Source organism: Cetorhinus maximus, chromosome 2, assembly GCF_964194155.1.
Source record: "Cetorhinus maximus chromosome 2, sCetMax3.hap1.1, whole genome shotgun sequence".
Classification (NCBI taxonomy): Eukaryota; Metazoa; Chordata; class Chondrichthyes; order Lamniformes; family Cetorhinidae; genus Cetorhinus; species Cetorhinus maximus.
The window spans coordinates 35791889-36080246 of record NC_135880.1 but is presented as its reverse complement, the minus strand read 5'-3'; the positions used below and the strand labels follow the sequence as shown (position 1 = coordinate 36080246).

General features: G+C 43.8%; 2 protein-coding genes across 4 annotated transcripts; both read left to right on the top strand.

The window, feature by feature from the left end:
- The first annotated feature begins 58869 nt into the window (after nucleotides 1-58869).
- Nucleotides 58870-162205, top strand: tent2 (terminal nucleotidyltransferase 2). 3 transcript variants are annotated; one of them, XR_013579515.1, is made up of 16 exons: nucleotides 58870-58968; nucleotides 68582-68716; nucleotides 71366-71479; nucleotides 73131-73323; nucleotides 77305-77419; nucleotides 84904-84995; nucleotides 85092-85155; nucleotides 92621-92687; nucleotides 95100-95176; nucleotides 101449-101577; nucleotides 116966-117009; nucleotides 118834-118970; nucleotides 133211-133302; nucleotides 144402-144481; nucleotides 160017-160422; nucleotides 161644-162205. XR_013579515.1 is itself a non-coding variant. In XM_078563139.1 (15 exons), exons 2-15 carry the CDS (start codon nucleotides 68619-68621, stop codon nucleotides 160095-160097), a joined length of 1383 nt encoding a protein of 460 aa, XP_078419265.1. In that variant the 5' UTR covers nucleotides 58870-58968; nucleotides 68582-68618; the 3' UTR covers nucleotides 160098-161118. The 3 variants fall into 3 exon arrangements, 2 of the variants coding, with proteins under 2 accessions (XP_078419265.1, XP_078419277.1); XM_078563139.1 differs by lacking the exon at nucleotides 161644-162205 and having other exon boundaries at nucleotides 160017-161118; XM_078563151.1 differs by lacking the exons at nucleotides 144402-144481; nucleotides 161644-162205 and having other exon boundaries at nucleotides 160017-161118.
- Nucleotides 162206-173495: 11290 nt separating this feature from the next.
- On the top strand, nucleotides 173496-262381 carry LOC144689979 (cardiomyopathy-associated protein 5-like). Its single transcript, XM_078557519.1, has 13 exons — nucleotides 173496-173854; nucleotides 196745-201167; nucleotides 204930-205025; nucleotides 208694-208924; nucleotides 220202-220224; nucleotides 222893-223014; nucleotides 226048-226197; nucleotides 230164-230313; nucleotides 232349-232496; nucleotides 244223-244356; nucleotides 248565-248679; nucleotides 259167-259340; nucleotides 260121-262381. The coding sequence occupies exons 1-13, from the start codon at nucleotides 173727-173729 to the stop codon at nucleotides 260371-260373; spliced, it is 6147 nt and encodes a 2048-aa protein (XP_078413645.1). The 5' UTR covers nucleotides 173496-173726; the 3' UTR covers nucleotides 260374-262381.
- The last annotated feature ends 25977 nt before the right edge of the window (nucleotides 262382-288358 follow it).

The window sequence follows — 288358 nt, the reverse complement described above, 5'->3', positions numbered from 1 at the left end:
CTGTGACCCCTGGTTCTGGACTCCCCCACCATCGGGAACATCCTTCCTGCATCTACCCTGCCTAGTCCTGTTAGAATTTTATAGGTTTCTATGAGATCCCCCCTCATTCTTCTGCACTCCAGCGAATATAATCCTAATCGACTCAATCTCTCCTCATATGTCAGTCCCACCATCCCAGGGATCAGTCTGGTAAACCTTTGCTGCACTCCCTCTATAGCAAGAACATCCTTCCTCAGATAAGGAGACCAAAACTGTACACAGTATTCCAAGTGTGGTCTCACCAAGGCCCTGTATAGTTGAAGCAAGACATCCCTGCTCCTGTACTCGAATCCTCTCGCTATGAAGGCCAATGAACCATTTGCCTTCTTTACCGCTTGCTGCACCTGCATGCTTACCTTCAGCGATTGGTGTACAAGGACACCCAGGTCTCTTTGCACATTCCCCTCTCTCAATTTATAGCCATTCAGATAATAATCTGCCTTCCTGTTTTTGCTACCAAAGTGGATAACCTCACATTAATCCACATTATACTGCTGTCTGGAGCATGTTGCATATGTCCTGCAGCCATGCCCCCGCTAATAGTTTGATCCTTCTTACCTTTCCATATTCCTCAATGATGGACAAATAGTTAATCAAACCAAATCAAATGTTACCCCAAGCCTTAATGGATTCTCTCAAGAATGTGCACCATGAGTTAAGGTCTCCAAATCCTTCAATTGGCATTTTGATCTCCATGCCCTTCAGCCAGTAATTATTAGGGCGTTCCTTAAAACAGTCCAAAATTGCAGTAGTCGACTCCTCCCATACGTCCTCAAACCCTCATGGCATTGGGCTGTCGAGATGGTGCTGCTCCATTTCTACTTTGAGACCAGATTCCAGCCTCCTCCTGTTACTGTCCAAATCCCTCCTTTCCTCCTTGTCCTCACCAGGTCCAAGTTTCTATTCCTCTGATCACTCTCTTGCCTCCTCCTTTAACCCTGGAGCTCATCGTCATTGTTGTTGATATTCCTGTACTCCCTCCAAACCATTTTCTGTTGATGTCCCGGCGCCCCATGTCAACCTCACCCCTCCCCATCTTGAGGCACTATGCACAGTGACCTACGGGGAACACCGCCCCTCCCACCTCCCCCCACCCATGAGACCATTGAGTACCCCTCTCTTACTTACCAGTTCTCCATTTACAGGTTGCAGATGCCTTCCCTAACCATGACAGAGCCCAGTACCAAGCCACCAACCCCCAAACCCCAAATGTGCGAAGGACTGACCATGCCCTGAACAGCATGCTGTGCATGACCGATACTGCACACTTGCCCTTCCTTGGACTGGGACCAAGCCATGCATGCCAAGCATAGCCCTGTAGCATGGTCTGCACAGCCCCAGGACTGACTCACACTTCTTCTCCCTCTTCCCTTAAACTCATTGCTCTCCCCACCCATCTGCCTTCCACCCCTTCCCTTCCTGTTGATCTTGCCTGATGGTGAGCAGCCTTGGCACAGAATCCAAGCAGCCATGAGACATGTCAGAAGCGCAGTTAAAGGTAGCATGTACAAACCTCGAAGTCACGAGTGAAGTGAAGGTTGCCAGGTGCATACACGGTCATGAATCAGACCGGTCTAATAATCCGCTGGCCTGGCAATTAGATCTGGAAGGAGAACCTGATTCCGGCGAGCTGCGTTTTTAATGGGTATTCATGATATGGAAATGTATGCAAATATAGTTCCTGACATGGATCAGCGGGATAGTCAACCACCATGGAAAGTCAGGGAGATGGGGGGAGAGGAGGCATGGGGTGGAAGTACCAACTTATTCTCCCGGCGGCAAAAAACTGACTTGCCATCACGCCAAATTTTGTGCCCCCACCTGCCACAATCTCCGCTGTTGGCAGGAGCAGAAAATTCAAAAAAATTCAAACCTCTTTCGTAGACTATGGTAACCAGTAAAACCACCTGTTTTTCTGTGATGATTTCAATCTGTTCAACTCATCTCCACGAAAAGGAATTCTTTGGTTCTTTTTGTTGATACTCCTTGAGTGGTTGCCAAAGCTTATTAGGAATTCATAATTACCAATTTCATTCAAAAAAGCAACAGAATGTCATCCCACACCAATTGCAAAGTCTGCTATCTGTGTCAGACTTCCTCTCAAGCTGGTTACTACGGAGACAATAATGACGAACTTCTCAACAGAGGTAATAATATAGATTGAGGTAGTGCATGGGTCTTTTTAAACTCTTATATATAGTGCCTGGTTTACAGAGATAGCTACAGATTAAGCCAAGGCAAAACAGATTCATATCTATCACATCTAACATTTACACAAACTTCTGTTGATGGTCACCAGTCCTGACTGTGTTAAACCTATCCTGATGAAATTATGACATGCGTGCCATCCTGCAAAACTAACACCGCTCCCAAAAAAAATGCAACTGAGAAACATTCCTGAATAAAGGTCTACGATCAAATAAGTTAATTTCATTTATATTACATTGGATTTCAGGACTTTTGCAATAATTTGGGATCACATTCCACAATTAAGTTTGTTTTCATGAATACATGAACCAAGTAATTATTACAATTAGAGGGAAGTGAGACATAAAATAGATAAGACTTAAGCTATAATCAGTATTCTACCAGTTGTGTTATAGGAAAAGGTAACTTAAAATACACAAAAGTGTGACTTTTGCAGTATCGGTTTTCCAGATTTTTGAAGCGGAAAATTAGCTCAGATTGTCCAAAATTTTGATTTTTTTAACACTTTTTGTTGCATTTCCCACTCCATTGATGAATCTTTTGATATGTATCTATATGTCCTTATTTTCATCTCAATGACCCCTCCTTCACATTTCTCCCTGCAGGATATATCTTTGATCATCTAATGCAAATTACAGATTCTCCAAGAAAACGTGTAACTTAAAAGATGAGGGAAAGGGCCCTACTAAAGGGCACAAGCCCACACATTCCGCATTTAGCCTCCAGATCGAGATTTATTTATTTTTGTGCACGTATTTTTGTTTCATTTTGTTACTTTCGCCTGTCCATTTGTTTAAAAATGTCAGCAATTTGGAACTTCATCAGATGCTGTAGTCCTTCTTCCTGTTTCTGCCTTCATGAATGTTTCATTTTCTTGCCTTGATTTATCTTACAGTCTTCCAAAGGTTGTGATCTTAGCTTCTCTTGATCCACATTATTTCTCTTCAGGTACAGCTCTTTGTAATAGCATGAACACAATGCCAGGCCACTCAGCTCCATACCTCATTACAGCCCTGGTTCAAACATAAACAAAACAGCTGCATTTCAGAGGTGAGTCGAGAGTGACTGCTCTTGACATTAAGGCAATATTTGACCATGTGTGGCACCATGGAACCCTAACAAAATTGAAGTCAGTGGGAATCAGAAGGAAAACTCTGCACTGGTTGGAGTCAGACCTAGCACAAGGAAGGTCATTGTGTTTGTCAGAGGCCAATCATCTTACTCCCAGGATTTTGTTGTAGAGTTCCTCAAGGTAGCATCCTAGGTCCAACCATCTTCAGGTGCTTCATCAGTGACCTTCCCTGCCAACATTAGGTCAGAAGTGGGTTTGTTCATTGATGATTGCACAATGCTCAGCTCCATTTCAACTCACTAGATACTGAAGCAGTCTGTACCTACATGCAGCAAGATCTGGACACTATTCAGACTTGGGTTGATAAGTGGCAAGTAATATTCATACCATGCAAGTGTCAGGCAATGAGCATCTCCAACAAGAGAGAATCTAACTATCTCCCCTTCATACTCAATGGCATTACTGTCACTGAATCCCCCACCATCAGCACGCTGGGGTTACCATTGACCAGAAACTTAACTGGACTAGCCATATAAATACTGTGGCTACAAGAGACTTGTAGGAATTCTATGGCAAATAACTCACCTCCTGACTCCCCAAAGCCTGTCTGCAATCTACAAGGCACAGGTCAGGAGTGTGATGGAATACTCTCCACTTGCCTGGATAAGTGCAATTCCAACACTACACAAGGATCTCACCACCATCCAGGACAAAGTAGCCCATTTGATTGGCACTCCATCCACTACCTTAAACATTCACTCCCTGCATCACTGACACACACTGGCAGCAGTGTGTACTAACTACAAGTTTCACTGCAGCAACTTGCCAAGGGTCCTTCAACAGTACCTTCCAAACCCGCAAACTCTGCCACCTAGAAGGACAAAGGCAGCAGACATTTGGGACACTATTACCTGCACGTTCCCCTCCAAGTCACACACCATCCTGACTTGGAACTATACTGCTGTTCCTTCACTGTCGCTAGGTCAAAATCCTGAAACCCCCTCCCTAACAGCACTGTTGGTATACCTACACTACATGGGCCACAGCAGTTCAAGAAAGCAGCTCACCACCACCTCTCGAAGGCAGTTAGGGATGAGCAATAAATTCTGGCCTTGCCAACGATGTTCAGTTTCCAAGACAAATAAAATGATATCTGCAGTCACTCTAGTGATGATTCAGTGTAAGGTCAATCAACCAATCATGATGGTGACATGCTGCTGCCACCCATGGACAATATAGGCTGCTTTTAAGCTGCAGTTGGCACTATTTCAGAATTAAAATGGCTCAGAAACATGATGACTGTTACAGAGCACTCCATACATGGAGCAATTTGGTATAATGGGAGTTGATGTGATGCAGTTCAAAATGATCAATGTAACCATCAATCACTATTAGTCCATTCCTGATTTAGCATAATGTGATCTAGGGGTGCACAGACAAAATTGCACTTAGAATCATGGGGTGGAATCGTCCCAGATTTTCACTAAGTGCAGTGAAAGGCAGGTAAAACGTTTTACCCACTGGCCGTAATGGCAGCTTTTCACGCTGTATTGTCCTAAATCAGCTGCATTAGTTATGCATTCCTGGCAAACATGCCATTTCCCTGGTGGGCGGGCTCTCATTCGCCCACAGCATGCCAGGTGCCATATTTAAAAATCAGCCACGTGTACACCTCTCAGTGTTTCCAGCCCACAACTGCTGCAAAGAAAAAATGGCCCTGAAAGTTAAAAAGACTGCAGCCCTCAGGTTCAATGACATGTCCCTGGAGTGCCTTTCGGATGCAGTGGAGGCTCATCATGATGTCCTCTACCCCCACTCTGGCCGCAGGATGGGTAGCAACCTCACTAATCCGGCTTAGGAGGTGGCAGCAGAGGTGGTCAGTGCCAATGCCCTTCAAAAGAGGACAGCCACCCAGTGCCGCAAGAGGATGAATGACGTCCGCTGTTCTGCCAGGGTAAGTCATTCTTCTGATCACTCACAAACCCATCACACATCCACAGAACTCTCCTTCACTGCTGTTTCATGGGACATCACCATTCACTCTTTCACACACACCTTCATTGTCCTTATCCCGTCCATGGGATCACTCACCACCCACACATGCCAGGTATACTTATCATTGGCCTGGCAGCTATGCTGCTTACACTCACTCTATTCATGCAGGACAAGTTGGCACACAACAAGAGGGAGCACTCGCAGACCGGTGGAGGAATGCCTGAAATCAAGGTCCTCACGGAGCCATCCAGCTGGCCGGCAACAATCTGGACCATTCCTGTGCTGATGGTGAGGTCGGCGCTGCTCTATGAAGTGAGGATCCAGCAGTACAACAACCATCAGACAACTGTGCCATGAGTGATGTGTCCTCTTTCACAGGCCACTGCCATGCACTAATTATCTCCTCTTGCTTCCGCAGGCACATCTGCCAAACAGCCGACAGAGTCCATGACCCAGGGTCTCCAATCAAGCCCCAAAGAAACCTCTGAACAGGAATCTGGAGGCACCCTCCTTGAAGTCCCGTCACAGTGCTCACCAACACCCTTCACCAGCGCAGAGACACACACCGCAGTAGGACCTAACTTTACAGTAGCCATGGGATCACAATCTAGTGAGCACATCGCACTGTCTGATCCGCAGCAGGTGGCGGCAGGGACATCCCAGGCATCTGGCACTCAGAGGACTGCTGGAGGCCAGAAATTTGCTGAGTCTGAGTCAGATGACAAGCCTCTGGACTCGATCATTTCACAGTTACTGGAGCTGCAAAGGCAAGCTCAGGAACATCAGGAAGGGATGTCCGCTGCACTCCTGAGATTGCAAGGCATGATGGAGGAGTCCGTCCTCCTTCAGGCTGAGGTGATAGCACCGGCATGCCAATGCACCGAGGTCAAAACTGGTAGGATGACGACCGCCACGGAGACGTTGGTTCAGGACATCGCTCCTGCACTGCTGCATGGGCTCAACTCCATCGCTGACACCATAGTTGGTCTCCAACAATGTGTACACGAGAGGGGTGCGAAGCATCTCGATCTCACTCCATCTACCCCTTCTCAAGGAGTCAGCCAGGGGCCCTTGGGCACCCATAGAGAGGAGGATCTGCAGGTGCACAGCCCGGGGCCATTCACCCAGGTGACTCTGGGAGTGTACAGCCCATCCAAACCCCCTCTTCCTGTGACCTCAGCAGCTCCACAGGCCCAGTAGGGTGCCACTGCCACACAGCAGGACCCCGAAAGCAGGCTGGGCCTTCCAGGTCTTGGCCCTCCAGAGGATGCCCACCAAGTTCATCACAGACTGCCTCCACCTCCGCTGTGGATCTCTGGAAAGCACCAAGACGTAGCGGCAGGGTTAGGAAAGTTAAGAAGATGTAGTTGCTCAGCTTGGGCATGGGTATTAAACACTTGTACACAGTGTTCACTATTGTTCATAAACTTCCAACAATGTCTCCCTGCCTATGGCTCCTTGTTCTGATGAGCAGTGTTTGTGTCACTCAGATGTGAAACCTTTCTGCGCAAGATAAAGGCAGGTGTGTCAGTCCAAGGCCTCTTCCTTTTGCATGGTGCAGCCTTCAGACTGAAGTTGATGGTCCGCCCTCACACTCCCCGGACACATTACTGATGCCTGCATCTTGACGGTGCTCATCATTGCTGCCAGAATGTTGTGGGCAGGTGTCACAGAGTACTGACATTCTCTCTGTGTGTTCTCAACACCTTTGAGGTGGGGCTGGCCCCCATCTCTTAAGAATGTGTGATCAGTGACACTGTGCTCCTGAAGGGAGCTGAAGGCGGACAAAAGATCAGATGCTTTTAAAGTTTCATGGCTGCATCTCTATGATATGACCCTGATCACAGAGCACAAGCGAGCTGCCCTCGGCCAGACACGAGTCAGACATTCTCAGAGGCTATGTGAGGATCTATGGAGTGTCCTCACTGCATGTCGTCATCATCCTCCTCCAGAAATCCAGCAGCTATGAGGGCCTCCCGAGTGCGCCTGCCTCATCTAGCTAGTGCGAGGGCCTCATCCCTATCAGTATCCTTCTCATTAGTGGAGACCTCCAGCTCCTCCATTTCCTCCTCAGCCAGCTCCTCTCTCCGTTGCAGTGCCACGTTGTAAAGGGTGCAGCAGACAATGACAAATGCATGACACCCTCTGTGGACTACATTGCAGGGCTGCACCAGACCCCTCAAGGCACCGGAACGTTATCTTCAGCATCCCAATGGTTTGCCCCACCAAGCTGTGAGTTGCAGCATGAGCCTCGTTATACCTTCACTCTGCTGCAGTCTGAGGCTGTCACACGGGTGTCATCAGCCACATCCTCTGCGGGAAGTCCTTGTACCCGAGGAGCCGACCCAGCAGCTTCTGTGGACCCTGGAAGACATCAGAGATCTGTGACCAACTGAGAATGCAGGAGTTATGGACATTCACTGGAAAGTGCGCGCAGACCTGCAGGATGCATTTGTGGTGGTCGCACACCAGCTGCAAATTCAGCGAATGGAATCCCTTGCAGTTGACATCGTGGACTGTGTGTTGTGATGGAGATCTGAGCACCACATGAGCGCAGTCTATCATACCCTGCACCTGTGGGAAACCTGAGATCTGGGCAAATCCAGTCGCTCTTGCATCCTGGCTGTCCTGGTCCCAGGCGAAATGCACAAAGTTGTGTGCCCTTGCGAAAATGGTATCCATGACCTTATGGATGCATTTGTGGATGGAGGCTTGTGATATTCCACAGAGGTCACCTGTGGATCCCTGAAAGGAGCCACTGGCATAGAAATTGAGTGCTGCAGTCACTTTCATGACCACTGCCAGTGGATGCCTTCCATGACCCTGTGGCGCCAAATCCTGCAGCAGCTGGCAGATGTGACTGACCAGTTACCTGGACACGCACAGTCTTCAGCGACATTGGTTCTCGGTCATCTGCTGGAATGAAAGGCGGCGTCTAAAGACCCTGGGTGTCGCTAGGTGCCGACCAGCGATGGCTCGCTGTGGCTCTTCAGCGACGTGTGCGGGAGCCCCAGCCGCCCCTTCTTCCAGAGGGTTTTGCTCTTCCCTCTGCACAGCCGAGGCACCTCAGTTGCTCTCTTCTCCGTCGTCTTCGCTTTCTGTACACTACGAGGCATACGGGTAGTTCACCAGGCTCCATGATCCTGATGTTGTACTCCTGCAGGATGCAAGAGAGAGACGCGTGAGTTTGCATGGGTGTACTAAGAACCTGTTTTGGTTAAGTCTGAAGGCCTCTTAATTCATCCCGGAGAGTGCTGGCCATCACTTCGATGGCCAGAGATTAGTGTGATGCATGACTGCCTGAAACCCCATGCATCTCCGTCCACTCCACCCGACCGATTGGCGGCAGCTTTGTGTGCTGTTCTCTCAGCTCAGGCGCAGGCATTCTTCTAACCCACGCTGCAAGGCCGCACTGTTAACATGAGCCATGGGGGAGACTGGTCCAAACCGGGATGATGACACTGCAAGGGGCTGTGAGTGCCTCCGTCAGTGACTGCTCCATGGCCAGCTTTAGCAAGGAGATTGTAAAACGTGCCCAGTCATCCAACTGTTCTGCAGTCCTATAAAATGCTCATTACTCTGCAGTCTGTGCCTGAGGGGTGAAAAGCTCTGGAGCACTCAGTGGCACTTTGATGCCTCTGTATTGCTTGAGGGGCAGAGAAGTTAGAAGCCCAACTCCAATCATATCAATGTGGCTGCTCCTGAACTGTCTCAGCTGCAGAGGAATGGTCACTTTATACAAGGTTTTCTAATGCGTGGCTGCTTCCCTTGCCCACCCAGCACGTACTTGTGCGCTACCTTCAACCTCAGGGCAGCCCTTGCCATCCCCAACACGCCTCAAATGTAGGGCAGCCCTTGCTCCCCCCATCCCCATGCCTCAAACATAGGGAAGCCCTTGCCCCCCCCCCCCCCCCCCCCCCCCCCCCCACCCCACCCCGCCCCACCACCAATGCTCCTCACCGCAGGGCAGCCCTTGCAGCACCCCCCGCCAAAGTGCCTCAACCTTGAAGTCCAATAGACAACCCGGGCAAGCACTCCGCAACGTTACTATGTGCTCACCTCAGAGTTTCCCTCAAAGTGCAGCCCGCCAAGTGCACACCCTTTATATGCTGCTGTAATACACATTGACATATGATCCGGGGGTGGGGTGGGGTAACGATTCCAGCGGGCTGGACTTATAATGATATGCAGATGTATTACCATGAGGTTGCCGATGTCCAATGGCAGGAAACGCGGCCCGCCATGGCGGGCAGAGTGGACGATCATAAACTGGTTTCACGACGTGTGAAACTGACTTTTGACCTTCTCACCATATTGTCCACTCACGCCACCGAACATGCCTGACGTCAAGCGGGCACAGATGATTCCACCCATGGTGTTATTATTGGAACTCAGGTCTTACCAATATCATCCAGCTGAAAATAAGTCCCGAAATGTTTCGAATAAAAACAACTTGCCTGTAACTTGGCAGTAAAAGTGACATCTTTCCTCAGCAAAAGCAGATGACCAACACTTGATTTCTGCATAAAATGCTGATGGTTAGCACGAATAGGTTTAACTTTACAAACTTGAAAGGATGTAACCTTAAATATTTATTATTTTCATAGAGTCCAAATTCCATCCCAAGTACAAGAGCAGCCTAACTTTTCAAATCAGTAAAGTTGTTTAAAAAACATTTTGGAAAAGGTAGGGAAAAACAAGGACAGTTACAGGTGAACCATTAGATTACTCTGTGATTAGAAGAAATCAAAAAGTAATCATGAACAGATAATTTATTTTAAAATGGAGAATGAGACACAGAACTGAAGGCTGCATCATGCCATCAAATGGAAGATTACCTTTGGGCTATTAACAGTACAATGATGTGAAGTCTTGAAGCACTGATGCAACAGACAGACAAACTGGAAAAGGCAGAAGAGAAGCTTGAAAATCAAATGCCTGTGGACAAATCTATAAGTAAGGGGAATTCTTCCAAATACATATAAAATTAATAATAGAAAGCAAAAACTGCAAATCTGAAATAAAAATAGTGAAGGATGGAATTACACAGCAGATCAGTCAGCATCTAGAAAGGGAAAAGGCAAGTTTCTAAAGATGTTGACTGATCAGCTGTGTGTTTTCAGTTTCTTCTATTTTTATATACAATGAGGATAATGACTCCCTGGAGCTAGAAGCATTGATCACCTTTGAAGACCTCTGAGGTCACGACAGTAACAGGTTTTAAGCACATCAGGCAGGTACAAAAAGCAACTGCGCACTGCAGCTCTTCTCTTTCTTTAGAAAGCAGCAGAGTGTGCTCCCCACTAATCATTTAACAACAGGTTATACACTATCAGTAGGAAGTTAGTGTGCACCAAGAACGTTTTCCCTTAATGCTGTATTTGCACTCTTTTTAAAAATACACTACGGGGGCTAAATTCAATAGCCCCCAAAAAGATGTGCAGCGATCGCAATATAGGGTTAAGCCTCACCCTGTGCTTCTAACGGAGGCAGCACCTCAACTTTGTGCTGCATGCTAATTTACATTGGCCCATATCTTCCAGTTAGGGTCTGAATCCCTGTTTCTGACCCTGATCAGACAAAAAAACTATCCACTTACCTTCCTCCGATTTTTCTGGCCAATCTTCCAATGGAGGATTCTGCAAAACTCATTCAATGCAGGAAACCTCAGCGACATCAGCGGAGGAAATCTGTGCAGAAGCCACGGCCCCATTTTATGGCACTAGCTATTGTGTTCTGGTAAGTAAGAGCTTAAGGCCTGATTTTTCATCCTCGAGGCGGGTGGCAGGAGTCAGGAAAACTCCTGGCTCAGCCCGTCTACCTCGGGAGAAAGTGCCAGCAGAGATGGGATTTTCATTGATGGGCTTGGGAGGGCCGGATGCGGGCTGGAGTCAGGTCAGCTGACCTGGAAAAGAGTTTGGAGGCAGCCAAAGGGCTGCCAGGTCCCAGTTAAGATAAAAATACAAAGCCCTCTAGCCCTCACCCATCACACCCCTTCACTCCCCACACACTCCCCATGCCCCATCCATGCCATCTCATGCTCCCCACCCATCCAATGACCCTTCATACCCCCCCATGCCAACTTATGGCATTTCCATGCCCATTGACCCATTACACACTTTATAGAATCAATGAATCCTATAGTCACTAGTATATATATAAAAAATCTTTTTTAAAAAGTAATTCAGTCGTAACTTTATGTTATATTAAAATAAGTCATTTCACTATGAGGCAAGAGTCAATCATCCAAATCCTTTAAAGAGTCAATAACAAAAAACACAAGCCCTTGAAACCACTTAACCTTGTGTAAATAAATATTGTGAAATTGCTGACAGAGATCAGAGAGCCTGAGCTGTCAGTCAAGCAATGTTTTCTCTGGGTTACAGCTGTTTCGACAAGAGTAATGGTTGTCTGGAAAACATTTGTGCCCCAGGAAAACATTGCTTGATTGACAGCTCTGGCTCTTTAATCTCTGTGGTCAGGGTTGGGAGTAGAATCGGGGGTCTAGTCTGGTGGTCAGAGGGGGTCAGAGCGGTAGTCGGTGCTGAGGCTAGTCAGGTCGAGTCGGGGGGCTCAGGGGTAGTCGGTGGTAGGGCTGGTCAGGTCGGGTCAGGGGGAGTGGGTGGGAGTGCCACCACCTTCCCACTGCTGCACTGGTGGTTGAGGGAGTTAATATTTAAGAGGGTCAACAGGTAGCCAGTCAAGCAGGGCTGCTTCTTAATGGACGGTGTCAAGCTTCTTGGGTGTTGCTAGAACTGCACTCATCCAGGCAAGTGGAGAGTATTCCATCATGCTCCTGACTAGTGCCTTGTAGATGGACAGGCCTAGAGGAGGCAGGAGGTGTGTTACTTGTTGCAGAATTCCCAGCCTCTGACCCGCTGTTGTCACCATAATATTTATATGGTTTGTCCAGTTAAGTTTCTGGTCAATAGAAACCCCCAGGTGGTGATTATAATGCTATTGAATGTCAAGGAGAAGCTGTTCAATTTTTCCTGTTGGAGATGGTCATTGCCTGGCACTTGTGTGGCATGAATGTCACTTGTCACTTATTTCTGGCGGACACTCACTGCATATGCACTAACACTGTCACGAATATGGGGTTTGGCAAAACTTGGGCTGTGCACTTGTACTGTGGGACCATTTTGGACATTACGGCCACTTATAGTGCCCAAAAAATGGACATGACCCATCTGTGAACAACTTTGCATTGCAAAACAGACTCTCCTGGGAAAGGTTTCATTAGATTGGAAGATAGCAAATGTAACTCCATTATTCAAAAATGGAGGGAGACAGAAAGCAGGAGACTACAGGTCATTTAGCTTAAACCTGTCATAGGGAAAATGTTAGAAGCTATTATTAAAGAAGCTATAGCAGGGCGCTTGGATAATCAGGTAGATAATCAAGGTAATCAGGCAGAGTCAACATGGTTTTGTGAAAGGGAAATCATGTCTAACCAACTTCTTTGAGGAAGTAACGTTCTGTGGATAAAGGGGAACCAGTGGATGTACTGTACTTAGATTTCCAGAAGGCATTTGATAAAGTGCCACATCAAAAGTTATTGTGGAAAGTAAAATCTCATGGTATAGGGGGTAACATATTGGCATGGATAGAAGATTGGCTGGCTAACAGGAAGCAGAGTGTAGGCATAAATGGGTCTTTTTCAGGTTCACAAGATGTAACGAGTAGTGTGCCACAGGAATCTGTGCTGGGACCTCAACTGTTTACAATTTATATAAATGACTTGGATGAAGGGATGGTTGGGATAGTTGCTAAGTTTGCTGATGACACAAAGATGGGTAGGAAAGTAAATTGTGAAGAGGACATAAGGAGGCTACAAAAAGATATAGATAGATTAAGTGAGTGGGCAAAGATCTGGCAAATGGAGTATAATGTGGGAAAATGTGAAATTGTCCATTTTGGCAGGAAGAATAAAAGAGAGGCATATTATCTAAATGGTGAGAGATTGCAGAGCTCTGAGATGCAGAGGGATCTGGGTGTCTTAGTGCATGAATCACAAAAGGCTAGTATGCAGGTACAGCAAGTAATTAGGAAAGCTAATAAAATGTTATTTATTGTGAGGGGAATTGAATACAAAAGTAGGGAGGTTATGCTTCAGTTATACAGAGCACTATTGAGACCATATCTGGAGTACTGTGTACAGTATTGGTCACCTTATTTAAGGAAGGATATAAATGCGTTGGAAGCAGTCCAGACTAATACCTGGAATGGGCGGATTGTCTTATGAGGAAAGGTCGGACAGGCTAGACTTGTATCCGCTGGAGCTTAGAAGAGTAAGAGGCGACTTGATTGAAACATATAAGATCCTGAGAGGGCTTGACAGGGTGGAAGTGGAAAGGATGTTTTCTCTTTTGGGAGAATTTAAAACTAGGGATCACTTTTTAAAAATAAGGGCTCAAATCACAAATGAACATCCCCACTTCGGACCTTATGATGGAAGGAAGATCACTGATAAAGCAGCTGAAGATGCTTGAGCCTAGGACACTGCCCTGAGGAACTCTGCAGAGACATCCTTGTGCTGAAATGATTGGTCTCTTACAACCAAACTATCTTCCTTTGTGTTGGGTATGGCTCCTAGCTGTGGAGAGTTCCACCTATGGTTCCACCCCCCACCCCCACCCAGATCTCCATGGTTCCACCCCCCACCCCCACCCAGATCCCCATTGACTTTAGTTTTGCCAGGACTCCTTGATACCACACTCGGTCACATGCTGCCTTGATTTCAAGGGCAATCACTCTCATGTCACCTCTGAAATTTTGTTCTTTTGTCCATGGTTGAACCAAGGCTGTAATGAGGCTGAGAGCCATGGTGAAACCCAAACTTAACATCAGTGAGTAGGTTATTGCTGAGTAAATGCCACTTGATAGTACTTCCATCACTTTGCTGCTGATTGAATATTGACTAAAGAGACAGTAATTGGCCAGATTGGATTTATTTGGCTTTTTGTGGACAGTTCATACCTGAACAGTTTTCCACTTTGTCTGTATATGCCAGTGTTGTAGCTATACTGGAACAGCTTGACAAAGAGTGCCAAGTCCTGGAGCACAAGCCTACACCACAACTGGAATGTTGGTGGATTTCTTAACCTTTGTTGTATCCACTGCACCCAGCCATTTCTTGATACATGTGGAGTGAATTGAATTTGCTGAAGATTGGCTTTTGAGATAGTGGGGATCTCATGGAGAAGCTGAGATGGATCATCCACTGGCCAAGTCAGGCTGAAGATAGATACAAACACCTTCAGCCTTGTCTGTTGCACTCACATCCTTGATCCCACCATTGTTGAGAAGTAGCTATGGAGCCTCCTTCTGCTGTTGGTTGTTTGATTGTCCATTTTATTTATACCCAAATGAAGCCCCATGAGGAATTATTTTAAGTTGGATCTATGTTAATGCAAGTTGTTTGTAATATGTATCTATTTGATATACTGTAGTAAAACATAAGACCATTTTTAACTTCAAAAATTGTCCAAGTAAGTTACTTATGGGTTCATATAACTCTGTAATGGCAGAGTATCAAAAATGTATAGCTTCTGTATCTTATATAATAGTGCATGAGAAATACCAGTAGGAATAGGCCATATAGCCCTTCAAGCCTGTTCTACTGAACAATAAAATCATGGCTGATCTTCTACACCTACACCTACATCAACTCCATAGAACTTTCCCGTTCTATTCCCAAATCCCTTGATTTCCTTAGTACCCAAAATGTATCAACCTCCGCCTTGAATGTTTTTTTCAATCTTTCATGATATACTAATTTCTGTACATGCACACACATGCACATGCATGCACACACAGACACAAGTGCACAAACATGTGATGATGTCCACTAATAGGAATGGCTGGGAAACCGAACAAAGAAAAGTGTGGTAAAACTTAAGAGAAAATTGTAACACTTTTGTTCAAGAAGCTTTTGATAAAATTCTACAGGAGATACTTCAGATAAAACTTCAAAAACCACAAGAAAACAAGGTGGAACATAAAACTGGATAAATAACTGTTTAAGATATATCATAAGGATAATTTTGTGCTTCCAAAAGGGTGTGGCACTCACAAAAAACGTCATGTGAAGTCATCACTACACAGCCGATGATTTTATATGGATTAACAATGGCAAAATAATTGGAAAATCTGTAAAGTCAGAGTGCTGCAAATAACTTGCAAGTAAATTTAATTTGGTTTGACAGTTCAGCAGGCACATGAAAGATGAAATTGAACAGATTATTAAACAGAATGAAACAATTTGGAATATAAATATATAATGAATGGAAAACTTAGCATACAGGAACTTGTGGCGGAGAAAAACTAGAAATATTAGCGAACAGACAACTTTCAATGCCAGGATATGAAGCCAGAATATTCAAATGTGTATCCACTAAAGTAATGCTAAAGCTTCACAATAAGGTGCGATCAGACCACGCTGATTGTTTTTGGCTACCTTACCGCCAGTAAAAACTTCCGTTGGAAAGGGCATGTAAGAGAGCAACAAGATTGGCCCCAAGTAAAAAAGGTATGAACTTTTGAGGAGAAATTAGAGAAACCTTGGCTTTGCAGTATGGAAAGAAGGATAAGAGGGAATTAAATGGTATACACCGTGTAAACTGTGATTATTACCTCAAAGTGGCTGAGTGATAAATGTGTGAACTAATCTACCAACCTGGTTGATAGAGGCAAAAACCTTGCGGTTATTCAAAGTATAATTGGATACCATAAAGGAAAATTTAATGTACATTCCATGCATTTCAGTGGGACAAATGAGATTTTTTCAGCCTAACTTCTTATGTTCTTAGAAAGGATATCATAATTCCCATTTATTGAAACAGCAACATTTGCATATGATGTTATAGAATTGATCTTTTGAGGAATTAAATATGTTTTCAGTCAAATCTGTAACCATTCTGACAATATCTTATAGATTTAAGTGGTTAAGGGATACATGAGTTCTTATTTGACTTCAAGGAGATTTTTGAAATGAACAATACAAAGTTGCAATTTTAAGAATCGTTCAACTAGTTGTATTTAGTTTTAATTTTTTTTTCGGAAATGAAACATTTATTTGGGAGAGTTTCAAAGCATTTTCTAGTGCTGCACTGTTGGTACCTTAGATCAAACATATTCAATTATTCTCTCTGATGTCATCTAAATTAAGTAAATTGTTTGCAAAGCACATAAAAACAGTTCAGTGCCAGTATAAAGTTTATCCCAGAAATTAGAATCTACTTGTGGAATGCAGAAAATAGCCTAAAGGCAAGGTTAACTAGCAGTCTAAGAAAACAAACCAGCAACCAATCTGTAGAAACGGGAAGAGCCCTTACAATAGTGCTCCTGCAGGGTTTTTGCTGACTGTTAACACCATGGTCAAAATTTTATACCTCGTGGGCGGGTGTGTGCCTGACCCGAACGGACATGAAATTGCGAGAGATGACCTTGGGCGAGCGTCCCGATGTCATCACGCACACGAGCAATCTTCAGGTCGGTGGGCGCATGTGCATGTTGGCGCTGTGCCTGCCAACAATTAAGGGGCCACTTAAGGCCGTTAAAAATGCAGTTGATCCCGATTTTACGTTGCCCGTGCAATTTCGCGCTCATTGCATGGGCAGGCAGGCAGCCCACTTTTAACGAAACCTCATCCAAGGCGGGATAAAAAGCATTGCCATTTTGGATAGTGAGGAGTTTAGGAGATAGTTTGCTGTTGGTTGCTTATTTGAACTTGACAGCTTCACCTCTGTTCTGAGCCTCATTCTAAGCATTTCCAGGCTGCATTTCAGAACTCATTGGTGTCGCCAAGGTCCCCAGAGGATTTTGACTGTGTGGACCCTTCCAGGCACCAGACAGCCTTTTGTTACCCTGGTAATGGGGATTGCGCTCTCCGCTAGTGGCACCTCCTTTGAGGAGTAAGAGAGGGGCAGAAGGGAGAGGGGGCCAGGTGTCCCTATGTAGCTTCCAGGGGAGCGACCTGTGGAAGGAGAGGCACAGGCACAAAGGGCGCAGGGCCAGCAGGTAGTCCAAGGCAGAACAGGCTGCAGAAGACGCCACTATCCTGCTGCCAGGGTTTACAGGCAGCGATGCAGCTACCTCAACATGTCTGAGGTGCAATGCCGAAGGAGGCTCTACCTCTCCAGGGAGACCATGACCTCCATTTGTCAGATGATTGGGGCTGAGATCACCTCCAACTGTGTGGGTGGACACCCCATGCCTGTGGCAGTGAAGGTCACAGTGGCCTTCAACTTCTATGCCTCCAGCTCTTTCCTGAGGTCAGTGGGGGAATCTTTGTGGAGGGTCCCAATTAGCTGTCCACATTTGCGTCTGATGCAAGTGACTGATGCTCTGTTCAGGCGGGTAATGACATTTATTCATTTCCGTACGGACAAGGCCAGCCAGGCTGAGCGAGCCAGAGGGTTTGCAGTGATTGCTGGTTCCCCCACATCCAGAGTGCTATCGACTGCACTCATGTGGCCATCAAGGCACCAGCAGGTCAGCCGGGTGCCTTCGTCAACGGGAAGAGCTTCCATTCAATGAACATCCAGATAGTGTGTGACCACAAGACACAGATTCTGCAAGTCTGTGCAAGGTACCCTGGCAGCTCCCATGACGCTTACTCAGACACTCACAGGTGCCAAGGCTGTTCAGTGCTCCAGCTCGACTGAATGGATGACTGCAGGGTGACAAGGGCTATCCATTGAAAAGGTGGCTTATGATGCCTCTCTGCCACCCAAGAACAGAGGCAGAGCAGTATTATAATAGGAGTCATTCCTCCACAAGGGCGGTGATAGAGAGGATCATAGGTCTTCTGAAGATGCACTTCCAATGCCTGGACCATTTGGGGGAGCCCTACAATACCTTCCAGAGCGGGCGTCACTGATAGTGGTTGCATACTGCGCTCTCCATAATCTAGCTCTGGCAAGGGGGGACCCACTGGAGGAAGAGGATCTTAAGGCAGTTCCACAGGCCGCAGAGGATGAGTCCAGTGGTGAGTCAGAAGAGGAGCCCGGTAAGGAAAACGCTGAGGACATGGAGGCAGACCTCTGGATCCCTCAGGGAGGCAGGCACACCAGGGATGCCTTAATCCAACGTTCCTTCAACTAGGCTGCCAAAGATCTGCTTCCACCTCATGCCAATGGTGCCACCTCCATCAAGATGTTTGAAATGACCCTTTCCTTTGAACCCAAAGTCCACTCAGTGCCTGTGTAATAAAGTTTAGAGCCACTCACATCCAGCATCAGATATTGGCGTGCCCTACACCTACAAAACAAGTGAAGCAAAAGCAAAATTTATATCATGTTGGCACTCACATTCAATGAACATAACAATATATCATGTTAATGTGCACACCAGTAAATATATTAAAACTTGGCAGGACAGAAGATCAACTGTGAACAGTCCCTCTTGTGCTCATGGTGCCTTAAACTTATGTTTGTGAGTACTGCATCTTGTTGCCCCCCCCCTCCCCAACCTTGCTGGCAGCGGCATTGGAGGCAGCCTGCTGACTGTGCTGTCCTGTTGGCCTTGATGACCTTGGTGGTCGTCCTCTGGACGTGGAGCCTGTGCTGGCCCTGCCTGGGAGGGAGCATCCAGTGCCACGGTTGGCCTCTCCCCAGTCATCGCAACCTTCTCAGATGCCATGGTCACTGGCAGAATGGCAGAGGAGCTGCAGCCATCATCCAGAGCACCCTGAGAGGAGTCCACCCAGACGACAAGCAGTTCGTGCACCAACGTGAGGTCACTCTGGACCTCCCTGCTTGCCACTGATGGACGGGCACCTAGCTGGGATACTGGATGCCTCATCCATCTCCCACACTGGCACTAACCTCCTGAGGCCATTGCCTGTGTGAGGGCTTGCAGGTCCGAGCGCAACCCCAGGAACCCCTGATTCTGTCCCTGGAGCTGCGTCTCCATGACATTCGCCACTCTCTCAATGGAGGAGGCAGTATGCTCGATGATGAGGGTCAACGCAGTGTTCATGCTCCGCATGGACTCCTCCTCAACAGAGACCATGGCACATAGATCAGGGATTTCCACCAGATCCTCCCGCTGGACATCCAGCATTTGCAGCCTAATGAACGATTCCAGAGGCTCATCGTCTGCCTTCAATTCTGCATCATCTTGGTCTCCAGCAGTCCTCTGATTGCCAGCGCCCTGGGCTCTCTCTGCCTTCACCTGCTCCTCAAACAAGTGCGAAGTGCCGTCACCGCTGTGCATCGACATTCTAGCTGATGATCTAATGCCCACCAAAGTACTGGCATCTGCGCTGGTGCCTGGTTCAGAGGTGGGGTGTGACACAGGTGCATCTAAAACCCAGTGGTCTTCTGGCATCAAGGGGGCTTTTCAGGGTCCAGCGGTCAAGGGTGAGCTAGTGATTCTAGGGGAGAACAACGACATGTCGTTAACTAAAGTCATCACACTGTCACTGCGCATGCCAGTTGCCCTGGTGAGACAATGGAGATCTGCATCATGGTGCCATGGTTTTTCAATGATCAACTGGACTCCAGGTTTGAGGATCCCATTAATGATGAGACTACACAAGAATGTTTGCACAATCCGACACTCTCACCTCTGTGTATTGCACTCTTACCTTCGTCAGAGACCCCTGTCTCTCCACAACCAGCTGACCGTGGTGGGTGGCAGCACTCCAGCTCCTAGTAACTCATCAGAATGAGAAGGTTTGGGGGGCCTCCGCCTGTCTTAGTTCTTTGATTGGTGTTATGGCTTCCCTTCTCCTGAAATGACAGAGGAGCATGGAGCTTTGCTGACTTGTGACTTGCTTCCAGAAATCAGAGAGAAAGCTTTTTTTACCTGGAAGTGCAGGGATGCCCAGTTGGTGTTGTGACCTTCACAGCACACAAACACCAGAACAGAACACTGGACTAGCACACAGAACTAGGGTTGCAGTTGGTTTTTTTTAAAACCCCTTTCCTTGTGTATTCCTGGAAGAGAAAAACAAACATGTCTTTCGCCCAGATCTGTTTTCTTTTCAAACTCAGTTCATGCTCACAGTCTGGATATAACTCAACAGGAGGTGGTTTCGGCTGAGATGGTAACCATTTTCCATTATCTCCGCAACTACAGGAAATTTAGTTTTGCATTGTATCTTTCCTTTGAAGTGCCTCTGTCTGAAGTAGGCCGTGTCACACCTTTCAGGTGTGACATTCTGTTCTCCCTGAACCAGTTGGTCAAATGATCCACATAGGAATTTTCCAGTATGCGGTTACCTCACAGTTTCAACCAGCTTTTGCTTTTATGTCATTTTAAAAAAAATACATGTCTTACTTAAAAGTTCAATATGGTCATCAGTAATTCAGGGATAGGATCCGTGGTCATGAAACTTCCCCACACGATGAATGAAATAAGATTCATCTTCATTTCATTACAAAAGGAGGAAAAAAAATTAAATATGAAACAACAAACACACACACATTCATTCTTTTAGCCTTGGTCAATATTATCTTTTCAGTCCTAACCCGGTCTCTTTAATTTCTGGGCATGGTGTCTGCAATCACATTTGATTTCCCAGAAATGTGGGTGATTTTTAGATGGTACAGTTGGAGAACAAACTCCAACGGAATAACCTGGCATTCTGTGTATCAGATTTTTTCACAAATGTTAGCTTCATTTATCGATTAGCTTGGTGTCAAGGTTTCAAAGTTGCTTTATCTTTTAGTCACATCTGGTCAATAACCCTGTGTCTGTCCCTTCCTGTGTTGCTGGGTTAAGTATCATCAATGGGGTTTGGGTGTTTTACCTGACAGTTAGCTCCCAAATTGCTAACATCAGCCAAGTTGCTCGTACTGTGCTTTTCCCTGGCCCCAGGCCATCTTCTACACAGGCTGCTGTGCTAAGCTGTTCTTATCAGGTTTAACTCTTTGTCTACTTCTGTAACCCATGAATTTACTGGCTCAAACCCAGGCACTTTTACAGGTCTAATTGTCAGGGGGTTAGTGGGCTGTGCTGTGACTTCTATCTCCTGTAGGAATTCTGGTTTAGGTACTTCACTTTTAGTGAGTTTTTCATCAACACCATTCTGGTTGAGGTCTAAAGCTTGTTTGGTTTTTTCTGGTTTATCAGGGCTAACCCCTGCATGGGTTTCCCTATTCTCCTTGTGATCTTCACAAGTTTTGCTTACTTTAGAGTAGACTCTCCTCTCTTCCCTTTTTGCTTTAGGAGGGGGGTCTTCCACTAACATGTCTCATGCACTCAGGGACACTATTGCCCTCAGGTGGAGTTTCAGCTCTTGTTGTACTGCCCTGCAGCTTATCAACTAGGTGAGGTATCCCCCTCACCATCTGTATGTCTGCTTGGGACCCTCCCTATTCTCCCTCTAAAGTTGGAAAAATGGTGTGGGCTCACTAGACCTCCTGCTCATCCTGCAAGGGTACAGACGTCTTTCTCTGTAAAACACTCTGCCTGCTTTGAGACCTTTTTGCATCCCTGTTGTGTCCTATATCTTTGGGGATATCTTCGTTCACAGGGGTTGGGCTAGCTTCGGCTGCTGTGCCCTGCGGCTCTTCAGCTAAGTGGGGCATCACTCTCACTCTCCCCTGGCCTATTTGGGAATTTCCTTGTTCCCTATTTAAATTTTCCACAATGTTATCAATCAAGCAGAACACTGGTTCAATAGCACCCTCTGTTATTTTGGAAATCTGTGTTCCCCTAACCTGTTCCACATCTCCTGGAACATTACCTCCTCCAAGTGGATGTTTGATTCCTGCTGTACTCCCTTGTTCGTGATGTAGTGTTCCATCCACCCACTGTAATATTACACATCTCATTGTATTCGAAGGAATCTCTAGTCCTAAGTGCCTAGATAGCTCTTTTAACTCTTCGAGAGTTGAACTTTTAAATCTCCTAAAGTAACTGCCCCTTCTCCTAGAAAAGCACTGGCATCAAATGTGGACATTTTTACTCTTTAATAGTTCAGACTCAAGAAAGCCTTTTTGCAGTTTTTAAAATTGGTTTCATAAGAACAATTTACTTGCCCCACTCGAGTTCATTTGTTTTGTCAGTGGGAACAATTCCGGCACTGAGTCCCTAATTTGTTAGGACCGGTCCCGGGCGAGGTTCCCCTAATTTATTATGATCTTGGACGAGGTACCCCAAATTGTTATACTCCCAGGTGAGGAAGGATGGACTGACTACCTTTCTTCATTCAACCCCCTCGGTTGGTTGCAATGAGATTAATTTAAAAAGGATCCCTTCTCAGTCCAAATGTATTTATGTTTTAAAAGGAGCCAATTTAACCAAGCTGTCTTGAGTCAAAGAAAGAGTGGGTTATTAGTTAGCAAACGCGGGAAAAATAAAAATGCAACACACAGATTAGAAATGAGAAATTGAGTCCAAAAATAAAAGTTAAAATATACATATATCTTTCAGATGTGACATTCCGTTCTCTCTGAACCAGTTGGTCAAGTAATCCACAGAGGAATTTTCCAGCAAGTCTCAGCCAGCTATTGCTTGTATGTCCTTTTTTAAAAAGCACATCTCTTACTTTAAAGTTCAATATGTCCATAAGTAATTCAAGGATAGGATCTGTGGTCATGACAACTGATAACATTATCCTGAGGCAAGGCCAGATAGAACTACTAAGAAATGTAGAAACACAGAAAAATTTACAGCACAATCCCACCTTCCAGTGCTTGGTCCATAGCCTTGTAGGACTTGGCACTTCAAATGGATATCCACGTATTTTTAACAAATATTGAGGGTGTCTGCTTCTATTATCCTTTCAGACAGTGCGTTCCAAACCCACATTACCCTCTGGGTGAATAAATTCCTCCTCAACTCCCCTCTGATCCTTCTACCAATTACTTTAAATCTATGCTGCCTTATTATCAACCTCCTTGCTAACAGAAATGGGTCCTTACAATCTACTCCATCTAGGACCCTGATAATTTTTTTTGTTCATTCTTGGGGTGTGGGCTTCGCTGGCTGGGCCAGCATTTATTACTCATCCCTAATTGCCCTTGAGAAGGTGGAGGTGAGCTGCCTTCTTGAACCGCTGCAGTGCATCTGGTGTAAGTACACCCACAGTGCTGTTAGGAAGGGAGTTCCAGGATTTTGACCCAGCGACTGTGAAGGAATGGCAATATATTTCCAAGTCAGGATAGTGAGTGACTTGGAGGGGAACTTCCAGGTGGTGGTGTTCCCATCAATCTGCTGCCCTTGTCCTTCTAGATGGTAGTGGTCATGGGTTTGGAAGCTGTTGTCTAAGGAGCCATGGTGAATTCCTGCAGTGCATCTTGCAGATGGTACACACTGCTGCTGCTGCGTCGGTGGTGGAGGGAGTGAATGTTGTGGGTGTGGTGCCAATCAAGTGGGTGGCTTTGTCCTGGACAGTGTCAAGCTTCTTGAGTGTTGTGGGAGCTGCACTCATCCAGGCAAGTGGAAAGTATTCTATCACACTCCTGACTTGTGCCTTGTAGATGGTGGACAGGCTTTGGGGAGTCAGGAAGTGAATTACTCATCACACGATTCCTAGCCTCTGACCTGCCCTTGTAGTCACAGTATTTATATGGCTAGTCCAGTTCAGTTTCTGGTCAATGGTAACCCCCAGGATGTTGATAGTACGGGATTCAGTGATAGTAATGCAATTGAATTTCAAGGGGCGATGATTAGATTCTCTTTTGTTGGAGATGGTCATTGCCTGGCACTTGTGTGGCACGAATGTTACTTTCCACTTGTCAGCCCAAGCTTGGGTGTTGTCTGGGTCTTGCTGCATTTGGACATGGACTGCTTCAGTATCTGAAGAGGCGCGACTGGTGCTGAACATTGTGCAATCATCAGCGATTATCCCTTCTTCTGACATTATGATGGAAGGAAGGTCATTGGTGAAGCAGCTGAAGATGGTTGGGCCTAGGACACTACCCTGAGGAACTCCTGCAGTGATGTCCTGGAGCTGAAATGACTGACCTCCAGCAACCACAACCATCTTCCTTTGTACTAGGTATGACTCCAACCAGTGGAGAGTTTTCCCCCTGATTCCCATTGACTCATTTTGCTAGGGCTCCTTGATGCCACACTTGGTCAAATGCTGCCTTGATGTCAAGGGCAGCCATTCTCACCTCACCTTGGGAATTCAGCTCTTTTGCCCATGTTTGAACCAAGGCTGTAATGAGGTCAGGAACTGAATGGCCCTGGCGGAACTCAAACTGACCGTCAGTGAGGCAGGTTATTGCTAAGCAAATGCCACTTGATAGCACTGTTGATGACCCTTTGCATTTCTTTACTGATGATTGAGAGTAGACTGATAGGACAGTAATTGGCTGGGTTAGATTTGTCCTGCTTTTTGTGTACAGGACATAGCTGGGCAATTTTCCACATAGCCGGGTACATGCTAGTGATGTAGTTGTACTGGAACAGCTTGGCTAGGGGCGGGGAAAGTTCTGGGGCACAAGTCTTCAGTACTATTGCTGGAATATTGTCAAGGCACATTGCCTTTGCAGTATCCAGTGCCTTCAGCCATTTCTTGATATCACGTGGAGTGAATTGAATTAGCTGAAGACTGGCATCTGTGATGCTGGGGATCTCTGCGTGGATCATCCACTTGGCACGTCTGGCTGAAGATTGTAGCAAATGCTTCAGCCTTATCTTTTGCACGGATGAGCTGAGCTCCTCCAACATTGAGGATGGGGATATTTATGGAGCTTCCTCCTCCAGTGAGTTGTTTAATTGTCCACCACCATTCATGACTGGATGTGGCAAGACTGCAGAGCCTAAAGATCTAAATCTGATCCTTTCTGCGGGATCGCTTAGCTCTGTCTATCATATGCTGCTTATGCTGCTTGGCATGCACGTTGCCCAGTGTTATAGCTTCATTAGGTTGATACCTCATTTTTTTAAGTTATGCTTGGTTTTGCTCCTGGCATGCCCTCCTGCACTCTTCCTTGAACCAGGGTTGTTCCCCTGGTTTGATGGTAATGGTAGAGTGGGGATATGCCGGGCCATAAGGTTACAGATTGTGTTCGAGTACAGTTCTGCTGCTGCTGATGACCCACAGCGCCTCATAGATGCCCAATCTTGAGTTGCTAGATCTGTTTGAAATCTATCCCATTTAGCCACAGTGGTAGTGCCACCAACATGATGGAGGGTGTCCTCCTTGTGAAGGCAGGACTTTGTCTCCTCAATGACTATACGGTGGTCACTACCACTACTGTCATGGACAGATGCATATGCGGCAGGCAGGTTGGTGAGGATGAGGTCAAGTATGTTTTTCCCACTTGTTGGTTCCCTCACCACCTGCCACAGACCCAATCTAGCAGCTATGTCCTTTAGGACTCAGCCAGCAGTGGTGCTACTGAGCCACTCTTGGTGATGGACATTGAAGTCACCCAGAGTACGTTCTGGGCACTTGCCCCCTTCAGTGCTACATGAGCAATGATTCATCAGTTGAGGGAGGGGGATACGTAGTAAGCAGTAGGAGGCTTTCTTGCCCATGTCTGACCTAATGAAGTCTCATGAGGTCCAGAGTCGATGTTGAGGACTCCCAGGGTAACTCCCTCCCGACTGCATACCACTGTACCGATGGTGATGGTGGTGTCTGAAACATGATCTGTAAGATGACTATGTGAGGCTGTTGCTCTCCCAATTTTGGCACTAGCCCCCACATGTTAGTAAGGAGGACTTTGCAGGATCAACAGGGCTAAGCTTGCTGTTGTCATTTCCAGTCCCTAGGTTAATGCCGGATGGTCTGTCCAGTTTCATTCTTTTTTGAGACTTTGCAGTGGTTTGATACAACTGAGTGGTTTGCATTTAAAGGAGTCAAGCACATTGCTGTGAATCTAGAGTCACATGTAGGTAGACCAGGTAAGGATGGCAGATTTCCTTCACCTAAAGGGAACCAGATGGGTTTTTACAGCAATTGTGGTCATCATCAGACTTTTAATTCTAGATTTTTATTGAATTCAAATTTCACCATCTGCCGTGGTGGAATTCAAACCCTGGTCCCCAGAGTGTTACCCGGGTCTCTGGATTACCAGTTCAGTGACAATACCACTACGCCATCGCCTCCCACCTGAAATGAATCTCCCCTCTGTTCCTAAGAAAAACCCAGCCTATCCAATCTTCCCTCATAGCTAAAATTCTCCATTCCTGCCAATATCCTTATAAATACCCTCAGTGCCATCCGTACAGGGATCACATCTTTCCTGTAAAGCAGTGACCAGTAGTACTCTAGCTGAGGTCTAACTAGCATTACTTCCCTGCTCTTATACTCCATACCTTGGCCAACAAAAGAACGCATCTCAAATGCCTTCTTAACCATATTATTTACCTGTTCATCTCCCTTCAGTGATCTGTGGAGATGCATTCAGGGTCCTGTTTCTCCACATATCTCAGTACTATATTTTACAGCCAACAAATGAATGTATTGATAAGTTATTATCAAACACTCACTGACTTCACTTAACTTCAAAATGCTTGCAAAAAGTTAAAAAAGACACAAGGCAGAATCGTCCACCCCCATTGATGTTGGGCGTCATGGCGGGCGGGGTGGGGTAACAATATGGTGGGAAGGCCAAAAATCAGTTACATGTTGTGAAACCAGTTAGCCATTGTCCACTCCACCCATCAATGGCGGGCTGCCTTTCCCGCTGTGCAATGTCGGGAACATTATTTCACTGCATTTCCATCTAATCATCTTACCTGCCCACTGGAATCAACCCCCAACATCGAATTTATCTCCCACATAGGTGTGACTTCAGAACGACGTGATTCACAACGGCATTTAAAAGGCGTGCACCTGGCGAGCTGAACTTCGAGGGGAACTCGGAGGTGAGTGCACACGAACATTGCGCAGCGCTAGCGAGGGTCACCCGTTCAACTTCAGGGGAGAGGCGCTGTGCATTGAGGCGAGGGCACAGGCAAGTCACTTTTTCCTGACTGGCTGACAGTGCGGTGCCGGGGCAAGGGCTGCACTGCGGTTGGGGTGAGGGTGGGGGAGCAACACGATCTGATGATAGCGCACAAGCACATGCCGTGGTTTGTCGGGGTGGGTGGGCGAGGGAAGCAGCCACACATTAGGGAAACCTTGTATAAAGTGAGCATTCCTCTGCAGCTGAGACAGTTCAGGTGCAGCTACATTGACATGCTTGGAGTTGGGCCTCTAGCTTATCTGCCCACTCAAGCAATGCAGAAGAATGAAAGTGCCACCAAGTGCTCCTGAACTTTTCACCCCTCGGGCGCAGACTGCAAATTAATGAGTGTTTTAGGGGGCTGAAGAACAATTGGTTGACTGAGCAAGTTGTGCAATCTCCTTGCGGAAGCTGGCCATGAAGCAGTCACTGGTGGAGGCACTCACAGCCTCTTGCAATGTCTTCATACAGGTTTGGACCAGTCTCCCCCATGGTTCAAGCTAACAGTGCAGCCTTGTAGTGCAGGTTAGGGGAATGCCTGTGCCTGAGCTGAGAACACAGCATGCAGTCCAGTGGGTGAAGCTGCTGCCAATCGGTCAGGTGGAGTGGGGCAGAGATGGGTGGAATTTCGGGCAGCCATGCAGTGCAGTAAACTCTGGCCATTTAAGTGATGGCCAGCACTCTTTGTCATATGTTAAGGAGCCTTGGGACGGAGCCAGAGGCACACACTTAACCATGAGAAGTCCCTAGGAGACCACTGCTAACCCGTACATCTCTCTCTTGCATTCTGCAGGAAGAAATCATCAGAAGCATGGAGCCTGGTGACCTAGCTGTACATCTCATGGCTTACAGGGAGCAGAGACAAAGGGGAAGATTGTGACCAAGGCACCTGGCTGGGCAGAGGAAGGAGCAGCACCCTCAAGAAGAAGGGGCGGCTAGGGCTCCTGTGCACGCTGCTGAAGAGCCACAGCGAGCCATCTCAGGTCGGTGCCTTGCTAGACCTAGGGTCTACAGACGGAGCTTGTTATTCCTGCAGATGACCAAGAACCAGGGAACTGGTTAGTCACATATACCACCTGCTGCAGGATTTAGCGCCACGGGGACTTGGAGGGCATCCGCTACCAGTGGCTGTGAAAATGACTGTGGTGCTCAGTTTTTAATGTCAGTGGCTCTTTCCAGGGCTCCACAGGTGACCTCTGCGGGATCTTGCATGCTTCCACATACAAGTGAATCCAGGAGGTCATGGGCACCATATTCGCGAAGGCATACAACATTGTGCATTTCGACCAGGGTCAGGCAAGCCAGAAAGCAAGAGTGCTGGTAATTGTGCAGATCTCTGGTTTTCCACAGGTGCATTGTGGCATCGACTGCACTCATGTGGTGCTTAGGTCTCTGTGGCAACAAGCAATGTGCTGTGTAGACCGCAAGAGCTTCCGCTCACTGAATGTTCAGTTGGTCAGTGACCACAGCAAACGCATCTGCGCGTGATTCCCAAGGAATGTGCACAACTCCTACATTCTCAGTAGGCCTCAGACCCCTGACATCTTCCAGGATCCACAGAGACGGCAGGGTTGGATCCTCAGAGAGAAGGACTACCCTCAGATGAATGCGGCAACTTCAGAGTGTAGCAAAGAGAAGGTACAATAAGGTGTGTGTTGCTGTGATGGTGGAGGGTGTAGGTGAGCGCTGTGACAGGTCATCAAGAGTGTGGTCCTCAGGGTCCTCATCCGAGATGCTGTCGGTGCTGGAGTTAGGGCCAAGGTTGCCTGAGGGCGATGTGGCAGATATGCTAATGAGAGGAAGTGGAGATTGTTAGTGCATGGTCACCGTGGTAACAAAACAGTGGACTCACAGGGATGATCTGGTGCATGATCCTCACTTGGATGCTTGGCACCAACCTCGCTGTCGCTGCAGGAATGGTCCATGTCCTCTCCAGCCGCCTCTAACGCGTGTCTTCAAAGGGAGTGAGGACCTTGATGTCTGGTACTCCACCCCCTGTCTGGGACCTCTCCCTTTTATTCTGTGTGATTTTGTCCTGCATAAAGACAGATGGAGAGAGTGTGAGCAAGGCACATGCCCGGCCAAATGAGAAGGATGCCAGGTGCGCGTGTGTGTGTGTGCTGAGTGGAGCCGTGAATGGGATGAGGAAGCTATCTGCAGGGGAGATGAGGCCAAATGCAGATGTGAGAATGTGTGTGAGAGAGTGAGTGGTGATGTCCCTTGAGCTGGCTGTGAGTGAGTGAGTTTAGAGTGATGAGATGGTTGACTTACCCTCGTGGCGTGGATGAGATCGTTCATCCTCTTTTTACACTGGAATACCAATCTCTTGTGGGTAGCATTGGCACTGACCACTGCTGCCACCGCCTCCCAAGCACGATTGGTGATGTTGTTGCCCCTCCTGCAGCCAGAGTGGAGGTAGAGGACATCACAGTGAACCTCCACCTTGTCCAAAAGGCATTCCAGGGGCGCATCACTGAATCGGGGGGCTGCAGTCTTCTTGCCTTTCGGAGCTATGTCTTCTGTGCAGCAGTCCCAGGCTGGAAGCACTATGAGGTGTGCGCGCAGCTGCACTTTAAATATGGTGCGCAGCGTGAGGAAGCAGTGAGATGACGGCGTGGTGGGCAAATTGGAGGCCGCCTGCCAGCAAAACGGCGTGCTCCCCGTGAGTGAATAATTAATGAGGCGGGAAGGGGACGATACGGAGCAAAAACCCGCCATTGCAGCGGGCGGATAAATCTACTTTTTTCCTGCCCAGTACTGCACATTGTGCAAATCTGGAATGATTCCGCCCGCTGTTTTTTTGGGCGGAAATTTAAAAACACTTGCTTTTGGGCCATCAAGCAAGGCTTACATGGTCAACACTAATTCTACAATAAATTGCTTACACCTTTCTTGCCTTTCAGTCGACGACATCAACTGATTTTGAACATAACATTTTCTCTTTTTTCTCACTTCTGACCACAGGACTTGTAAGGGGAGTTATGGGGGAGAGGGAGAAAGTTTGTCCTTCCACTATCCCATTCTGTAGTTCAATAGTAAGCATTGCACATAACCTCTGGCTACCCGCCCTCCAGAGGTGAAATTGATCTTTAGTGTTAGCACATAATGGACAACAGTGAATTGGCAGCATGTTATACATCCCATCCTATTTTATTTTCCATTGAAGTAATCGGAAAACAAAATTAATGAGGTGTAAAATGGGTGGCCGACTCATTATTGCTTGTTTTGTACTACTAACTAAATTCATAATTTATAAACTCCTTGTTGCCACAACAATAACAGAATGTGGTTCAAAAGGAAATTTTAAACTTGTGAGAACCAATATTATTTAAAACATACCATCCATATGTAACTCAGTTCAAAAATATTTCTGTGGACAAAGCCTGTGTAAGCCTTGGTCTCTGCAAAATGGTCAAAAAAATTCCTAACCTTCTGTAGTCAGCCTCAGTTGTCGGCACTCTTGCCTCTAAACCACAAGGTTCTGGGTTCAAGTCCAAGTACCACTCCAGAGTGTGAGCACAAAAATCCAGGCTGACACTCCAGTACAGTGCTGAGGAAACACTGCACTGCCAGAGGTGCTGTCTTTCAGATGAAACATGAAACTGAGGCCCCATCTACTTGGGGTGGATGCAAAAGATCCCATGACACCATTTTGAAGAAGAGCAGGGAGGTTATCGAAAGTGTCCTAGCCAATATTTATCCCTCATTCAACAACACGCAAAGAGATTATTTTGTCATTATCACATTGCTGTTTGTGGGAGTTTGCTGTGCAGATATTGGCTGCCACATTTCCTACATTACAACATTGACTACATTTCAAAAAGTACTTAATTTGCTGTAAAGCACTTTGAGATGTCCAGTGGTTGTAAGAAGCACCATATAAATGCAAGTCTTCTCCTTTTCGTTCTTAACAAAGAGAAAGAATCTGTGTTGAGGAGCTAGGTGGAAACTAAACCCAGCACCACTTCCAACCCCTGTTTGTGCAAGAGCCTTGTGGACCAACTCACTCACAATGCATTACATATAATCACCCCCACGCATGTGTTGAAACATCACCTGTGTACCATAGAGAAAATGTAAAATGTATTGTGGGACAATTTGGTATCTGCAGCCCAGCTCAAGCAGCATGAATTGAGACAGAAACACTAACCATCTGCACAAAATGTAGGCAATTGGCAACTATGTTTAATACCTTGGTGATAGGTTAATTGTTTCTAGCACTTGGGTAATTACCATCTGCCTAAACAATCAAAAACATTGGCTTGACTGTCTTCGTCTGAATATATTTCATGCAGAGTTAGAAGAATATAAGCCAATTTCCCAGCATGCAGTTAAGAAGGAACCAATTTGAGGGCGGCATCTCTAACCTGTTTTTAAGCTAAGTAACTTGGATCAAAATCATGCAGGCTTTACAAAGCAGATAATCCACTAAGCCAGGTGACTGCTCAGGTGACAAAGCTAGCCCCCTATCTTTGTCATTCTTTCAAGAGAGATTATCTTTCTTGTCCTATTTACTGTTTCTACTACTATTTCATAGTACATGACTTCCTGAAGAAAACAAGGGCAAAACAGTTTTTGTTTAGTTAGATTAACGTGAGAGTTTACTAATGTGATTCTTGAAGAAATTTCTTGAAACTCATGTGTGATGAATTTGTGAATACTGTCAGGAGGCTAAGGTCTCACTCTTTTTAATTTTTATAAAATATGTATGAACATACGAATTAGGAGTAGGAGTAGGCCACTTGGTCCCTTGAGCCTGCTCTGCCATTCAATAACATCATGACTGATCTAATTGTAACCTCAACCCCACGTTCCTGCCTACCCCTGATAACCTTTCAAACCCTTTTTAATCAAGAATCTATCTAGCTCTGCCTTAAAAATATTCAAAGACTGCTTCCACCATCTGTTGAGGAAGAAAGTTCCAAAGACACTCAAACCTTAGAGAAAAAATTCCTCCTCATCTCTGTCTTAAATGAGCGACCCCTCATTTTTAAACAGTGACCCCTAGTTCTAGATTCTCCCACAGGAGGAAACTCACGCTGTCAAGGGTTTCAATCAAGTCACCTCTTACTCTTCTGAATTCCGGTGGATACAAGCCTGATCTTTCCAACCCTTCCTCATTAGACAACCCACCCATTCCTGGTATTAGTCTAATAAACCTTCTCTGAATTGCTTCTAACGCATTTACATCTTTCCATAAATAAGGAAACCAGTACTGTACACAATACTCCAGATGTGGTCCCAGCAGTGCTCTGTACAACTGAAGCATAACCTCCTTACTTTTGTAATCAATTTCCCTTGCAAAAACTGCTAACATTCTATTTGCTTTCCTAATTACCTGCTGTACCTGCATATTAGCCTTTAGTGATTCGTCAGACCCCTCTGAAACGAGATCCGCAATCTCTCACAATTTAGATAATAAGCTTCTTTTGTATTCTTCCTTCCAAAATGAACAATTTCAATTTGCTCACATTATACTCCATTTGCCAGATCTTTGCCCACTCACTTAGCCTATGTCACTTTGTAGCCTCCTTATGTCCTCTTCACAGTTTACTTTCCTTTCTTTGTGTCATCTGCAAATTTAGCAACCATTCCTTCGCTCCCTTCATCCATGTCATTTATATAAATTGTAAAAAGTTGAGGTCCCAGCACTGATCCCTGTGGCACACTGCTCGTTACATCCTGCCAACCTGAAAAAGACCCATTTATGCCTTCTCTGTTTCTTATTAGCTAGCCAATCTTCTATCCATAAGAACATAAGAAATTGGAGCAGGAGTAGGCCATTCAGCCCCTCAAGCCTGCCCCGCCATTAAATAAGATCATGGCTGATCTGGCCCAGACCTCAACTCCTCTTTTGTGCCAGCTCCTCATAGCCCTCAACTCCCCATATTTTAAAAATCTATCTACCTCCTCTTTAAATACTTTCAGTGATCTAGCCTCCACAACTCTGAGGTAGAGAATTCCAGACATTCACTACCCTCTGAGAGAAGAAATTCCTTTGCATCTCAGTTTTAAATGAGTGTCCCATTATTCTGTAACTATGTCCCCTAGTTTGAGATTCCCCCACTAGTGGAAACATCTTCCCAACATCTACCCTGTCAAGCCCCCTCAGAATCTTGTACATTTCAATAAGAGCATCCCTCATTATTCTAAACTCAGATGAATAAAGGCCTAACCTGTTTAGCCGTTTTTGATAAGTCAACCCATTCATCCCAGGAATCAGCCTAGTGAATCTCTTTTGAATGGCCTCCAATGCCAGTATATCTTGTCTTAAATACGGGGACCAAAACTGTACACAGTACTCCAGGTGCAGCCTCACCAACACCCTGTACAGTTATAACAAAACTTCCCTATTTTTAAACTCCAATGCCCAAGCAATACAGGCCAAAATTCCATTTGCTCTTAATTACTAGCTGCACCTGCATGCTAACCTTTTGTGTTTCATGCACAAGAACACCCAGATCCCTCTGTGTTGCACTTTTTTGGAGTCTCTCTCTATTTAAATAATAGTCTGCCTTTTGATATTTCCTACCAAAGTGCATGACCTCACACTTGCCTACATTAAACTCCATCTGCCAAGTTTTTGCCCACTCACTCAACCTATATATCCCTTTGCAGGTTCTTATGTCCTCATCACAACATGCCCTCCCACCTATTTTTGTATCATCAGCAAATTTGGATACATTACACTCTTCCCCCTCCTCCAAGTCATTAATATAGATAGTAAGTAATTGAGGCCCTAGGACTGATCCTTGTACCACTCCACTAGTTACGTCTTTCCAACCTGAAAAAGACCCATTAATCCCGACTCTGTGTGTTAATTAATCCTCAATCCATGCTAATACATTACCTCCATTACTGTGAGCTTTTATCTTGCAATAACCTTTTATGTGGCACCTTATCAAATGTCTTTTGGAAATCCAAATACATTACTTCTACTGGTTTCCCTTTATCAACTCTGCTTGTTATATCCTCAAAGAACTCTAGCAAATTTGACAAACATGATTTCCCTTTCACAAAACCATGTTGACTCTGTTTGATTGCGTTAAGCTTTTCTAAATATCCTGCTATTTCATCCTTAATAATGGACTCTAGCAGTTTGCCAATGACAGATGTTAGGCTGACTAGCCTATAGTTTCCTGATTTTTGTCTCTCTCCCTTCTTGAACAGGGATGTCACATTACTGGTTTTCCAATCCGCTGGGACCCTCCCAGAATCCAGTGAGTTCTGGATTATTTTGCCCAATGCCTCCACCATATCTGCAGCCACTTCCTTTAAAACCCTTGGATGCAGGCCATCAGGTCATTGTGACTTGTTTGCCTTTAGTCATATTAGTTTCTCAAATACTTTGTCCCCCGTGATAGAGACTGTTACAAGATCTTTCCTCCCATTGGTTCCATGCTTATCTTTGGAATGTTTATAGTGTCCTCCACCGTGAAGACCGATGCAAAATATTGGTTTAAATTATCTGACATTTCCCTGTTCCCAGTTATCAATTCTCCAGTCTCATCCTCCAAGTGTCTCATGCTCACTTTAGCTACTCTCTTTCTTTTTATATACCCGTAGAAGCTCTTGCTGTTTGTTTTTATATTTCTTGCCAATTTGCTCTTCAGTGAGCAGCTGAAGACCAATTTCCAAGGGAATTATACAACGGCCATTTACATTTCTTAAGCCAGGCCTGACCAATGGAGGCTACCAGTCTGATAGGACAAAGGACCCTGAAACCTCTTTTGAAATTCTTCATGGTTGAAACATTAACAATCGCAACAATCCAGACTAAGGCATATATATCCTTTGTCAAAGCTAAAGTGGAGAGGTAGGAGTCACATGACCCCCCACCCCCAACCCCACCACCAATCTGGTTGAACCCGTAATATTGCCTTGTGGAGCTGCAAAGCTGAGTCTGCCATTTTCTATCAAACAAACAGCAGCTCACAAAAAGCGCTCTGTCCAGGTGAATGCCTGGCCCCATCTATGCTGTTTCTACTGAAACTTCTGAACTTCTGTACCATCGCCTCCAAGACTAATTCACCTCTCACAGCTCGGGGCTAAATTAAAAAGCAGAACCACAAAGGTAATAAGCTCCGGATTACTACCTGAGCCACGTGCCCATCATCATGGAAATCCTAAAGTGGATTATCCAGCACCAGTTTCAGCCTGCTGACCTCTGTGAAGGAATACACCATTGGACTTTCTAAATACTTCTTAAATATTGTGAGGGTTCCTGCCTTTGCCACCCTTTCAGGCAGTGAGTTCCAGATACGCCCCACCCTCTGGATGAAAATTTTTTTTCTCAAATCCCCTCAAAACCTCCTGCCCCTTACCTTAAATCTATGCCCCCTGGTTATTGACCCCTCCACTAAGGGGAAAAGTTTCTTTCTATCTACCCTATCTATGCCCCTCATAATTTTGTACACCTCAATCAGGTCCCCCCTCAGCCTTCTCTGCTCTAAGGAAAACAACCCCAGCCTATCTAGTCTCTCATCATAGCTGAAACGCTCCAGCCCAGGCAACATCTTGGTGAATCTCCTCTGCACCCTCTCTAGTGCAGTCACATCCTTCCTGTAGTGTGGTGACCAGAACTGCATGCAGAACTCCAGATATGAACCAACTAACGTTTTATACAGCTCCATCATAACCTCCCTGCTCTTGTATTCAATACCTCGACTAACAAAGGCAAATATCCCATATGCCTTCTTAACCATCTTATCTATCTGTCTTGCTGCCTTCAAGGATCTATGGCCATGCACACCAAGGTCCCTCTGATCCTCTGTACTTTTTACGGTCCTACCATTCATCGTGTACTCCCTTGCCTTGTTAGTCCTCCCAAAATGCATCACCTCACACATTTCAGGATTAAATTCCATTTGCCACTGTTCTGCCCATTTGACCAGCCCATCTATATCGTCCTGTAGTCCTAAGGCTTTCCACCTCATTATTTACCACACCACCAATTTTCGTGTCATCTACGAACCTATTGATCCTATCTCCTACATTCATATCTAAATCATAAATGTACACCACAAGCAGAAAGGGACCCAGCGCCAAACCCTGTGGTTTACCACTGGACACAGGCTTCCAGTCCCAAAAACAACCTTGGATCATCACCTTCTGCCTCCTGCCACTAAGCCAATTTTGGATCCAATTTGCCAAATTGCCCTCGATCCCATGGGCTCTTACCTTCTTGACCAATCTTCCATGCGAGACCTTGTCAAAAGCCTTACTGAAGTCCATGTAGACTACATCAACTACACTACCCTCATCTACATTCCTAGTCACCTCTTCAATCAAATCAAAAAAATGCAATCAAATTTGTTAGACATGATCTTCCCCTGACAAAACCATGCTGACTATCCTTGATTAATCCTTGCCTCTCCAAGTAGAGATTAACTCTGTCCCTCAGAATTTTTTCCAAAAGTTTCCCTACCACTGATGTTAGGCTCACTGGCCTATAGTTCCCTGGTTTATCCCTACTACCCTTCTTGAATAGTGGTACCACATTAACTGTCCTCCAGTCCTCTGGCACCTCTCCTGTGGCCAGAGAGGATTTGAAAATTAATGTCAGGGGGCTCCTGCAATCTCCTTCCTTGCCTCCCACAGCAGCCTGGGATACATCTCTTCTGGGCCTGGGGATTTACCTACTTTTAAGGCCACTAAAACCACTAATACCTCCTCCCTCTCAATCCTAATTTGTTCGAGTATATCATAGCCCCCCTCCATGACTTCTATACCTATATCGTCCTTTTCTATAGTGAATACAGATGCAAAGTACTCATCTAAAACCTCACCTATGTCTTCCAGCTCCTCACTCAAATTGCCACTTTGGTCCCTAATGGGTCTTCCTCTTTTCCTGGTTATCTTCTTGCCCCTAATATACTTATAAAACACCTTTGGATTTTCCTTTATTTTACCCGCCAGTGTTATTTCATACCCCCTCTTCGCTCTCCTAATTTCTTTTTTAAGTAACCCCCTGCACTTTCTATACTCCTCTAGGGCTTCCACTGTTTTGAGCCCTCGGTATCTACCATAAGCTTCCTTTTTTTTCCTTATCCAATCCTGTACATTCCTCGACATCCAGGGTTCTCTGGACTTGTTGGTCCCATCCTTCAACTTTACGGAACATTTTGGCCCTGCGCTCTCACTATTTTGTTTTTGAATGACTCCCACTGTTCTGATGTAGATTTTCCTACAAGTAGCTTCTCCCAGTCCACTTTGGCCAGATGCTGTCTATTCATATTAAAATCGGCCTTCCCCCAATTCAGAACCTTTATTTCCGGTCCATTTTTGTCCTTTTCCATAACCGCCTTAAATCTTATTGAATTATGGTCACTATCACCGAAGTTCTCCCCCACTGACACTTCTACCACTTGCCCGGCTTTGTTCCCTAAAATTAGGTCCAGCACCGCCCCCTCTCTTGTAGGACTTTCTACGTGCTGGCTTAAAAAGCTTTCCTGGGTACATTTTAAGAATTCCGCCCCCTCTAAGCCTTTCACACTTTGTCTATCCCAGTTAATATTGGGGAAGTTGAAATTCTCTACTATTATTACTCTATTATTTTTACACTTCTCTGAGATTTGCCTAAATATCTGCCCTTCTATCTCTCCCTGACTGTTTGGGGATCTGTAGTACACTCCCAGAAATGTGATTGCCCCCTTTTTGTTTTTAAGTTCTACCCATACGGCCTCATTTGAGGAACCTTCTAAGATATCGTCCCTCCTTATTGCAGTTATTGACTCCTTGATCAACTGTGCAACCCCACTTCCTCTTTTACACCTGTCTCGCCTGAAGATTCTATCCCCCGGAATATTGAGCTGCCGGTCCTGCTCCTCCCTCAACCATGTCCCCGTGATAGCAATGATATCATATCCCCATGTATTAATCAACACCCTCAGCTCATCTGCTTTACTCACAAGACACCTTGCATTAAAATAAATGCTATCCAGCCTTGCCATGCTTCCTTGTGCCTTAACTTGACTATATACACTCTGCCTTCCAGACTGACTTGGCTTTTCTTCTATACTTGTCTGTGCATCATCCCCTACTATACCTTCACTTCACAGCCCATCCACATGCCAAATTAGTTTAAACCCCCACCAACAGCACTAGCAAATCACCCCCCCCAGCAAGGATGTTGGTCCCGTTCCGGTTCAGGTGCAATCTGTGGGACTTGTATAGGTCCCACCTTCCCCAGAAACAGACCCAGTGATCCAGGAATCTGAAGCCCTCCCTCCTGCACCAACTCTTCAGCCATACACTCATCTGCTCTATCCGCCTATTCCTATCCTCACTAGCACGAGGCACTGGGAGTAATCCAGAGATTACAACTTTTGAGGTCCTGCTTTTCAATTTGCTACCTAGCTCCCTAAGTTCTTGTTGCAGGACCTTATCCCTCTTTCTGCCTATCCCGTTGGTACCAATGTGAACCATGATCTCTGACTGTTCACCCTCCCCCTTCAGAATGCCCTGCAGTTGTTCAGTCACATCCTTGACCCTGGCCCCAGGGAGGCAACACACCATTCTGGAGTCATGTCTGTGGCCGCAGAAATGCCTATCTGTACCCCTCACTAATGAGTCTCCTACCACTATTGCTGTTCCTCTCTTTCTCCTCTCCTCTTGTGCAGCTGGGCTCTGGCTGCACTCCCCAAAGGAACGTCACTCTCACCATTTTCCAACACAGAAAAGCTGTTCTTGAGTGAGATTCACTCTGGGGCTTTTCTGACTACCTGCCTGCCTCCCTCCTTCTGACTGGTAGTCACCCATTCCTTCTCTGACTGCACTTCCTTAAGCTGCAGGGTGACCACGTCAAAAAACATGCTATCCACGTAACTCTCAGCTTCACGGATGCACTGCTGTGCCTCCAGCTGATACTCAAGCTCTGAAATCTGGTGCTCAAGCTGGTCAAACCAGTGGCACTTCCTGCAGATGTGGTCATCCAGACTGCCAGGAGCGTCTATGGCTTCCCACATACTGCAGGCTGTGCAACATATGGGACTGAGCTCCCCTGCCGTTCCTTTAGTTAAAATTGAAGCCAAGTAGAAAATTATTTTAAGTTATTTCTTTTTTTAAAAAAAAAGCTAGAACTCTCACCTTTTCTTAATGTGGCTTTAAAGTGGAGAAAAACAACTTACCCACTACTTACCAATCAGCTCTCTGCTTTGCGCATACGTCACTTCCGTCAGCCCTTTCGAATTCTGGCGGGGTTCCTGTTGGGGTTAGCTGCTGCTTCAACTGGCTTGATCTGGGCCTCGACCCACAAGCTTTTATTGAGAAGCTCTGCTGATGCCATTCACCCCCAGGTTCGCTCCGCTCCTGCTGCTGCTCTGACTGGCTCGATCTGGGCCTCGACCCTCAGGCTTTTATTGAGAAGTTTCGCTGGCGCCATTCACCCCCAGGTTCGCTCTGCTCCTGTTGCTGCTCCGACTGGGGTTCAATGTATTTTAGGTAATGATATAGCTGGGTCACAGATGTTGGTGATGCCTACCATAGTCGAGCAGCCTGTGGATGTACATTCAATAGAGGTGTTGTAGGAAGAACATCCTTGACTGTTTCCAGATTGTGTCGTAATGAGATCACAAACTCACAGGTTGAAACAGGAAGAGGAGGAGTTTAAAAGGCAGGGAAAAGATGCTGATATTTAATTAACTGGATCTGTTTTTGAAAGATTGAACAGAGCATGGGTGTTAACTAAAGAACATTTAAAGATATCACAGCAGGTGGTAATGGTCAAGGCAGATAAGTGTTAGTTTTATTACCAGTGTTAAGTGAACCATTAAAGGCGAGGTTTAGAGGGCCTTACAGGATTGAGAAGAAACTGAGTGAAATAAATTATTTAATAAATACTCCAGAGAGAAGAAAGAAGCAAAGGGTGTGTCATGTAAATATGCTTAAAAGGTTCTTTGACGAGGAAGATAACCAAAAGTAGATATTAGTGGTGGTAGATAGGGAGAAAGAGGTAGAAATGAAAGATTCAAAATTAATTTTCCTTTAAACAAATTGAACAATGAGGGGGTACTTAAGAATTTAAATGTAACATTGAGTTACCTTCCAGACAAGTGTCAAAGTGATTTGGAGCAACTATTGCAGTCACAGAAACCTATATGTGGAATAACCTGGGGAGGACAAACTTAGCTACACATGATGTAGATGTGGGTGATTCAGTTTCAATAAGGCGATATCCTTATAGATTAAATCCAGTAAAATTATCGCAAGTACAAAAATAAATCAAAGTCATGCTTCAGAATGACATCATTGAGTCTAGTTGCAGTACTTGGAGCTCGCCTATTGTGATGGTACCGAAATCAGATGGAATACAAAGACTGCATGGATTATCAAAAGGTAAATGCAGTGACAAAAGTGGATTTGTATCCAATTCCACAGTTGGAAGATTGCATTGAGAAAATGGGGCAGTCAAAGTTTATCACAAAGATTGACTTTCTGTGAGGATATTGGCAAGTACCGTTATCGGAGAGAGTAAAAGAAATATCGGCTTTTTTGATGCCAGGTAGACTATATCAGTGTAAAGTTATGCCATTTGGTATGAAGAATGCACCAACGATATTTCAAAGACTGACAAACAAATTAATTGCAGGATTGAGCAATTGTGCTGTTTATATTGTTGACTTGATAGTTTTCAGTCAAACGTGGGGGGAACATTTACAGCATCTGAAAGAATTGTTTGATCGACTGCAAGAACCTTATTTTGTGGTGAACTTGGCTAAGAATGAATTTGTAAAAGCACAAGTTACCATACTCTTGGACATGATAAGGTAGCTCCCAGAGATATGAAAGTAAAAGCCATCATACATTTCCCGTGCCTTCAACAAAATGAGAAGTTCTGAGATTTCTGGGCATGAATGGATTTTACCAGAAGTTTGTACCAAATTTTAGTGGTTTGGTTGCTCTATTGACTGAACTACTAAAGAAGTGCAAGAAGTTTAAATAAACACAGGAGTGTCAGAATGCATTTGACAGACTAATACATCAGTTTTCACAGTACCTAATTATGCCAAGCAATTTAAGTTGATGATTGATGCAAGTGATGTAGTTATTGGTGCTGTATTGTTACAGGAAGATGAAACTGGAATTTAGAAGCTGATAGGATATTTTTTACGAAAGCTGAATGTGCATCAGAGAAGATACTCAACCATCGAAAAGGAGACTCTAGGTCTGTGTTAGCATTTCAGCATTGGAGATCGGATTGAAATGACCTCTGTTGATACAAAGGATTTGGATTGTCATTGTCATGTTAATGCATGCACCTGGTAATGTAGTAGTTTGCATATATAGATAAGTATAGTAAGTAATGTAGGATGGGCTGAGAGAATGAAGCCATCTTTTAAAATTATGATGGCTCATTTTTCCTTAAGAATGGAAGTGTTAAGAAACTATCATGTTTTTCATAATATTATTGTAGGCTTATGAGTGTGAGTGTGGATGGTTCTGTCTGTGTGACTGATTTAATTAGACTAGAGATGCTTAGACCACAAGATTGGAATTATAAGAAGAGTTAGGTGTAAAACAGACTTTTGAAATGGAGATGGATAAGCTAGGATGAAGGTTCCATAGATAGGGTATGAAGGAAATTTGCATTTTTAGATAAGTGAAAGGGTTGTTTGATTTTCAAAGGCTTGGTGTAATGTTTACAACTAACAAGGTAAGTGAGCTAAAGCATAATGTTTATTTTTCCCAGAAGTGCTGACCATAATGATGACATGAAAGATTTGCAAAGACATGTAGCGCAATGGGATTTTACACATTAAAGAGAGAGAGAAACATATATAAAAGATGGAAGGCTATGTGAGGTGGCCATGTAAGATCTGAAAAGACACAGCATGAAACAGACTTGGGGGGAAAGCTTCTAGCCACTCTGAAGCAGAAGTGCTGCTCCAGTAACTAAAGTTGTGTTAAAAAGCCTTTGGAATTCCACTGTCTAGTGTGGGTGCTGTGGTAACTTTGCTGGATTGCCTATTTAAATTTAAAATCTATTTAGGACTGTTGCCTAAAAGGGGTGTGTGTAGTTGGGAGTCAGGTTAATTAGGGGTTTTGGAATTTGTTATATCAAGTAACTATAATCTTATGTGTGTATTTGATTTTTTCTTTTGTTAATTTTTAAAAAAATTTAATTTTAAAATCTCTTAAGGTGTTATAGACTCATGGATGTCAACAGCACAGAAGGGGGCCATTCAGCCCATCATGTCCATGCCGCCGGTCAACAAAGATCTGACTATGTGTTAGTGGACTTGTTACTTCTGAATTCAGTGCAAAACTCTTCTTCTAATAAAAGCAAATTGCAAAACCATTGTGATAAGTTTCCCTTGTGGATTTGGTCCGCCTGGCACATGCCACCTGCCACATCATAACAAAGGATATACGTGTCATAGAGGGAGTGCAGTGAAGGTTCACCAGGCTGATTTCTGAGATGGCAGGATTGTCATATGAGGAGAGATTGGGTATTCACTGGAGTTTGGAAGAATGAAAGGGGATCTCATTGGAACTTATAAAATTTTGACAGGGCTGGACAGACTGGATGCAGGGCCCTTGTTTCCCCTGGCTGGGAGGTCTAGAACAAGGGGTCACAGCCTAAGGATACAGGGTAGACCATTCAGGACTGAGATGAGGAGAAATTTCTTCACTTCGAGAGTGGTGAACCTGTGGAATTCTCTACCACAGAAGGCTGTGGAGGCCAAGTCACTGAACATATTTAAGAAGTAAATAGATTTCTAGACACTAAAGGCATTAAAGGGTATGGGGAGAGAGCAGGAGCATAGCATTGAGATAGAGGATCTTATCAATATGAAGAGCAGAACCAGCTCAAAGGGCTGAATGACCTTTTTCTACATTTCATAGTTACCTATTACCAAGCCTAGATTTTTAATTCTAGATTTATTAACTGAATTTAAATTCCACCAGCTGCTGTGGTGGGATTCAAACCTGTGTCCCCAGAGCATTAGCCTGGGCCTCTAGATTACTAGTCCGGTGACATTACTAGTACGCTACCACCTCCCCCTAGCTTGAACCAGTTGTGCCTATACCCAATGAAGTTTAGGAGAATGAGGGTTGTTCTTAATGAAACATATTAGATCTTGAGAAGACTTGATAGGGTACATACCAAGAGGATGTTTCCACTTGTGGGAGAGACTAGAACTAGGGGACACAGTTTAGGAATGACGTCTACCGTTTAAGACTGAGACGAGGAGAAATTTATTCTTTCAGAGGATTGATAGTATATGGAACTCTCTTCCTCACAAAGCAATGGAGGTTGTGTCATTGAATTTATTCAAGACAAAGTTAGACAGATTTTTGATGGACAAGAGAGTCCAGGGTAATGGGGGACAGACGGCAAAATGGAGTTGAGACCGCAACCAGATTAGCCATGATCATAATGAATGGAGGAGCAGGCTCAAAGGGCTGAATGGCCCACTCCTGCTCCTAAGTGTTGTGTTCCTATGTTCCATCTGTCCTGAAAATTATCTCCATATCGTGGGTAGTTTGCTAGAGGTGAAGTGCAATATTGCATCAAGGAAAATGGAGGAGAGGGTTGGTGCGATGGCACAGCCTTGATTGAGCCCAATCTTTACTGAGATAGGGTCTGTAGTGGTACCGTTGGTGAGAAGCATGGCTTGCACGTCATCATGGAGTAGAAGAAGGATGGTGGCAAATTTCTGAGCGCAGCCAAATTTGAGGAGGATACTACATGAACATTTGCATGCAGTTGACAGAGTCAAAGGCTTTTGTGGGGTTGAAAAAGATCATGTACAGCTGTTGATCCTGTTCCTTGCATTTTTCTTGGATTTGCCACACAGTAAGGATCATGTCTGTGGTGCCTCTCAAATGGTGAAAACCGCACTGCAACTCTGGAAGAAGCTCTTCAGCCACTGGGAGGAGGCAAGCGAGAAGGATTGTGCAACATATGTGCTTATTGACTGCTATGTTTGCTTACAAAATAACAATAACAGCATTTGAAAAGTAAACAGTTCAGCAAGAAATACTGTAGGATGTGAGAAGTGTTAAACAAATACCAATTTATTATTTGCCTTTGAAGTTCACATCACAAAAATACTTCTCAGCAATAGCAATCAGGACAGAATTTTGTTGATACATCACCTTGTTGAGTCTCACCTGCTGGCTGGAGAGCTGCGCTGCCTCATCAGGAAGGCTCACTGAACCACAAGCCAATCAGACAGTGGCGAGGCCATCCCCTGGAATGAAGACCCCTGGAGCAGGAGCTCACTTATTGAGAGCTGCCGGCCAATCAGAGGATGGCAGCTCGTGCTCACGTAGTGGTATTGTTGCTGGATTAGTAATACAAGGACCCAGGGTAATGCCCCAGGGACCCGGGTTTGAATTCAGATGGTGGAATTTGAATTCAATGTTTTAAAATCTGGAATTAAAAGTCCAATGACGACCATGAAACAATTGTTGATTGTTGTAAAAATCCATCTGGTTCACTAATCTGTCGTCCTTACCTGGTCTGGCCTACATGTGACTCCAGACCCACAGCAATGTGGTTGACTCTTAAAATGCCCTCTGAAATGGCCTAACAAGTTGTAACAAACTGCTACAAAGCCACAAAAAAGGAATTAAACTGGACGGATCACCTGGAATCGACCTAGGCACCAGACATGACAATGGCAATCGCAGCCCTGTCACCCCTGCAAAGTCCTCCTTACTAACATCTGGGGGCTAGTGCTAAAATTGGGAGAGCTGTCTTACAGACTAGTCAAGGAATGGCCTGACATAGTCATCCTCATGGAATCATACCTTGCAGATGATGTCCCAGACACCAGCATCACCATCCCTGGGTATGTCCTGTCCCACCATAAGACCATAAGACCATAAGACATAGGAGCAGAAATTAGGCCATTCGGCCCATCGAGTCTTCTCTGCCATTCAATCATGGCTGATAAGTTTCTCATCCCCATTCTCCCGCCTTCTCCCCGTAACCTTTGATCCCCTTACCAATCAAGAATCTATCTATCTCGGTCTTAAATACACTCAATAACCTGGCCTCCACAGCCTTCTGTGGCAATGAATTCCATAGATTCACCACTCTCTGGCTAAAGAAGTTTCTCCTCATCTCTGTTCTAAAAGGTCTTCCCTTTACTCTGAGGCTGTGCTCTTGGGTCCTAGTCTCTCCTACTAATGGAAACATCTTCTCCACGTCCACTCTATCCAGGCCTTTCAGTATTCTGTAAGTTTCAATCAGATCCCCCCTCATCCTTCTAAACTCCATCGAGTATAGACCCAGAGTCCTCAAACGTTCCTCATATGTTAAGCTGACATATGTTAAGCTGGGACAGACCCAGCAGAGGTGGCACAGTGGTATACTGTCAAGAGGGAGTTGCCCTGGGAGTCCTCAACATCAACTCTGGACCCCATTAAGTGTCATGGCATCAGGTCAAACATGGGCAAGGAAACCTCCTGCTGATTATCACGTACTTCCCTCCCTCAGCTGATGAATCATTGCTCCTCCATGTTGAACGCCACTTAGAGGAAGCACTGAAGATGGCAAGGGTGCAGAATGTACTCTGAGTGGGGGACTTCAATGTCCATCACCAAGAGTGGCTTGGTAGCACCGCTACTGAGCGAGCTGACTGAGTCCTAAATGACATAGCTACTAGACTGGGTCTGCGGCAGGTGGTGAGGGAACCAACAAGAGGGAAAAACATACTTGACTTCATCCTCACCAACCTGTCTGCCGCAGACACATCTGTCCATGACAGTATCGGTAGGAGTGACCACCGCACAGTCGTTGTGAAGACAAAATCCTGTCTTCACATTGAGGATACCCTCCATCATGTTGTGTGGCGCTACCACCGAGCTAAATGGAATGGATTTCAAATAGATCTAGCAACTCAAGACTGGGCATCCACGAGACGCTGTGAGCCATCAGCATCAGCAGAATTGTACTCAAACACAATCTGTAACCTCTTGGCCCGGCATATCCCCCACTCTACCATTACCATTAAGCCAGGCGATCAACCCTGGTTCAATGAAGAGTGCAGCAGGGCATGCCAGAAGCAGAACCTAAAAATGAGGTGTGAACCTGGTGAAGCTATAACACAGGACTACTTTCATGTCAAACGGCATAAGCAGCAAGTGATAGACAGAGCTAAGCAATCCCACAACCAATGGATCGGATCTAAATCCCGCAGTCCTGCCACATCCATTTGTGAAAGGTGGTGGACAACTAAACGACCCACTGGAGGATGAGGCTCCACAAATCTGCCCATCCCCAATGATGGAGGAGCCCAGCACATCAGTGCAAAAGATAAGGCTGAAGTATTTGCTACAATCTTCAACCAGGAGTGCCAATTGGATGATCCATCTTGGCCTCCTCCGGAGGTCTCCAGCATCACAGATGCAGTCTTCAGCCAATTCGATTCGCTCCATATGATATCAAGAAATGGCTGAAGGTACTGGATACTGCAAAGGCAATGGCCCTGACAATATTTCAGCAAGAGTACTGAAGACTTGTGCTCCAGAACTTGCTGCGCCCCGGGCCAAGCTGTTCCAGTACAGCTACAACACTGGCATCTACCCGGCAATGTGGAAAAATGCCCAGGTATGTCCTGTACACAAAAAGCAGGACAAATCCAACCCAGCTATTTATCGTTCCATCAGTCTATTCTCCATCAGTAAAGTAATGGAAGGAGTCATCAACAGTACTATCAAGTGTCACTTGCTTAGCAATAACCTGCTCACTGACACCCAGTTTGGGTTCCGCCAGGGCCACTCAGCTCCTGACCTCATTACAGCCTTGGTTCAAACATGCACAAAAGAGCTGAACTCCCGACACGAGGGGAGAGTGACTGCCCTTGACGCCAAGGCAGCATTTGGCAGAGTACGGCATCAAGGAGCCCTAGCAAAACTGGAGTCAATGAGAATCAGGGGGAAAACTCTCTGGTGGTTGGAGTCATATCTAGCACAAAGGAAGATGGTTGTGGTTGTTGGAGATCAGTCATCTTAGCTTCAGGAGATCACTGCAGGAGTTCCCAAGGGTAGTGTCCTTGGCCCAACTTTCTTCAGCTGCTTCATCAATTACTTTCTTTCTAACTTAAGGTCAGAAGTCTGGATGTTCGCTGATGATTGCACAATGTTCAGCACCATTCGCGACTCCTCAGATACTGAAGCAGTCCATGTCCAAATGCATCAAGACCTGGACAATATCCAGGCTTGGTCTGACAAGTGGCAAGTACATTCGCGCCACATAAGTGTCAGGCAATGACCATCTCCAACAAGAGAGAATCCAACCATCACCCCTTGATGTTCAATGGCATTACCATCACTGAATCTCCCACTATCAACATCCTGTGGGTTACCATTGACCAGAAACTGAACTGGACTAGCCATATAAATACTATGGCTTGTAGAGCAGGTCAGAGGCTAGGAATTGTGTGACGAGTAACTCACCTCCTGACTCCCCAAAGCCTGTCCACCATCTGCAAGGCACAGGTCAGAAGTGTGATGGAAAACTCTCCACTTGCCTGGATGAGTGCAGCTCCCACAACACTCAAGAAGCTTGACACTGTCCAGGACAAAGCTGCCCGCTTGATTGGCACCACATCCACAAACTTTCACTCCCTCCACCATTAACGCACAGTAGCAGCAGTGTGTACCATCTACAGGATGCACTGCAGGAATTCACCAACGGTCCTTCAACAGCACCTTCCAAACCCACGACCACTACCATCTAGAAGGACAAGGGCGGCAGATAGATGGGAACACCACCATCTGGAAGTTCCCATCCAAGTCACTCACCATCCTGACTTGGAAATATATCATCATCCCTTCATTGTCTCTGGGTCAAAATCCTGGAACTCCCTTCCTAACAGCACTGTGGGTCTACCTACACCACATGGACTGCAGTGCTTCAAGAAGGCAGCTCACCACCACCTTCTCAAGAGCAACCAGGGATGATCAATAAATGCAGGCCCAGCAAGCAAAGCCCACATCCCGTGAATGAATTTTTAAAAAAGGAACAGAGAGCGACCCAGGCCACAGGTAAGTAATGTGTGGGTGGGGTTTTGTAGGTTTGGGGTTGAGGTGAGAGGGGTCATCAGCAAGGGCAGGGCTGTGGCTTTCAGTGGGCTTACTGATATCTAGTCCCTCGATCAAGCACTGAGTACCTTTGATCGAGGGATACCACCCTCCCCCTAAAGCAGGTGACAAACTGGTCGGATGGTTTTAGCTGTTGTGCATGTCGCTTGGTGACAAGTCTGCCTCCAACTGGGTTATTGCCAGCAGAGGCGGGATGAGGCCCTGAAGTGGTCATTAATTGGCCACTTAAGATCCTTAATTGGTGGCAGGGTAGGAAGGTTGACCATGGGCCTCCTTGTCCCAAACTTAATTCTGGCAGAGATGGGAAGGCAGCGGAGTTCAGGGTCACCACCATCCTGCCTAATTAAATGTCCTTCCTGTCTCCAAGCTCACTACCAGGGAGAGCAGAAGAATTCTACCCAGGAACAAGAATCTGGTTGTTTTTTTTCTTACCTTGCTGAGGCCAATTGTAGCACTCGTGCTACCACCAACTGATATACATGAAAGAACTTTAAAATTATAACATTGGTTAAAAAAGTCAAGTCCTGATGATAAAACTTGTGTGTCGATATCAAAAGAAAAAAGAAAAGAATTTTCATTTATGAAAATAGATATCTCTGGAATAGTGAGTATGCAATACTCGTGTTCATTTAATGAAGGAGGCCAAGAGCTAATTGTTTTCCCTGGACATTCCTCCAGTAACCCCACCTAGTGCAGCTTATACGTATATGAGAAAGAGTTATTTACGATCTTATTCATTTCTGCCTTTGTCTATTACCAAATGCAATTTCTGATAGAAAGGCCAGTTAAAATACTCCTGCCTAGGAATTATTAGGAACTGTCCGTAGGTTAACTTGAGCTGTGAAATTTCTTAAGAGTTCTAGTGGCAGAGGGAGAGCACTCTGTGGAAAGTTATGGCTATATTTTGATTCCTCTTTGTATTCTTGACAGAAGGTCCCCCAGTCTAAGCTCAGCTAACTGAAAAATCACAATATGAGGAGACAATTCTGCAAATCAGAATCTTCCAAGTAACAATTTAAAAACCTATCTGTATTATCAGACGCTTTGAGCTGGATTTTGCTGCAAGGTTCGGGACCCCGATTTTGGGATCAAATGGGGTCCCAAACCCACACCTCCTGGGAGGAAGACCTATTAAGGATGGCCGGCGTGCTGTTGATGCTGCTGGCTCAATCTGAGTGCCAGCAACTCTGAAGCCTCGGTAGTGCCACCGGGAGAGGTGGGTGCTGCTGAGGAAGGTGAGGGACCTTAAGACTACCTCAGTATGAATGGTAGATTCATCAGCATGGTGGAGAAATTCCTCTGCTGGTTTTGGATCAATGGGGCTCCAATGACTCTCAGCCTGCTGCAAGGAGGCCACCCTCCATTGAGCTGGCGGGCTCTGCAAGTAGCAGGGTGGCCCATTTCATAGGCAGTGAAATGCTGGCGAGGCCACAGAATCACTGCTAACTGGGGCCTTAGCTAAAACTCCTCATTCTGTCAAAGCCCCACATAATTCTAAAACCTTTGTAAAATCTTTCCTTATCCTTCCTTGCTCCTGTGGAAATTGTCGTACTATCTTAAGTCTGACCTTATAACTACAGTTTCCCATCTCTGTCATCATCCTATCAAATTTATGCTGTACACTGTCTATGAAAGGTTGTGGGGATTAGTGTCGGACAGAAGGTTGGGAAAGTTTTTGAAATCTGCAAAGGATGACTAAAAGAAAAGAGGGAGAAATTGGAGTATGAGAGAAAAGTAGCAAGAAATATAAAAGCAGACAGCAAAAGCTTCTACAAGGATATAAAAAGGAAAAGAGTAGCTAGAGTAAGCATTGGTCCCTTAGAGGATGAGACTGAGAAATTAATAATGGGAAACAATGGACAAATGTCAGAAACACCAAAAGCTTAACCTCCATTGGGATTTTGTTTTCATTGAAGAAGCACGGGAAAGACCATTGTCTTCTTTGTCCTATTCGGTCTATGGGGCCTAAAGCTGGTACCCAACAGGATATCCATGAATCAAAAATCAGAAATTATTTATTTTGCATCTTCTCATCACTATTTCAATATAATAATTGCCACAATAGCCATGGTGGTTAATTCACTAACAACCCAATATCATTTGGAAAAATTATTTCAGAAGTTAGATTCCATCTAACTAACTATTGGAGAATATGTTCAAAAAGATTTTGAATAATGCTGTGACAACAGGGAAATATTGTCATCTATCATCCAGTGCAAGAATATAATGTTGTAATTATAATTCTGTAATTTGTAATGGAATCTGTGGCCTCAAAGCTAGTATTTTTTGAGACAGGGGATTAGTGTCGGACAGAAGATTGGGAAAGTTTTAGAAATCTGCAAAGGATGACTAAAAGAAAAGAGGGAGAAATTGGAGTATGAGAGAAAAGTAGCAAGAAATATAAAAGCAGACAGCAAAAGCTTCTACAAGTGTATAAAAAGGAAAAGATTAGCTAAAGTGAGCATTGGTTCCTTAGAAGGTGAGACTGAGGAATTAATAATGGGAAACAAGGAAATGGCAGAGGCTTTGACCAAGTATTTTATATCTGTATTCACAATTGAAAACACAAAAAGCATTGCAAGAATAGTTGAAAATCAAGAAGCAAAAGAGAGGGAGGAACTTAGAACAATTAATATCATCAGAGAAAAAGAAATGGGAATACTAATGGGACTTAAGACTAACAAGTACCCTGGACCTGATGGCCTGCATCTTAGAGTCTTAAAAGAAGTGTTTGCAGAGATAGTGGATGCATTGGTTGTAATCTTCCAAATGTCCCTAGATTCTGGAAAGGTCCCAACGGATTGGAAAACCGCAAATGTAATACCTCTGTTCAAGAAAGAAGGGAGACAGAAAGCAGGAAACTCTTGGCCAATTAACCTGACATCTGACATGGGAAAATGCTAGAAGCCACTATTAAAGAGGTAGTAGCAGGGCATTTAGAAAATCATAATACTATCAGGCAGAGTCAACATGGTTTTGTAAAAGCAAAATTGTATTTGAAAAATTTATGAGTTCTTTGAGGATGTAACAAATAGTCTGGATAAAGGGGAACCAGTAAATGTAATGTATTTGGATTTTCAAAAGGCATTCGATAAGGTGTTATGTAAAAAGTTACTACACAAGATAAGAACATATAGGGTTGGGATGATATATTAGCATGGATTTGGACTGGCTAATTAACAGGAAACAGAGTCGGAATAAATGGGTAATTTTCAGGTTGGCAAACTGTAACTAGTGGAGTGCAGCAGTGATAAGTGCTGGGCCACTTATGATTTATTTATGATCTATATTAGTGGCTTGGATGAAGGGACCAACTGACAGTACAAAGATAGGTAGGAAAGCAAGTTGTGAGGAGGATACAAAGAGGGTCAAGTGAGTAGGCAAAAAAGTTGGCAGATAGGGTATAATCTGGGAAAATGTGAGGTTGTATGCTTTAGCAGGAAGAATAGAATAGAAAATCAGAGTATTATTTAAATGGAGAGAGACTTCAGAGTGCTGCGGTACAGAGGGACCTGGGTGTCCTTGACATGAATCACAAAATGTCATCATGGAATTACAGCGAATAATTAAGAAGGCAAACAGAATGTTGACCTTTATTGCAAGGGGGATGGAGTATAAAAGTATGAAATTCTTGCTAGAAACTGTACAGGGCACTGGTGATACCTAGAGTACTGTGTGCAGTTTAGGTTACCTTATTAAGGAGTGACATACTTGCATTGGAACCAGTTCAGAGAAGATTCACCAGGCTGTTCCTGGGAGGAAGGGATTGTCTTATGAGAAAAGTTTGAGTAGGTTGGGCCTATACTCATTGGAGTTTAGGAAAATGAGAGTGATCTTATTGAAACATTTAAGATTCTGTCAGGGCTTGACAAGGTAGATGCTGAGAGGATGTTCCCCCTCGTCAGGGAATGTTGAACTAGTGGGCACAGTTTCAAAATAAGGGTCTCCCATTTAAGATAGAGATGAGGAGGAATTTCTTCTCTCAGAGGGTCATTAGTGTTTGGCATTCTGTCCCCCAGCAAGCGGTGGAGGTTAGGTCATTGGATATATTTAAAGCAGAGTTAGACATATTTTTGATTGACAAGGGAGTCAAGGGTTATGGGGACAAATAGGAAATTGCAGTATAAGGCTGTATCATGTCACTTTTATCCTACTCGGTGGCAGAGCAGTTTTGAGAGACCGAATTGCCTACTCCTTCTCCTATTTGTTATGTTAAGTGTTTTTCAGCATCAAATTGGGATGGTGTGAAATTACACAGTTCTCTCTGATTCACCCTGTCATTGTGTTTCTGATCTCAGCCACCATGATGTAAAAAACCTTCCAACCTAGGAATATTTTATATGCTTGAAAACTCAACCTGGTGCTGAGGATTTGCAACATTTTCAGAAGAATTGGCATTAAAATTTCTGTTAAAATTAAAATTTAGTGTATATTCTGGCAGTTTAAAATTAACAGGGTTTGAACAAAATCAGTTCACTCAAAAGTGATGTAAATATGTTTTATACTTACATGGATTTCTCAATTTTCCTTTTCATAATTAATATTCACATTGCACACTTACATTAATGCAATGCATTAATGCGATGAGTGGTTTTCATTTATATATATATAGTTGGTATCTTGGAGATAAAAGTGATTTCTACAGAACTTCTGTTAATGTTGAATCTTTCATTGTATTGAATAATGAACTGCTTCACTGTTGTCATAAATCTTAAAACCTCCATTGCTTATCATGATCACTCAGGATTGCTTTGAAACTCATTATATAGTTGGGAACACTTTATTGAAGCAACACTTAATCAAATTGTTTGGTTAACAACCAGCTGAAATTTCTACTATGCTTTATAATTCCCTCACCAAAACCAGCCCTCAAAATATACATGGTTGTAATAGCCTAAGTCATTTTCTGAATTATTTTCTTTCTCGTAAAAGTTATCCCTTTCATTTCCTTTCATGTGAAGCATTTTTCTTGATAGATTCTCCATTTTTTTGATGTATTCAAGCTATCCATCACTTTCAGCTCCCACGATTACTCACCTCCACCCCAACTCAGCACTTCACCTGTTGAAACCATTGTACGTCAGCTGTCACTTCCAGACTCAATCCAATGCCTTCCTTGCTGACCTTCCATCATCATCCTTCATAAGCTCCAAATTGTCCAAAACATTTCCACTTCTCCTAAACTAAGTCACACTTATCCTTAACCGCTTTCCACGTTGACCTCCATTCACTCATTTTCCCTTAGCATATTAAATTTAAAATGATCTCCCCCTATTGTCTCATAGAAAAGGCTACATAATGCCAGAGGGCCAAGATCGGAAGTGGTCAAACCAACTTGGCAATTTTCACCTCTCTAGAGGAAGAAGTCCTGGAGCTGGCAGTGAACCAGTAGAGTCACACCATTGGGTGAGGCGAGGCAGGGTCTTGAGATTCCAAGGGCACATAGCTCTGTCCTGCAAAGATAGTGCTGAAAGGAGTGCGGAAGGTGGCAGAGAGGTAGCATTGATGGTTTGGACTTTGGAAGCTTGCAGAATTTGGGAGGGAATGCATGTCTCAACATTGAAGAAGCTGAGGTTTAAACTCTGTCTACCATCTCCGTGTGCCATTGTGTGTCTTTAGGAAGCACCTCTCTGTGAAGTCATCTCAAATTATGATGGTGCTTTTCATACTCCATGTTTGTTTCCTTCATAGGTGAAACATTGGCAGCTGCACCCACCATCCCCAATGAGCAGGAGGGAGACTCAGAGGGTTCAGTGTCATAGCCTGGTTCACATGCCATGAAAGAATATGAAAAAAAATGTGCGCAGGGTTGTGCAAACAGTAATTCCAATGTGATTGGGAGGTTTTTTAAAAATTTATTCATTCACAGGATACTAATGTTGCTGGCGAGGCCAGTATATATTGCCCATCCCTAACTGACCTTGAGAAGGTAGTGGTGAGCCACCTTCTTGAACTGCTGCAGTCTGTGTAGTGTAGGAACACCCACAGTGCCGTTAGAATGGGAGTTCCAGGATTTTAACCCAACGACAGAAAAGTGTGGCAATATAATTCCAAGTCAGGATGGTGTGTGACTTGGAGTGGAACTTGCAGGTGGTGGTATTCTCATGCATCTGCTGTCATTGTCCTTCTATGTGGTAGAAGTTGCGGGTTTGGAAGGTACTGCCGAAGGTGCCTTGGTGAGTTACTGCAGTGCATCTTTTAGATGGTACACACTGCTGCCACTGTGCATCGTTAGAGGAGGGATACCAATCAAGCGTCTGCTTGGTCATGCATGGTGTTGAGCTTCTTGAGTGTTGTTGGAGCTCCACTCATCCAGGCAATTGGAGTGTATTCCACCACACTCCTGACTTGTGCCTTTTAGGCGGCGGACATGGTATGGGAAGTTAGGAAGCAGAATTCCCTGCTCTTGTATCTACAGTATTTATATGGCTCAGCCAGTTTAATTTCTGGTCAATGACAACCCCCAGGATGCTGATCGTGTGGAATTCAGTGATGGTAATGCCATGGAATGTCAAGGAGAGATGGTTAGATTCTCTCTTGTTGGAGATAGTCATTACCATGGCAGGTCATTATTCTTTTCCTGCACAAAAATTGAGTCAGGTCCTACTCTGCCACATCTCTATTCCTGACCAATTTGCCTGCACACCTGTTATCTATTGGTGGTGGGGACAGAGGGAAGACACATTTGATTCCATCATTGCTTCATAGAACCTTGTCAAACTCCTCAGATAATGAAACAGTTGTGTCTGCATGCAGAAAGACCTAGACAACATTCAGTCTTGGACTGATAAATGGCAAATAACACTCATGCCACACAAGTGCCAGGCAATAACCATCATGACAAGTTGCATGTTGATCAAAGCTGTCTTGCGCGCATTATTGACCAGCTGCAGGCCACCTGTCAATCCTATGCATATGGTTCTGACATTCCAGCTTGCCAATCAAAGCGTTAGTATCTTCTCTCTTTTCACTTTTTTTGTTTGTTTGCTTGGTGCAATGGATTTGATCCACTTGTTGAGCTCTAAGCTCCAAGCACCCATTGAAACAGATGGAGCGTGGTGGGTCAGCACCTTACTAGTTGGGGGCTGCCAGACTTGAGGTGTGCTGGTGGCTGACCAGTGAGACACAGTGGTCCCTCCCACAGTTGGAGACAGCTCATAGCACCTGTTCTCTACACCCATCAAATTGAGCTTATCACTAATAATTGCTGTCTCCCACATTGTGTTAACGCTCTGCAGCGAAATTGGAATGTCTAGGGTGCAAGCCTGGGCAAAATCTTTGGAGACTCTGGGCTGCCCAAATATCAAGGGATACAAAGCACTACATTTGGCACCAGCTTGGTTGCAGGAATTGCCAGAAAGATGACATTTTTAGACATCAGTCCACCTTTGGGCTCAGCTGCAGATTATTTTGTCAGGGTTTACTCCTTTAGCCTTCAACTCTCCTGAGGTATCCACAAGGCAGTGGAGCAATTCGCCCATAGCTGGGATTTTGTTTCATGAGTGCCAGGATCTGTCCACATGCCAATGGGCCTGCACACTGAATACCTGGGAGCCAAACCTCCTCTGAACTCCTCTGAAGTTACAGCCTGGGGCCATAAGGTACCCAGTTTCCGTGTGCTGCCATGAGGAGGCACAGCAAAGGACTTACTGATCGAGAAGCTGTGTATGGACAGAGAGAGACTTACACATTTAGCTCTCCTTTTTGCTTTGCTTTCAGTGTAGGCTGAAAATGAGAAGCCTTTTTTCCAAAAATATACTTTTATAAATTTTAAGAATAAAGTATATTAAATGACCAAAATCGCATTACATAAAGTGCAAAATAAATCAGTTTCTTTCAATATTGTATTTTAATTATAACATTTACAATTAGTTAGTATTTACACTCTTCATTACATGTCAGACATACAGCTCCTTGTTCTACAATGGTGGGAGGGTCTTAGATAGTACCCTTTCCCCATTGTGCCTTACTGGCAGCTGCCCCAAGCTTTAATGCATCTCTCAGCACTCGGTTCTGGACCTTGGAATGCGCCAGTCTGCAAAATTCGGTTATCGACAGCTCTTTGCACTGGAAGACCAACAAGTTTTGGGCAGATCAAAGAGTGTGTTTCACTGAGTTAATGGCCCTCCAGCTACAGTTGTTGTTTACCTCAGTATGCATATCTGGGAACAGCCCATAGAGCACAGTCCAGTGTTACGTTGCTGCTCAGGATGAATAGATTGAAAGTTCAGAATTTGAATATTGCTAAAAAGAGAGACATGTTGCTGAAGCTTTTTGCCTTGCACTTATCAGAACAAATGCAAGAATGTCAAATTTCAAATGATCACAACAGTTTGTGCTTCAGGAGATAAAGGTGCTGATTGTTGGCAAGTTGACTCTGATTGGCGTTGCCGTGGAGAAAGCAGCAGGAAACTATAGACTCTCCAAGCTCCCGGGTAATTCAAAAAAGGCTCAACGCTTGAACATATTTATTTTGTTTGCAGAGAACGTGTCCCTGCATATGAATGTATGTTGCTTCTAGTAAGTGTAAATGAGCTTGACTATCTTAAATTAGTTGTTAATGTAGTTATTAGTGCACTCAGGATTGTTCAGAAAGTGCTGACCAACTGTTGACTCACATCTAACAACAGATATTTTATTTTGGGTTTTGCAGGTGTGGGGGCTGGTTGGGCCAAATGCCTGGTCTACCCCAAACTACCCTGGAAAGGCAAAATATCTAAAAAATTTGAACATCAGCAAGCCATTTCACACTGGTACAATGCAGTGGCAACATGAGTGGCATTTTCCACTAACAGGCTGCTGTAATCAGTAATCAACCACACAATTGGGTAACTTCATGCAATCTCAGTACGTAGGCCATATGTCCCAGTGATTGGCTGATCAAACAGCTCATTTCTTTGGTTGTTCATAATATGTAGAGTACAAACCATACTCAACCAGCTCGCACTTGAAAAACCCATCTTTCGCAACACTGGGAACAGTGGAACATCATCACATAGTGACAGCTGCTGTTAGTGTACCCAGGGTCTACGCACAGCTTGATGCAATTGCACACAAAGGTAGCCATCAGGATGAGGACAAGGTTGGGTACATTTTCCCCCCTTTATCCAGAGGTTTATACATCATGTCCCTCCAGACATGGTCCATTTTCGATCTTCAGATAAGCAGAGATAGCTCAGGTGACTGCCACAGCACAGGAGTGGGATATGGGCCAGACCTGCGCTATGTAGAGCAACACCAAGGACATCTCACACTGATGACCAGGTTCCTTCCTGCAATGGAGAGGGAACTTAAGTCCCACCTTTAGTTTTATCATGACTAAACGCTTCTTCCGGTTTTTAGTACACATCCCGGCTCCTCCGAACCATATCCCCAACACCAGGTGGTCTGATTTGATGGTTAAGGAGAATTAGTACACAAAAAAAAGTGGGAAGCACGCTAACTCTCTTCACCCACACGCTAGACATATTACATAAACCTGTTGAACACACAGTATTATTACATTGACAACTTGTAATTTAATTCAAATTAGTGTCAGAAAACTTTATGAAAAAAGTGCATACTTAATGTTTTTATTCTAACTACTTACATGTAGGACATGGGCCATGAGTAGCTGTGACTGGCTTCAAAGGCAACACCATCCTTCTTAAAGACAATGCATACACAAACCCGAAAACAACACAGGAGAACTGAACAGCAGTGATCTCTGGTCTCCTACAGGCTTAGGAGACTTGGACAACCTTACAGCATACGCCTCAAAGCAGTGGAAAAATACCACCAATGGTGCCTTCTCGAGATCCTCCAAGTCCAGCAGCAAGAAAAGCAATCCAACAACAATGCCCTCTCCCGAGCTAACATCAAGGTGCTAGTCACTCAAAAGCAGCTATGCTGGGTGGGACACATTGCTCATATGCCTGACTCCAAAACAAATTCTAAACACAAACAGATCTTATTGAATGGCAGAGGAGGCTCGAGGGGCCAAATGGCCTACTTCTGCTCCTAGTTTGTATGTAAGTTTAACTGCTCTCCTCGTAACTTGATCACAGTAGGGGTCTTCTGGGAGGACAACGGAAACGCTTTCGGCCCCAAAACATCTCTGAGGAGGTCAAACATCACTGTCGACTAATACAAGTCCCTTGCTCGTGACTGACCAAAATGGGGGTTTATTTGGGAAGGCACCAAGCATATTGAGACGTTTTGGGAACAAGCAGAAGTGAAGTTTAAGTGTCGGAGGGACCGCACAAACCCCCAAACAAGTTCTCTGGCCAGCCCGTCAAGCACCATCTGCCTTGCATGTGGCAGAGGTTGCAGCTGGTGCATTGGACTTATCAGTCAACTCAGAACCCATGGAACCAGGGGTGGAAATCAGTCGACCTTGATCTCGAGCGATTCCCTGAGAAGACAACCTGGTTATCACCAGAAAAACGTATAAAATAGAAGTGCTTTATAAAATATTTTATTCCAGATATTTAATCGGGAAATAGTCAAGAAATATATACCAGGTAGTTATCAAGATGCAACTCAACCCTTCACAATGGGACTGATGAGGTAACATGAAAAACAGAAAAGTTATTTGAAGTCCTCGCAAAGTTCACGTCCCCGCCCATTCCAGGCTGACCCGGAAACAAGGCCGTTTAACCTGTGACTCGGAAGTTGTAGGTGATAGACTTGAGACAGACCTTCCGTAAAAAAAATGAAAACGTTGGGAGTAACGAGGAGGATAGAAACTCGGTGAGTGCTTCATAAAAACTAGGGAAGAAGAAGGAGGAGGAGGAGGGCCGGTCAAAGGAGAAAGGGAAGGGAAAGTGGGCGGTCGGAAGGTGGAGAGTGCGCGGGCCCTGGTCTGACCCACTGGTCGCGCTACCGGTCTCCCCGCGCGCGCAGACAACCTGTTTATTTTATTATGCAATGCGAAGCTAATTTAAAATGTTCTAATCACCATAAGAAGGCGAAGTGTGAGTCAAACAGTCTTGTACAACCAGTGTCGTTCTGTGTGGTAGTTTAAACTCGCCGGAGGTAGAGACAGAGAGGTTCCGATTCCCGGCCCCCATTCAACCGTTAACGGCTGTTCGAGTTCCACTGCGCGCGGCCGAAACCGCCCCCCCCCCTCCGCCCACCAGCCTCACCCCCGCACCCCCCCCCCCCCAAAGCCTCACCCCCGCACCCCCCCCCCCAAAGCCTCACCCCACACCCCCCCCCCCCCAGCCTCACCCCACCCCCCCTAGCCTCACCCCCCCACCACCAGCTTCACCCCCCCACCACCAGCCTCACCCCCCCACCACCAGCCTCACCCCCCCCACCACCAGCCTCACCCCCCCACCACCAGCCTCACCCCCCCACCACCAGCCTCACCCCCCCACCACCAGCCTCACCCCCCCACCACCAGCCTCACCCCCCCACCACCAGCCTCACCCCCCCCACCACCAGCCTCACCCCCCCACCACCAGCCTCACCCCCCCACCACCAGCCTCACCCCCCCACCACCAGCCTCACCCCCCCACCACCAGCCTCACCCCCCCACCACCAGCCTCACCCCCCCCACCACCAGCTTCACCCACCACCAGCCTCACCCACCACCAGCCTCACCCCCCCCACCACCAGCCTCACCCCCCCCACCACCAGCCTCACCCCCCCCACCACCAGCCTCACCCCCCCCACCACCAGCCTCACCCCCCCCACCACCAGCCTCACCCCCCCCACCACCAGCCTCACCCCCCCCACCACCAGCCTCACCCCCCCCACCACCAGCCTCACCCCCCCCACCACCAGCCTCACCCCCCCACCACCAGCCTCACCCCCCCCACCACCAGCCTCACCCCCCCCACCACCAGCCTCACCCCCCCCACCACCAGCCTCACTCCCCCCACCACCAGCCTCACTCCCCCCACCACCAGCCTCACCCCCCCACCACCAGCCTCACCCCCCCACCACCAGCCTCACCCCCCCACCACCAGCCTCACCCCCCCACCACCAGCCTCACCCCCCCACCACCAGCCTCACCCCCCCCACCACCAGCCTCACCCCCCCCACCACCAGCCTCACCCCCCCCACCACCAGCCTCACCCCCCCACCACCAGCCTCACCCCCCCACCACCAGCCTCACCCCCCCACCACCAGCCTCATCCCCCCCACCACCAGCCTCACCCCCCCACCACCAGCCTCACCCCCCCCACCACCAGCCTCACCCCCCCCACCACCAGCCTCACCTCCCCCACCACCAGCCTCACTCCCCCCACCACCAGCCTCACTCCCCCCACCACCAGCCTCACTCCCCCCACCACCAGCCTCACTCCCCCCACCACCAGCCTCACCCCCCCCACCACCAGCCTCACCCCCCCACCACCAGCCTCACCCCCCCCACCACCAGCCTCACCCCCCCCACCACCAGCCTCACCCCCCCCACCCACCAGCCTCACCCCCCCCACCCACCAGCCTCACCCCCCCCATCCACCAGCCTCACCCCCCCCATCCACCAGCCTCACCCCCCCCCCCCACCCACCAGCCTCACCCCCCCCACCAGCCTCACCTCACACCCCCCCCCCCCAAACCAGCCTCTCACCCCCCCCCCCCCCCCCCCCCCCCCGCCTCTTCTCTCCCTTCCCCAAACCAGCCTCCCCACCACCACCACCAGCCTCTTCTCTCTCTCTCTCTCTCCCCCACCACCACCACCGGCCTCTTCTCTCTCCCCACCCTGGCCTCTTCTCTCCACCCCAACCCTCCCCCCACTCCTTCCTCCTTCCCCCCCCATCTTCTGCCGCATCAGCTCAGCCCCAACCCCCCCCCTCAGCATCCCAACCACCCCCATCACAGGGGGACAGGAAGCCTGCCAGAGTGACCACAGCGCAGGGTGCATTATAAATCCTCTTGCAGTTTTAGGTTTGGTGGGGCCTGTGATTCCTGCGATAGAATGAGTTATGTCCTGATTGGGCTGCAGCAGAGAGATCAGAAAGGGTAACATTTTCATTGTCTAAAATGTTATGAATCCTGATTTTTATCTTCAGGATGGTCACAGCCTGGTTATAAAATCATTTTTGAGAATACTTTTCGATTATTGCTTTGTAAATTGCTAGGCAAAGTGAGGATATAGTTTCTGAAATAATTTTTAATTTTATCTCATTACATATATGAGTTCTTTGCTTTGTATCATTAAATATAACTATAACCTAATGCCACTAAAAGGGGCTTATTGGCCTACCAGTATCCTGTCCATGAGTAGCTTTCAAAATGAAATGAAACTTTAGTCATAAATCTGAAATTAAGGACTTTTTTTAAGTAGAATTGATTTGAAGTGTTTTTTTGAGCGTGCATGGTAATATGAAACTTTTTCTTTAATGTCTCTTTTTCTTCTGGGAGTCTGGATAAAAGATGAATTTGTTGTTTACAGCTGTCATTATTATTGAGGATTTGGTAACAATTAGCATTTCTCTGTTGTCCCCTGGTACAGGCCAGGTGCAATGTTTCAAAAACATTTGCTGTTGCTCTCAAGTGAAGCACCTATCCATTTACTATGCCACAATACAGTTAATAGAAGCTTTTCGCTGGCTTTCAGGTGCAGCACAGATTTATTTTTAATGAACTATGTTCTGATAGCATTTTTTGTTTCACTTCCGTTGGCACTACATATTGTATCATGTCAAGAAAGTGGATCAGAGGTTTCTGGGTTTGATCCTAGAACATGGCCATGTAATCTAGAGTTGCTTCTGGGAAATCAGCATCTCTGAGCACTGTTACATCTGCCTCCTGTTTCTAAGTGCTAAATTTGTGGAGCTTTATTTATGATTTGCTGCCAGCTAACAGCTGGTTTTACTAGCCTAAAGATTGGAAACCAGTTCCCATGTTGATCTCTGGAATCTGAATGAAAAGAAAGGCAATATAGAAGATGATAAAGTAGTTTCCCAAGGGACTGTTAGATGTGCATCCTTTCTATGAGATCCTAAACTGAAGGTGCCTCTGTCTGTTCAGGTGCTGGTAAAGATCCTCATGTAGTAATCAAAGAGGAGTAGGGAGCTCCTTCGGCGGGTGGTGGGGTGGGGTAATGCTCTGGGGACCCGGGTTCAAAACCCACCATGGCAAATGGTGAAATTTGAATTTAATAAATGGAACCATTGTAAACACCCATCTGGTTCACTGATGTTCTTTAGGGAAGGAAATCTGCCGCCCTTACTTGATCTGACCTTCCCAGACCCACAGCATTGTGATTGGCTCTTAATTGCCCTTGGCCATTTGGCTCTTAATTGCCCTTGGCCATGGGCAATAAATGCTGGCCTAGCCAGCGACACCCACATCCCAATGAATGAAAAAAAAGTGCCTGGCCAATTTTAAGCAGTACCAGAATGAGTACAAGCAGCCATTTGGTACTGTGTATAGTTCCCTCACCTCCAAGCTGGAAGAGCATGGGTTCAAGCCCAGAAATAAAAAAAAACTCCACGGAGAGAAAAGAGAAGTTAATATTTTCTAAAGAGAAGCCTCTTCTGAAATTTAGCTTGTTTGTTCCCTGCAGATACTACCTGAATTGCTAAATGTTTCCAGCATTTTACTATTTTTGATTCAGGTTTGATTCAGGCTCATTGCTGATTGTCAAATGTTGCTGGTACTCTATGGCTACCAGCTCTTCAAGAGCTTTTTTAATGTGTGTGGGAATGTGGTGGTTGTGCACTGAGATCCTCTATCAGTTCTCTTTATCCAGTCTGATCTATGCATGAGTCTGGTCCCACTCCAACATGATTCACTCTTAACCGCCCTTTGAAGTAGCACAGCGAGCCACTGAGTTGTATCAAAGTGCTACCAACGGATCAAGAAGGCCCCATCACTGCTGCCACCAGCTCAGTGCCAGTTGTTGATCATTAAGTGCCATTTAACTCTATGCACACTGCCATTAAGTCTTTGCTGCAGCCTGCATCTACTAGACATCTGTAATAATAACATCTATTGGTTTTCAATGATCAGGATCCGTGCTGGGAATAATGTCAAATTATAAATTTAGCGCTGAGTGAGTTAATTGAGCAGTTGGGGAATATTTATTCTGTATTAGTCCCCAAATTATGACATGTTTGTGATTGGTGCTATTTTTAGGATCAGCAACTCACATGGGACATTGTCACTTCAGAGAGAGCTATTTTTTAATAATGTTTCTTCTTATTCATTCACTGGATATGGGAACCACTAGCAAGGCCAGTGCTTAGAGTCAAGGTCATTACAGCACAGAAAGGAAGCCAATCGACCCATCAAGCCACTTCTTTTCAGAGCAATCCTGTCAGTCCCATTCCCCTATTCTGTAGCCCTGAAAGTCTATTTCCCTCATGCCTATTCAATTTATTTTTGAAATCTTTGTCTACACTTCCACCACTCTTGTCAGTGAGTTCCACTTGCTACATGAAAGAAGGTTTTCCTCACATTCACCCTATGTTTCTTGTCAGAATCTTAAACCTGTGTCCACTACTCCTAGTACCAACGGTTGATGGGAACAGCTTTTCTTTGTCTACCTTATCTAAATCTGTCATAATCTTGTACACCTCTATAAAATCTCCTCATAATTTCCTTTGTTCCAAAGTAAACAACGCAGCTTCTCCAACCTAACCTTGTGGCTAAAATCCCTCATCCCAGGAACCATTTTGATAAATTTCCTCTACATCTTCTCAAGAATCTTCACATCCTTCCTAAAGTGTGGTGACCAGAACTGTGGCCTACCCAGAGTTTTAAAAGTTGGCATAATTTTTGTTTTTGTTTCTACCTCTATTTATGAAGCCCAAGATCCCACAAGCTCTATCAATATGTTTTGCCACCTTGAAAGAGGGTAAAACCTGAGTTCCCTCTGTCCATGCACACTCATCAGGTTGGAAGTTGGCTGGCAAATGTAACATCGCTTTTCAAGAAAGGAGAGAAAGAAAACAAGGAACTACGGACCAGTTAGCCTGACATCAATCATTGGGAAAATGCTGGAACCTATTATGAAGGAAGTCTTAACAATGCACTTAAAAAAGCAAAGTGTGATTAGAACAAGATGAAATGGCTTCACTAATGGGAAATCTTGTTTGACACATTTATTGCTCTTTTGAGGATGCAACTAGTTGGGTAGATAAAGAAGAACCAGAAGATGTAGTATATCCAAAAGGCATTCGATAAGGTGCTGCATGAAAGGTGTTAATAGGCAAGATAAGAGCTCATGGATTTGAGGGATGGAGGGTTGATTAACGGACAGGAAACAAGAATGGGCATAAATGGGGCATATTCAAGTTGGTGGACTCTGACTAGTGGAGTGTCACAAGGTTCAGGGCTGGGGCTTCAGCTATTTGCGATCTATATTAATGACTTAGATGAAGAGACAAAGAGTAATGTATCTAAGTTTGCTGATGATGCAAAGCTAGATGGAAAGGTAAGCTGTGGGGAAGTCGCAGGCTGCAGAGATATAGACAGGTTAAGTGAGTAGGCAACAAGGTGGCAGATGGAGAATGATGTGGGGAAGAGTGAAGTTAATCACTTTAGTTGTAAGAATGGATAAGCAGAATATTTTTTGTTAAAGGCGTGAAACTTTTAAATGTTGATGTTCAGAGAGACTTGGGTGTGCTCGTAGAAGAATGCAGAAAGTCAGCATGCAGATACAGTCAGTAATTAAGGCAAATGGCACATTGGCCTTTACTATAAGGGGGAGATTAGAGTACAAGAATAAAGAAGTCTTGTTGCAGTTGTACAGGGTTTTGGTGAGCCTGCATCTGGAGTACTGTGTGCGGTTTTGGTCTTCACATTTAAGAAAGGATTTCCTGCATTGGAGGGAGCACAATGAAGGTTCAATAAATTGGTCCATGGAATGAAGGGATTGTCCTATGATAGGCTGAGTAAATAGAGCTTATATTTTTGATTTTAGAAGAATGAGAGGTGATTTCATTGAAATCTACAAAATCCTGAAGGGGCTTGATAGAGTGGATGCTGAGAGTTTGTTTCTGTTGTTTGGGGAATCTAAAACACGGGTACAGTCTCAGGATAAAGGGCCGATCATTTAGAAGTGAGTTGAGGAGAAATTACTTCACTCAAAGGGTTGTAAATCTTTGGAATGCTCTATCCCAGAGGGTTGTGGATCCTCCATCATTGAGTATATTTAAGGCTGGAATGGACGGGTTTTGGAGCCTCAGAATCAAGGGGTATGGGTTGTGGGTGGGAAAGTAAAGTTGTAGCTCAAGATCAGCCATAATCATGGTGAATGACAGAACAGGCTTCATGAACATTATGATGATCTTCTGCACTTAGTTCCTGTGTTCTTGTGTTCTATCCCTTCTAACAAAATATATCATGTCACATTCCCCTGTATTAAATTCCATCTGCCACTTGCCCAATATGCTAGCTTTTATATGTCTTGTTGCAGTTTATTGGTATCATCCTCACTGTTTGCCACTGTCCAACCCTCTGGCACCTCCCCATTGTTAGGGGAAGACTAGAAGATTATTGCAAGCCTTCTATCTCCATCCCCACTTCCCATAGCGACTTGGCATGAAAGCCATCCTGACCAGATGATTTATCCACTCTAAGCTTTCCAGTACATCCTGCCTATCAATTTTCACATCATCCATTACCTCTGCCATCGCCACTTCTACCAATATTTTGTCAGCATCCTCTTCCTTAGTAAACACTCATACAAAGTATTCTTTAAGTATTCTACCCTTGCTCTGCACCTCTAAGCATATGTCACCTCTGTTCCTAATAGGCCCACCCTGTCCCTTACTACCCACGTACTATTTACATGCCGATGGAACCTTTTTTTTGTTCCCTTTTATGTTAACCGCCATTCTATCCTCTTTTTCTCTCTTTGCCAGTCTTATTTTCGCCTTCACTTTCCCCCTCTCAACTTGTTATATTTGGCTTGGTTCTCACTTAAACAATTGACCTAACATGCATCATACACCTTCTGTTTCATCATATTTTCTATCTCCCATGCCATCCAAGGAGGGTTTGATTCCCCTGCCTTTCCCTCTGTTGGAACGTATCTAGCTTGTACCTGAAACATTATTTCCTTAAAGATCACCCATTGTTCTATTATAGTTTCTCATGTCAAACTTTGGTTCAGTTTTACCCTGGCTAGATCCCCCATCATCCCATGGAAACTACTCCTCTTCCAATTTTGGAGTTCTACTTTAAATTGTTCTATGTTCTTCTCCATTGCCACTCTAACCTTAAGATACAATGATCACGCTTACCCAAGTGTTCCCCACTGACACTTGGTCCAGTTGTCCCACCTCTTGCCCCAGCACCAGACCCAGGAATGACTCCCTCCTATATAGTTCTTGCACATCTGTGAGTTCCTGCAGATTTGCTCCTCCCAGTCACCCACTCACATTCACTATTTGGAAGCCTGTAGAAAACCCCCTGTAGCATGACCATTCCCCTTTTGCTTCTCAACTCTAACCAAATGGATTCTGTCCTTGCCCCCTCAAGAGCATCCTCTCTTACCGACACTACATTGCCGCCTTTAATAAAAACTGCCACCCCCACACACCTTTTTCCTTCCCTATCTATCTGAACACTTGTAACCATGAATATTAAGAACCCATCCTTGCCATTTTAAGCACGTTTGCTTTTCTTGCCTCTACCTCATATTCCCACATTGCTATTTGTGCTTGTAGCTCGCCAGTCTTGTTCACCACACTGTGTTTATTTGCATGCATATATTTACCGCTCTTGAGACAGTGGTGGTGAGCCACCTTCATGAACACAGCTGTGTAGCTTTTTGGGTGGCAATTAAGAGTTAACCATGCTGCTGTGGGTCTGGAGTTAGATATAGGACAGATGGAGTAAAGGCAGCAGATTTTCTTCCATGAAGGATAGTCGTGAACCAGTTAGGTCTTTAGAACAATCACTGATGTTAGGTTTTTATTCAGGTTTATTTAATTAACTTAAGTTCCCCACTGCCATGGTAGAAATGAGCTCGTGTCTTTGATTTTTAAAAAAATTCTTTTTTGGGATGTGGGCATCGCTGGCAAGGTCAACATTTGTTGCTCATCCCTAATTGTTCTTGAACTGAGTAGCTAACTAGGCCTTGTCATAGGGCAGTTAAGAATTAACCCCATTGTTGTGGGTCTGGAGTTAAATGCAGGCCAGGCCAGGTAAAGATGGCAGTTTTCCTTCCCTAAAGGACATCGGTGAACCAGATGGGTTTTTCATGACAATCAATTATAATTTCATGGCTCCAATACTGAGACTAGCTTTCAATTCTGGATTTATTAATTGAATTTAAATTCCACTAGCTGCCATGGTGGGGTTTAAACCAATGTCCCCAGGGCATTAGCCTGGGCCTCTGGATTACTAGTCCAGTGGCATTATCACTACGCCATCAACTCCCACTAAATCATTAGTCTAGACCTCTGGATAACTATCCTAGTAGCATAATATAACTGTGCTCCTGTACCTATTACTGTTTTTGACTGTTGCAATTTATTATTCCTCTTCAGCCTCTCTGCTTCCGTTGATAATGTTGACCACTCCATTCTCCACAGCCTGTCTTCTATGATATTGCTTTTCCTTCTGTTTCTTGTCCTTGAGCCGTTACTGACATCAAACTCTGGATGAGTCAAATTCCCATAGCAGCGTTGCAAACTGAAGTCATCTTGTTTGTCTCTTGTCAGCACTGATGTGCTTTTGGCTGCAACTTCAAGCTCAGGCTGGAAATGTTGTAACCATTATATTTGACGCCAAGTTAAGCTTTGTTACATACCTTGTCTGTCACTTAGATCATTGCTGCTTCGCACCTACAGAAAATTGCCACCTCCCCCCACACTCCTATACTCCCTATTTTTCCTCACTGCTGAAGCCTTTTACCAGCTTGAGGATTCATTTCTCAAATGCCCGTGACCAACCCCCCTGCCACCTGCCACTGACGAGCCGCATCTCATCCACACTACTGAGGTCTAAATTTTCTCTCTGATTAAGTTCCACCTATTACCAGCATCCTCACAAAAGTCCAATCTTTCCGTGTCCCAACAAATCAATTTAAATTTCAGAATTTGTCTCCAAGTTTTAGCCCCATTACACTTTTTGGCTTGTATTTTAATTAATTGAGCTATAGATTACTACTAGCTTCGTGCTCATTATGCTCAGCTTTTAGTGGTGAATCTTTTATACCTGCTCTGTATAATTTTATCTCAACGACTCTGCCTTGCAATTGCTCTCTCCTGTTTCAAAAACCTTTTAAAACCTTTCTCTCTTTTGTGGTGTTTTTGTTTTTCTGTCTTTCTCCCCTGCTCTCACAATCTCTCTTATTTGATTGGTATTTTAGTTGTTTCAACAAACTGTTCTGGGGCATAATATTTTAGTAAATGCAGCTTGTACAAATGATTTTCATTTTGTATATCCTTTTTAGGTGAAGGATTAAATGTTCACGTCAAGTGAAGGAGAGCATGTACCCTAACTCTCCTAATGTGGGTCGTCCACCCTTCTCTCCTGCTGTTCTTTCACAACAACAGCTCATCAATGCTCTCAACTTCAGGAATGCAACGTGAGTGCTGCAGGATTCCACCGATGGACCTCCTCATGTTTTAATACCCGATGCACACATTTTAATTCTTTTGTTGGATTTATATTTTGCAATTACAAAATATTTAGATAAACTTGAGAAATCTCTCAAATTACTTAGTACAGTGACAACTGATTATTTTGGATTTCAAAAATCTTGCTGGTAACCAACATAATCAAAAAATGGAATGATGCGTTACATTGTACAATTGTACAAATACTTTGATTGCTTCACTACGTGTTCAGCCTCTTGAATAATAACTCATTTTCTGATAGAATTGTGACTCATTCAGGTTACATTTTTTGAGTGTACATCCCTCAGCTGTACAATTTAGAAACTAATCTTCATTTTGTTTGTTTATTGCAGGTACTGTGCAGAGTAGAATCTCACTAAATATACAGTATTATCTAGTGGCACATAACTACTTGATTGAAATGATAACACATTGAATAGTCCTCTTTTACCCTGAACTACTGATCTCCCCGTCACGTGTACAAATTAGAAATATACTAATTTATGAGAGGATGAAGTTAATTTTGTGTGATGCACTAACAGAGTGAAAGTAATTCAGGTTAAAACAGTTAGGTTTAGTGCTCCCATTGTACTTCATTTTGGTAAAAACTTCCGTTCATAGTTGAGTCTTTAGAGGTTTCTATTTTCTAGTAATTTAAAAGATTACATAGTGAGTGCTCATGTTTCAATATGAAGGACATTGTGGCATAAATGCTAGAACATATTAAGAAAATAACACCAGTTGTAGTCATGCATGTTAAGTTTAGAAACTATCAGTTGGAAACCGTTTGTACCAAATATATATTTTTAAAAATAGACTTTTGGTATTAGATGTATGTATCAGTCTTATTTAAAATGTTGGAATTGTGTATTGTGTTCATATTAACTATTAAGAATTTTATTCATATGGTCTGAAATCAATTTTATGCAAATATTTAAAAATAAAAATTGGGAAAGCATTAGTAAAAATTGGAGACTGTTAGAATCGGATATTTTACTTAGAACTGCAACATCCTAATTTTATTTTCTGCATCTATTTTTTAAAAATTTGTTACAAAAGTATAATTTTCATACTTTTCTGGTTTATTGTGAAGTAGGTTTATGGGGTAAGTATAGGTGGTTTTGTCTGTGTGATTTAATTACATTTGGAGTTAAGTAGACTGCGAGTTTGGAATTATCAAAAGAAGCTAGGTGTAGAAATGTGCTTGAAATGCTAATGAGTAAACATGGATGTTGGCTTAGCATGTGAGATGTGAAGGGAATTCACTTTTTTAGATAAATGAAGGGATTGTTTGGAGTTCAAAGGAATATTAGTCTATTTATAACTAGCCAGATAAGCAAGGCTAAGGAGTGTGTTTATTTTTCTCAAATGTTACTGACAATATTGGCAACATGAAAGTTTTTATATTATGAGGGAAGATACAGTTTCAAAGACATAAGGAACAATAGAATTTACATATTAAAGAGAGAGAAACATATATAAAGGAGAATGAAAGGCTATGTGGGAGAAGGCCATGTAAAATCTAACAGGAGTGTGTGAAATAGCTTTTAAGAAGCCTCCAGCCATTTGTAAATAAGCCTGCAATGTAAAGTAACTGAAGTTGGGGAAGCCATTTTGGAATTTCACTGACATTGTGAGTACTGTGAACTTGCTGGCTTTGTTTTAAATCTAAAATCTATTTTGGACTGTTGCCTTAAAGCTGGTGTGTAACTGGGAGCCAGGTTAATTAGGAATTTTAGGAGGAGTTACAGTAGTAAGTAATTGTAGTCTTATTTATGTGCTTGAAATCTTCTATTTTGTTAATAAATATTTTAATTTAATTTTTAAAAAATCTCTAAAGGTCATGGTGGGCTCATTACCTCTGAATTCAGTGCACACATCTCGTAATAAATACAAATTGCAAAACTGCTGTGTGCGTGCGACCAAGTTTCCCTTGTGGATTTGGTTCGTCTGGCTCACATCATCTGTCACGTCATAACAAATTTAACTTTCCCTCCAAGTCCCTTCCCAGACCAGGCGTGCAACCTTTCTGGTGTTCTTTTTGGCTTTAATTCAGCTCAAAGAAGATACACAGTAAGATATTCCCTCTGATTTTGTTCCGTTTTGTGGCAGTATAAATCTGTTTACTTTCCAGTCAATTTGTTAATATCGGTAAATGGAGGATGGCTTGTTCCCCACCCTCCAGCATTGCTGCTGTAAGCTGGCATTTGGGAGGTGCACAACTGAGAAACGTGGAGAGTACTTTTCCTACAGAACAACTTGGTTAGCATGAGGAAATGGAGAGTTGAATCTTTGCTTTGCGATAGTCTTGTAATATTCTGTACCATACTCTCAGTTTATTACTTATCAAAAGTCGAATTCTGCCCCCACCCCGGCCCAACCCCTCTAAACATGAGGACAAATTTAGAATATTTTATTTGTTTCACTTCAGAGTATTGCTGATGGGATTAACATTTCTTCTGGCAAGGAATTTGGAATGTAGATGCTACATTTTATCACTGGTAGAGCACAGGTGATCAGTGTCCCTTTGCTATCTCTCGAATTTCAAGGAATTTTAGAATATGTAAATCATGTGAATAATTTTGATCTAATGAATTTTGTTTTATGCTTCTCAACAGCCTTTCTGGTACCATCTTGACAGGAGTAGTTACCCCGCGACCATCAACTGTGTGGCCCTTTGGTAGTGCCTGCCCTACATATTCACCGGGTCTGCCCAACAGCCTCGGAAGGAAGTAAGCCCTACTTAACCTGTTTCTTCTGAATTTAAAAAGAAAAGTAACGCTTAATGAGAAATACAACCCTTCCCAATGGCCTAATGACCTGCATTTCAGTTTGTAAACTTTAAAAATGAAAATTACAAGTTATATTTTCTATGCCAAATATTAGTTGTTGACTGAGTGTGGATAAAGAAAAGAAAGAAGAAAAACTTTAATTTATATCGCGCTTTTCACAACCGCTGCATGGATCATAGCACTTTACAGCTAATTAAGTTGTTTTGTAATGTAGGAAATGCAGCAGCCAATTTGCGCACGGCAAGCTCCCCTAACAGCCAAATGTTATTGACGAGATCTATTTTTTTGATGTTAATTGAGAGATAAACATTGGCCAAGACATGAGGGATAATGCCCCTGCTGTACTTCAAAATACAGGTACAGTGTCTCAAATATGGCTGTCCAAAAGCCGGGTATTAGAGTGTGCCAATTTTAATTGAGTAAAATTTTAAAAAAAGCTTACTTGAACAATTTGGCTAGGTGCAGCATTAGAGCAGTGTAGCGCCAGACTAGTTATCTGCTTTGCCACTTGCACGCAGTTCTAGTCCTGTATTCCAAGCCACCTTTGACCCCACCCAACCCAGCTTTGCCGGAACCACCCAACCCAAAAATCTGGCAAGATCCGAAATTCGACAAGGCCTCGGTCCCAAGGTTGCCGGTTTTGAGACACTGCACCTGTAAGTGCCTTGGGATCTTTTATGCCCATCCGAAAGGGCAGACAGAGCCTCAATTTAATATCCTATCTGAAAGATGGCACCTTCAACATTGCACCACTTCCTCAATATTGCACTGGAGTGTCAGCCTTGATTTTTGCGCTCAAGTCCTGGCATGAAGCTTGAACCCACAATCTTCTGACTAAAACGAGAGAGTGACCAACTGAGCTATGTTGGCATAAAATGGTTGGACGAAGAGCAAGTTGTTTCTCAATATTTTGTCCTAACTTGGTACTCAGATGACATGTTAGCACCTTGAAAATTAATACTAATTGGAAAAAGGTGTTCTACCCCAAGAAGTCAGGTGGTGAAGGATAGGATAAGAGCCAATCTTTACATGTTTTTGAGCATTTATTTACAGAGGTGCAAATTAAAAACATGTACTTCCACATTCAATAGCCACAGTTTGCCTTTTTGTACTAAAGCCCCAGCAAACCCCCAATTGATGCCCACCACCTTCCTACAATTGATGTGCAATTAACAAAAGGGAGTGATTGAGAGATTTTGGCATGTCTTCTAATGATTATTCTGAGCACAATAACTTGGATGATGTGGATTTAATGATGGTAACCATTGTGAGCGCACACTGTGTAATGTTAACTCCATTTTCAGTGGCAGAAGAGGAAAATGATCTAGGAATGTCTTCTATACATTTTTGAAATGTTTTTTTAAATTTGAATGTTCAATTTGAATTATCCTATTAGTACTAGCTGGCTATAAATGTGGTGGAACATCAACATTAAACATTGGTTTTAAATTTAATTTTATTACATCTAAATATTTATACTTTCTGGCATTTGTATCAATGCAAGTTGAGTTTTGGATTTAGTGATACCTGGGTTTAATTTTAAATGTTAGTTTTAACAATCTGATGCACAGAAATTTTATCTGTTTTACAGACGAAGAAGTGATGAGCGAAGTAGTCCTTACGAAGTCAAGCGCCAGCGGTTTCAGTCACCACCACCTCAACCATCTGGCAGTTCAGTGCCTTTTGTAGTTGATCGCAGGTATTCAGTCCCTTCACCTGGAATTTCATCTCTGCTTCCACTCTCGGATAACCCACAAAACACACTCCAAGTGGCCAGGGATAAGGTATTGATTCACTATTAAATATTTTAGTATTGTGTTACTGAATACGGAGCAACAGTGCTGAAGAACTGCTTTTAAAAAACCTGACTAGGAAATAAAGAAGCGTTTTGGGTAATTGGGAGGCTGAATAGAGGAGAGTGCATTCTGCAGTTTAATGTATATGAAATATTTGCACAGGAAATTAACTTTGTTTTGCAGGTTAAAGGATGCTGCACTCTGTTAAATGAGTAGGGGATTATGTTTAGAATCAGATTTATGCGTTCAGCTTACTCAATTCAAAGCTACAATTTCTATTCAATTAAAAGTTAGCTATGTTTATTATTGGACTGAACATTTCAAATAAACAGAAGTATTTAAATTTGATATAGCCTATTCCATCTTTGGGAGATTTTGCAGTTATTTGGAACAAGTCAGTTATATTTCTGCAGTCGTTGTTGTAGACAAGATTAGCAAGGTCTCACAGGCAGCAAGTGAATGAATGCAAAAGGCACTATACGTAAGTGTAAGGTCTCCTTTTCTTTGGTCTTTGTTTACTTGCACACAGGTTGATTTTGTTTATGGTATGGAATAAGGTTGCATCAGGTGATGGACTCGCCACGATCAGTTTGCTTTCCCTAAACATACAGCAGATTTCTGCCATCGTATCATCGTCCATAGGGTATGTCCTGTCCCAATGGCACAGTGGTAAAAGTCAGGAGACAGTGGCCCTGGGGTCCTCAGCATTGACCCTCAACACCATGAAGTCTCATGGCATTGGGTCAAACATGGCAATAAACCTGCTCATTGCCTATCATCCTTCCTCAGCTGATGAAGAATCAGTGCTTCACCATGTTGAACACCATTTGGAAGAAGCAATGAGGGTAGCATAAGCACAGAATGTACTCCTGGGTGGGGGGGGGTCTTCAATGTCCACCACCATGAATGGCTGGGTAGCATCACTCCTGATTGAGCTAGCTGAGTCCTGAAGGACATAGCTGATAGACTGGGTCTGCGGCAGGTGGTGAAACAATCAACAGGAGGAAAAAACCAACTTGAAGTAGCCCTCAGCAATCTACCTGTCACAGATGCATCTGTCCATGACAGTGTAGGTAGGAGTGACCACCACACAATTGCAGTGGATGCGAAGTCCTAGCTTCATGTTTGTGACATTATCACAGTGAGAAATGGGAGAGATTCAGAACAGAACTAGCAACTCAAAATTGGGCAGCGCGAGATGCTGGGCAGCAAAGTTGTATTCAACCACAATCTGTGACCTCAGCCCAATATACCCCTCACTCAACCAAGTCAGAGCACCAATCCTTAAATGAGTTCAGGAGAGTATGCCAGGAGCAACACCAAGTATACCTAAAAATGAGGTACCAACCTGACTGAGCTATAACACAGGATGACAAACATGCAAAATAGTGGAAACAGCATGTGATAGAGAGCAAAATGATCCCACAACCAACTGATCAGATCAATGCTGTGCTCCCCTGCCTCATCTAGGGACAAAAACAGGGATTTATACATGGAGGCGGGGGCATGGCTGAGGTGTTAAATGAATACTTTGCATCTCTCTTTACAGATGCTACCAAGGTCATGGTGACAGAGGAGGAAACTCTGTCACTAGAAGGGTTCAAAATTGATAAGGAAGTAGTGTTAAATAAACTGTCGGTGCTTAAAGTTGACAAGGCACCCAGGCCGATGAGATGCACCCAAGGATTTTGAAGGAAGTAAGAGTGGAAATTGCAAGGGCACTGGCCATAATCTTTCAGTCTTCCCTAGACTCTGGTGGTGCCAGAGGAGCGGAGAATTGCAAATATTACGTCTTTGTTCAAAAAAGGTTGCAAGGATAAGCCAAGCAATTACAGACAAGCCAGTTTAACTTCAGTGGTGAGGAAGCTTCTAGAGACAATTATTCAGGATAGAATCAGTCACATGGAAAAATGTGGGTTGATTAGAAAGAGCCAGCATGGATTTCTAAAGGGGAAATCATGTCTGACTAACTTGCTGGAGTTTTTTGAAGAGGTAACAGAGGGTAGATGAGGGTAATGCTGTTGATGTGATGTACATGGACTTTCAAAAAGGCATTCGATATAGTGCCACACAACAGACTTGTGAGTAAAGGTAATGGAGTAAAAGGGACAGTAGACACATGGATACAAAATTGGCTGAGTAATAGGAAACCGAAGGTAATGGTCAGTGGATATTTTTCGGACTGGAGGAAGGTTTGTAGTGGAGTTCCCCAGCAGCTGGTATTGTGACCCTTGCTTTTCCTGATATATATCTTAATGATCTAGATCTTGGTGTGTAGGGGACAATTTTGAAGTTTGCGGATCATATGAAACTTGGAAGCATTGTAAACTGTGAGGAGGACAGTATAGGACTTCAAAAGGACATAGACAAGTTGGTGGAGTGGGCAGATAGGTGGCAGATGGAGTTCAATGCAGAGAAGTATGAAGTGATGCATTTTGGTAGGAAGAACATGGAGAGACAATATAAAATAAGGGGTACAATTCTTAAGGGCATGCAGAAGCAGAAAGACTTGGGTGTATATGTGCATAAATCATTGAAGGTGGCAGGACAGGTGGAGAGAGCAGTTAATAAAGCATACAGTATCCTGGGCTTTAGTAGAGGCATAGAGTACAGGAACAGGGAGGTTATGATGAGCTTATATAAGATGCTAGTTGGACCTCAGCTGGAGTATTGTGTACAGTCTGGGTGCCACACTGTGGAAAGGAAATGAACGCATTGGAGAGAGTGCGGAAGAGGTTTACAAGAATGGTTCCAGGGTTGAGAAACTTCAGTCACGAAGATGGATTGAAAAGGTTGGGACTGTTCTCCTTTGAGAGGAGAAGGCTAAGAGGAGATTTAATAGAGGTGTTCAAAATCATGAGGGGGCTAGTTAGAGTAAATAGGGAGAAAATGTTCCCACTCGAAAAGGATTGAGAACGAGAAGGCACAGATTTAAAGTGATTTGCAAAAGAAGCAAATGTGCTCTGAGAAAAAGCTTTTTCATGCACCGAGTGGTTCGGGTCTGGAATACACCTCCTGAAGTGTGGAGGAGGCAGGTTCAATCAAGCCATTCAAGAGGGCATTAGATGATTATTTAAATTGACATAATGTGCAGGGTTATGGGAAAAAGGAAGGAAAATGGCACTAAGTCATCACAGATCACAGAATTGTTATGGTGTAGAAGGAGGTCATTCGGCCCATTGTGTCTGCACTGGCTGTCTGACCATTTTAACTTAGGAATGGGCAACAAAAGCTGGCCTTGCCAGCAGCATTCACAACACATGAACAAAAAGAAAGTCAAGGGAGCCACTCTCCCACAAGTCAGATTGAGCAATTGACCAGCTGCTGTTGACCTTAAATGCAGGTACCTATTTGTCCTGATCACAATGGGACGGTCTTGTACTGTTAGTGAACATTAAATCCAAGTTACCACTTTTAAATGCAACTTCCATGGCCTGCTTATTGATAGTGGTGGTCTTTTGAGAGCTGTGGAAATCTGCTTGGAGAAATTCAAACAGGAGGTTGTCAGAGACAAAGGCACGGACTTTGGAAGCATCAGTATTTAGCTGGATTTTGGATCAGTTTCTGTAAAGAGATAAGAATCAATGGATAGTGTTAATACCCTTTTTATGTACAGATTGAATTAAATTCAAAGAATAAATCATGACTGTACTTTACCCTTATCCTAGCTGCTCACAAAAATCATAATTTTAAAATGAAAATAAAATCTAAAATTTCTCCCTTTATTCTGCACTACTTAATTGGTTTTAAAAGTTACTATTATGACGGTAAAGCTGTGTATTTGAAAGACTCCAGGCATTGTTCTTAAGGCGGACAATGTTAGAAAGTTATTCCTGCTCTCCTCCAATTGTAATTTGCCCAAATATACAAGAACATGGACAGTTTAAACATATGTTCTAAATTTTTCGCTTACATTATATGTCCTTAAAAGTGAAATTACTGAATGTTATATGACTCTCTCATTTTCAGTTGAGTCAACAAATTTTGGACCTCTTCTGTAACTGCCAACAACAGTCGATTGATCTAGAAAAAAAGGATCTATGCCGCACACAGATTCAGAGGGAAATTCAGCGAATATTCCCACGTAAGTTATGTTGTTGGTTCCCAGTTCATTGACCTGCATTTCAACTCAGAGTTGGGGATGGAGTGGTTGTGGGGAGGAGAGAAGTAGACGGCTGAAAATAAGGGTTTCAAACACTGCAGAATGTCCTCTTTTTGTTTTTCTCTGGAGGTTTCCTGCCCATAACCATCTTTAACAGTCTAGAGGCCTGTTGGACAGGAAATCCTGCAGCCCAAGGCTGCAGCTGAACTGGCTTGAGAGCAGATGGGTCTAGTGGGTGGGAAAAGATTGCAATGGGGTTTGGTGGGTTCTGATGGTAATTGGGGTGGAGGTTGGTGGGGCGTGAGCTGCTGGTTTGGGGAAGTGGCGGTGGTTTACTGGTGAACTTATTGGGCCAGGAGGAAACTGTTCCTGTTAGTTCGCAAACAGTGCTATAAAGGCATTTGCCTTGTGGATTTAGCCCTTCTCGCTCCCTTTCAGCTGCCGCGTTTCCAGAAGCCTGGAAAATAGTCGATGGGAGTTTAAAAATAAAATGACTGTTAAAAAGCAGGTATATGTGAATGGCCAGTGGCTTCTTACAAGAGGGTTGGCCCCCTTCCATTTGTCCTGTTTCCTTTAAAATCAGAACTGGTTGGTTTTCTGACAGGTTGAATTCCTATCTTTTTTAAAAAATTTAACCTCTGACCTGACTTTGATCCACCTGTATATGGCAGTTAATATTCAGCCCATTGACTGTTAAGTGTCACAGCAGACAATGCAATATTAACAAAATTTCTACTCGTAGTTTCTCTTAAACCTCTCACTATGGTGATTTTTTTTCTGTTATTTTAAAAAGGAGGAAATCTGAAGATCAAATTACCCCAATAAATTTGAAGACAAGTATTTGATTATGTGGCTATCATTATTCCCTGAACAGTATCTCTTAATATTAAACCATGACCAGTTAATTTCTGGTTTCTTTTGCGAAATTTACTTGGAGCCTGACACTGAAGAAACTACATTATGTTGGTTGAGATATAACTGGCAATCCAGATTACTTTAGTAGTCTTGTTACTTTGTTATAATTCTGCTTCCTTACTCATTGCAGTTTTGATATGGAGTCCAGTCATTCTTAGAACTTGCTAGGTAAAGAGTTTTGTTGTTTAAAAATACAATGTGACTCCTTTCCCAAAATAAAGCTAATTTAAAATACTATTGATTCTAGATTTAGCTTGAGGAAATGAAGCTGGGCAATTGGATGCATTAGCAATGGGGGACAATTTTGGAGATAGTGACACCATACTGCAGATAGCTTTAGCATCATTTTGGAAAAGGACAAAGATAGAATAGGAGTAAAAGCTCTAAATTTGGGGAAGACAAATTTTACAAAGCTGCGAAGTGAACTGGCAAAAATGGATACAGCTACTAGAAGGGAACATAACTAAGAAATAGGAACAGGAGCAGACCATTCGGCCCCTCAAACCCGCTTCGCCATTCAATAAGATCATGGCTGATCATCTTGTGTTTCGATTTCCACATTCCCATCTAACCGTGATAATCTTTGGTTCCCTTGCCTAACAAGAATCTATCTACCTCTGCCTTAAAAATAATCAATGACGCACCCTCCCCCCCCCCCCCCCCCCTTCACCACATTCTGAGGTAGAGAATTCCAAAGTTGCACAACCATCTAAGAAAAATTTCTCCTCATCTCTGTCCTAAAAAGGCGACTCCTAATTTTAAAACAATGCCCTCTAGTTCTGGACCCACCCAGAAGAGGAAACATCCTTTCGAAATCCACCTTGTTAAGGCCGTTCAGGATCTTGTATACTTCAATCAAATCACCCCTCACTCTTCTAAACTCCAGTGGAAACAAGCCCAGTCTGTCCACCCTTTCCTCATAAGGCAGCCCACTCATTCCAGTTATCAATCTAGTAAACCTCCTTTGAACTGCTTCCAATGCATTTACATCCTTCCTTAAATAAGGAGACCAAAACTACACACTCTATTCGAGGTGTGGTCTCACCAATGCCCTGTATAACTGAAGCATAACATCCTTACTTTTATGTTCAATGTTCAAAATGGTGTCAAAGCAGTGGGGGACATTCAAAAGCAAGATTCTATGGGCACAGTGTAGCCATGTCCCCACAAAGAAAAGGGTGGTTCTGCCAAATCTAGAGCCCCCCTGGTTAACTGGAAGTATACAGGGTAAGATAAAGCAGAAAAAGAAAGCTTATGACAGTCAGGACAAGCTTAACACTGTAGAAAGCCTGGGGTGGTATAGAGAGTACCAGTACATTAAGAGCAAGAGAATAACTAAGGATAGGGTAAGGCCTGTCAAAGATGTACATGGTAACTCTTGTGTTGATTCTGAAGATGTGGCAGATGTATGTTCTCAATGAGTATTTTGTCTCTGCCTTCACTAAGGAGAGGGAAGATGCAGATCTTCTAGTTGAAGAGGAGTGTGAAATATTAGATACAGTAAGCATAATGAAAGAGGAAATACTAGAGGGACTGACACCCTGGAAGATGGTTAAATCACCAGAGCCAGATGGATTGTATCCCAGTTGTTAAAGGAAGCATGGGAGGAAATAGTGGATGATCTGAGGATCATTTTCCAGTCCTCATTAGATACAGGCAAGGTACCGGAGGATTTGAGGTCTGCGAACATTGTACCAATATTTAACAAGGGTGTGAAGGATGGGACAGAAAATTATAGGCCAGTTGGCCTGACTTTGGTGGGCAAATTTATTAGAATCAAAAACGTGGGATAGGATAAACTGTCACTTAGGAAAGCATGGATTGATCAGGGATATTTAGCATGGTTTTGTTAGGGGAAGATCGTGTCTGACTGACTTAATAGAAGTTTTTGAGGGAGTAACAAAGAGGATTGAGGAGGCTAGTGCAGAGGATCTTGTCTAAATGGATTTTAGTAAATCGTTTGAGAAGGGCCCACATGGCAGACTGGTCAGAAAAGTGAGATGTTATGGGATATAGGGGAAGGTGGCAAGTTGAATCCAAAATTGGCTCAGCGACAGGAAACAAAGGGTATTGGTTGATGGATGTTTTTGCGAATGGAAAGCGGCTTCCAGTGGCATTCTACAGGGCTCAATGTTGGGGCCCTTGCTGTTTGTTGTATATAGTAATGATTTAAATGTGGGAGGCATGATTGGAAAATTTGCAGATGACACAAAAATTGGCCATGTAGCTGATAATGAAGAGGAAGGCTGTTGTCTCCAGAATGATATCAATGGTTTGGTTGAGTGAGCGGAGAAGTGACAAATGGAATTCAATCTAGAAAAGTGTGAGGTAATGCATTTGGAGAGGGCAAACAAAGCAAGGGAATACTCAGTCCATGGGTTAATATTGAGAGGGGATGAGGAAGTGAGAGACCTTGAAGTGCATGTCCACAGGTCCCTGAAGGTGGCAAGACAGGTGGATAAGGTGGTAAAGAAAGTGTATGGAATTCTTTCCTTTATTGGGTGAGGTATTGAATACAAAAGCAGGGATGTAATGATGGAACTGTATAAAATGCTGGTTAGACCACAGCTGGAATTTTGTATACAGTTCTGGTCACCATGTTGTAAGAAAGACACAACTGCTTTGGCGAAAGTATGAGAGGAGATTTACAAAAATGTTGCCAGGGCTTGAAAATTGCAGCTGTGAGGAAAGATTGGATAGATTAGGGTTGTTTTCCTTAGAACGGAGATGGCTGAGGGGTGACCTGATTGAGGTGTACAAAATTCTGAGGGGCCTAGATAGGTTAGAAAGGAAAGAACTGTTTTCCCTAGCTGAGGGGTCAATTGCCAGGGGGCATAGATACAAGGCGATCGGTAGAAGGATTAGCGGGGACATAAGGAAAAACCTTTTCACCCAGACGGTGGTGGGCATCTGGAATTCACTGTCTAAATCGGTGGTTGAGGCTGAAACGCTCTACTCCTTTATAAGGTACCTGGATCTGCACCTGAAGTGCTGTAACCTGCAAGAATACGGGCCAGGTGCTGGAAAGTGGAATTAAAAATGAGCGGCTAGTTTTTTTTTGGCTGACGCAGACACAAGGGGCTAAATGGCCTCTTACTGCGCCATAACTTTTCTATGGTTCTATTTAGCCTCTTTGAAAGGCTACATTTACATGACTGACAAGGGAGTTGGCAGTTTCGGGAAGTGGGTAGGAAAGTGGAGTTAAGGCCACAATCAGATTTGCCATAAATAGCGGAGTAGGCTCAAAGGGCTAAATGGCTTACTCCTCCTATTTCTTATGTTCTTATGAAACACGCCTTAAAGAATCATAAAAACAAACTCTTGCTGATATTGGAAATCTGAAATAAATCAGAATGCTAGAAATGCTCAGGTGGTCAGGCAGCATCTATGGAGAGAAAAAAACAGTTGATGGTTTAGGTTAATGTTGCTTCATCATTCATGAGTCCTGATGCAACTAAAGAGAAATGCATGGTATGCTCTGGCTTTTTTCCCAACAAATCATGTCTTCTGTTCAAGGGAAAAAGTGTTTCTATTAAGCAGACAGAGTTTCTTATCCAAAATCTGTACCCTTGTATATGCTGTGTATATGAAGGTGTCCAGAATAAACAGTTATTTTTAATTGCAGTGTTCAGACGCAAAAAACCATGTGGGATAGCCATAATGCTTTGCTATAATTTCTTTCCCCAAAATGTGGAAGGTACCACACTTGTAAATTTATATGGGGTAAAACTCTTTGGTCAGATTTATTTACAATTTATGGAATTGTAGAATATTACAGCATGAAATGAGGCCATTCAATTCATCGGGTCTGCTTCAGCTCTTTAGAGGAGCAGTCCAGTTAGTCCCCTATCTCCACTCCTTCCTCATATTCCTGCAGTTCTTCCCCCTTCAAGTATTTAACTAACTCCTTTTTGAAGGCTACTATTGAATCATTATCCACCATCCTACCAGGTAGTGTACTCCTCTAGTGGAATCCTCACTGCCCATTTTGTAAGAACATTTTTCCTTATGTTACCTCTGGTTATTTTATAACACCATAAGAAATAGAAGCAAGAATAGGTCATTCGATCCATCAAGGCTGCTCTTCCATTCAAATAGATAATGGCTGATCTGCTTCTGGCTTTAACTCCACTTTCCTCCCTGCCCCCCATAATCTTGACCCCCTTGTCAATCAAAAATCTGTCTAACTCAACCTTGAAGATATTCAATGAGCTCTCTGGGGTACAGAATTTGAAAGATTAACAACCCTTTGAGAGAAGAAATTCCTCCTCACCTTCATTGTTAATGGGAGACCTCTTTACTTTAAATTGTGCCCCCCTTCTAAATTCCCCAACTAGAGGAAGCATCTACCCTGTCTCACCCCCTCAATATCCTGTGTGTCAGTAAGATCATCTCTCAACTCCAATGAGTATAGACCCCACCTGCTCAACCTTTCCTCGTAAGACAACCCCTTCATCCCAGGAATCAGCTTAGTGAACCTTCTCTGAACCTCCTCCAGGGCAAATATATCCCTCAAGGATACCAAACTGTACACAATACTCCAGGCGCAGTCTCACCAATGTCCTGTATAGATGCAGCAAGACTTTCCAACTTTTATACTCCGCACCCCCCTTCCATTTGCCTTCCTAATTGTTTACTGTACCTGCATGTTAAGTTTTGTGATTCATGCACAGTAATTTTCCCACTCACTTAACCTATCTATATCTCTTTGCAGACTCTGTATCCTCCTCACAACTTGCTTTTCTATCTATCATCTGCAGATTTGGCTACAAAGCAGTTGGCCCCTTCATCCAAGTCATTAATGTAAATCATAAGCAGTTGAGGCCCAGCACTGATCCCGGTGGCACCTCATTAGTTACAGTTTGTGAATCTGAAAGTGACCCATTTATCCCAACTCTTTGCTTCCTGTTACTTAACCAATTCTCTATCCATGCTAATGTATCACCCCCAACAGCATGCACTCTGATCTTGTGCAGTAACCTTTAATGTGGCACCTTATCGAATAACTTATGGAAATCCAAATACACTAGATCTACCGGTTCCTTTTTTGCCACCTTAAATCTGTGCACCCTGATTATTGACTCTTTAGGTATTGGAAGCAGTTTCTCCTTTATTTACTCCAAACCTTCAATGTTAAATACTTGTTGCTTCTGTATATACATAAGGTATTCAACCTGGAGAATGCTTGCATTCCTCCAATGCCTGTCTCGTTGCTTGTGTTTATACAAAGTAGAATGTTTTTCCGTTTAGTTGTACTAACTGGCTAGGTGGGGTTACACCTCTGGAGCAAGCAAAAATAGTGACTATTAACACTACAACTTTACTCATTGATTTTAATGGACTGGGGAGTTTTGCAGCATTACTACATTAACTCCTGTAGTTTTCCTTGTTTTTAATCAGAGAAAATAAGATAGAACTTCTTTTGGAACTTTTTATCGGGACATTATACCTAAAATTGTGCCCAAGTTGTGCCCAAGTTTTCTGTCAAGGTTATTAACAGATGCCAGATTGCAAAATTTGTTAAACAAGTGGAAATCAAAGTGGGAAATCACACCATATTTAAGCATGAAACCTTGAAGTGTGAAAATTAAGTTTAAAGCCATGTAACCAGCCTTCCTGTACATTAGGCATAACATGTTTAAGAACATGCATTGTGGAAGCTTTTAAATTTTTAATATGACTGTTACTGTCACCCTGAAAATGCATTTGAAACACCCTTGCATTCAAGTTTCAGCGATCACTTATGCCAGGTAGTCCCATTAAGACCAATTAGTCTTCTAATGCAAATATACTGGAGCATTAAAATTACAATGCTCAAGAGATCCAAATTAGATGAGCCAGAGATCTCAGAGAGCTGTGGAGTTGGAAATAGGGAGGGGTGTGGCTATGGAGGGATTTGAAAACAAAGTTGAAAATTTTAAAAACAAGGAGCCAATGTTGGCCACTGAACCTAAGGTGATGGGTAAACGGACAGTTGGCAGAGGTTTGGATAGCCTCTAGTTTATAGAGTGTAGAATGTGGGAGGCTAGCAACGTGCGCATTTGACTATTCGAGTCCAGTGTATAAGAGGCATGGTTGAGTGTTTCATCAGCAGATGATCAGAGGCATGGGCGATGTTACGAAGGTGGAAATAAATAAGAATAACAGTTCTTATGGTAATGTTTTTCGAAGGAACAAAGACTAGCAAGTATTGCCACTACATTGCAATCCAATGATTTCAGTAGACTCAGGAAAAACGTTGCCGATTAAGGGCCACTATAGCATATTTTATGTTCCACTTTTGATTTTTGGATGCTTTTTTAATGGCAGTAGAAACTATTGGTGTTTCATACCTTAAATACATAAGATTTCACACTAAGTTATGTAATCACTTCATTTTTTTTTAATTGTAAATAAGTGTTACTGTTTAACGTTTACCCTGAGTCAATGGAAATGACTGCAAAACTGAAAGGAAAGGAAAACTGCAATAAGTCAAACCAACGTAAGGTGTTTGGCAGGTGCTTGTAGAATCAGAAACATTCTCATACGTTTCTACTTTTTTCTTACCCCAGAGACAAGGCTGTACTTGGTTGGTTCTTCACTGAATGGCTTTGGCACTCGTTACAGTGATGCAGACCTGTGTCTGGTGTTGAAAGAGGAGCCGGTATGTTTATTTTTCATGTTAAGTTCAGGTTTTTTGCCAATTACTACATCTAGCAAATTGTTATATTGAAAGGCAATTTTTTTTATATTCTTGTAGATCAATCAAAGGAGTGAAGCATGTCACATACTCAGTTTAGTTCAACAACTTTTCTACAGACTATGTAAGTCACTCTTTGAAGTTATTATGTTGTTAGTGCTATAGTGTGTAGGACTTTTTTTAAAATTCATTCACGGGATGTGGGCTTCGCTGGCTGGGCCAGCATTTAGTGTCCATCCCTAGTTGCCCTTGAGAATGTGGTGGTGAGCTACCTTCTTGAACCGCTACAGTCCATGTGGTGTAGGTACATCCACAGTGCTGTTAGGGAGGGAGTTCCAGGATTTTAACCTAGTGACAGTGAAGGAATGGCAATATATTTCCATGTCAGGATAGTGAGTGACTTGGAGGGTAACTTCCAGATGGTGGTATTCCCATCTATCTGCTGCCCTTGACCTCCTAGATGGTAGTGATCATGGATTTGGAAGATGCTGCCTAAGCAGTCTTGGTGAATCCCTGCAGTGCATCCTGTAGATGGTGTACACTCTATGTCGGTGGTGGAAGGAGTGAATGTTTGTGGATGTGGTGCCAATCAAGCAGACTGCTTTGTCCTGGATAGTTTCAAGCTTCTTTTGTGTTGTGGGAGTTGCACTCATTCAGGCAAGTGGGGAGTATTCCATCACACTCCTGACTTGTGCCTTGTAGGTGGTGGACAGGCTTTGGGGAATCAGGAGGTGAGTACTCATTGCAGGATTCCTAGCCTCTGACCTGTTCTTGTAGCCACAGTATTTATATGACTAGTCTAGTTCAGTTTCTGGTCAATGGTAACCCCCAGGATGTTGATAGTGGGGGATTCACTGATGGTAATGCCTTTGAATGTCAAGGGGCGATGGTTAAACTCACTCTTGTTGGAGATGGTCATTGCCTGGCACTTTTGTGGTGCAAATGTTAATTGCCATTTGTCAGCCCAAGCCTGGATGTTGTCCAGGCCTTGTTGCATTTGGACATGGACTGCTTCAATATCTGAGTCACTGGAAATGGTGCTGAACATTGTGCAATCATCAGCGAACATCTCCACTTCATCCTTATGATGGAAGTAAGGTCATTGATGAAGCAGCTGAAGATGGTTGGGCCCAGGACGTCACCCTGAGTGATGTCCTGGAACTGAGATGATTGACCTCCAACAATCACAACCATCTTCCTTTGTGCTAGGTGTGACTCTAACCAGTGGAAAGTTTTTCCCCTGACTCCCATTGACTCCAGTTTTGCTAGGGCTCCTTGATGCTACACTCGGTCAAATGCTGCCTTGGTGTTAAGGGCAGTCACTTTCCCCTCACCTTGGGAGTTCAGCTCTTTTGTTCAGGTTTGAACAAAGGCTGTAATGAGGTCAGGAGCTGAGTGGCCCTGGCGGAACCCAAACTGGGCGTCAGTGAACAGGTTATTGCTAAGCAAGTGCCTCTTCATAGCACTGTTGGTGACTCCTTCCATTACTTTACTGATGATCGAGAGTAGACTACTGGGGCAGCAGTTGGCCGAGTTGGATTTGTACTTTGTGTGCAAGACATACCTGGGCAATTTTCCACATAACCAGGCAGATGCCAGTATTGTGGCTGTACTGGAACAGCTTGGCTAGGGACGCAGCAAGTTCTGGAGCACAAGCCTTCAGTACTACTGCCGGAATATCGTCAGGGCCCATAGCCTTTGCAGTATCCAGTGCCTTCAGCCGTCTCTTGATATTACGTGGAGTGAATCGAATTGGCTGAAGACTGGCATCTGTGATACTGGGGACCTCCGGAGGAGGCCGAGATGGATCATCCACTCTGCACTTCTGGCTAAAGATGGTAGCAAATTCTTCAGCCTTCTCTTTTGCACTGATGTGCTGGGCTCCCCCATCATTAAGAATGGGGTATTTGTGGAGCCGCCTCCTCCAGTGAGTTGTTGAATTGTAAATTGCCAGTAAAGATAATGTGATTGCGGATGCATTGTCCCGGGTATAAATTACTGCAATCAGTAATACTTAAGATGGTATAAGGCGGAAGGATGGCTGAACGAGTGTAAGTCTCATGTTTGTTGTCTATGTATCTTATACCCTGTGATGAAGCACATTTTTTAAATGGCGTTTCATCTTTTTAAGGGTGGAGGCATTACATATAAATTCCTTTACATGCTTCTGTTTTCATTTTGGGTAATGACCCTACACAAACTACTAATACCTGACTAAATGGTTCTTCAAAAACCGGTAAAAGTATTAAAGGTGCTGGTTTGATTATGTTTTGAGGTTTACCTGCTATCTGATATATATGACACGTTCTACAAAATTGCGCCACTACTTTTATGAAGCCTTGGCCAGGTAAAAGGCCTATTATTCCATGCTTGGATTTTTCGTATTCCTACATGTCCTGCCATGGGAATCTCGTGTGCTACTCGCAATATCTCCTTACTATATTTGGGCGTTACCACTATCTGATGAGCAACCGTCCATTCCAGATCCACAGGTCTGTGAGGGTGTCTCCACTTCCTCACCAGAACTCTGTTTTTAAGGTAATAGCACTCTGGAACTCCTTCAGTCTCACCTTCAGTGTGAGCTGACTGTGCTAACTTGTTTTAACTCTGGATCTGCTTTCTGAGCCTCAATTAAGGAAGACATATCAAACATTTCTTTTGAATTATCCTCATCCTCAAATAAAGTTTCAGCTACTCTAACATCATCTTATGGTATTACGTTGACCTCTGGTGATGGACTTTGTTTAACCATTGCTCTGGTCACCACATACGATGGAAAAATGCCAGGAACCTGTTCTTCTAACTGCTCTGTCTCTTCAGCCTCTTTCAGACTTTGTGATCCTCGCGAAGCTTTACTTTCATTCCTGCCAAATCATTCCCCAGGGGTAGATCCACTCCATCCACGGATAATTTCTTAACCACTCCTGTAACCACTGATCCAGACAACAAATCGCATTCCAATTGCGCTTTGTACAATGGAACCGGGATATACTCTTCACTTATCCCGTTTACCAATACTGTAGCTTCCATTGAACTCTGGAGGGAAAACTAGGTCCTTCTCCAGCAAAAGGGTTTGAGTAGCTCCTGTGTCCCTTAATATAGTTGTGTTTAGCTGCATCATTTGATGAAAAAGTGGTTATCTTTCCTTTAGACAAAGCCCTTTATATCTCTCACCTACCTTATTCACTTCACCTGCATTCACAGCAGTGTTTGCCTCCAGACCCTTATTTGTAGTTAATGCTGCACTTTGGCCTGTGGCATTTTCTTTTGGCGTTCCCTTTCGGAGTTCCCTTTTCGGACTCTCTCTTACAAACTCCAATAAGCCCCATTGGCTCCCCTCGCAATTTCCAACGTTCTGAATGAATGTGCCCCACTACTACAGTGGTAACACTTTGGCCTTCGAGTTTCACCTCCGCCCTCAGTACCTTCCTTGCTGATCTGGGGAGGAGATCTCAAAGTATTCCCAACTATCCATTCTTTACCCTGGCTACTTGCCTTCCTTTCACTCTCCCACTTTCTATCCTTATCAAATTTTGGAGGATGATGGAGAAAAGGTTTGGTTTTATGGATCAGCTCATAATTGTCAGCCATTACCGCTGCCTGTCTGGCAGTTACAACCCTTTGGTCTTCCAAATGGGTTCTTGTTACGGAAGGAAAGGAGTTTTTAAACTTCCAAGAAAATAATCCCTCAGAACTTCATAGGTAGTATCCACCTGTCAAAACTACTCCAAGTCTTTCAAGTTCAGTGTAAGTTGTCCAGGCTGTTTCCTTAAATTTCAAAACTTTTGTCTGTATGCTTCAGGGACCAACTCGTATGCACTCAAAATGGCCTTTTTCACCACATCATAATCCCTAGAAACCACCTCTGACAATGAGGCATAAATTTCCTGTACTCCACCTGTCAATTTGCTTTGTATGGGCAATGTCGCGTTTTCCTTTGGCCAATTCATCTGTTTAGCTATCTTCTCAAATGAAATAGAGAATGGTTCAACATCTCTTTCTTCAAATTTTGGAAGAGCTTGTACAAATTTAAACATCTCCCCACTGGATTCTGATCTAGACTTAAGTCCTGCCTCACCTCCTGGTGTCTCTTTTTTAACTGTCAGCATTCTAAGTTGGAGTTCTCTGTGTCTCTCTCTTCTGTTTCCTCCTTTTATAGAGTTATACTGCACAGAAACAAGCCCTTTGGCCCATGTCTGTGCTGGCCATCAAGCACCTAACTATTCAAATCCCATTTTCCAGCACTTGGCCCATAGCCCTGTATGCTATGGTGTTTCAAGTGCTCACCTAAACACTTCTTAAATGTTGTGAGGGTTCCTGTCTCTACCACCCCCTCAGGCAGTGTCTTCCAGCTTTCAACCACCCTCTGGGTGAAAATATTTTCAAATCCCCTCTAAACCTCCTGCTCCTTACCTTAAATCTATGCTCCCTAGTTATTGACACCTCCGCTAAGGGGAAAAGTTTCTTCCTTTCAACCCTATCTATGCCCCTCATAATTTTGTATACCTTTATCAGGCCTCCCCTCAGCCTTCTCTGCACTGAGGAAAACAACACAGCCTATCCGGTCTCTCTTTATAGCTGAAATGCTCCAGCTCAGGCAACATCCTGGTGAATCTCCTCTGTACTGTCTCTAGTGCAATCACACCCTTCTTATAGTGTCATCTGCGAACTTACTGATCATACCTCCTATATTCACATCAAAATCATTAATGCACACTACAAACAGCAAGGGTCCCAGCACCGATCTCTGCGCCATACCACTCGCCACAGGCTTCTAATCGCAAAAACAATCTTCGACCATCACCCTCTGCCCCCTGACACTTAAGCCAATTTTGGATCCAGTTTGCCAAATTGCCCAGGATCCCATGGGCTCTAACTATCTTGACCATTCTCCCATGCGGGACCTTGTCAAAAGCCTTACTGAAGTCCATGTAGACTACATCAACTGCACCACCCTCATCTACCTTGAAAAATTCAATCAAATTTGTTAGACGTGATCCCCACACCCCCAACCACCGACAAAGCCATTCTGACTATCCCTGATTAATCCCTGCCTCTCCAAGTGGAGAGTAATCCTATCCCTCAGAATTTTTTCCAGTAGTTTCCCTACCACTGATGTTAGACTCACTGACCTGTAATTACCTAGTTTATCCCTACTACCCTTCTTGAATAATGATACTATATTTGTTGCCCTCCAGTTCTCTGGCACCTCGCCTGTGGCCAGAGAGGATTTGAGAATTAGTGTCAGAGCCCCTGCAATCTCCTCCCTTGCCTCACATAACAGCCTGGGATATGTTTCACCTGCGCCTGGGGATTTATCCACTTTTAAGCCTGCTAAAACAGCTAATTCCTCCTCCCTTTCAATGCTAATTTGTTCAAGTATATCTCAGTTCCCCACCCTGATTTCTGCACCTACATCGTCCTTCTCCACAATGAACACACATGAAAAGTAATCATTCAAAACGTCACCTACACCCTCCGGCTCCATGCACAGATTGCCACTTTTGCCCCTAATGGGCCCTATTCTTTCCCTGGTTATCCTCTTGCCCTTAATATATTTATAAAATGCCTTGGGATTTTCCTTTATCTTGCCTGCCAGTGTTTTTTCATGCCCCCTCTTTGCTCTCCTAATTACTTTTTTAAGTACCCCCTACAGTTTCTATACTCCTCTAAGGCTTCCGCTGTTTTCAGCCCTCTGTATCTGCCATAAGCCTCCTTTTTTTTTCCTTGTCCAATCCTCTATATCCCTTGACACCCAGGGTTGCCTGGACTTGTTGGTCCTACCCTTCACCTTTTTGGGAACATGTTGGCCCTAAACCCTCACTATTTTTCTAATCTTGCCATTTCTAATTCCCTCTGGAGATCACGTTTTCGCATTTCCATTTCTTGTTTTCTTTCTCTCTCCTGCCTGTTCCCTTTGGAATGCCCTTTCTCTTTCCTTTTCTGCTGCCTCTAGTTCCAATTTTTTAATTTGCAACTGAATTTGAGCCCATTCCAATGAACCGCCCCTTGGAGAACTCAAGTCTGTCAGGTATTCTTTCCAGTTTTAAATGCTGTGCTATCTCTTCAATTATCTCTGCCTTCCTGGCTTTGGCAGGCATTCCTACTCTTAGTTTACTTGCCAATTCGATTAACCTAGCTTTTGGGGTCCCTTGTAAAATTGTCAGGGACATCTCTTCCGCTTGCAGGAAGGTTTTAGAAATTTCCAGTGCCATCTTATTTTCATAGTACAAATCTGGTGTTTCTTTTTAGGCTTTATTACTTATTAAATCTACTCCCAAATTGTCGTTGTCTTTTGTTCCAAAATGTTCCAGACGAATTGAATTGTCCACCACCATTCACGACTGGATGTGGCAGGACTGCAGAGCTTAGATCTGATCCATTAGTTGTGGGATCGCTTAGCTCTGTCTATCACTTGCTTCTTATGCTGTTTGGCACGCAGGTAGTCCTGTGTTATAGCTTCATCAGGTTGACGCCTCATTTTTAGGTATGCCTGGTGCTGCTCCTGGCATGCCCTTCTGCACTCTTAATTGAACCAGGGTTGACTCCCTGGCTTGGTGGTGATAGTAGAGTGGAGGATATGCCAGGCCATGAGGTTACAGATTGTGGTTGACTACCGTAAGTAAGAGTAAGCCACTCTTTGAAGTTAATATGCTGTTAGTGTTATAGTGTGTTGAACATGTCAATATTTAACAATGTTCGTTAGGTGGTATGTAAGAAAAGAGGATAAAGGGACACTGGAAATGTGTAGGTACTTTTGATTCTGGCAAATGTTTATGTGGATGATAAACACCAAAATGGACTGCTTGGACTGAACTTCCTGTTTCCATGTTGTAATTTTGTGGGTTTTTTTTAGATAAAGGCAGCAATATTTTGTATCCACACCAGAATATGCAGTATGAATTTTGACCAATAGTTTCCTTGCATAATATTTATCCTCTTTGATTAATCAGTTGGGGTGGGCAAGATTTAAAGTAGATGTCAGGTGCAAAAAAGGAAAATTAACAAAACACCCTTGCTGACTTCTTAACCACTGATTATTATATGGCTGGATCTGGCTGAAAAGCTTCTCCATGCTTTTTAAAAAAAATTATTCTTTCATGGGATATGGGCATCGCTGGCAAGGTCAGCATTTGTTCCCTACCCCTAACTGTCCTTGAACTGAATGGCTTGCTAGGCCATTTCGGAGATCAGTTGAGAGTCAACCACGTTACTATCGGTCTGGAGTCACGTAGGACAGACCAGGTAAAGATGGCAGATCTCCTTCCCTAAAGGAAAGATGGGTTTTTACAACAAAAGATGATAGCTTCATAGTTACCTTTACTGAGACTAGCTTTCAGCTGCTGTGGTGGGATTTGAGCCCGTATCCTCAGAGCATTAACATAGGCCTCTTGGGTTATTAGTCCAGTGACGTTACCACTGCGCCACAGTCTCCCCTTCTGCTTCCACGTTTCCCACCAGAGAATTTGTGGATTATGTACAGGATCCCAAAAAAGCACCAACTCTGGATGTTTCTGGATAAAGCGCAGTTAGACAGTAGTTAAAAGTATTTTTTGAAGGTAGATTCAGTTTTTTAACTTTATTTGCAGCTTACATTGACAGACCTCAACTGATCCGAGCAAAAGTGCCAATAGTAAAATTCAGGGATAAAGTCAGGTAGGTGATTGAGTTATTTCTGCTGACAATCATTCCATTGTAATTAGTAGTGGTGCTGATTTTTACCTTCTAAATTTGCACTAACGTGATATATTATGTTATTTACCTTTGGAACTAATTCATTGCTGCCATTTTTTAAACTGTATTTGTAATTGTTTGCAGAGTTTGTTAAATTTGCTTGAAAAAGACTTTTTTTAAAATAAAATTATTTATGTTTTTTTAAGATTTTGAGCATATATTTGAAATTGCTTGTTTTTTGAAATACTGCCTTCATTCTGTTGATTGTTTTGTACTCCTGGATGAGATACTTTACTAGTTGATCACTGATTTGGATAACAGAAATCTGGGCGTAGACTCAATTCTGCAGAACAGAAAAAAGACTGAATATATTGGGCTAAAGCTGTCTCTAGACTCAAATGTATTTATAAAATTAACGTGTTGATTTAAGGTAAAAGTCTTCATAACCATGGCCTTCAAAAGCAAGATTGAACCGTGGTGACTAATCAATTGCATTGGAATGCATTTCAGCACTCCTTGGTTCATAGGGCAAAATTTTCCCCCTGTTGGGGAGGAAGGGCGGGCGGCCGTCCAATCGGCGCTGCCATTTGTGGTGGGTGGGCCAATTAAGGCCCGCCCAGCGTGACACCCACAGGGATGCCCTATGCGCTTCCTGTGGGGGGTGGTGAATTCCTATTGCTCCGATCTCCCAGAGACTAAGTGCTGCCTCAGGGAGAATGGTTCCCAAAGTAAAAAAGTTACTGCAGTGAAAATTTCATTCACCAACCATGTCTCCTCATGTAACAATGTCACATGAGTTGGGACATGGACATAACGTTTATTAAAAGTGTCTCTTAATTTTTTGATTCAGCAATGAAACCTCATCATGCCCCCATCTAGAACAGTATTTGTTTTTTTTTAAAATGGATCCATTACAGCATTGCTGATAAATTCTTCCTCCTCCTTTCGACCTCTACCTGAAATAAGCACTTCTAACATCCATGGGAAAAGCACCCAAGAGCATTTCCCTCAGGAGCTTTGCTGGGTTTTTTTCCTCATATCCACACTATAAGCCTTTTTTTTTTCTACTGTTGCTATTAATTGTAACAGAGAAATTCTGCATAAGTGATTGGAATAGAAATTCAAGTGTGCCCATCTTTAATAGAGAGGATACACTTACATTCACATAACTGAGTTCCAGCTTGAAAAATTACTTTCTAGTGACTGTTTTAGTTTTCTGGTCCTCTTTCATAGCATAACAGGTGGCCACCTGACACACTTTTGTGATTACTCTTTGCTGAAGGAATGAAAAACTAATCTTACTGCTCTGCTTTGTACTAATATTCGTAAGTTTTTCTCTGCTGCAAATGCTTATTCTCTTGTCCTTTAGAAAAATAAAATTATCTCAATCTTAGCCATTTCCTCTGGCAAAACTTTTTGTTCTCTAACAGCTCCCCAAAACATGACTCCTTTACCTTAACAAAAATAAAAATACCCGGAAAAACTCAGCAGGTCTGACAGCGTCTGTGGAGAGGAACACAGTTAACGTTTCGAGTCCGTATGACTCTTCAACAGAACTAAGGAAAAATAGATAAGAGGTGAAATATAAGCTGGTTTAAGGGGGGTGGGTGGGACAGGTAGAGCTGGTTAGAGGGCCAGTGATAGGTGGAGATGGCCAAAAGATGTCATAGACAAAAGGACAAAGAGATGTTGAAGGTGGTGATATTAACTAAGGAATGTGCTAATAGGTGACATTAAGGGTAGAAAGCAGGAGGAGCAAGGTACAGATAGCCCTAGTGGGGGTGGGGTGGGGGGAAGGGATCAAAATAGGCTAAAAGGTAGAGATAAAACAATGGATGGAAATACATTTAAAAATAATGGAAATAGGTGGGAAAAGAAAAATCTATATAAATTATTGGAAAAAAGGGGGATTGGAAAGGGGGTGGGGATGGAGGAGAGAGTTCATGATCTAAAATTGTTGAACTCAATATTCAGTGCGGAAGGCTGTAAAGTGCCTATTCAGAAGATGAGGTGCTGTTCCTCCAGTTGGCGTTGAGCTTCACTGGAACAATGCAGCACCCCTTTACCTTATCCTTATTAAAGCTTTCTGAAATTCTGTGTATACCTTTTGTATTTAAAACTTAACCAGCAGAATGTTTTAAATGTGACTTTTTTTCCCCTGTATTACCTTAAGTTATGCTTTTCCAAATATTTACTAGTAGATGTCCTAAAGTAACTATAGATTTCCTGCAAAACTGATAATCATAACTATTGAGTAATTTGATGTTTCCTGAGCCTTTTAAAAGTACAGTTATGGAGTTGCTTAAACCATATTTCACTCCTCGGGAATCTCTTGAACCTAGTGAATTTCAAAAATAAATGTATGAGTTTAATTGTTTTTTTTTGCATTTTCAGCGGTGTGGAATTTGACTTGAATGTAAACAATGTTGTGGGAATAAGAAATACATTCCTGCTGAGAAGCTATGCATATAGTAAGTACTCTACATATACACACACACGTGTGCGCGCGCACACAACAGTTTTATGTAGGTTTGTCTAAGGCCAGCTTAAACATGTGAATGTTGGGACCTGATGCCTATAGGCATCTTGTGGGTGTGGTATATTGTAATATCGATTTCTCCTCCTCTCACTCAAACTATGGGTGCAGCAGTCCCACAGCAGAAAAAGAGATTTGTATCTATATAGTGCCTTTTTTGACTGCAGAATATCCCACAAACAGCAAGTTAATAATGACCAGATAATCTAGTTTTGTAATGTTGATTGAATTATAAATATTGGCCAGGATGCAGGACGCATGGGAAAAAATTCCCCTGCTCTTCTTTGAAATGGTGCCATTGGATTTTATGCCCACCTGAGAGGGCAGATAGGGTCTCAGTTTAATGTCTCATCTGAAAGACAGGTCCTCCAATGCCACAGCACTCCTTCACCATTGCACTGGAACGTCCGCCTTGATTTTTGTGCGCAAGCCCTGGAGTGGGACTTGAATCCACAACTTTCAAACTGAGAGATGTGAATATTACAAACTGTACCTACAGCTGGTCTCTTCTTTAGAAGACAGCAAAGATGCAGTAGTTATCACTGTCTTAGAACCAGGATCAGAGACTCAGAAGCATACATCCCAACTGATAATTGAATGTGTCACCTTGTATTTCATTATTAATGTCAGCCTATTTTATCACATTTGGAGTTGGTCAGTTTTTAAAATTCATTTAAGGGATGTGGGTTTCACTAACTCGGCCAACATTTATTGCCCATCCCTAATTGCCCTTGAGAAGATGGTGGTGAGCTGCCTTCTTGAACCACTGCAGTCCATACGATATAGGTACGCCCACAGTGCTGTTAGGGAGAGAGTTCCAGGATTTTGACCCAGTGACAGTGAAGGAATGACGATATATTTCCAAGTCAGGATGGTGAGTGGCTTGGAGGGGAGCTTCCAGGTAGTGGTGTTCTCATGTATTTGCTGCCCTAGTCCTTCTAGATGGTAGTGGTCGTGGGTTTGGAAGGTGCTGTCTAAGGAGTTTTGGTGAGTTTCTGCAGTGCATGTTGTTGGTACATACTGCCACCACCACCGACGCACAGTAGCAGCAGTGAATGTTTGTGGATGGGGTGCCAGTCAAATGGGCTGCTTTGTTCTGGATGGTATCAAGCTGCTTGATGTGTTGTTGGAGCTGCACTTATCCAGGCAAGTGGAGAGTATTCCATCACACTCCTGAATTGTGCCTTGTAGATTGTGGACAGGCTTGGGGAAGTCAGGAGGTGAGTTACTCACTGCAGGATTTCTAGCCTCCGACCTACTCTTGTAGCCACAGTATTTATATGGCTATTCCAGTTCAGTTTCTGGTTAATGGTAACCAATCGGACGATGGTGAATCCATTTTTAGCTGTGCAAAGTCTTAAAATGAATTCTTTTTTAATATGAGAATGATTTCTTGGAGACCCTGTTGTTGGAATGTGGTTGTTTGGAAAAAGGTATTTGACACGGCAAACTAATAGTTGAATGCTAAGCTGTGACCATTCAAGGAAGATCCTGAGTATGTTTGGAAAGTGTTGAATGGGTAGAATGGGGGTGGTGGAAGTACTAAGTGGAATGTGCTCAGGTTTAGTATTTGGACCACTACAATTGTTCATTTATGTAAATGACCTGTAATTTAAGACTTTCTTGATCAAAATTGAATCTGAAGGAGACTGGAATTTAAGGAAGCAGTTCAAAATTTACAGAATAAGTTGGACAAATAAGCCAAAAGACAGATGAAGTTTAAAGTGAGAAATTTTATAACTTGGAAAGGAAGGGAAAATAGATGGCACACATTTCAACACCATGAATGGAGTACATGAAGATGAAACTTTAAAAAAAAATACAACATCTAGGTGTTTTAGTGGACTAGAAACTAAACATGTTTATCTATCCAATGTAGGTAAACAGTCATCAAAGCCAGTAGGGTGTTGAACAACATAACCAAAACAAGTTAAGTGTATGGAATCTCATTTTAAATGAATTTGCAAGAGTCGGACAAGGGGATGGATTCAGCCTAGTAAAAAAATCAAATTTAGAATTGATAGCTTTTTATAAAAGACACCAAACTACAATGCGATGTGTTTGATTGGCCTTTTTGGGAGTGAGTGCTGTAGTCGGATATTTTCTACAATTTTGGAAATTGTATTCCTTAACCAGGAAGTGGGCCCCAACTATCAGTAGTAGTTGTCAGTTATAAAAAATGAGTAACAATAATAGATTATAATATTATGGATTGCATATCCCAGAATGGAAGCACAGTCATGTTCACTCAAGCAGTGGGGAGAACATGGCGAGGGTGCAAAGAAATATAGATAAAGTGAGTGGGCAACAAGATGGCAGATGGAGCATAATGTAGGGAAGTGTGAAGTTATTCACTTTGGTCATAAGAATAGAAAAGCAGAATTTTTTTTTTAAATTGTGAAACTTGTGATTGTTGATGTTCAGAGAGACTTGGGTGAGTTCGTACAAGTAACGCAGAAAGTTAGCATGCAGGTACAGCAAGCGATTAGGAAGGCAAATGGCATGTTGGCCTTTATTACAAGGGGATTGGAGTACAGGAATAAACAAGTCTTGCTGCAATACAGGGTTTTGGTGAGACCACATTTGGAATAGTGTGTGCAGTTTCTGTCTTCACATTTAATAAAGGATATACTTGCATTGGAGGTGGTACAGTGAAGGTTCACTAAATTGGTCCCTGGGAAGAGGGGGTTGTCCTATGTTGAGAGACTGAGTAAATTCACTTTATAATCCCTGGAGTTTAGAAGAATGAGAGGCGATTTCATTGAAACCTACAAAATTTTGAAGGGGCTTGATAGGGTGATTGCTGAGAGATTGTTACCGCTGGTTGGGGAATCTAAAACATGGGGCACAGTCCCAGGATGAAGGGCCGATCATTTAAGATTGAGATGCGGAGTAATTACTTCACTCAAAGTGGGTTGTGGATGCTCCATTGGTGAATACATATAAAGCTGGGATAGACAGATTTTCGGCCTCTGAGTCAAGGGATATGGGGAGAAGGCTGGAAGTAGCAGTTGAAACACAAGATCAGCCATAATTGTATTAATGGTGGAGCAGGCTCAATGGGCCGGATGGTCTATTCCTACTCCTATTTCTTGTGTTCTTGTGAATGATGGTGGACAATTAAACAACTAACTGGAGGAGGAGGCTCCACAATTATTCCCACCCTCAATAATGGGGGAAGCCCAGCACATCAGTGCAAAAGACTAGGCCGAAGCATTTGCAACCATCTTCAGCCATAAGTGCAGAGTGGATGATCCATCTCAGCCTCCTCCTAAGATCCCTAGCATCACAGATGCCAGTTTTCAGCTAATTCGATTCACTCCACGTGATATCAAGAAGTGGCTGAAGGCATTGGATGCTACAAAGGCTACAGGCCCTGACAATATTCTGGCAATAGTACTGGACACTTGTGATCCAGAACTAGCCGTGTCCCTAGCCAAGCTGTTTCAGTACAGCTACAATACTAGAATCTACCCAGTAATGTGGAAAATTGTCCAGGTTTATCCCATCCACACGCAGCAGGGGAAATCCAACCGGCCCCAAAAGTCTACACTCGATCATCAGCAAAGTGATGGAAGATGTTGTCAACAGTACTGTTAAGCGGCATTCACTCAGCAGTGACCTGTCCACTGCTCACTTTGAGTTCCACCAGAGCCACTCTGCTTCTGACCTCATTACAGTCTTGGTCAAAATATTGACAGAAGAGCTCAACTGGTGAGGTGAGAGTGACTGTCCTTGACATCAAGGCAGCATTTGACCTAGTGTGGTATCAAGGTGCCCAGCAAAACTGGAATCAATGGAAATCTGGGGAAAACTCTCCACTAGTTGGAGTCACAGCAAGCACAAAGGAAGACAATTGTGGTTGTTTGGGGTCAATCATCTCAGCCCCAGGGCATCGCTGCATAAGTTCCTCAGGGTAGTGAGGTAGTAGACCAAACCATCTTCAACTGCACCATCTATGAATGAGATGCACTCAGGGGACTCTTGCATTACCAGCCTGTTTCTTATTGACTGCTTGGTGGTCACCTATTCCCCCTCTCCCTGCATACTCTTAAACTGTAGGGTGATCACATCTATAAATATGCTGTCCATAAAGCTCTCAATCTCACAACGCAGTGTACTGATGCCAGCTGCTGCTCAAGCTCTGAAATGCAGAACTCGTGCTACTGCAGCTGATGACACTTCCTGCACATATGGTTATGCAAGTTCACAGGAAATGTCCTGGAGTTCCCACATGGAACAGGACGTGCATTCCTGGGGGGTCGGAACTGCCCTGTTAACTTTCTATTAGATAATAAAAATTGCTACCTAAAAAAAGCTCATCAGCTGCTCACTTCTCTTCTGTTGGCTTGGAAGCCATGGTGAGGGGTAGATTGGGGGCTTGATTGGAGAGGATCAGAGGCCTTGGGGGTTGCATGGGGATGGTGGTGATAGGATGATGTCTTTATGTGGTGGTGGTTTTTCAGGCAGGTATCTGGATCCAGGAGGTGTGAAGACACTTGCCCTGAATCTAAATATTCCCCCCTCAGTTGCTTTTTGCAGAACCTTGCTGTTTTGTAGATCTTTGGCTTCCATGCTTCTCCACAATGTAAATATGCTTGCAGTTCAAAAGCAATCAGTTTTAACATCTTCCCTTAAGAAAATGGTATGGTGCTATATAAAATGCTAGTTCTTTTAACGATTCTAATAATTTCTCAATTTTTTTGTTGAATGAATTGGCTAAATCCTGTGGGGAAACAACTCTATTTTTAAAAATGAAATATTGTAGATAAACACTAAAGGGTTTATTTGCAGTGAAAATATTTCCTATGCAGCCACAATATTTTGTATTCAGTGTCTCTGAACCTAAGCTCTTTTTGAAGTAGGCTGTTTTCACTGAGTTGCTGTAAGTTAGTACAATAACAAATTTTTCAACTTTTCTTGAAATATTCAGCTAATTTATGCAGCACTTTGCAATGATTTTTATCCCTATTTATTTGACTTAAATTCCATTGAATAACTTTGAAATTCATCCTGGGGCCTTGTTAAAACTGGATGGAATAGGATCCTCTATACTTCTGAATAGCATTATAGTTTCCAGCTATGATGATGTGTAACTTTATTTCGGGGTAAGAACTGTTTGCAGTATTTGCAATTCTTTTTTTTTTAGCATTGTGCACTAGAGGTCAGTGTTGTTCCCTTGAACAAATTTTTTGTCCGATAACTGCAGCTACTTATCTTCCATTTTACCCGTTCTACATTCGTATGCTTTTGTCTCATCTTGAATAACCAAAATTGTAGCCATTTAATACTACAAATATTTTTCAAAGTACTATGTACTGTCATATTTTTAACTTCTACATGAAATTTCATTCAAAATAAAAAGCAACAATGCCAAAATGATAGATACGAATAAATCACCTTGCTGCTGGTGTGCATTCAGTTAAATGTACAAGCATCAGTGCAGCCATGGGCCTTTGCCTCTATATGCATATATTTTACTCCTGAGTGATTCTACATTGCTTTAAAACTAGGTTTTCACGCATTCTGTGGACTGGCTTAGTAATTGTTTTAGACATATATTCAGAATATTCTTATTGTATTTCAGATTCAACTGTTTAAATTGTTAATTAAAGGTTAGCATATCTCTAAATTTTCTTTTAATTGGTGTTGCATTGAGTAATTAATGGAAATTGAAATCTTTCCAAAGAATCTATCTACTCAGGAATTTATGAAGTATTTCCAGCAGAAACAGACCATTCAGCCCAACAGGTCTGTTCATTCAAATGCATTTATTGATTAAAGTGCAAATGACACGTTTCTTCCGGAAAATAGTGTTTTAGGATACTGCATATGACTGATTTGAGACGTGCCCCTGATAAGTGTAGAATGCTTGGGAAGAGCAGGTAACTATACACCAAAGCTTTCCACCCCTGGTAGTGTTCTCACATCGTGTCTGGGTATCTTGCAGACTAATTGATAAGAGTTGATTGCTATGGTTAGCCAACAACTCTATTATCATATCACGTTACTGTCAGGATAATGGAAAGTAAGCTAGCTGGACTTTGATACTTTTTCATCCAGCAATTCTTATGTTACTATATAGAATTAACAAAAAAAAATTGTGCATGCGGAAAGATGGAAATTAAAACCACTTGTGTAGTTGGCTTGTCATCAACTCCTTAAAAATCTCAATGTTCTCCCAAGTAAATTGTTTCTTTTATGCAGCTGAGAGTCGTGTTCGTCCCCTCGTGCTGGTTGTGAAAAAGTGGGCGCGTTACCATGGAATAAATGATGCTAGCCGTGGCACATTGAATAGTTACTCTTTGGTGCTGATGGTGTTGCACTATCTACAAAGTAAGTCTGCCTTTGTGGTATTTATATAATTTTGTAATCTTCTTTTACAGGTTCTTGTGATGTAGTGCATTTGTGTTTGTACCTGTCTGCTTGGCGTTTTCCTAGTCAGTCCTTAGTAACATTGAGAAAATATAATGGGAATTTTTCAATCCTGATAGGAAAACTTTATGCTTGTCTCTTTATCTGAAGGCTGACTATAGATTTTCATGCTAATGTAGTGGCCAGGCAATTGCACGTGTTTTATTATTTGAACTCAAATGGCAACCTATAATTCCACATTCTCAGAACTTGAAACTGTTTTGTTCTACATTTATTTTGGTCATTATAACTCGTCCTACAAGGTCAAAGCAGTTACTTCATTCACTGGCCACACAGTTTAAATCCCACACAGTGATAATGGCTGGAGATTCTGGCTGATGTTCCTTGGTTGTCTATACTAATTATTTAAATTCATGTAGGAGAACTCCCAACCTAAACTGGACCCAGTATTGGGAGCTCAGAGGATTGACATGGAAATTGCTGCTAAGCTTGAATGGCGCTGGGGGGGATCTGAAAAGGTATGTAGCCACCCAAATTATATGTTGGGTTCAGTTCGTGGCAGCCTTGCCTAGAAGTTGCAGCACTGAAACAGGCCATTCAGCCCAACTGGTTGACAGAGAAAATATGAGAAGGATTAGCTTATCCTCCATGTGAGCAAATAGTTCCAATCAAATTTACCCACCATATTCCCACCTGCTTCTGACTCTGAATTTTGTGGTTTCAAGGCGCAGTCCAGAAGACCTAATGTGCAATCTAGGTTAACACTTCACTGCATTAGATGTTGCAGATGCAACCTTTTGGAAGCGAATTGTTGCAGTGGTTTGGTCATTGAAGATCACATCCTTTGCAAGGACAGCCTGGACAATTTTTTTCAGTTTCCTGGTTAACATATTTCCCCTCCACCTCCCTCTTTGTGGGACTTTGCTCCATGTTGCCACCATCAGCAGCACTTCAAATAAAAAAAGTGATGAATTAGCTATGGACACTTATTCTATAGATGTTAGTTGCTAGATAAATTTTCCTTTTCCTTATACCTGTGGAGAGACACTACACAATGAAGTAATATTTTGGAGCATTCAAAAGATGGTCTTAAATTAGTGGGTTTGAGGTGTTGCTGGGGTGAAAAAATGGCCTGGATTTGGTGGCCAGTGATGAAGCAATAGCACTCACTGCTTCACTCAAAGAAAGCTATGCTTGAGTTTCCACTTTCCTGACACCAATCTGAATCTGGTGCCAACCCAGGCATGCAATAACAATGATGCTGTCAAGCAGGGTAAACAGCCAATCACATAGAAGTATTCTCACAGACAGCAAGCCAGTAGTTAAAATCCACCACTGATGCACAATGGCAGCAGTGTGTACCATCTTCAAGATGCACTGCAGGAATTCACCAAGGCTCCTTCAACAGCACCTTGCAAACCCACAACCACTACCATCTAGAAGGACATGGGCAGCAGATAGATGGGAACACCACCACCTGGAAGTTCCCCTCCAAGCCACTCACCATCCTGACTTGGAAATATATCGCTGCTCCTTCACTGTCGCTGGGTCAAAATCCTGGAACTCCCTAACAGCGCTGTGGGTGTACCCACACCACATGGGCTGCAGCGGTTGAAGAAGGCAGATCACCACCACCTTAAGGGCAACTAGAGATGGACAATAAATGCAGGGCCAAACAGCAAAGCCCACACCCCGTGAACGAATAAAAAAAAATTATCCTTCAATTTGAATTTTATAGAGGACAAAATAAATGTTTGGGACATATGGATGACACTGGGTAGAAGCTGAAATATAAACTTTTAAAAAATGTTATTTGAAAAATATGTGGGATTTTTTGTCATAATGGAGAAATTTCACATTCCACAAATATATAATTAGTTTTCAGGGCCAGGAAGGTATTTCAGCAGCAGTAAAAACTTGTACCCCACCCCCCAAAAAGCCCAGTTATGCCTAATACAAAAAGGTGCAACTTTTTTCAAGGGTATTTACAGCAAGCCTAATAGCATTAAAAAGGTTTTGTCAACTCAGTGATTTCTAAATGATTGCAGTCTGGAGTTCTTGAACAACACACCCTATGGAGAAGGATAGGCAATTTCTAGATTTCTGTGTTTAGCTGAGCATGTGCGATCCTGACAGCCATTGCTGCTGACAGTCATCACTACGAAATCTGGGCCAACCTTTATAAAGGTTGCGTGGGGAAACATTAACTGCTGAAACCCACCGGTAAACAAATCTGTAAAGGTAGAATATATGGTTGATCTGGAATGTTTCAGCATCCATTCTATCTTTGGTTAGAAAATTGCACATGCTTCTGTATGAGGCGAGTTTGTGGAGGAATTGTGCTTTTAAAAGTCCCAGTATTGCTGGAAAGAGTTGGCAGTCAGATTCAACACTCTTCACTACTTACAAAAGATGGGACTATATGCAAAAGAAGATGGTACACCATAAGGAAATAGCCAGCATAAGGCTGCTCAACTATGCCACTTAACAGGTGTGTGGCCTTGGTACGCAAGCCAGGAAGTGCTATATGTTTACGGTTGGCTCTTTTTAACTTTGGAAAATAAAGCAGTGCAGTGACATTGGCTTGCTCTGACCTTCCCCTGTTGCTGTTCTGACTGATGCATGGCAAATTTGTTCCGCAAATCTAGTGGGCAGCTCTCTGGTGCAGATAATTCCTTTCTGAAAGTGGAAGGAGGCAGAAGACCTTACCTGCCACTGACTGTTCCTCTGATGCAGATCTGCAAAGGGCTCCATGCAGTCCTGGAGCCTGTGTTATTGGAGTGTCATGGTTGAGCTGGTACTGTTTCTAAACAACCACCCTTACCCCACCCTCCCACCCCACCAGTGTTAAGGCAGCAGTACTTGCCAAAGACCATGTACTTGATACATCTTCCAATTACATATTGCATTGTACCCAAGGTGGACTGAGTGTCAGTGTTGTGGGCAACACTCAACAGATTCTTTAAGAATCCCTGATGTGCAGAACCCTTGGAAGAGTTGCTGTCCTTTGCAATTTTTCTGTAACATCTGCTTGACTCATGAAGTCAGAGTCATCATTACAAAGAAAGAGGGCATTCGGCTCTTCGAGTCCATACCGACTTGCTGTTGAGAAATCTAGTCAGTTCCGTTCCCCTGTTCTGTCCCCTTAACCCTGCAAGTTTATTTCCCTCAATTGACCATCCAATTTTCTTTGGAAATCACTGATCGCCTCCACTTCCACCACTCCAGTAGGCAGCGAGTTCTAGCTCTTTGCCGCTTGCTGTGTAAAAAGATTCTTCCTTGCATCTCCCTGCATCTTACTCATAGTACAAGGACTATGGACGCAGATTTGATGCTATCAGCTATTGGGAATAACTTTCCTTTGTGACAGGTTTAGATAAGATAGACAATCTTGTCCACCTCAATCAAATCTTTCCTTAATCTGCTTTGATCCAACGAGATCGACCCCAGCTTCTTCAACCTAACCTTGTAATGAAAATCCTCCACTCTTGTAACCATTCTGATAAATCTCCTCTGCACCACTCTTAAGGATCCTCACTTCCTAAAGTGTGGTGAGCAGAACTGGGCCCACCTAGTTGGGACCTAACCAGAACATTATAAAGATTCAGCATAACTTCCCTGTTTTTATACTCACTAAGACTAAGGTCCCATAAGCTTTGCTAATTACACTCTCAATTTGTTATGACACCACCAAGGATCTGTGCACATGTACCCCAAGATCACTCTGTGCCTGCACACTAGAACTGTGTCAGTAAGTTATGTTGCCTCTCCCTAACCCTTCTGCCAAAATACGTCAGTTCACACTTCTGTGTATTAAGTTTCATCTGCCACTTGTCTGCCCATTCTGATAGCCTATTATCCTGTTGCAATCGATTTGTACCATTCTCACAGTCTGCCACATCTCCAAGTCTGGTATCATGGGGCAAATTTTAATAGCACTGTACCTTGGGGAGCACCACTGACTGCCATCCTCCAATTTGAAAAATTATCATTTGCCACTCGCATTTTTTCTGTCCTGAAGCCAATTTTTTTATCCAAGCTGACACTTAACCTCATATTGAATGCTTCAATTTTGTTAACCAGTCTTTTTTGTGGTACTTTGTCAAACACTTCTTAAAATCCATATCATAGGAACATAGAAAATAGAAGTAGGAGTAGGCCATTTGGCCCTTTGAGCCTGCTCCGCCATTCATTATGATCATGGCTGATCATCCAACTCAATAGCCAGCTCCCGCTTTCTCCCCATACCCTTTGATCCCTTTCGCCCCAAGGGCTATATCTAACTCCTTCTTGAAAACATCCAATGTTTTGGCCTCAACTACTTTCTGTGGTAGCGAATTCCACAGGCTCACCACTCTCTGGGTGAAGAAATTTCTCCTCATCTCAGTCTTAAAAGGCCCAACCCCTATCCTCAGACTGTGATCCCTGGTTCTGGACTCCCTCACCATCAGGAACATCCTTCCTGCATCTACCCTGTTTAGCCCTGTTAGAATTTTATATGTTTCTATGAGATCCCCCCCTTCATTCTTCTGAACTCCGAGTATAATCCTAACTAACTCAATCTCTCCTCATATATGTCAGTCCTACCATCCCAGGAATCAGTTTGGTAAACCAGCGCTGCACTCCCTCTATAGCAAGAACAGCCTTCCTCAGATAACTGCCCACAGTATTCCAAGTGTGGTCTCACCAAGGCCCTGTATAATTGCAGCAAGACATCCCTGCTCCTGTACTTGAACCCTCTCGCTATGAAGGCCAACGTACCATTTGCCTTCTTTACTGCCTGCTGCACCTGCATGCTTACCTTCAACGACTGGTGTACACGTAGGCCTCGTTGCACATTCCCCTCTCTTGATTTATAGTCAGTCAGATAATCTACCTTCCTGTTTTTGCTACCAAAGTGGATAACCTCTCATTTATCCACATTATACTGCATCTGCCATGCATTTGCCCACTCACTCAGCTTGTCCAAATCACACTGAAGCATCTCTGCATCCTCCTCACAGCTCACCCTCCCACCCAGCTTTGTGCCATCTGCAAATTCGGAGATATATTTAGCTTCCTCATCTAAATCATTAATATATATTGTGAATAGCTGGGGTCCCAGCACAGATTCCTACGGTACCCCACTAGTCACTGCCTGCCATTCAGAAAAAGACTTGTTTATTCCTACTCTTTGTTTCCTGTCTGCCGACCAGTTTTCTATCCATCTCAATACACTACCCCCAATCCCATGCGCTTTAATTTTACACGCTAATCTCTTATGTGGGACTTTGTCGAAAGCCTTCTGAAAGTCCAAATAAACCACATCCACCGGCTCCCCCTCATCAACTCTACTAGTTACATTCTCGAAAAATTCCAGTAGATTTGTCGAGCATGATTTCCCTTTCGTAAATCCGTGCTGACTCTGTCCGATTCTGCCACTGTTTTCTAAGCGCTCAGCTATTAAATCTTTTATAATGGATTCTAGAATTTTCCCCACTACCAACATCAGGCTGACTGGTCTATAATTCCGTTTTCTCTCTACCTCCCTTTTTAAATAGTGGGGTTACATTAGCTACCCTCCAATCTGTAGGAACTGTTCCAGAGTCTATAGAATCTCAGAAGATGACCACCAATGCATCCACTATTTCTAGGGCCACTTCCTTAAGTACTCTGGGATGTAAATTATCAGGCCCTGGGGATTTATCGGCCTTCAATCCCATCAATTTCCCCAACATCATTTTCCTACTAATACTGGTTTCTTTCAGTTCCTCGCCCTCACTAAACCCTGTGTTCCCGAACATTTCTGGTATCTTATTCGTGTCCTCCTTTGTGAAGACAGAACCAAAGTATGTATTTAGTTGGTCAGCCATTTCTTTGCTCCCCATTATAAATTCCCCTGTTTCAGACTGTAAGGGACCTACATATGCCTTCACCAATCTTCTTTTCACATGCCTATAGAAACTTTTACAATCAGTTTTTATGTTCCCCACAAGCTTACTCTCGTACTCTATTTTCCCCTTCTTAATCAATCCCTAGGTCCTCCTTTGCTGAATTCTAAAGTGCTCCCAATCCTCGGGTCTGTTGTTTTTTTCTGGCCAATTTGTATTCCTCTTCCTCGGATCTAAATACTATCTCTAATTTCCCTTGTAAGCCATGGTTCGGCCACCTTTCCTATTTTACTTTTGCACCAGACAGGAATAAACAATTGTTGCAGTTCGCCCGTTAGCTCTTTGAACGTTTGCCATGGCCTATCCACCATCATCCCTTTAAGTAACGTTTCCCAATCCATCATAGCCAACTCGCGTCTCATACCATCGTAGTTCCCTTTATTAAGATTCAGGACCCTAGTCTCAGAATCAACTATGTCACTCTCGATCTTGATGAAGATTTCTATCATATTATGGTAGCTGATCCTCAAGGGGCCTTGCACAACTAGATTGCCAATTATTCCTTTCTCATTACACAATGCCCAGCCTAGGATGTCCTGTTCTCTAGTTGGTTCCTCAACATTTTGGTCCAGAAAACCATCCCGTTTTCACTCCAGGAATTCCTCCTCTATGGCATTGTTACTAATTTGATTTGCCCAATCTATATGCAGATTAAAGTCACCCATAATTACAGATGTTCCTTTATTGCATGCGTCTCTAATTTCCTGTTTAAATGCCATTCCCAACATCACTACAGTTTGGGGGTCTATGTACAACCCCCCCTAACATTTCTTGCCCCTTAGTGTTTCTCAGCTCTACCCATACAGATTCCACATCATCGGAGCTATTATCTTTCCTCACCATTGTGTTAATTTCCTCTTTAACCAGCAATGCAACTCCACCGCCTTTTCCTTTCTGTCTGTCCTTCCCAAATACTGAATACCCCTGGATGTTCAGTTCCCATCCCTGGTCACCCTGCAGCCATGTCTCCGTAATCCCGACTATATCATTCCCGATTACATCTATTTGCCCGGTTAATTCATCCACTTTATTGTGAATGCTCCTCACGTTAAGGCACAAAGCCTTAAGGCTTGTCTTTTTAACATTACTTGTCCCATTCCCACTATTTTTCACTGAGGCCCTGTTTGATTCTTGCCCTTGATTTCTCTGCCTATCACTTTTTTCTTATTCCCCTTTCTGTCTTTTGTTCTTGTCCTTGATTCCACCTCCTCTGACTCCTTGCATAGGTTCCCATCCCCCTGCCATTTTAGTTTAAACCCTCCCCAACCACTCTAGCAAATATTCCCCCTAGGACATCGGTCCCTGTCCTGCCCAGGTGTAACCCGCCCAGTTTGTACTGGTCCCACCTCCCCCGGAACCAGTCCCAATGTCCCAGGAATCTGAAACCCTCCCCCTCACACAATAACCATTGCTTTGCCTTTAACAAATCTGTATAATGATAGAGTTCGCATTCATTTTAGAAATAGGAAGAGAATTAAATACCAGTGATAGAAGGAAAGTAAACATAAATCAAGGAGAGGAATTTAATTTTATTCAGTGTTAGTATAAATAAAAGTAATGGAGTAATTATTATGGATTTTAAGGTATGTAAATCTCCAGGACCTGATGATTTGCACTCCAAACTATTAGAAGTAGATGCACTGGTTGCAATATTTTGATAAGAGTTGTGCTGTCAGACTGGAGAATTGCTAATCCCACTCCTTTATTTTAGAAGGATGGGAGAGAGAAAAATGTTGACTACAGGCCTAGGCCTTTCAATATATTGTCAGTGGATGATCCATCTTGGACTCTTCCAGACGCCCCCAGCATCACAGATGCCAGCCTTCAGCCAACTCAATTCGCTCCATGTGATATCAAGAAACAGCTGAAGGCAATGAATACTGCAAAGCTATGTTCCCTTACTATATTCTGGCAATAGTACTTAAGACTTTTGCTCCAGAACTTGCCACACCCCTAGCCAAGCTGTTCCAGTACAGCTGCAAAACTGGCATCTGCCCGGCCTAGATGTGTTGTGTACTCAAAGCAGGACAGTTCGAACCTGGCCAATTACTGCCCCATCAGACTCTCGATCATCAGTAAAGTAATGGAAGGGGTCATCAATGTGCTAAAGTGGCACGTGCTTAGCAGTAACCTGTTCACGGACGTTCAGTTTGGGTTCTGCCAGGGCCACTCAGTTCCTGACCTCATTCCAGCCTTGGTTCAAACATAGACAAAGGAACTAAATTCCAGAGGTGAGGTGAGACTGACTGCCCTTGACATCAAGGCAGCACTTGACCGAGTATAACGTCAAGGAACCTAGCAAAACTGGAGTCAATGGGAATCTGGGGGAAAGCTCTCTGCTGGTTCCTAGCACAAAGGAAGATGATTGTGGTTGTTGGAGGTCAATCATCTTAGTTTAAGGCCATCACTGCAGGTGTCCCTCTGGATAGTGTCTTAGGCCCAACCATCTACAGCATCATGTTCAGCATCATTCGTGACTCCTCAGCTACTGAAGAAGCCCATGTCCAAATGCAGAAAGACCTGCACAATTTCCAGGCTTGGGCCAGCAAGTGGCAAGTAACATTCGCACCACAGATGTGCCAGTTGATGACAATCTCCAACAAAAGAGAATCTAACCATCGCCTTTTGATATTTAATGGCATTACCATCGTTGAATCCCCACTGTGAACATCCTGACCAGAAACTGAACTGTTGTAGCCATATAAATACTGTGGATACAAGGGCAGGTCAAAGGCTAGGACTCCCGCCGTGAATAACTCACCACCTGAGTATCCAAAGTCTGTCCACCATCTACAAGACACAAGTCAGGAATGTGATGGAATATTCTCCATTTGCCTGGATGAGTGCAACTCCAACAGCACTCAAGAAGCTTGACACCATCCGGGACAAAGCAAGCCCGCTTGATTGGCACCCCATCGACAAACATTCACTCCCTCCACCACCAACGCATAGTGACATAAGTGTGTACCATCTAGAAGATGCACTGCAGAAACTCACCATGGCACCTTAGACAGCACCTTCCAAACCCATGACCACTACCATCTAGAAGGACAAGAGTAGCAGACACATGGGAACAATGCCACCTGGAAGTTCCACGCCAAGGCTCTCACCATCCTGACTTGGAAATCTCTTGCCATTTCTTCACTATTGCTGGGTCAGAATCCTGGGATCCCCTCTCTAACAGAACTGAGTGTACCTACATCCCATGGACTGCTGTAGTTAAAGAAAGCAGCTCACCACCATCTTCTCAAGGGCAATTAGGGATGTGCAATAAATGCTGGCCTAGCCAGAGACACCCACATCCCTTGAATGAATATAAAGTCTCCTGGAAGATCAGGAAGCCGAATCAGTACAGGTGGAGATTTAAAAAGCAAGGATCAAAAAATGCTGGTTGAGAGGGGTTTATAGGTCCCCCAACAGTAGTTATACCGTTGAACAGAGCTGTAAGCAAAAAATATTGGAGGTTGTAACAAAGGCAATTATGGGGTACTTTAATCATAATTTAGGCTGGGCCAATCAAATTGGCAGAGGTGGCCTGGAGAATGAGTTTGTAGAATGCTTTTGTCATAGTTCTGGAGCCAGCTAGGCCTGAAGCTATTTTAGATCTAGAATTGTGCAATGAGGCAGGGTTAATTAGTAATCTTGTGATAGGAGATCCTGGGTAATAGTGATCATAATGCAATTCATTGAAGATGGCAGGATGTGTTATGAGAGCAGTTAATAAAGCATATAGTATCTTAGGTTTTATTAATAGGGACATTGAATACAGAGTAAGGAGGTCATGTTGAACTTATAGACGCTAGTTAGGCCTCATCTGGAGTACCACATCCAGTTCTGGGTGCCATACTTGAGGACGGATGTGAAGACATTGGAGAGAGTACAGAGGAGATTCACAAGAATGATTCCAGGGATGATAAAACCAGCTATGAGGATAGATTGGAGAGGTTGGGACTGTTTTCCTTGGAGGAAAGAAGGCTGAGAGGAACTTGATAAGAGGTATTCAAGATCCTGAGGAGAATGGACAGGATGAATAGTGAGAAAATGTCTCCACTCGAGAGCATCAGGAACTAGAGGGCACAGATTCAAAGTAGTTAGCAAAAGGAGTAAAAGTGATGTGAGGAAATAATTTTCACTCAGTGGGTGGTTGGAGTCTGGACCGAACTTCTTGAGAGGGTGGTGGAGGCAGGTTCGATCAAGGTATTCAAAAGGAAATTGGATTGCTATCTGAAAAGAGAGAATGTGCAGGGTTACATGGATAAGGCAGAGGAGCGGGACTAGATAGAATGCTCTTTCAGAGAGCTGGTGCAGACTGGTCAAATGACAACCTTCTGCACTGATTCTCTGAATTGAATTCCATATTAAATTTGAAAGGGACATACTCCAAACCCAAACAAGTATCTTAATCTTCAAGCCAATTGTATAGCAATGAGGAGAGAGCTGGCTAAGGTTGATTGGATAAATAAACTAAAAGGTATGATGATAAATGAACAGTGGGAAACATTTAAAGAAACAACTCAAATGTTCAACAAAAATAAATTTCATTAAAAAGACAAAAACTAGCATCCATCTTAGGATCCATCCATGGTTTGCTAGGGAAGTTGAGGATAATATCATTAAAAGAAACTTGAGGTAATTGGGAAGAGTCAGCATGATTTTTTGAAAGGGAAATCATGTTTAACCAATTTACTGGAGTTCTTTGAAGGCGTAACTTGTGCCATGTAGAAAGGGGAGCCTGTAGATGTACTGTACTTCGATTTATGAGGGTAATGCATTTGATGTGGTCTACATGGACTTGAGCAAGACTTTTGATAAGGACCCTCATGGCAGACTGGTCAAGAAAGTAAGAGCCCATGGGATCCAAGGCGAAGTAGCATGTTGGATCCAAAATTCGCCGAGAGGCAGAAAGCAGAGGGTGATGGTAGAGGGATGTTTCTGTGACTGGAAGTCTGTTTCCAGTGGAGTTCCGCAGGGCTTGGTGCTGGGGCCCTTGCCGTTTGTGATGTACATAAATGATTTGGACTTCAATGTAGGCGGTATGACCAAGAAGTTCGCAGATGACGCGAAAATTGGTAGGGTGAGAAGGATAGCCGTAAACTGCAAGAGGATATCAATGGACTGGTCAGGTGGGCAGAACAGTGGCAAATGGAATTCAACCTGGAAAAGGGTGAGGTAATGCACTTGGGGATGGCTAATAAGGCAAGGGATTACACTATGAATGATAGGACCCTGGAAAATACTGAAGATCAGGGAGACCTTGGTGTGCATATCCACAGATCCCTGAAGGTAGCAGAGCAGGTAGTTAAGAAGGCATATTGGATACTTGCCTTTATTAGCTGAGGCATCGAAGACAAGAGCAGGGAGGTTATGCTGGAACTGTATAAAACGCTGGTTAGACCCCAGCTGGAGTACTGTATGCAGTTCTGATTACCACATACGAAGGATGTAATTGCACTGGAGAGGGTGCAGAGGAGATTCACCAGAATGCTGCCTGGGCTGGAGGGTCTGAGCTATGAGGAAAGATTGGATAGGATGGGGTTGAGATAGAGTAAATTCAGCCTATATTTAATGGAGTTTAGAAGAATGAGAAGTGACCTCATTGAAGCATACAAGTTTCTGAAGGTATTTGACAGGGAGGTGGTTTCTTCTGGCTGGGGAATGTGGAACATGGGGGTGGGCACAGTCGCAGGATAAAGGGTTGATCGTTTAGGACTAAGGTGAAAAATATCCTCAAAGAGTTGTGATTCTTTGGAATTTTCTACCTCAGACTTGTGGATGCTCCATTATTGAATATATTTTAAGGCTGAGATAAACGGTTATTTGGTGTCTCAGGGAATCAAGAGGAATTGGGGCTGGGTGGGAAAATGACGTTGAAACCAAAGATCATCCTTGTTCATATTGAATGGTGGAGCAGGCTTGATGGGTTGCGTGGTCTACTCCTCCTTGTTCTTACATTCTTATCCCAGTTTGCAAATTACATTAAGCAGTGCAGATGGGAGCAGGAAGTTGCAAGACATAAATTTCGTGAGTAGGATAAACTGTGGCAGATAGAGGTTAATGTAGACAAATATGGTATCATCCAGCAGAACTGTAGTGGAGCAAAGAAATTTGGGAGTCCAAGTACATAATGGTGTTCGGCAGATTTCAATCTATATCTAAATTTTTTTCATTTGCACCCTTTTCAGTAATTTTTAATGGTCAAAATATAAACTCTGTACTTTATAATAATGGTTAAATTAATGCATTGACTTGTATTTTATGTATTTTGATAAGTAAAATATTTGTTTGAAGTTTGGACTTCAACTGGATATTACTGTATAGCATTTGAGAGATTTCAATCACATTTGTTTATCGTGAATATGTGCAGTTTGCAGAATTTCTAGCTATGTAGCCTGCGTCAAGAGTTAAAGGGTATAATCTTTTATTCTGTGAGGATTAGCGGTTTTTGTTTTTTCCCCAAAAGGCTTGGAAAGAAGCTTGAGATTAAAATTTTATGGTTTTGGTGTGATGAATTTATGTCAAATGCTATAATTGTGTTTTTCTGCTTAACACGTCAAAATAACGAGCAATGATGCATGAACATAACCAGCTGAAGCAGCATTGTAAATAACCACAGCTGTTTGTGATTTCTTGTTGCTGGTTAAAATCTAAAACTTTTTAGAAATATTTTTTCAAGTTACTCACTTTTGGTTAGAAAATCTATCCTGAGTTTTAACAGGTATTTTTAACATGACTAGCTGGAAACTTTGTTCTATGAATTATTTTTGATTTATGGAAATTTATTAGAGATTATATGTTGTTTGCAAGTCTACTAATAGTGCACAAAGGGGCGCATATCAGAAAATTGTGCACCCCGAGCCCATTATTATATGTCTATTAATTTCCACCAAGCAGAAAACTTATATAAAAAAAAAAGGCGATATTCACGTAATTGACTGGCAGTGAGGAAAATGTTTTATGGATATGTGTCGTGGGGGAGTATTTAGAGGATGGGGGCTACATGAAAGAAGTCAACATCAGTCTGGGTTGCATTTTCCATGTTAATTATGTCCAAATCTGGTAACTCTTGTTCTGTCATGTTTCTAACATGTGGAGATGGTGGTGTAGTGGTAATGACATTGGACTAGTAATCCAGAGGCCTTGGCAAATACTCTGCGGTCATTGGTTCAAATCCCATCATGGCAGTTGTGGAATTTAAATTCATTTAATTAAACCTGGGATTGAAAGCTAGTCTCAGTAATGGTGACCATGAAACTATCGTTAAAACCCATCTGGTTTACTAATGTTCTTTAGAGAGAGAAATCTGTCACCCTTACCTGGTTTGGCCTACAATATGATTCCAGACCCACAGCAATGTGGTTAACTTTCAACTGCCCTCTGAAATGGCCTAGCAAGCCACTTAGTTCAAGTACAGTTAGGAATGGGCAACAATACTACTTTTCATGAAACTTCCGGCTTGCTTTGAGCAGGTAATGAAGATCTGCAGTTAGAAAATATAGATATTTACAGTATTTACAATGATATGACTGAGTGACAGAATGTAATTCCTAAAACAGCAGTGAAAATCCCAAACTACCATGTAATAAAGACAGAATTTGACTTAATCCAGCCCATGAATTAATGGCTCTGATATTACATTATTAATCATATACTATAACACCTCTTGTTATAAAACAGCATGTGCTCAAATGTGTGTGGATCTATTTCTGTTAATTTATACCAGGGATAAGTCATTTGCAGTGAACTATTAATATTCCAATTGAACTGTATTGATGTTTCTAGAAAATTGCTTCTATTTACTTTATATTATTAGGCTTTTTATTTCCTGTAACATACTTTAGAAATAAATTTACATTAATTTTATACATTGCTGTAAGGAAATAGTTTTGTTTGGTTGTAATCTGGTTTCACGTTTTAGTGACTAGTCCCATGGGCCTGATGGCCTGCATCCTAGGGTCTTAAAAGAAATGGGTGCAGAGATCATGGATGCATTGGATGAAATCTTACAAAATTTCCCAGACACTGGAAAGGTCCTAGCAATTTGGAAAACCGCAAATGTCACACCTCTATTCAAGAAAGTAGGGAGACAAAGCAGGAAACTCATGGCCAGTTAGCCTAACGCCTGCCATGGGGAAAATGCTAGAATCCATTATTAAAGAGGTAGTAGCAGGACATTTAGGAAATCATAATGCTATTAGGCAGAGTCAACATGGTTTAGTGAAAGGGAAATAGTGTTTGACAAATTTATTAGAATTCTTTGAGGTTGTAACAAGCATGATGGATAAAGGGGAAACAGTAAATCTAGTGTATTTAGATTTCCAAAAGGCATTTGATAAAGTGCCACATAAAAGGTTAATACACAAGGTAAGAGCTTGTAGTGTTGGAAGTGACATATTTGCTTGGATAGAGGACTGGTTAACTAAGAGGAAACAGATTAAGGATAAATGGGTTATTTTCAGGATGACAAATTGTAACTAGTGGCACTCCTCAAGGATCAGTGCTGGGGCCTAAACTGTTTACAGTCTATATCAATGCCTTGGATGAAGGGACCAGATTGTAACCAATTTTTCTGGTAAGAAGATAGATAGGAAAACCAGTTGTGGAAAGGATACAAAGAGTCTACAAAGGGATATAGATAGGTTAAATGATTGGGCAAAAATTTGGCAGATGGCGTATAATTTGCGAAAATGTAAAGTTATCCGCTTCGACAGGAAGAATAGAAAAGCAGAATATTATATAAATGGAGAGACACTACAGAATGCTTCGGTACAGAGGGGTCTGGTTGTCCTTGTACATGAATCACGCAATGTCAACATGTATAAAAGTAGGGAAGCCTTGCTGCAACTGTACAGGACAATGGTGAGACCACACCTAGAGTACGGTGTACAGTTTTAGTCACCTTACTTGAGGAGGGACATACTTGGATTGAAAGCAGTTAAGAGATGGTTCGCTAGGCTGATTCCTGGGATGAGTGTTTTGTCTTATGAGGAAAGGTTGAGCAGGTTGGACCAATACTCATTGTAGTTTAAAAGAATATATTCTGAAGGGGCTTGACAGGATAGATGCTGAAAGGATGTTTCCTCTCATGGGGCAATCTAGAACTGGGGGGGCACAGTTTTAAAACTGAGGGATTTCCTATTTAAGATGGAGATGAGGAATTTCTTCCCTGAGGGAATTGTTTGGAAGTCTCTTCCCCAGCAAGCAAAGGAAGCTGGGTCATTGAATATGTTCAAAGCTAAGTTAGATTTTTGATTGACAAGTGAGTCGAGGTTTATGGAAGGCAGGCAGGAAAGTGGAGTTGAGGTCACAATCATATCAGCTATGATCCTATTGAATGGCAGAGAAGGCTTGAGGGGCCAAATGGCCTCCTATTTCTATTCCTATTTCTTACATTCATATGTAATCTTTTGTTTGTTTTTAAGCTCTACCTGAACCTGTCATTCCATCTCTTCAGAAAGAGCACCCAGTAAGTAACACACTTAGCTCTACAACTGAAATGATGTTAACAGTAAAAGGTTTTAAACACAATTTTTGATCCAAAAAGTAAAATTTTAAATCAAAATAAGTTTATCATAATTTCAATCTAGCTTTGTATAGTGCAAATGGCTAACTTATGAGACATGGTTGTAGCTAGCAGACCTTTTGTTAGAATCCAAACTTACAGTCAATATCAGCTATGTTTTCCTTTGAAAGTTTTGAAACTCTTTTTACATGAATGATTTAGATGACAAATGTATTGTAAGTTAATCATGCTCCAATGTGAAATGGGCTACGGTGAGATGGTCCAAATTACATTGAATCAACTAGGATTTTGCACTACCCCAGCAACAAGAATAAAATTTGCTTGTTAAGGAAATGGTTAATGGATGCAATATCATTCATTGTTACTTAGGCCTAAAGGAAATATTTTTATTGGTAAAGGTTTAATATATTCAATAAATAGGAGCTGTTTTGTTAAAGTTCATATAGGTCCTTTTAAGATGGGATATCCCAACTCTGGCTTGGAGGCACATCTAACCCCCTATCCCTGCCAATCCAAGCCACAGTTCCCTGAAAACTTGGTCCTTTTTGCACTTATTTCTTAATCAATGAATTGATCCCCTTTGGAATTTTGTGAGCGGGAATTGCTGGTTTTCAGTTGGCACCAAGTTGTGTAGATGGGAGCAGGAAGTTAAGTGGCTATTAAGTGGGTAAAAGTGGTAGATGGGAGTTCAGCATGGGGAAATGAGATAATTAAGATCCAAAAGATACAAATCAGTATACTTTATCAGAGAGACTATGAAATGAGGGGAAGCAAAGAAACTTGGGTGTCCATGTACACATTACTGATATAATCTCCAAAGCAGTCACTTTCACCATTGGAATTCAGGTCTGGTCATCTTGTTTGGACCAAAGCTGCAATCAGACTTGGAGCTGAATGGTATAACCAAAACTGAGCATATGGCTTCTAAATGCAGAGTAGCAATTCTGTTTAAAATTGTCATGACCCTCTATTAATATTTGTAGTTAAAGAGGATATATGTAGTTTGAGACACGTCCCACCATAATTCATATGAAAGACCAACAAATTATAATGGAGCACTTTTTTTTTTTAAAGATATAAAGAAAGAAAGCCAGTCTTTTCCCTGGTGGTCTGTGGATCTTGCAATGACCTGGTCTGAGCAACAGCTGATGCTCTAGAAAGATTTATGACTACACTAGTACTTGCTTCTACCTGACCTCGGGAGGTGTCTATTTAGATCATTTCCTCATGGGAAATACCCAAGTAATAGGCTTGAAGGGACCAGCATTTCAGCAGTTAAGTGTCAGCATCATGCTCCAGGTCTGTCTGTAAGCAATGCCATAGGACATAATTTACCCAACTCTAAATTTCTGAATTGAACCCAAAGCTTGAAGGGCATAACAGAACTAGTTTACTCTGACCAGAAAGAAGCATTATGAACTTTCCTTAGAAATGCAAAGAGAAAAATTGGGTAGAATGCTATATGTTCCTGTTTTCTTCAGTAGAAGAACAAAAAGCATTTGGGTTTCATTTTCTGATCACTGAGGCAAAAAATGAGGATAACTCCTGATCGTGCAAAAGAAAACAATGTCTAGGAAATGTCTAATAGGATGCACGTAAGGAAACACTACCACCTTTAATATTTGGTGTTAACGTCATCAAAGAATCTCTTATGTGCGTGAATCTTGCATTCTTGTAGTTTGTCCTTTTCTCTTTGTGGAAATGTATTTAATGATTTGGAAATGTATCTCACATATTTAAAAAAAAAAATCATTTGAATGTTTTTAGGAGTGCTTTGAGCCCACTATGCAGCTGCAGTTTGTGCACCGAAGAGGAAGTAACATTAGTCCATACCTCTCATTAAATAGCTCAAACCTGGGAGACCTGCTTGTGGGGTTTCTGCGATACTATGCTACAGAATTTGAGTAAGTAGTTTTTTTTAAAGACAAAGTATGTTAGTGGTGTATTTGAAAGTAACTGGAAAGTCTGAGTCTTCTCCAATCAATACCTCCATAACATGCCTGCCTCCACTCCTGCCTTAGCCCATCCATCACCAAAGTCTCATTTATGCTTTTGTCACCTTGAGGCTCAACCATTCCATAACACTCGCTGGCCAACCCCCCATTCTTCAGCCTCTGTAAACCTCATCCTTGCTGACTTATGTTGGTTACCAACACTTACAATTCAAAATTTTCATCCTTTCATGGTCTCGTCCTTCCCCATCGCTGTAACCTGCTATAGTCCTGTAACCTTCTCCACTTCTATAATCACCCCACACACCCTCCATTCTCCTGATCTTTTGTTCATCCCCTCCTCTCCTCATCCTCTGGAATTTCCTTTCCTCTTCAGCCTCTCCGCCTCCCCCTCCTTTTTGAGACTTAACATAAAATCAGTCTTTTTGGTAGCTGCTCTTGATATCTTTTTTTGTGTTGGTGTCTATTTTTTCTGATTACGCTTCTATGACGCACTTTGATGTTTTTCTAACTTTAACCCTCTATGTAGATGTAAGTTATTGTTGTCATAGTATCTGAAATGAATACACAGAATAGAACCAAGATTACCCTCCAGAAGTGTTTTAATTTTAAACACGGTGCTCAACTTCGGTCTGTGTGAAGTTCGTTGGATCATAGATTTACCAAGTCTTGATAGCTACGGAATATTTCCCATTGTAGCAGCTTTTTTATTTTTATAAATACTCTTGGTGGGAGGCAGGGATTTTGCTTCACGGCCACTGGAACTAGTATTGGTGAAAAGGGGAATTGTTGCTTTGGGCCAGGTATCTCTTAACCTGGGTTGGACCTAGTGCCCTGGGTGAATTGAATAACTAGGACAGTATTCAGGCCTTTAAGCTGATAAAGCAAGGTGAGACCAGGAAAAGGTTCAGGAAAGAGTACGTTCAATTGTAGCAAAGGGAATGTCAGTGCACTAGAGCACAGCAGCTGTTGGGAGGAAAATAAGCAGAATGGGTTAGTAAGGGACAGTGAAAGTAATAAAGATCATAGGGCATTAGTCGCTAAGGAGGGGCAATTAGATAAGTCAAAACTAAAGGCACTATATCTGAATGCAAGAAGGTAAGCTTCACAACAAATTAGGTTCATTAATAGCACTGATAGAAATTAATAGGTTGGATCTATTAGTAGTTATGGAAGCATTGTGCAAAGTGACCATGGTTGGGAAACTAAATATTCCAGGTTACTTATCCTTTACATTGCGATAGGCAAAATGGAAAAGGAGGAATGGTAGCCCTGATGATAAAGAATGGGATAAAGACAGAGAGAAAGGATATTTGTTCAGAAAATCAAGAAATAGAATCAGCTTAAACTAAGAAAAAGCATGGGGCAGAAAACATTGATGGGAGTTGTTTATAAGCCCCCTAGAAGTGTAGGGCAGAGTATAAATTAGGAAATTAAAGATGCATGTAATGGAGGTAATAAAGTAATCATGGGGTAATTTAATATTCATATAGACTGTGCCAAATTTGCAGTAATGGTTTGGAGGTCAAGTTCATGTAACGTATACAAGGTAGTTTTCTAGATCAGGATATGTTGAGGAACCAACAAGAGAATAGGTTATTTTGGACCTAGTATCATACAATGAGAGGATTAATTAATAACCTTGTATAAAGGGGCGTCTAGAGAAGAGTGACCAAATATGATATATTTTATAGATTTGAGGGGCAAGTTGGCTAAAGTAAACTGGGAAGCGACACTAAAGGATGTGACAGTAGACAAGCAAATACTGGCGTTTAAAAAATTAATACATAATCTGCATAATTCATTTAAAGGTACAAAAACCACACAAAAGGTAGTCCAACTACAACTAACAAGGAGTGAAAGATAGTGTTAGACCAAAGAAGGAGACATAATGTTGCTAAAGAGTGTAATAAGCCTGAAGGTTGGAAGGATTTTAGAATTCAGTGAAGGACGACCAAAAAAAACCAAAGGAAAAGAAAATGAGAGTAGACTAAGACATAAAAACGGTCTGTACATGTAAGTTGAAAGAGTTTAGTGCAAGGATATGTGACATTATGCAGAATAAGGAAATGGCAGACACATTAAACAAATACTTTGTCTCCCACCGTGAAGACAGATACACAGAAAACATTCCAGAAATAATGGGGAACCAAGGTATAGCATAAATGAGGAACTTAAAGAAATCAATGTGAGTAAAGAAAATGTTCTGGAGAAATTGCTGGGATTAAGTGATGACAAATCCCCTGGACCTAACCACCTGTATCCTAAGGTTTTAAAAGAGGTAGCTTCAGAGATAGTGGGTACATTAGTTTTAATTTCCCAGAATTTCTTAGATTTTAGAAGAATTCAAAGAGATTGGAAGATAGCAAACATAATCCTGCTGTTTAAACAAGGAGGAAGAGGAGAAAACAGGGAACCATAAGCCAGTTATTCTAACATGGGTAGTAGACAAAATGCTAGAATCTGTTTTTGGGACATGGTAATATGGCCCTTAGAAAATCATGATATAATTTGCAGAGTCGACATGTTTATGAAAGGGAAATCATTTTTGATAAATCTATTGGAGTTTTTGAAAATATAATTAGTGGTATGCAGTCGGGAGGGAGCTGCTCTGAGAGTCCTCAACATTAACTCTGGACCCTGTGAAGTCTCATGGCATCACGTGAAACATGGGCAAGGAAATCTTCTACTAATTAACACCTAACGTCCCCAGCTGATGAATCAGTATTCCTCCATGTTGACCACCACTTGGAAGAAGCACTGAGGGTGGCAAGGGCACAGAACGTACTCTGGATAGAGGACTTCAATGTACATCACCAAGAGTGGCTCAGTAGCACCATTACTGACCAAGCTGGCCCGAGACCTAAAGGACATAGCTGCCAGACTGGGTCTGCAGTAGGTGGTGAGGGAACCAACAAGAGGGGGGAAAAAACCTACTTGTACATGTCCACACCAATATCCCTGTCACAGCCACATCTGTCCATGACTGTATCGGTAAGACTAAGTGGAGTCCCATCTTCACATTGAGCACGTCCTCCATCACGTGTGGCACTTCTAACAGATCTAGCAACTCAAAATTGGGCATCCATGAGGTGTCGTGTATTGTATTCGAGCACAATATGTAACCTCATAGCTTGACATATCCACCATTACCACCAAGCCAAGGGATCAACCCTGGCTCAATGAAGAGTGCAGGAGGGCATGTTGAGTGCAGCACCAGGCATATCTAAAAATGAGGCGTCACCCTGGTAAAGGTACTACTTACGTGTCAAACAGTGGAAGCAGCATGCGATAGACAGAACCAAGTGAACCCACATCCAACGGATCAGATCTGCAGTCCTGCCACATCCTGTTGTGAGTGGTGGACAATTAAACAACTAGCTGGAGGAGGATGCTTCACAAATATCCCCGTCTTCAATAACACGGAAGCCCAACACATCAGTGCAAAAGAGAAGACTGAAGCATTTGCAATCATCTTCAGCCAGAAATGCCGAGTGGATGATCCATCTCCGCCTCCTCCTGAGGACAGCAGCATCATAAGTACCGGTCTTCAGCGAATTCGATTCACTCCACATGATATCAAGAAATGGCCGAAGGCATTGGATACTCAAAAGGGTATGGGCCCTGACAATATTTCGGCAATAGTACTGAAGACTTGTGCTCAAGAACTAGCTGCGCTCCTAATCAGGCTGTTCTAGTACAGTTACAACACTGGCATCAAAATTGCTCAGGTATGTCCTGTCCATAAAAAGCAGCACAAATCCAACCTGACCAGTTACCACCCCATTAGCCTACTCTGTCATCAGCGTAGTGATGGAAGGTGTCATTGACAGCGCTATCAAGTGACGCTTACTCAGCAATAATCAGCTCACTGACACTCAGTTTGGGTTCCATAGGGCCACTCGGGTACAGACCTTATTAAAGCCTTCATCCAAACATGGTCAATTGAGCTGAATTGGTGAGATGAGAGTTGACTGTCCTTGACTTCATGACAGCGTTGACCACGTGTAGCATTAAGGAACCCTAACAAAACTCTAGTCACTGGGAATCGGCGGGGGCGTGGGGATGGTTCGGGTGGAACTCTCCACTGGTTGGAGTCATACCTAGCACAAAGGAACACGTTTGTGATTGTTGGAGGCAATCACTTCAGTCCTGGGACATCACTGCAGAAGTTCCTCAGGGTAGTGCCCAGGATCAACCATCTTCAGCTGCTTCATCAATGATCTTCCCTCTATCACAAGGTCAGAAGTAGGGATATTCACTGATAGCACAATGTTCACCATTTACATCCCCTCAGATACTGAAGCAGTCCATGTCCATATGCAGCCTGGACAGTATTCGGGCTTGGGCTGATGAGTGGCAAGTATCATTTACATCACCCAAGTGCCAGACAATGACCATCTCCAACAAGAGAGATTTTAACCATCTTCCCTCGACATTCAACAGCATTTCATTTGTTGAATTACACAATAACAATGCCCTGGGGGGGGTTACCATTGACCAGAAACTGAACTGAACCAGCCATCTAAATACTGTGGCTACAAGAGCAGGTCGGAGGCTGGGAACTCTGCGACAAGTAACTTACCTGCTGACTCCCCAAAGTCTGTCCACTATCTACAAGGCACAAGTCAGGACGGAATACTCTCCACTTGCCTGGATGAGTGCAGCTCCAACAACGCTCAAGAAGCTTGACACCATCTAGTGCAAGCAGACCACATGATTGGTACCCCATCCACTACCTTCAACATTCATTCTCTCCACCACCGATGCATTGTGGCAGCAGTGTGTACCATTTACAAGATGCACTGCAGCAATTCACCAAAGCTCCTTCGACAGTGCCTTTCAAACCCATGACCTCTACCACCTACAAGGACAGGGGCAGCAGATGCATGGGAACACCACCAGAGAGTTCCCATCCAAGCCACATGCCATCCTGACTTGGAAATATATCGATGTTCCTTCAATGTTGCTGGGTCTAAATCCTGGCACTCCCTCCCTATCAGCACTGTGAATGTACCTAGACCACATGGACTGCAGTGATTCAAGAAGACAGCTCACCTTCATCTTCTAAAGGGCAATTAATGCTGGCCTAGCCAGTGATGCCCATATTCCGTAAAAATGAATTTTTAAAAAAAATTGTCATGGGGCAATTAGATTAGAGAAATGAATGCATAGCTCAAAGACTAGTGTGGGAGAAGTGAGTTCCAGTTCATGGGACATTGGCACCAGTACTGGGCAAAGTGGGGCTGTACCGTTGGGACGGTCTACACCTGAACCATGCTGGGACCAGTGTTTTGGTGAGCCACATAACTAGAAAAGTAGAGAGGATTTTAAACTAAATAGTGGGGGCAAGGGATCAAATTTGGGAAGATGAGGTAAATCAAAGAGTAGAGATGGGGCAAGAGAGAAAGATATTGATGTGGGAAATGATAAATGGACCATTGCATGAAGGAGTAGAGAGCACCAATCTAACAGTAAGTCAGCGGATAGGCTAGAGATTACAAAAATAATAGAAGAGCAAAACTAAAGGCTCTGTAGCTGAATGCATGTGGCATTCGAAACAAAACAGCTGAACTGAAAGCACAAATAAAAATAAATAAGTATGATCTGATAGCCATTACAGGGACATGGCTGCAAGGTGACATAGATTGGGACCTGAATATTGAAGGATACATGACATTTAAGAAGGACAGGAAGCTAGGAAAAGATGGACGGTGGCTCTGTTAATTAATGATATTAGTACAATAGAGAGGGATGACCTAAGTTCAAGAAACCAGGATGTAGAAGTGGTTTTGGTAGAGATGTGAAATGATAAAGGCAAGAAGTCACTTGTGGGAGTGGTGTATAGGTCCCCAACAGTACCCACACAGTTGGATGAAGTTTAAAGGATGAAATAATGGGAGCTTGTCAGAAAGGTATGGCGATAATCATGGGGGATTTTTATCTACATATAGATTGGAAAACCCAATGGGCAAAAGTAGCCTAGATGAGGAACTGGTAGAATGTTTTCAGGATAGTTCCTTAGAATACAACCAGAGGGCAGGCTATACTAGACTTGATATTATGCAACAAGATAGGATTAATTAATGGCCTCATAGTGAAGGCATCCCTACGTAGCAGCAATCATAATATGATTGAATTTTACATTCAGTTTGAGGGAGAGGAGAATGGGTCCAAGACTAGTATTAAAAATAAATAAGGGCAATTATGAGGGTAGGAAAGCACAACTAGCTAAAGAAAACTAGCAAATTAGGTTAAGGGAAAGTTCAATAAAGATGCAGTGGCAGACCTTTAAAGAGATATTTCGGAATATGACAGAATAGATGCATTCCAACGAGAGAGAAAAATTCCAAGGGAAGGACCCACCATTCGTGGTTAACTGAAAAAAGTTAGTATCAAACTTGAAAGCTAGCTAGAAATTTAAAGATAGATAGTAAGAGTTTTTATAGATATTTTTAAAAGAGTTAAAGTAAGCATTAGTTCATAGAAAGTGGGTCTGGGGAATTAATAATGGAAAATAAGGAGATGGCAGATGACTTAAACAGATATTTTGCATCAGTCTTTACTACAGAGGATGCAAGTAACATCCCAGAAATAGCTGTAATTCAGGAAATAGAAGGGAGGGAGGAATTCAAGAAACTTACAATCACCAGGGAGGATTGCTGAAAAGGGATTTTTTTTTTTGTCGAAGCTTTTTTGACAAAAGCTTCAACAACAAAAAATGTCAAAATACGTTGGTATTTTCTTGCCACTTGTCCTGATGGAGTGCAAGACAAAAAGTTTCAGAAAAAGCATCTCTCTTTTTTTTCATCAATACTCAAGTTCTATATTACCAAACGACGAATAACCAGGGAAGTGGTTCTGAGCAAATTGTTGGAGCTGCGGGCTGACAAACTCCCAGGTCCTGATGTTCATCCTACGGTCTTAAAAGAAATGGCTAGCAAGATAGTTGGTGCTTTGGTTTTAATTTTCCAAAATTCCCTAGATTGGGGAAGGTTCCATAAGATTGGAAAATAGTGAATGTAACTCCTTTATTCAAAAAAGGAGAGAGATAGAAAGCAGGAAATTACAGGTCCGTTAGCTTAACATCTGTCATAGGGAAAATGTTAGCTGTTATTAAAGAAGCTATAGCAGTGCACTTAGATAAATTCAAGGTAATCAGGCAGAATCAACATGGTTTTGTGAGAGGGAAATCATGTTTAACTAATTTAATGTACTGCTTTGAAGAAGTAACGTGCTGTGGATAAAGGGGAACAGGCGGATGTAATGTACTTAGATTTCCAGAAGGCATTTGATAAGATGCCACATCAAAGGTTATTGCAGAAAATCAAAGCTCATGGTGTAGGGGGTCACATATTGACATGGATAGAAAATTGACTTGCTAACAGGAAATGGGCCATTTTCTGGTTGGCAAAATGCAATGCGTGGTATGCCACAGGGATCAGTGCTGGGACCTCAACTTTTTACAATTTATATGAATTACTTTGAAGGGACAGAAGGCATGTTTGCTAAATTTGCTGATGACACAAAAATAGGTAGGAAAAGAAGTTGTGAAGAAACATGAGGCGGCAAAGGGATATAGATAGGTTAAGTGAGCGGGCAAAGATCTGGCAAATGGAGTATAATGTGGGCAAATATGAAATTGACCATTTTGGCAGGAAGAATAAAAAAGCATATCTAAAAGGTGAAAGATTGCAGTGCTCTTAGATGCATAGGGATCTGGGTGTCCTAGTCCATGGATCGCAAAAGGTTCATATGCAGGTACAGCAAGTAATTATGAAAGCTAATAGAATGTTATCATTTGTCGCAAGGGGAATTGAATACAAAAGTAGGGAGGTTATGTGTCAGTTATACAGGAGACTGGTGAGCCCACGCTGTAGTGCTGTGTACAGTATTGGTCTCCTTATTTAAGGAAGGATTTAAATGTGTTGGAAGCAGTTCAGAGAAGGTTTACTAGACAAATACCTGGAATGGGCGGGTTGTCTTATGAGGAAAGGTTGGACAGGTTAGGCTTGTATCCGCTGGTGTTTAGAAGAGTAAGAGGTGATTTGATTGAAACATATAAGATCCTGACGTGCCTTGACAGGGTGGATGTGGAAGGGATGTTTCCTCTTGTGGGAGAAACTAGAGCCAGGGTTCACTGCTTAAAAATAAGGGGTTGCCTATTTAAGACCTAGATGAGAAATTTTTTTTTTTTTGAGGGTCATGAATCTTTAGAACTCTCTTCCTCAAAAAATGGTGGAAGCAGAGCCTTTGAGTATTTTTAAGGCAGAGCTAGATAGATTCTTGATAAGCAAGGGGGTGAAAGGTTATCGAGAGTAGCTGGGAATGTGGAGTTGAGTTTATAATCAGATCAACCATGATCTTATTGAATGGCAGAGCAGGCTCGAGGGGCCAAGTGCCCTACTTTTCCAATTTCTCAAGTTCTTGTGTTTATTTGTGGGATTGTAACATGGCTCCTGTCAGCCACCCGCAAAGCTAACATGCAGAAAATATGATCAAATTTAACTTTCTGAATAGCGATAGCCTCAAATCTTTGTTTCTTTCCCATGGAGATTCCTGAAATTTACATCACATGAACCCATGAATGTTGCTGCATTGGAGGTCATAATTTCAAGATTAAGTTTACTTGTATTTATATTGCAGCTGGAAAGTAGAAGCAACATAGTATTGTAAATGACTTACTGCAAGTTTCAATGGCAAATGCCACCATCATATTCTAGCCTTGAGCTTGAGGAAAATGCAGCTCCTGGAGCTTGTTCTGCCAGTTTGTACATTGGCTGTATTTTAATTCCATTAACCCATCTTTGTATAATATTTAATGCAGTTAGGTATCAAAAATCGAGCAATTACATTCTTGACATTTTTAATTGGCTCAGCATCCACAGCCTTTTAGGGAAGAGAGTATCCAGATTTTCCCCCTCCATTATGTGAGCAAATGCTCCTTGATTTCATTCCTACGTTGCCTAGGTGTAACTTTAAGATTATGCTCACTTGTTTTGGATTCTCCCAGCAGAGGAAATGGTTCCTCTCTCTATCTTACAAAACCCTTTCATTGTTTTAAATGTCTTAAGTAAATTACCCCCCAACCTTCTAAACTCGAGGAAATACAAACCATGATTATGCAATCTGTGCTTGTAATTTAACCCTTTAATCAAAAATATCATTGGAGTGAATCTGGTCTGTACAACACATCTGATACCCATAAACACAGTACTCCAGATGGAGACTGACCAAGGTTGTAAACCTTCACCTTTTTGAACATCAAGCTCCTTGATACAAAGGCCAAGATCTATTAGCATTTTGATCACTTTTTTGCATTTTGTGCACTAGCTTTTAGTAATTTGCATACATGGACACTTAAATCCCTTTGCTCCTTGACAGCTCTTTGCATTGCTAACCTATTTTGACCTTCCCTTGACATAAGGAACTTAACTGCGTACATAATTGCTTTACTGTTGCTCTGAAAATTTCCCTATAATGATCCATGGAGCAAATGCTAGAGCATTGGCACTGAGGAACTACAAAGCACAAGCTAGATTTATGTAGTTATATGGAGGGAATTCCGCAGTGGCACTTGTTGGTTGATGGGGGCAGGGCAAGGGAGCTGTGGTGGCGTACCAAAGGATGGGGACTGAGGAATGGAATGTTTGCAGGGGAATGTAGAGCAGCAGAATGTTGTGGATATAGGGTAGGATGGGGAAAGGTCATGGGAGGAATTAAAGATGACTGAGCATTTTAAATTTGAGACATGGGAGGACAGGCATCTATTGTAAGTCATCATATGCAAGGGTGATGTGCCAGATGGAGTTACTATGGGACAAGATCTCTGCAGCAGAGTTTTGGGCAGGGTGTTAATGGAGCATAAACTCTGGGAACCCAGCAAATTGTAGACAAGGCTGAAGGTGACAAGGGTGTGGATAAAGGTTTCAAGGTGGTGGCAGTCCAATGTTGTGGGGATGGAAGTATGCTGTTTTTATGATGCAGTAAAGATATGTTCTAAAGCTAATTTTTAACAAGGCCAAAGATTATTTTGCATTAAACGAGCAGCTCCTTTGCAGTCCTACAATGATTTTTCAGGAGATAATTAATTGTAACTTAATAAGCAACATTGAAGCCCATCTTGTTGGACCATTCAAAGTCTGCTCCCAACTTCTAAATTGAACATGTTAAACAGAGTGCAAGGTCAGGTAAAAATAATGGAATTAAACCCCCACACTAAAATGTTTGTGATCAGGTAATTGTTTTTGTCTTCCAGATTTTCCAAAAAAGCCATATTTGAGTTTTATTGTAGAGCAGCATGCACAGCTGAGGTCACTATTTTAGTCTAAATGAAAGCTGAATACATTTGGTGGTGGCTACATTTTGCTGTGTCAATTCTCTAGGTTCTGGTTTCACAAAAATGAATGAAGGCAGCAGGTGGGATTTGGGCATAGAGGCCTGTGAAACAGATGGATGTTGGAGCCAAAAGTACAGCTTTTAATGTTCAGCTGTTTTAACAGGGACAGTGTATAAATGCTTGCAGGAGGGAGAAATACGTCACTGGTGTAAGTTTCGGCCTGTACTACGCACGTACTGACTGTCAATGGGGATTTGTGATTTTGATGGACTGAGTGTACAATGTACTTTGAGTCTGTAACCATCATTTCTACTTCAATCTTTGCACGTAGATTTCTATTACATACAGTGATCATGTTTCGCTTCTAAAAAAAGAAAGGCAAGATTCTGGGATCTGGGGCAGTTTTGCACTAAAGACTTGCAGCCACTGAGTACTAGTTGAAACAATTGGACCATTTTCCACTTCTGAGCTGTACAGATTGTAAAGATGAGAGCTTTTTGGCTACCCTGCTCAGTTCTGGCCTGCAGTAATATCTTAATGATCTGTTGTAAACATCTAGTATTGTGACTAAAAATAAAGCTGAACAATACCAAGAAACGGCTGAAGGCACTGGGCACTGCAAAGGCTACGGGCTCCGAGAACATTCTGGCAGTAGTACTGAAGACTTGTGCTCCAGAACTAGCTGTGCCCCAGCCAAGTTGTCGGAGTACAACTACAACATTGGAATCTACCCGACAATGTGGAAAATTGCCCAGGGATTTCCTGAACACAAAAAGCAGGACAAATCGAATCCAGCCAATTACTGCCCCATCACTCTATAGTCTCCATCATCAACAAAGTAATGAAGATGTCATCGACAGTGCTATCAACGGATACTTACTCAGCAATAACCTGCTCACTGATGCTCAGTTTGGGTTCCAACAGGGCTACTCAGCTCCTGACCTCATTACAGCCTTGGTCCAAATATTGGTATAAGAGCCAAACTGAAGAGGTAAGTCAAGAGTGACTGCCCTTGACATCAAGGGATCATTTGACCAAATGTGGCGTAAAGGAGCCCTAGCAAAACTCAAGTCAGTGGGAATCAAGGAAAATCTCTTCACTGATTGGAGTCATGCCTAACACCGGGGAAGATGGTTGTGGTTGTTGGAGGTCAGTCATCTCAGTCCCAGGACATTGCTGCAGGAGTTCCTCAGGGTAATGTCCTAGGCACAACCATCTTCAGCTGCTTCATCAATGACTTACCATGTATCACAAGGTCAGAAGTGGGGATATTCGCTGATGAAAGCACAATGTTCAGTACCACTTGCAACTTCTCCAATACTGAAGCAATCCATGTCTGTATGTAGCAAGACCAAGGCAACATTCAGGCTTGGGCTAATAAATAACAAATAACTTCTTCATTACAGAAGTGCCAAACAATGATTCTCCCCAACAGGAGAGAATCTAACCATCTCCCCCAAGACAATGAATTGCATTACCATCGCTGGATCCCCCACTATCAGCATCCTGGGGGTTATCGTTGACCAGAAACTAAACTGGACCAGCCATATAAATACTATGGCTACAAGAGCAGTTCAGAGGCTGGAGTTCTGTGGCAACTAGCTCGTACCCTGACTTCCCAAAACCTGTCCAACATCTACAAGGCACAAGTCAGGTGTGTGATGGAATATTCTCCACTTGCCTGGATAAGTGCAGCTCCAACAACACTCGAAGCTTGACATCGTCTAGGACAAAGCAGCCTGCTTTATTGGCATTCCATCCACCACCTTCAACATTCACTCCCTCCACCACTGACGCACAGTGGCAGCAGTCTGTATCGTCTGCAAGATGCACTGCAGCAAGATTCCTTCGACAGCACCTTCCAAACCAGCAGGCTGTACCATCTAGAAGGACAAGGGCAGCAGATGCACCGCCACATGCAAGTTCCACTCCAAGCCACACAACATCCTGACTTGGAAATATATCGCCGTTCCTTCACTGGTCAAAACCCTGGAACTCCCTCTCTAACAGCACTGTCGGTGTACCTACACCACATGGATTGCAGTGGTTCTAGAAGGCAGCTCACCGGCACCTTCTCGAGGAAAATTACGGTTGGGCAATAAGTGATAGCTTAGCCAGTGACACCCACATCCCATGAAAGAATAAATGAAAAAAGATATTTTCACAAGTAAGGTTGCACAGTGCCTTGTAAAAATAAGTGTGCACCTTCAAGGGTCAAAAACAAACAAGAAAAATCATAGAGATAAAAGCAAAAAACTGTGGTTGCTGGAAATCCAAAACAAACAGAAATACCTGGAAAAACTCAGCAGGTCTGGCAGCATCAGCGGAAGAGAGCACAGTTGACGTTTCGAGTCCTCATGACCCTTCAACAGAACTAAGTAAAAATAGGAAAGGGGTGAAATATAAGCTGGCTTAAGGAGGGGAGGGGTTGTTGGGACAAGCAGCCAGTCATAGGTGGAGATAACCACAAGCTGTCACAGACAAAAGATTCCACTCCTCCATCACCCCCTACTCCTCAACCCCCTCCCACGGCACCCTCACATGCGGCCGCAGAAGATGCAACACCTGCCCCTTCACTTCCTCTCTCCTCACCGTCAAAGGGCCCAAACACTCCTTTCAAGTGAAGCAGCTTTTCACTTGCACTTCCCTCAACTTAGTCTACTGCATTCGTTGCTCCCAATGCGGCTTCCTCTACATTGGAGAAACCAAACGCAGGCTGGGTGACCTCTTTGCAGAACACCTTCGGTCTGTCCGCAAGCATTACCCAGAACTCTCTGTCGCTTGCCATTTCAACACTCCACCCTGCTCTCTTGCCCACATGTCTGTCCTTGGCTTGCTGCATTGTTCCAGTGAAGCTCGACGCAAACTGGAGGAACAGCACCTCATCTTCCGACTAGGCACTTTACAGCCTTCTGGACTGAATATTGAGTTCAACAATTTTAGATCTTGAACACTCTCCTCCATCCCCACCCCTTTCCCGTTTCTTCCCCCTCCTTTTTGTTTTTTCCAATAATTTATATAGATTTTTCTTTTCCCACCTATTTCCATTATTTTTAAATGTATTTCCACCCACTGTTTATTTCTACCTTTTAGTATTCCCCCACCCCCACTAGAGCTATCTGTACCTTATCTGTCCTGTGTTCTACTCTTAATTAGCACATTCCTTTAGATAATATCACCATCACCACCTTCAACACCTCTTTGTTCTTTTGTCTGTGACAGCTTGTGGTTATCTCCACCTATGACTGGCTGCTTGTCCCAACAAACCTTCCCACCCCTTAAGCCAGTTTATATTTCACCCCTTTCCTATTTTTACCTAGTTCTGTTGAAGGGTCATGAGGACTCGAAACGTCAACTGTGCTCTCCTCCGCCGATGCTGCCAGACCTGCTGAGTTTTTCCAGGTATTTCTGTTTCCGTTTTTGCCCAAGAAAAATCATGTTTAGCAGTTAACAAACCTGCAAGTTCCAGAAGAAATTCAGTACTGAAGAAGGTTATTCAACTATGTTTTATTTCAGTGATATGTGCCATTGGCAAAACCATTGCTTTCTGTTTTTTAATTGCCATTCACCTTAGTCATTATCCTGGTAAGCGATTATTTGAAAGCTGAAGGGATGACTTGCACCACAACCTGCAAGTTACTGATAGTAGTAATGTCTCAAAGTGCTTACTCATGATTCTTACTGATGGAGGATCAAGAAGAATTGCAGTGGGTCAAAGATTTCAGACTTTAAAGTGAAGTTTGTGGTATATCATTACATGCTTGCAGATCGTTAACATAAATGGCTCAGTTGAATGGTTCAAATTATAATCATAGATATTAATACATGTCTGTTCTCACTTTCGCCCCTTCAGTTGGAGTAATTCAATAATTTCAATTCGTGAAGCCAAAGTGATTCCCAAAACCAATGAAATGGAATGGAAAAATAAATATATTTGTGTTGAAGGTATGTAATAAATGTATATGCATGGCTAATGTCTGTAGCTTCTCTACTTAGCTAAGTGTTTCTGGTGTCTTTTAAAAAGGTTTTTCTGTTTTATGAATTGATTATCATTTTCTTCCATTAAGTCACCATGGATTTCTGCATTTTAGTTGGTTATTTATAATTGATTATCCCATGTTCCACCAAAGAAAAGGCTCTCCAAGATAATATCATCTGGACCATTTCCCCAAAAGAAGTGGATGTTTGAAACTAGATGCAGGCATCGACCCTGTGTTGATCCTGTGCATCCAACCGTAATAATTTTGAACTGAGTTTTTTTTAAAAAAAAAAAATTTTGGAAAAAAAAACACTCCATGATTGTAGTGCTAGCTTCATTGACTTTCCTGAATACTATATGAAGTATTTAGAAAATTGATTTAAGTGAAATGTACCCGTGACACAGTTTGAGTGTTAGGATTAATTGAGAACGAATGGGATCAACAATTCTGGTTGGAGGTATTCTTGGAAGTTTGATTGTGATGTTTGTTCTTGTGACGCTTTCCCACAGTTTGCAAATGTTATTGCATTTACCTTCTAAAGGTTGGGTCCACTGTAGCTGAGTATCTTAACTTGTGGTTTAATGCCAGTAGCTGTCACCTGAAAGGTTTCAAGAACTAGGAGGCTGCCGCAAGTAGGGTGAAGAATGTACACAAGCAGGTTTGAAGTGCAAACTCTGCTTTTGGGTTAGTAGCAGTGCCGGATGATGCATCTTTCAATCCTGGAAAATCTGTAAGAGTCCAGGAAGTTAAACAACCCTAGACTCTTAAACTGAGTGTAATAGCCAGGATTTTTATTCAAGTAAAATCACAATTTTATAGCACATAGTTGTTTGTCACAATAGTAAAATCCATCAGCATTTCAGTTTATTTTTCAAAGCCATGCTCGTGCCTGGCATCACATATGTATTAATAAAGTGTCTACAACAACCCAGAACTGTGGCTAGGAGTAGCTGATGTCCATCCTCCAGCTACAATGCCTACTGGAGCATGTAGCTTCATCCCATACACATCAATTTCAATATCTATTTCAACCACACTGTGTTTCATCTGAGAGGATACCTTTCCATCTGCTACTTTTCCCAAGCTGCCAGCCACCTTCATTAGAGATCCCTGTCCAACGTTAGCTATTCAATATGCATTTGCCAGCGCAGCTACAACTTCTCACAATTACAAACCACGTGTGCAAAGCTCTACTTTTCTCCTAGGTTGCTAGCAGCACTGCCTAAGAGATGCATCCTGCATTCCTGGATATTGCTGATCAATTGGTGAAGTTGGCAACCTTGATTTGTTCTTTTTAAAGCTTGAATATTTTCCCTATAGTTGCAGCCCAATTCCGCACAAAGTTCCCTCTCAACTTTTAATATGGATTTATGTAGACCGAATTATTTACTTTTGCATTCTATATTTTTAAGATTAAAAACTAGAGTCACAGCTGTATCAACCTCTGGTGCTGCCTTTACTTGTACCCTTAAATTCCTATGCTCTTCCACAGACCTTTTAGAGCATAATAACTTTTTTAAAAACCAAAATATATCATGTTATACTTTCTCACTGACGCTGAATTGCATTTGTCACTTTTTAGCCTATTCCTGGTCCTCCATCTTATCCCTTTGCAATTTCTTCCTTTGATCTACTAAAGAATTAACAATACCTCCTATTTTGGTATCTTGTGTAAACTTTGACGCCACTTCTTATGAGCTAGAGGTGTCCTAGTTTAGGAATTGAGTGGAGCTGATTGTGCTGAGCAGTATGTTCGTGCTTTAATTGCTCTATCTACAGCAGCAAGAGTACTTGGTGAATTTCATTCTGTTTTGAATGAAATTTAATTCATTCCTTGCAGATTAGTCACAAGAATATCACAGCAAATTATTCTACCTTGTTTCTTAAAACCTGGCAAAGTTTTTAGTCCAATCAAATGGCACCCCTTTATCCATATCAAATCAGGTTGAGGATATGAGCGTCTTTTCTTCCCAAGGTCCTGACCAAAATTTAGATGGTATCTACTCTTGCAGACATGCGCGCTACAAAATCTGCCAATTCCTTCATGCTATGCAGTCTAATTTAAAGAAAACCATAGTGCTAACCAGTGAGGGTGGTGAACGTATCCATGTTATACCTCAGCTGTGTCTGACAGGTGGGAAAAGGTTCATAGAAGCACTGTGATCCATATATTCCCCCCTTATCTAAATGTAAGGGGGAAGAAAACAAAAGTAGTTACAGGAAGAGAGTTTATGGTTTGTTACATAGAACTCCAATAATGTACTTTTGTATCGTTCTGAGGGAGCGACTGGAAAGGTAAGCATTAGCTGGCATTCAAATAGAAAGTACCAAGAATTAGCCATAAACTACAAAACTTGAAGTACCCTAATTTCACTAAAAATAACCCAAATAAAATAACCTTACTGCCTTGGGGGTGGGCTAAATAAATCAATACATTTCAAGAAGTTTCTGATCCATCGACAGTCACCAGATTGAACCTCAGTTTAATGTTTCAGCTGAAGGATGGCAACAATGTGGTATTCCTTGAATAACTCTAGAGTGTCAATGTAAATTATGTGCTTAAGTCCTAAAGTGGGTCTTAAACCTTTTGACTAAGATGAGAATCTTGTCTATTGTAGCAACTGTTGGGTCCAACTTAATTATAGCAGAAGCTTCACTATTGTATCTCCTCTCTTACTGACTATACACAAATTAATTTGCTGTGTAAGCTACACATGCTGTACTTAAGGCATTCTGTTAAAGACATTTGAAAATGAACTTAATGTGGACTAAGGAATTGGGGGATCATGGTATTGTGACTAGCTCCAGCTTAATACAAGGGTAGCCTTGTTGTCCAACTTCAAAATATTTCCCTTTTTAATTCTTTAAGAGTATAAGGTTCTAGGATCCAGAAACAATTTATTTTTACATGAATAGCACTGAGGCACAAGTGGGATGGTTTTAAAGGAAACCGGGTACGCAGTTGTCACAGTCCTGAGACATTTTGAGGCTCTGGCCACATTAGCATGCTGCTACCAAGTGTGTGTCGTGCTGTAGCTCAATGGCAAATCAGCCTGATTGCATGCTGAGCCAGATGGCAGATTGAGTCTGGAAGAGGCATGTGATCTATGCATAAAGGGCTTCAAACAGAACAGAATCGTTTGGGGTGCCCCAGAGGAGCATTCCTGCTCATCTTGGGCCCACCATAAAAACACTTGAAAATGCTAGAAATGCTCAGCAGGTTTGGTAACATCTTTTGACAGAGAAACGGGTAGAATTTTCCAATAAGATGAAGGCCGGTTCAGTGAGTGTAGGGTGGGAAAGACCTGGAAAATTATGTCGGGTCAGATTCCTGACTTCACCCTGCCCTCTTTCAGCTCTCCCCAGAATGGGTTCAGAGTCCTGCAGGGAACCCTGTGGGTCTAGCGGAAAAGCAATTGAGAAGGCATTTGTAAGAGCCTTTTTAAGCCTTTCTCCGCAATGCACAGTTTCCATGCTGTATCCGTGCCTCACCAGGGTCACTGACGCGATTGCAGTGAGAAGAGCTTCTTCAGTGGAACTGACAAGCTGAGAAGGCTTTGACAGTTACACTGAAGAGCTACAGCCATGGGCATCGAGAGACTGCTGTTTAAAGCACTTCCCTCAGTGCTGTCACTGCTTGACAAGTGATTGCCAACTTCTTGGAAGGCATTTCACTTGCTTGAGCTGCACTTCCCTGTTGCCACCCTTCAATATTGCATGGGAGCAGCTTATGCAGTTGCAACTTCCACCTCTGCTGAGGGGCAAGATCAGAAGTCACCATCACTACCAGCTGCCTTTTCCTCAAGCACATGCCCTTCCACGAGGCAGATGAGATGGACACTGAGATCCAGCAGGAAAGAGACGAGACCCCCCAACATGGGGTCTACAAGCAGCGGATTAGCTTCCCTGACAGGCCTGAGCACCAGTACCTCAGGAGGCTTGGGTTCTCACGGCAGGTCACTGCAGACACCTACAGCTGTTTGGATCAAGATCTTTTTCTCAGTGGAACAGGTGGGCACACATTGTGCCCCTATCTCCAACCGCCCCCCCCCCCCCCCCCCACCCAATCCCCCTACATCCAATGGTTCTGCCTCTTGCCAAGATGTGTGCTCTTTTCTGCAAGAAGAGAAAGCAGAGAGGTTGCGTGGATTTGTGTGTGTTTGTAATTGATTGTGTGGAGAGGAGGGTAGGCCACCATTTGTGGAGGGTCACTGCGAGGTCTGGGTGCAAGAGGGCAATAGGCTGAGAGGGATTGAGAGTGTTGGCTTCTCAAATGGGAATGTGAGCTGCTTTCAGAGAGAGGAATGACTGCAAGGAGTGACTTGAGGTTTGCTGTGCTGGAGAATGCTGACCAAGTTAGTGTGGGGCTTGGCATTTAAGATTGTGCACTACTCACCTGTTATGCCGTCCTGAAGTCCTTGATCGTCTTGGTGCATTGACCCCAGGTTGGAGGGAGCACACTCCTGCTGCTGCTTTTTTCTATTCTTTCATGAGATGTAAGCATTGCAAGGCCAGTGTTTTCTGTCGGTCCTTAATTGCCTTTGAGAAGCTGGTGGTAAGTCATTTTCTTGAACGGCTGCAGTCTTCCTGGTGTAGGTGTACCCACAGTGCTCTTAGGAAGCCAGTTTTAGGATTTGGAGCCAGCAAAAGTGTTGGATCGTGGATATAGTTCCACGTTAGGATTGTGTATAGCTTGGAGAGGAGCTTGCAGGTGGTGGTGCTCCCATGTGTCAGTTGTCCTTGTGCTTCTAGATGGTAGAGGTTGTGGGTTTGGAAGATGTTATTGATGGGGCTTGGTGAATTACAGCAGTGCTTCTTGTACATGGACTTCCATGGCTACTTTCATCCATGTGTGCTTGGTTGGACAAGGTGTCTTCATCCTCCTGTCCTTGGGACTGCAGTCGCTCGGATCCCATAGTAGGACTTCCAAGCAAGTGAGAACCCTTGGGAGCAGCCTTTGCAGGTCTCCTCTCCATTACTGTGGCTGCTGCAGCCTCAAAACTTCCAGTTCTGGTGAGCCCTTGTAACCCATACCATGGTCCCTTTAATTAGAAATCTTTCCCTTGACTGATTGGACGAGCCATCATGTCCACCCTCAATTGGTTTGGGAGCCCAGATACGGGCTGCTAATTTTTTGGTCTGAGGAAAGAGATTCAGCAAAGCCTGTCCATGAGGAAGTCAGGTTGATGATCTTCCCCTGTTCACAATCTATATAAATGACTTGGATGTGGGGACCAATTATATTTCCATATTTGCTAATGACACCAAATGGATGGGAACATAAGTTGTGAGAAGGATGCAAAGAGGCTTCAAGAGGATTTGAATAGGCTGGAACATGGCAGATGAAATATAATGTGAATAAGTCTGAAGTTATTCACTTTGGCAGAAAGGCAGAATATTTCTTCAATGGCGAGAGGCTGGGAAGTGCAAGTGTTCAAAGGGACCTTGGTGTTCTTGTTCATGAGTTACTAAAAGCTAGCATGCAGGAAGGCAAATGGTATGTTGGCCTTCATCACGAGGGCATTTGAGTACAGGAGTAAAGATGTCTTGCTGCAGCTAAAAACAGCCTTAGTGAGACCTCATCTGGAGTATTGTGCACAGTTTTGGGTCTCCTTATCTAAAGAAAGATATACTTGCCGTAGAGAGAGTGCAACGGAGGTTGACTATATTAACCCCTGGGATGCCGGGATTGTCTTATGAGGAGATTGAGGAGACTGGGTCTGTATTCCTAGAATTTCGAAGAATGAGGGGTGACCTCATTGAAACTTACAAAATTCTTACAGGGCGTGACAGGGTGGATGTAAATAAGATGTTTCCCCAGGCTGGTGAGCCTAAACCAGGAGACGTAATCTTAGAATGCTGAGATAAGGAAGAATTTCTTCACTCTACCCCAGAGGGCTGTGGAAGCCCAATCATTAGGTATGTTCAAGACTGAAATAGATTTCTGGTGACTAATGACATCAAAGAATATGGAGTTAGTGCAGGGAAAGTGGCATTGGGGTAGATGATCAACCATTATCTAATTGAATGGCGGAGCAGGCTCGATTGGCTAAATGGCTTACTCCTGATCCTATGTTCCTATTGTTTTGATGCTGAATGCTCTGCTATTTTGAGAAGTTTGCCTAGAGTGGTTGCCTGCTTTAGATTGTCCCATGCTGAGTTGTTAACCTAATTGCAATTGAAAGCTGTTTTAAAATGCTAGGTGGGGTGACATTTTCAAGAGTTCCCAAAAACTAGCTAAGTGTTACCAACAAATGTGCATGTAAGAGACAAGAGAACCTTGGTTTTGACATATTTCTGTGATCTCTGCGTGCCTTTAAAGTTAGACTTTTTAAAAAGAGGTTTTCAACTGGAAGTTAGAATGCAGCAGAAAATCCGCAAGGGGAAAATCGCCTCTGCACCCTTGGTTGGACAGATAGCAGAGAAAACCTCTGTTAAGTTAAAACCCCCTTTTAAAAGAGCTTGCGTATGTGTATGCTTTATATTTGGTGTAATCTGAGAATATAAAACTTATTTCTGCTACCAAGTGAAAGTTGTCATACGCAATATTTTGTTTTGTCCACTGTTAAAGCACTTACAAACTGAACCAAATGATGCCTCACCTAGTGTTAACTAGGCCTGTCTAGTAACAGATTAAATGAGTACACATGTAAGTCATGGAGCAAGGCCCCAATCCCAATGGAGTTTCCTTGTTAAACACCTGGGTTCTACTACAGTGCAAGCAGTGGAAATTATTTTCTGTAAATAATCAAGCAACAAGATCACATAAATAAAAACAGAATTACCTGGAAAAACTCAGCAAGTCTGGCAGCATCGGCGGAGAAGAAATCAGTCAACGTTTCGAGCCCTCATGGCCCTTCAGCAGAACTGAAGCATAGTTTCAACAAGGGAGAAATATAAATTGGTTTAAGGTGGGTGGGGGGGAAGAGACACATTGAGGGTGTGGTGTGAGCAGATAATCACACCACACCCTCAATGTGTCTCTTCCCCCCCACCCACCTTAAACCAATTTATATTTCTCCCTTGTTGAAACTATGCTTCAGTTCTGCTGAAGGGCCATGAGGGCTCGAAACGTTGACTGATTTCTTCTCCGCCGATGCTGCCAGACTTGCTGAGTTTTTCCAGGTAATTCTGTTTTTATTTTGTTTTGGATTTCCAGCATCCGCAGTAGCTTTTAGCTTTTTGTTAAGATCACATAAATGACTGATGCCACCTGAGCCCAGTAGATACCTGTCCAGACCCGAATTTGTAATAACAATTTGGCTATATTTAACACCTTTAAAGTAGTAAAATGTCCCAAGGCACTTCACAGGAGAGTGATCAGACAAAAATGAATAGTCGCAGAAAGGGATATATTATTAGGATGAGTAACTCAAAGCTTGCTCAAAGTTGGTTTTAATAACAACTTATAGTACTTATATAGTATCTTTAATATAATAAACCGAGCCAAAGGGCTTCACAGAAGCAATATAAAGCAAAGTTTGACAGCGAGCCACAAAGGCAATATTAGGGCCAAAAGTTTAGTTAAATAGATAGGTTTTAAGATCTGTCTTACAGGAGAGGCAGAAACTTTTAATGAGGGAAATGGGGAGATTAAGATGTAGGCAGCTGAAGACAAGGTCACCAATAGTGGAGCAATTAAAACTGGGGATGCTCAAAAGGTGTAGGTGTTTCAGAGGGATGTGGGGCTGGAGAGGATTACAGAAAGCAAGGGCAGGTCAGTGTCATGAAGGGATTGAAAAAGAGGATGTGAACTTTAAATCCAAGCCATTACTTGACTGGGAGCCAATGTATGTCAGGAATATGTGATGTAGGTCTCCACAAAATCAAGAAAATCTGTTCATAATAGCAGTCTTCTGTTTAAGATAATGGTTTGCACTGTGGTGGCCAACTCTGTTCTAGTGTGACTCAAGAGCCCCCTCTGGCATGGCAGTCTCTGTCTCATTTGATGCAGGGGGAGGCAGTGGGCTGAGAATGTGCACAGTTCGCTGGCCTCTGTTTTCTCTGGGCCCTCTTCTTGACTAGCTGAGCTTTTCATTTCTGTTTGCCTCTTCCAATGCCCTTCCAAACAGTCAGCCTCCAGAGGTCTCGGCTGTCAGCAACTGTCTCCTAGTTTTCAGGACCAATGTCCACCATCTTTATATCTCACTTGCAGATATCCTTATAGCAGAAGTATGGACACTCAGGGGGTCGTGACCAAGTGATCAATTCACCGTACAGAAGGTCTTTGGGCAGATGACCATCATCCATCCGATGAACGTGGCCGAGCCAGCGCAGGCATTGTTGGCTTAGCAATGAGTGTATGCTGATGGAATTACACTCCTGGACCTCTGAGTTGGTGACATTGTCTCGCTAAGAGATGCCTGGAATATGTCTGAGACAGCAAAGGTGGAAACTGTTCAGCCTTTTCTCCTGCCTAGCATATGTTGTCCAGGTCTCACCACTGTAGAGGAGTGCACTGAGAACGCAGGCTTGGTAGACTCGCAGCTTAGTGTTCTCAGGTTCTGTCTTACACAAGCTCTTAGTCAGCTTGGACATAACAGCTGCGGCTTTTGCAATGCATGTGTTGGTTTCAGCATCAAGTGGCAGATTGCTGGTGATTGTGAAGCCTTTCAACAACCTCCTACATCACATTGTCAATGCTGCTAAATGAAAGTATAGCAACATCCTGGATAGTGGCATTTGTCTTCCTGATGCTGATGGCCAAACCAGACTCTACAGACATTAGGGAGTTTGCCCATTGCCACTGAAGGTATTCCTCAGTGTAGAATGTTGGCGCATCATCACTAGCGTGGAGCAACTCTTTGATGAGGCCTTGGCTCACCTTTGTCTTGGATCTCAGGCAAGCAAGGTCGAACAGCTTTCTATCAGTTCTGGTATGTAGGTAGACACCCTCTGAAGGCATATGACAGCAAAAGGAAGAATATGCCAGTGTGTCAGTGCCAGGACACAACCATGTTTGACTGCACTACAGACCTCAAGAGGTTCCGATGTTGCCCAGTCATAGCTGACCTTACCCATCATGTCCTCATGGAAAGAAGAAATTACATTTAGCAGCTTCGATGGGCAGCCAATTTTCTCCAGCTGCTTAAATAGACCATCTTTGCTCACATGGTCAAATGCCTTGGTGAGATTGACGAAGCATCATATAGTGGTCTCCTTTGTTCATGGCATTTCTCTTGCAACTGTTGGACTGAGAAGGCCATGCCAATTGTAGATCTTCCAGTTCTGAAACCACACTGGGATTTGGGGTAGATGGTTTTAGCCAAGATCAGCAGTCTGACAAGGGCAGCACAGGCAAATACTTTCCCCACAATTCCCAGCAGGGAGATGCTTTGATAGTCATTGCAATCGGCAAGGTCGCCCTTGTTCTCGTCCAGCATCTTGTACAATATCTTTGCATCTCACACATCCTGGGGCACTGCCCCTCCTTTCAGCAGAGACTGAAGTTTGTGTAGATGCTGCAGGAGTGCTGCTTTCCTATGCTTGATGAGTTCAGGCTGTATAGTATTAGCACCTGGAACTTTGCTCATGGCAAGCGAGTCAATAGTTTTGCTAAGTTCCTCCACTGTGGGTTTGATACCTAGCTCTGTCATGACAGGCTTTTTATGGTGTCTAGAGCTTCCTCGGTACTCTCCCTGGGGTATAACTCAAGGTAGTGTTCCACCCATCTCTCCAACTGTTTACTGCAGTTGATGATGACCTCCCGTGCCCCTCTTCAATAGAGTTTTTTTCTTTGCTGATGACTCCATTGCCTTTTTGATCCATTTTATATATGACCCAAGCATTCCTTGTGTCGAAGTACTTCTGAATCTTCTGGCAAAGTAGTCATTGACATACTGCCTAGCAGTCTGTTGGACTTTACTTTGAGTGGCTCTTAGTGCATTCAGAGTCTCTTTGCCCAGATCTCTCATAATTAATAAGAGCGGACTGCTTGGCTTCAACGACTGGCTTCATTGCAGTGATATTAGTCTCGAAACAGCAAGCCTTTTTCCACTCTTGTTCCTCAGCTGTTGAGAGTGCGGTCGTTACATTTCGTTTCCACACTCTGGAAATTTCTGAGACCGCCTGTTTGATCGAGTCAAGGAACTGTTGGTTTTTATCTGGGTAGGCATTATTGCTGATATTGATATGACAATGGCGTTTCTGCTTTGAATGAAAATCTTCAGGGGTTGCATCCTAACCCCCGTTCGAGCCAAGGAGTGACCTGTATCACAGTCAGCACTGGTAGCTATGTGTGTTGAGAATGTTGTTTAGAGAGTCACATCAGGTGATGATCATATCCAGCTGTGCCAATGGCTAGATCTTGGATGTCTCCAGGAAACCTTGTTTTATTCTAAAAGGGCTTAGCTACACACAGCTCGTGGTAGCAGCAAAGCTCAAGTCGTCTCTGTCCATTCTGTTTTATCTTTCCAAGGCCATGAGAGCCATGGCTGAAATCCCCAGTAGGTAAAGATGAACTGATTTAGGGATTCTGCTGAAACCTGTTCATACATTTTCTGAAAGTGGCATTAGCGTTGACAAAGTTTGTGGAAATCTGATGTTAAGGATATCCAATTATGTTTGCCTAATTTACACTTGCTTATAAATTAAAAGTTGATGGGTGTTCATCGACCTGAAGCATTAACTATTTCTCTTTTCACAGTTGCTGACAGACCTGCTGATTATTTCAGTATTTTTTGTTTTTATTTCAGATTTCTGCCATCCTCAGCATTTAGCTTTTCCAAAATGTGGGACTTTCAATCCTAAGTAGAAGAGTGCTATTGGCCTACGAATATGAGTGAATGTCCTAGAATGGCTTTTCTGCTACAGCTGCTCAAGCAAACTACATTTAAGTGTTTGCACTTGTAGAACAAACCTGAGCTGTTACTAAAGTTTTTGACTTAATAATACAACGATTTTGTAAGATTCGCCATCCAGTATGCAACAAGAAAGTCCTGCATTTCAGAGGAGTAAGAGCATCTTCTAGGTCATTTGTTTTATATCTGTCTATGCCAAGGTACTTGTGTAAAATAGTGAAAATTAGCATTGTGTTTAACTTAGTGTCTATTTTTGACATTGCAGAACCTTTTGACAGAACAAACACAGCTAGAGCTGTACATGAAAAATGCAAGTTTGACATGATCAAAAAGGAGTTTGTCCAGGTAAAATCCAAAAAGATTGGGATTTTTTTTTTAATATACATTATATTCATACAATTTAATTTAAAGTTAAAACGAATTTGATTTATGGGACGAGGATAACCAGGGAAAGAGTAGGGACCAAGGGGGCAATCTATGGGTGGGACACTGCTAGAGTGTTGAATAAATACTTCAGGTCCGTCTTCACCCAAGAGAATGAGGATGAAGGTATCGAACTCGGGGACAGAGACTGCGAGGTTCTTAAGCAAATTGATATAGGTAGTTACAAGATATTGGAGGTGTTGGCAGGCTTAAAAGTGGACATATCTCCAGGTCCGGATGATTTGTGTCCCAGACTGTTGAGGGAGGCAAGGGAGGAGATCGAAGGGGCGCTGACCCAAATTTTTAATTCCTCTCTGGCCACTGGGGAGGTGCCAGAGGACTGGAGAACAGCTAATGTGGTTCTGCTATTTAAGAAGGGTTGTAGAGATAAGCCAGGAAACTACAGGCCAGTGAGTCTCACGTCAGTGGTAGGGAAACTATTGGAGAAAATGCTAAAGGAGAGAATCTATCTACACTTGGAGAGGCAAGATTTGATCAGGGATAGTCAGCATGGCTTTGTCAGAGGGAGGTCATACCTAATAAATTTGACTGAATTTTTTGAAGAGATGACCAGGTGTGTAGATGAGGGTAGTGCAGTTGATGTAGTTTATATGGATTTCAGCAAAGCCTTTGACAAGGTCCCACATGGGAGACTTATAAAGAAGGCAAATGCACATGGGATATAGGGTCATTTGATAAGGTGGATTCAAAATTAGCTTAGTTGTAGGAGGCAGGGAGTGATGACAGAAGGGTGCTTTAGTGACTGGAAGCCAGTGTCCAGTGGCATACCACAGGGATCTGTGCTCAGTCCCCTATTATTTGTCATTTATACAAACGACATAGATGACTATGTGGGGGATAGAATTAGTAAGTTTGCGGATGACACAAAGATTGGCTGGGTGGATAACAGTAAGGTTGAGTGTCTTGGGCTACAGGAAGATATAGACGGGATGGTCAAATGGGCAGATAAGTGGCAGATGGAATTTAACCCTGAAAAGTGAGAGGTGGTACACTTTGGAAGGAGTAATTTGGCAAAGAAGTATTTAATGAACGGCATGGCACTAGGAAGTTCTGAGGAACAAAGGGACCTTGGCGTGTGTGTCCATAGATCTCTGAAGGCAGAGGGGCACATTAGTGGGGTGGTGAAAAAGGCATATAGGACATTTGCCTTTATCAATCGAGGCATAGATTACAAAAGTAGAGAGGTCATGTTGGAGTTGTATAGAAGTTTGGTGAGGCCACAGCTGGAGTACTGAGTGCAGTTCTGGTCGCCACATTATAGGAAGGATGTGATTGCACTGGAGTGGGTGCAGAGGAGATTCACCAGGATGTTGCCTGGGATGAAACATTTAAGTTATGAAGAGAGGTTGGATAGACTTGGTTTGTTTTTGTTGGAGCAGATAAGACTGAGGGGCGACCTGATCGAGGTGTACAAGATTGAGGGGCATGGACAGGGTGGATAGGGAGCAGCTGTTCCCTTTAGTTGAAGGGTCAGCCACAAGGGGGCATAAGTTCAAGGTGAGGGGCAGGAGGTTTAGGGGGATGTGAGGAAAAACCTTTTTACCCAGAGGGTGGTGACGGTCTGGAATGCATGCCTGGGAGGGTGGTGGAGGCGTGTTGCCTCACATCCTTTAAAACGTACCTGGATGAGCACTTGGCAAGTCATAACATTCAAGGCTATGGGCCAAGTGCTGGTAAATGGGATTAGGTAGGTAGATCAGGTGTTTCTCACGTGTCAGTGCCGACTCGATGGGCCAAAGGACCTCTTCTGCACTGTGATTCTGTGAAATATGTTTGATTGACATATTCAAGCTCTGAAACAAATTCATTTAAAGCATAATTCTTCTGTACAGGGCACACCATCCAGATATAATCATTCTTAATCCAAAATCAGAAAATAAGGAGCTTTGGAGAAATTAATGACTTCGATTTATAGAGCACCTGTAATGGACACCGGATGTCTGTTTAATGTACTAAATCCTCATTGCACAGTAAATAAGTAGATGTAAATCACAAAGCCAGTAGCTGCTTCCAGTTATATTAGAACCAATCCACACAGTGTACCATCAAATCCATCTCCTTTTAACCAAGGTACAAAACAAAGTACTCCCTAACAGCACTGTGGGGATACCTACACCACATGGTCTGCAGTGGTTCAAGAAGGCAGCTAGCTCACCAACACCTTTTTGAGGGCAATTAGGGATGGGCAATAAATGCTGGCCTAGCCAGCGACGCCCACATCCCATTAATGAATTTTTAAAAACTCATGAATATCTTTAGGAGCTGGTTGCTTGAGGGTATTGCTGTTGAACAAGAACAATTTGCAGTTATAATAACTCTTTTTATTATAGAGAAAGGTTTCAAATCACTGCAGGGTGTTTTCTGCTTTGGGCAGAACAGAAACTGGACTGAAGAAATTGAAACAAAATTGGGACATGTCAGTCCTTGGACAACAAGTAAGAGTAGAAGTTAGGCAGTACGACAAAAGGAGGATGAACAGATCAAGGGTAGCTTTTTTGAGTTGGAAATTATGAAGCCTAATTTTTGAAGGGATGAAATTCAGTGCCTTACCCAGAAGGTATATTACCAAGTTGGTGAGGATGTTTCCTAAGCTGCACAGTCTGGAAATCAAGGCCACTGTCTTAGGGTAAAGGCCTAGATTTTCCAATCAGGATCGGAAACCTTATTTCCGATTCTGATCAGACAAAATAATGCACGCTTACCTTGCAGTAATTTTTCTGAGCGACCTTCTGATGGAGGATTCTTCTAATCCAACCCAGTAGCAAACCTTGTAGGGAGCAGCACACAGAAGCCACATAGAAACCGCTTCCCCTTTTTATGGCACTCGCTGCCGTATTCTGATAAGTAGAAATTAAATGCCCCAAAGATGCTTTGAAAACAACGACAGAGAAAAGGTAAGGGGGTATGGTGAGTAAAGTAAGTGGGTAATAAGAGAAATTATTTTAAATACATAGATCTACAAATTACTACCACGATAACTTCTAAATACCCTACTTAATCTGACTCCCAGTTACATTTTCGTTAAGGCAACAGTAAGACACACACATTTTAAAAGACCCAGGTAACGTGAGACACGATATTCTGAACCGGTTGAATTCAAAGTGAGTTTTCTTAACTTCAGCTCTTTGAAAACAGCAGTTTGAGGCGTAGATGCTGAAGGCTTTTCACACTTGTTAGATCCTAAAATGCCTACTCTTACACACAGCCATTATACATATTTTCCCCTTTGAATGCAAATACCCATTGTTTCACTATGTCTTTGGACTTTACCTCCCCGATCATAAAAATTTATCATAGTACTAATTTTATCAATAATCTTTGGGAAGAATAAAGACACTTTCTTAACTTCACCTAGCCACTCCCTCTTTTGAAAACAATCTAATCTGGTTTATTTAAAAATGCAAATGTCCTATTACACCTTATATTCTAAACTTCCCCCATGTTTACATCAGAGCCTTCAGACCAATTGCCTTTAATCCAATTAAGGCTCTCACAGACACATATAGACACAGATACCACTATTTTACAATAAATTCCAATAAGATTATATCTTCCTGACACCAATTCTAACTTGGAGTCTTAAGTTCAAACTTTGGGGCCAATCCCCATGGAGTCATTGTGTTGGAACTTCCAGTGGGTCCCATGGTGCATCTTTGGGTACATCTGTTCTCAACTATCCGGAGACCTGAAGATCTGGACCAAAAGGTCAGCTATTTCGAACTGAGGTAAAGGGAATTTTTTTCACACAAAGGGTGTGAATCTTTATAATTCTCTACCCCAGAGAACTCTGAATGCTCAGTTGTTGAGAATATTGAAGACAGTGATTTTTTTTTGAGACTAAAGGAATCGAAGGATATGGGAATAATGTGGGAAGGTAGAGTTCGAGTATTATATCAACTATGATTTTATTGAATGGCAGATGGGCTTGAAGGGCCCAATGGTCTCATCGTGCTCCTACTTCGTATGTTCTTATGTCACTATTTCCTTTTTCTCCCACTCTTCCATATGTGATAGTGAAAAGCTATTACTGATCAAACGGGCATTCAGTTCATAGGGTTATACAGCACAGAAACAGGCCCTTTAGCTCATCATGGCCATGCCGGCCATCAAGCACCTATCTATTCAAATCCCATTTTCCAGCATTTGGCCCATAGCCCTCTATGCTATGGCATTTCAAGTGCTCATCTAAGTCCTACTTAAATGTTGTGAAGGTTCCTGCCTCTACAACCTGCTCAGGCAGTGTGTTCTAGATTCCAACCACCCCCTGGGCGAAAAATATTTTCCTCAAATCCCCTCTAAATCTCCTGCCCCTTATCTTAAATGTATGCCCCCGGTTATAGACACCTCCGCTAAGGGGAAAAGTTTCATCCTATGTATGCCCCTCATAATTTTGTATACCTCTATCAGGTCCCCCCTCAGCCTTCTCTGCTCTAAGGAAAACAACCCAGCCTATACAGTCTCTCCTCACAGCTGAAAAGCTCCAGCCCAGGCAACATCCTGATGAATCTCCTCTGCACCCTCTCCAGTGCCATCACAACCTTCCTATAGTGTTTTTTATTTATTCATCCACGGGATGTGGGCTTTGCTGGCTGGGCCAGCATTTATTGCCCAGCCCTAGTTGCCCTTAAGAACGTGGTGGTGAGCTGCTGCCTTCAACTGCTGCAGTCCATGTGGTGTAGGCACACCCACAGTGCTGCTCGGAAGGGAGTTCCAGGGTTTTGACCCAATGACAGTGAAGGAACGGTGATATATTTCCAAGTCAGGATGGTGAGTGACTTGGAGGGGGAGCTTCCAGGTGGTGGTGTTCCCATCTATCTGCTGCCCTTCTCCTTCTAAGTGGCAGTGGTTGTGGGTTTGGAAGATGCTGTCTGAGGAGCCTTGGTGAATCCCTGCAGTGCATCTTGTAGACGGGACACACTGCTGCTACTGTGCGACGGTGGTGGAGGGAGTGATTGTTTGTAGATGTGGTGCCAATCAAGCGGACTGCTTTGTCCTGGATGGTACCCAGCTTCTTGAGTGTTGTGGGAGCTGCACTCATCTAGGCAAGTGGGGAGTATTCCATCACACTCCTGACTTTAGATGGTGGACAGGCTTTGGAGAGTCAGGAGGTAAGTTTCTCGCTGCAGGATTCCTAGCCTCTGACCGGCTCTTGTAGCCACAGTATTTATATGACTATCCCAGTTCAGTTTCTGGTCAATGGTAACCCCCAGGAGTGGGGGATTCAGTGATGGTAATGCCATTGAACATCATGGGGTGATGGTTAGACTCTCTTGCTGGAGATGGTCATTGCCTGAGACTTGTGTGGCGCAAATGTTACTTGTTATTTACCACTTGTCAGACCAAGCCTGGATATTGTCCAGGTCTTGCTGCATTTGGACAGGGACTGCTTCAGTATCTGAGGAGTTGCAAATGGTGCTGAGCATTGCGCAATCATCAGCAAACATGCCCACTTCTGACCTTGTGATGGAAGGAAATTCATTCATGAAGCAGCTGAAGATGTTTGGGCCTAGGACACTATACTGAGGAACTCCTGCAGTGATGTTCTGGAGCTGAGATGATTGACCTCCAACAACCACAGCCATCTTTTTTTTGTGCTAGCTATGACTCCAACCAGCGCAGAGTTTTCCCCCTGATTCCCACTGACTCCAGTTTTGTTACGGCTCCTTGATGCCACACTCGGTCAAATACAGCCTTGATGTCAAGGGCAGTCGCTCTTACCTCACCTCGGGAGTTCAACTCTTTTGTCCATGTTAAACCAAGGCTACAATGAGGTCAGGAGCAGAGTGGCCCTGGCAGAACCCAACTGGGCATCAGTGAGCAGGTTATTGCTAAGCAAGTGCCGCTTGATAGCACTGACGATGACCCCTTCCATTACTTTACTGATGATCGGGAGTAGATTGATGGGGCTGTAATTGGCCAGGTTGGATTTGTCCTGCTTTTTGTGTACAGGACATACCTGGGCAATTTTCCACATAGCCAGGTAGATGCCAGTGTTGTAACTGTACTCGAACAGCTTGGCTCGGGGCACAGCAAGTTCTGGAGCACAAGTTTTCAGTACTAATGCTGGAATGTTGTCAGGGCCCATAGCCTTTGCATTGTCCAGTGCCTTCAGCCATTTTTTTGACACCACGTGGAGTGAATCGAATTGGCTAAAGACTGGCATCTGTGATGCTGGGGACCTCCAGAGGAGGCCGAGATGGATCATCCACTCGGCGCTTCTGGCTGAAGATTGTTGTGAATGCTTCAGCTTTATCTTTTGCACTGCTGTGCTGGGCTCCTCCATCATTGAGGATGAGGATATTTGTGGAGCCTCCTCCAGTGAGTTGTTTAATTATCCACCACCATTCATAACTGGCTGTGGCAGGACTGCAGAGCTTAGATCTGATCTGTTGGTTGAGGGATTACTTAGCTCTTTCTATCAATTGCTGCTTATGCTATTTGGCACGCAGATAGTCGTGTGTTCTAGCTTCACCAGGTTGACACCTCATTTTTAGGAATGCCTGGTGCTGCTCCGGGCATGCCCTCCTGCACTCTTCATTGAACCAGGGCTGATCCCCTGGCTTGATGGTAATGGTAGAGTGGGGGATATGTCGGGCCATGAGGTTACAGATTGTGTTCGATTACAATTCTGCTGCTGCTGATGGTCCACAGCACCTCATGGATGCCCAGTCCTGAGTTGCTCAATTTTTTTGAAATCTATCCCATTTAGCAAAGTGGTAGTGCCACATAACACATTTGAGGGTATTCTCAGTGTGAAGATGGGAGTTTCTCTCCACAAGAACTGTGCGGTGGTCACTCCTACCGCTACTGTCATGAACAGATGCAGTCAAGTTGGTGAGGATGAGGTCAACTATGTTTTTCCCTCTTGTTGGTTCCCTCACCACCCGCTGCAGACCCAGTTTGGCAGCTATGTCCTTTAAGACTCAGCCAGTGCAGTCAGTAATGGCACTACCGAGCCACCCTTGATGATGGACATTGAAGTACCCCAACCCAGAGTACATTCTGTGCCCTTGCCACCCTCAGTGCTTCCTCCAAGTGATGTTCAATGTGGAGTACTGATTCATCAGCTGAGGCAGTACGTGGTAATCAGCGTGAGGTTTCCTTGCCCATGACCTGATGCCTTGAGACTTTGTGGGACTCCATGAGTCGATGTTGAGGACTCCCAGGGCAACTCCCTCCCAAAGCTATACCACTGTACCGCCACCTCTGCTGGGTCTGTCCTGCTGGTGGAACAGGACATACCCAGGGATGGTGATGGAGGAGTTTGGGACATTACCTGAAAGGTATGATTCCATGAGGATGACTGTTAGCCTGTTGCTTGACTAGCCTGTGAGACAGCTAGCCCCCAGATGTTAGTAAGGAGGACTTTGCAGGGTGGACAGGGCTGCGATTGCCGTAGCCAGTCGATGCTGGGTGGTCCATCCGGTTTCATTTGTGATTTTGTAGCGGTTTGTTACAAAGGTCATTTAAGAGTCAACCACATTGCTCTGGGTCTGGAGTCACCAGGTAAGGAGGACATTAGTGAACCAGATGGGTTTTGAATCATTAGAATTTTAATTCCAGATTTTTATTGAATTCAAATTCCACCATCCCACTGTGGTGGGATTTGAATCTGGATCCCCAGAGCATTACCCTGGGTCTCTGAATTACTAGTCCAGCGACAATACCACTGCACCATCGCCTTCCCGTGTGGCGACCAGAACTGCACACAGTTCTCCAGCTGTGGCCTAACTGGCATTTTATACAGCTCCAACATAACTTCCCTGCTGTTATATTCTATGCCTCAGCTAATAAAGGCAAATATCACATATGCCTTCTTAACCACCATATCTACCTTTGCTGCTGCCTTCGGGGATTTGTAAAAATGTACACCAAGTCCCTCTGATCCTCTGTACTTCCTAGGGTCCTATCATTCTTTGCCCTTGCCCTGTTAGTTCTCCCAAAATGCATCACCTCTCACTTCTCGGGATTAAATTCCATTTGCCACTGCTCTGTCCATTTTACCAGCCCATCTATGTCATCCTGTAATCTAAGGCTTTCCTCCTCACTATTTACGACACTACCAATTTTCGTGTCATCTGCGAACTTACTAATACCTCCTATATTCATGTCTAAATCATTAATGTACACTACAAATGACAAGGGTCCCAGCACTGAACCCTGCGGTACACCACTCATCACAGGCTTCCAATTGCAAACAACCTTCAATCATCACCTTCTGGCACTAAGCCAATTTTGGATCCAAATTGCCCTGGATCCCATGGGCTCTTACCACCTTGACCATTCTCCCATGCAGCACCTTGTCAAAAGCCTTACTGAAGTCCATGTAGACTACATTAACTGCACCACCCTCATCTACACAACTAGTCACCTCCTTGAAAAATTCAATCAAATTTCTTAGATGTGATCTCCCCCTGACAAAGCCATGCTGAATATCCCTGATTAATCCCTGCCTCTCCAAGTGGAGAGTAATCCTATCCCTCAGAATGTTTTCCAGTAGTTTCCCTACCACTGATGTTAGACTCACTGACCTGTAATTACCTGGTTTATCCCGACTACCCTTCTTGAATAATGATACCATATTCGCTGCCCTCCAGTCCTCTGGCACCTCGCCTGTGGCCAGAGAGGATTTGAAAATTAGTGTCAGAGCCCCTGCAACCTCCTCCCTTGCCTCAGGTAGCAGCCTGGGATACATTTCATCTGTGCCTGGGGATTTATCCACTTTTAAGCCTGCTAAAACCGCTAATACCTCCTCTCTTTCAATGTTGATTTGTTTAAGCATATCACAGTCCCCCTCCCTGATTTCTACACCTACACCGCCCTTCTCCTTAGTGAACACAGATGAAAAGTAATCATTCAAAATGTCACCTACGTCCTCCGGCTCCATGCACAGATTGCCACTTTGGTCCCAATGGGCCGTACTCTTTCCCTGGTTATCCTCTTGCCCTTAATATATTTATAAAATGCCATGGGATTTTCCTTTATCTTGCCCGCTGGTGTTTTTTTCATGCCCCCTCTTCGCTCTCCTAATTTATTTTAAGTTACCCCCCTACACTTCCTATACTCCTCTAAGACTTCCACTGTTTTCAGCCTGCTTTATCTGCCATAAACTGCCTTTTTTTTTACCTTATCCAATCCTCTATATCCCCCTGACATCCAGGGTTCCTTGAACTTATTGGTCCTACCCTTCACCTTTTTGGGAACATGTTGGCCCTGAACTCTCACTTTTTGGATGACTCCCACTGGTCTGGTGTAGACTTTCCTACAAATACCAGTTGACTTTGGACAGATCCTGTCTATTGAAATAGGCCTTCCCCCAATTCAAGCCCTTTATTTCCGGTCCATCTTTGTCCTTTTCCATAACTACCTTAAATCTTAGAATTATGGTCACTACCCCCGAAATGCTTCCCCACTGACACTTTTACCACTTGCCCAGCTTCAATCCCTAAGATTAGGTCTAGTACCTCCCCTTCTCTTGTAGGACTTAACACCTAGTTCTTTACACCTATTGAATTTTCTGTTCCTGATCCATCTTGTGACTCTAACTCTGGATTTTCTCCCCTTTCTTTGCAAGCAGGAGCACTTTTCAGATCAGGGATTTGTGAGCACAAATTTGTAACATAGCATTCTTATAGCAGAGTGTATTAAAACACATTTCACTCAATGTCTGTCTTCGCTATACATCTCCTGGGCCACATATCAGTTTCCTCATGTTGCCATCAACTACCTCTGCCCCATTCAGTGAATTATGAAACTGCCAAACAGCAGAAGGGAATTGAAAGATGTTCTGTTAAATGTTCTTTTTCACTGCAATTGATATTTTTATGTCAATCTAATGATTTTTGCTTAAAATGTGTTTTAAATGGAGCTCAATAAGGGTGAAGATTTAGGATTTCAAGTGAGAGATAAGCATGTACTAAAGAGTGCGAAAGTAGTAGCTACATTGCCAGTAAAATGCTTAGCTTAAAAAACAAAATAAACCCAAATTATCCCAAATAATATTTGAGCTGAAATGAAAATTTTGTGCAGGTTGGTGCTTTGCAGCATGATCTCTGGGGTCTATGATTTCTTTCTCCAGTCTTGCTCAACCCAACTCATTATCTATTGTGTTTCTCACCCCCAACCCTTGCATTCCTGCCCAAGTTCAAGGTCTCTCTAAGTCAACTTTGAAGGAGCAGAAATATTGCCCATAGTTTAGCATGAATAATTTTACAAAGAAAGCGCCAGTAGCTAAATGAAAAAAACTGGACAATACCGCAGTAACATTTCCAAAAATAAACAAGCAATTCCTTTGTTGCTGCTGTTAATGTCCTGAGGGCATTTAAGAAGCTACACAAGTGTAACTGTGATTGATTTCAATATGTATACAAAATTTACTTGTTATTTGAATCATTTTTCATAAATTTTGACTTATTTCATAGAATGGTTGCAGCAAGAAGGCCATTCCACAGTCGTGTCCATGCTACTGTCTGCAAGAACAATTCAGCTAGTCCCAATCACCTGCCCTTTTCCTGTAGTCCTATAAATATTTTCTCCTCAGATGCTTATACAAATCCTTTTGAAAGCCACAATTTAATCTGCTTCCTCCCCACACTCGGGTGCTGCATTCCAGATCCTATCCACTTGCTGTGTAAAAATGGTTTTCCTCATGTTGCCATTGCTCCTTTTGCCAGTCATCTTAAATCGGCACCCTTTGGTTTTTGACCCTTCTGCCAATGGAAACAATTTCATCCTATCTATTATGGCTAGACCTCTCATGGTTTTTGCATCTAGCGTCCCTTGAGCAGATAATTGTGGGCCGCCTTATTGAACTGCTGCAGTTTGTGGTGAGTGTTATGATCCCAGTTGATAGCACTGGACAAGTCAAATCCCTGGGTGGAATCCAGCTTGATAGATCCTAACTTTCATTTTTCGTTTAGAAATGTGGAGGGCAGCTGCTGAACAGACTCTCGGGAGTCTGCTGATGAACTTTTAGCAAAAGAATAAAACATTTATTAAACAAGAAAAAGATTAACTATATTACAGCACTCCTTCACCCACAGCCATATCTTTTACAAGTATAAACAGATTTGCAAGGATAACACAAGTTTAAAAAATCTATCTTATACTCTAATGTTCTAATGATGGAGTTTAGAAGGATGAGGGGGGATCTGATTGAAACTTACAGAATACTGAAAGGCCTGGATAGAGTGGACGTGGGGAAGAGGTTTCCATTAGTAGGAGAGACTAGGACCCAAGGGCACAGCCTCAGAGTAAAGGGAAGACCTTTTAGAACAGATGAGGAGAAACTTCTTTAGCCAGAGAGTGGTGAATCTATGGAATTCATTGCCACAGAAGGCTGTGGAGGCCAGATCATTGAGTGTATTTAAGACCGAGATAGATAGGTTCTTGATTGGTAAGGGGAAAAAAGGTTACCGGGAGAATGAGGTTGAGAAACTTATCAGCCATGATTGAATGGCGGAGCAGACTCGATGGGCCGAATGGCCTGACTTCTGCTCCTATGTCTTATGGTCTTATGGTTCACAGTAAATATACAGTCCATGTAAACCAATAGGTGACCTGTGGTCAGACACACCACACTCCAAGATCAAGTAACACATGCCACCCAAATGAGATGCTATGGATCTCTCATTAATTCCCCCAGACTCTCGTCACACTATGAGCTAACTGGTCTCATGGAAACTCTCGCTTTCCCATGAGAGTTTCCCGTCTCAATGCTCGAAGAACTCACCTTGGAATCTTCTCCCAAACGACACTTTCTCTCGGACGTCTTCAACGAGAATCCATCTCCAGGCTTCAATCTCTCCCTCCGATGTTCCTTTCCCCTGGATCACCACGTGCATTCAAATTTTGCCCTTCATGCACTCGCTTAGAGACTCAGCCATGTCAACAGAATACCACTGCTTCATAGGCCTGTAGTAAGGAATCACCGACTTTTGGCTGTCTCCTCGGATCTTCTGGCTTCTTGCAAATCCACTTTGCCTTGAAGACTGCTTTCTGCAGCTTTCTCTCTCTCATTCTGAGCCCTTCCCCCTGCTCCTTGCGTTTACTTCCACTCAACAGGAACTGTTCCAGGTTCCTGTTCATGTTCCTAAACTTAACTGTATTCTTGAGACTTTTTGTCCCCACTCCCTGGTTTCTGGAACTTTCTTCTGTTCTTTTGGGAAATCTGCTCTCTGCACTTCCCTCGCCTGTCCAGCTTCCTTACCCTGTGGTATCCACAGACCAACAGAACTCAAACTGCTTTTCTGTATCCCTCTGTCTCTGTAGGCCCCCTGTTGCTAGGCAACAACAGTTTTCCCTACTTTGTTTTAACTTCTCTAACCCATTTCAAGGGTTGTATAACCTCATTAAAATGCAGGTATACAAAAAAACTTTAGACTTGCTGACTCCATCTCACAGAGAAAAACTCTAAATAAAATTAAACCCAGGTTTCACCTTTTTAACCCACAAATAAACATGTAGATTAAACTTAAAGCTAAAACTTGTAGTGTATTCCTAACACCCACCAATACAGATATAACTTACTTAAAACTAACTTTTTCTTAAAATGAAGGTAATCCTACAATCCTGTTGGGTAGGAAACTCCAGGATTTTGACCTTGTGACAATGAAAGGACAGAGTTGTGTGTGCAAATTAGGTTGGTGTGTGACTAGGAGTGGAATTGGGTAGTCAAAATGCTGGAGTTCCCTCACCAGCAAACTAAGCATCAGTAAGCAGGTTATTTGTGAGAAAGTGCCACTTGATAGCACTGTTGACAGCTCCTTGCATTGCTTTGCTGATTAGAGTAGGCTAATCAGGCAGTAATTCTCAAGATTGGATTTGAACAAGGCATACTGGGCAATTTTCCATATTGTCAGGTAGGTGCCACTGCTGTAAATTACTGGAACAGTTAAGTTATGGGTACTATGGCCAGTCTTCAGCACTAAAGCGGGATGCTGTCAGAGCCTGTAGCCTTTGCCAGTACACTTAGCTGTTTCTTAATATCATGAGTGAATCAGATTGGTTATACACAGTGATGGTGGGAATATCAGGAGCAGTCTGAGAAGAATTATCCCCTTGGAAACTCTGGCTGAAGATGCTTGCAAGTACTTCAGCCTCATCTTTGCACTCATGTCCTGGGCTCTGCCATCATTGAGGTTGAGAATGTTCATGGAAGCTCCTCCTCCTCACTAATTGCTTAATTGTACATCACAATTCACAACTGGATATGGCAGGATTATAGTTTTGACCTGATTTGTTGGTTGTGCAATCATTTGACTGTTTTTGTCTACTGATTTTTGCCATTTAGTTCGCATAGAATTCTGTTTTGTAGCTTTCCCAAGTTGGCACCTCATTTTAGGTATGCCTGACACTCTGGCACCTACTTGACAATATGGAATATTACGCAGTATGTTTTTTCAAATCCAACCTTGAGAATTACTGCTTGATCAGCCTACCCTAATCAGCAAAGTAATGCAAGAAGTGGTCAACAGTGCTATCAAATGGCACTTCCTCACAAATAACTGCTTACTGGTGCCCAGTTTGTTGGGGAGGGAACTTCAGAATTTTGACTACCCAACTCCCCACCAAGTCACGCACCAACCATTGAACTAGGATTAGTCACTAGACTTGATAGTTATAGAGAAGTGTGGTGTGTAAATCCATGAAATTACAAATTGTGGGGGAATACAGTTCTGCTCCAAGTGGTGGCCCAATAGCACTAGCATGGATGGTTAGTTTTGAGCTGCTTGCGCTGTTAATTTATCCATTTAGCTTGGTGCAGTACTACACAATTCAAGTTGTGAAGACATGACATGGACTGTTTGGTGATCACTTCTATTTATGCTTTCATGGATAGATGCATCATTAGGGAGATAGGCAACGACGAGTTCAAGTCAGTTATTCCCTCATGATGTTCTCACTGCCCACTGCAAACCCAATCTGGCGGTTAAGTAATTCAAAACTTGGTCAGTGGTACAGCTACTTGATGATGGAGATTGAAGTTCCTAACACAGCACTTTTTGTGCCTTTGCTACCCTCAGTGCTTCCTCTAACTCTGACTGATGTTCAACATGGAGCACTGATTCAGTGGATAGTAATCAGCCCATGTTCTTGCCCATGATTGACTGGGCCTAGAGCCATGGTTGAATATTTACAAGGTCGCTTTGCACCTCCACTCCCAGGATTCGGTTGCCAACCCTCCAGGATTGGCCTGAGGCCTCCAGGAATTGAAGATCAATCTCCAGGACACTGCTGTTTGCAATCCTGGCGAAAAATCATCAGGACATTTAAAAAGATTGGGTGGTTTTGACATTTTCTTTGAACACTTTACCAAATATAAAAATATTGAAAATGGGAGAAAAGGGTTGCTTGGCTGACAGTTAAGCATCATCCAATTGGGTAATGTGTTTTTGATTTCCAATTGGTGTAGGAAGGAAGTGTATCACAAGGATGGATGTGTTGGTGTCTAATGGCAAGAGCGTGGGGACAATTCATGTGATGAAACCTCCAGAAGTACATTTACTAGTTGGTAAACTACCCAGGATTGGTACCATTATGCCCCACCTCATGAGTCCCTGTCCTCCTGATGGAACGGGATATGCTATGGGTTGCTGATGAATATAATTCCAAGAGTATAATTATCAGGTTTATGCTTAACTAATCTGTGGGGCAGTTCTCCCAACTTTGGCACCAGTCCCCTGATAGTGCGGAAGGCTTTGCAGGATCAAGTGGGCTAGGTGTGTGCTTTTTGTAAGATGGTTTGATACAACAGAGTGATTTGCTAAGCAACTCCATAGGGTATTTAAATGTTTGCCACATTGTTGTTGGATCGGAATTAAACATAGGCCAGAGGCAGGTAAGGATGGGAGATTTCCTTCCCTAAAAAACATTAGCAAATCAGTTACACTTTTATGTTACACAAACAAAAATACCTGGAAAAACTCAGCAGGTCTGACAGCATCTGCGGAGAGGGATACAGTTAGATGTTGATGCTGTCAGACCTGCTGAGTTTTTCCAGGTATTTTTGTTTTTGTTCTAGATTTCCAGCATCCGCAGTATTTTGCTTTTACACTTTTATGTTAGCCCGGCAGCTTGTAAGGCATTTACCAACATAACTTGCTCTGTCTCAGTGGATTTCAGTTGGTATCACATTTATGTTTAATATTTCATTAATCCTGTTTTTGAGTAGGGTCCATTACCTGGTGAAAAATGAACTAGTTGAGTATTTATTACAATCTCATGGCTTTCTCAGTGACTTTTTCTGGCACTAGGCCATAATGTACCAGAATTTTATGTTTCAGTTTCACAACTTACTATTGTGGGACTTGAACTTCCAATGTCTATGACTGCACTACCGTGCCTAAGTTGATCAGGTACATAGTTGTGTTTTTAATAATAGCAATGGAATATATACAAGATGCACTAATTCAATTTTGATTTCATTTTTCTTTAGTCATGGCATAAACTTAAAGATAAGAGAGACTTATTCAGCATTCTACCGGTAGCAGCTGCAACAGAGTGTGGGGGAAGATGACGGACTGGCCCTACTTGCAGTTGTTGTCTTGAAGAAAAGTGGAAACCCTATTGCAAACAAACACTGACACTTCCATCGATGGAAGGATTTCGTCTGGCAGTGATGATTTCATTTAAAAACTTGTCTGATTTATAAAGGTTTTTTGTCTTTTATGTGGCAACAAAAACTATGGATTTTTTGTCTTTTTTGTTTCCTGCATTTGTCGCAACAAGCTGGCAATGAAGCTTACATAATAAGAACACCTGAAGAATAGAATCCTAGAATTAAGGACAGATGATTATTAAAACAAAGCCTTCTTTTGAAAGATCCTTCTGAATCCTCAAAGGTAAAACATTTACTCAAGTGATTTTAATGGATTTGCTGCAAAGTTCGGTCTGTGCAATTTGATAAGGGACAAGGAAGTGGGAAGAATATAAGAAATGATGAATAATAGAACATTTAGCAAATGGACCATCGTAATTGCACTATTTTGAATGGTGGCGGGGCTATCATTTGCAGTGTTATAACTGTAGTAAATTTTCACCGAGTTGAAAGGCGTCCTGCTCCACTCGATCAATAATTGCTGCCTCCTTTTGCAGATTGAGAATACGTATTTATCCATTTCCCCTCATTATTGTGACTCAATGTAACATATACTGAGCAAATATGTTTCCATATTTCAGTCCTTTGTTCCTAGACATCAAATAAAACTTAAGCATATTACCATGTAAATCATCCTTTATTTACTGTAAGCAAAAAAATTAGAAAATACATCTTGTAGGATGCTAAGCAAAATGTTGGTGAAAGATGAGGTTTTCATTTTCAGTTTATTTATTAAACCATTCTCTCTAGAGGCCAAATTCAAAAAGTGCTGTCTTTTTAAGTAATTAACTTGTTACTTTTATGTTTAGCGTTGTCTACGTTTATTGTATAAAGTGTGGAAATCAGTTTTTGCTATGTTCTATATATCACTTTTCTTTTGAAATTCCCTTTTGTATTTTGTATATTGTCTAAATTTAAATAAAGTTCACATATGGAAAAACTTTACTGAATCAAGCATTTACAATGAAATATTGTACTACTTTTACATGGTTGTTGATTCAACTTCCAACCTGCTATAAATTACATTGGTTTCAGCAGCTACAAACTGGTAACTGTAATTGAAACCCGACAGTAGCATTTTTAAACATGGTGCTTGCATGCAGTTTGGCTCAATATCCTGAGACAACTTGCATTATATTATGAATTGAGAAAACCAAGCAGCTTAGGATCCCACAAAAGAGTAATTTGCATTATTAGTTGTGTTCACACAGACTCAGTTATTTTGCTGCAGAGTAGACTCAAATCAATGTTACACTGGTTTACCAGTTAACAGTTGCAATAATCAGCTTTGTGCTGTTTACATGGCCTCGCCTAATTCAAAAGCTTTCCAATTTGATTCAAAATTGAATTTGTAGCTGCTTTATAAATGTGGCAAAAGTTTTATACTATTTCAGGATCATGTTACCATTTCAGATTTCTATCCTTAAAAAAAAATTTGTGATTAAATTATTTTTATTTTTTACAGAAGAATGCGAGTAAACAGAGGCCGAATCATCTGCATAATTGATTCAAGCCAAGACCATAGTGTTAAGTTGCAAGGCTACAATTATCTTTACATGCTTGTGCAAAGGATGGCTAATGAAGGCTAGATGACAAATATAATGTTGACAAAATCACTTCTAATTGAAGTTAATGGAAAAAGCATGTAAAGATAATGAAGGAAAAGTTTAAATTCTTCACTGATCAGTTGAATTCCCTTGAGTTATAATAATTAAATGAGATGTTTTAAAAATGGTAATCTCACATCATTAACTTAAGTATTTTTAAACCTAACATTCTAAAAACAATTGTGAAATTCAAACTTTATGAATGTTCTCATTTTTGTTTATTATAGAAATATATAATGTCTGGTTAGCAAAGCACATTTTTGCATAATTATTTGGCCTCAGTTTGTATGAAAGTCATTCAAGGGTGAGAAATTAGTAGGTTTATTTCAGCAGCCATTCCTTATTAACTTGTCTGGACCAAGTGATTTCCATAAAATGGCATGAATTACACTGTAAATAAATAAATAAATATTTCTGTTACACTGTTCTATTGTTATTAATTGCAAGTTACTTTCCTTATCTTTTCTTGAGGGAATGTAACAATTCTGGCTACTTTCCAATAGTTTTTACTACATCCAAAGCAAAAGCAGCTTCCATAGATCAATATGCACTTCCTTTGAACCACAGCTTGACCAAAGGTGATTACTATATCATGTACCTGGGCAAGCAGCAAACCTTTTTATTGTTAGCATGTATACTGGAAAGAGTATGGCTTATCCCCATATGTTCCTATCTCTCCAATCTGGGGCTATACAATAACAGCCCAGCTCCTAAACAACTAATTTAGTGTTACTAAATATCACACAAAATGCATCAGAAGAATAAGTACAGTAATTGAATACTTGATTTCTCATTTGTATTTTGAAGCCATTTGTAAAATCATTTTCAGTAATCCGGCATAGTCTGCAATAAATTTAATCAATAGGATAAGCGTTTTTATATTTTGGGATGTCAGCATCACAGGCAAAGCTACCATTTTGTTGTTCATGCCTAATTGAGCTTGAGAGGGTGGTGGTGAACTGCTTTCTTGAACTGCTGCACTTCATCTGGTGAAGGTACACCCACAATAAGCACAGGGAAGGAAATTCCATGATTTGGTGCAGCAACAATGAAGGAACAGCAATATAGTTCCAAGTCAGGATGGCGTGTGACTTGGAGAGGAACTTGCATGTGGTGGTGTTCCAATGCATCTGCATACTTTGTGTCTCTAAGTGGTAGAGGCCGTGGGTTTGGAAGGTGCTGCCAAAAGCTTTGGTGAATTGCTGCAATATATCTTGTATATGGTACACACTGCTGTCACTGTGTGTTGCTGATGGAGGGAGTAAATGGTTGTGGATGGGGTGCCAATCAAGTGGGCTGCTTTGTCCTGGATAGTGTCAAGTTTTGAGAGAGTTGTTAGAGCTGCGTTCATCCAGGCAAGTGGAGATTATTCCATCACACACCTGACTTGTGCCTGGTAGATGGTGGACCGGCATTAGTAGGCAGGCTTAGCAGAATTTCCAATCTGATGTTGTTGCTAAAGTATTTATATGGCTGGTAAAAACAAAAAGCTACTGCGGATGCTGGAAATCCAAAACAAAAACAGAATTACCTGGAAAAACTCAGCAGGTCTGGCAGCATCGGTGAAGAAATCAGTTAACGTTTCGAGTCTTCATGACCCTTCGGCAGAACAGTTCTGCCGAAGGGTCATGAAGACTCGAAACGTTAACTGATTTCTTCTCCACCGATGCTGCCAGACCTGCTGAGTTTTTCCAGGTAATTCTGATTTTGATTTATATGGCTGGTCCAGTTCAGTTTCTGATTAATGGAACCCCCCCCCCCACCCCCCCCAACCTTGGCCAGGATGTTGATCGTGGGGGTTCAGTGATCGTAATGCCATTGAAAGTCATGGGGTGATGGTTAGATTCTCTTGTTGGAGGTGGTAATTGCAAGGCACTGGTGTGGCATGATTGTTACTTGCCACTTATCAGCCCCAGCCTGAACATTGTCCAGGTCTTGCTGCATATGTATATGGACTGCTTCAGTTTCTGAGGAGGTGTAAATGGTGCTAGACATTGCGCAATCATCAGCTAACATCCCCAATTCTGACCTTATAATGGAGGGAAGGTCATTGATGAAGTAGTAGAAGATGATTTGGCCTAGGACATGACCCTGAGAAACTCCAGTGATGTCCTGGGGCTGAGATGACTGGCCTCCAACCACCACAACCATTTTCTTTTGTCTTAATTTTGACCCCAACCAGTGGACAGTTTTCCCAATTCTAGAGCTGCTGATGCCACAATGGTCAATGCAGACCCGATCTTGAGGGCAGTCACTCTCATCACAACTCAATTTACGCTCTTTTGTCCATGGTTGGACCAAGGCTGCAATGAGTTCAGGAACTGAGTGGCTGTGGCAGAACCCAAACAGATCACTGAGCAGCTTATTGTGTAAATGCCACTTGCTAGCACTATCAGTGACATCTTCCATCACTTTACTGATGATCATGATTAGGTTGATGGGATGATAATTGACCAGGTTGGATTTGTCCTGTTTTTTTTAATTCATTCATGGGATGTGGATGTCGCTGGCTAGGTCAGCATTTATTGCCCATCCTAATTGCCCTTGAGAAGGTGGTGGTGAGCTGCCTTCTTGAACCTCTGCAGTCCATGTGACATAGGGTACACCTGCAGTGCTGCTAGGGAGGGGATTCCAGCATTTTCACCCAGCAACAGTGAAGGAACGGCAATATAGTTCCATATCAGGATGATGAGTGACTTGGAGGGGAACTTGCAGGTGGTGGTGTTCCCATGCATCTGCTGCCCTTGTTCTAGATGGTAGTGGTTGTTTGGAAGGTCCTGCCTAAGGAGTTGTGGTGAGCTCCTGCAGTGCATCTTGTAGATGGTGTACACTGCTGCCAGTGTGTGTCAATGGTGGAGGAAGTGAATGTTTGTGGAAGGGGTGCGAATCGAACGGGCTGTTTCGTCCTGGATGGTGTCAAGCTTCTTGAGTGTTGTTAGAGCTGCACTCATCCAGGCAAGTGGAGAGTATTCCATCACACTCCTGACTTGATGGTGGGCAGGCTTTGGGGAGTCGGGAGGTGAGTTTCTCGCTGCAGGATTCCCAGCCCCCGACCTGCTCTTGTAGCCACAGTATTTATATGACTAGTCCAGTTCAGTGTCTGGTCAATGGTAACCCCCAGGATGTTGATAGTGGAGGATTCAGCGATGGCAATGCCATTGAATATCAAGGGGTGATGGTTAGATTCTCTTTTCTTGGAGATGGTCATTGTCTGGCACTTGTGTGGTGCCACTTGTCAGCCCAAGCCTGGATATTGTCCAGGCCCTGCTGCATTTGGACATGGACTGCTTCAGTATCTGAGGAGTTGCAAATGGTGCTGAACATTGTGCAATCATCAGCGAACATCCCACTTCTGACCTTTATGATGAAAGAAATGTCATTGATGAAGCAGCTGAAGAGGTTGGGCCTAGGACACTACCCTGAGGAACTGCAGTGATGTCCTAGAGCTGAGATGACTGTTCTCCAACAGCCACAACCATTTCCTTTGTGCTAGATATGACACCAACCAGCAGAGAGTTTTCCCCCGGATTCCCATGGAGCTCTAGCAAAACTGGAGTCATTGATGGCATACTCGGTCAAACGTTGCCTTGATGTCAAGGGCAGTCACTCTCACCTCACCTCTGGAGGTCAGTTCTTCTTTCTATGTTTGAACCAAGGTTGTAATGAGATTAGGAGCTGAGCGTCAGTGAGTAGGTTATTGTTAAGCAAGTGCCACTGGATAGCATTGTTGATGACCCCTTCCATCACTTTACTGATGAACAAGAGTAGACTGATGGGGTGGTAATTGGCCAGGTTGGATTTGTCCTGCTTTTTGTGTATAAGACATACCTAGGATATTTTTCACATAGCTGGGTAGATGCCAGTGTTGTAGCTGTACTGGAACAGCTTGGCTGGCAAGTTCTAGAGCACAAGTCTTAAGTACGATTACCGGAATATTGTCAGGGCCCATAGCCTTTGCAGTATCTAGTGCCTTCGACCGTTTCTTGATATCACGTGGACTGAATCAAATTACTGAAGACTGGCATCTGTGTTACTGGGGACTTCCAGAGGAGGCCAAGATGGATCATCCACTTGGTACTTCTGGCTGAAGATTGTTGTAAATGCTTCTGCCTTGCCTTTTGCACTGATGTGCTGGGCTCCCCCATCATTGAGGATGGGGATATTTGTGGAGCTTCCTCCTCCAGTGAGTTGTTTATTTGCCCACCAGCTGAATAGTCTTCAGTTAATTTGATGTGGCAGGACTGCAGAGCTTAGATCTAATGCGTTGGTTGCGGAATAGCTTAGCCCTGTCTATCACTTGCTGCATGTGCTGTTTGGCACGCAAGTAGTGCTGAGCTGTAGTTTCACCAGGTTGATGCCCATTTTTTAGGTATGCCTGGTGCTGCTCCTGGCATGCCCTCCTACACTCTTTAGGCTTCCCTGGCTTGATGGTAATGGTAGATTGGGGATATGCCGGGTCATGAGGTTACAGATTGTGGTTGAGTACAATTCTGCTGCTGATGGCTCACAACGACTCATGGATGCCCAGTCTTGAGTTACTAGGTCCATTTGAAATCTATCCCATTTAACACGGTGGCAGTGCCACACAACACGATGGAGGGTATCCTCAATGTGAAGGCGGGAGTTTGTCTCCACAAGAACTGTGCGGTGGTCACCCCTACAGATACTGTCTTGAACAGATGTAACTGCGGCAGTCAGGTTGGTGAGGATGAGATCAACTATGTTTTTCCCTCATTTGTTTCCTCACCACCTGCCGCAGACCGAGTTTGGCAGCTAAGTCCTTTTGGACTCAGCCAGTGCAGTCAGTAATGGTGCTACCAAGCCACTCTCTTGGTGATGGACATTGAAGTCCCCCCCACCCAGAGAACATTCTGTGCGCTTACCACCCTCAGTGCTTCCTCCAAGTGATGTTCAACATGGAGGAGTACTGATTCATCAGCTTGAGGGGGGAGATGGTGGCTGACGGTGGCAGTACGTGGTAATCAGCAGGAGGTTTCCTCGCCCATGTTTGACCTGATGCCATGAGACTTCATGGGGTCTGGAGTCGATGTTGAGGACTCCCAGAGCAGCTCCCTCCTGACTGTACACCACTGTACTGCCACATCCATTGGGTCTGACCTACAGGACACACCCAGGGTTGGTGATGGTGGTGGACATTATCTGTAAGGTATGATTCTGTGAGTAAGACTATGGCAGGCTGTTGTTTGACTAGTCTGTGGGACAGCTCTCCCAATTTTGGCACAAGCCCCAGATGTCAGGAGGACTTTGCAGGGTTGACAAGGCTGAATTTGCTGCTGTTGTTTCCAGTGACCAAGTTGAGCCGGGTGGTCTGTCCCGTTTCATTCCTTATAGACTTTCTAGCAGTTTGTTACAACTGAGTGGCTTGCTAGGCCATTTCTGAGGGCGTTTAAGAGTCAACCACATTGCTGTGTGCGTGGAGTCACATGTAAGCCAGACAAGGTAAGGACAGCAGATTTCTTTCCTTAAAGGACGTTAGTGATGGGCTTTTACAGCAATCAACAATGGTTTCATGGTCATCATTAGACTATTAATTCTAGATTTTTGTTGAATTCAAATTCCACAATCTTCCATGGCGGGATTTGGGGTCCCCAGAGTATTACCCTGCATCTCTGGGTTACTAGTCCAGTGACAATATCACTATGCCCCTGCCTCCCCTTCTTGTGGTCAGGACATTCCAGGGCAATTTTCCACATTGTCGAGTAGATGCCAGTGTTGTGCTGTTAGAAACTTTTACGTGGGATAGACACTTCAGAGTTTTTGGAGCAATTTTCTAGTGCCCAAAATGGAACTGCTGCTGTGCTAATCTGTTGGAACAATTTTGAATCCCGGATCTCATTAACATGCTGCTGGTAAGCCCAAGTGCTAAGTGGGCTGTTGCTCCGACTTGCATGGATGGAATTCTCCCATCCTGGACTGTCTCGTGGCAGTGGCGGGGAGTGTCTTCCACTGCGGAGGCTGACAGGAAAGCACACCATATCTTCTAGCCCTGATGTAATTAATTATGCATCTGGGGGTTTCCCACCCTCTTCTGTTGTGGTGCGGGCTTGAACGCACATATCCCGCTGTCATACCCATGCACCATATTTAAAAGGTGCCTGGACATCCACAATGTCAGACCAAAAACAGAGATGTCTATAAGGTCATCCACTGGCCCAGCTCCAAAATTTAGTGATGCCTCCCTGCGCGTCACCCTGGACCATGTCGAGGTGCGCAGGAATGTGCTGTACCCATCTGATGGGAGGAGGAAGCCAAGCAGGTATATCAATGCTGCATGGGTGCAGGTCACCTGAGGCTGTCAGTGGCTGCACAAGAAATTGGTAACACCTCACCGGAAGAAGATGAATGACCGTATTTGCTCTGCCAGGGTAAGTCTCATCAGATGGTCGTGTAAACCACAAAGATACTAATACATCAGGGTCCAAAGCCCAGTGGCAATGGCATGTCATGCCTCACAGTCCCACTTCAGTGCATCCATGCTGCAGTGAAGTGCCCAATGTGCGCCCCTCACTTTTCTGTAGACATTGAATACTGCATGGAAGTGGGGCACCCAGCTTAAGTACAGAGGGAACCAGCAACCTCTGCAAATTACATGCCTGCCTGAGCCTTGCCCTGGCATATGGATTTGCTCAGCGCTCTGGAGGGAGCTGGTCCCATAAACATTCTGCCCAATTCGCACCAGTGATGCTGTGCCACAAAGATTACAAGCTGAGGTATGATAAATTAACCAATTTCCACTGCTCCAATTCATGCAACATGCAACTCCTTTCAAATGTGTTCTCTTCTTTGAGCAGGAGAAGCTCCCTCACAATCGCGGAGAACGTGAGAAGATGGGGGAGCTGACCATTTTTCACATCTGATGGATTTCGAGGAGAGGGCACCTGAGCTCACAGGAGTGGAGCAGGACAGAGCCATTGGTGATGGGGAGCTTGCCTTGGGCATCCACCGAGTAAGGATTCATCCATTCAATGCAAACCTGAGGGTTGAATGTGCCTCCTTGTTAGAGCTGGTGCTGTCACTTGCATTCTTCTATCTCACTTACCTGGTACAAGTCAGATGATGAGCCTCTGGAATTAGCCTTCCAATTAATGGTGGAGATTAAGCAAGAGGCAGGGGAATATCCCCAGAGCTGTTAGAAGCCCTCAACTGAGTGGCAAGCGAGTCGGAGGAGTCCATCTGCCTGCTCTAGTGAAGTGGTGTCCATGTGCACCATGGAGGTTTCCATGGGGAGGATGGTGTACGCCATGGAGATCCTTATCCAGCCAGAATGCCCAGTTTCTGCTGGAGATGTGGACAGACCTGCACTCCATCGCCGTTGCCATGGGTGAGCTCATGCAGTAATTACGCGAGAGGGGAATGGGGCACCTCAACATCCCTCCAGGTGGCCCTTCCCTTGAAGGAGTCAGGCCGCGGCCCTTGGGCACCCAAAGGGAGGAGGAGCGACAGCTGAACAGCCCTGAGCCATTAACTCAGGAATTTCAGAGGTTGTCCGCTCCCTCCGAATCTCCTTTGCCTGTGATCTCCTTCAACCTTGTCCTATGTAACCACAGGGGGAGCAGCTGGCTTACAGAGGGACAGCCAAAGTAAGCCAGGGCCCTCCGGGCCTTGGCTGTCTAGGGGACGGCCGCCAAAGTCATCAAAGGCAACAGGGCAAACAACTCCACAGGCTGCCTCCACCCCTACTGCAGATGTCAGAACAGCACCTAGGAGAAGTGGTTGGCAATGTAAAATCAAGAAAATTTTATCTAGATTGGTTTCACAAGGGAACACTGTCACTGTATTAGCTGCAAATATGTTCATTCTCACTAAAAAATGTCTACTGTTGTCATTATATAGGCTTCATGAGATCTCCCACCACAATACCTCCCCCCCTCACCCCCCAACACACTCAGTTCAGCTGCACACAGCCAGACCACAAGGGATCCTGGAGGGAGAAGTATCTGTGGCAGGGCTCTTTGGACCTTGTGCAAGTACTCTCCCATGCACACGGAGCCTTCACCCATCACACTCACCTCAATATGCTGAGCACTTTCAAAGCTGCCTGCTGGGGTCCTCTTTCAGTTGTCCATCTGAGCTGACAGGCATCTCCGCCCACCCACTGATCACACTCCCATGCAGCACCTGTGCCCGTCCAACACAAGGCTCTGCTCACTTTCAATATCATAAGGATGGCAATAGCCAGATTTCTGATGAACTTCCCCAATCATTCCCCCTCTCTCAGTCACCCATGTCCTTTTCCCATAACAATAGACTTGCATAACCTTCGATCTCCCCACCATCACCTTCCAGCTGGAACCCTTCTCACTCCAGGATGTCCAGGTGAACGTGCACATTCCCTGCCTTCCAGAAAACATGACTACTGTCACATTAAACTCCTTCCCACCTCCAGGGTCCGTGTTTGCTTCCGTGTCTCCACCAACCACCCTTCCATCCCTTCTACCGTTACCAATGAACCCTCACCCTCCCAACCTATTGGCTTCTTCTGCCACCTGTCACTCTAACTACCCCCTCCTTCCACGCCCACCCTCAGTTCGCTCCCCAGGAGGCGATCATCGATTCCACAAACTCCTCCCTTGCACTTTCACCTGGACATTTCATCCCCCTCTTCACCTTCCTCCCTCCTTACTCTTTCCATTCCTCGCATTCCCTCCTGCCCCCAGACACCTTCCCCCCCATCTCCGAACTCCTTTCTCCTCCACCCCCCCACCCACCACCCCCCCCCCACACCCTGGTACTTCCTCCTCCCACTGGACACCTTCCCCCCCTCTGAAGCTCTCTTTTACACCTTCCACTCTCCCCCTTACACCTACCTCCCCACTTGCACAATTCTCCCCTATTATACCTTCTCCCCTCCGAACTCCCGCCCCCACCATCTTCACCCCCGATACCTTTGCCTTCCCCCTCCCATCTTCAACCCCCCCAACACCTTTGCCCCCCATCTTCACCCCCAAGGCCTTCGCATACCCCATTTTCACCCCTCAACACACTTGACCACCCCCCCCCCATCTCATCTTTACTCCCACTTCCTTAAGACCTTCCTCTCCCACTCATGCCGAAACCGTCCTCTTCCCTCCCACTCCCTTGCTACGACCTTACCAGCCCATGGTGAGTCCATAAAGTTTCGAAGCAGGGCTGACGCATCGGCGAGGTCCATGACTTTCCAAAGCATCAGCCAAGTAGAAGTTGCTGTATGGAGATCTCCCACCTTCCAAGAGCTGCTTCACGGTGGAACCATGTGCATGAGTAACCACTCACCATGCGATGCCATGTGTTCCTCCAGCATCTTCTCCTCGGATGCCTGCGATCTGAGCAAGGACCTCAGGGAAAGTCTCCACTTCTGCACTTTGTGTTTTCCAGAGGTGTTCTGGACCGGAGCATTTTCTTACTGGCGTAACAGAGAATCGGGCATGGGTGGGGGGGTGCGATTCCGATCGGGCCTTCATTTGCATCCCATTAGCAGGATGCAAATCGGCTTCAAGCCAGCCTCCAGTGGGATTCCTGATCTGCCATGGTGGGCAGCATCGGAAGATCCTGCTGTTAATACATGCTGGTATGAAACCGATGTTTGGATCTCCCGCCAAATTCTACCTCCCCTCCTGCCCTCAGGCCACCATTGATCTGCCGGCGGGGGCATGGGGGAGAATTCCAGCCCTGGTTTGAGATGAGCTGAATGGGGAGGAGACTTTTGGAGCTAGCTTGCTAACATTAACAAGTTTAATATTGTCTTTTGTGGCTTCAGAATGAACTTTTTGTATTTTTTGCCTCCCCCCCCCCAACCCCCCTGCTCATCTCTCCACCCTCCCGTCACCTCCACCCCAGAAGGAGCCACATGATAAAGGGTCTATACATGAAACATTGATTGTCCTCTTCACAAAAGCTAAAATTTTAAAATTGTTAAATCCAGCAAGATAACTCTAAAAGGCTTAAATTTACTTGCTAAATAATCCTCAAGGATTGTTGTCTCCCTCAATTCTCAATGTCAATCCTCAATGTGCTAAGAATTATGCTGACAACCAAACTAAGATTGTCAGTTGAGCCCGCAATGTGGTACGTTTGCGTGTACTGGAAGTTACATATATTAATACACAGGGTTCTGTTCTTTGCAGACAGAAAGAACATGTACACATATTGCGCCTGTTTCAGCTAAACAAAATAAGTGACAGCCATTCACTGACTCATTCCTCAGAGCAATGCCTTGACCAATCAGAGTCAAGCTACCTGGTTTATATTTCAAGCAATGTTTGGCAGTTAACTGTCAGTCACCATCACTGGTGCATTATCCACGGCAATGTAACTTGCCAACCAATCAGTGCTCTCTTCACACACAGTATTAATTGTTGTTTTCTCCTTATATTGGTATTCTTGCAAATGGCCTGATGAGTGGAAGTTGAAAAGCTTAGACATGTCTCTTTTTTCAGCAATACTCAAGATTAAAAACTTCTGATCACACTGAGAAAAATAAATAAATCGTGTATGCACAATCATGGTTTTAAAAATCGCAGTAAATAGGGAACGTGTCAAGTGCTCCTTTTGGCTTTTTTTAACCTAAGCTTCCCCTCTGGCAAAATTTAGTACCTGAAAAAGACTTTTCATAAGAATTCCAGACATTGTTGGTATGTTATTGGATAAAAAAAACTGAAATTCTAATGGCAGGTGGAGCCATTCTTCAAGTTGTATTCTGAAAGAAATATTTAAGAATGCTGAGAGATTCTACATACATTCAAACTGTAGCACAAGAATTGAAGAAACAGCTACCAGTGACTGGGAGAATGCATGAGCACTCATGGGGGTCTCAGCGTGTGTCAGAACTGGGGGCTTTGCATGTCACCTGACAATATAGTGGGGTGGTGAGCATGACAATAGAATAAAGGATGTCTGGCAACACTGAGGGCAGTTATCAGGGTTGAGGGGAGGGAGGCAGAATTCCTTGAATCTCAAGGTATTGATTAGAGAAAGGTCCATGGGGTCTGTCGGTAAAGGGTTCCAGAGAATAGCTTCTCAGACCTGGAAGTATTGGGGAAGCCAGGTGCTTTAGTGAGTTGAATAGTACCTGTTGAAATTCACTTTCAGTGTCACAACATACCTCAAAATGACAATCCCGTTTATTTTTTTTTTCCAATTAGAAGTAGTTTAACTTAAATTTCAATGTTGGTAGATGATGAAATATTATAGTGCTATAAGTTGCGCCACACCTGGAATGCTGCCTCCATTTCCAGTCACCAAGAAATGAGATACTTAAGAACTGGAAACAGTGCAGAGAAGAGCTGAGCCCCAGTATCAGGGATTTGAGTTAGCACCTTGTCAGCCTAGAAAAGAGACTTCTGAGAGGCGACAGGTAGGATTGGCAAGACTAGAGAAAATTAAGACAATGTCACTTTAACCGTGGAACTAGAGGTGGAGACCTGGATTTAAACTAGTAAAAGGCAGTTATAACATTGGCACCAGGAAATGTTTTTTTCAGAGTGATCCATGTGCGAAGTAAACTTCCAGATGAAGTAGCGGAGGCATAACCCCTAAATCATCTATGAAAGAAAAGGGGAGACTTGCATTTCACTCAGGACATCCCCGAGGTGCTTTACAGCCAATGAAGTACATGCTTTTTTTTTTGGTCATGTAGGAAACGCCCTTGTGGGGAACTCCAGCACAGCCGGGGGCTCGATGCAACAATGGGGAGGCGGGTGGCAATGTTAGAATCTCCGGGTGGATGAACTAAGTGTGTCCCGTAATTATCTTGTTCGATCTATCTCAATTCTCGTGGGCTTTAGGACCCAGTGGGCAGGAGGCAAAAGGGGAGTCCCCCATTGGTTGGCGGTGACATTTCTATTTAAAGAGCGCCCTGAGTCAGGAAACCTGGGCTCCATAATGACCGGGCTTCGAGAATCTCTCCATTAATCTGGTAGGGTAAAAAGAAAGAGGAGCGAGAATGGAAAACTTGGAAGCTTGCATTCCTGCAGAAACGGATAAAATTGAGCCAGTATTGGTCTCGCTGGAGGATGAAACGTGTGAAGGTGGAGTGTTGGAAACGGGGGAGGAAGAAGAACTTGGAGAAAGGTAACGGAATTTAGAAGGGGAGACAACTTTAGTCATTGAACAATTCCAGGCGAATTTGCCACCGTGACTGGTGCCTGGAAATGTCACATTCAATTGTGTGGAGATGAAATGTATTTTGTTCCCGGCCCTCGCCCGCAGTTTGGCAGTGACGGTGTTTGCACTGTCGGCTATTTAAAGTGACTAAGACACCAGATCCGACCACATCTCTGCCCCTCCTACTAGCTTGTCTGCTAGAACCAAAATAATTCGGCGTTAAACGGAACGACGTTGTCGAATGACACTTCGGCTGGGCTAGAATAAAAGCAAAGAAACGCTCTCTGTTCCTTAGAGTAACATTTTATCGGATAGGCAAACTTGTCAAAGCACAAGATCCCATATCTAGGGTTGCCAACTGTGATTAAATGCATTCCTGGAGGTTTCATCATTCTGCTTGCCCCCCACGCTCCAGCCATTAGTCTCCAACACATCCATCCTTGTGAGGTACTGCCTTCCTAGGCAGTTGGAAAGCAAAAAGACTCAATAATACCCAGCTGGATGATGCGGCCAAACAGTCCTTTTTTTTTTCCTATTTTCAATATTTTTACATCTGGTAAAGAGAAGTGTTCAAAGAAAATGACAAAAAAAATCAATCTTTTTTAATGTCGGGATGATTTTTCTCCTGGATTGCAGACAAGAGTGTCCTGGAGATTGATCTTCAATTCCTGGAGACTCCGGGCCAATCCTGGAGGGTTGGTGACTCTAACCCTACCAATGACACGATTGCATCATAAGGACTGAGATGTCTGGTAGATGGCCTGAATAGGAGTATTATTCCTGGTCTGGTATATGAAGCAAATTGCTTCTTTAGCTTGTTATATAACTTTTAGCCCAAAGTTGCTGAAATTGTTCTCCTTGGAGAAGAAAAGGTCGAGGGGAGATTTGATAGAGATGTTCAAAATCATGAGGGGTTTGGGCAGAATAGACAGGGAGAGAAATTTTGGAGGAAGTGTTGAGAACCAGAGGAGACCACTTTAAAGAAAATCAGCAAAAGAACCAACAGTGGCATGGGGAAAAAATTATTTGTGCAGCAAGTGGTTAGGACCTGCCAGAAAGGCTTTGAAAAGGGGAGTGGATAAACATTTGAAGAGAGAACATTTTCAGGGCTACCAGGAAAGGGTGGGAGAGTGGGATTAGCTGATTAGCTCTTGCAGAGGGCCGGCATGGACACTACAGGCCAAAGGGCCTCCTGTGTTGTAACCGTTCTATGATTCTAAGTACATGCACCTACCCAGCTTTGTGAGCATACACTGTAATAAATTGAAAACTTCATATTTAATCTCAGTGCCATGATTCATCATTGACTCTGCAACCTAGGAAAAAAATTCTCCCATGCAAAATCCACAAAAAGCAGCCATGATAATGGAAGTGGGAGTGACAGTATTTGGAATTCTGGCTCTGTGTCATGCTAAAGATAAAAACTGAAGACTGGAAATGTGTAATTCAATCAAAAATTGCTGGAAATGCACAACAAGATGATCAGCACCTGTAAGTGAAAAACAGGGCAACAAACAGGTCTGACCCTTCCTCAGGATTGATCCAATCCAGCATTTTCTGCTTTCATACCTGTCCTGATTCTCATACCCAGCGAGCCTTGTATTGAATCTTGATATCATGATACTTGCGAACTAAATGGTTCACACAGTGGGAATGCCAGGTATGACTGAATTTCTGCTTAAAAACAAAAAGCTAAAAGCTACTGCGGATGCTGGAAATCCAAAACAAAAACAGAATTACCTGGAAAAACTCAGCAGGTCTGGCAGCATCGGTGGAGAAGAAATCAGTCAACGTTTCGAGTCTTCATGACCCTTCGGCAGAACTGAAGCATAGTTAGGAGAAAGATGAAATATAAGCTGGTTTAAGGTTGGGGGGCGGGGGGAGAGAGAGAAGTTGAGGGTGTGGTGATTGTGGAGATAAGCAAGCAGTGATAGGAGCAGATAATCAAAAGATGTTACAGACAAAAGGATCAAAGAGGTGTTGAAGGTGGTGATATTGTCTAAGAAAGGTGCTAATTAAGAATGGAAGACAGGGCACTCAAGGTACAGCTCTAGTGGGGGTGGGGTGGAAAGACTAACAAAGTTTTCGTTTTAGATTTAAAAATAATGGAAATAGGTGGGAAAAGAAGAATCTATATAAATTATTGGAAAAAAAAAAGGGAGGGGGGAGAAACGGGGTGGGGATGGTGGGGGTGGGGAGTTTAAGATCAAAAGTTGTTGAATTCAATATTCAGCCCGGAAGGCTGTAAAGTGCCTAGTCGGAAGATGAGGTGCTGTTCCTCCAGTTTGCGTTGGGCTTCACTGGAACAATGCAGCAAGCCAAGGACAGACATGTGGGCAAGAGAACAGGGTGGAGTGTTTAAAATGGCAAGCGACAGGGAGGTTTGGGTCATTCTTGCGGACAGACCGCAGGTGTTCTGCAAAGCGGTCGCCCAGTTTGCGTTTGGTCTCTCCAATGTAGAGGAGACCGCATTGGGAGCAACGAATGCAGTAGACTAAGTTAGGGGAAATGCAAGTGAAATGCTGCTTCACTTGAAAGGAGTGTTTGGGCCCTTAGACGGTGAGGAGAGAGAAGAAATGCCCACGCAGAAGATGCAACACCTGCCCCTTCACTTCCTTTCTCCTCACGGTCCAAGGGCCCAAACACTCCTTTCAAGTGAAGCAGCATTTCACTTGTATTTCCCCTAACTTAATCTACTGCATTCGTTGCTCCCAATGCGGTCTCCTCTACATTGGAGAGACCAAACGCAAACTGGGCGACCGCTTTGCAGAACACCTGCGGTCTGTCCGCAAGAATGACCCAAACCTCCCTGTCGCTTGCCATTTTAACACACCACCCTGTTCTCTTGCCCACATGTCTGTCCTTGGCTTGCTGCATTGTTCCAGTGAAGCCCAACGCAAACTGGAGGAACAGCACCTCATCTTCCGACTAGGCACTTTACAGCCTTCCGGGCTGAATATTGAATTCAACAACTTTAGATCTTAAACTCCGCCGCCCCCCCCTCCCCCATCCCCACCCCGTTTCTCCCCCCTCCCTTTTTTTTTCCAATAATTTATATAGATTCTTCTTTTCCCACCTATTTCCATTATTTTTAAATCTAAAACGAAAACTTTGTTAGTCTTTCCACCCCACCCCCACTAGAGCTGTACCTTGAGTGCCCTGTCTTCCATTCTTAATTAGCACCTTTCTTAGACAATATCACCACCTTCAACACCTCTTTGATCCTTTTGTCTGTAACATCTTTTGATTATCTGCTCCTATCACTGCTTGCTTATCTCCACAATCACCACACCCTCAACTTCTCTCTCTCCCCCCGCCCCCCAACCTTAAACCAGCTTATATTTCATCTTTCTCCTAACTATGCTTCAGTTCTGCCGAAGGGTCATGAAGACTCGAAACGTTGACTGATTTCTTCTCCACCGATGCTGCCAGACCTGCTGAGTTTTTCCAGGTAATTCTGTTTTTGTTTTGAATTTCTGCTTAGCCTATTAGCTGCCTGCTGTTACTAAATCCACACACCCCAAATTGGTGGTGACTTGCATGTAGCTGTTGAATGACATTTTGCAACCATAGAAAAGTTACGGCACAGAAAGAGGCTATTCAGCCCATCATGTCTGCACCAAAAAGAGAAAAAAGAGACTAGCCGCTCATTTTAATCCCACTTTCCAGCACCTGGTCTGTAGCCTTGCAGGTTACAGCACTTCAGATGCAGATCCAGGTACCTTTTTTAAATGAGCATTTCACCCTCAACCACCAACTTAGGCAGTGAATTGCAGATGCCCACCACCCTCTGGGCGAAAAGGTTTTTCCTCATGTCCCCTCTAATCCACTACCAGTCACCTTAAATCCATGTCCCCTGGTAATTGACCCCTCAGCTAGGGGAAACAAGTCTTTCCTGTCTACCCTATCTAGGCTCCTCAAAATTTTGTACACCTCAATTAGGTCACCCCCTTAGCCTCCTCTATTCTAATGAAAACAACACTAGCCTATCTAATCTCTCTTCATAGCTGTAATTTTCAAGCCCTGGCAACATTCTTGTAAATCTCCTCTGCATCCTCTCCAGAGCAATTATGTCCTTCCTATAATGTGGTGACCAGAACAAAATTCTAGCTGTGGCCTAACCAGCATTTTATACAGTTCCATCATTACATCCCTGCTTTTGTATTTAATACCTCTCCCAATAAAGGAAAGCATTCCATGTGTTTTCTTGACCACCTTGTCTACCTGCCCTGCCATCTTCAAGGACCTGTGGACATGCACTCCAAGGTCTCTCACTTCCTCAACCCCTCTCAATAACTTCCCATTTATAGAGTATTCCCTTGCTTTGTTTGCCCTCTCCAAATGCATTACCTCAGACTTTTCTGGATTGAATTCCATTTGCCACTTCTCCGTCTACTCAGTCAAACCATTGATATCATTCTGGAGTCAACAGCTATCCTCTTCACTATCAACTACATGGCCAATTTTTGTGTCATCTGCAAATTCCCCAACCATGCCTCTCACATTGTTACTTCCTCAAAAAACTCTATTAAGTTGGTAATACACGATCTTCCTCTAACAAAACCATGCTGACTATCCCTGATCAATCTGTGCCTTTCTAAGTGACAGTTTATCCTGTCTCTCAGAATTGTTTCCAATAACTTGTGCACCACCGAAGTCAGACTGACTGACCTATAATTTTCTGGCCTATCGCTCGCACCCTTTTTAAATAATGGTACAACGTTTGCAGACCTCCAGTGCTCTGGGACCTCACCTGTAATTTGCTATAGCATAATTAACTGTCTTCCCTTTCGTAACATTTTATAAGGTAATTTACTAAAGAATAACTGCAAGCCACTTGGAAATTAAGATGGACATGACATTCGGGCATAAAACAACTCAAATAGTCGGCAGTATTTGTGGGAATAGTTTGACACAGCATGGTGATGGTCATATACGTTGCATGTCCATATATGTCCATTTGTCAAATGTTGCTGGTTGACTCCCCTGCAACACTCTACTGTTAGTACTCTGTTGGCTCCAAAACGTGAGGTGCACTGCTTCATAGTAGATTTCTAGACTTTTATTTCTGTGAACTTTGGGTAAAGATTTCCTTTTTGGATAAATATCACATTTCCTTTATTTCATATTACCCTTGAAAAGTTTCTTTGTCCTGATATTAGTCTTTTCCTGTGATAAGCTGTCACTATATCCTTCACCTGGCATGTAAATATGTCCAGCCAGAGCTGTGCCTGTAAAGCTATGTCTTTGATGCTAGTCCTGCTGGTGCACTGAAGAATTCAACCTTTGCCACTCTATCTTACCACTCAACTTTCACTAGAGATCATATATGCTTTTGCTGGATCCTTCCTAGCTGTTTCATATGTAAACAGTTTAGGTTTGGCAGCTACCTAGAAGTCTAGTGAGTAACTCCGCTCGTTACATCCTCACTTTACCTTTAGCTTTAGGCTGCACTAGTTCTAAATGTGACTGAAAAAGGGGGCAAATGCTACATTAGTCTTCTGTTGCAGCATTTGATTTCATGGTCCAACGACCAAGTGGATTGTCCATAATATGAAATTATCCGAGCTTTGTGTCTCCTGTCTCTGGCCTTTGATGCACTGGGTTCATTCCTCGTATTTTCAGATGACCTGGAGTTGCATTCTCAATGCAAAGTAGCTGAATTCACTGCTGACACCAAATCCAGAGAGACTCGGAAGTGGAAGTCAATATCTTCCAAAGAGAGCGCGGCAGGGTTTGCACCAGAGCTGATCAATAGCAAATGAAGCAGATTGTGGGTGAATTGAGCTACTGCATACTGAAAATAGAATAATAAGGGGCATGTGTATTCCATTGCAGGGCTAGAGCTTGCAAAGGGAACTCGGGGTATTACTAGCTCATGGTTCACCATGCCTTAGGCAGCAAGGCAAACAGGATACTAGGTCAAAGGCAAAGCACTCTGGATGCAGGAAATCTGAAATACGGACAGAAAATATTGCATATACTCAGCAGACAAGATAGCGAAACAGAGTTAATGGACGGAATCTACTGCCCTCTTTAGCAGTGTGTTTGGAAGTAGGGAGGGCATTTAACCAGAAAGGATCACCTTCCTGCCTCCACCCTGATTAAGTCTGGAGTGGGAAGACCATGGTTGGCCACCAATTGAGGCCCTTAATGACCACTGCTGCTAGTATTAAATCAACTCTGAGCAGGCCTATCGTCATGCGGGGAGCATGCCAAGTAAACTTGTCATCCGAACGAGGGACCTGGCATCTGGAAGTGGGGACCTGCTGCAACCCACCCCCTGCCCTTGCTGCTGACCCTACCTGCACCCACCCCCCAACTCGAAACACCCACACCACAAAATGCCTCCCGCCATTATAAACTTACCTGTGGGTTGCTTTGTTATCCTGGGCCTCCAGTGGATGTCATTCTGGTAGCAGCCACCACCTCCCTGGTGATTGGCCAGCAGCTCTCAGTGGGCGGGGAAAATCTCACTGATGGCCTCACAACTGCCTGATTGGCTTGTGGTTTGGTGGGCCTTCCCCAAAGGAGGCAATGCGGGCCTCTCGCCAACTCTCCAGCCGGCAAGACACCCATCATTGCAAGATCCCACCCAATATTTCAGGCTGGGTGACATTTTGTCAGGACTGGAGAATGTTACAAGTGCAGAGACAGTGAAAGGGGGCTAGCGAGAAAAAAATGAAAGGGAAAGTGCATGATAGGGTAGAAGGCGGGAAAGATTAAACAAACAGAATAATCGGCACCCTCTCTCTGGAAAAAATAGTGGCAGTGGTTATAATTTGAGGTTGGTGATTCAGGGTTATATTGCTAACTCAATTGCTTAAATCTACAGAAACCATGCTAATATAGAGCACATTGATTAAGCCACATCAGGAATACTGCGTATAGTTGTAGCCACCACAACATGAAGGGTCTTTCAGACCAAGGATACAGTGCAGAAGAGAGCAATTGAGGGAAAGAACTATGAAGGTTGAAGTTTCAGGGGCATCTAATGAAAATCAGTAAGAAAAATAATGGGATTGAGAAAGTAAGCAAAAAACAAGGGACTAAAAACTAATTGGCCCTTCTTTGTGGGTGTGGCAGTTGCACTTTGTGACCTACACAACGCTGGTTCCATTGGAGATGAGCAACACGCAAACTTCTCGATCATCAGTAAAGTAATGGAAGGGGTCATCAACAGTGCTACCCAGAGACACTTGCTTAGCAATACCCTGCTCACTGACACTCAGTTTGGGTTCTGCCAGGATCACTCAGTTCCTGACCTCATTACAGCCTTGGCCCACACATGGACAAAAAAACTGAACTCCAGAGGTGAGGTGAGAGTGACTGCCCTTGACATCAAGGCAGCATATGGCCGAGTGTGACATCAAGGAGCCCTAGCAAAACTGGAGTCAATGGGAATCGGGGGGAAACTCTCTGCTCGTTGGAGTCATACAAGCACAAAGGAAGATGGCTGTGGTTGTTGGAAGTCAACCATCTCAGTTCCAGGACTTCACTGCAGGAGTTCCTCAGAGTAATGTCCTAGGCCCAACCATCTTCAGCTGTTTCATCAATAACCTTACCTCCATCATAAGGTCAGAAGTGGGGATGTTCGCTGATGATTGCACAATGTTCAGCACCATTCGTGACTCCACAGATACTCAAGCAGTCCATGTCCAAATGCAGCAAGACTCTGAACAATATCCAGGCGTGGGCTGACATGTGGCAAGTAACATACACGCTACACAAATGCCAGGCAAGTAACATTCATGCCACACAAGTGCCAGGCAATGACCATCTCTAACAAGAAAGGATCTAACCATCGTCCCTTGACATTCAGTGACATAACCATCATTGAATCCCCCACTTTCAACATTCTGGGGGTTACCATTGACCAGAAACTGAACTGGACTTGCCATATAAATACTGTGGCTACAAGAGCTGGTCAGAGGCTAAGAATCCTGCAGCAAGTAACTAACCTTCTGTCCCCCGAAAAGCCTGTCCACCATCTACAAGACACAAGTCAGGAGTGTGATGGAACATTCCCCACTTGCCTGGATGAGTGCAGCTCCCGCAACACTCAAGAAGCTCGACACCATCCAGGACAAAGCAGCACACTTAATTGGCACCACATCCCCAAACATTCACTCCCTTCACCACCGACGCAATCTGCAGCAGTGTGTACCATCTACAAGATGCACTGTAGAAATTCACCAAGGCTCCGTAGACAGCGCCTTCCAAACCCACGACCACTACTATCTAGAAGGTCAAGGGCAGCAGACACATAGGAACACCGCCACCTGGAAGTTCCCCTCCAAGTCATTCACCATCCTGACTTGGAATATGTTGCCGTTCCTTCGCTGTCGCTGGGTCAAAATCCTGGAACTCCCTTCCTAACAGCACTGTGGGTGTACCTACACCACACTGACAGCAGCAGTTCAAGAAGGCAGCTCACCACTAACTTCTCGAGAGCAATTAGCAATGGACAATAACTGCCGGCCCAGCCAGCAATGCCCACATCCTATGAACGAATGAAAAAAAACTTGGTGCTCCCATCTCATTACAATGATTTGTAGCATGAGGCCAATTTGGGTGCTCACTGCTGACTTCCTTTGCAGGGCTCAGCAGATCAGTATTACATTGAGAGTATATGTTGCAGCAAGTCTGCTCTTCTTAAAGGCAATCTGCCCCTCTTAAAGGAAAACAGCACCGGATAATAATGCTGGAAATTAATATATGGAAAATATGCTAGGGCAGAGAGAGGGCTTCATGATGACATGTATGTCGCTGGAGGTGGGCGGAGGAGTGATAGCTTGATTCCTCTGTCGGCCCTGGTAGCCACAACCGGATTTTACAGTCACCAGGAAATTAAGTTGTCTGAAATCATAGCTTTCACCCTTATGAGGGAGGATGTCCCACCTCCAAGACCTGCCAGCCAATCAGAGGGCCAGCAATTTTCCAGTCTCAACAACTCCACCAGGAGGGGTGGCCACTTCTGGGACTGCAGCTAGTCCCCGAGGAGAAGTGTTGTTAGAGGCTAGAGTTTGAGGTAAGTGGGGCAGCCTCACTGGGGGCAGTTAGTCAGGCCCCGGTGAGGCAGGGTGGGGGGGGATGCAGGCAGCAATCCAGAGGCCAGTGGGGTGGGGATGGTGGGTGGGTGGTTGGTTCAAGCAACGGCAGATCTTTCCGCTGAGGGCCCCTCTGTGGAGCAAAAGATGCTTGAACAGAGGGACGCCTGACAAACTGGTAGTCAGGTTTGTGTGGTGGGCACATCCCCTGCAGTTGATAAAATATCAGAGTTGGTGGGAAGAGGCCCTTAAATGGAAATTAATTAGCCCAAGGGAGGGTGGGCTGCCTGACACCTATCCTGCCTCTGGTACAATACCAGCAGAGGCAGATAGACGATAGATGCATACCCCCAACCCCAATCATCCCACTTGATTTTACACTTCATTTTCCCCCCCACCACCCCCCCCTACTCCAGCCCGCACCCAAGGGGGATGAAGTAAAATAGTAAAATTCAGGCCAGTAAAAGAGAGTAGAACAGAGCTGGCAGGGGTCAGGAACACCCGAGGAGATGACTCACAGTAACATGAGGCCGGCTGTGAGGGAGCCTGTGGTATCCAACATTATTGCGAACTGACGACAGTATGCTCCTTCTCACCTTACAGCACACGCTTATCCTGTTACGTGGCATGATGAGCAAGCCGGTGATGATGGGACCATGGACCTCTTGCTTTCCACATCTTCTCCTTTTCCCTCACACTAATCATCTTCTGATGTCCTGTTTTCAGACACCCAAGAACTGCCAGCTGCCCAGCCACAGCAGCCCAGGGAGGAAGAGAGACAGCAACAGCATATCACTGATGAAGAGACTTGATCTGGCATTCACAGCCACCAGTTCAGATATTGTCATCGCACTTACCTTGAAGGCTAGTACAGACTTGGAATCAGAACCTGGTGAGTCACCTGGGGACAATAGGCTGCAGCCAGGCAGAGGTAGAGGATTTTCCAACTCATCGAGGGCAAGATTGCAGACGGATCCTGCTACAGACGAAACAGATCAGGACCTTGATGGGACGGCATACAGGAAAGCGCTGATGGGGACGCACACCGAGATGCTGGGTGCATTGGCTGGCTTTCCAGGCAGCCACCTGTCACTAAAAGGAGCATGGAGGAATCTAGCTCCAAGTTAGCAGAGGGTATCACGCAGAGCTTGACCTCCCTGCGGCCTGTACTCTATCTCCATGTCATGCTACATACCCAGAGACATTGCCATTGCTGCCCCCTTACCTGTTGCAGCCTTTGTGGGCACAGAACATGCACCCCTCTGCCCTCCCTATGAGGAAGATGCAACACTTGCTGGCAAATCCCGGAATCACCACAACACCTCCAAAAACACTCCAGAGTACTACGTGAGACTTTACAATAGCAAGAATTCTTCAAAATTACCTGTAATTGGGGTACCTGACATTTTAAGGAATGCCAGTACAAGGCCCATCTTGCAGCTTAGCGCTTGTTGCTTGCTGAATGATGCGCAAATTTGTTGCCTGGACCTCCATCGTCCAAATTAGATATCCTGCTGCATATCAGTCAGTTGTGTTGTAAGATTGTGTGTTGTCTCATGAAGAGGTCTAGAGACTTGTTTGGCTGAACAACAACTGTTTATTAGTAACACATAGCAATATATTTATATACAAGACACAGCCCTGGCTAGGTGGTATCTTCATGCCAACTTCTACCAGACTCGCCACTGCACTCTACTACCATGTGACCCTCTAAATCTTAACATAGGTGGTACTGTTTCCCCAGTCCCACATTAACCCTTACAGTCCCGAATACCGTCATATTACAGGTTGGACTGTGTGCCGTCAGGATAGAGCTCCCCCACTGCCTTCCATTGCCTTCTGCAGATGTCGGTATGGATGCCCTTCTCAAAAGGGCAGGCAATGCATGATGCGCTGGAGGCATGGCAGGCTCCAGCAAAACGACGCTAGGCCTCTGTAGACACTATGGAGATTAAATTCGCACACATTATCTTCAAGCGTTTCAGAAAAGCAGACCGGAAAGGCGTTCAGAATTGTTCAGGGCAAACTTAGAGCAGATGTCAGATTGTATTTCTTTATGCATAGGGTGATCCACAACTGGAATGGATTACTAACTCCAATGTCATCTCTGTTGAAAAGTTAAATAGCATTGAATATAAGAGATCATTACAAAGTGGGAACCGAGTAAAGCCATTTAACCCATGCAGCTTTTTAAAAACATGTCACAGAGTGTTCAAAGGATGTGGGTGTCGCTGGCAAGGCCAGCATTTATTACTTACCAAACCCAGAATATTGTAAGTTCTTCTTTGTCTCCTCTACTTTTTATTGTAGATCCCCTACTTGAAGGAACATGAAGTTTCTTTCTCTATTTCCTCTTAAAGAAATATATAAAATAATAAGTGATGTTAAATCCCTATAACTTTCAATTCCCAATTCTCAGCAGATATTGATCCAGGTCCCATTGAAGGATTGATTTAACTCCATACCAACTAATTGGCTTCTCTGGAACCTGGTACACATGTCTACCACCTGTGAGGGAAAAAAATACTTTTCTCAATGGTTGTACATGTGCCCTTTAGTCCAACATTGATTGATCTAGTTAAGTAGCTTGCTCACTTAAACCTTATTTTCCTTCTTTATTTTAAAGACCTTGTATCACGTCTCCCTTCAACCAGGGCTTCAGAACGTTCTAATTCAGGAGTGAACATTGACCAAACAAACTCTGAAAGCATCCAATGTGAAACAATTAATAATAAGGGAATAAAAGCAAAATATTGCAGATGCTGGAAACCTGAAATAAGAACAGGAAATGCTGGAAAAACTCAGCAGGTCTGGCAGCATCTGCGGAGAGAGAAACAGAATTAATGTTTGAGTCCAAATGACTCTTCTTCAGAGACTTTTTCCCCCCACCCCATCCCCCCCACAGGGCCAGCATGTAACTTGTACTTATGTTTGCTTTCAGAGAGCTCTAACCCTTGTTCTGCTATTAACACATTTTGCCATATGACCTTTAGGCCACTATTAGCACCTTCCTTAGTCCTTAACACTATCATTAACACTCCCTTTGTCCTGTGTCCATGACACCTTTATCAAATCTCCCCTGAGCTCCCACCTATCCCTGACCCTCCATTTTGCCCCACCTCTTCCACAGTATAAAATCCATCACATTTCTACCTTTCTTCAGCTCTGAAGAAGAGTCATACGACTCAAAACACTAACTCTGTTTCTCTCTCCACAGATGCTGCCAGACCTACTGAGTTTTTCTGGCATTTTCTGCTTTTATTATAGTAATGAGGGAAATTAGGCACAGGGATGCATATGGAGAACATTAGATCACGATTCAAAACAAATTATGCTGATATTGTATAGATCAGTGGTGAGACCAGTTTTGGGGTATAATGAGTATTTTTGAACATTCCACTTCAAATGAAATTTAGATGCCATTAAAAAGGGTTTCGGGAAAAATGACCAGAATGGTTTCAGTCGTCTAAGTTAAGAAGAAATGGTCAGAAAGCTAAGTTAGTTTTTTCACCTTTTCAGAACTGGGGTGAGGAGCATTCTGCCTTGAGAGACCTATTTGGTCATTCAGGGTGCTGCAACATGTTAGTGCTACTTCATTAAGTTAAGCAAGTTACCAATATCATAATCTACCAATGTGCAGATCAGCAATTATATAATTTTGAGTGATGTCTTCACCTATTGACTTGCTACTTATTCATTGTGTTCTACTTGATTGGAGTCGAATATTCCTGGTTGTGGGGAACACTATGATGAATCTCCTTTAAGAGGAGGAGATGGTGCATAGGATTTCCCAAACATCCCTGACCTCACCCACATGGTGTTGGTGGTGCAATGCGGTATGTAATTACCAGCAATAGAATCAGTTATATTGGATTGCTGTTGGATGGTTAATGCACCAGCTCATCTGTTTAGCATTTTCAATATCTCTTCCAAGATTTGTTTATCATATAATCTAAGTCACTAACAGTTCTTGGATAATTGTTTTTAAAGTGATCCCATAATTTCTCGTATCTGTCTTTCTCACCAGTTATCATGTAGAGCTCATCAATTGAGCATTGAAGCTTTCACCTGTAAAGTTGGGCTTGTGTTCCGCACTCTGGGTCTCTATCAGACATGAGTTACTCTTCATATAATATCTATCCTCATGATTCAGTTACACCCAACAGGCTTTACACTGGTGCAGATAAATCCACTGAATTCACTCTAAATTGGCCCTTTCAACTGTTCAGCAACACTTGTTCATTCCTCACCTGCTGTACATCCTCCCTAAGATATGACAGGCACAACCATTGTTGCAGAGGCTCCATGTTCATTATCACTTCAGCCAGTTCCAACAAACAACATCTCTGATTAGCTGCTGATTTAGTGCCAAAATAATTTGGTATACATCCTAGCTCCTCCTATATTATCTGAAATGATCCTGTAAATTCCACATTCGTATGTAAGGATGCGCAAATTAGGGTTATGTAATGTTGAAACTCAGAAATCAGGCATCATTCTCTTATACTTATTTTTCTATTCACCTCCTGTTCTCCTTCACTTATTGTGATGCACAGCCCTCCTGTTCAGTAACCTTGCAGCTCATCTGATATGTGGTTTCAAGAGGATTTCAGATAATTATATTAAAAGGGAGCTTATAATTCTTTTCACAAAGGGTAGTTTTGATGTGAAATATTCTGTCAGAAGCCAGTATTGAAGCAAAGTCCACAAGCTATTTTAAGAGGTAATTAGCTAGTTGATGAAAGAAAGGAATATTAAAGGATATGTCAGTTGTGCTTCAGTGTGTTCACTGTGGCTCAGTTGGTAGCTCTCCTGTGTCTGAGTTGCATGATTGTGGGTTCAAGTCCTACGCCAGGGCTTGAGCACAGATTTATGCTAACACTCGAGTGCAGCACAGAGGGAGTGCTGTGCTTTGGCAAGATGTTAAACTGCTTTCTCAGGTGGGTGTATGGCAGTATTTTTAAGGAGAGCAGGGGAGTTCTACCCAGTGTCCTGGCCAATATTTATCCCTCAATCTACATCACAAAAACAGATTATCTGGTCATTATCACATTGCTGTTTGTGGGAGCTTGCTGTGAACAAATTAACTGCTGTGTTTCCAACATCACAACAGTGGCTACAGTTCGAAAGTATTTAGTCGGCTGTAAAGCACTTTGGGATGTCTGGTGGTCATGAGAGATGCTAAATAAATGCAAGTTTTGTTTTAAATTGGATGCAAACAGGAGAATTGAATTAGAGACCAGTTAACTTGTAGAAAAAACACTGTGATGACTTGGATGGCTGAATGGCCTATTCCTTTGCTGTAACATTCTAGAATATTCCAGTGCTTTGTTTTCTCATTTCCTTATGAAAATAATCTTGTAAATATTAAATATTGCGTGTGTCAGTCTCAGCTCGGTAGTAGCACCTATCTCCGAGTCAGAGGTTTCTGGATTGAAGCCCTCTTCAGCACATGATGTAGGGGCTGCATTTTACATGTTTCTGGCATGGGGGGATGGGGGGCATGTAATATAGGGTGGGTGCCCAGCTGGGTGCCCATCCCATCACCTTCCCACCCACCCCCATAATACGGGGGATGGGCGGGCACTGAAATTGGCACGCCGTTCCCCCCCCCCCTTCCTGTAAAATACCCCCCTCCCCAGGCTGATATTTTATCGTCACGGGATAAGATGTTAAACCAAGTCTTCCTTCTCAAGTGGACTTAAAAGATCCCATGGCATTAGTTGAAGAATATGGGAGTTACCCCAGTGCTCTAGCCAGAATTTGACCCTCAATCCACTATAAATAAAGATAACTGGCCCAGTTATCATGTTTTTCTGTTTGTGGGACCTTGCTGTGCAGCTGCTTTTGCAGACATTATAGTAGTGTCTTACACTTCAAAAGAACTTCATTGACTATGAAGCACTTTATGATAGCCTGAGGATGTGAAAATTACTATAAAATTACAAGTTCTTTCTTTTAATAAACCTACAAGATTAAGTGATAGGGTGCATTATGTTCATGTACTGGGAGTGAACATTTATATGTTAAGAACTAGATGACATACGTGATTATTCCATTCTGACCGTACTAGAATTCAAACTCCAGCTATCATTCTCCAATTTCTATTTAAAGGACTTTTAGCTCATGGTTTCTTTATGTAAGTCAAACATACTACGTACCTGCCCACGTGAATGTCTTGGCTGCTGCCCTGACACTAACTTCCTCATCTCCTTTGCCATCCCCTTGACCTCCTGCAACCCTTTTGCCCCTCCCACCATGAAACAATCTACTCCTTTGCTTCCTGCAGTACTCTTCCCCACCTCCAATTCCCTTTTCTCTGCCCCACTATTCACCTTGCCATCATCATGTCTCAACAAAAACTTTGCTTCTCTCTTTTTGATGCCCTTATTTCCATCAAACCCTTTTCTTCTCACCGCTCATCCAGTTCATCAGTCATCTGCATAGCTTCAAACCTGATGGCTGCTGTCTTGGGGCCATATGGTATGGCTCCTGGCTGTCTTGGTTCTCCAGGATCATTGTGGAGAATAGGTGCAATAGAGAACCTGTTTTCCCCGCTAAAAGCTGCCTCCTTTCCCCCTCCCATCTAACTCCCGATGAAAGGACATATGAACTTGTTTTCTCCAAAACTCAAGTTGCCAATTCTGCTGTCTCTGCCTTCCTAACGCCCCCCCCACTCAACCTCTTCTCAAGCGGAAAATCTCAGTTGTTTCTCCCCTTCCCCTCAACCACATTTCTTTCCTCGCCGAGACCCACTACCACCTTCGTTTATTCCCTTCCAAACTTGCTGCTACCAATTTACAGACCAGTGCTTTGCTAGCATCTCTCTTTGCTCATGGCATCATTTTGCCATCCTAAAAACTTCCTCAGCCCCTCCTGAAGGAGCTTATTCTTGCCCTGCTGTCATCTTAAGCTCACGTTTCATCTTCACCTTCCACCTCCTTTTCTACATTGAGGTCTGAAATGTTGTCATTGCCATTTAATTCTGCATCCTTAGACGCTCCATGTGCAATATCCTCCAGCCTAGTTTCTGTAGCAACAACACAGCCCTGTCAACAATTACATCCTGTCAGATTGTAACAACTTGCTGCTATGGAAGCTCAGACAGCTGCCATCTAGGCGCTGTTAAAAAGGGCTTCCAGGGTACCACATCAATCCAGTATTCTATTCTCCAAAGTGTACTAGGAATGCTGATGCACCATCCCAAGAGAGCGACTTCGGCTCCATGTGAGAGAAACCTGTTGTCCTCTCTCAGGAAGACTGCATGCCTGCTCCCCAGCCTGCCATCCCAGACTGCTGCAGCCCAGGTCAAAAGTTGATGCCTTCTAGGCCCAGAGGTGCTCAAGGTTGTCCTCCGAGAGCATCCAGAGTGTTCTTAATGGGATCTCTACACCCTTCCACATCCCTAGCTTGCAGCTATGAGGGAAGTACCTCGTGGGTGCATTAGGATAGAACATGACAGTATTGAAGAAGGCCTTATGGCCTATTGCGCCCATGAAAGAGCCATCCAATTAGTCCCATTCCCATGCTCTTTCACCATTGTCGTGCAAATTTTACTCTCAAGTATTTATTCATTTAACTTTTGAAAATTACTCTTGAGTTTGCTTCTACCAGCCTTTCGGGCAATGCGTTCCAGATCATCATAACTTGCTGCATTAATTATCTTTTCCACTTCTGCTTCTTTAACCAATCATCTTAAAAAGAAACCCACACCTTATGGAGATCATAGTTAACGTACCCTCTATTTTTTTTAAGCAGTGCACAGCCAAGTGCGCAGCCAACTCATTTAAGTAAGCAGCCACTTTGAAATTTATTGTGCGGCTGATAACTCAGGGAGGGCGACCATTGTGCGGCCTGCGCAAAAGTGTTCAGTTTGCTACACAGGCCATGCAGCCAAGCAACTGGTGCAAACATTGGTCAAGTAAGGTTGAGTTGTCATATTTCTTGTAAAGGCTGAGATTTCTTATTTGATAAATTTGGTTTGGAATTTGGATTAAGTATTGGAATGTATGTTTGTACTGAAGTGAGGGAGAGACCAGTAAGTGTGAGGTGAAGGAAGCCAATGTGGAATCAGAATAGAGGTTTATGTGTAGCTGTTGGTGAATGCAGAATGGGGATTTTTATTTTTATTTTTGTTCATGGGTTGTTAGAGTCGCTGGCAACACCAGCAATTGGTGCCCCATTCAGACATTCAGAATGGTCACTTAGATAAAGTACAGGGGAACACTATACATCAACGGAACTATACCCTAGCAAAAGTCAGTTTCCAGGCCTGGACTCAGTCAGCCACCCAGGTGATGCTCAAGAATTGCTCAAGGCTCTTCAGTTTAGAAGGATTGGGAGTGACTTACTACAGCTGCAATGAAGTTGGACAAAGTGTCAGCGACCTTGAAAAAAATCTTTTTACTTCCTCTTTTGTGAATTCTGTGATTTACGGATTCCATTCTGTAAAAGATTTGTGTACCTCCTGAGAGAACCTGAGAAACTGGATGTTTGGTACAGAAATATACAAGTTGCAAAAGAGGATTATTAAAGATACATCGGATAAACTTTATCCAGCAGCAAGTTTCAGATTCAACCCAATGCTAAGATAGCACAAAGCCCATGAAAGAGATTCCATGTGCATTGATCGAACCTCTTTCAAAAAATACCCTAATTGCCCTTGAGAAGGTGGTGATGAGCTGCCTTCTTGAATGACTGCCGTCCTGTGGTGCATGTACATCCACAGTGCTCTTAAGGAGGGATAGATTTTGATGTAGTGACTACGAAGAAAAGGCAATATAGTTCCAAGTCAGGATAGCATGTGACTTGGAATGGAACTTGCAATATGTTGGTGTTCTAATGCGTCTGCTGCCCTTCCCCTTCTAAATGGCAGAGGTTGCAGGTTTGGAAGGTGCTGTCGAAGGAGCCTTGGCAAATTGTTACATTCCATCTGGTGTATAGTACACATTGCTGCCACCATGCATCAGCAGTACATGATATCAATGTTTAATGTAGTGGATTGGGTAGCAATCAACTGGGTTGCTTTGTCTTGGATGATATCAAGCTTCTTGCGTGTTATTGGAGTCACACTCATCCACAAAAGTGGAGAGTTATTCCATAACGCTCCAGGCTTATGCCTTTTAGATGGTGGCCAGGTTTTGGGGTGTCAAGAGATGTTACCTGCTGCAGAATTCCCAACCTCTGATCTGCTCTTGTCGTCACAATTTTTATATTACTCGTCCAGTTCAGTTTCTGGTCAATGGTAACCCCCAGGGTGTTGAAGGCGGGAGATTCAGTGATGGTAACACCATTGAACATCAGGGCAGATGGTTAAATCCTCTCTTTTAGAGATGGTCATTGCCTGGCACTAATGGTTTTTAAAAATTCTTTCATGACATCGCTGGCTAGGCCAGCATTTATTGTCTATCCCTAATTACCTTTGAGAAGGTGACAGTGAGCTGGCTTCTTGCACCATTGCAATCCTTGTGGTGTAGGTACACCCACAGTGCTGTTAGGAGGGGAGCTCCAGGATTTTGACCTAGTGACAGTGAAGGATCGACGGTATAGTTCCATGTCGGGATGGTAAGTGACTTGGAGGGGAACCTGCAAATGGTGTTCCCATGCATCTACTGCTGTTGTCCTTCTAGGTGGTAGAGATGTCTGGAAGGTGCTGTCTGAGGAGCCTTGATGAATTCCTGCAGTGCATCCTGTAGATGGTACACACTGCTGCCACTGTGTGTCGGTGATGGATGGAGTGAATGTTTGTGGATGTGGTGCCAATCAAGCGGGCTGCATTGTCCTGGATGGTGTCAAGCTTCTTGAGTGTTTTTGCAGCTGCACTCATCCAGGCAAGTGGAGAGTATTCCATTATACTCCTGACCAGTGTCTTGTAGATCGACAGGCATTGGGGAGTCAGGATCTCTGCAGAATTCCCAGCTTCTGACCTGCTCTTGTGGTCACAGTATTTATATGGACGGTCCAGTTCAGTTTCTGGTCAATAGCAACCCCCAGGATGTTGATAGTGGGGGATTCAGTGATGGTAATACTATTGAATGTCAAAGGGTGATGGTTAGATTCTCTCTTGTTGGAGATGGTCATTGCTTGGCACTTGTGTGACATGAATGTTATTTGCCACATGTCAGCCCAAGCCTGAATATTGTCCAGGTCTTACTGCATATGGATACAGACTGCTTCTGTATCTTACAAGTCATGAATGGTGCTGAACATTGTGCAATACATTAGCAAACATCCCCTTTTCTGACCTTTGTGATAGAGGCAAGATTGTTGATGAAACAGTCGAAGATGGTTGAGCCTAGGACACTAGCCTGAGTAACTACTGCAGCAATATCCCGGGACTGAGATGATTGACCTCCAACAACCACAACCGTCTTCCAACCAGTGGAGAGTTTTCCCCTTGATTCCCATTGACTCCAATTTTGTTAGGGTTCCTTGATGCCACACTTGGTCAAATGCTGCCTTGATGTCAAGGGCAGTCACTCTCACCTCACCTCTGGAGTTCAGCTCTTTTGTCCATGTTTGAACCAAGGCTGCTACGAGGTCAGGAGCTGAGTGGCCCTGGCGGAATCCAAACAGAGTGTCAGTGAGCAGGTTATTGCTGAGTAAGTGCTGCTTGATAGCACTGTTGATGACACTTTCCATTACTTTTGTCAATGATTGAGAGTGGACTGATGTGACAGCAATTGGCTGGGTTGGATTTGTCTTGCTTTTTGTGGACACAACATACCTGGGCAATTTTCCACATTGCCGGGTAGATGCTAGTGCTGTAGCTGTACTGGAACAGCTTGGCTAGGGGCACAGCTCACTAAGGCATTGAGCACAACCCAGATTGTTTGCTTGATAATAATCCTTGAGGAATCTTGGCTCTTATTGTAGGCCTGCTGTGCAGTTGTATATGATTTCCTAACTGGAGTCAGGAACCATGTCAGGAGGGGATAACCCTTATCACCCAATAGGCAGGCTTTTAACTTGGTAGGCTTAATTGGAATAAAAGCCTATGCCAGTGACTGGTGCAGAATGAAAGAGTGATGACTGCGGCTGGCAGATTAGGCACAGTCACAGAATCACAGAATCACACAGTGCAGAAGAGGCCCTTCAGCCCATTGAGTCTGCACCGACACATGAGAAACACCTGACCTACCTACCTAATCCCATTTACCAGCACTTGGCCCATAGCCTTGAATGTTATGACTTGCCAAGTGCTCAGCCAAGTACTTTTTAAAGGATGTGAGGCAACCCGCCTCCACCACCTTCCCGGGCAGCGCATTCCAGACCGTCACCACCCTCTGGGTAAAAAAGTTTTTCCTCACATCCCCTCTAAACCTCCTGCCCCTCACTTTGAACTTATGTCCCTTCGTGACTGACTCTTCAACTAAGGGGAACAGCTGCTCCCTATCCACCCTGTCCATATCCCTCATAAACTTGTGCACCTCGATCAGGTAACCCCTCAGTCTTCTCTGCTCCAACGAAAACCACTTAGGTCTATCCAACCTCTCTTATAACTTAAATGTTTCATCCCAGGCAACATCCTGGTGAATCTCCTCTGCACCCCCTCCAGTGCAATCACATCCTTCCTATAATGTGGTCACCAGAACTGCACACAGTACCCCAACTGTAGCCTCACCAAGGTTTTATACAACTCCAACAAGATCTCCCTACTTTTGTAATCTATGCCTCGATTGATAAAGGCAAGTGTCCCATATGCCTTTTTCACCACCCCACTAACATGCCCCTCCGCCTTCAGAGATCTATGGACACACACGCCAAGGTCCCTTTGTTCCTCAGAACTTCCTAGTGTCATGCTGTTCATTGAATACTTAATTGTCAAATTACTCCTTCCAAAGTGTATCACCTCACATTTTTCAGGGTTAAATTCCATCTGCCACTTATCTGCCCATTTGACCATCCTGTCTATATCTTCCTGTGGCCCAAGACACTCAACTTTACTGTTAACCACCCGGCCAATCTGTGTGTCATCTGCAAATTTACTAATCCTACCCCCCCACATAGTCATCTATGTCGTTTATATAAATGACGAATAATCCTGCCTGTGGTCACAATCCAGTTGTATGTAGATGAAATGGAATTCCAAGGTGCTGATGTGAAGCACACAAGGCAATGTGTGTGAAGTCAATGGCACATTGCATCATGGAGACACCTGCCACGTGAGGAAAACCTTGTGGTCTTTCGGCCAGTCTTTCTGTATCAATAAGGAAGGAGATATTAGTGTCTCTCTCTGAATAGAGAGCCTCGACCAACTTGATACTTCTGCATACTGCAAACTGCAAAATGGTGCTGATGTCAACTGTTGCAGTATGAAAGTTGCCTGTGGCATAACTGTTGAGTAAGATGATAATGTTAACAGTCGCAGGGAGTGCTGTGCATGCCTGGTTTGAGTCTGCACTTGTGGCTGTAGCAGCTAGCATAGCTCAGTAATGACCTCCTTAGTGAAGCAAAGGCATGTTATATCTTTCTCATCAGTGAAGTTACATTAGGAGAATTGTTTCTTGAACCCTCTGTGGAATCGGCCTCCAGTTGAGTGCTCTTCTTCTCCTCCTACTTCCTCTTCTGGTGGCTTATTCCCCTTTCTGGTAGTTTACTTGGTGTTCCCACATCATGTTTCATACCCAGAGATAGACTGAGCAGTCCACCCATGCTTGCAAGCAGACAATCAGTGAGACAAACAATAGCAATGCAAAAAGCAGCCAAGCCAAAAATAAAAATATCTGGAAAAACTCAGCAGATCTGGCAGCATCTGTGGAGAGGAACACAGTTAACATTTCGAGTCCATATGACTCTTCAACAGAACTAAGTAAAAATAAGTAAAAGCCTGTTTCTCTGTTTGAAGTCTGAAGTATGATGGAACACTGCAAATTATTTCTAGCAGTCAAACAATAGCTAAGAAGTGGAGAATCAGCAACAAACCTGTAGGTATCGCGTGATCCCTTTAAACATGGTTGGTGAGGGAACCTTCATGCTGGTTAATGTCCTGTCATGTTGAGCAAGGTCAGCACATGGTATCCAATTAGCTGGAGTTTTCCCAAATGATTAGAGTGTCCATCACATAGCAAATGCCAAAGCTAACCTAACATAAATGTTACCTCCTACACTAAAATAATGAGGAGCAGTATTAATTGTACATTCTTTTTAAACTGACTGTTAAAGTGACAAATTCACAACTCACATTGCACATGAAAGTATGTTAGAAAGAAAAACTTGCATTTATAGTACTTTTCACAACCACCAGACACCTCAAAAGTGCTTTACAGCCAGTGAAGTACTTTTTTTGAGGTGTATTTATTGTTGTAATGTAGGAAATGTGGTAGCACAGCAATATGATAATGACCAGAGAATTTTTTGGGGGGGATGTTGATTGAAGGATAAACATTGACCAGGACACGTGGGATAACGCCCCAGTTCTTCTTTGAAATAGTGCCATGGGAATTCTAACATCCACCCAAGGAGGCAGATGGGGCCTCGTTTAATGCCTCATCCAAAAGTCAGCACCTCTGACAGTGCAGCACTCCCTCGGTACTGCATTAGAGCGTTAGCCTCGGCTTTTTTTTGTGCTCATGCCCTGGAATAGGACTTGAACCCAGAACCTTGAGGTGGGAGCGCTACTCACTGAGCCACAGCTGAGATTTCTATCATCATTTTTATTCAGAAATTTATAATATTTTTTTGAACATGTCTTATATTTGGACACGTCAGTGATGTTCATTTTTAAACTTATTTGTATGTTTGCTAGCAGTTTGGAAGCATACACTACAACTTGAGCTTAAAACTTTGTTTGCTTATTTCCTGATAGCCTAAAGGATGCCATTAAAGATCAGTCGATAAAACCTAAGGTGAATTACATTATGTCAAGTTCGTCCTTCTCCATGGTGACAGTTCAAAGTGAGGACAGTGGAATTATATGGGAGACTGTTTCAAGCAGCCGATGCTCCACGCCATGGGCATCAGAAAGCACAGCCTCCGACGTTTACAGCGTGGAAAGTACCCCTATGAGTGCTCCGCCAGGAAAGGTAATATTCATAATGGACGAGTTGCCCCAGCCTCCAGGCACGAATGCACGTCAAAGTGGGAAAGTCAGTAAAACTGAAAAACGCCATATTGGGATAACCGATCTGAAGACAGGAGAACTAAAAGATGCCCCGAAGAAACCTAGAAATAATTCGTGCGTTTTGAGAACACAACCAGGAAAGAATGAACCAGCGGTGATATTCAATACTGCAGCAGAGAAAGTGGCAAAATCAAAACCGTTGCAGGATTCCGAAACCGAGACAGATCTTCAGTCGCCAACTGAGCACCACCCAATAGTATCAAAAATAGCAGGAAAATCCAAAAATGGTGGAAATGAAGCGTGTGAGGTGTTTTCCTCTGTTCAAGAGAGTGTGCAACAACATACCCCAGTACACTGTCAAAGAAAATTTAATAATAACGGAGTTGAACGGAATATGCAAAACATAATTCTGAAAAATCACAGTTTAAACAATTCATTTCCCACAACCCCTGAACAACAAATAAATACCTCTTCAATACAACTGAGAAAAAAGGAAGAATCAGAAACTGCTTCGAAACATCTCTTAGAAGCAAGAATCAGTTCAGCTTTACCAGAAAATAAAGAAGATTCATGGCAGTCTGCAACAATTGGTTCAGAGCCTGTCATAGTTTCACAGTTAAGAGAGCCTTGTACAGACGCAGATAACTTACTTTCAGCAGGCAAGGAAATAACAATGAATGGAACAGTTCCCACAAGCACGGATAACTTGAAAAAGACTGTCGTTGCTGACTCAGATATCCATCAGTTCTCGTCTCATGAAACATTTATTTCAGACTTCAAAAGTTTAGCATTTGACACAGATCCAACGCCTGTCCCATTAAAGGATAATTATTACTTAAATGAAAGTGCAGCTGGTAAAATATTTGCAAAAGAAGATCAATCTTATTCAATGGCAGATCCAGAAGGCAAATATCCAAATACTTCTGTAACCAGCAGTTCAGAGCTTACTAATCCTGTGGGAAGTCTACCATCAGGAGTAACTTGTAAAGTTACAGACAATTCCATATCAGCAATCAAAGATGAGGGCATGGAAACTGTAAATGTAGATTTGAAAAACTTGTCTTTCACTCCAGCTGGTGGAATTTTTCCTGATACCATATCGCCCTATTGCCCAGAAAAGCAAAAAGCCACAATAAATGAAAATCTGTTCAACTCGAGGACAAGTCCTGAACCTTCAGAAGTGATAGATGTAGAGCTGAATGGTTCCTTATCCAGCACAACTCATAGAACCCCTGAGGATGCCTCTCAATCACAGTTAGTAGAGCTGGAAAAAATAGTAGTAGATGAACTAAACTATAAAGAAAATACAGAAAATCAGAAAGCTATTTTCAATATTGTGGCTGAAGGCTCTGAGATATTAAACATTGTTGCTCCAGCACAAGTTTGTTCTGTGGATCAAGAGGCATGTAGCAAAATGCAGGACAACCTGATCTATTTGCAAACAAATCCTGATATGAAAAGAAAATATTTTGAAAATAATTTTAATAGAGTGGAACATGCACAGCAATCAAGATTACTGGATGCATCAGAACACAGTGAGCTGGAACAAAGTGCAAATCCTTCCAATTCATGGAGCTCCAATCCTTTCACTGTAGGGGAATCCAAACCTTTTTCTGTGGTACATTCCAATCATTCTTGTATAATTGTATCCAATCCCTCCCACACAGTGGGATCCAATCCCTCCCACGCAGTCGGATCCAATCCTCCTACAGTTCAGGTATCCAATCCTTCTATTGTTGCAGGATCTAATCTCAGTTCCATTGAACAATCCTCTGCAGTTGCTGCATCTGCAAGTAAAGATGAAAATGGGGAGGATGATTATTTTGAAAAATATACTTTGGTGGACGAACAAGTCCCTGTTGATCTAGAGATAGCGGAACTGAAACCACAGGAAGTGCCAGTTCCAGAGGTGGACAACCCTGCAGAGTCAAAACTGAAAAGTATGTCATTTTCTGAAGATACAGCAGTTTTTAATTTTGATGAATTTGATGTGTCAGGAAGTCCTGGAATCCTTGATGGTACAACAGGAAAGGATGGAACAACAGAATTTTCTGTGCAAGCACCCATCTCTGAACTATGCAACAAAGGAAGGCAAGAAGATATTAATAAAAATATTACAGATGCACTAAATCAAAAGGAAGCTGGTTCATTGTTATTTAGCATGGATGAAGGAGTCCTGTCGCGTTCCTATAGTTTTCCTATATCGACTAAATTGGTCGATCTTGCACTTCTGGAGGAACCACCTGCATTAGCATTTTATTATAAGGATCTTTACGAGGAAGCTAAGGGACGAAAAGAACAAAACGGTGACCAGTCAGATGAAGAAAGTAGTAATCCTGAATTTTCGTTCCCTTGTCAGTCATCTGATACAGATGATGGAAATGGATTATACTTTGAGAAGTATGTCCTGAGGGATGATATTCTTGAGTCTTCAAGAGAATTTATATCAGAGGGATCATCTCGTTGGCTGGAAGCAGTGTCACAAAATGATGCAATTGGTGCAGAAAGAGATATATTGTTTTCAGAAAGTGAAGACCACGTTCCAGAAGTATTCACTGATGAAGCAAAAATTCCTACACAAAAAATAGATTCTGAGAAAGTTTTGGAGGTACAGAAAGAGTGTGAAGAAAAATCTGAGACCAGCAAGAGTATATATGAGGACAGTAACATTTTGTCAGAGGTTCGATCTTTAAAATCTGAGGGAGTATCAGAAGAACCAGGTAAGGCAATTGAACTAATGGGAGAGAATATTAATCAGCTGGTGAGTGAAGAAATACAGACCAGCCAAGTAGCATCTTATGAAGAAACGCTTTATGTAGAAGACATAGAGAAGCCTGCTTCTAATGTTGAAGATCACTTAGATACTGGACAGCTTGCCAATATAGTTGACTCCTTTGAAGAATATGGAAACCCTCCAAGTGAAGCAGGATTAGAAGAAGTGAGTAATACCTTGACATCTGTGAAAATCAAGGATATTCAGGAAGACGTATTCCATGAGGAAACATCCATTGATCAGATTGTTCCTGTTCCAATATACCAGCCTCAACCTGCTGAACGAGAAGGATCTGAATGCAGGCCTGAGGTTGGATACTCTCCTGCTGAATTAGGAGAAGAAACTGAATATGAAGGACCTGGAGAATCGATAAAGGCTGAAAATAAGGTGCATGATCAAATAAATAACAATGAGCCCACTGTAGAGATTGATGAAATAGCTCCACAGATTGTAATTGAAGAATATGGGGAAGTAGATCATTCTGCGAAAATGGATCAAGAAGCTTGTAAAGATGTTCTGAAAGGAATCACGCATTTTGTTGATCAACAGTTATATTTAATGGAGAGTCCTGGAACCAATGATGAAATGTTGGATGTTGAAATTATCTATTCACAGCATACTGAATGCGTGGCAAAGGATGAGTTCAACCTTGAAAGTCTAAACCAAGAAAAGGCAATAGATGAAGCAAGTTCTCAAATAATGAATGATAAGATTATATCAGGACCTGATCATTATGAAGTTATACTGGACCCTGCTAAAGAAATGCAGGAAGAAGAATGCCTCACTGGGGACATTGTGCAACCCCTACAGAGTGAATGTGAACAATTTGAAGTAGCAACACAGGAAACACTCAATGACATAATAACACATGAGCAAGATTCAAGGCATATTTCTGATGATTTTCAAACAGAGCATAAGACAAGAACTGAGCAAGATTCCCAAACTGATGGAAAAGTCACTGAGCCAGAAGATTATGAAACGGACACTCCACAACAGCATTACCCACAAGAAAATGTCCCCAGTCATGTAGATGAAACACACCTTCAAGAAAACCCAGAGAATTTATTTGTGAAAGCCATAGAAGAACCCAGTCATTTGCCTTTATTAGAAGATGTGAAAACTATAGATGATGGTAATGCATTTGAAATCTGTAATGATGCTCTGGACATTGAGGATAAAGAATTGCATGAACCTGCTCCAGAAAAAGTGGAAGACGCCCATGTCGAGGCAAGGAAAGAAGAGGATGTAGACGCGCTAATCTCTCAGAAACCACCAAAACCAACAGATACCTTTTGTGTTACCTGTGGGCTTCCAATTTTTGCAATTGATAAGCTCTTTGGAGAACATCAAGATCATGATGTCATAGCAATAGATACAGCTGTGGTAAAAATAAAGGTGAGAACTTTCATTTTAAATAAAACATACATTTAGATTATGCTCCACACTAAAGAATGTGTACCAAACCTTAACCTCCCAGCTAGAATTTAATTCATGATGCATCACATTTGATAGGTTAAGCTAATTTGTGCAACACCTATCAAATGAGTGCAAAAGGAAATTATTGGCTACTATATGTTTGCTGTGTTTTCATTGTCTTTCTAAAAAATTTATTAATGAAAACTCAGCCAACTTACTGGCATTAGTTTTTGGGTCAACTTGTTCCTTAACTGGATATTTAAATGGTCTTGTTAGAAGGAATACATATCCTGCCTGAAAGTTTTGCTGATCTAAGTTTTAATCATCCAGCTGCATGAATATGGAGACTTTTATCTTTGGAGGGGGTTTTAATTTGCAACCAGTTTCCACCAGCCCTGAAATCTACAGCGACAGTAGAAGACTTGCAGGGAGTAAAGATGGTTGGACTAGTTTCAGTTCCCAGTGTTTCCTGAATCTTTTTCTTAGTGCACAAGTGAGAGCAGTGTGGAAGAGATTTGCTTATGAATGCACATTTTGCAGACAGCCAGAATGGGTGGCTTAATTCCATACTAAGTGGGAATAGAAGTGTAGGGGTCATGTAGGCGGATCAGAGGCAAAGTGGTTGAGAATCAGAGTTATGGAGCAGACAGGAATAGCCTATAACAATAAATAAATATAATTGCATATTATCTATCATACTTAAATTCCAGGCTCCAAGCTCTACCTCACATTTGTATGTCACCTAAGTGCATGTACAATTTGCAACAGTGTCGAGAAAGGGCATTTGAAATCTGATGTTAATTAACGTATTAACATCTCTATTAAACTGTCAGGCACAGGAATTTCGTGTGAACTGATAATGCGTGTGTACACCAAGGCTGTTAGGGTCATGCTGTCCAGTCATCATTTAGAGTTAGTTTCTTTGTCAATCACAAATGTTCATGTACGATTACGTATTCCGTAATTTTCCTCATCTGTGCCATCCAAGTACATTAACCATAACAGTAATGCATAGGGTATAAGGTGTGTTTTCCAAAACATATAATAGGCACACAGTAAATAGAGTAGTAGATTATTACAGTAACACCCATTACATGAGTGACCAGTAATGCTGCATGCTGGTGTACTAAATTCTTTGGTATATAGATCAAGTTTGTGCCTACAATTGTACAAATACCAAGATTCTGAGCTTGACTGGGGTGTCGGGTAAGTCCAGAGTAGAGACGAGGGACTTTCTTTCAGAGGGTGAAAATCCAAAGGGTAGGGGTGGGAGCGGGGAAGGCACTAGGTATCAACTCTTGAGGCTTTCTTGCACTTCCAAATGGTTGGTTAGAGAGGCCTCCCCTTTCCTTCCAGGGTAGGCCCACGTCACAGGGTTGGAGAATAGGTCTAGAAGAGCAAAATAACTTTAAACTGGGGGAAAAGGAAAGTCTTATATGTCTATTTAATGTTTGCATTGAACATCCTGTCAGAATATTGTTAATTGTGCTAATAAGGCTTACATAGCTATACTTTGAATTACTATATTAGATAATGCAGCGTTCTTGGTGGAGTGGATATGTTTCATTGTGCAGTTATTTAATTTGCATGTCAGAAATAAATATGAATAAAAAATATTTACTCTATCAACAGCGTTTTTATAAAAAGCTGAAAAAGAACTCTCCCACAGGAAATAAACTCTATAACATTACTTTGCTATCATTAAAGTCTATTAAACAATCAAAATTATTGCTTGATCTTAAATGCTAATGGATAGCACTGCTTGATAAAATGTTTACACCAGCTGGACATTTTCTGGAATGTTAGTTCTTGCCTGTGTCGTGTTTACCTCTGTCAGCCATTTTAATTCAGGCAGCATATGTGACTCATATGAGATCAACTAACAGCTGTAGATTGGATTGGAGGCCAGAAGAATTAACCATGTTAATCTTCAAAATTTCATTAGTTTTATTTTACTTTATCCCAGTGAATGTTTTGTGAGCTTTTAATCTAGTTTCAGAGGAAATCTCTCAAATTTGTTCTATTTTAGGTGAATTTGAGCTAGACAGGGATAGGATAAAATGAAGCCAAACAGCATAATCGTAGACTGTTGATGCCATGGGCCTCTGCTGACCACGTGTAGTTGTTTTCTTGCTTTGATGCTGGAACAAGGGAAATTAATACCCAGCAAATGCTGGAAAACTCTCAACAGGTCAGGCAGCATCAGGCAGCATCAATGTAGACGGAAACTGAGTTAATTTTCAGGATGATGAGTGTTCATCATTGAGTTTTGACATGGAAGATCATTGACCTGAAATAACTCTGTTTCTCTCCAAAGATGCTGCCTGATCTCCTGTGTGTTCTCCAAATTTTCAATTTTTATTGATGATTTCCAGGATCCACTGAATTCTGCACTAAAATAAAAGCAGATTGCTACAGATGCTGGAAATCTGAAATAAAAACAAAGTGATGGAAAAACCCAGCAGGCCAGGCAGTAGCTGTGGAGAGAAAAACAGAATTGATATTTCGAGTCCAATATGACTCTTCTTCGGAGCGCTGGAGTTCTGAAGAAGAGTAATGTTGGACTCAAAACGTTAACTCTGTTTCTCTCTCCACAGGTGTTGCCAGACCTGCCGGGTTTTTCCAGCACTTTCTGTTTCTACTCTACAGAATTCTGCCTTTGCAAATAATTACACCACTGGCTCTGATAGATGTCTGCAAAAGGCTTTTAATTTATCCTTTCATGGGATGTGGGCATCACTGGCACAGTCAGCATTTGTTGCCCATCCCTAATTGCCCTTGAACTGAGAGGTTTGTGAGGCCATTTCAGAGGGCAGTTTAGCGTCAACCACATTACTGTGAGCCTGGAGTCAAATGTAGGTCAGACCAAGTAAGGATGGCAGATTTCCTTCCCTAAAGGGCATGTTAGTGAACCAGATGGGTTCTTAGGACAATCAATGATGGTCACCATTACTGAGATTAGCTTTATATTCCAGATTTTATGAACTGAATTAAAATTGCACCAGCTGCCATGATGGGATTTGAACCCATGACCCCACAGCATTAGACTGGGCCTCAGGATTACTAGTCCAGTGACATTGCCACTACACGACTATCTCCTCTTTTCATCCCATCTCATTGCTAAGATCCATATTGAAGACCAGTATGTCCTTCTCCCTCTTGGCAAGGCATCAAACCCATTTCCCTTGGAGTCCTTTGGGATCAGAATCTGGCTTTTTATGCACTAGTTGCTGATCTCATCTGTTGGAGGATGAAATTCATTTATGATGAGATGTCCTATCTATTCCTCTAATCGATGAGGTTCTTAAACATTGAAGTTAATGTTCATAGTTTATTAAGCACACAAACAAGCAATAGTAACATGCATTTAACAGGTTGCACTTAAACCACACCAGGGCACGTATGTATTGGGGCCTTAAAGGTGTTACATTTCTGAGCTTGGTATACAGGTTGATCAAACCTTTCACATATTTAATATATGCCTACAAAGATACATTTACACATTTGTCTCACTGCTTCTCAAACTTAGGCCTATAGGATTGCAGCAGGAAATGAAATTTGGCGGAGGATAGTTTCTTCCCCATTAAATCACTTGAGAAAATGACTTATATGCCAGTCAACAACTGACTTGATTTCTGGCTCTGGAGAATTATGACATAAATTGCTTGTCATTGCATTAGAGATTTTTAAAAATGTTATTAATTTGTAATTGCCTTGGTTTTTAAATGCTTTCCTTAACAGGAAAAATTGGATGAGTGTGTGCAAGCAGCAGGAGCAAAGGCAAACAGAATGGAAGAAATTGTGACAGAACTTGAAGATGTTTTCAATGCTGTTGATGTGAGTTATTTATGCACACTATAGTAAGATTTTCCATTCTGAATTCAGTAATCATATAATACCGGACACAAAAATATAGACTTTTTGTTACAAAAATATAGACTTATGCACATTATGGGTTTAGTGCTCCTTTTGCATTGGGGCAGCCATAATACTCTAACTGCATGTGGCCTAAACAATAGTTGATATTACTTCATCATTACTTCTTTACTCATAAAACCCCAAATACTATTAGTTTTTGTGGCTTTATCCACCTGCACTCACATTTTAAGGAATTATAAACTTGAACCCTTAGCTCTCATTGTTCATACACATCATCTTTTTATTAAATGTATACTCCTGTTCCTTGTTGTCTTTCTCCTCACATTTAGCCACATGACATTACACTTACCATTCTGCCCATTCCACGAACCTGTATATATCCGAATTCTTCCCTGTCAGCAATCAACTTTCTATCAGTGCTCCTCATCTTCATCCGCACGTATATACAGTAATGTCCCGCCATTCACGGGGGTTACGTTCCTGAGAATTCTCGCAAAGGACAAAATCGCGAACAGCGAACATACTTTATAATAGGAGTGAATTATATAGGTTTCAGCTATCCCAAAATTTGGATGTTAATCAAGGTTTTTCTCTCTCACTGAGAGACTTTCCTGTACTGAAGGCACCAGCTGATCCTTTCGCCGTTACACACGGTTCTCTTGCCGATCCAGTTGCCCCCCTCCCCTTCCTCCTTATTTATTTTCTTGTTTGTTTTTTTACGACAGAAAATGAAAAGCAAAAAGCACGGTCGGAGCCCTGAGCGATTCCTTTCACTCCACCATTACAGGAAGAGAGATGAGAAAGTGGGTTTAAAGGACTAGGCTCTCTCTCCCTCTCTCTCACTTTCTCTCTCACACTCCCTCTCACACTCCCTCTCTCTCCTGTGGAGAAGCTGCCTCTACAACAGGGACCCTTATTGGTTGCCAGGCCTGAGCAAGAGCCAAGAGAAACCAAAGAGACAGACTGTAACAACTGAGAGAAACATACACTGTTTAACTGACCTTCTCTCGCTTATAAAAACATCTCTACATTAATGTAATACGCAGCTAACCTGCATCTCTTTTTTTTTTCCCCTGTCAGTCACACACACACACACGCGCACACACACACACACACACACACACACAGAACTGGCTTGTTATAATAACTTGTTGTTTTTAGTTTACTTAAATCATGGATAGGTGAAGATTGGGCCCGCAATGGGCAATCGTGTGTACTAGGGGTTTTCTCATGTTTAGTGCAGTGTAGTTTGGTCTGTTACACTATACCGCATGCAGGACAGTTGAAAAACTTAGGCTGAGCAATGAAAACATTTAGCAATAGGCAACAAGCACAACTTTAGTTTATAGGCCATTGTCCTTGAGGCACCAATTGTCTGCACTGAACGGCAAGATGCTGGGAAGACTGCGTTTCTGAATTCAGTTGGCAATTGCATTTACTAAACATAAACATATTAAAAAGCTCAGAAAAAGACAAACTGGTCCATCCAGGTTATCCTATCCAAATATGGGGCAGCCTTCATACGTCATCAATGCCCCAGCTGCTTTTCCTCCAAGCCCAGGCACACAATCTTCTGTTAGAGAGAAAAAAAAGAGAGAAAACCTCTAGTTAGTTTAGGAACATAAACTGGGAAATTTGTCCATCTCCTCTGAAGGCAATCAATCAAGCCGCAAAGGATTTCAGTAACTGTCCAATAGCTATCGATAACTGTGGCAAAACCCTCATCTAGTATTTATAACGTGAGATGCTCTTGGCTTCAAAACATTTGTCCAACGATGAGCATAATTACTGCAGGTTTGGTAACTAATTCTAGAGGTCAGTGCCTCTCTTTGAAAATCAGAGCCTCCTGGCATTTAACCAATCTTTTCATCTTTTATGCTGATGCCCCCTAATTCTATCCCTACCTAGCTCATAATATCCTAGCAACCCAAATAGAATATAAAAGCATAATACTGCGGATGCTGGAAATCTGAAACGAAAACAAAAATAGCTGGAAAAGCTCTGCAAGTCTGACAGCATCTGCGGAGAGGAAGACAGTTAACATTTCGAGTCCGTATGACTCTTCATTATTTGAGGAACCTCAAATTAACGCATCTTACTTCTCCAATGAAAAAAACTCCAGTTCTTTGAGCCTATCCTGATAACTAATAGCACAGAACAATTCTTGCTGCCTTCCTCTGAGTCATCTTCAACATCTCCATTTGCCCTGCTATGTGGAGAGGTCAAAATTGACACAATGGTCCAGATTTTGTAGGAATACTGACAGAGAAACTTCCAGAGTTCGCCACTGTTACTCCTTTGAAGCTGACAGCCACTTCTGGAGTGGTACATGTGCTGTTAACTGTAGAAGTTGCTGTTGGTGATTCTAGACTTCCTCATAGGGGGCAAGGTTGAAGTCCCCCTTAGACACCAATCAAGTAAAAATCACGGAGCTGACAAGAACTTGTTCTTTTACCCTAATTAATCTTGCTTTAAAATCCATTGAGAAAGTTACACCTTGTTGAATGAGGTGTAATTGGATTTTTAATGGTGCACTAAAGTTCATAATTATTGCTGAACATCCTAACTGGCCCTGGAATATTAATTTTATATTTGGGGAATATATTTCTCTATTATAAATTGCATTTTCAAAATATATTTTAAAGTTCACAGCATTTCAGTTTCTACGTTAACCCCACATATGTGTCCCAAACACTGCCTTGATAAAGGAACTGAAAATGTACTTGCTGATTCATTTGGAGATTTAGTAGAATATGGGTAGCATGGTGAGTTTCAGTCCATCAGATAAGCAACAAGTGCCAGGCAATGGTCATCTCCAACAAGAGAGAATCTAACCATCTCCCTTTGATATTCAGTGGCATTACCATCACTGAATCCCTCACTTTCAACATCCTGGGGGTTACCATTGATCAAAACCTGAACTGGACTAGCCATATAAATACCGTGGCTACAAGAACAAGTCAGAGGCTAGGAATCCTGCAGAGAGTAACTCACCTCCTGACACCCAAAGCCTATCCACTACCTACAAGTCAGGAGTGTGATGAAATACTCTCCACTTGCCTGAATGAATGCAGTTTCAATAACACTCAAGAAGCTTGACGCTTGACATCATCCAGGACAAAGCACCCGCTTGATTGGCACCCCATCCATAAACATTCACTTCCTCCACCACCGATGCACAGTGGCAGCAGTGTGTACCATCTACAAGATACACTGTGGGAGCTCACCAAGGCTCCTTAGTCAGCACCTTTCAAGCCCATGACCACTATCATCTAGAAGGACAAGGGCAGCAGATGCATGGGAACACCACCACCTGGAAGTTCCCCTCCAAGTCACTCACCATCCTGACTTGGAAATGTATCGCTGTTCCTTCACTGTCGCTGGGTCAAAGTCCTGGAACTCTCTCCCTAACAGCACTGTGGGTGTGCCTACACGACATGGACTGCAGCGGTTTAAGAAGGCAGCTCACCACCACCTTCTCAAGAGCAATTAGGGATGGGTAGTAAATGCTGGCCTAACCAGCGATGCCCACACCCCATAAATGAATGGAAATAAACAAACATTATTGTAGACCAGGGAGGAAGCTGGGCCAATTTCTTAATGATTTATTTCTCTGGCAATGACAGGAAAACTATACCAAGGAGGAAAAATTTCTTGAGGAGCAGCACGAGGAAGTAATGAAGCTGCTGCTGTCACAGTACACAGAAATGTCACAGGTCCTAGAAGAGGAGAAGAAAATGAAACTGGAGCATTTGTGTGACCAGATGGCCCATTATCGATGTGGCATTGATTCTGCAAAGGAAACTGTTGAGAAGACGAGGAAGTGTATTGAGCTCGATGACATGACATTCCTAAAGGTATATTTACAGAGATCTCTTCATATTGCTAACACAGTAATACTATACAGTACTAAGATGAGGGGAGCTTCATATTTAACCTTTGGAAACGTGTTTACATCATTTTAAGAAAACAAACCATACAGAAGTATAAACTTTGAATTTTTCTTACACAAAGCATAAGAAAGATGCCGCAAATAATATTCAAAGGCAATATTAGAAATATGTTGTATGCTGTGAATGAAGCTCAGTGCTGAAAGAAGTTAACCAAAAGATGGTTTAGTTTAAGGATTGCCATCATTTATTCTGCCTTGAACTGACATTAGTCCTGATGTATACTAATTGCCAACAGATGTATATCTACTTATTAACTGTTGTTACATGATCGCATGCACCAGGAGATTTGGGATGTATGATTCAGTAACATTTCTGACAAGTAGCAATATGTATATCATTTCTGTCCACCCCCTCCAATCAGTAATGCAAGTAAAATGTGTACTTTGAAATACGAGCAGCAATTATTTTTATTAAAGTCACCATTATAAACTCAGTGCAGTTTGCACATTTTGCATTTTAATTAAGTTGCTTGCCAAACCAATTTTGCTGATCTAGCCCAGTTCACTATTAAGCATGTAGACCATGACCTTATTTGAGCTTTACCTGATGTGTCTGGCACTTCCTTCTCTATTACTGTTACAGTTGGAGCAAAGCAGCTGAGGTTCGGTGTCTGGGTTTTATCCATCTTGATCTCCTAAACCGGTCAGATTTAATGCTCGGACAGGATACTTGACCATAAACCTCCATCAAATATCCCTATCTATATTTATATGTCTTAACTTAAATTTAACAGCACTGTGGGTGTACCTACACCACAGGGACTGCAGCGGTTCAAGAAGGCAGCTCACCGCCACCTTCTCAAGGGCATTTGGGGATGGGCAATAAATGCTGGCCCAGCCAGTGGCACTCACATCCTGTAAATGAATAAAAAAAATGTATTCACTATCAATCCTGACTATAACCTATGATATAACGTTGTCCTCCACTGCCAATTTGGCATGTTTCCTTTATGACAATTTTAACATTGAAACAAGGGGCAAAATTTTTAACTCGGCAGGCACGTGCCCGACCTGCTCGAGCATAAAATGATGCGCGTTGACGTAGGGTAAGCATCTTGACATCAACGCGCCGTCGCGCAATATTTCAGTCAGCGGCACATTAAGGCCATTAACAAGGTCATTGAAAGAAATTTTTCGCTGCCCGTCCAACCTTACGGCTGTTGGGCAGGCGAAAAGGTCAAGCGGCCTTTGCACATTTTCAGAAACCTCATCCACGGGCGGGATGAGGTTTCCTAAAGCAAATAAAAATAATGTTAAAATTTTAAAATGTAATTATTATCATGTCCCTACTCATGTGACAGAGTCACATGAGGGCGCATGTCTTATGACATTTTTCATTTCTTTATTTTTTTTTAAAAACCCTTCATCTCCCTGAGGCAGCTCTGTGCTTGCCCACTTGCCCTCCTCCCCCCGCCCGCACAGGCAGCGCTGAGCGCTGTCGCTCGCGTTTCACGCTGGGCTGGCCTTAGTTGGCCTGCCCGCGTGAAATTGCCTCCCGGCCTCTATCGCGGGCGATGGTCGGCTTCCTGACCGCCCCTGCCTGTCCCCACCGAGCCCGCCCGACAAGGGCAAAATTCTGCCCAAAGCGCTTAAAAGTTCCTTGTAGTTGTCTTCGCAAGAATATATGTGGCCTGAACGCAATCTTTGTGCCTGTAATGCTGATGCATATTGGGAGCTGGTGAGCCGCATTACATGACACCTGATATGTGTCATACAGGCGCAGTAAGGGAAAGCTTTTCCCATTCGTTTATCCTTTAGCTTCAACAGGAGGGATCTGCTGCCGGTAACTGCAGGGTTTGTTTGCAGGCATTTCTTGGCATATTTTGTATTTAATGTTAATTTGTTCAGCTACATTTCAAGACATGAACTTAAAGTCAGCTTCTTAAAGCTGGACCTAATCAGCCTCCATGCCTTTTAGAATTTTGATCAGATTCCACTCTAAAAGTGATGTACAACTCTTTAATAGTTGATGGGGCCAATATCTCCCTCTGAGTGTGTTATACAAAAAGAAAAAGAAAGCCTTGCATTTATATAGCACTTTTCTTGACTACTGGATGCCAGCACCTTGCAGCCAGCTAAATATTTTTGAAGCATATTCACTGTCGTAGTGTCACTCACTCTCCCTCTCACACTCGCTCACACTCTCTCTCTCTCTCCCTCCCACACTCTCTCACTCACTTACTCAATCTCCCATACTCACTCACACACTCTCCCACACTCACTCATTCACTCTCTCTCTCCCACTTACTCCCTCTCCCACACTCACTCACACTGCCTCCCACACTCACTCAATCACGCATTCCCCCACTCTCACTCACTCACTTATTCTCTCACCCTCCCTCATTCATTCACTCTCTCTCTCCCACACTCACTCACTCTCCCACACTCACTCTCTCTCCCACACTCACTTTCACTCTCCCACACTCACTCACACTCTCTCTCCCTCACTTACTGTCTCTCTCCCCACACTCACTCACTCACTTACTCTCTCTCCCACACTAACTCATTCACTCTTTCTCTCTCTCTCCCACACTCAGTCACTCTCCCACACTCACTCACTCTCTCCCACACTCACTCACACTCTCTCTCTCTCTCTCTCTCCCTCACTCACTGTCTCTCTCCCCACACTCACTCACTCACTTACTCTCTCTCCCACACTCACTCATTCACTCTCTATCCCAATCTCACACACACTCTCTCTCCCACTCTCACTCACTCACACTTTCCCTCCCCCACTCTCTCTCCCTCACTCACTCACTCACTCACACACCCTCTCTCTCTCTCTCTCTCTCTATCTCTGTCTCTATCTTTATCTCTATCTCTCTCTCTCTGTCTCTCTCCCATACTCACTCATTCGCTCTCTCTTTCTCCCACACTTACTCACTCTCACACTGACTCACTCTCTCTCCCATACCCCGGATCAGCGAGCCTTTTCATCTTCTCCACACCCCCCCCCTCCACCGCACACAACACCGCCCCCCCAACCTCTCCCCACAGCCCACACTATCGCATCCAGCCTCTTCTGGCCCAGCAGCAAGTCTCTCCCTCCCCTTCCCGGCTTGGCAGTGATCGTCTCCCTCCCCTTCCCAGCCCGGCAGCGAATATCTTCCGGTCTGGCACGGCACGGCAGCCTTTTTCTCTCTCTATTCTCCGGAGCGCAGTTGTTGCGTCACTGTTGCTGCTCCTCCAATCACAGGCTGCTTCTCTCCCATATTTGCTGCTTGCTGCTGATAGGCAGCATATGTGGCAGAGGAACAGGCTTTAATTGGAGGAACGGAGACTTTCAGAATCTTCCACTGCACTTACCGGCATTTTGAAAACTCGGGGGGCCACATTGGGGGGTTTCGCGGGCCACATCTGGCCCACGGGCGGCGTGATGGACAAGCCTGCTTTACGTGCACCTGAGCGGGCAGATAGGGCCTTAGTTTAAAATCCTTCTGAACATAGCACCTCCAACAGTGCAGCACTCTCTCAGTACTGCATTGGAGTGTCAGCCTTGAATTCTGTGCTCAAAGAACTGGAGGTGTCTTGAACTTGTGACTCTGAGGCAAGTGTGCTACCATCTACATGGAACTGTATAAAATGCTGGTTAGGCCACAGCTGGAATTTTGTGTACAGTTCTGGTCACCACATTTCAGGAAGGACATAATAGCTCTGGAGAGAGTGCAGAGGAGATTTGCAAGAATACTGCCAGGGCTTGAAAATTGCAGCTATGAGGAGAGATTAGATAGGCTGGGGTTGTTTTCCTTGGAACTGAGGAGGCTGAGGGGTGACCTAATTGAGGTGTATAAAATTGAGGGGGCCTGGATAGGGCAGGCAGGAAAGACTTGTTTCCCCAATTACCAGGGGGCATAGATTTAAGGTGATTGGTAGAAGGATTAGAGGGGACATGAGGAAAAACTTTTTCACCCAGAGGGTGGCGGGCATCTGGAATTCACTGCCTCAATCAGTGGCTGACGCTGAAACTCTCAACTCATTTAAAAGGCACCTGGATCTGCACCTGAAGCTCTGTAACCTGCAAGGCTACGGACCAGGTACTGCAAAGTGGGATTAAAATGAGCGGTTAGTTTGTTTTTCTGGCCGGCACAGACACGATGGGCTGAATGGCCTTTTTCTGCACTGTAACTCTTCTGTGATTCTATGGTGCTATACAAAATATCTGGTGCTAGAGGTATAGTGTGTCAATTTTTAATGGAGCTGACCTTGCGCGGTCAGCTCAGTTTAATGCTGCTATATTGCTCCCACAGGACAGTGTTTCTATTTCCACTGCCCTGGGAAATACTGTTAACCCCATGATTTATTTTAAAACTCATCTTTCCTTTTGCTTCCCTGGTTTGCCTTTATTCTATGGCCCAACTATTAACAGTTTTTCATTACTGGCCTGCTGGTCTTGCATCCATTGCAGGTCAACTAATAATGCTTTTCTTCTGTGTACAATAATGCTCTTAGCAAGTACCCAGTTTTGTTGGTTTGCCTTACTTCTCATCTTGCATTTGCAAAGTTAAAGTGCACATCAATCTTGTCAGTGCCTTTCACTGTTTGGTGAAATGCCTTTGTGCACTACTGCCTCTTGTGTACTCTGACTTGCCATAGTCATGTGACTGCTAAGGTCATCTTGGGTGGAAACAACAGCTTGGTGCAGAAGCTATTTTTACCCACCACATGGAACATGGAGCAGGATATTTAAGTCGGTGTGCAAGCGCGATTGGCGGGGCCCAGGAGTGCCGGGGGAACGGACCGCCAACCGCGATCTGCTCCCGACCGCGGTTTCATGCTGGATGGCCAGCCAGTGTGAAGCATGCGCTGAAATTCTCAGCGCTGCCGGGGTGGGAGGAGGGTGGGCACTGACGTAAGTGCTGGCGTGGGCGAGCGCTGAATGAAAGCTCCCTGAAGGCAGGGAGCTGCCTCAGGGAGCTGAAGACTTTAAAACCGATAAATAAAGTTGTTAAAATCTGGAAAATAGCGTCCGTGCATCACAATCAGTCACCTGAACATATACATGATAAAAATTCTGTCCATACATTTTTTTAAAGTTAATAACGGAAACCTCATCCTGCACTTGGATGAAGTTTCATGAAAAATGCAAAGTCCGCCTGGCAGATTCGCCCGTCCACCAACCGTAAGGCTGGACGGACCATGAAAACCCAGAGACAATTACAACTTTAATTGCACTAATTGGCCTCTTAATTTTCGGCGGGCGCGCTTCTGACTTTTGCACGCGCCCGCTGACTGAAATATCGCGCAAGTGCGGGATGATGTTGGGACGCTCATCCGACGTCATCTCGCATTACTTCGCATCTGATTGGGTCAGGCACGTGCCCACATGCCAACCAAAAAATTCTACCAATGGTGCCAGGCGTGAGCATCTGGAATTGAATGGATTTTTATAGCTGTAAGAGGGTCAGCCTCTGTAAGAAACAGCAGAGAATAATTAAAACGTCAGTCTGCAACTTTGTACAAGGTATTGACTGCTGGCGAGTCAGTATAGCTTTGAATATCCCAGTGCCAGATCCCGTGGAAATGAAGGCAGATTTGCAAATGAATTGGAAATTCTTCCAGTCTCAGAGAACTATGAAACTGTCACATAGCCATCATAAGCAAGAAACAAGTAAGAGTAGCATCTATGTTATCAGTGCTGGGGAAAGAGTGCTACAAGCTGCATTGCACCCTAGACCTCACTGAAGATCAGAAAAGAGAGTCTTATAAAATTTTGGAGGCTTTGAAGACCCACTTGGAAACCTCTACTGATGTTATTTGTGACCCTCCATGTTCACCACCAGAGTTCAGGAAGAGGGGGAATATTGAGGTGTATAAAATTGAGGGGGCCTAGATAGGGCAGGCAGGAAAGACTTGTTTCCCCAATTACCAGGGGGCATAGATTTAAAGTGATTGGTAGAAGGATTAGAGGGGACATGAGGAAAAACTTTTTCACCCAGAGGGTGGCGGGCATCTGGAATTCACTGCCTCAATCAGTGGCTGAGGCTGAAACTCTCAACTCATTTAAAAGGCACCTGGATCTGCACCTGAAGCTCTGTAACCTGCAAGGCTACGGACCAGGTACTGCAAAGTGGGATTAAAATGAGCGGTTAGTTTCTTTTTCATCTTTTTCTGGCCGGCACGGACACGATGGAGAATATTGATCTGTGTGTGACTGCACTGAAACACCTAGGTGAATCTTGTGAATTTGAAGGATGATCTGACCAGAGACAGGATTGCCTTAAGAACAAGAGATCCCACCGTGAGAGCACGTCCGCTGAGAGAAGAGAAATTTACTCTCAAGAGAGCGATTGACATGTGCAGAAGCTCTGACATGGTCAATCAACAGCTGAAGAGTATTGATGGGAGAACTGATGAGGTTTTTGCACTATGCTGAGAGGCAGTTCAGGCCTTCCAAGCACAAGACAATGAAGAAAAGGAAGAACTATTTACAGGAGGAGAAAAGATCAAGGCCAGAGTACTGGATGTAAATATTGTGGAGCAAATCAGCACTACACATCATCTCCATACTATCCTCAGCCAAGGCAGTGGTAAAAATTACCAAAGGGATCATCAAAAATGAAGTACATCCAGCACAGACTTGTACAGGGTGATTTTAGAGTGGAGAAACACACCTACTGAAGGTATGAAAAGTGTCCTATCCGGTGACTAATGTCACACCGCAGGCAAAATACTCTTTCAATAGCTGCTGAATCCAGAAGCTGTAACAGGAGCGAGTGACAAAATCAAAGTGAAACAGCAGAAAGCCAGATTTCACTTTGATGAAGTGGCCAAATCGTTGCCAGAGCTGAGAGTTGGAGAGCTGGGCAGAGTGCATACATTCAATGCACTCAACAAAAGTCAGCCTGCTTGGCAACTTGGGACCTGTGTAAAGCAATGGTCACCTCAATCATACACGATGGAAGTGAACAACCAGCTATATCGCCACAACCGCAGACACACAACAACATGCAATCAAAGAAACTGCTCCTTCAAAACAGACAGCTGATGAAGCAGAGTTGATTTCTCCAACTGAACAAGGACCGGAACGACCATCAGTCCTAGAGATCAACTGTTCCCCAACTTATGCAACGGATCAGTGGCAACTTGCAATGGAAAGGACATTCCCCGGAGAGGCAACCAGCAGACACCAGACAAACAACCAACAACAACCCATACATGTACCATTGGAAGACCTGAATACTTTAAAGATTATGTATGGAGACAGATAAAGATGAGACAGACTACAATGAACAATTTTCTGTTCGCTGTGGTGACTTTCTTTATAGACGGTATGTGGGTAACTTGCAACTGCAAATGATAGTGTTTTCTTTTCCCTTTTATGAGAAGGGGAATATTTGGAGAAATGCCTTTGTGCACTGCTGCCTCTTGTGCACTGTGGCTTGCCATAGTCATGTGATCGCTGAGGTCATCTCGGGTGGAGCAAAGGCTTGGTGCAGTAGCCATTTTTACCCATCACATGAAACATTTACTGCTGAAGTTGAGGGCTGTTATGTGCATTTCCATGAGCACTAATCATCATTATTAAGTGACTTCCTCTGGAGGCCAAGATACTGGGGAGCATTCTAACTCACAACGGGCTTCCAACTGGAAACTGCGCTTAAGGTTAATTTCACACCTGCCCACAGCAGAATGAGACCCTGCCGATTTTAACCACTTAAGCCAGCTTTATTAATGCGCCTTTGGTCGACTTCCCATCTGGAATAGGCAGGAATTGGTTGGGAAATGGCTGCTGGCCTGTGGAAAATCGAGGAACCCTTGACTGCCCGCCAGCACGTTAGATGGGGGGGTCTTGCGGGAGGAAAGGTGCGCACTCCAGAGCAAGGGAGGCATAAACATTCCTTTTGAGACTGGGAGGAGCACTTATGCTCCCCTTGGCCCACAAAGTAATATAACTCTCTTTTAGCTTAAATGGCTTCTTCCGAAAGGCCTTCACTTTGAAGGAAAACCGCAGCAGTTTACTCAGACTAGAGTTAAAATTGCAATCAGTACCCAATGACATCATCATATCTGCATATTTAAAGAAGGATCCTGCAGGCTTTAGCTGGGTGACTATGCCACCAGTCCAGAAGTGAAGGTAAAAATTCTAAACCGTGGGATCCAGGCAGGATAGTAACATCTATGTAACATGGGTGTAGACTCGATGGGCCGAAGGGCCTTTTTCTGTGCTGTAGACCTCTATGACTCTATCTAATATTTTATTTGCTTTCCCGCCCGGGTTCTGCCAGGCAGGTAGATCAAAACCCATCCCACCATTTCAGTGTGAAGGTGACAAATCCTTACCTATCACATGTTGTCCTGTAATACTGCAGACTTCCTTGATTGACATTTCAGGTTTTATCATAGATGCGTTTCTAAGGCTTACATTCGTGTGCTGCATGTTTTATATAATGGACACCCGATACTCGCACCAACGATACTTTAGCCACAAGCTAGTCCTAATGAGATGACTGCAGTGATAGAATGATGGTGCCCACCCTTATGATCTGGAATGCACCACCTGCAATGTGTTGGAACTAGATTCAGTAGGAGCTTTCAAAAAGGGATTGGATATATATTTGAAAAGGAAAAAAATCAGGGCTATGGGGAAAGAATGGGGGAGTAGAACTAATTGGATTGCTCTTTCGAAGAGCCAGCATAGGCACAATGGATCAACAGGCCTCTTTCTGTGCTGTAAGATTCTAATTTGAAATCATCATCCTCATATTTCAATCCCTTCATCGCTTCATCTTCACCTGTATCTCTGAAACCTCTTCCAGCTTACAACACCCCACTCTGAACACTTCATTTCTTTGACTCTGGTCTTTACGGCCACCACACTCACTCTTTGCCTTGCCATAGGTGACCATACCTTCAGTTGCAACATGTAATTCCCTCCCTAAACCCCTCCACCTCTTCACTTCTCTTCCTCCTTTAGGACCTTCTTAAATATGCACTTCCTTTGCCTAACTTTTGGTTACCCTTTGTAATAGCCCCTTCTTTGGCTCCGTGTCAGTTTTTGTCTTCGTATCCCTGTGTGAAACACCTTTAGATTTCATTTAATGCTAAAAGCATTATATAAATGCAAGCTGCTTGTTGTATTCTCTACCTTACCATTCAAACATTACTTACATAAACTGAATTTTCTTTCTAAAATGAAGCAATTTGTGAATGATTTGCTGCTGATCATGTCTCCATTTTATTTTAAGTTAAACTTCATAGAGAACACAAGTGCCATCATAAAGAGACCTGCATTTGTATAGCACTTTACAGTACCTTAGACATTCAAAGTGCTACACAGCCAATTAATTACATTTCAAATGCAGGCAGTACTGTAATGTAAGTAATCGTTGCAATTTGTGCACAGCTGGGGGACCACTATCAGCATAAAAGAAATGATCAGACAGTCTGATTTTGATTACGTTGGTCGAGGTATGAATGTTGATCAGGACGTTGGGGTAACTCCCCTGCTCTTCTTCAAATCAATGCCATAAAATATTTTACATCCACTTGAGGATGGAAAGGGTCTCAGTTAACTCTTCATCTGAAATGCATTACAGCATTTCCTCATTGCTGCACTGATCATGTTCTCTCTGAAGTGGGCTTTGAGACCAGAACCTCCTTATCTAGCAAGACTGCTACCACTGAGCACAGGCTGATCCCATCTTAGAGCTGGAAACTTTCAAATATTGGAATAATCTTTGTGCATTTTGCTATTCTCTCCTTCAATCTCAATGCAGGTTGCAAACGTTCAGTTATTTGACTTTCCTCTGCTTAATTTTTGACTAATTGAAATGTTTATGCTCTGTATTAATTTAGTTGAAAGCAATTAAATACATAAAATGTCAGTCATTTGAATGAAATTGGGTTAATTTAAAGTTAAAACTGCGTGTCAGCTTAATTAAGACATCTTTGCCAGGTATTTAATCCCTATTGCAGTTTACAGATGAAAAATTTGAGTATTCTTGAGGAACGTTTTGTGTCTGTTGTTGACAAGGTCCCGCATGGGAGACTGATAACGAAGGTAAGAGCCCATGGGATCCAAGGCAATTTGGCAAATTGGATCCAGAATTTGCTGAGTGGCAGGAAGCAGAGGGTGATGGTCGAGGGGTGTTTTTGTGACTGGATGCCTGTGTCCAGTGGGGCTCCACAGGGATATGTGTTGGGTCCCTTGCTGTTTGTGGTATATATAAACGATTTAGACTTGAATGTAGGAGGGTTGATCAGTAAGTTCGCGGTTGACACGAAAATTGGTGGGGTGATAAATAGTGAGGAGGATAGCCTTAGATTATGGGAGGATATAGATGGGCTGGTCAGATGAGCTGATCAGTGGCAAATGGAATTTAATCCGGACAAGTGTGAGGTGATGCATTTGGGCAGGACAAACAAGGCACAGGAATACACGATGAATGGTAGGACCCTGGGAAGTACTGAGGATCAGAGGGACCTTGGTGTGCATGTCCACCGGCCCCTTAAGGTAGCGGGACAGGTAGAGAAGGTGGTTAAGAAGGCATATGGGATATTTACCTTTATTAGCCGAGGCATAGAATATAAGAGCAGGGAGGTTATGTTGGAACCGTATAAAATACTGGTTAGGCCACAGCTAGAGTATTGTGTGCAGTTCTGGAATCCGCATTATAGGAAGGATGTGATTGCACTAGAGAGAGTTGCAGAGGATATTTACCAGGATGTTGCCTGGGCTGGAGAGTTTTGGTTATGAGGAGAGATTGGATAGACTGGGGTTATTTTCCTTGGAGCAGAGGAGATTGAGGGGGGACATGATTAAGGTGTATAAAATTATGAGGGGCATAGGTAGGGTAGACAGGAAGGAACTTTTCCCCTTGGTGGAGGGATCAATAACCAGGTGGCATAGATTTAAGGCAAGGGGCAGGAGGTTTAGAGGGGATGTGAGGAAGAATCTTTTCACCCAGAGGGTGGTGGGAATCTGGAACTCACTGCCTGAAAGGGTGGTAGAGGCAGAAACCCTCATAACATTTAAGAAATATTTGGATGTGCACTTGTGATGCCATGGCATACAAGGCTATGGGCCTAGTGCTGGAAAATGGGATTAGAATAGTTAGGTACTTGTTTGACCGGTGCAGACTTGATGGGCCGAAGGGCCTTTTTCTGTGCTGTAGACTTCTATGACTCTATGACTCTGACACTTTTCCTCTCCATTTAATCTCTCTCTTCTTTTTATCTACAGTCCTTCAGAATGATCAATGACAGGTACTTTTGGACTAATCAATCTATGCTCTCTTTAATCAAGAGTGGTATTCGTACAAATCTCACTATTGAGCGGTGCCGTTACAATGAAAAATGTTAACAGCTTGAAGTTCCTGATTAATGCGTATGGAATGTTTTTAACATTATTACTAACCCCAGTTTGGCCTATGGAAGCCTTTCTACAATACACCAGCACTAAGTTTGAAAAATATTACTAGGACTTGATGTTTATAATTTCATATTATATACTTTTCCTCATAATACACAAATCAGTTTAGGGACAACATAATAAACAAGATTAAACAAAGTGCATTATTCCAAATACAAAAATAAGTTGATAAACTCTGTTGATAACAGTCTGTGTTCCCCCTCCTACAATTGCCCTGACAATCTTCCATGGTGTGAGAACCCTGTGTTAGTAGGTGTTTGGTAAAGGTGTAATTACATCTTTTACTCTGGCCCTCACAAACCTTTATTCTTTGGGTGTTGAATTTTGGAGGTTACAGCTTAGAAATAAACTTGGTTAGTATCTTGGTTCATGTCCAGTGACTCTTGTCCTGGCAATGTCAGGACTCCTAAGGTGGTAGAGCTGAAATGGAGGCTTTGTTCGACAGTCAAGTACGGTTCGTGTGATGATCACAAATGTTTCCACTAAAAGAAGGAAGCAATAGCTTGCTAGTTTCATGCTGACCCACATAAATTAGGTCACAAGATGATTACAGATGAGCCCCCTTCTTTATTCTTTCACCCAGAGAGATTTTAAAGTTTTCCAGTTTCTTTTCAAAAAAATTCAAAGGTTAGCCTCGACTACTCTTCCTTGGAGCACTCATGGCGTGGCCAAACAGGTTGATAATCAACCTGCTAATTCTTCCATCAAGCACATGGCAGGCAGTGAGAGCAGGAGAGATTCCGGGTCAGCCATTCTTGATGTGGGATGGTCATTAGAGAGAGATGCCTATGGCCCCTTGCAGAACATGGCTATCTATGGATGGACAGACCCTTCCTGGAAACGTATTCTACCTGTGGATCACTCTTTGTATGAAGAAGAATTGACTGATATTGGTTGTAAATAAATTTTCCTAGTTTGAAACTGTCCCACTGTCTCACTCTCTCAACTGAATTTAACAGATGCAACATTTTCATTCCATAACTAACTTTTACAAACATCTATAAGATCACCTCTCAGGTGCTTGCTTGCCTTTCATCATGAAAGGCTCCAGTTTCTCTAGTTCTTCCACATAATCTAGGCTTTCGCCTAAAGGATTAGCCTGTTTATTCTGCACAGTCTCAGTACTTGTGTTTCGATGTGCAGAACTTGACACAATATTCAAGGCATGATGTGACCAAAGAACTATAGAAAATCAAAGCACTCTCAGAATGCTATTCAGGACTTGCTCTCTCTCTCTCTCTGGTATGCCTGGATAAAGCTGATTCTATTACTATGAATGGGGTGATTCATGCTTTAAGCTCTCTGGACAAACCAGGTTCCTGCACTAGGTGGTTCTTCTGCTGAATATTACAAAATAATGACCCTGAATTGGCTTCCCTAGTCCTGATTGCATCTCAGGAAATTATTAACTCTGGTTCCTTCCCCAATGCTTGATTATTTTGAGAAAGGATGTCAGAGTGCCTCCGACCAGCCTTTTTTTCTTCTGAATTGTATCTCTAAAAATCTTACAAGACACCTCACAATTTGTCTAAATGATTTACTTTCCAAATTACTTTACCCTGATCTGAAGAGTTTGCTTGTGGAAGGTGCTCTGATCACAAATTCTTTGCATAATCTGCCTCGGATAAATCAAGGCTTTAAGTGCTGATAGAGCCTTTAATAAAGCAGAGTGCCATAGTCTTGGGTAAACTGTTGCCTGATGAATCTCTTATTTCCACTAACCAACTCTAATAGAATCTTTATTTGAAATATTTTCAGGCACTCAGCGTGGTCCTCTTTTATTCATACTGCCTTGGCTTTTGTACTCTTTCTGTAAAAACAATGCTGCCTGTTTTTCAGCCCATGTTACCCTTTTGCTGTTGTAAGGTTCTGTTAGGGCAGTGTAGGTACATTAGCAGCCTAGTGACACAGCATGTTAATGTACACGTGCTGCTCCACAGAGTACTGGGATATATGTCTACTGTCAGCATTTCTCTACACACTTTTGTCTTGCTTTCGGCTGGGTCACCTGGGAGGGGGGAGAAGGGGTACTTCCCCTGAGGTAGGAATATTCTGATGGTGAAACAGCTGGTGTTGCTCATACACCTCCTTGTGATGGGTTCAAGAACACCCCAGGCAGAGGCCTGATTATCGTCTATGTCCCTGTAGTCAGCAAATAAGATATTGAGGGTCTGGAAAGGTGGAAAAGTAACTTACATTGGGGGGGGGGAACAGGTTACAACGGGGAAGAGCAAGTGGGTTTCCACAAGGATAGGATGTTTCATTAGGCTTGATTAGATTATCTGTAAATTGGAGGTCAATATCTACTGAGGCCTTCATGCCATTCTATTTTCCAAATAAAGAAGAACTTTGATGTAATGCCTAAGTAGTGGTTGAGGGAAATAATAATTTTTTAAAAAATGTGCTTTAAAGTTATGATCATTGCTTACTGCTAACTACTAACTTATTCAAATTGTTCAAAAGGAATTCGAATAACTGATCACTCAACATCTGTTTACACAGTGTGATTTCTGCCTTGGAGGCTGCAATCTCTGTGGATTTAAAGCCAAGTTGGTGCTCCCCTTTTGAAGATCTCGCTGTCAAATCTCCAAGACCTGGGTTTGAGTCGCTAAGAAATTTGCCTGGTACGACCATCACTTTCAATGACTTTTTAGAATTTATTCTTTCAAGGGATGTGGGTGTTCCTGGCAAGGCCAGCATTTGTTGCCTATCCCTAATTGCTCTTGAACTGAGTGGCTTGATAGGCCATTTCAGAGGGTAGTTAAGAGTCAACCACATTGCTGTGGATCTGGAGTCACATGTAGGTCAGACCAGGTAAGGATGGCAGATTTCCTTCCCTAAAGGGCATTAGTGAACCAGATGGGTTTTTACAACAATTGACAATGGTTTCATGGTCACCATTGCTGAGACTAGCTTTTCAATTCCAGATTATTAAGTGAATTTAAATTCCACCAGTTGCTGTGCTGGGATTTGAACCAAAGACCCCAGGACATTAATCTGGGCCTCTGGGTTACCAGTCCAGTAGTATTACCACTACACCACCATCTCCCCTTTCATCAATATAATCAATAATAAGAACTGTGGATGTACCTAGATCAGTTGGACTGCAGCAGTTCAAGAAGGCAGTTCACTGCCAGCTTCTCAAGAACAAGTGGGGATGGGCAACATCCTGGCCATTGATGTTCACATCCCACGAAAGAATAAGAAAACCACAGGGATGCTGCTCCATGTTAGTAACTCCTGTTAGAATCTCAATTCAGTGCCACTTTGAGGAGGCAGGAAAAGTAACTGACAATTGGGAATGGGAAGAAGGGGGAGCAATAGATTTCCAACTTGGAAGCAGCACTATTACATTTCCTGTCACCTTCCAGCAGGCAGTGCCCTGAATTCGCATATATTTATATACTAGTTAAAACACCTACTCCGAAGTTACTGAAATATGGTAAAAGTCCCCCAGTGATTTGGTAGTTAATGCACAGCTTAGGTGATAATGAGCGACAGACTTGGATCCTAAGTTTGATCCCTGGTTTATGCTGAGATACCAGTGGCTCTGTACATTTTAGTGGAGTGCATTTTTCACTGTTTCAAATAGATATTTGAAGACTTTGCATAAATCATCAGGTCCCCATGCCACTATGGAAAGAATGTTCACATGATATAAAATCTAACATCGTAATTATCAGCCGGGGTGGCACGGGGGTCCTAAATTGTGCTAAATGCTGTTGGGTTAGAGGAAAAATGAGCCAATCATTATCCATTGAAAGTTTCTGGAAATTGTGTGTTGTGAATATTGGGTAAGGGTAGGATCAGATTGTGGTGCCTTCTCTGTTGACATGCTGGATATGTTCACACTTGGAAGAATGGACCTAAAGTGAACTAGTGGAGGGCTTTCAGAAACTATGGAACCAGCACCCAGTGTGTGTCACTGTTTTCACTCATTGTTCCTGATTTCATGCATAATGACCTAGCCCTAATTTTAAAATGATGCCCCGTCTTGTTCTGGATTGCTGCACCAGACCTACTGTATTGAAACCCTTTATCATTTTAAACACCTTAATTAGACTATCCCTCAACCTTTGAAATGCAGGAGAATACAAACCAAGTTTATGCGACCTGCCCTCATCATTTTAATCCTTTACACTCTGGTGAATCTGGAGAATCAATTTCTTCTGGAAGTCAATATAGACAACATCCATAGACACTCCCCTATCCACTGTGATAGTTACCTCCTCAGAAAGTTCAATTAGGCATGATCTATCCTCCACAAATCCATGTGGACTCTCTTTGGATGTGATACTTGTCCAAGTGCTCAGTCACTCTGTCTTTAATGATAGATTCCAGCAATTTTCCCAGAATTGATGTTGAGCTGACCGGCTTGTAGTTACCTCCTTTCTTTCCCTCTCTTTTCAAAGTGACATTTGCAATTTTTCAATCGAAAGGCATGATTCCTAAGTCTAAAGAGCTTTGGAAAATTCTGACTAATGCATCTAGGATTCTTCACCTATTTCTGCCATTACATTGGGGTAGAACCATCAGATCCTATTACTTTCTCCATTACCTTTTTCTTTAACTTGTATTAAGTTGACTAAGTTCCTGTATTTACTTATGTTTAGGTTTTTTTTAAACAACTGCTGCCTTTTAAAGTTTGCTTCTCCCCACCCACCTCACTTGTGGCTGAATTCCCGACTCGGGGCACTTCCGATGTTTAGAACCTGCACAAAAGGGACTGCGGGTGGACTTTTGGCAGAGTCAGTGATCACTCCTTCAAGCAGAGGTGCTCAACCTACATTCTGTTGAGCTAAGCGACCTTCAGAAGGACTAGAAAGTCATGGGTGCCAAACTATGGCCTCGTTTTTATTACTACCCACACTAATGGGTGAGAGGGGTCTGCGTAATGACAGAATGGGGGAAGCCTGATCACATTCCCACCCCTTTAAATTTTAAAGTGCACAATTCAGGGCACGGAATGAAAGGGCAGGCTTGGTGACAGCACCTGCGCCGAAGTAAGGAAGGGGACTGGGCTGTGGGGTTCCTGGCAGCTGATCTGAGGCGGCAGCTACCAGCTCACCAAGGTATGGGGCTGTTTCAGCATTCCTTGTGGAGCATGAGGAACCATGTAGCCTTCTTCCCCACCCTTTCTCCGCCTCCCCATTAATACCAGTGCCCATGCCAATGGCTTTAATGTGAGACTTTTAACAATTCTCTGCAAAGTGCACACCAAACATTTTAAGCTGCTGTGCTGGGAATTGAAATAGAGAAAAATGCATCTCCGAAGCTGAGAGCTTTGGCATGACTATTAGTCTTTTTTTTTATATCGCATGAAACTCTAGCAGCAGTGCAATGTTGCATCCTTTTCAAGGACTTTTTCAGGGCTCAATTCAAGTCTTAGGAAAGTTCTTAAATGAGACGAAAACAGTGGCCAACAAATGCTGGTAAACACTGCTTGAGTTTCTCCATCTTGCAGTTGCTTTTTATAGACTGTTGTTCATCATGCATTTACATCATCGCAGTTCACACATTCCATTCTGAAGTGCAAGTGAAAGGAAAATAACTTTAACCCATTAATGCCAGCAACATTTAAGAAAGTGATTGCTTTTTGTTGTCATGTAAAATGTTTGAACTTTTTCACAGCGTATTTTAAAAAAATTTTCTTTCAGTTCCTCAGTCTCCAACAATTGTTCCTCAGGAGCCCAACACTGCAACGAGCACAACAATAACCATCAACTGGACAGTTGGGGAGGAAGATGTCATTGATTATTTCCAGGTGTACTGTATGGATGAATCGGAGGGCAACAGAGAGCAAAGTGGTAAAGTCTTAACGTCAAAAAGTCTCCATTTTTGGATATGTTTTACTTCAAGATATTGATTTGCAAAAATGTAGTCAATAGTAACTATTAAACAATTGTCATAATTTCATTAATAGTACATTCCTTTATTTGATAAAAAAATAAACTCAAACTATTTCAGTTCATTCACTTCATTTAAGTTAGTTCCAGTAATTATCCATTTCACCTAATCACAATCTCAGAAATAAAAGACTGAATGTAGAGGAAGATTTCCTCTAGCTATTGTGTGTTAGTGATACGATGAACATAATGGAAAGGTTTGCTATTTTGCTATTCTAGTTAAATCATGAGTGTTCCAACGGAATGTGTTTATGGTCCTGCTTGGAATGGCAATGAGAGGAATCACTCCCATTTTACTCCTCTGGTGTCTTTAAGATATAAAAAGAAACAGATAGCAAAGCGTTTAACAATTGAACTGATCAATTTTTCTAAGTTTAATCTTTGGAAATAAATGTTACCCTGAACAATTTAAACTGTGTGAAAGGAGTTAGTACATTTGAAGTCTTCCCTCTTCCAGTTCTTTTGGGTATGCCTTTACTTGTCTTGATTCTCTGAAAAAATTCCTGACTCGTCCAGTTCATCCATACCTGCTCTCAAGAAGGGTCTCACACAAACATTAATTTATCTTTTTCTATCAAATGTTGATTGCCCTGCTATAGATTTGTGGAAGTTTTTATTTGCAACACACATGGTTTTCTTTTTCCTTTTATTAATACAAATAGGTTTACAACATAGTAATTGGATGTATAGATGAGAATTATTTCTAGTCATCTAGTGGTCCAAAAATTGTTTTTGAAGATTTATTTTTTATTCTTACTCTTGCTCTCTCTGTCTGAAAAAGCAACTGTCCCAGGTGTGTAAATTGTCACTTGATATTTCAATAGGTTTCTGTTTGAGTTTCTCCCCTGTGGCAACCAGGTCACATGGGCCCATCCCCAAGTGGAGGTGTTTAATATGACCTCACCATCCCCAGCTCCAGAATGTTCTGTTTCACCTTAAATTAAAGGAGACATTTTAAAACATAACCATCTTGTAAAGTTCAGCATTCGTAACAATATGGTGTAATTAATTGCTGGTATAATACAAATTTGATACACATTCTACATGTGAGTTCAGTACACCATTTATATCTCCATCCCTTTCCCTGGCAACAGTCTGAGACTAAACCAGACCCTTTGTGACCTTTGGTATAATATTTAAACCTAAGATGATCTTCCAACCACTATGTCCAAGTCATCACTAAGACTGCCTATTTCCACCTTCATAACATTGTCCAACTCTGCCCCAGCCTCATCTCATCTGATGCTGAAACCTTTTGTTACCTCTAGACTTGACCATTCCAAAACACTCCCGGCTGGCCTCCCACATTCTACTAAGCTTGAGGTCATCTAAAACTCTGCCGTCTGTATCCTAATTTACATCAAGTTCTGGTCACCTACCGCCCATGTGGTTGCTGATCTACATTGGCCCCTGGTTAAGCAATGCTTCGATTTTAAAATTCTCTTCCTTGTTTTCGATTCCCTCTATGGCCTTGCCCCTCCTTATCTCTATAATCACCTCCACTCCCACAAACCTCCCAGCTATCTGCGCTGGTCTAATTCTGGCCTCTTTAGTATCCCCAATTTTAATTGCTCCACCATTGGTGGCAGTTCCTACAGCTGCCAAGGTTCCTTAACCAAGGGAATTCCCTCCCTCCGCCCCTCTACCTCTCTCTCTTCCTTTTAAGATGCTTCTTAAAACCTACATCTTCAATCAAGCTTTTGGTCATTTACTGTGAAGTCTCTTATGTGGTTCAGGGTCAAATTTGGTTTTATAATGCTCCTGTGAAGTGCCTTGGATATTTCATTACTTTAAAGGTGTTATAGAAAAACTTGTTATTATATGTTGCCAAAGGATACAAACCAGCAATCAAAATCGCTTTTTGGTCTGAGCTTCTCAGTTATGCTTTTGGATCTTTCCTAATTTTCTTTGATTATATTGGTTCTCAAAAGTGAGCCCCCAATTTTACAAGCCTTTGTGACTCTGCCTTAAGATATAGGTGAACTTTAATTAACATGACCGGGAAATGAGCAGCAAACAGTTTATCACCATTATCTATTGGTAAGATCTTAGTAAGGTCTCATTCCTGTCTTCAAAAGTAGTGTGGAACCAGATCAGGCCTGGTGTTACGTTTAAAATATCAAGCAAATTTGCTTTGCAAAAGACGAGCAGTCCAGGGGGAAAGAGCCAGATAATTATTTATAGGAAGGAGAGAATTGTTTCCTAATTCCTTGAATGGTTTAAGTAACAAAAGCTGCAACTCTGGGCCAGGACTTCCAAGGAGTGGCAATCACAGTCAGATTGCCACTCTGCTCCTATTTACTTACACTGGAATGCCCAATCTTCCGACTCGGGCTGGGTGAGAATAGTGCAATGTCATGGGTTCGCGAGGCCTTGAGTCGAGTGCAGGAGAGTCAGGGGGAAGGAAGTCACACCCCCTTTTTTACAGCACTAGCTGCCATAAAGAAGGTAGGTCTAAAGGCCCCAGCTACTTTGAGAAGCCAGGTGTAGGTAAGTGTGTAAGTTCGGTAAGTGTGTCAGTTAAGTGGGTAGAATGTGGTGGACGGGTTGTTGTTGGGGGGGGCAGGGGGGGGCGGCGCGGTCAGTGGGAAGGGGGATCAGGGGGTCATCAGTGTGGGAGGGGAGCGCGGTCTGATCAGTGGGAGGGAGTCAGGTGTTCAGTGAGGGGCGGGGTCGGGGTCGGGTGGTCAGTGGGAGGTCATGTGGGGGGGGTTGGGTTATCAGTGAGGGGGATTCTGGTGCTTGTTGGGGCATAGCTGTGGGTCGGGTGGGTAGTTGGAGGGTCCAGTGGGGAGTCAGGGATGTCACTAGTATAGTTACCCATGAGTTAGAAGTGATTTTAATTCTTCTAACCTTTCCTGGGTAACTATTCTGGTAGTACAGTCAGAACCATCCAAAATCTGTGATTTAAATTGGAGTATCAGATGTTTCCCAGTCCACGGTCCTCAGCACATCTTTTGGGTACCTTTTGGGCACCGGATATTGAGAGTTATAAGAGCTAAGCTGAACTGTTGTAACTAGCTTTAATACGGGTGTTTCTTTTCCTTGAGCATCTTATCACTGTGGGAGCTATATTACCCTTTCATTAGCCATAGGCTAGCTGGTAGCACACTTACTTCTGACTCAGAAGGTTATGGGTTCAAATCCCACTCCAGGGTTTGAGCACCAAAGTCAAGTGCAAGACGAGTGCTGTACTGTTTGAGGTGCCTTCTTTCAGATGTGACATTAAACAGTCTGCCCTGTCGGGTAGATGTAAGAGATCCCATGGTACTATTTCAAAAAAGCTCAGGTGAGTTATCACTGGAGTCCTGACTGATATTTATCCCTCGATGAACATCACAAAAGCAGATAATCTGGATTGCTGTCTGTGGGAACTTGCTATACACAAGTTGGCTGCCATACATTACAGTGACTACACTTCAAAAGTACTTCATTGGCTGTTAAGTGCTTTGAGATGTCCGATTGTATAAATGCAAGTCTTTTGTTTTAAATTAATTATATTGTTTCTTGGAACTTCAATTTGATCTTTTTCTCTCTTTTTGGAATTTCAAACTGACCAGTTCCACTCCCAGGGTGATACTCCCAAGGCTGCCTCGTCTATATTTATGTTTCCCCCAAAAGAAAGATTGTTAAGCAATCAAAGTCTGAAAATAAAGTAGTATCGATGAGTGGATTAATCTCTAAAAATTGAATGCCACCTTTTCTTTTGAACCTGCTTGAGTGAATCCCGTGTAAACTTGTGTAGCAGAGCTGAAGAATTATAAATTACAACGGAAACCTGGGTAATGACTTAGAGTGTATACAATGTTCAATATGGAGCCACCTTACAGAACACCTGACCCTAACTGATCATGCTTTTTTTTAAAGGAAGTGTAGCTGATGAATACAAGATGGCAGTGAAAGAAAGTTACTGTACGTTAGACAATTTGGAACCAAACAGGTGTTATCTGGTCTGGGTGATGGCAGTGAACTTTGCAGGGTGCAGTTTGCCCAGTGAGAAGGTCATCGTTCAGACTGGTAAGTCCATCCCAGTAATCAAGTAGAAAAAGGAATATCTAGCACGTAACATCATTACAGTGATAATTTGCTAAGTATTACATTTTGCCAGAAATTCCATAGAAATGGCTTCAGTTCCCTCCTTTAAGGTTCAGCAAGTTTAGGTGATGAGTATCTTATCCAATCTGTGCAGAGGTGGAGACACGAGAATTGCCTTTAGGTTAAGGCCAGGGCGTCCACTCTGGATGACTATTCAGTGACCTTTACTGTGCGTGTGGACATCGGGTCAGAAGAGATTGGGTTCACATTCAGGTTTTGAGGCCTTCTTTTGCCTGCCTGATCACAGCAATGGCTGGAGGTCACCCTGTGGAGAGATTCACCTGCACAACAGTTGCCTGGCTGCGAAGGGTGTTTTTTTATTTATTAAAAGTTTAAAAAGTTGGAGAGAGGATGCCTCAAGGTGGAGGCGCCCTCTCTCAACTTTGCCTGAACTGCAGGCTTCATCCTTTTGAGCTTTGAGAGCCCAGCTGTTGTACTTAATTTGATCCTTCCCTCCGACCGCTAGTTGACCAATCCTGACACAATCACTGCTGGGTGAGTGTTTTACCCACAGTGGAGAGTTGTGATCCCCCCATTTGACCCCAATGTTGAGGTCCCAACCCAAAATCCTGAAAAAGTGTCATATAGACTCGAAACGTTAACTCTGTTCCCCTCTCCACAGATGCTGCTAGACCTGCTGAATTTTTCCAGCATTTTCTGTTTTTGTTCCAAAATTCTGCCCCATGTCTGTGGATGATCTTGCCAGAATATCTGGTTTAAGATATACCTTTTTGTCAGGCTAGAGTTGGATGTTTAATTGGAGACTGTTGCCTACATGCTCTAGAAGATTCCAAGCCATTTAAACAAGGTCATTTTTCATTTTATTTGTTTTTTTCATTTGTTACTCACCTCCCCCAACACACCCACACACTTTCAAACGAGAGCAATGGTTCAGGCTGGAGATCCCTTTCTGCTTCTCACTAGCATTACTCTCTAAAAGGGGAAACACGTAGCAGGCCAAGACTGGTTTTGTTTCCTACATCATAAGGAAGAATATTCTCACATGTTTCACCGCAATAGAACTTCTAAACTTGTTTCATCTGTGAGGGGCAGCCTCAGGCCAAGACCATTTACACCTAAATCCATAACCATAGAGTACATTGTCCAAATGATATTCACCCATTAGAAATAAAAGCAAGAACTGCGGATGCTGGAAATCCAAAACAAAAACAAAAACAAAAATACCTGGAAAAACTCAGCAGGTCTGGCAGCGTCGGTGGAGAAGAGCACAGTTGACGTTTCGCGTCCTCATGACCCTTCAACTAGTTCTGTTGAAGGGTCATGAGGACTCGAAACGTCAACTGTGCTCTTCTCCACCGACGCTGCCAGACCTGCTGAGTTTTTCCAGGTATTTTTGTTTTTGTTTTTGTTCACCCATTAGAAATCATGCAAAGATCACCGTCCCTCTTACCTGTGAGCTGCATTTTGAAAAGCTTCAAACAGCATTGATCACAGAAGGGGTTTTGTTGCTTTTCTATCCTATTTTTTGTTCCCCAGTTTTTGCCCCTTCTTTTGTGAAGGTGTTACTCAATTGTGCTGGTCGCCCACAGGCATTTCATCCAAGTGTTCACCCTTCATGTGGAAAAGTCAATCCTGGCCACTGCTTGCCTGTTGCATATATACATTCCTTTAGGGAATGGTGAGGTGCAAGAACCCTGGTTTATTTTCCTCCTCCAGCGATCCTAAATTAGACATCTGGGTAAATTTAACTTTGACTTCCACCACCAGCATTGTGCATTGGCTGCCACTGAGCTCAATTGAAAGGAAATAGAGGCCAGAGTGGATAACATTGGGTTTCTTTAATGTGAAGAGGTTTTCTCGGGCTGCCAATGGTGGAAATTCCATGCTGGCCTGTATATCTTGAAGGAGCGCAGATATCCTTTGAAGAATTAAAAAATTGTTCACCACATTAGCCGCAGACAATATCTGATCCAATTTCCATCTGCCTTTCCTATAGTGCCATCAGCCCCCATCATTAAGGCTGAGGAATGCACTGTGTGCTGGGACAGTGTCACTATCCGCTGGACTTCGGCAGATCTTGAAGCTGTTGAATACTTTATCCTCGAGTTCCACAGACAAAGTGATTTTAAAAAGCCAACTTTCAGGTCAGTCTGCTTCCTGTTGTGAAGACTTCAGGTTTTATTGAACAGCCATTTTATAAAAAGCAGATGCTTGGATCTTATAAAGAATGGGGATTAGAATGGTTGTAGCACAGGAGGCGGCCATTTGGCTTGTCCTGTCTGAGCCAGCTCTCTGCAACAACAATGCGCTAGTGCCTCTACCCCACCTCTCTTTCCCCCCACCCACCCCCCCAACCCCACCAATAGCCCAGCAAATTTTTCCACTTCAGGTAATGATCCAGTTCTCTTCTGAAAACCACAATTGAATCTGCCTCCATCATACTCTCGGGCTAAGCACACATATGCCTCCTGCATAGTTGCCTTTGATGGCAAAAGTACCAACAAAGCAAATGTGTAACATAACAAAGACACCAGTTACAGGTTGACACCTTTCTTGAGGTATTATTTCACTGGGTGCCTGTGACAGAAACTGGGCCACTGGTAAAACTAAATGACCCCCACCAGAAGTATCCTTGGTCTGAATGTGAGAAGGTTGCCTGCTTGCACCATTGCTGGTCTAAAGCAGTCTGCCAGCACTGAGGATAGTCTTGGTCAATCTCACCGAACATGTGCCCTATGTCCCTCACTCAGCATCCCACCTTTCAATCTTCTCATCAATTTTGAATCTTCCATCCCCCTATTTATTTAATTCTCTTTCTCCTCTTCTGGTACACACATTATCTTCTGCCACCACAGTCCTTTTTCCTTCATCTTGCAGACCCTGCCCTCTAGACCTCTCTCTATCTCTTTCCTTCTCTCTCTTTCTCTCTTCTTTCTCTCTCTCCTCTTTCTCCCTCTCCCCCCTTTTTCTCTCCCCCCTTTTTCTCTCCCCCCTTTTTCTCTCCCCCTTTTACTCTGCCCCCCTTTTCTCTCCCCCTTTTTCTTCCCCCTTTTTCTCTCCTGCTTTTTCTCTCCCCCTTTTTCTCTCCCCCCTTTTCTCTCCCCCTTTCCCTCTCTCTCTTTCCCTCTCTCTATCTCTCTCTTTCTATCACACTTTTTCTCTCTATCTCTCGTTTTTCTAACTTTGTTCTCTCTTTCTCGCTGCCTTTTTATCAACCTCTTTCAGTCTTTTTTCTACCTGTTTCTATCTCTCTCTTTATCTCTCTTTTCTCTCCCTCCCTCTTTCTCTCCCTCTCTCTTTTTCACTCTCTCGATCTCTTTCTCTCTCTCTCTTTTCTCTCCTCTCTTTTCTCTCTTTCTCTCTCTCTCTTTTCTCTCCTCTCTCCTCTCTTTTTCTCTACTCTTTTCTCTCCTCTCCCCCCCTCTCTCTCCTCTCCCTCTTTCTCTCCTCTCCCTCTCTCTGCTCTCCCCCTTTCTCTCTCTCTCTTCCTCTATCTCTTTTCTCTCTCTCCCTTTCTCTCTCTCTCTTTCTCTCTATCTCTTGTTTCTTTTTTTCTCTCTTTTACCCTCAATTTCTCTCTCTTTCTTTCTATCTCTCTCTTTCTATCTCTTCCTTTCTTTCTCTCTTTTTTCTATCTTTCTCTTTCTTGCTGTCTTTTTCTCTCCCTCTTTCACTCTTTCTCTCACTCTTTTTTCTATCTGTTTCTATCTCTCTTTCTCTATCTCTCTTTCCCCTCTCTTTTTCTCTCTCTTTCTCTCCCTCTCTTTTCTCCCCTCCCTTTTCTCCCCTCCCTTTTCTCTCCTCTCTTTTCTATCCTCTCTTTTTATCTCTCTCCTCTCCCTCTTTCTCTCTCTTCCTATCTCCCTCTCTTTTTATCTCTCTCTCTTCCTCGATTTGTCTTTTTTTCTCTCTCTATCTCTTACTTCTTTTTTTCTCTTTCTCTTTTTCTCTCTTTCTATCTCTTTCTTTCTACCCCTCTCTCTTTCTCTCTTACTCTCTCTCTCTTTCTTTCTATATCTCTTTTTCTTTCCCTCTTTCTATTTCTCTCCCTTTCTATGTCTGTTTTTCTCCCATTCTTTCTCTTTTTTCTATCTTTGTCTCTCTTTCTCTCCTCTCTCCCCTCTCCTCTCTCTTCTCCTCTCTTTTCCATCCTCTCTCTTCTCTCCTCTCTTTCCCTCTTTCTCTCCTCTCCCTCTTTCTCTCTCTCTTGTTTCTTTTTTCTCTTTCTCTTTCTCTCTCTCTCCCCTCTCTTTCTATCTCTCTTTTTCCTATCTTTCTCTCTCGCTGTCTTTTTCTCTCCCTCTTTCACTTTATCTCTTTTTTCTATCCGTTTCTATCTCTCCCTTTCTCTATCTCTCTTTTGTCTCTCTCTCTCTCTTTCTCTCCCTCTCTCTTTCTCTTTCTCTCCCTCTCTCTCTCTTTCTCTCCCTCTCTCTCTCTCTTTCTCTCTCTTTTTCTCTCCCTCTCTTTCAACCTCTCACTCTTTCTACCTCTCACTCTTTCTATCCATCTCCCTCTCTATCTCCCTCTCTATCTCCCTCTCTATCTCCCTCTCTATCTCTCTTTTTCTCATTCTTTCTCTTTTTCTCTTTTATCTCCCTCTCTTGCTGTCTTTTTCTCTCACTCTTTCTCTCACTCTTTTTGCTATCTGTTTCTATCTCTCTCTTTCTCTATCTCTCTTTTCTCTTCCTCCCTCTTCCACTCTTTCTGTTTTTCTCTCTCTGTTTCTCTCACTTTCTCTCTCTCTTTCTCTATCTCTCTTCCTCTCTCTCTCTTTTCTCTCCTTTTCTCTCACTTTTCTATCTCTTTTCTCCCGCTCTTTTCGCTCTCTTCGCCCTCTTTTTTCTCTCTCTCTCTTTTCTCTCCCCTCCTTTCTCTTCTCTCTTTTCTTTCTCCCTTTGCTCTCTCTCTTTCTTTCTCTCTCTCTCTATCTCTCTTTCTATCTTTTCTCTCCCCCTTTTCATTCCCCCTTTTCTTTCTCTCTTCTCCCTCTTTCTCTCTCTCCTCTCCCTCTCCTCTCCCTCTTTCCTACCTCTCTGTCTTCCTCTATTTGTCTTTTTTTTCTCTCTCTCTATCTCTCTCTTTCTTTCTATATCTCTCCCTCTTTCTATCGCTCCCTCTTTCTATCTCCCTCTCTTTCTCCCTCTCTTGTTCTCTCTTTCTTTCTCTCTTTTTTCTATCTTTGTTCTCTCTTTCTCACTGTCTTTTTCTCTCCCTCTTTCACTCTTTCTCTCACTCTTTTTCCTATCTGTTTCTATCTCTCCCATTGTCTCCCTCCCTCTTCACCTCCCTGTTTTTCTCCCTGTTTTTCTCCCTCTCTTTCTCCCTCTCTTTCTCCCTCTCTTCCCTCCTCTCTCGTCTCTCTCGTTCACTCGCTCGTTCACTCGCTCTTTCACTCTTTTCCTCTTTTTCTCTCTATTGTTTTCTCTCTTTTTCTCACTGCCTTTTTCTCTCACTCTATTTTCTATCAGTTTCTATCTTTTGATCTCTCTTTTTTCTCTCCCTCCCCTTCCCCTCTCTCTTTTTCTCTTCCTTTTCTCTCTCTTTCTCTCACTTTCTCTCTCTCCCTCTCTCTCTTTCCCTCTTACTTTTCTCTCCCTCGTTCCTCTCCTCTCTTTTCCTCTCCTCTCTTTTCCTCTCCTCTCTTTCTTCTCCTCTCTTTCTTCTCCTCTCTTTCTTCTCCTCTCTTTACTCTCCTCTCTTTCCTCTCCTCTCTTTTCTCTCCTCTCTTTTCCTCTCCCTCTTCCTCTCTTTCTCTTCCTCTCTCTTTCTCTTCCCATCTCTTTCTCTTCCCATCTCTTTCTCTTCCCATCTCTTTCTCTTCCCATCACTTTCTCTTCTCTCCTCTCTATTCTCTCCTCTCTATTCTCTCCTCTCTATTCTCTCCTCTCTTTCTTCTCCTCTCTTTTCCTCTCTTCTCTCTCTCTTCTCTCTCTCTCTCTCTCTCTTCTCTCTCTTCCCTCTTTCTCTCCTCTCTATTCCCTCCCCTCTTTTCTCTTCTCTCTTTTCCTCTCCCTCTTCCTCTCTTTCTCTCTCTATCTCTTGCCCTTTCTATTTCTCTCTGCTTCTTTTTCTCTCTGTATCCTTTTCTCTCTCTTTCCCTCTGTCTCACACTTTTTCTCTTCCTATCACTCTCTCTCTCTTTCTTTCTTTCTATCTCCCTCCCTTTCTATCTCTCTTTCTATCTCTCTTTTTATCTTATTTCTCTCTTTTTTCTATCCTTTTTCTCTCTTTCTCGCTGTCTTTTCTCTCCCTCTTTCACACTTTCTCTCTCACTTTTTTCCAGCTGTTTCTATCTCTCTCATTTTCTATTTCTCTTTTCTCTCTCTCTCTCTTTTCTCTCCTCTCTTTTTCTCTCCTCTCTTTTTCTCTCCTCTCTTTCTCTCTCCTCTCCCTCTTTCTCTCTCCTCTCCCTCTTTCTCTCTCCTCTCCCTCTTTCTATTTCTCTCTTCCTCTATTTCTCTTTTTCTCTCTCTCTATCTCTTGTTTCTTTTTTCTCTCCTTTTTTTCTCTCTCTCTTTTTCTTTCTCTCTCTCTTTTTCTTTCTCTCTCTCTCTTTCTATCTCTCTCTTCCTTTCTATCTCTCTCACTTTCTATCTCTTTCTCTCTTTTTTCTATCTTTGTTCTCTCTTTCTCGCTGTATTTTTCTTTCCCTCTTTTACTCTTTCTCTCACACTTTTTTGTCTGTTTCTATCTCTCCTTTTCTCTGTCTCTCTTTTCTCTCCCTCCCTCTTCCCCTCTCTCTTTTTCTCTCACTTTCTCTTTCTCTCTCTCTCTTTTCTCTCTCTCTTCTCTCCTCTCTTCTCTCTCTTCTCTCCTCTCTTTTCACTCCTCTCTTTTTGGTCCTCTCTTTTCCTGTCTCTCCTCTCCCTCTTTTTCTCTCTCTCTCCTCCTATCTCTTTCTGTTTCTATGTCTCTCTCCTCCTATCTCTTTCTCTTTCTATCTCTTTCTCTTCCTCTATCTCTCTTTTTCTCTCTCATTTTTTCTCTTCCTATCTCTCTCTCTTTCTTTCTCTCTCTTTCTATCTCTCTCCCTTTCTATCTCTCTCGCTTTCTATCTCTTTCTCTCTTTTCTCTATCTTTGTTCTCCCTTTCTTGTTGTCTTTCTCTCTCCCTCTTTTACTCCTTCTGTCACTTTTTTTTGTCTGTTTCTATCTCTCCCTTTATCTTTTTTCTCTCCCTCCCTCTTCCGCTCTCTCTTTTTCTCTCACTTCGTCTCTCTTTTCTCTTTTCCTCTCTCCTCTCTTTTCTCTCCTCTCTTTTCTCTCTTCTCCTCTCTCTTTCACTCTCTCTCTTTGCCTCTTCTTTCACTCTTTTCCTCTTTCTCACACTTTTGTTTTCTCTTTTACTCACTGACTTTTTCTCTCCCTTTCACTCTTTCTCTCGCTCACTCTTTTTGCTCTCTTTCTCTCCCTCTTTCTCCCTCTCTCTTTCTCTCTTGTTCTCTCATGCTCTTTCTATCTCTTCTCTCTTTCTCGCCTCTCCTTTCTCTTCTCTCCTCTCTCTCTCTTCTCTCTCCTTTCTCTCCTCTCCCTTTCACTCTCTCTTTCTCCCCCTTTTTCTCTCTGTCTTTCACTTTTTCTCCCTTCTCTCTCCTTTCTCCTCTTTCTCTCTCCTCTCTCGCATGCTCTCTCTCCCCCTCTGTCTTTCACTCTCTCTTTTTTCCTTTCTCTTTCTCTCTATCTTTTTCTCCTTCTTTCTTTCTCTCTTACTCCCTCTCTCTCATTCTTTCTCTCTCTCATTCTCTCTCATTCTTTCTCTTTTTTCTCTCTCTCTTTTCTTTTCTCTCTTTTGTTCTTTCTCCCACTCTCTCATTCTTTCTCTTGTTCTTTCTCCCACTCTCTCATTCTTCCTCTCATTCTTCCTCCCTCTCTCTCATTCTTTATCTTTCTCTCTGTCTTGTTCTCTCTCTTTCACGCACTCCTTCACTCTCTTCTTTTTCTTTTCCTCTTTCTTTCTCTTTTTCTCTTTATTTCTCATTGTCTTTTTCTCTCCCTCTTTCACTCACTCACTCTTTTTTCTCTCTTTCTCTCCCTCTCTCTTTCTCTCTTGTTCTCTCACTCTCTATCTCTTCTCCTCTCTTTCTTTCTTTCTCTCTCCTTTCTTTGCCTCTATCTCTTTCTCTCTCTATCACTTATTTCTTTTTTCTCTCCTTTCTCTCTTTCTATCCCTCTCTCTCCCGTTATACCTCTCTTTTTTCTATCCTTTATCTCTCTTTCTCGCTGCCTTTTTCTCTCTCTCTCTCACTCTTTCTCTCATTCTTTTTTCTAGCTGTTTCCATCTCTCTCTTTCTCGCTCTCTTTTCTCTTCCTCCCTTTTTCCCTCTCTCTTTTTCTCTCTCTGTTTCTCTCACTTTCTCCCTCTCTTTCTTTCTCTTTTCTCCTTCTCTTTCTTTCTCTTTTCTCCCCTTCTGTTCTCTCCTCTCTTTTCTCTTTTCTCTCCTCTCTTTTCCCTTTCTCTCTCTCTCTTTCACTTGCTTCTTTCTCTCTTTTCCTCTCTTTCTTTCTCTTTCTCTCTTTCTTGTTTTCTCTCTTTTTCTCACTGTCTTTTTCTCTCCCTCTTTCACTCTTTCTCTCGCTCACTCTTTTTGCTCTCTTTCTCTTCCTCTCTCTTTCTCTCTTCTCCTTCTCTCTCTCTCCTTCTCCCACTTTTTCTATGTCTCTTTTTCATTCTCTCTTTCTCTCTCTCTCTCTTTATCTCTCTTCTTTCTCTCCTTTCTCTCACTCTTACGCGTGTGCTCTCTCCCTCTGTCTTTCGCTCTCTCTTTTTTCCTTTCTCTTTTTCTCACCTCTCTCTTTCTCACCTCTCCTTTCTCTCTCTCTCCTTTCTCTCTCTCCTTTCCCTCCTTTCTCCTTTCTCTCTCTCCCCTTTCCTTTCCCACTCTCTCTTTCCTCTCTTTTCTCTCTCTTTCCTCTTTTTTCTCTCCTTCTCTGTTTGTTTTTTCTTTCTCTCTCTTTCTCTCTCCTTTTTTCTCTTTTTTCTCTCTTTATTTTTCTCTCTCTCTCTCTCCTTTCTCTCTCTTTTTTCTCTCTTTTTTTTCTCTCTTTCTTTGTTTCTCTCTCTCTCTTTCTTTCTCTTGTTCCTTCTCCCTCTCTCTCTCTTTCTTTCTCTTGTTCCTTCTCCCTCTCTCTTTCTCTTGTTCTTTCTCCTCTCATTCTTTCTCTTGTTCTTCCTCTCTCTCTCATTCTTTATCTTTTTCTCTCTCACTCACTCAAACGCTCTCTCTCTCTCTCGCTTTCTCTCTCTCTCTCTCTCTCATTCTTTATCTTTTTCTCTCTCACTCACTCACTCAAACGCTCTCTCTCTCTCTCGCGCGTTCTCTCTCTCTCTCTCTCTCTCTCATTCTGTCTCTTTCTCTCTCTTACCTTGCGCCAAATATTCACTTCCGGGTTGGGACCGCAGAGTCTGGAAAATTCTTAACCCTGCAAAGTGAACTCGGGAGAACTCCCGAAAGGTCAGGATTTTGTTCTGGTGGAACGGGGGGTGGTGGCAGGGTGGGGTGCCCGCAGTCAGGCCTGCTGCTCCTGGAAAGTGTTCAGAGACAGCCCCAGGGCCCCGAGTCTGGCTGTTAAGGCCCGCCACTGTGATCTGGGTCTTTGGCTGGGATTTTCCAGCCCCCCCCACCCTCTGCCAGGATTTTCCAGTCCCGGCGAAAATTAACAGACTTTTGGTTGGCCGGCTGAGGGTCCCACCACGATGGGACTGGAAGATCCCTACCATTGTCCCAGTTGTGAAAAAAAAAGCAGTAAAACCAAAAACAGCCCTCAAGCCTCACCCCTCACACCCCTTCACCCCCACACACTCTCCCATGCCACATCCAAACCAACACATGCCCCCACACTCCCCCATGGCCCCTCATATCCTCCATGCCAACCTATTCCCCATATACCTGCCAGGCCAACTTGGTGCCAACCTATGCCCCATCCCACTCACCACATTTTGCACTTACACCCTCCGTGCCAACTGCCCCAGTGTTCACCATGGGCAGACATCAGGAACCATGCTGAGATGAAATTAAATAAAGTATTAAGGGGAGACTTTTCTGTGCCCACTGACGTTGGGCGTCATAGCAGGCGGGAGCAGACAATATGGCGGGAAAGCCAAAAATTGGGTTCACGCCATTGTGAAGCCAGTTTGCAACCATCCGCCCATCAGTGGCGGGCTGTGTTTGCTGCCGCCAGACGTCAGGAACTTCATTGTAATACATCTGCACATCGTTTATAGGCCCAGCTCACTGGAATCATCCCCCCAATGTTGAATCATGCAAGCACGTCGGCGTGATTGCAGGCCGATGTGTTTCACAACTGAACATAAGTGATGTGCACCTGGTGAGCTGCACATCGCTCAGGACTTCCATGCCTGCTTGCCTCCATTGCTGTGAGCAGCAGCACTTGTGGCCATTAGCGCCAGGCTTCGCGGGCAGCACCACATCACTTTTAGGGGGGGCTCCTGGAAGGTCTCTACCTGCGAGACCAGCTGTAAGGCGGGGGTGGCTTTTCAACAACTGCAGGGCCAGGGCTTGCTTGGGGGAGGTGGAGAAGTGGCCTGAAGAAAGGGAAGAGGCTGCGGGGCCAGGGCATTACTGGGGAAGGGGGGTATCCCAGGGTGTGTGTGTGGGGACGCATGTTGATCTGTGCAAGTGGCCTCAAGAGGGTGAGGGCTGAGGTAGCAGTCTCCAGAGGAGATTAGGCCAGATGGAGATGTGAGGGTATGTGTGTAAGAGCGAGTGGTGATGACCCTTGAACTGGCAGTGAGGGAGATGCCAGTGAATGTGTGATGGGATTGAGTGTGTGAGTTTAGAGTGATGAGATATGGGGAGTGTGGGGGCATGTGTTAATTTGGATGTGGCATGGGAGAGTGTGTGGGGGTGAAAGGGTGTGAGGGGTGAGGCTTGAGGCCTTACTCTAGTGGCAGGGGTGAGATCATTCACCCTCTTTCCGCACTGGATGGCTAACCTCTTCTGTGCATCGTTGGCACTGACCACCTCTGCCACCACCTCCCAAGCCGGAGTGGTGATTGATGGGCCTCCTGCGGCCAGAGCTCGGGTAGAGCACATCGCGGCAGGCTCCAATGGTGTCCAGAAGGCATCCCAGGGATGCGCCACTGAATCGGGGGCTGCAGTCTTCTGGCATTTCAGGACCATGTCTTTGTGCAGCAGTCCTGTGCTGGAAGCACTGAGCGCAGCTGTACTTTAAACATAGTGCCCAGCGTGAGGAAGCGATGAGGTGACAGTGAGGCAGGTGAATGAGAGCCTGCCCGCCATCGGAATGGCGTGTTTCCCGGGAATGCATGATTAATGAGGTGGGTTTGGGGTGATACGGTGTGGAAAGCCGCCATTGTGGCCAGCGGGTAAAACATTCTTTTTCCTGCCCGCTACCACAATTAGTGCAAATCTGGGACGATTTCGCCCCAAGTATCTATTACAGACTTCACTTTATTAAAAAAATTCTCATTGATAAAAGCCCATTTATTATATTTAAATCAATTCAAGTATTTAATCCTTCATAAAGACAAACATTTCCTTCAATCCCTTAAAAACAAACATTACATTCATAGCCCCACATCAAAGAGAACTAATCCCTTTATAACTTCTCTGAGCTGTGAGTCAAACTGTGAACTTACAGGCTGCCCCTACTGTGATAATGACAGGGTTGTGGAAGCAATCAAGATCACAATTCCTATAATGATAACCTTCAGGCTTATGCCAACAAACATCTATTGAAATTGCAAGCACTGATTTTATTTAACTGCAGGCTGGCAATTTTTTTTCAAAATTTAAAGGGCAGAGCATGTAAATGACTTGACAGTTTGACAATTCCAAAGACCTTATCCAGTTTTTATGCAGTTTAATGTCTACTCTTAACAATCCCAATGGAGTACCTGACCTCTCCCAAAAGGTTACCTTGCCTCTCCAAATAACTCTGGCAGGTTTAGACCTTTTCCTCAAATGCCTAAAACCCATGAGTCATGTTTCAGAAATGCTTCCGTCTGAAGGCAGCAGCACTTCTAAATGTGCAGCTGCCTCCCTGAACCATGGATGTTTGAAATATCTTCCACACCCCCTCACCCCCAGGTGAAATGGTGGCTGCCGGGTTTGGGGGCAGGACTTCCAGATTCCACGCTCTGGCCCCATTTTGGCTAAGGTAATTTTAACAAAAATTTGGACCTCTTTCTTTCTCTTTCTCTGTTTCTCTTTCCCTCAGTTGTCCTACATAATCCACCCCCATATCCGAGTTGGGCTGAACCTTAAATTCTAAAAATAGGTCAGTTGGGGTTGTGTTAAAGGTTAAAACGCAAAAGACCTGGAACAGGAACTGAATCCGCCTACATCTAATCTTAACTGAGATGGGACTGGGGGTGGGCCAGCAATCCGTTCAGAGGAAGTAATTTTGGCCATTTAAATATTACAATGAAGCTGTATAACTTCAGATTAACAGTCATTCAATTTTGAACTAGAGGCAGTTGGGTTCCTGGGTCTCTGGAAACTCGACAATTTAAAGGAGATGAGAGATGCTGAATCCAGGAAGTAAGTGCTTTTACAGCACTGCTTGTGGACCAGGAGGAGGAGAGGTGCTTCCTCCCAGGCCAACAAGCTACCCAGTAAACCTCTGCTCCCAACCCACAATCTGTGTGCTTCCCCCATCAACTATTATACCCACTCTCTAATGCCCCCCAACCCCCAATTTACTCACCCAATATACCTATCTGCTGGGTAAGGCTTCAACCCTGTAAAGAAGGCCTTCTACCTGAAAGGCCTTCAGCCTATCAGCCTACCTGTGAGTAGGCATCTCACTTCAAACAGTCCTATGGTTAAATTCTGAAGGATTTCCCCATGCTTCCAGGTTTCCTGCCTTCACAACAGCCTCCCTCGCCAGCCCCACGCACAGGACTTGCCATCAGGCTAAGAATCCAAGCCATTGTCTCTGGCTGTTCCCCTGTCCTCTCACATTGTCTCTTTTCTGCTTTGCTGTCCTCCGGTTGTCTCCGAACGTTTCCAGCAGAATTTGCCATTTGTCATTTTTTTTGTAGAATTTTAAAATTCTTTCATGGATTGTGGGTGTCGCTGGCAAGGCCAGCAATTTTGTTCATTCCTGTTGCCTTTCCACCTTTCTGAACTGCTGCAGTTCATGTGGTGTAGGTACACTCAGTGCTGTTAGAAAGGGACCTCCAGGGAGTTGAGGACCTTAAGAATATTGTACTGTTGATTGATGGCCAATTTGACATTGAATCTTGTGATCTGGATGCTATTACACAGTTACTACATATAGAAGTAGCCGAGGGAGCAGGGTAGAATGATTCAGCTCTTTAAAGTTGCTAGGCTTGGTGGCCTAGTAAAAGCTGCTCCTTTATCTGCCAAATCCCTTAATCGGGGAGCAGACCTTTTCCATCCTCCAGGCTTTGGAACTTTAAACATCTTGAAGGTGCTGAAGTCTGTGTTGAGCACAAGCTCTCAAGAGAAAGTTAGTTTGCAGACCAGATCAAAGAAGCTGATGGAGCATATTTTCAGCATCATTGCCATACAATATTGGAGTGTAAATGTCCAGAGTAGGACTTGAACCCACAGACTTCTGCCCCCGGATGGAGAAGCACTACCAACTGAACTAAGATGACACTTGAGCATTGGCACCAATGATGACCAACTCAAAGGAAGCTCCTCTTAACTATGAAAGGGAGGGATCAAAATCCGGTTTAGAATCAAATACTCCGGGTTCACACTCACACTTGGTGGGATGCATCGCACATTGGCATAGGGAGGCCTGAAAGCCGCTTTACCTTACTGGCGTCTCCACGGTAAGCTGAGGTCTGCCTTATGTTTGTTTATGTTTAGTAACACTGCAGTTCTATGACTTTGCATTTTATTTTCTTTTAGGTCAATAGCAGGAATCAGAGGGTGTGAGCTGACAGTCAGGCTGCAGCCACTTGAGAGCTTTCTTTTCTTTGTGAAAGCTGTGAACACTCTCGGATCAAGTGACACGAGCAAGCCAGCACTGATTTCCACTAAAAGTAGGAGATTCATTCCAACATGTTGCTATACAATTAGAGATTGAAGTCTGCAGTTACTAGTTAGTTTTTGCCTCATACTTAAAACAACAATTTGTAATTTTAGACTAATGTGTAAAGGTTGCTGACTATTTCTGTGACTGATACAATCTTGCAGCTTGATGCACCACAGTTTGTTGAACTGAATGACCCCAGACACATTTTTATACACAAAATAAAACAAAAGTTATAAAACATAAGTAGATTAAATAGAGACAACATCGAAGTGAGCTGCAGTACAAGTAATCTTAATTGAAACAAATTCAAATGAGCGTGTTGAAAGAAACAGAATTGCAATTAACTAAAACAGTCAAAAAAAAATTAGGAATTTGGGTGGCCGATATATCTTGGTGACAGTTCTCAGTGAAAAAGAATTAAGACAAATGCAGAGGAGGAGAGAAGTTGACAGAAAGAGAAAGAGTCAGAATGATGAGGAGGCGCATCTTAGTCAACAGGGGTGGGGGGGTCAGTAGCACAGTGGTAACGTTACTGGATGAGTAATCCAGAGGTCTGGACTGATGCTCTGCCAACATGTGTTCAAATCCCACCACAGTAGCTAGAGGAACTTTAATTAATAACTCGGAAACAAAATGTTAGTTTCATGAATAACAATCATGAAACTACCAGATTGTCACAAAACCCCATCTGGTTCACTAATGCCCTTCAGGGGAAGAAATCTGCTTCCTTGCTGAGCTGGAGTCACATGTGGTTGACTCTTAACTGCCCTCTGAAATGGCTTAGCAAGCCATCCAGTTGTAGGCAGTTCACCTACAACTACTCAGGGGCAATTAAGGATGGGCAATAAATGTTGGTCTTGCTAGTGATGCCCACATCCCAAGAATAAATAATGTAAATAAAACATGGAAGAGACAGTGCCAGGAAATGAATTCAACATCACGTGAAGTTTGGAACTCGTTGAGGTGAATGGATAAAATGATGAAGTTGAATCCCTCTGAGCACAGATTGTTGAGACTCCAAAAGGACTTGGGAAAAACTTCAAGAACAGGAATGAGTTCACAAATGGAAATAGGGTTGGCAGAAGAGGCAACACTTTGATCTCAATCCCTGGAATGAAGGAGAATAGCTCTTAAAGAAATGGAATGAGACATTGGATGAAGTGAAACATCAGGGTAGCTATAATATAGAGTGAGCTAACTTGCTATAGAGAGGTGTTGCAGGATAGAAAGGGTGGATTGTAAGACTAAGTGCTGCTTGAAAGAACAATAAAATTGGAGATATTATTGACTATAACTGTTCTTGGAAGATAAAAGGCCAAATTTCAGCTGGGATCTATAGGGAATGAGTCAGAGATTGAAATATAATTGTGAAAATTAATTGTGGCAAATGAACAGTCATGAGAATGGAGATGAATCATTTTATGCAAATGAAAGAAAGAGGCAAATTAAACACAAAGGAGAGGTGAGGTGAGAGTGACTGTCCTTGACATCAAGGCAGCATTTGACCGAGTGTGGCATCAAGGAGCCCTAGCAAAATGGAATTGGGGGGAAAATTCTCTGCTGGCTGGAGCCATACCTAGCACAAAGGAAGATAGTTGTGGTTGGTTATCTCACTGCAGGAGTTCCTCAGGGTAGTGTCTTCGGCCCAACCATCTTCAGCTGCTTCATCAATGACCTTCCTTCCATCATAAGGTCAGAAATGGGGATGTTCGCTGATGATTGCACAATGTTCAGCTCCATTCACGACTCCTCAGATTCTGATGCAGTCTATGTCCAAATGCAGCAAGACCTGGACAATACCCAGGCTTAGGCTGACAAGTGGCAAGTGATATTCACACCACACAAGTGTCAGGCAATGACCATCTCCAGCAAGAGAGAATCCAACCATCACCCCTTGATGTTCAATGGCATTACCATCACTGAATCTCCCACTATCAACATCCTGGGGGTTACCATTGACCAGAAACTGAACTGGACTAGCCATATAAATACTGTGGCTTGTAGAGCAGGTCAGAGGCTAGGAATCGTGTGATGAGTAACTCACCTCCTGACTCCCCAAAGCCTGTCCACCATCTACAAGGCACAAGTAAGGAGTGTGATGGAATACTCCCACTTGCTTGAATGAGTGTAGCTCCAACAACACTCAAGAAGCTTGACACCACCAAGGACAAAGCAGCCCGCTTGATTGGCACCACATCTACAAGTATTCACTCCCTCCCCCACCAACGCATAGAAGTAGCAGTGTGTACCATCTACAAGATGCACTGCAGGAATTCACCAAGGCTCCTTAGGCAGCACCTTCCAAACCCAGGACTACTAACATCTAGAAGGACAAGGGTAGCAGATAGATGGGAACACCACCACCTGGAAGTTCTCTTCCAAGTCACTCACCATCCTGACTTGGAAATATATCACCATTCCTTCACTGTTGCTGGGTCAAAATTCTGGAGCTCCCTTCCTAACAGCACTGTGGGTGTATCTACACTACACGGACTGCAGCAGTTCAAGAAGGCAGCTCACCACCACCTTCTCAAGGGCAACTAGGGGTAGGCAATAAGTGCTGGCCCAGCCAGCGAAGCCCACATCCCATGAATGAATTTTTTAAAAAGAAAGAATAGAGCTTCTTTAAGACTGTATTACTTGGCGCAGAAGTGGCCATTACCAAAAAGTAGAGAGTTAACAACTCTGAATGCTGGAAATCTGAAATAAAACCAAACAATACTGGAAATACACAACTGGTTAATCATTAGGAAAGATTGGTTAATGTTTTGAATTACAGCCCAACATTTGAACTATGTGCCAGGTAGCCTGACATCAGTTGTTGGAGTCTATTAAGTCTTAAAATCATTGTCTGATCAGACAAAGTCATGGGTTTTACAAAAGGAAGATTGTCTTTGACAAAGTTATTAGAGTTATTTTTTGAGGATTTAACTAGTAGGATAGATAAACGGGAACTGGTAGATGTAGTATATTTGAATTTTCAAAACATTTGATATAGTACCACACAACAGATACAAGATAAGAGCACATGGATTAGAGGGTAATACATTAGCGTGGATGGAGGATTGGCTAGCAGACAGGAAGCAGAGTAGGGATAAATGTGGCATTTTCAAGGTGGTAGGCTATAACTTATGGAGTGCCACAAGGATCATTGCTGGGGCCTCATCTGTTTACAATCTATATTAATGACTTAGACAAAGAGACCAAGAATAATGTATCTATGCTTGCTGATGGTACAAAGCTAGGTGGGAATGTAAGCTGTGGGAAGGATACAGTGAGGCTGCAAAGAGATATAGACAGGTTAAGTGAATGGGCAACAAGGTGGCAGATGAAGAATAATGTGGGAAAATGTGACTTTGGTGGTAACAATAGAAAAACAGAATACTTTTTAAAAGGCATGAAACTTCCAAATATTGATGTTCAGAGGATCTTGGGTGTACTCAAACAGAAAGTTAACATGCAGGTATAGCGAGCAATTAGGAAGGCAAATGCCATGTTGGCCTTTATTGCGAGGGGATTGGAATACAAGAATAAGGAAGTCTTGCTACAATAGTACAGGGTTTTGGTGAGAGCACAATCTGGAGGACTGTGGACAGTTTTAGTCTCTATGTCTAAGGAAGGATATACTTGCCTTAGAGGCAGTACAGCGAAGGTTCACTAGGTTGGTTCCTGGGATGAGGGGATTGTCTTGTGATCAGAGGTTGAGTAAATTGGGCCTATACTCTCTGGGGTTTGGAAGAGTGAGAGGAAATCTCATAGATAGATAAATAGATTTTTGGTGTCTCAGGGAATCAAGGGATATAGAGAGTGGATGGGAATATGGAGTTGAGATAGATTAGCCATGAACGTATCCAATGGCAGAGCAGGCCTGAGAGGCTATATAGTCTTTTCTTGCTCTTACTTATGTTCTTATAAACTTGTGTTCTCTCTTCGGAGAAAAGGCAGATGCTGATTGGGTACAGGATTGAAGGTTATGCACTTAAGCATAGACTGAAATTATCACATTTTTTGTGGGAGGTTCCTGTGCTGCTGGGCTTGAGAAGATGGGAGATGATTGTCTATGGCTTAAAGCCGGGTTTGAAAATGGTGATGGAAATAAATGGATTTTTAGTTTTACTTGATTACCTTTGGGGAGTGTGTATACATTGAAAGTTGAAAAAGTATTGTTAGTAAAGACTGTGTTTGTTTTTTTAAAAATAATTTTTCACTAAATAGCTACTCGCTTTCAACTGAACAAAGAAACAGTCCCTCCGCATTTGCAGCTGTCTGAAGACGGGACAGTAATTCACTTTGATGAGCTCGCCATGGAAAATGAAAGCTGCCTGACTGAGTGAGTAGCCACAGTATTGAGACATGAAAAGAGCAATTCCATCAAATTATAACTGATGCTTGGCTGGAGCCTTTACATTTTATAACAAAGCCTGAAAGAGGATTGTGATGGCCCAATGCATTAAAGCTCCAGCTTTCTGTAGCATGGTGTGATGGGATGCAGGTTTACATCCAGGATTCTAGTACAAGTCAAGTAATCAAGGAAAGACACAAAGAGTTCTCCAATTCTGTCCTGCTGGACATCTCTAATTTCCTTTGACTCACTGTTGGCAGCTGTACCTTCAGCTGTCTAGACACCAAGCATTGCAATTCCCTTTCTAAATGAGTTATTATGATCTGGAATGCATTGCCTGAAAGTAGATTCAATAATAACTTTCAGAAGACAATTGGATAAACACTGGCAGGGGAAATATTTGCAGAGATTTGGGGAAAGAACAGGGGAATGGGACTAATTGGATAGCTCAATTAGATAGCTCAAAGAACCAGCACAGGAATGATGGGCCAAATGGCATTGCTCTGCTCTGTATGATTTCTATTGTAGAACTAACCTATTTCCCAAATGGAAAGAGAGAAATGCGGGGAACATTCTGAACTCCCAACTCTTTCTTTTGCAAAAATACACTTTATTCATAAAATATTTAAAAGAACATTACAAAATATTTTAAAATGGCCATCACAGTTCAATGATATTCAAATTTTCTACACCGATCATGTTGCGCTCTGAGGTGCTTCTATACAATTGCGGTACTTGTAATATTTACTGCATACATTCAATGTGAGATTGTGGATTTGTTACCTTTGATATGAGATTAGATCTTTGTACTTCCCTTTATTTGGATATATGAGCTGCTACTTGCTCTGCTGATTTATTTTTTTGGCAGACAGGGTAGGGTAATGGAATGGCTTGGAGGTGGAAACATGTCAGGTAGCAGTGGCCTGAATGGCCTCCTCTCGTGCTGGAATCATTCTATGATTCCATGATCCTTTTAGCTATCTACCAAGCTCCATCATGGGCTCTCATCCCTTTTATTCTTCCCTAAGCCCCTGCTCCAAATAAGTCCTCATCCTTTTTGATTTCAGTAATCAACTCAGCTCCTCTTACCTTCTCTCTTCAAACATCACCACCCTGCAACCCTCTCTGAACCTCTCCCTCTATATAAACTCTCCAACCAAATTCACACTTACACCTTTTGACCGTGTCTTTTCCTGTAATTTCAATAGCCTCAGTCACCAATAAAGGTTAGGCATGACCATTTTCTTGCATTATTACCACTTAAATCTCCATCCTTCCTCACCTCCATTTCTTCCAGAAAGTGCCCTTGAAGAAACCTCTCCTCCTGGTTGCTTACAACCACAATTTCAAACTCCCTATTGCCTAGCAATTGCCCCTTGTTTCCCACATTATCTCTGCAGCTGTTGATTTGCTGAAAATCACACTCGCACCTTCATCATGCTATTAATTCCCAGCAAAATCTTTAGTGTTTCCCAGTTGTTCCTCCTGGTATGGCCCCTTTCTCCATTCCCCCAAATCCAACAGGCATGTGTGTACCTGGCGCACTGTTGGTTTAGCCAGCGATTTGCAGATCTGCCTTGAAAATATCAGTCTCTATTGGGTCCTGCTGTCCTCCACTCGCTACTCTAGGATCATCCTGAAGGGAAAGGATATCCCTGTGTTCCTTTTCTGTACTACCAGCTGCGTCTTATGGAAATCATCTGCTCACTTGCCACAGCTATTTCTCCTTTTCCTTAGCCCCTCCAAAGTGAACCCTTTTCTATTTTCCCACTCTGGTTGTGAATTCCCATCTCTCTCCAGTTTGTCCCCATCGGCCACTTCCCTTTCTGTTCCTATTAAACTCCCGTCCACCCAACTTATCTTCCTCGCAAGTATGCTAGCTGATATTGGAAATTGCTCCCTCTCTCATACACACTCTTTCCAAATCACCATTATCCTATTTCAACAAAAAAATCTTCAACTTAATGTTTTTTTTAATTTGTTCAGAGGATGTATGTGTCGCTGGCTGGGCCAGCATTTATTGCCCATCCCTAATTGCCCTTGTTCAGAGGGCATTTTTAAGAGTCTGGAGTCACATGTAGGCCAGACAGGGTAAGGACAGCAGATTTCCTTCCCTAAAGGACATTAGTTACCCAGATGGGTTTTTACAACAATCAACATGGTCATCATTAGACTTTTAATTCCAGATATTTATTGAATTCAAATTCCACCATCTGTAGTGGTGGGATTCAAACTCAGGTCCCCAGAGCATTGCCCCGGGTCGCTGGATTACCAGTTCAGCGACAATACCACTACACCACTGCCTCCCCCTATTGCCTCATCCCTCGTTCCTTGTTTGACTTTCTCTAACCTGACTTCTGCTTCTCCCAATGCACCGAAATGGCTTTAATGAAAATCATTAACAAAAGCAAAATGCTGCAGATGCTGGAAATGTGAAATAAAAACAGAAAATGCTGCAAACACTCAGCATGTCAGGAAAATCTGTGGAGAGAGAAAGAGAGATAATTTAGTTCCTTGACCTTTCATTATTCGTGAGTTTTGACGAAAGGCTTGGGTGAACCTTAACTTGCATCTGCTAAGCATTGGAAAGACCAGTCCCACCACAAGCTCCATCCCCTCACCACTCAATCAATCCCTCTGGCTGAACTAATCCTTCCCACCTACATCCGTGATTCCTCTGACACCTTACGTCACATCAACAATTTCCAGTTCCCTGGCCCGAACCCGCTTCCTCTTCACCATGGATGTCCAATCCCTCTACACCTCCATCCCCCACCGGGATGGTCTGAGGGCCCTTAGCTTCTTTCTTGAACAGAGGCCCGAACAATCCCCATCCACCACTACTCTCCTCCGCCTGGCTGAACTTGTTCTCACACTGAACAATTTCTCCTTTAACTCCTCTCACTTCCTCCAAATAAAAGGTGTGGCTATGGGTACCCGCATGGGCCCCAGCTATGCCTGTCTCTTTATGGGGTATGTGGAACATTCCTTGTTCCAGTCCTACTCCGGCCCCCTCCCACAACTCTTTCTCCGGTACATCGATGATTACTTCGGTGCTGCTTCATGCTCTCGTCGGGACCTGGAAAAATTTATTAATTTTGCTTCCAATCTCCACCCCTCCATCATTTTCACATGGTCCGTCTCTGACACTTCTCTTCCCTTCCTTGACCTCTCTGTCTCAATTTCTGATGATAGACTGTACTGTCCACCAATATCCATTACAAGCCTACCGACTCCCACAGCCAACTCGACTACAGCTCCTCACACCCCGCTTCCTGTAAGGACTCCATCCCATTTTCTCAGTTCCTTCGCCTCCGTCGCATCTGTTCTGATGACGCTACCTTCAAAAACAGTTCCTCTGACATGTCCTCCTTCTTCCTTAACCGAGGTTTTCTACCCACGGTCGTTGACAGGGTCCTCAACCGTGTCCAGCCCATATCCCGCGCATTCACCCTCACGCCTTCTCCTCCCTCCCAGAAACATGATAGGGTCCCCCTTGTCCTCACTTATCACCCCACCAGCCTCCGCATTCAAAGGATCATCCTCCGCCATTTCCGCCAACTCTAGCATGATGCCACCACCAAACACATCTTCCCTTCACCCCCCCTGGCGGCATTCCGTAGGGATCGTTCCCTCCGGGACACCCTGGTCCACTCCTACATCACCCCCTACTCCTCAACCCCCACCTACGGCACCTCCCCATGCCCACGCAGAAGATGCAACACCTGCCCCATCACTTCCTCTCTCCTCACCGTCCAAGGGCCCAAACACTCCGTTCAAGTGAAGCAGCATTACACTTGCATTTCCCCTAACTTAGTCTACTGCATTCGTTGCTCCCAATGCGGTCTCCTCTACAATGGAGAGACCAAACGCAAACTGGGCGACCGCTTTGCAGAACACCTGCGGTCTGTCCACAAGAAAGACCCAAACCTCCCTGTCGCTTGCCATTTTAACACTCCACCCTGTTCTCTTGCCCACATGTCTGTCCTTGGCTTGCTGCATTGTTCTAGTGAAGCCCAACGCAAACTGGAGGAACAGCACCTCATCTTCCGACTAGGCACTTTACAGCCTTCCGGGCTGAATATTGAATTCAACAACTTTAGATCTTAAACTCCCCCTCCCCCCATCCCCATCCCGTTTCTTCCCCCTCCCCCCCTTTTTAAAAAAAAATTTATACAGATTCTTCTTTTCCCACCTATTTCCATTATTTTTAAATCTACAACTAATACCTTGTTAGTCTTTCCACCCCACCCCCACTAGAGCTGTACCTTGAGTATCCTGCCATCCATTCTAAATTAGCACTTTTCTTAGATAATATCACCACCTTCAACACCTCTTTGATCCTTTTGTCTGTGACATCTTTTGATTATCTGCTCCTATCACTGCTTGCTTGTCCCCACAACCACCCCACCCTCAACTTCTCTCTTCCCCTGCCCCCCCACCTTAAACCAGCTTATATTTCACCTCTCTCCTAACTATACTTCAGTTCTGTTGAAGGGTCATGAGGACTCGAAATGTCAGCTCTTTTCTTCTCCACCGATGCTGCCAGACCTGCTGAGTTTTTCCAGGTAATTCTGTTTTAATCTGTTATGCAACCTTGGTATCTTGTATAGGCCTGGACTGACTTCCCAACTCCATATGATTTCCATTAAAAAAACTACTTACTTCTACCTCTGTAACCTCACCTATTATCGTTAACTCAGACATTCTCTGCAGAAGATCTCTATAAAGCCTTCATCATATTCACGTTCATTTGGGGGGGAAATTGGGTGAAATTTAATTTGACTGTTGTGTAAATCATGTTGCCGATTCACAATTAGTCTATTTCACACTATTGGCATAGACCAGTTCCACCCCTGATTATTCCAAAGATCTCCTTACTAGCCTTCTATACTTTACTGTCTATAAATCCCAGGCTTTCCAAGCTTTGCTGTTTGAATCCTAATCACATCAAGTCCTGCTTGCTAGCCTCTATTGGCTGCCATTGTATTCTTCGCACCCTTCGGCCTACCATTGCCAGCTATGCCTTCAGATGCCAGGTTCACACTGAAATTCCTTCTCTAAACCTGTCTTCCTCTTTTTTTTTATAATACCCCCCTTAAAACTCATCTCTTTGACCAGGATTCTAATCCCCCCCATCTAATTGCCCCGTCTTTAGTTTGGTATCTGTTGCTCTCATGCCTGTGTCCTTGGCATGTTTTTCTACATTTATAAGAACCTTTTAAATGCAAACTATTGTTGAATGTGCAGATTTTCTCACCGCTTGTCCTCCAGCATTCATGACAGCTGCTGTAAAGTTGGTGTTAAGAGTACAGACAGTTGGCAGAGGTTCTGACATTTAGAAGAGCTGGATGGGTTGCTCACGCAGTAACATCAACATACTTTACTTTGGACATGTTGAAGGAGGAGGATAATGTGGAGAATGTTCTGCAGAGGAGGGGATCTGATGCTATAGGAATAGGACTACCAGAATTCCCCATGCAGTATGTCTATTCCTGGCTGCAGAGCTCATTGAGGAGCAACATGTGATGAGGCTCTGCCAAAGAGTCCATGCAACTGTGCAACAGTTACAAGGTTATTGCAAGTTGTGTGGATGAGAGCGGGGACTGCAGGGAGGATGAGTGAACTGACCATGGCATCGTGGTACAAGATGCCATTCAAGCGGGGGGAGGAAATGAAAGCATAGTAGTGGTAGGGGACCGTATAATTAGGCAAATAGATACTGTTCTCTGCAGCCATGAGCGTGAGTCCCGAAGGCTGTGTTGCCTGCCCGATGCCTGGGTTAAGGGCATCTCCTCAGGGCTGGAGAGGAACTTGGAGTGGGAGGGGAGGGATCCAGTTGTCGAGGTCCATGTTGGTACCAACGACGTTGATAGGACTAGAAAGGAGGTTCTGCTGAAAGAATTTGAACAGTAAGGAGCTAAATTAAAAAGCAGGACCTCCAAGGTAATAATCTCAGGATTACTACCTGAGCCACGGGCAAACTGGCATAAGGTAAATAAAGTCAAGGAGTTAAGTGCGTGGCTCAGAGATTGGTGTGGGAGGAATGGGTTTCAGTTCATGGGGCACTGCGGAAGGAAGCTGTTCTGGTAGGGCAGGCTTCACTTGAACCGTGTTGGGACCAGTGTCCTGGTGAACCGATTAACTAGGGCTGTAGAATGGGCTTTAAACTAAATAAAGGGTGGGGGGAGGGCGTGTTCTGGAAAGAGGCCAAAGTGAACATAAGCCCATTAGAGAATGAGGCTGGGGAAATAATAATGGGGGACCAGGAAATGGCAGAGGAGTTGAATAAACACTTTGCTTCGGTCTTCATGGTAGAAGATACTAATAGCATTCCAAAAATACTAAATAATCATGGGGCAAAAGGGGGGGAGGAAATAAATGCAATAACTATCACTAGAGAAAAAGTACAAGGGAAAGTAATGGGGCTAAAAGTGGATAAGTCCCCTGGACCTGATGGGTTGCATCCTAGGACAATAAAGGAAGTAGCTACAGAGATACTGGTAGTAATCTTCCAAGAATCCTTATCCTTTGGGACTTTTCCAGAATCTTGGAGAACAGCCATTGTAACACCCTTATTCAAAAAAGGAGGGAGACAAAAAACAGGTAACTATAGACCAGGTAGCTTAACATCTGTCATTGGGAAAATGTTAGAGTCTATTATAAAGGATGTAATAGTGAAGCATTTAGAAATACATAATCTAATCAAGCAGAGTCAGGAAATCATGCCTGACAAATTTATTAGAATTCTTTGAGGTGGTAATAAGCAGGATAGATACATTTGGATTTCCAAAAGGCATTTGATAAGGTACTGCACATAAGGCTACTTAATAAGATAACAGCCCATGGTGTTGGTGGTAGTATATTAGCATGGATTGTGGATTGGCTAACTAACAAAAGACAGAATGTTGGGATAATGGAGGCATTTTTGGGATGGCAGCCTGTAACTAGTGGAGTGCCACGGGGATCAGTGTTGGGGCCACAATTATTTACAATATATATTAATGACTTAGATGAGGGAAGTGAATGTTCTATTGCCAAGTTTGCGGATGACACAAAAATAGGTGGGAAGGCAAGTGGAGAGGATGACACAAAGAATCTACAGAGGGATATAGACAGGTTAAGTGAATGGGCAAAAACTTGGCAGATGGAATATAATGTGGGAAAATGTGAGGTTATGCACTTTGGAAGGAAGAATAGAGGAGCTGAATATTATTTAAAAGGAGAAAGACTGCAGAAAGCTGCAGCACAGAGGGAATTGGGAGTCCTTGAGCATGAATCCCAAAAAGCTAACATACAAGTTCAGCAGGTAATAGGGAAGGCAAATGGAATGTTGGCCTTTATTTCAAAGGGAGTGGAGTATAAAAATAGGGAAGTCTTACTAGAACTATGCAAGGCACTAGTTAGACCACACCTAGAATACTGTGAACAATTTTGGTTCCCTTATCTAAGGAAAGATATACTGGCATTGGAGGCAGTCCAGAGAAGGTTCACTAGGTTGATCCCGGGTATGGAGGGATTTTCTTATGAGGACTGGTTGAGTAGGTTGGGCCTTACTCATTGGAGTTTAGAAGAATGAAAGGCGACCCAATTAAGCTTATAAGATTCTTAGGGGGCTTGACAGGGTAAATGCTGAGAGGTTGTTTCGCCTTGTGGGAGAGTCTAGGACCAGAGGGCATAATCTCAGAGTAAGGGGGCGCCCATTTAAAACAGAGATGAGGAAGGATTTTTTCTCTGAAGGTAGTGAATCTGTGGAGTTCTTTACCACAGAGGGCTGTAGAGGCTGGGTCGTTAAGTATATTCAAGATAGACAGATTTTTAATCGAAAGGGAATCAAGGGTTATGGAGAAAAGGCAGGAAAGTGGTGTTGAGGATTATCAGATCAGCCATGATCTCATTGAATGATGGAGCAGAGTCGATGGGCCGAATGGCCTACTTCTCCTCCTACTTCTTATGGTCTTATAGATGAATTGTGTTTCTCCTAGAACCAAACCAGCAACCAAGGAGAAGCAGCGGCAACAGTAGTTGTAAAAATTATTGCAATATTCAATTTGTTTTCCACAGAATCCTTCCAAGTAATGGTAGAGGGCAAAGGTCAACCCATTTGCAGTCCATTACTATTACACATGTTTACACATGCCCAGATTACACATGCTTTTTTTTTCGACATACTGGTGAATATAAGGACTGCTGCATTCATGGCTTTGTCCTACCAGGATATACATGTATCGTGCCACAGACAACAAAGAAGGAAACTGTTGAGCTTCTTTTCTTGATAGCTGTAAGTCATCCATGTTTCACAGCCATCTGGCAAGGTGTTGAGAACACAGGCCTCATGAACCATCAGCTTGGTCCTAAGGCTCAGCTTGATGTTTTATGTCGTGAGTCAGCCAAAAGTGTATGGGACGGTTGCCAGCCACTTGCGGTAGAGGAATTTGCTAACCACTTCTAGCGGGATGTTATTTAGCATAATCAGGGACGAAGATGCACCACCATGCCCGATACCCACGGTTTTATTGACGCTTATAGTCAGGGAGAACAAGTTACAGGCATGGGAGAGATAGTCCATGGCCAGAATTTTACATCTTGTGTGCAGGCACGCGCCCTAACTGAATGGACATGAAATATTACAAGATGATGTCGGGCAAGCGCCCCGATGTCATCGCGCACTTGAGATATTTCGCTCAGCAGGCTCGCTTCTGACTGCTGTGCATGCCCGCCGAGCGAAATATCACGCAAGTGTCCGACGTCAACTCGTACTATTTCTTGTCCGTTCAGGTCAGGCGAGTGCAATGGGTAATTAAGCCCATTAACATGCAATTAACAGGGATTTTAAGTGGCCCGTCCACATTTACGGTTGGCGGACAGGCCAATCTCCCACGTTTTTGCTCAAACCTCGATCCAGGGCGGGATGAAATCTCTGAGGAGAAATAAACTATAAAGAGATGCCTAGGGACTGTTTCTTCAGGTGCTTTATTGTGCTGCATGGACATGTTTTGCAGCATTTTTCTCGTTTCCTTCATATGTGAAGGTCTACAGCTCCCTGGGGCAGCTGCCTGCCTTCTGGGAGCTCACTGGAAGCGTTCACCCGCACCCTCGGTTAGGTCGGCGCCTGCCCTCTCCCCACCCCAACCCCGGCAGTGCTGAACATTTCTCAGTGCACATTTCACGTTGACTGGCTGTTAATTGGCCAGCCAGTGTGAAATCTTGGCCAGGGGCTGATTGCGGCCGGAGGTTCACTTCCTGTCCGCTTCCCGGCTTGCAGGTCACATGCGCTCGACAACCAAACAATTCAGGTCCATGAGTCCTTGTAGATTCCATGTGGGTGATGAGCACAGCATCACCAGTGCAGAGGAGTTCTTTGATCAGGATGCAACGTTTTTGTCTTTGCTTCCAATCTTGATAGATTGCAGGCCTTTCAAAGGCAGAAATCCCAAGTTTGTTAGCACTCATCAAACAGCGGCAGCTTCATTGCCTTGGGCACACCCAAGGACTTTCTGTATGGTGGGGCCGCCAGAGCCAGACAACCAATAAGATGCCCAAAGCTCCACTTCAAGCGTGACTTGAAGGGCTAGATATTGATTATTGCTCCTGGAAGTCAGTAGCTGATGAATGGCAACACCTTCTTAGTGCTGTCATGCATCACTACCATGACCAGTGTCTACTGTGACTTGGCAACAGACGCCAATACCAAAACAACAACCCACAATGACACCCGGTAGCTTCATGTGCACCATGAAATGTACAAACGTCTTGAAACACACGAATGTTCCCCATGGCTGGGGGGTCTAGAACCAAGGGGCACAGACTCCAAATAAGGGGTAGGACATTTAGGACTGAGATAAGGAGGAATTTCTTCACTCAGAGGGTGATAAATCTTTGGAATTCTTTACCCCAGAGAGCTGTGGAGGCTCAGTCTGGAGGTGCAGACACGATGGGCCAAATGGCCTCATTCTGCACTGTAACAATTCTGTGATTCTGCGATTCAGTCATTGAGTATGTTTGAGACAGAGATCGATAGATTTCTAGTTAGTAAAGACATCGAGGGATATGGGGATAATGCGGGAAAATGGCGTTGTGGTAGAAGATCAGCAATGATCTAATTGAATGGCGGAGCAGGCTCGAGGGTCAAAAGCCTGCGCTTATTTCCTATGTCACTTGTGGCAGAACCTGCCTCTCATGGATTGGCCTGTTCAGCCATCAGCAATGGTGAACCATATGAAGACACCTCATCTGAAATGGGTTTATTTGCTATGTGTCCATCATCTTTTGTAGAAGGACGCAGGACTGGTGAATACATTAAACTCAGTACAGGCATTGTTTTTATAAGTGTAAAGTGCTTCTGCATGAAATTCATGAATTTTCCAAGACAATTGTGCTATTACAATGTGACATAGACCTTGCAGATACTTTTCAGGGATAATATTTCTGTCTTGTAAGTTATTATCCTCAGTGAATCTATACTCTTTCCACAGTTGCTCTGCTGTTCTTGGAGAACCTTTACCTGCTCGTGGTCGACATTATTGGGAAGCAGTAGTAGACCGATGTGAGGCCTACAGGATCGGAGTAGCAAATCCCATCACTACAACTGATTCACTGGGGAGAAACAGAAAATCATGGTGCATGCGATATTATGCAACGCCCAAAGGGTATGGTTTGTCCAATATTCACTAAATAATAGCAGTTTGGGGAGGGCACACTCATTATAGTCCTTTGAGCATTCTTCCAAATGAGCTCAGTTGAATCCTAACTTACATTTGCATTCAAGCTTCTACTAAAGGGGGTTTTTCTCATTAGTTTTGTCTAAGCCTTTCTGAACAATGACTGGGAAGAGACTGTGGGCAGATGTGGAGAGACAAACAAAGCTCTTGCTCTGTAGCATAACCCTAACCTTAACTCTATTCAAATATTTAAATGAGACTTTTCTGATCCACATGATTCATGTGGTGCATTCACTCACTAAACCACTAGGGCAATTTATCAAGCCATTTTGTAAAAGCAGTAGTTAATGCCGCATTGATGTTTTTTGCTGGGTAGCTTTTCCAGACTGGCATTATGATGGGTCTGTCAGTTCCTGGCTGAAGGGCCTATAGCCTCAAACAGCATACCCCAACACATAGTCGAGTAATGTATAAATAGGGAAGATTGCTAGTGTATTGAACATTTTTTCTTTTCAGTTGTAGGCTAAGTTATTTTCTCGACGCAGTCATTTGACTAATGTGGATAAATTGCAAAAGGAGTTTGCTTGTATCCCTTAAACTCACTAATGCTATCACTTATCATCCTGTGGATAGATATTTGTCGATATGGTTGATGTAGTAATAATTCATGTTTAAACTCCATGCATCCCATTAGTTGTTGCTTAATTTCATTCTGCTTTGTACATGACCAATTTGTTATCTTGTTAACATTCCTTCTCTTTCTAATAGGCATAGATATGAATTTCTTCATAATGGTGCATCACATGATGTCCTTATCACTGATTTCCCAGCAAGAATTGGTGTTTTTGTGGACTGTGACATTGGTCAATTGTCATTCTTCAATGCCCAAAGTGGACAGTTACTTCATACCTTCCACCACCAATTCACTGACCTCATCTGCCCAGCATTTGTAGTTGAGAAGCCTGGATTTCTAACTGTCTGCACTGGAGCTGAATTGCCTGAGTTTGCTAAATGCAGTTAATGTATTTCATTTTTCAAAGTCTTTAATTGTCCATATTTTTGAACAGTAGCTAATGACCATTGCAGTGTTTTCTTTTTCATGAGGGCACCCCAAACTTAACCTGGTACATAATCAAAGGCATGCCTGTCCCATCAGAAGTGAGCTATTATTCATTCAGCATGGATGATTATTGACAAATAAAGTTTGCCTCTGCAGTTCAATTAAATATGCCCATTCAAGCAAAAAGAGAAACATGTTCCATTTTGCTCACATGCTACTATGAGGCTGTCAATCGTACAAAAACCTACTTTCAACCAAGAAAAGGTACTCACTTGGGAATTTTTACTTATTTGTCTTATCTCCATCTTTTGAACTGGAGTCTGATCTGAGCCAATCCCAGGCTTTACATATTATCGCCTAATTTTGATTATTTTTTAAGATTTAAGTATTATAATCATTGCACTTCCACTATTTCAGTGGAAACGTTTTGTAGATCTTGTTGGAAGATATGGCCATTTTGATCCAATTAGGCATTCTCTCAGTTAGCAACAGGTTATGCTCAGGAGCTGAGTAACTTTATTGATTTAAAATGTGCATTTTATTTAATGCTGTGTTTGTATCCTAGCCATCATGTTTACTGAGATAAGAAATATGTCTTCAGGTGTTGCATTACATTAATAGCTTTTTCATGGTATTTGCTAAAGTAGTATTGCTATCTGGATTGTTTCAGGTATTCCAAATTATTTAACATAGGTGGACTTGCTTGAAAAGTTTTCTTTTCATACTGCAGCCATATTTGTTGTAGAGCTTCATTAACAAAGTAACATGTTATGATGTACAAACTTTGGATATCAATCTGTAAACAGCCTTAAGTGCTGTAGCCTGTTGACCAGTATTATTCTACTGTTCATCTCTGACTATAACTCCTTCTTTGTATATTTGGAAAGTGCATTGGAAATATCGCCAGTGACATTCAAAACTAGGAAAATGGACTTTGAAAGCAAGGGAAAGTTGCCTTTGAGAGGTTCCTGGTGATCTGGTGATTAGGACTTGCAGTAATTGTACTTTTGTACACATTATATTACAAGTGACAAGTCAGCACAAATGGATTATTCCATCAATGGAGTTTTTTCCATCTTCTCGAGGCCAACAGAGGAGCCATCAGTACTTTTGAGAGCTCCCTGATTATTTAGTAGTTGGAATTCGGCATGCTCACGAGATGGCCTGGATTCAGTTCTTAGGAAGATTTTGTTCCTATGTTCAGTAAGGCTCTCAGTAGATATGGAACAACAGCAGGTAAATGGAGGTACAGAGCAGCCTGATCTAATTGAATGGCAGAACAAGCTCATAGGACTGAAGAACTACCCCTGTTCTTGTATTTGTGAAATAAATGAGCAAATCCAATACTTTAACCAGTCTAACCATTTGTGAGTAATTTATCCCTGGTCATTACTGCCCAGGAATGGGTCTATCCTTCTCAGTTGGTCTCGGGAAGATGAAAAAGCTTCACTGCCACAATGACCCTTTTGTGCTAACTTATCACTGGGGATATATTGTGCACAAAAATACAGTAACTGATCATCTTTGATCTCATAAAAGCCTTTGACTCACTGAATTGAATTGCCCTTTGGAAGGTGCTGCAACGATATGGATGCCCAGCTAAGTTCACAAACATCATCTGTCACCCTCAAGACTTCAAATAACAGTGCAATGCAATGGTTCCACTAGAGATCCCTTTCCTGTCAAAAAAGACATCAAGCAAGGGTGTGTCACTACATTAACACTATTCTCAGTCTTTCACTGCAACTTACTACTGACATGTTACCCCAAGGTGTGGTAATAACTTCTCGCACAGATGGTAAACTCTTCAGCCTCTACCAGCTGAAGTCCACAACCAAGACAACAACCACTTCTGTAACAGAACTGAAATAAGCTGACGATGCACAAGTTAGTGCTCACTCCAAAGAAGAACTCCAAAAAATAGTTGACATATTCACTGAAGCCAATGAGAGCATGGGACTTGCCCTGAGCACCAGGAAGACCAAAGTCTTCCCCTGACCTTCCCCTCTCCGACGCTGAACGTTCAGTGCTCAGCAAAGGACTTAGTTTCATACCCTTACGCCCACATCTCAATTAATTTCGGGCTCGGCACGATGCTGAACTCTTCCGCCGCCTTCGTCTCCGCGCTCACTTCTTTGGGCAGGAGTCCTCTCCCCGTTCAACAGATCCTTTTACCCACCTCCAATATTCTCCCTAAACCTGAACCCCTCCCTCTGGATTCTTACCTTCTCTTGATCTTTTCATTGAGAACTGTCAGCGTGACATTAGCCGTCTCAATTTCTCTGCTCCTCTCACCCACTCTAACCTGTCTCTCTCTGAACTTGCTGCACTCCATTTTCTCTCAGGTCCAACCCTGACATTGTCATCAAACCTGCTGACAAGGGTGGTGCTGTTGTTGTCTGGCGCACTGACCTCTACCTCGCAGAGGCTGAGCACTCGCTGACACTTCCTCCTACCTCCCCCTGGGCCATGACCCCACCACTGAACATCAAGCCATTGTTTCCAGGACGGTAACTGACCTCATCTCCTCTGGAGATCTTACTTCCACAGCTTCCAACCCGATAGTCTGCCAACCTCGGACGGCCCGCTTCTACCTCCTACCCAAAATCCACAAACAGGACTGTCCCAGCAGACCGATCATGTCAGCCTGTTCCGGCCCCACAGAACTCATTTTTCGCTATCTTAACTCCATTCTCTCTCCCCTTGTCCAGTCCCTTCCCACCTACATCTGTGATTCCTCTGACACCCTACATCATATCAACAAATTCCAGTTCCCTGGCCCCAACCGCCTCCTCTTCACCATAGACGTCCAATCCCTCTACACCTCCATCCCTCACCGCGATGGTCTGGTGGCTCTCCGCTTCTTCCTCGAACAGAGGCCTGAACAATCCTCATCCACCACTACTCTCCTCCCTCTGGCTGAACTTGTTCTCACACTGAATAATTTCTCCTTTAATTCCTCTCACTTCCTCCAAGTAAAAGGTGTGGCTATGGGTACCCGCATGGGCCCCAGCTATACCTGTCTCTTTATGGGGTATGTGGAACATTCCTTGTTCCAGTCCTACTCTGGACCCCTCCCACAACTCTTTCTCTGGTACATCGATGATTACTTCAGTGCTGCTTCATGCTCTCGTCGGGACCTGGAAAAATTTATTAATTTTGCATTCAATTTCCACCCCTCCATCATTTTCACATGGTCCATCTCTGACACTTCCCTTCCCTTCCTTGACCTCTCTGTCTCAATTTCTGGTGATAGACTGTCCACCAATATCCATTACAAGCCTACCGACTCCCTCAGCTACCTCGACTACAATTCCTCACACCCCACTTCCTGTAAGGACTCCATCCCATTCTCTCAGTTCCTTCGCCTCCGTCGCATTTGTTCTGATGATGCCATTTTCAAAAACAGTTCCTCTGATATGTCCTCCTTCTTCCTTAACCGAGGTTTTCCAACCACGGTGGTTGACAGGGCCCTCAACCGTGTCCGGCCCATCTCCCGCGCATCCACCCTCACGCCTTCTCCTCCCTCCCAGAAACATGATAGGGTCCCCCTTGCCCTCACTTATCACCCCACCAGCCTCCACATTCAAAAGATCATCCTCTGCCATTTCCGCCAACTCCAGCATGATGCCACCACCAAACACATCTTCCCTTCACCCCCCCTGGTGGCATTCCATAGGGATCATTCCCTCCATGGCACCCTGGTCCACTCCTCCATCACCCCCTACACCTCAACCCCCTCCCACAGCACCTTCCCATGCAATCACAGAAGATGCAACACCTGCCCTTTCACTTCCCCTTCTCCTCACCGTCCAAGGGCCCAAACACTCATTTCAAGTGAAGCAGCATTTCACTTGCACTTCCCTCAACTTAGTCTACTGCATTCATTGCTCCCAATGCGGTTTCCTCTACATTTGATAGACCAAACACAGACTGGTGACCGCTTTGCAGAACATCTTCGGTCTGTCCGCAAGCATTACCCAGACCTCCCTGTCGTTTGCCACTCCACCCTGCTCTCATGCCTTGGCTTGCTGCATTGTTCCAGTGAAGCTCAACGCAAACTGGAGGAACAGCACCTCATCTTCCGATTAGGCACTTTACAGCCTTCCGGACTGAATATTGAGTTCAACAATTTTAGATCATGAACTCTCTCCTCCATCCCCACCCCCTTTCCGAACCCCCTTTTTTCCAATAATTTATATAGATTTTTCTTTTCCCACCTATTTCCATTATTTTTAAATGTATTTCCATCCATTGTTTTATCTCTACCTTTTAGCCTATTTCGATTCCTTCCCCCCACCCCACCCCCACTAGGGCTATCTCTACCTTGCTCGTCCTGCTTTTTACCCTTATTTAGCACATTCCTTTAGATAATATCACCACCTTCAACACCTCTTTGTCCTTTTCTCTGTGACATCTTTTGGTTATCTCCACCTATCACTGGCCCTCTACCTAGCTCTTCTTGTCCCAAACATCCCCCCGCTTAAACCAGCTTATATTTCACCCCTTCTCTATTTTTAATTAGTTCTGTTGAAGAGTCATGCAGACTCGAAATGTCAACTGTGCTCCTCTCCACCAATGCTGCCAGACCTGCTGAGTTTTTCCAGGTATTTTTGTTTTTGTTTTGTATTTCCAGCATCCGCAGTTCTTTGCTTTTATCTCTGTTTAATTGACTGCCACTCCTCTTCAAGAAATGCCTACCTTGAAGAAGTTTTGCTCCTCTCTCCGACAGGATTTCCGTATCTCTCTTTTGCCTTGTTCACCTTCATTGCTTTCCATTTCTCTCCTGGTGTTTGAGAAGGTGTTTACTAAAACCCGCTTTCACAGCCTTATTTCCTTTCTCAGTGACTGTCTCTGTCTCCGACTTACCCCACGTGGATTTCAACTGAAATTCCATCCCTCGTGTTTCAAACCCATCCAGGATTACAGGTATCTCCGGGACATACAACGCTCCTCGGACTGCTGTTCTCGTCACATTCTGAGATCCACACTCAGTGCCATGCGCCGCCATATGAACACACTCGACCTCTCCCTCCAGCAGCACCGCCGCACCCTTTTTCAAAGCTGCGCGTGCCCCCAGTTTCATTTTATTCTTCGTCTCATCCGACACCTCAACAAGAAACTTTTCTCTTTCAAGTGCAAAGGAATGCAAGCTCCAACAACTCATCGACACCAACACCCATCCAGGACCCTCCACCCCTGCCTGTCCCTCTGTCCCCATCCCGTCTTCCAATCCCAGCCCCGGCCATGTATTCACCATACCCCCTGACCTTCCCCTCTCCGACGCTGAACGTTCAGTGCTCAGCAAAGGACTTAGCTTCATACCCTTACGTCCTCATCTCAATGAATTTCGGGTTCGGCATGATGCTGAACTCTTCTTCTGCCGCCTTCATCTCCGTGCACACTTCTTTGGGCAGGAGTCCTCTCCCCGTTCAACGGATCCTTTTACCCACCTCCAATATTCTCCCTCCACCTGGACCCCTCCCTCTGGATTCTTACCTTCTCTTGATCTTTTCATTGAGAACTGTCGGCGTGACATTAGTCGTCTCAATTTCTCTTCTCCTCTCACCCACTCTAACCTGTCTCTCTCTGAACTTGCTGCACTCCGTTCTCTCAGGTCCAACCCTGACATTGTCATCAAACCTGCTGACAAGGGTGGTGCTGTTGCTGTCTGGCGCACTGACCTCTACCTCGCAGAGGCTGAGCACTCGCTGACACTTCCTCCTACCTCCCCCTGGGCCATGACCCCACCACTGAACATCAAGCCATTGTTTCCAGGACTGTAACTGACCTCATCTCCTCTGGAGACCTTCCTTCCACAGCTTCCAACCTGATAGTCTCCCAACCTCAGACGGCCCACTTCTACCTCTTACCCAAAATCCACAAACAGGACTGTCCCGGCAGACCGATCGTGTCAGCCTGTTCCTGCCCCATGGAACTCATTTCTCACTATCTTGACTCCATTCTCTCTCCCCTTGTCCAGTCCCTTCCCACCTACATCCGTGATTCCTCTGACACCCTACATCATATCAACAATTTCCAGTTCCCTGGCCCCAACCGCCTCCTCTTCACCATAGACGTCCAATCCCTCTACACCTCCATCCCTCACCGCGATGGTCTGGTGGCTCTCCGCTTCTTCCTCGAACAGAGGCCTGAACAATCCTCATCCACCACTACTCTCCTCCCTCTGGCTGAACTTGTTCTCACACTGAACAATTTCTCCTTTAACTCCTCTCACTTCCTCCAAATAAAAGGTGTGGCTATGGGTACCCGCATGGGCCCCAGCTATACCTGTCTCTTTATGGGGGATGTGGAACATTCCTTGATCCAGTCCTACTCCGGTCCCCTCCCACAACTCTTTCTCCGGTACATCGATGATTACTTCAGTGCTGCTTCATGCTCTCGTCGGGACCTGGAAAAATTTATTAATTTTGCTTCCAATCTCCACCCCTCCATCATTTTCACATGGTCCATCTCTGACACTTCCCTTCCCTTCCTTGACCTCTCTGTCTCAATTTCTGGTGATAGACTGTCCACCAATATTCATTACAAGCTTACCAACTCCCACAGCTACCTCGACCACATCTCCTCACACCCCACTTCCTGTAAGGACTCCATCCCATTCTCTCAGTTCCTTCACCTCCGCCGCATCTGTTCTGATGATGCCACTTTCAAAAACAGTTCCTCTGACATGTCCTCCTTCTTCCTTAACCGAGGTTTTCCAACCACGGTGGTTGACAGGGCCCTCAACCGTGTCCGGCCCATCTCCCATGCATCCACCCTCACACCTTCTCCTCTCTCCCAGAAACATGATAGGGTCCCCCTTGTCCTCACTTATCACTCCACCAGCCTCCGCATTCAAAGGATCATCCTCCGCCATTTCCGCCAACTCCAGCATGATGCCACCACCAAACACATCTTCCCTTCACCCACCCTGGCGGCATTCCGTAGGGATCATTCCCTCCGTGACACTCTGGTCCACTCCTCCATCACCCCCTACACCTCAACCCCTCCCACGGCACCTTCCCATGGAACCGCAGAAGATGCAACACCTGCCCCTTTACTTCCCCTCTCCTCACCGTCCAAGGGCCCAAACACTCATTTCAAGTGAAGCAGCATTTCACTTTCACTTCCCTCAACTTAGTCTACTGCATTCGTTGCTCCCAATGCGGTTTCCTCTACATTGGAGAGACCAAACGCAGACTGGGTGACCGCTTTGCAGAACACCTTCGGTCTGTCTGCAAGCATTACCCAGACCTTCCTGTCGCTTGCCATTTTAACACTCCACCCTGCTGTCATGCCCACATGTCCGTCCTTGGCTTGCTGCATTGTTCCAGTGAAGCTCAACGCAAACTGGAGGAACAGCACCTCATCTTCCGACTAGGCACTTTACAGCCTTCCGGACTGAATATTGAGTTCAACAACTTTAGATCATGAACTCTCTTCTCCATCCCCACCCCCTTTCCGATTTTCCCCCTCCTTTTTGTTTTTTTCCAATAATTTATATAGATTTTTCTTTTCCCACCTATTTCCATTATTTTTAAATGTATTTCCATCCATTGTTTTATCTCTACCTTTTAGCCTTTTTCGATTCCTTCCCCCCACCCCACCCCCACTAGGGCTTTCTGTACCTTGCTTGTCGTGCTTTCTACCCTTAATTAGCACATTCCTTTAGATAATATCACCACCTTCAACACCTCTTTGTCCTTTTCTCTGTGACATCTTTTGGTTATCTCCACCTATCACTGGCCCTCTACCTAGCTCTTCTTGTCCCAAACCCCCCCACCCCTTAAACCAGCTTATATTTCACCCCTTCTCTCTTTTTATTTAGTTCTGTTGAAGAGTCATGCGGACTCAAAACGTCAACTTTGTTCCTCTCCACTGATGCTGCCAGACCTGCTGAGTATTTCCAGGTATTTTTGTTTTTGTTTTTGTTTAGGAAGACCAAAGTCCTTACCAACCACACAAAATGTATCAAATCCAGTGCCTTCAGTTGAGATTCATGTGAAATGTTGAAAAATCTCACTCACTTCCTATACCTTGGAAGCTACTAAAAGCTGACAATGGTGAAGAGGTACACCACCGACTCCAATGCGCTCGCTCAGCCTATGGTAAATTTTATACCCGAGTTTTCGATAATCGCGATATCAGACACAACACTAAACTCAAAGTCAATCAGGCAGTGGTTGTCCCCTCGCTTCTCTATGATGCTGAAGCTTGGACAACTTATAGATGTGAGTGATATCAAGGCCCTATGACAACAGCACCAATACGATTTTAGAGAAATCTTGCAAACTCAAGCGGGAGGGAAAAGAAACAAAATGAGCGTCCTCCAAGACACAGACATGCAAAGAGCAGAACCGAATAATTCAAATCAGCTGAGACGGAAGGGACATGTCAAGAGAACGCCCGACTCAAGACCACCCAAAACAGATGCTCTACTCAGAGCTACGCCAAGGAGCCCACTCACATGGAGGCCAAAGAAAATGTTTCAAAGACAATGTTAAAGCCCCCATGAAGGTCTGCACCATTAACACCAACACTTAAGAACACAACCAAAATGGTGATCCATCGTCAAAAATGGTGTCGAGACCTTCCAATCAGATTTGATGGAGGTGCACAAGATTCTGACAGGTTCAGAGGGGATGGGCCAAGATCGGCTGTTCCCATTAGCTGATAGTACAAGGGTCAGGGGATACAGATTTTTGGTTTTGGGCAAGAGATATAGGGGGAATGGGAGGAGGATTTTTTTTACACAGTGGGTGGTGATGACCTGGAACTTGCTGCCTGTGAGGGTGGTGGAAACAGAGAGAATCAATGATTTCCAAACGAAATTGGATGGGTTTTGAGGAAATTAAACTTGTAGGACTACAGGAAAAGGGGGAATGGGCCTGATTGGATTGCTGTACAGAGAGCTGGCCAGCCTCCCTCTGTGCTGTGATGGGTCTATGACTCACCAAGGGCAGCCACTGAGCACAGACAGCGAGAGAGAGATGGAAAGAGAGAGCAGCTGCCCAAGCCAACAACCTGCCGCCACCTCTACCAGCCGGCAATTGATGTCCTCACTGTGGGAGAGCGGAGATAGAAGCCATCAGCAAACCCACAGCCAACACTAGCAGCTCATTTCCACCCAGCTATCAGCAAAAAAATGAATCATCCTCAACACGAGGCATTGGCGATGATGATGATGAACTGATGATCACTGGCATGTATATTATTATTGATGAACACTGTTTTTATTTTTGGTCGGTCGTTTTAAAATGCAAACATAGCAGCAGTTGGAGGTACAGTTTGCGATCCAGTCTAAGTTCAGAAACGGAGGGAATAATAATTGGAGATGAGGTTGTGGCTGTCAGTCAGATATTGGACATTTTGATTTGCTGTCACGCTGTGCCATCTTTGTGATGCCTATACTAATAATGCAGAATATCCCCCATGATCAACTCCTTCTCTCTTGATAGATTGATTAATATACAGGTTTTTAAAAAGTCATCAAATATCACAAACTGTACATATTAATTGTCCCGAATACCTATACATTTGGTGCTATGGCATTTTGTACTCACAACCCTTCACTTCTCTCCCCTTTTTCTCCTTTAAGATGCTCCTTAATATCTACCTCCTAGATCAAAACTTTGGTCATCTGCCCTAATATCTCTTTAAGAGGTTTGGTGCCAAATTTTGTTTTATAAGTCTTTCCTCTGAAGTGCCTCTGGATGCTTTACTTTGTTAAAGGTGCTATATAAGTACATGTTGTTGTTGTTGTTGTTTCTGGTGCACTGGAAAATATTTGCTCACAATGTTTAACCACTATCAATTTCAGGTTACCTTTACTTGTGTCCAACCTGAACTTGAGTCTCCAGAGGTGAAAGAGTTAATTTTTGAGCAGTGCTACCCCTCACTCTGTAAACTGTGCCATTTCCTGCAACAGTTAACCTTCAAAAGGGAATTGGATAAATGCTTGGTGGAAAAAATTGCAAGACTTTGGGGAAAGAGCAGGAGAGTGAGATCAGCTGGATTGCTCCACCAAATAGCTGGCACATGCACAATGGGCCGAAAAGCTGCTTTCTGTGCTTTATCATTCTATGATTTATCTCAAACCCTTATGAACTCAGGTCTTTTGGACAAGTGAACATTTTAAGTACATGTACCATTTTAAGTACAGACAATAGGAGCGTATAAGTGAATTTGAAATAATTCTCCCTTCAAGATACTTTGAGAATTCAGATTTAAATTAAAGAAGGGCAACATTGTGTACATATTGTACTTCCAAGTCTTGGTTCCCTTAATTAAATGAGAAAGATTCAATTACTTTTTTTTTAATGATAACCAGTGGAATTAATTTATTGATCTGTTTCTGAACACAAGGAGTATAGCAAAGTTTGGAATTAAACTTCTAAACACTCTCTGAAAAATCACCGAAGGATCTTTTCAGAGAAACTGTACAGCTCAGTTAATGATCGAGAATACTATAAATAGCTTCTGTTTTTGAGGTCATTACTGCAAGTTCGGACTGCTCTAAGGGAAAGCTGCTGCACCAACTGGGTAGGTGTTTTGTGGAGCCAGAAGGAACAGACATGCTCTACCTGGTCCTACATTTAAAGAATGTGGGCTTCTAATTCAGCTCCTCCCACCCTGGCCTCCAATTCTTCCCGCTGGCCAAAGTGGCAAATTGGCTGCTCTGAAAAGAAAGAAAGAATTACTCCACAGTTTCAGCAGCCTATTCTTTCTATCTACTGTACTGACTATATTTACACAAGGGAGGGAGAAAGCAAGGAAATCAGTGTTGAAAAGCAATCATTCATTATCCCAAGGATAGTCATAGAAGGGGTCACAGTCTCAGGATACGGGATAGGTCATTTAGGTCTGAGATGAGGAGAAACTTCTTCACTCAGAGGGTGATGAACCTGTGGAATTCTCTACCACAGAAGGATGTGGAGGTCAAGTTGCTGAATATATTTAGGAAGGAAATAGATTTCTGGGCTCTAAAGGCATCAAGAGGTATGGGGAGAGAGTGGGAGTATGGCGTGGAGATAGAGGATCAGTCATGATCCTATTGAAAGGCAGAACAGGCTCAAAAGGCTGAATGACCTACTCCTGCTCCTATTTTTCTATGTTTCTATGATATGTGGGACGTTTTCGTATAACACAGCTTTAGCAATGTCTAATATAGAGTTACCTCACTGGTAGGATTTGCTTGGAGCTTTTGTGAGCTTGTACTTCATGTACTAACTTATAACTGTTATATTAGTGTAATGACTTAACTGTTCTATTAGTGTAATATATTCTCCCACAAAATTATCTTAAAATAGCATTCTTATCTTGACAGTTTAATTCTAATGCCAGTTCTTAGCAGCATGTTTGTTCTGCATCTTTATATAATACTGTTGTGATGTACATAAGAATGTTTTTACTTGCAGGAACACATTCTGCTATTTTGTAGTGTATTTATATGGTTGAAAATTGGGATAAGTTTTTTAAATAAATTAAGATTTACAAGCATGACAAACAAAGAGAATTTCATATTCAAGCACTGGTATACAAAATTAGTAAGTGGTATGTTATGCCGGGCTATTTGACTTGTGCAGTGTCTCAGCCAGTGAGGGAGCCATGAGCATAAGAGCTAAATTGGAGTTTGTGCCATATAAGGGCATTATAATGGGAGAATATTGTGTAGTGTATTAGTTTATGTTAACTCCTGATTGACTGATGAATCCAACTTATATCTATCGTTTTTTGCATTGGAATGAATTTCTATTTGCTGAATACCAAGGCAAATGCAGACTATTGTTGGAGTCTGTGAATGTTTGTAGGCAGATGAAAATGGTTTTACTTGGCGTAATGTAGACAATTTATTTGTTATTTATTTTGTATTTAATAACTGAACAATTTTATGTTCTGCCTGGTATTTAAACTGGATGTCTCTATTTTAAAAAGAAATTGGTGCGCTGCAGAGTGAGCAACCTAGAAGTAAGATGACATGCAGTAACGACAGAAATGTTGATGCGTTTAATTGCAATTTTGAGCTGTTCTAAGCCAATTTGATGCTAAGGCAGGTCACAAGGTGATTCTGAATTTGAAGTAATGAATAGAGAATAATCACAATCCCCCCCTGCCCAGATGCTTTAAAGCATTTGTCATTTTACTTCTGAACTGTTATTCACTTCAGCATTTTAAGCAGGAGCAAATAAGCTTTAGATCCAACAAATCCCTTTATCATCAATCCGCCTCATTGACCCCTCACCTCATTAAAACTCTAAAGCCTTTGTGTGTCCCGAAAAGCAACTAATTGTCTCCTTTTTTTTTATTCATTCAAGGGATTTGAGTCACTGGCAAGGCCAGCATTTATTGCCCATCCCTAATTACCCTTGAGACAGTGCCTTCCTAGGAAACTTACTCAACAATTTTATTTTCCTTTCCTTAGATGATAATATTCTGCTTGATCTACCTTTTTCCTTTTAGCTTCCTCATTTTGAACTTATCCTTTGGTACTTCGCTCCTTCACAATAGTGAACAATTTAATAGGAATAATTTTGCCAATGCTTTTGATCAACTTGAAAACTTCAATTCGGTCACCGGACTTGGCTTTTCCAAAAATATTGACAACTTCCTTAACCTTCCCTCATAACTTAAATTCTTGATTCCTGAAATCAGTTCCTCCCTTGCCTTTTACCCTCCGAAGAAGAATAATAAAGATCATGAGAGATGTATTTGCTTGTGTTCCGTAAATGGAATTGTGTGTATCTTTTAAAAAAGGCACTATGTTCATTGTGAAAGAATGACATTATGCGCATGTGACACAATGGCCCATTTTGGTACAAATTATGTCAACATGTCTTCAATAAAAAGAGAAAAAGGTTGGTTAGCTTTCTTAAAGCAGCAGCTGTTTAGGAATCCGTAACAGCCACAAATAAATGAAAGTGAAACACCTGCTATTGATGTTCTTCGAATCCTCTTTCTTTCAATATTTCTCTAACTGACCCTTTTAATACAAAATAAATCCATGGGCAAAATTTTTACCTAGGCCGGTGGGCGCGCACCCGACCCGCTCGAGCGTAAAATGACGTGCGTTGACATCGGGCGAACGCAGTTGCACGATGTTTTGGTCGGCAGGCACGTGCCGGAGTCGACAGTGCGGCCGCCGACAATTAAAAGGCCTATTTAAGGCCATCAACAAAGTAACTAAAAGGAATTTTTCGCTGCCCTGTCCAACCTTATGGTTGGCGGGCTGACAAAAAGGCCAAGCGACCTTTGTACTTTTTAGGAAACCTCATCCAAGGGCAGGAAGAGGTTTCCAACAGCTAATAAAAATAAAATAAACATTTTTACATTTAAATTAATAACATGTCCCTGCCAGAGTCACATGAGGGGAGGGGGGGACATGTTTCATAACATTTTTCAGTTATTTTTTCTGAAAACTGTTCATTTCCCTGAGGCAGCTCTGTGTCTCAGGGAGTTTCTCAAGCGTGCACTTGCACACATGCTCGCCCCACTAGCCTTCCCCCACCTCCCCCCCACCCCCCGCACAGGCAGTGCTGCCGCTCGTGTTTCACGCTGGGCGGGCCTTAATTGGCCCACCCAGCGTGAAATCCCCTTCCGGCCTCGATCGCGGGCAGCATTGAGCCTGCCCGACAAGGGCCAAATTCTGCCCAATAGTTAACAGTAAAGTTGAAAGAAGATGGGGGAACGTCAGCAAACAGCAACGCAAATAGAATGATGTATTTTAGCCATTGAAGTACAAGTCAAATTATATCATACTAAAACTGTGCAGTATTCTAATTTTATATTCTAATATTCTAATCGGGCTCAATGATACACAAAACAAATATTCTAGCCTGGAAGGAGAGTCATGAGGTTATTTCCTAGCATTACAGAATTGTGTTACGAAGAAACTAGTAAGTGGAAAATTTAGGCCTGATGTCAGGGAGTTCTTTCTCAAAAATGATAAACATGTGCAGTGGACTTCTGGATAAATTAATAAAGGCAATAAACCTTATGGTCACCTGACGGACAGTTAGATGCTGTGATGAGGAACAGTAGGATTTCCAGAATGGGCCAAATGGCCTTACTCATCCATATATAGATTGTGAAAAGAGACTCACACAATTCTTCTCTAGAACTGCTTGTGAGCTGTGCTGAAAGAATATTCTGGTAAGGGGAGTAGTATAGATCATTGTTAATAATTTCTCTGTTAAAGGGAAAGTATTGCCTTCTTAGAGGGTGTTTTTATTATTCATTCATGGGATTGAGCATCGCTGGCTAGGCCAGCATTTATTGCCCATCCCTAATTGCCCTTGAGAAGGTGGTAGTGAGCTACCTTCTTGAACCGCTGCAATCCATGTGGTGTAGGTATACCCACAGTGCTGTTAGGGAGGGAGTTCCAGGATTTTGACCCAGCAGCAGTGAAGGAACGGCGATATATTTCCAACTCAGGATGATGAGTGACTGGGAGGGGAACTTCCAGGTGGTGGTGTTCCCATGTGTCTGCTGCCCTTGTTCTTCTAGATGGTAGTGGTCGTGGGTTTGGAAGATGTGGTCTAAGGAGGCTTGGTGAATTCCTGCAATGCATCTTGTAGATGGTACACCTCCGACACAGGATGGCAGCAGTGAGTGAACGTTTGTGGATGGGGTACCAATCAAGTGGGCTGCTTTGTCCTGGGTGATGTCAAGCTTCCTGAGTGGTGTTGGAGCTGCACTCATCCAGACAAGTGGAGAGTATTCCATCACACTCCTCACTTATACCTTGTAGATGGTGGACAGGTTTTGGGGAGTCAGGAGGTGAGTTACTCACCGCAGGACTCCTAGCCTCTGACCTGCTCTTGTAGCCACAGTATTTATATGGCTAGTCCAGTTCAGTTTCTGGTCAATGGTAACCCCCGGGATGTTGATAGTGGGGGATTCAGTGATGGTAATGCCATTGAATGTCAAGGGACGATGTTTAGATTCTCACTTGTTGAAGATGGTCACTTCCTGGCACTTGTGTGTTGTGAATGTTACTTGCTACTTGTCAGCCCAAGCCTGGATATTGTCCAGGTCTTGCTGCATTTGAACCTGGACTGCTTCAGTACCTGAGGAGTTGTGAATGGTGCTGAACATTGTGCAATCATCAGCGAGCATCCCCACTTCTGACCTTATGATGGAAGGAAGGTCATTGATGAAGCAGTTGAAGATGGTTGGGCCTAGGACACTATCCTGAGGAACTCCTGCGGTGATGTCCTCGAACTGAGATGATGACCCCCAACAACTGCAGCCATCTTCCTTTGTGCTAGGTATGACTCCAGCCAGCGGGGAGCTTTTCCCCTGATTCCCCTTGACTCCAGTTTTGCTAGGGCTCCCTGATGCCACACTTGGTCAAATGGCAATTAATGTGTAATGATGTAGTCATTACTAATAGTGTTTGCTACTGTGAATTTATTTATTTTAAATTATATTTTATTTCATAAAAAATAAGCTAAGAATAAATTGTCGTGTCAATGCTATGCATTGCAACTATTCAGAAATCTTCCTTCTGAGCTGGAAACACCTCTTAATATGGGAATTAGAACCACTCTGTATTACATCAGAAACCAGGATATATATCTGAGGATATTATAATTCAATGTGGTGGGGTTATTTTATACTTTCATTAATCTTAATAAAGATTTTTAAAAGTAGAAATGTTAAAATACGTATGTCTCTAACATAAGTATTTGCAGATATTGACGAAGTTTGGTTTTAGTCTATATAAATATATAAATTGACCATGAGGACATTGGAAAAAGACATAACAACATGTGTACCGAGGGGATTTTTAACTTATTTCTGACATTGTAAATACAGCAGGAAAGCTGGTTGAAAGCTCTGAAAAGATAATTGTACGATGTGCATAGCTTTAGTACTACCTACGCCGCCCACCACACACCACCCATTATCTAGGTTCTAAGATTGCAACATAAATAGAACCTTTGAAATAAAAATGCTCTTGTTTTTATGAATTAAGTCAGCCTGCTCTTGTCCCTTAATGAAAAAAGAAACCTCCTTGATGGTGTATGATCTGACAGGCGCAATGTTAAATGAATCAATCTGCTTCCTTTGCTTATGGAGATCATTTGTCTGAATTGTGACTTGTTTTCAAAATATATGATCTCTTTTGACCCCAGACATAAACTGCACACACCGTTGAAGAATTGGACAGTGATCTCTATGCTATTAACCCTACAAATTGAAATAACTTGACATACCTGCATTTGCCTTTCTAGAATGAGATGTAAACTGTTCTTTTGGAATACTGTAAATGTTGTTTACAGTATATATGCAGTAAAATAAAGAATGGTTTGAAATGTCAAAAACGTGGTGTTCATGCTTTATCGCAGTTCAGTATTAGTTGGTACAACTCTGTTTTCTGTAGATTAAAGGACAGTAAGCAGAGAATACTAGTAAAAGCAAAAAAACTGCGGATGCTGGAAATCCAAAACAAAAATAAAAATACCTGGAAAAACTCAGCAGGTCTGGCAACATCTGCGGAGAGGAACAGTTAACGTTTTGAGTCCGTATGACTCTTCAACAGAACTGCGGAAAAATAGAAAAGAGGTGAAATATAAGCTGGTTTAAGGAGGGGGGGGGGGTGGGACAAGTAGAGCTGGGTAGAGGGCCAGTGATAGGTGGAGATAACCAAAAGATGTCACAGACAAAAGGACGAAGGGGTGTTGACGGGGGTGATATTATCTAAGGAATGTGCTAATAGGTGACATTAAGGGTAGAAAGCAGGACGAGCAAGGTACAGATAGCCCTAGTGGGGTTGGGGTGGGGGGAAGGGATCGAAATAGGCTAAAAGGTAGAAATAAAACAATGGATGGAAATACATGTAAAAATAATGGAAATAGGTGGGAAAAGAAAAATCTATATAAATTATTGAAAAAAAGGGGGATCGGAAAGGGGGTGGGGATGGAGGAGAGAGTTCATGATCTAAAATTGTTGAACTCAATATTCAGTCCAGAAGTGCCTAGTCGGAAGATGAGGTGCTGTTCCTCCAGTTTGCGTTGAGCTTCACTGGAACAATGCAGCAGACCAAGGATGGACATGTGGGCTTGAGAGCAGGGTGGAGTGTTGAAATAGCAAGCGACAGGAAGGTCTGGGTAATGCTTGCAGACAGACCGAAGGTGTTCCGCAAAGCGGTCACCCAGTCTGCGTTTGGTCTCTCCAATGTAGAGGAAACCACATTGGGAGCAACGAATGTAGTAGACTAAATTGAGGGAAGTGCAAGTGAAATGCTGCTTCACTTGAAAGGAGTGTTTGGGCCCTTGGACAGTGAGGAGAGGGGAAGTAAAGGGGCAGGTGTTGCACCTTCTACGGTTGCATGGGAAGGTGCCATGGGAGGGGGTTGAGGTGTATGGGGTGATGGAGCAGTGGACCAGGGTGTCACGGAGGAAATGATCCCTGCGGAATGCCGCTGGTGGGGGGTGAAGGGAAGATGTGTTTGGTGGTGGCAACATGCTGGAGTTGGTGGAAATGGCGGAGGATGATCCTTTGAATGTGGAGGCTGGTGGGGTGATAAGTGAGGACAAGGGGGACCCTGTCATGTTTCTGGGAGGGAGAGGAAGGTGTGAGGGTGGATGCGCGGGAGATGGGCCGGACACGGTTGAGGGCACTGTCAACCACCGTGGGTGGAAAACCTCGGTTAAGGAAGAAGGAGGACATGTCAGAGGAACTGTTTTTGAAAGTGGCATCATCAGAACAGATGTGACGGAGACGAAGGAACTGAGAGAATGGGCTGGAGTCCTTACAGGAAGCGGGGTGTAAGGAGCTGTAGTCGAGGTAGCTGTGGGAGTCGGTAGGCTTGTAACGAATATTGGTGGACAGTCTATCACCAGAAATTGAGACAGAGAGGTCAAGGAAGGGAAGGGAAGTGTCAGAGATGGACCATGTGAAAATGATGGAGGGGTGGAGATTGGAAGCAAAATTAATAAATTTTTCCAGGTCCCGACGAGAGCATGAAGCAGCACCGAAGTAATCATCGATGTACCGGAGAAAGAGTTGTAGGAGGGGGCCTGAGTAGGACTGGAACAAGGAATGTTCCACATACCCCATAAAGAGACAGGCACAGCTGGGGCCCATGCGGGTAGTGGTGGATGGGGATTGTTCGGGCCTCTGTTCGAGGAAGAAGTGGAGAGCCATCACACCATCCCGGTGGGGGATGGAGGCATAGAGGGATTGGACGTCCATGGTGAAGAGGAGGCGTTGGGGCCAGGGAACTGGAAATTGTTGATATGATGTAGGGTGTCAGAGGAATCACGGATGTAGGTGAAAAGGGACTGGACAAGGGGAGAGAGAATGGAGTCAAGATAGCAAGAAATGAGTTCCGTGGGGCAGGAACAGGCTGACACGATCAGTCTGCCAGGACAGTCCTGTTTGTCGATTTTGGGTAGGAGGTAGAAGCGGGCCGTCCGAGGTTGGGAGACTATGAGGTTGGAAGCTGTGGAAGGAAGATCTCCAGAGGAGATGAGGTCAGTAACAGTCCTGGAAACAATGGCTTGATGTTCAGTGGTGGGGTCATGGCCCAGGGGGAGGTAGGAAGAAGTGTCTGCGAGTTGACGCTCAGCCTTTGCGAGGTAGAGGTCAGTGCGCCAAACAGCAACAGCACTACCCTTGTCAGCAGGTTTGATGACAATGTCAGGGTTGGACCTGAGAGAACGGAGTGCAGCAAGTTCAGAGAGAGACAGGTTAGAGTGGGTGAGAGGAGCAGAGAAATTGAGACGACTGATGTCACGCCGACAGTTCTCAATGAAAAGATCAAGAGAAGGTAAGAATCCAGAGGGAGGGGTCCAGGTGGTGGGAGAATATTGGAGGTGGGTAAAAGGATCCATTGAACGGGGAGAGGACTCCTGCCCAAAGAAGTGAGCACGGAGACGAAGGCGGCGGAAGAAGAGTGCAGCATCGTGCCGAGCCCGAAATTAATTGAGATGTGGGCGTAAGGGTATGAAACTAAGTCCTTTGCTGAGCACTGAACGTTCAGCATCGGAGAGGGGAAGGTCAGGGGGTATAGTGAATACGCGGCTGGGGCTGGGATTGGAAGATGGGGTGGGGATGGAGGGACAAGCAGGGGTGGAGGGTCCGAGATGGGTGTCGGTGTCGATGAGTTGTTGGAGCTTGCGTTCCTTAGCACTTGAGAGAAAGAGAAAAAGTTTCCTGTTGAGGCGTCGGATGAGACGAAGAATAAAATGAAACTGGGGGCACGCGCAGCTCCTCACCTCCATTTCTTCCAGACTCAGGTCCCCAGAGCATTGCCCTGGGTCGCTGGATTACCAGTTCAGCGACAATACCACTACGCCACTGCCTCCCCCTATTGCCTCGTCCCTCGTTCCTTGTTTGACTTTCTCTAACCTGACTTCTGCTTCTCCCAATGCACCGAAATGGCTTTAATGAAAATCATTAACAAAAGCAAAATGCTGCAGATGCTGGAAATGTGAAATAAAAACAGAAAATGCTGCAAACACTCAGCATGTCAGGCAAATCTGTGGAGAGAGAAACAGAGATAATTTAGTTCCTTGACCTTTCATTATTCGTGAGTTTTGACGAAAGGCTTGGGTGAACCTTAACTTGCATCTGTTAAGCATTGGAAAGACCAGTCCCACCACAAGCTCCATCCCCTCACCACTCAATCAATCCCTCTGGCTGAACTAATACTTCCCACCTACATCCGTGATTCCTCTGACACCTGACGTCACATCAACAATTTCCAGTTCCCTGGCCCCAACCGCTTCCTCTTCACCATGGATGTCCAATCCCTCTACACCTCCATCCCCCACCAGGATGGTCTGAGGGCCCTTAGCTTCTTTCTTGAACAGAGGCCCGAACAATCCCCATCCACCGTCCACCTACTCTCCTCCGTCTGGCTGAACTTGTTCTCACACTGAACAATTTCTCCTTTAATTCCTCTCACTTCCTCCAAATAAAAGGTGTGGCTATGGGTACCCGCATGGGTCCCAGCTATGCCTGTCTCTTTATGGGGTATGTGGATCATTCCTTGATCCAGTCCTACTCCGGCCCCCTCCCACAACTCTTTCTCCGGTACATCGATGATTACTTCGGTGCTGCTTCATGCTCTCGTCTGGACCTGGAAAAATTTATTAATTTTGCTTCCAATCTCCACCCCTCCATCATTTTCACATGGTCCATCTCTGACACTTCCCTTCCCTTCCTTGACCTCTCTGTCTCAATTTCTGATGATAGACTGTACTGTCCACCAATATCCATTACAAGCCTACCAACTCCCACAGCTACCTCGACTACAGCTCCTCGCACCCCGCTTCCTGTAAGGACTCCATCCCATTCTCTCAGTTCCTTCGCCTCCGTCGCATCTGTTCTGATGATGCTACCTTCAAAAACAGTTCCTCTGACATGTCCTCCCTCTTCCTTAACCGAGATTTTCCACCCACGGTCGTTGACAGGGCCCTCAACTATGTCCGGCCCATCTCCCGCGCATCCGCCCTCACGCCTTCTCCTCCCTCCCAGAAACATGATAGGGTCCCCCTTGTCCTCACTTATCACCCCACCAGCCTCCGCATTCAAAAGATCATCCTCCGCCATTTCTGCCAACTCCAGCATGATGCCACCACCAAACACATCTTCCCTTCACCCCCCCGGCAGCATTCCGTAGGGATCGTTCCCTCCGGGACACCCTGGTCCACTCCTCCATCACCCCCTACTCCTCAACCCCCACCTATAGCACCTCCCCATGCCCACGCAGAAGATGCAACACCTGCCCCTTCACTTCCTTTCTCCTCACCGTCCAAGTGCCCAAACACTCCTTTCAAGTGAAGCAGCATTTCACTTGCATTTCCCCTAACTTAGTCTACTGCATTCGTTGCTCCCAGTGCGGTCTCCTCTATATTGGAGAGACCAAACATAAACTGGGCGACCGCTTTGCAGAACACCTGCGGTCTGTCCGCAAGAAAGACCCAAACCTCCCTGTCGCTTGCCATTTTAGCACTCCACCCTGCTCTCTTGCCCACATGTCTGTCCTTGGCCTGCTGCATTGTTCCAGTGAAGCCCAATGCAAACTGGAGGAACAGCACCTCATCTTCCGACTAGGCACTTTACAGCCTTCTGGACTGAATATTGAATTCAACAACTTTAGATCTTGAACTCCCTCCTCCATCCCCACCCACTTTCCGTTTCTTCCCCCTCCCTTTTGTTTTTTCCAATAATTTATATAGATTTTTCTTTTCCCACCTAGTTCCATTATTTTTAAATCTATACCTGTAATGCCCGGTCAGTCTTTCCACCCCACCCCCACTAGAGCTGTACCTTGAGTGTCCTGCCATCCATTCTTAATTAGCACATTCTCTTAGATAATATCACCACCTTTTACACGTCTTTGTTCCTTTGTCTGTGACATCTTTTGATTAACTGCTCCTATCACTGCTTGCTTGTCCCTACAACCACCCCCCCCGTCAACTTCTCTCCCCCCACTGCCCCCCCCCAACCTTAAACCAGCTTATATTTCACCCCTTTCCTAACTTTACTCAGTTCTGCTGAAGGGTCATGAGGACTCGAAACGTCAACTCTTTTCTTCTCCGCCGATGCTGCCAGACCTGCTGTATTTTTCCAGGTAATTCTGTTTTTGTTTTGGATTTCCAGCATCCACAGTAGTTTTTTTGTTTTTATGCATTTAAACAATTGGAATACCTTCGCATACATTTGATAAGAATGCTGTTTGACAGAGTAGTTTGTTCTTGTTCTTCCTGACCTCTGCAGCAAAGGCAACCCAAGCATATAATGGTATTAGTTAACATAGCTGTAAAGTTCTGTAGCATTGTTGCCTCCAATTTCGGTCATGTGCCATTTTCCAAAGGCCTCAAAGCGCCCCTTGGTGATGTGACCAATGTTAATCATTTGCATTTAATCAGCAACCCATTCAAATCATTGACATCTTAATACAATGTGTGTGGACCCACCCAGGTTACAGATAATCTGCAGATACAAATGGTGTTAATGCTAGTCCAAATATTACATCACCTTCACTCAATATTATTCAGCTGGCGATAAAGTTGTTTGTTTTATCTGCATAATAACTTTAAACAGATTTATCAGCCTGCTGATCAAGCTCCTTTCAACCAGCTGAATGCAAAACCGGGCAGAAAGGAGACTTGTCTGTAGACTCAGAAGGTGTTAATCTGATTGTCTGGCACCATGTCCGAAGATCATGGGATAATAGTACAGCTGCTATAGTGGGTACATTCATGACATCGCTAGATATCATATTTACCTAACACTGAAGCCTAAAACTTTTTCTAAGCCATGGTCTGAATGATTTTAAGTAAGACTGATTTTCTTTCAATTCTGTGATTCTTCTCAAGGAATATAGTCTGTAAATTCCGAGCTCCCCAACACCTGACCTCTGGCAGTCCCTGCTCTCTGACCCCCCACCCACCCGACCTACACTTCCCCACTCCCCCAACATCTGACCCCCCACTCCCCTGACCTCCAACATCCCCCACCCCCACCCACCCAGACCTCAGACCCCCCCTCATCTGACCTCCAACAACCCCTCCCCTCTGGACTTCGGACCCCCTCCGTCACCCCCACATCCCCCGGACCTTCGAATCTCTGCCCCGACCTCAGAACCCTCCCCCCACAACTTTGGGGCCCCCCCCACTCTCCACGGACTTCTGACCACCACCCCCCCAACCCCGATCTCGGGCCCCCCATAAACCCCACAGACCTCCAAACCCCTCCTGGATCTCCGACTCCCACCCACCACCCCTTCCGGACCACAGAACCCCCCACGACCAACCCCAGGCCTCAGAACCCCCCACCACCAACCTCGGAACGCCACACACAACACCCCCCGGCAGCCCCCACAACTGGCCCGGGCCTCAGGTGCACCCCTCCCCAGTCCTCAGACCCTACCCCCACAACTGTCCTGGACTTCTGACCCCACCCCCGCGCCCCCCCGGACCCCTGACCTACCTCTGCCTCCCTGACCCTGGACCGTCCCCCACCCCCAGTACCTTGGACATCCCCCACCCCCACCCCGTTACTCGGACCCCCACCTCGTACCTTGGACCCCCTGTACCCTTGGCTTGCCCCCCCCACCCCCGTACCTCAGACACCCCCCCTCCACTGGACCTCCGACCCCCAAACCCAGACCTCCGACCAACTCCCACTCCTCAAACCACTCCCAGACACCCCAATCCCTGAAACCCACATACCTTAGACACTTAACTGCTCCCTGGCCTGTCATTTTCCCTGGCCCTTTAAACTTACCTGCTTTACGGCAGCAAGTGCCATAAGAAAGGAAGCGTGGCCTCCTTGAGTCCGCTGGAGTTACACTTCGCTGAGGCCTGTGAGGAGTCTTTCGATGCAGGCCCCAAGCAGCTCCGGTGAACAGAAGTGTCAATGTAATTTTCAAGACCAAGTAAGTAGGTATTTATTTCTTCTAATTCCTGTAGGCCAGATCTTTCCAATGCTCATCGGAAAGATCTGGCCTACAGGAATTAGAAAAACTGGGCCCAAGTTATACTTGGCCCAAGAAGTACTGTCGATCTCAACTCACTGATTATCCTGAAACTAATGTCTTTCATTTGGCAATGTTTACAGCTTTGTTAAACTGGGTTTAATGCAGCAAATCATAGGCCAGTAGGTGTCATCATTCTACATTGACATGATGTAGTTGCCAGTCAGAATTGAGTGGTTTTCTCCACTGAAATCGCCAATTGGCATTCTTATACTTGCATGTGATGATTAAAACACTGCCTGATGAGTGGACATTCTTCGAAAGAAGTTGTGCGATATATGCACATGCCTGAACACCACAGTTACGGACCTCAATTTTAACCCTGACGTGCTAAGTGGAGCTGAGATCTTTGTCAATAGAGGTGAGGAAATTGGAGGGAATTTGACTGGTACAGTGACGTTATAGTAGTCTTTCTTACTATTGGTCTGTACCATTTGGAAAAGGATTCATCTATTTGCAAACTGACGACATCTGCCCCCCAAAACCGGGCCAGCTATATGTAGATGCACCAACGGGTGCTTCCTCACACTTTTCATGTTCTGTCCTCTTACTCATCTGCAGACTACCCTTGGGAAATGCCATGGATGACCTATTAGTTTAATTTACAGGTAGGCCCACAGCCATGCAGGCTGTGCAGCTGCTCTCTCAGCAGCAGAGGTGTCCAGGTCAGCTGGGTTAGAAATAGGGGTAATTAAGAGGGAATGTCACATAATAAAAATAAAAAAATGCTTTGTCTCAGGGCAGTGATTTTTTAATGTTAGCATGGAAAGGGTAGGAAATGTGATATATTTTGACAAAAAAAATCCTATTCATTCATATGATGTGAGCATCATTGGCAAGGCCAGCATTTGCTGCCCACCCCTAATTGCTCTTGAGAAGGTGGTGATGAGCCACTTTCTTGAACTGTTGCAGTTCATATGGGGCAGAATTTTCTGGATAGCGGGGTGGGGGGGGTTGCGGAGTGGGGGCGGGCGTGGGCAGGTGTAGATCCGATCGACGCTTGCGATTTGGTCCATGCCACCATTTTATGTGGGCAGGCCAACTAAGGCCCGCCCAGTGTACTTCATGACTCCCATGCATAGTGGGAGTGGAAGGGTGGCAAAGGGCACACTCAGGCCGCCAGGTCCAGTGGTGCTCTGGTCACTTGTATAAAGGAAGGCCTGGCAGCCTTGTATAGGCTGCTCGCAATGGCTGGGCGAAGGGCTCTGCAGAGGAGCAATTGAGGTGACGCAAGCCCGGAGAGTGGGCCATCGGGGCAGGCCAGGCCGGAGCGTAGGCCATCGGGGCAGGCCAGGCCAGAGGGTAGGCCATCGGGGCAGGCCAGGCCGGAGGGTAGGCCATCGGGGCAGGCCAGGCCGGAGGGTAGGCCATCGGGGCAGGCCAGGCCGGAGGGTAGGCCATCGGGGCAGGCCAGGCCGGAGGGTAGGTCATCGGGGCAGGCCAGGCCGGAGGGTAGGCCATTGGGGCAGGCCAGGCCGGAGGATAGGGCGGGGGGCCAGTGTGTTTTTTGGATGACTGCCTTGCTGCCCTCCTCGAGGAGGTGGCAGCACGGTGGGAGATGCTGGTTCCCCAAGATGGGAGGAGGAGGCCCCCCACCCCACATGACGGAAGGTGCCAGGGGGAGGTGGCGGAGGTGGTGAGCTCCCGGGACGTGGTGCAGCGCACCTGGATCCAGTGTTGCAAACGCTTTAACGACTTGTTGCGCTCTGGAAGGGTGAGGACAATGTAGGCATTGGGCATTTAACCCAGCAGGTCGGCTTTCCCCCCCTGCTGCCCCCCCAACCCCTTCAAGTCTGAGTGCAGTTACTGCATTGAATCATTGACGGAATGTGTCCTTCGCTGGGTGGGCCAGCAGATATTGCCCATGCCGAGGTCACCCTGAGAGGGTGGTGAAGAGGCAGGTTCTATGTGGTACACCGAGACCCACATGCTTGTTTTGGGACAACATGGAGAAGCTGCACCTAGGCGCCGGTGTTTGAATTGCAGGACATGTCCAAGGCAGGGTGATGAGAAGCTGGGAGGGGAGCTTCAAGGTGGCGTGGCAATGAACCATCTGCTGCGCTCTGCGCTCCACGTGCCTTTGCCTCCTTGCTATGGAAGGTTAGACCGCGTGGTGCCTAATGTGATGTAGGCAGCATGTGTCCAAGGAGGTTGGGGGGGTGGTGGGGGGGAAGGCAGTGTGGGTGGAGGTGGGACAGGTCTGGCATCTTTGTGTGAGTGTTCGGCAGCAGTGGGGTGAGGAGGCACTGGAGACCTGATATGTCCCACTCTGGTTGGGGTGGGCCGTCCGTGAAGAGAGTCCAGGTACAAGTAGCACTAATCAATGCTCTTCTCTTCTTTTCAGGAGAAGAATTCACATAATGCCACCGAGCGGGTGAGGACTGGCGGTGGCCAGTTAGCCATTCTCAGCCAGTTTGAGCAGGAGGCCCTGGATTTGGAGAGGCAACATGCGCCCAGGTCCACGGGTGTCGGTGAGGCTGGGGTGCCACGGGCAGGTATGTTAGCCCAGCAGTGAGGTCACTATTGTTCTCCCAATAACCATAGCAGTGCTGAATGTTGAGTGATTGAAGTTTGCAACATGGTTTGACCATTGCTTATGGAAGTATGAGCGCATAATGATCCGGGGTACAGGGTTGCACATTGACATTGTCTCCACGTTAACTGATCCAATGTCCTTGTTCTTCCTTTCAGCATCAGCGGAGCAGGGCCGGGAGGAGGAGCAGCAGAGGCCCCCCTCTCACACCTGAGGAGCCTGAAGTCTCACCAGCATCTCACCATTTCTGCCAGGCAGGCACCAGCGCAGATACTAGCACCTCGGTGGGAGTTAAAACATTGGCTAGTGTCCCAGGGCACAGCAGTGAGGGCACTTCACAGTCGCTGGAGGAGCTGGCAGAGACAGAGTGCCCATGGCGCCAGCAGTCAGAGGACTGCAGGGGACGAGGCACATGCTCAGTTGGTGCCTGATGGTGTGCCTCTGTAGTCGTCCGCGACGCAGCAGCTGCAGGAAATGCGGCCGGGTGTGCGGGAGCGTCTGGGGGGGGTACATGAGGCTATGCTTGGCTTGGTGATCATGGTGGAGGAGTCTACGCGGACGATCGCCGAAGCAATAAGCCTCATGGCCAAGCGCCATGCACCCTCCATGGAGAGAGTGGCAATTCTCATGGAGAGGCTCCTCCAGGAGACCAATCAGGGCTTCCTGGGGATGCGCTCTGACCAGCAAGCCCTCACATCGGCATTAACCTCAGCTGGTCAGTGCCAGTGTGGGAAATGGTCTGGGCACTAAGTTTTCCAGCTCGGTTCCCATCCATCCATGGTGAGCAGGGAGACCCTTAGCGGCCTCATGTCAGCGCAGCAGCTGCCCGTCATCTCTGCGGGCATCTCTCAGGGCGCTCTGGATGAGGGCAGCAGATCCTCCGCCCCTCTGCCAGTGACCGTATCATCCGGTGAGGCTGCGACGACCGGGGAGATGCCAGCTGTGGAACTGGCAGCCCCCTCCCAGGCGGGGCCAGCACAGGCTCCATGGGCCAGAGGACGACCGCCAAGGTTATTGAGGCCAACAGGACAGCAGAGTCAGCAGGCTGGCTCAGATACCACTCCCAGTGAGGGGGCAGCACCAAGACGTAGCACCCGAAAGTGTAAACATAAGGCACCTTAGGCAAACCACGGGTTTCTCACTGGTGCTTTTGTGTTGGCCCAAGATGAGGTCTTTATGATTTGCTTTGAATTGAAACACCCTTGTCATTTTGTTTCATTAAGTTTGTTTGCCTGTGATATTAAATTCAGACATGTCACCAAGGCTGAGGGTGCCTCTTCTCTTCTGCATGTGGATGGTTTCCAAAAATGTTATGAGTGATTTGTGGGACATTCAGCTTTATTAACAAGGCCCTTAGTTACCATTCCTAATCTGGAAGATTTGGCACTTAGGTAACGAGTATGGAGCCGACTTGCCCAGGCTTGTCCCGGAGGTCCATCTGTGGTGTGCAAGCTGAAGGTTCATTGGATTAAAGCCTCCTGGGCGTCCCTGCCTCCCTGCAGCATGCCTGGGTCAGCATCTACCCCCTCAGCATTTCCCTGTGCATGCTCATCCTCGGACTCACTGCTGGACTCATCGTGTGCAGCCACAGCCACTGTGTCGACGTCTTCATCGTCCACCGCGTCCCCCCCTTTCCAGCGCAAGATTGTGGAGAGCGCAGCATGCAACCACTATCACCGAGACATGATCTGGGGGGTACTGGAGTGCGCCCCCTGAGCTGTCCAGGCATCGGAAGTGCATCTTGAGAAGACCGATGGTTCTCTCCACCACAGCCCTTGTGGAGGTGTGACTCCTATTGTACCGCTGCTCAGCTTCTGTTCTTGGATGGCGGAGAGACATCATGAGCGACCTTCTGAGGGGATAGCCCTTGTCACCCAGCAGCCAACCATCCAGCCGGGCTGGAGCACTGAAGAGCC

What these genes read in the sequence shown, in the direction of transcription:
- tent2 (XM_078563139.1), top strand. Translation starts at nt 68,619, where the DNA reads ATGTACCCTAACTCTCCTAATGTGGGTCGTCCACCCTTCTCTCCTGCT. An exon ending in TACTATGCTACAGAATTTGA is followed by an intron (nt 118,971 to 133,210) that starts GTAAGTAGTTTT and finishes TCGCCCCTTCAG; the next exon opens with TTGGAGTAATTCAATAATTT. An exon ending in TCAAAAAGGAGTTTGTCCAG is followed by an intron (nt 144,482 to 160,016) that starts GTAAAATCCAAA and finishes ATTTTTCTTTAG; the next exon opens with TCATGGCATAAACTTAAAGA.
- LOC144689979 (XM_078557519.1), top strand. Translation starts at nt 173,727, where the DNA reads ATGGAAAACTTGGAAGCTTGCATTCCTGCAGAAACGGATAAAATTGAG. An exon ending in GAAGGTCATCGTTCAGACTG is followed by an intron (nt 230,314 to 232,348) that starts GTAAGTCCATCC and finishes CCTTTCCTATAG; the next exon opens with TGCCATCAGCCCCCATCATT. An exon ending in AGCACTGATTTCCACTAAAA is followed by an intron (nt 244,357 to 248,564) that starts GTAGGAGATTCA and finishes TTCACTAAATAG; the next exon opens with CTACTCGCTTTCAACTGAAC.